The 233,820-nt window shown below is 39.3% G+C and overlaps 2 protein-coding genes, 1 long non-coding RNA gene and 1 pseudogene across 40 annotated transcripts; 3 read left to right on the forward strand and 1 right to left on the reverse strand.

The window, feature by feature from the left end:
- Positions 1–26,932: 26,932 nt before the first annotated feature.
- Positions 26,933–30,669, reverse strand: LOC122425170. The gene is made up of 3 exons (XR_006264729.1): positions 30,533–30,669; positions 29,724–29,785; positions 26,933–27,143 (listed from the first exon to the last, which is right to left on the reverse strand). It is a non-coding gene; the product is annotated as an uncharacterized LOC122425170 (long non-coding RNA).
- A 13,831-nt stretch (positions 30,670–44,500) lies between these two features.
- LOC122425174 (sarcolemma associated protein) lies at positions 44,501–192,113 on the forward strand. Of its 37 annotated transcripts, none has more exons than XM_043443581.1 (24): positions 44,501–44,898; positions 105,779–105,932; positions 127,151–127,223; positions 134,046–134,082; positions 135,697–135,759; positions 139,983–140,078; positions 140,345–140,416; positions 141,671–141,811; positions 142,811–142,948; positions 143,949–144,117; positions 144,207–144,257; positions 144,748–144,798; positions 149,239–149,301; positions 163,714–163,773; positions 168,545–168,625; positions 168,929–168,988; positions 174,627–174,749; positions 175,765–175,839; positions 178,063–178,383; positions 178,788–178,905; positions 182,426–182,597; positions 186,520–186,654; positions 188,746–188,835; positions 190,198–192,113. In XM_043443581.1, exons 1-23 carry the CDS (start codon positions 44,701–44,703, stop codon positions 188,827–188,829), a joined length of 2,535 nt encoding a protein of 844 aa, XP_043299516.1. In that variant the 5' UTR covers positions 44,501–44,700; the 3' UTR covers positions 188,830–188,835; positions 190,198–192,113. The 37 variants fall into 37 exon arrangements, with proteins under 37 accessions (XP_043299516.1, XP_043299517.1, XP_043299514.1 ...); XM_043443582.1 differs by having other exon boundaries at positions 105,779–105,926; XM_043443579.1 differs by lacking the exon at positions 188,746–188,835.
- Positions 192,114–195,526: 3,413 nt separating this feature from the next.
- LOC122425179 lies at positions 195,527–233,474 on the forward strand. 2 transcript variants are annotated; one of them, XM_043443618.1, is made up of 6 exons: positions 195,527–200,809; positions 206,769–206,908; positions 225,438–225,496; positions 229,345–229,547; positions 230,440–230,667; positions 230,842–233,474. In XM_043443618.1, the coding sequence occupies exons 1-6, from the start codon at positions 200,723–200,725 to the stop codon at positions 231,016–231,018; spliced, it is 894 nt and encodes a 297-aa protein (XP_043299553.1). In that variant the 5' UTR covers positions 195,527–200,722; the 3' UTR covers positions 231,019–233,474. The 2 variants fall into 2 exon arrangements, with proteins under 2 accessions (XP_043299553.1, XP_043299552.1); XM_043443617.1 differs by lacking the exons at positions 195,527–200,809; positions 225,438–225,496 and having other exon boundaries at positions 206,239–206,908.
- On the forward strand, positions 198,134–198,227 carry LOC122425203 (annotated as a pseudogene).
- Positions 233,475–233,820: the final 346 nt, after the last annotated feature.

A 233,820-nucleotide genomic window follows, 5' to 3' on the forward strand; every position in this document is an offset into this window, starting at 1 on the left:
GAAGGGCCAAGAAAGTAGTTACAAATATTACTTCATTGAATCTAGTGGGTAGACATATACTAGGTATGTATACATAGATACGTATGTGTACATATACATATGTATGTGTACGTATACATAGATATATACACATAGATATGTTACATCTTTTTAGATAAACTGAGGTTCTGAGAGGTTACCTGACTAGTCAAGCAAGTATTAAAACTCTGATGCAGGTTTGCAATGCACACAGGCAATTTGCTGTGCGTTCATTCAGCAGTGTCCTCTCCACAAAGTCCCCTCCCATCTTTCTCGGCCTGGTTTCCTGTGACTCACTCAACACTCACACATCTCCGCACCTTTCTGGAGCACCTCTACGACAACCTCTGGACTACTGTCTCCCAGCAAGAGTCTAGTCTCCTGAAGCTTAGTATTCTTGGAGATCAGCTTTGGACTGGGTACGCAGGAGGCACTTGGTCTGTTGACTGATTATGGATCCACCCTGGTACTACTGACTGGGATTCATTCAGCACCTACTATGCTGAGCGTAAACTGAAGAATGGAAGTAAATAAGAAACACGCAGTAATGCTCCAGTAGGAAAATGAGTAAAAGACAATGGATAATAACTCACAATAAACGTGTTTTTTCAAAAACAGCACAGTATTCATGCTTTTACACACTTTATCTTTAAAAAAAAAATATTTATGTGGCTGTATTGATCTTAGTTGTGGCTCTCGGGCTCTTGCTGTGGTGCAGGGCCTCCAGAGCACTTGGACTCAGTTGCCCTGGGCATGAAGCATGTGAGATCTTAATTCCAGTGTCCCCTGCTTTACAAGGCGGATTCTTCTTCTTCCTTATTTGTGACCATTTCTGCATTTTTCCATTGTGTTTAATTTTTAAAACAATAGTTATTTTTTTGGCTGCGTTGGGTCTTCTTTGAGGTGCGCGGGCGTTCTCATTACGGTGGCTTCTCTTGCGGCGCGTGGACGGTAGGCTCCGGCTTCAGTAGCTGCAGCGTGGGGGCTCTAGAGCTTAGTCGTCCAGAGGCATGTGGGATCTTCCTGGACCAGGAATTGAGCCCGTGTCCCCTGCATCGGCAGGTGGACTCCCAACCCCTGGGCCACCAGGGAAGTCTCTACACAGATTATTTTATCTGATTCTCCTAACAGCCAAAAAGATGCATGTGTGCTAAGTCGCTTCCGTCATGGCCAACTCTTCGCGAACCTATGGACTGCAGACCGCCAGGCTACTCTGTCTGTGGGATTCTCCAGGCAAGGATACTGCAGTGGGTTTCCGTTTCCATTCCCTCCTCCAGGGGATCTTCCCGACCCAGAGATCAAACCCACATCTCCTGCATGGGCAGGCAGGTTGTTTACCATTAGAACCATCTGGGAAGCCAAAAAGATACGTCCTATTATTATTCCATTTTACAGATAAGGACTCTGATGCTCCTCAAGATGTCAATAATGTCACAGCCAGTAGGTGGCAGAACAAAGACTTAAAACCCAGATTTCTCTCTTTGACCCTTAGTTCCTAAGCACTTTGCTGCACCACCCACTCAAATTTACCCTGTTTTACAAGAACTGTTTTGTCCATACCCATAGGATTTTTAGTTGAAATAAGTGTTAGCATCTCTCTTTTCAAGGAGAAGTTCTAATATCCTCAGACATCAATAGTGCTGTTTGCTGGAGACTTTCTTTAGGACAGAAAATGAACTAGAAACATTAAACTTAAAGACCAACTCTGGCCAAAGCTATCTGCCTTCCTACTCAGAACCACTGTAGTTAAGAGAAAAAATATATTCTGCATTTAAGTAAGTCTCTAGACCTACTGTTAGGAAAGGACAGTAACAGTTTTTAGTATTAAAAACAGTATTAGAACACTAGAAGTCAAAAGTTTGGGATTTTAGCACCTGCTCCATCCACGATCATGGTAGGCAGACTGCTCCAACACTCTGTTTGTGTAGTGGTAAAGTAGGAATGATCATTCTAGCCTACTTACATAACCAATTGTGGGGAAGAGTCAAACTATCGCAATGCACACACCTTACTGGACACTGCCTCATTATTAATGATTAATGAGCTCTAAACACCTATTGTTCCACAAGTCTGTTTCTTTGCCATTTGCTGAAATGCTACTTTATAATTTTGGATTAAGAGCAATCTTTTCAAAATGTAGTATTCTGAAAACTATTAAGAGGACCGTAAGTTTGATGAGAAAGAAAGAAAACCAGGCCTTTAAAGAATCTTAAAAGAGAAAAAAAATCTCCTTGGGAAAAAACAAATAAACACTACTACTCAAATCTTTGTACAAAAAACCCACAACCACCAGGGAAAATAGAAAGTTCCTATGACTTTTTTCCTTCCACCCTCATAACTTCGATATTTGGCCTTCAGTTCAGTTCAGTGCCTCAGTCATGTCCCACTTTTTGTGACCCCACGGACTGCAGCACACCATGCTTCCCTGTCCATCACCAACTCCTGGAGCTTACTCAGACTCATGTCCATTAAGTCGGTGATGCCATCCAACCATCTCATCCTCTGTCGTCCGCTTCTCCCCTTGCCTTCAATCTTTCCCAACATCAGGGTATTTCAAGGAGTCAGTTCTTTGCATCAGGTGGCCAAAGTATTGGAGTTTCAGCTTCAACATCAGTCCTTCCAATGAACACTCAGGACTGATCTCCCTTAGGATGGACTGGTTGGATTTCCTTGCAGTCCAAGGGACTCTCAAGAGTCTTTTCCAACACCACACTTTAAAAGCATCAATTTTTAAGCGCTTAGCTTTCTTAGTAGTCCAACTCTCACATCCATACATGACTACTGGAAAACCATAGCTTTGACTAGACGGAACTTTGTTGGCAAAGTAATGCCTTTGCTTTTTAATATGCTATCTAGGTTGGTCATAACTTTTCTTCCAAGGAGTAAGCGTCTTTTAATTTCATGGCTACAGTCACCATCCGCAGTGATTTTGGAGCCCCCCCAAAATTAATTCTGCCACTGTTTCCATTGTTTCCCCATCTATTTGCCATGAAGCTATGGGCCCAGATGCCATGATCTTAGTTTTCTGAATGTTGAGCTTTAAGCCAACTTTTTCACTTTCCTCTTTCACTTTCATCAAGAAGCTCTTTAGTTCTTCTAAACTTGCTGCCATAAGTGTGGTATCATCTGCATATCTGAGGTTATTGATATTTCTCCCAGCAAACTTGATTCCAGCTTGTGCTTCATCCAGTCCAGCATTTCTCATGATGTACTCTGCGTATAAGTTAAATAAGCAGGGTGACAATATACAGCCTTGACATACTCCTTTCCTGATTTGGAACCAGTCTATTGTTCCATGTCCAGTTCTAACTTTTGCTTCTTGACCTGCATACAGATTTCTCAGGAGGCAAGTCAGGTGGTCTGGTATTACCTTCTCTTTAAGAATTTTCCACAGTTTGTTGTTTAGAGTCAAATTAACATAGCTTCTATGTTTAATACTTGCATGGAATCTAAGGGGAAAAGGTTACGAGTGCTTTCTTCCTTATTGAGGTTCTGACATTAGAACCTTTGAATCTGTAAGGCTCTTAGATCAGGTTGTCTCTCCAAACCCTTCATCCTATTCATGAATTTTGGGTTTTTTTGGTCAGCCAGTTGCCATTCTAATACCCCTTATTAAGGTAAAATTCTCCAAGCCAGGCTTCAGCAATACGTCAACCGTGAACTTGCAGATGTTCAAGCTGGTTTTAGAAAAGGCAGAGGAACCAGAGATCAAATTCCAACATCCGCTGAATCATCGAAAAAGCAAGAGGATTCCAGGAAAACATCTATTTCTGCTTTATTGACTATGCCAAAGCCTTTGAATGTGTGGATCACAATAAACTGTGGAAAATTCTGAAAGAGATGGGAATACCAGACCACCTGACCTGCCTCTTGAGAAATCTATATGCAGGCCAGGAAGCAACATTTAGAACTGGACATGGAACAACAGGCTGGTTCCAAATAGGAAAAGGAATACATCAAGGCTGTATATTGTCACCCTGCTTATTTAACTTATATGCAGAGTACATCATGAGAAACGCTGGGCTGGAAGAAGCACAAGCTGGAATCAAGATTGTGGGGAGAAATATCAATAACCTCAGATATGCAGATGACACCACCCTTATGGCAGAACGTGAAGAAGAACTAAAGAGCCTCTTGATGAAAGTGAAAGAGGAGAGTGAAAAAGTTGGCTTAAAGCTCAACATTCAAAAAACTTAAGATCATGGCATCTGGTCCCATCACTTCATGGCAAATAGATGGGGAAACAGTGGCTGACTTTATTTTGTTGGGCTCCAAAATCACTGCAGATGGTGACTGTAGCCATGAAATTAAAAGACGCTTACTCCTTAGAAGGAAAGTTATGACCAACCAAGATAGCATATTAAAAAGCAGAGATATTACTTTGCCAACAAAGGTCCGTCTAGTCAAGGCTATGGTTTTTCCAGTAGTCATGTATGGATGTGAGAGTTAGACTACAAAGAAAGCTGAGTGCCGAAGAATTGATACTTTCAAAGTGTGGTGTTGGAGAAGACTCTTGACTGTCCCTTGGACTGCAAGGAAATCCAACCAGTCTATCCTAAGGGAGATGAGTTCATTGGAAGGACTGATGTTGAAGCTGAAACTCCAATACTTTGGCCACCTGATGCAAAGAACTGACTCCTTGGAAAATACCCTGATGCTGGGAAAGATTGAAGGCAAGGAGAGAAATGGACGACAGAGGATGAGATGGTTGGATGGCATCACTGACTCAATGGAGGTAACTTTGAGTGGACTCTGGGAGTTGGTGATGGACAGGAAGACCTGGCGAGCTGTGGTCCATGGGGTCACAAAGAATCGGACATGACTGAGCGACTGAACTGAACTGAACTGAACTGAAGGTAGTCACTGCCTTGCAAAGTTGCTATTTTCTGCGTGTTCATGAGGGCTAGAAAGTGCTTCCTTTTATGGAGACAAGATCAACCGCTTTGTAATGTACACTCATTGGTCTAAGTTGTGCTTGCTGAGATTATATAGAGGAGATCAACTCTTCTACATGATAGCCCTGTAGATATTTGAAGGTGGTTATCCCACATCCTTAGGCCTCTAGTTTCCTGAGTAAACTACCCCAGTTCCTTTAACTATTCCTCAAAGGATGTAGTTTCTAGGCCATTCATCATCCTGTTGCCCAACTTGGACATACTCCAGCTTGTCAACATCACTCTTAAAATGCAGTGCCCAGGATGAAACACTATCCTTCAGGTGTGATCCGACCACTGCAGGGTGTACTCTGGGACCGTTACCTTACTTGTCCGAGCCACCAGCCTTCTATTAATGCTGGTTCAGGCCACATTTGCTAGTTTTGGCAGCCAGGTCACATCACTGGCTCAGGTTGCATTTACTGTCAACTAAAGCCTTGGGTCTTTTTACATGTGAGGAGCGCTTAAGTCAGGGTAGTCTGCTGTAGCCAAGAGCATGACTGGATTCATGGCTCTGCTGCTCTTCTAATATTACCAACAATACTGAGAGCAGGATTAAAAACATTCCAGACTTCCCTATTCACCCGTAACCAAACTCTTGGCATTTCAGCAATTTTCATAGTTGAAGAAGAAGAAAGAAAAAAAAAGAAAGGGTGAACTTTAGATAATGGTGTGAATTGCAGCGCCAAGGTCTTTAGATTTAGTTTTACCAAAAGGACCCGTAGGGGATCCAGATGCCCTAGATATCCACTTATTTGGGCAGCCAGAGGACTTCCCTCCTGATCCTGAGCTAAATGCTGTTGTAGCTACTAGGGTGTAGCTACGCTTGTAGTGGAAAGAAAATAAACAGAAATACAGAAACTCAGGTGCCAATGTGTTATCAACAGAGAGTTGAGTTTACTGCCACTTGTCTCAGAGACAGAATGGTCAAATTCACATTTTGAAGGGAGGATCCAGGCAAAGAAGACAAAATATATTGTTAGGTGCTTCCTAAATAGTGCTTGTGAAAACTTTAAAAAAGAAGATGAAGAGCTTTGGTTTTTCATCTTGATGTTCTTAATATCTATACATGTGACAGGTACTCAGTAAATATTTATTTTTAAAAAATTTTGTTGTAGTTGATTTATACAAACTTATAACTTTTTAAAAAGCCATTCTTCTTTTTTTCTTTTTTTGGCTGTGTTGTATCTTCATTGTGACACAGACTCAGTAGTTGTGGCCCACAGGCTTAGTTTTCCCAAGGCATGTGGGATCTTAGTTCCTCAACCAGAAATCAAACCTGGATCCTCTGCATTGAAAGGCAGATTCTTAACCACTGGACCACAAGAGAAGTCCCTAAATATTTACTGAATGAATGAAAACACTAAAAAAAAAAAAAAAAAAAAACTCTAAGTATTCTTATTTTACAAAATTTTCCTTTCATGATCAGTTCTATGAACACATGAGAAGTTAATATAAAAATATTTCTTAAATGTAGTTGATTCTTAGCTTATGAAAAGTAAACATAGTAACACCTCACTGTATTTGAAGGTTATTTTACACCTGTTTGACCCAGTTAGTGCCAGGAGGCAGGTTTAAAAGGCCCATTACAAAATGCCAAACAGAAAGAGCAACCAGTGAAGTTCATGCTCTTTAGTCAGAGAGATGTGAGCCCATCACTCATAAAATATTTTGACAAAGTCTAAATAATTCTAATAGATGGGCTAGTCTGATTTTTTAGGGCGTACTAAGTTGCTTCAGTCATGTCTGGCTCTTTAGCACCCTGTGGACTGTAGCCCACCAGACTCCTCTGTCTGTGGGATTCTCCAGGAAAGATTGCTGGAATGGGTTGCCATGCCCTTCTCCCAGGGATCTTCCTGACCCAGGGATCGAACCCACATCTCTTCCATCTCCTGCATTGGCAGGTGAGGCGACTTAACACACACACACACACACAGCATCACCTGGGAAGCCCTGGTTTTCCAGACTAAGCAACAAATAAGGGTGAAGAGGCTGCTCAAGGCTGAGCACGAGAAGAGCAGAAAACAGAAGTCTACAGGTTAACAGAATGGAAGAAAAAGGGAAAAAGAAGTCAGAAAACAAAAAATATCAGAAAGACACACAATGAACTATTTAATCATTGGTTGCCCCATTGGGAATAGAAATGCTGGGAAAAAGAAGTGCTGGTGAATAGAAATAAGGAGCTTTGCTTTTATCTTGCACAATTGTGTGTTGTTATTTACAGAAGGCATGTACTTTCATTAAGTAAACATTAAGAGGTAACAAGAGTGTAATAGAGTTGCTTATGATAATGAAGAATTGGAAACTACCTAAATGTCCAACAAGAGGAGACTGACTGAAAAATGTCATATACCCATTCAATAGACTATTATGCAGTCATTTAAAATGTCATAGAAGAATATTTTGTAGCAGAGAAATGTTCAAATTATATATTTTTAAGTAGAAAAAGGTAGGTCACAAAATACAATGAATGATCCTGTTCGTATAGACTATATGCAAAAAAAAAAAAAAGACATTGGAGTTGGAGAAATTTTTTGCTTGGAATTAAACATTTGTTTTATTTTAACTGTGTAATATCTAACTAAAACCTTTCTTTATGTATATATAATAAGAAAACAACTGAAACAGAAAGAAAAAGAAGTGAATTACAATGTTTTCACTAATGTCTTTCTGGCAGAAATTGCTATGCCACTGTGGTGATTAATTTTATGTGTCAACCTGACTGGGTCATGGAGTGCCCAGATATTTGGTTAAATATTATTCTGGGTGTGTTTATGAAGGTGATTGTAAATGAGATTAACATTTGAATTGGTAGACTTGGGTAAGGCAGATTGTCCTGCCCAGTGGAGGTGGGCCTCATCCAATCCACTGGAGGGCTGAAGAGAACAAGGAAGGCTGAATAAAGGAGAATTCATTCTCTGCCTGTCTTTGAACTAAGATAACAGTCTTCTCTTACTTTAGGTAGGACTCACACTCAAACTGGAACTTAAACCTTCAGCTCTCCTCATACTCAGACCTTTGGACTCACACAGGAACTATACCTGTGTTCCATACCTACTATACCTACCTAACATTGCCTCACCTGGGTCTCCAGCTTGCTGCTGCAGATCATGGGATTTCTCAGCCTGAACAACCACATGAGCCAATTCCATATAATAAGTCTCTCCCTCTCCCTCTCTCTGTAGTCATGTCTGACTCTGTGACCCCACAGACTGTAACACACCTAGCTTCTCTGTCCTCCACTGTTTCCAAGAATTTGCTCAAAATCATGTTCATTGAGTTGGTGACGCTATCCAACAGTCTCATCCTCTGTACATATATTCCCATCCTATTGAATCTTTTTCTCTGGAGACTAATGAATACAGATTTCAGAGTTGAGAGTGGAGTGCTACTGTAATAAATACCAAAAAACATTGAAGTTGCTTTGAATTGTGCAAGGGGTTGAGGCTGGAGAAGTTGTGACATGCATGCTAGAAATATGACCATTAAGGGCAATGATTCTGGTCAGGATTCACAAAGAAAAGGGGAGAGCTGGAGGGAAAGCTTCCCTCTTTTTATAGAATATGTAAATCATCCATAGAACGTTAGTAAATACATGGGTGGCAAAGGCTATTCTGCTGAGATCTCGGATGGAAATGAGGAACACGTTACTGAACAGTGGAGAAAAGGTGATCCTTGTTATAAAGAACTTGGCTGAAGTATCTTCTAATGTTTTATGGAAGGTAAATCTTGCAAGTTGTGAAACTGGATAGTTAACTGAGGAGATTACTAAGCGAAGTGATGAAAGAGCAGTTTGGTTCCTTCTGACTGCTTAGCATTAAAGGCAAAAGAGAGAAATGAGTCAAAGCAATGAATTGTTAAGCAAAAATTAACTAGAACTTTAAAAGTTGGAAAATTCTCACCCTGTTTATACTAAGGGTGTGGCCCAGCAGTTTGATTAGGAGACTAGTATGGGTGTGAACCACACACTGATCAGCCACCCCAGCACAGAAGGAAGGAAGGCTGTCAGACTTTTTAGACCCTACAGAACTGGGCTGTGGAGCTAGGTAGCTGCACATGTGTGCTGTTCTTCAAGGCAAAGGAAGGATGCCCACAAAGGTGATTCAGAGATCACTGGAGCTTCCTCCTCAGGTTCAAGGGTGGGAGGTTTGTTGCTTCTGATTCAGTAGGCTAAACAGCGGCCATCTGGAGCTTGGAGGGTGGGACCCCTCACAACTTTGGGACTGTGACCCCCACCCCCACCTGTCATGGCGGCAGAGGTGGGACCACCCCATTGGGTCTGGAAAGCAAAGGATCAAACCAAAGAGGATTATTCTCAAGCCTCAAGACCTAATATTATTTACCTTATGAGATTTTGGAATTACTTGGGATCTGATACCCTCTTCTTCCTTCCAATTTCTCCCTTTGGAGAAGTCTACCCTGTACATGTCTCACCACTATATTCTGGAAGCACTTAACTTATCTGATGTCACAGGTTCAAAGCTAGAGAGGAATTTTGCCTCAGGGTGAATCATACCTCCTGTCTCACTCATACCTGATTTAGATGAGATTTTGAACTTTTAGACTTTAAAGTTGAAGCTAGAATGAATTAAGACTTTGGGGGCCATTAGCATTGAATGAATGTATCTTGCATGGAAGAGGGATGTAAACTTAGGGAGGAGTCAGGAGTGGCATGTTATGAACTGAATATTCCTGGGCTGATGCTCTAACTCCCTATGTGATGGTATTTGGAGCTGGAAGATGATTACATTTATATGAGGTCATGAGGGTGAGGGCCCTTGATATGATTAATGTCCTTGTAAGAAGAAACCAGAACTTTCTCTCTGCCATGTGAGGACACAGCATGAGACGGGGACATCTACAAGCCAGAGTGCCCTTACCAGGAAAGTGAGTTAGCCAGCACTAGAACTGTGAGAAGGAAATATCTGTTGTTTAAGTCACCCAGCTTTGTTGTAGCCACCCCAGCTGACCGAGACAGTCCCCTGATATTCATTATCCCCCTTTTCCTTAGTTATGCAGCCTGCTTTAATTTGGGGTGGCACTGAGCCCATCTAACAGATTATTTCTTAACCTCCACAGAAGATACATGTGACCATAAGATGAATAAGATGTATGCAAGAGTATTGATTAGAACATCTGGTTATACTCTTTTAAAAGTACACAGGAAAGAAAGGGGGTATATATAGATAGATATAGATAGATAGCAAGCAGGTCTTGCTCTTTTGTACTCTGCTTCCTTCTATTGCCAACCTGGACATGAAGCCCCAAACTGCAGCAGCCATTTGAGGACCAAAAAGAAAATATTAAGAGACTCACATCCATAAGGCACCAAACTAATGCCTGCAACAACCTGCCTCTGAACTTCATAAAAAATTAACCCTTATCTGTTCAAGTCACTGTAGTTAGATCAAATTGTAAGTCATAAATGACATGAGTCAGCTTTTGCATTAAAACTTTAACAGTGTACAAAGCTACATCAGAAAGCTTTAGGAGTTAGATGCTAGAAACAAGTTTGTCTTTAGAGTTGACTTCTCAGTTCATTACTTTTATATAAAAACAGAATTATACTTTTATATGAAAACAGAATTATTAAACTAAAAATTTAGTTTATTTTGAAGAGCTAGGATTTGTTGTTTGTTGTGAATTCCCACTGCTCCTACTTGCCTGTTACCCAGTTTTCTTCTGTTTAAGAGTCCCCAGTTTTCCGGGAATTTCCTGGGGATCCAGAGGTTAGGACTCCACAATTTCACTGCCTGCTGAGGGTTCAGTCCCTGATCCAGGAACTAAAATCCCACAAGCTGCATGGATAGCCAAAAAAAGAAAAGTTTCTTGTTTCCCATCAAGAAGCCGCCCATGATCATATTCTCACCCCATGAGGTTCAGCAGGAGGTAACTGCTACCCCTGAACTCCTGTGTGGGCATACAACCCAATCCTAGCCAATCAGTGTATTCCATAAACCTAGAACAATGATGAATGCATGACTCAAACAATGCAATCAACTCTGAGAGTCATTACAACCGTTCTGAAAGAGGCACTGTCCTAACACCAGCATTACTGGGAGACTAACTTGGAGCTGTTAGCAGCCTTACCACCATAAATGAAGAAATGACCCCAGAATGAAGACAACAGAAAAAAAAAAACAACCAAGCAAGAACTGGAAAGAGCAGGACTGAGTCTTATTCAAACGATTTGACCCTGGTTTTAGACAAGCCTGAACTTTTCAGGTACATGTCAAATAAATTTTCCTTTTTGATTGGACTAGTCTGAGCTAGATCTTCTGACACTTGCAACTATAGGAACCTTGACTAATATAGTTACACATGGTAAATAATCCTGATTCATTCCATTAGCCTTTTATCACATCAAGTTGCTCGTAGGAAATCTTCCCTGTGAATTTGTTTAATAAAAAAAGCAGTATGGTAGAATACTAGTTCACACAGTGCATTGGTTCTGGTTTTTTGTATTATAAAATAATCCACAAATTATTTTTAATTGGAAAAAAAAGGGGAGAAATACCATTACTATCATATAATCATATAATCACCACCACCAGCTACCTAAAAGATAGGTATACAGAGAGAGAGAGACAGAGAGAGAGACAAAGTTAGGAAGCAATTATCATTGAAAAATAATCTTCAGAAAAAGGATAATTCAATTCATTCTCCTTTCCTTTCTTCAAATATTTAACTTATAAAAGTTATAGTCTTAAATTGTGAGGGATAGCAAGCTGAATATGATGTTTTCTAGGACTGTACAATTTAGCAGAGCAGACCAAGCATGAATGCTATTAACAGTTATACATCATTTTCTAAGAATTAGACAATATAGGAAAAATATCTGGGGGAGGTAAAAAAAATTCTATCATATTATTATAGCTATTAGAGTTCTTAGAGATCCAACAGTTCTTTCAGCACATGGTTGAGGAAATTGTGGCTCAGAGAGCCAGTGACTTATTTCCCATAGCAAGTCCGTGGCAAAATCCTGCTGGGAGCCAGACCTCCTTAGACACAGTCCAACATTCTTTCTTACTACCCCGCCCTACCTCTGCTAGGAGAAAAGCAAAATACCAAGAAGTTTTTCAAACTATGATTTTTCCTCTGCACAATCTGAAATGGAGAGGAAAATCTCAAAGATCACAATAAAATAATCTTGATTCTCTTTTTATCATGTACAGAAGCAATCCAGAAAGGCTGTGCTTCAGCTTTGAGACTTTGTCTTTGACTTCCTGTCATGATTTTTCTCTCATTGACTTTTTTTTTTAAGTCTAATCTTGACTGTACAGCAACCCTGCCTCATAAAAATCCAACCAGCTTGTTTTGAACATGTTTGTTCTCTTCTGCATTATGGGCAAACTAATGAAGTCTGACAGAAAAACTAAAATTACCTAAGTTAAAGTTAATGGAGAAAGTCTTCTCTGATATCCCAACTGGGCAGTGCCAGCTTGTGCAAAAGACTAAGTACACTGCAAGCTCTAATTCTTGTGTGAGTAAGACTTTCATCTAAGGAAAGTAAGAGAAATAAAGAGACTCCAAACTAGAACTACTGTTCCTAGATACCTTCTAGTGAAGAACTTACAAAGAAACCAGTTCTTCTTAAAAAGAATTGCTGTGAAGTGTGTATTTTTGCAGAGTTGCTGACATGGCAACCCCTACAAATAATTTTTTGTATGGAAAATAATTTTCAAGAGCCAGGATTGCTGCTTTATGGGTTTGTTTGTTTGTTGTCAAATAATAATATGTACTTTGGAGTCTCATCCTCTCAGTTTTAAATATGTGCTTTGAAGTTTCATTCATAAATATTCAGTGACAACTTGCTGAGCTTACAAAATGAGCAAAACAGATGTAGTTGCAGCATGGCAGAGCTTTTAGTTTATTGGGGGAAAGAGGTAAAAAAGAAAAAAAGTAAACAAGCAAACAACTAAAACGATGATGAATTACATATGAAGAAATAAATATTGTGATAAGATACAGATTAATGGGGGTGGGCAAGACCTACTTTAGAAGAGCTTGATTAGTCTGCTAGGGCTGAGTGATATGATAAAAATAAATACTTGATTTTTGTTCCAGTTTGCTGGCATACAACCCCTGAAACCCTTGGAATCTCTGGAGAGATAAGAGAGACTTTTGTATGTTAATGAGATGACTGGTGACTGGGAGCCCCAAAATGACTGGTGACTGGGGCTGGTTGCCAGAAAGATCAAGGCATAATCAGAGGGTTGCAACTTTCACTTCCACTGAAGGGGAGGGGAGAGGTGCTGGAGATTGCCCTAATCACCGATTGCTGATGATTTAATCAGTTGTGCCTTCATGATGAAACTTCCATTAAAAACTCCTGAATGATGGGGTTCAGAGAGCTTTTTGGGTTGGTGAATACATGGGAGGTGCTAGGGAAGACCATGGACACTCTGCTCTTCTTCCCCCCTTACTTTGCCTTGTGCGTCTCTTCCATTTGGCTATTCCTGAGTTGTATCTTTTATAATGAACTAGTACTAGTAAATTGGAGAAGGAAATGGTAACCCACTCCAGCATTCTTGCCTGGGAAATCCCACGGACAGAGGAGCTCGGCGGGCTACAGTCCATGGGGTCACAAAAGAGTCAGACACGACTTAGTGACTAAAACAGCAAAACAAGAAACAGCAATAGTAAGTAAATATTTCCCTGAGTTCTGTGTGCTGTCCTGGCAAATCACACACACCTGAGGAGAGAATCGTGGAAACTCCTAATTTCCAACCAGTTTGTCAGAAGTACGTGGAACTGGGACTGGTGTCTGAAGTGGAGGCAGTTTTGTGGAACTGAATCCTTGACCTTGTGGGATCTGAAGCAAACTCCAGGTACATGGTGTTAGAATTGAATTGCTGAACACCCATGTGGTGTCTGAAGAGTTGGCAAATTGGTTTAGTGTGAGGAAATATTCATACCTTCAGTATTGGAAGTGTCATGAGTAAAAAGCTGTTCAGAGACTGCTGTAACAAAATACCACAGACTGGGTGGTGGCGCTAGTGGTAAAGAACCTGCCTGCCAGTGCAGGAGACACGAGAGAGTGGGTCCCATCCTGGTTCGGGAAGATCCCCTGGAGGAGGGCATGACAACCCACTCCAGTATTCTTACCAGGAGAATCCCATGGATAGAGGAGTGTGGCAGGCTATAGTCTATAGGGTGGCTAAGAGTCGGACACGACTGAAATGACTTAGCACACGTGGGTGGCTTGAAACCTGAAATTTATTTTCTCACAGTTCTGGAGACCAAAAGTGCAAGATCACAGCACCATAGGGTTTGTTTCTGGTGAGGCCTCTCTTCCTGACATGTCTTTTTGCTGTGTCTTCACTTGGCCTTTGCTTAGTGTGTACAAGGAGAGAGAGAGAGAGAGAGATCTGGTGCCTCTTTCTCTTTCATAAGAACACAAATCCTATCAGATTAGGGCTCCATCCTTAGAACCTCATTTAACCTCCCTAAAAGCCCCAATTCAGTCATATTTGGGTTAGGGCTTTAGCTATGAATTTGGTAGTGGACACAATTCGTTCTATAATAGAGGATGACCAGAGAGGGCCTTTCAGAGGAGGTGACATTTCCACTGAGACTTAAAGGCTATAGGAGCTTGTTATGGGATGAGCCAGAAGAGGGTCACAGAGGAGAAACAGGTGCAGAGGTAAAATGTGCATTCATTATACTGTTTTGAGAATATTGAGTTATGATAGAGAAGAAAAGCAAAGCAAATGGGATAAATGAAACTCAAAAGATGTGCTACATATAGATAAGTCGTTAGTGGGTAGAGCATGTGTGTTAAGTGTAAATAGAAAGCAATTAAAAGATCAAGAGTAATATCCAAAAGGCTCTAAGTATACATAAGGCATGTAAGCACTAAATAAATATTCATGACATATTAAATATATATGAGATATTTAATGTCCAGGATACACTAAATATACATGAGCACTTAATATTTATGAGGTCTTAATCCAGCCACCCATGGGTAATAACTATTCTGGTCCATGTGTCCTCTGCCCAAAATACAAAAATTCATAGCTGTTCAGCAGGGTAATTGGCAAAGTCTAGCTCTTGGTCAGGTGTGCTTGTCCCTATGTCTTTCTTGTAAAGCAAGTGAATACCATTGCCCAGGGCATCTTCTGTCTGTTGGCCCTCTTGTTGGGCCCTCTTGCTCGAACTTCAACTCTGGCTCATGAACAGAGAAGGCTGACACAGCAGAGAGTTGAAAGATGCAAAAACATTCCATAACCCATAACATTTTTATAGGTATTGTTATGATTTTAATGGGGCTTCCCTGGTGGCTAAGATGGTAAAGAATCCGCCTGCAATCTGGGAGACCTGGGTTTGATCCTTAGGCTGGGAAGATCCCCTGGAGGAGGGCATGGCAACTCACTGCAGTATTCTTGCCTGGAGAATCCCCGAGGACAGAGGAGCCTGGTGGGCTACAGTCCATAGGGTTGCAAAGAGTCGAACACGACTGAGTGGCTAAGCACATTATTTTAATATTTATGTATTTGCACAGGGTCTTAGCTACATGCAGAATCTTCATTGCAGCAAGCAGGATCTTTAGGTACGGCATGTGAACTCTTAGTTGCAGCATCTGGGATCTAGTTCCCTGACCAGGGATTGAGCCTGGGCCCCCTGCATTGGGAGAGTGGATTTTTAGCCACAAGATGACCAGGGAAGTCCCTACATAGCCCAGGATTTAAGCAGTGTGATCCTTCTGCCTTTCTCGCATCCTTTCCTAATAGTGTGTTAACTTCCCATTTCTCTTTTCCTCTACCTTGTGCTATGTGTTTTAAATTGATTTTATAAACTATGTGATTTGAGCATTTAGTTTTATCTGTTAATTGAAATTAATTAGAATTAATTAAAATTAAAATTCATGTCATCAGTTACACTGGTCATATTTCAGGTGCTCAGAAGTTATGTGTGCTTGGTGGACAGTGCAGAAGAACATTTCTGTTATTGTGGAAAGTTCTATTGAGCAGTGATATTTTCAAAACTCAGAGGAAGCCATTGTGGCTGGAGGGTGATGCCGAGGAGAGTGATAAGAAATAAGTTTGAGGGGAAAGAGTTGTTGACATCACACAGGGACTTGTGGACCATGGTAAAGAATTTGCATTTTAGTCCAAAATACAATACATATAATTAGCTTTATATTTTAAGAAGATCCCTTGTGGTATTGCCTGGAGAATGGGTTAGAAGATGTGCAGAAATGAGTTAACATAGAAGGTCTGACTACTACCGTTTGAAAGCGTGACTTTAAAGATTGCCCTTGGCAGGTGTCTGGAAACTTGGATTTTGGGAGAATCCCCACAACCCAATTGTTAAGAGTGGTTCACTTTGCTTAAACTGTTTGTATAAAAAAAATGTACTGTCTGTTGAAGACCTGCTTTCCTTTGAGGAATATGGAATTTTGGTACCTTTGAAACAGAACATGGGAGAAAGAAGTGAGAACACATTTCAGGATTCTTGCCTGGGAAATCCCATAAACAGAGAAGGCTAGCAGGCTACAGTCCATGGAGTCACAATGAGTCGGACATGACCGAGTGACTAAACAGCAGGCAGAACATGTCTATGTGATTTGCCCCCCGTCTCTGGATACCAAGGTGTTTTTTTTTTAATTATGTATTTATTTGCCTGCATCTAGTTTTAGTTTCACCACCTGGGATCTTTGCATTGCATCATGTGGGATCATTCATAGTGGTGTGTGGGCTCAGTGGTTGTGACTCACATGCTTAGTTGCCCCATGCTATGTGGGATTGAACCCACATCTCTTGCATTGCAAGGCGGATTCATAACCACCGGACCTCCAGGGAAGTCCCTAGATGCTGAGTTTTAAACAAGCGTCCCTGGTTGGCAACATTTTATTGTCACAACTTTCGCCAGGGTAATTAAGTACATACTGTGTAATTCTAGTGGGATAAGACTCCCAGGAGTTGGCTGATTTTGCTTAGTACCCCTTTTCTGTAACATGAGTATGATTATATGTATTCTGAGTCCTGTTAAGTCTTCCTAGCAAATTATTAAATGTGGGAGGTGGTCATGGGGACCCCTGACACAGAAGATAAAGAGATTAACAGTGAAGTGGAAAAACCATTTAAGAAACAATTTCAATCATCTGTGCAGGTGAGAGATAATAATGATTTGACTAGAATGGCATCAATTTGGCTGATGTTAATGATCAATCTTCAGGTGTTCCTCACCCCTTGATGCTTACATAAATCCCAACAATTATGGAATCCAGAAAAATTGAACCAAGAGCTGTGACTCTAACTCATGGTAGGTTGGAGATATTCACTACACTCATTTTCTCCTTGAATCTGTGAAGCTCTTACTGAGGGCATCTACCCTCTCTAAACCACTGGGATTTTTATTGTAGATCCTAAGGCTAAATTTGCTTAGTGTTGAGAGCCCAGGCTTCCATACTCAACTTCTTCATCTCCCATGACAGAACTATATACAGGATCAAGGCTCATGTCTCTGTTAGTCATATACTAATATATTCTCTTACAGTAAGTGCTACAGTTTTACATGGGTAAGATTTTTCTTCCAAGCTAAACTGTTTGCTTTATAATTTATACTTTTATAGGCCTCACTTTGCTGAGCATAAAGAATGCAATAAATATTGTAGATAGGTATAAAAAAGAGATTACACAGTTTCTGCCTAAGGAAATTATTTACAACTTTCCAAGGAAATATAACCAAGAAAGAGAGACCCAGATATGACCACAAATCAACGAAGGGTAATAAAACTGGAAATGAGAAAAGGAAGTGCTATAGGTGCTCTAAAAGAATAAGATTAAATCTTGCTGAGGGTTCCAAATAAGATACATAGGGACTTCTCTGATGGCCCAGTGGTTAAGAATTTGGGCTTCTACTGCAGGGGACTTGGGTTCAATTCCCAGTTGGGGAACTAAGATCCTGCATGCCATGTAATACAGCCAAAAAAAAAAAAAAAGGATGCATAGAGATAGACTCATTAAAGAATGCCCTTGAAGTCTTGAAACCCTTTGAGAGAGAAAAGAGATTTTTAGTTTCTAGTTTTTTGAGGGAAGGCTTTTAAGATCTAAAACAGCACTGTTGGGGGTGGATGCAGAAGTCCCACCTAGATCCCTGATCAGGGGTCAAACTTATGCCCCCTGCAGTGGCAGGATGGAGTCCTAACCACTGGGCCACCAGGAAGTCCCTTATTCTCTCTTGATCCCTCTTCATTATGATTCAGGCTTTGTTTAAATGTTATTCACAAGAGGTGTCATTTTATTACTGTAACATTTAATATCTGTTAATGTGGATTCAAACTGTGTGATTTCATTTCATAATTGTTGTGCAACTAGCACTGCCATTCTTTCACTTGATCTTCTCACCTTTCACGTCCGTGGTAGAAACCCTTGAGGTGGTCTGTAGCAATGAAGAGGTAGACCAGCAAGCTGCAGGCACCAAGTGCCTGTTTCAGTGTATATCCCTGTCCTTTACCTCTTGGATCCTAGAGAATGTTATAGTAAAGTCATGTTTAGCTATATAATATCAAAACCTGGTAAACAACATATCTGCCATTCCCCCCTTCCTCCTCCCAGGTACTTTTCCAATAGGACTGACTGAAACTAGCTGTCCTAGATCTGAAAGAGACACGTGCACCCCAATGTTCATCGCAGCACTGTTTATAATAGCCAGGACATGGAAGCAACCTAGATGCCCATCAGCAGATGAGTGGATAAGGAAGCTGTGGTACATATACACCATGGAATATTACTCAGCCGTTAAAAAGAATTCATTTGAACCAGTTCTAATGAGATGGATGAAACTGGAGCCCATTATACAGAGTGAAGTAAGCCAGAAAGATACAGAACATTACAGCATACTAACACATATATATGGAATTTAGAAAGATGGTAACGATAACCCTATATGCAAAACAGAAAAAGAGACACAGAAGTACAGAACAGACTTTTGAACTCTGTGGGAGAAGGTGAGGGTGGGATGTTTTGAAAGAACAGCATGTATACTATCTATGGTGAAACAGATCACCAGCCCAGGTGGGATGCATGAGACAAGTGCTCGGGCCTGGTGCACTGGGAAGACCCAGAGGAATTGGGTGGAGAGGGAGGTGGGAGGGGGGATCGGGATGGGGAATACGTGTAAATCTATTGCTGATTCATGTCAATGTATGACAAAACCCACTGAAAAAATAAATAAATTAATTAAAAAAAAAAAAAAGAAACTAGCTGTCCTGATATAAGACATGGGTGAAGAGGAAAACAGTGACTTTAAAGAAGCATCAGACATAAGAAAAATAATTTTTTCTATTGCATAAGAAAATACTCTGAAGCAGAGAAATAAACATTATTTGATAGAAACATTTAACTTTCATTTGCATGTTAAGACCAGTAACTAGTAAAACAAGAAATTCTGGAATGCTATTTACATAGTTTTGAAAAAGAGGTAGCAGAACAGTATTTGTATGGGCTCTCTTGCAAAAAGAGCACTAACAATAGGATCAGAACTAAATTACTGTATTTCAAATAAAACAGTGCATGGCTGGATAAGGGAGTGGAGTCAAAGTTGGAAAAGGGACTCAATACCAAGAAGAGGGAGCTATTCAAGCTGCATTTGTTTCTGCAGCCAGGGGTTCTCTGATGGTTCTTTGATTGTTGGTGTAAGTGTGAAAGTCAGTCGTGTTTGACTCTTTGTGACCCCACGGACTAGTCCATGGAATTCTCCAGGCCAGAATACTGGAGTGGGTAGCTGTTCCCTTCTGCAGGGGATCTTTCCAACCCAGGAATTGAACCCAGATCTCCCGCATTGCAGGTGGATTCTTTACCAGCTGAGCCACTAGAGAATGTTGATATGCATCAGATATTAGTTGAAAAAGCGGGGCTTCCGCGGTGGTCCAGTGGTTAGAAATCTACCTTTCAATGCAGGGGACACCCGTTCGATCCCTGGTCTGGGAAGATCCCACATGCCATGGAGCAGCTGAACCTGTGTGCCACAACTTCTGAGCCTGCACTCTAGAGCCCATGAGCCGCAACTAATGAGCCCACGTGCTACAACTACTGAAGCCACGCAGCTAGAGTCCATGCTCCGCCAGGAAGACACTGGCCACTGCAATGAGAAGCCCACTCGATGAGAAGCCCACACACGTACCTAGAGAAGAGCAGCCTCCACTTGCCACAACTAGAGAAAGCCCATGTGCAGCAACAAAGACTCACAACAGCCAAAAAATAAAAATTAAGAAATCTTCAAAAAAAAAAAACCCTATGATGTTAATACCCCGAGAGGGCATCCGCTGTGAAAGAGAACTAGACAACCAGAAAAAAAAAAGAAAAAGTGGTTTGCAGTGCTTTTCCCTTAAAGAGTCAGATTTGGTAGATGTAGGTAGGATGTGGGGGGCAGGGGGCTCAGTGGTAAAGAATCCACCTGCCAATGCAGGAGACGCAAAAGATGCTGGTTCCATCCCTGGATTGAGAAGATTCTTCTGGAGGAGGAAATCATAACTCACTCCATTATTCTTGCCTGCAGAATCCCATCGACAGAGGAGCCTGGCGGGCTACAGTCCATGATGCTGCAGAGAATCGGGCACAAACTGAGCAACTGAGCGTGCACACACACAGGCAGGATGGGGAACCTACATTTTTTAACAAACTCTAGGTTATTCAGATGCAGGTGATCTGAGGATTGTACCTTGAGAAATGCTAAACATTTAGAGCATCGCTGCTTCAGATTTTCTACACAGAAGGTAGAGTGTGGAAAGCTCTCCAGTTGGAAATGGTGGCTAAGGGGACTTTTCCAGAAGTCTGTTTATAAAACAAATATTCTGTATGTTTATTTGAGGTAATGAGGGCCCCGTGGGGGCCACGGGTGCAGCCATTGGTTAAGGGATGCTTAAGTGGAGTGCTTCTTAAACATGAATGTGCATATTTATCACCAAGAATCTTGCTAAAATGCAGATTCTATTTCAGAGGGGCTGGGTGGGTCCTGGAAATTCTGTATTTCTAAAAAACTCTGAGGTGATGCCAATGCTGCTGGTTCTAGGACTGCTCTTTGGATGGCAGAATTTTAAGTGAGAGTGGGGTTATATAATGTAAAGAGATATAGTCAGAAATTGCACATCAAGTGGAAAACCAAGACATGAAATACAGGCACAGTCAGAAGACTTAATCCAAAGGTTGAGCAAATTAGAATCATGAAAGGGGAAATAACTAAGAGTGAATCACCAAGGCTCTGGCTCTTAGCCTTTTTCTTCACATGGGGCATCTTTGGTGTCTGCATAAAAAGAGTGAGTGGGTGTGGATGATCATAGATAAGGTTACAGGCCAGGTTCCAACAGACAGAAAGGTCCAACAAAGTTTCCTAAAGAAACACAGTTTTCTCCAATTACCAAACACACCTCCCACAAACTAGAAAAATGCAGCTTTGCAACACAGGATAACTGATTATCACCACAGAAGTTTCAGAAACCAAGATCTTATCATATCTTCCTCTGCTGAAAATCCTGGATGGTTCCCCACTGTTAGGGACAAATCTAGACTTCTGACCTTTGAATTCAATTCATTCCACATTTATCCCTACATTTCCAATACTATATCTCACCTACATCTAGGTTTCTCACACTTTTTTTGGTGCAGGTCGCACCTAACTACAGGTGTAGTAAGCCTCTGCTCCAGTCAATTCTTTGCTGAAATATCCTTTTTCTAATATAGTCTTCAAAGTCTCGTATAAATATAATAATGATGATATAACCACTATCTGTATTTACAAAGTCCTTACTGTTCCATAAGAACTACATTATCAGAATGAATAATTCTGAAAAAAGAATGTTTATTATGATTGTCCATTCATATGTTCAGCAAATAATTATTGAGCCCCTGATGTTGGGTTCGTTGGTGGCTCAGCAGTAAAGGATCCGCCTGCCGGTGCAGGAGACGTGGGTTGCATCCCTGGATAAGGAGGATCTCCAGGAGAAGGCAACGGCAGTCACTCTGGTATTCTTGCCTGGGAAATCCCATGAACAGGGGAGCCTGGTTGGGCTACAGTCCATGGGGTCGCAAAGAGTTGGATATGACTGAGCGACTAAACAACAGCAACATGTGCTTGATACTGTCTAGGCACGAAAATCTAAATAGACAAGTCCCTTCCTTCAATAGGCTCTTATTCCAGCTGTGAAAGTGAAAGTTGCTCAGTTGTGACCAACTTTTTGCGACCCCATGGACTGTACAGTCCATGTCATTCTCCAGGCCAGGATACCACAGTGGGTAGCCATTCCCTTCTCCAAAGGATCTTCCCAACCCAGGGATTGAACCCAGGTCTCCCGTGTTGCAGGTGGATTCTTTACCAGCTGTGCCACTAGGGAAGCCTATATTCCAGGTTTATCCAGAGATAAAGAAGTAAACATACTATATGTCAGTGATAAGTGCTGTGGAGAAAAATGAGGCAGACTCAGGATAGTGATAAAGGTAATTGAGCAAATACTTGCCTGGAGAGAACAGTCATCCTGAGGATAGAGACAGAGGAAATATCTAATGCAAAAGGCATGCTTGTCATGCTATGGCAAGGGGAGTGTGACTGAAGAAGAGGATGGTTGGAACTGAGAAGTGGTCAGAGAAGTGGGGGAGGTGGTGTTAAATCATATAAGAGGGCTTTCTAGGTTAGTATTTTGCCTTTTCTTCAAAGTTAGATGGAAAGCCACCATCTTTTTCAAACGACTCATGGGCTATTGCCTTAAAAATTGATGACAGGGGGACAGGGGCAGAATCAAGGAGACCTATTAGGCAACTACTGGAAAGATCCAGGTGACACATGATGGAGGCTTGGCTCAAGGTGAAAGCTCGGGAGCTGCAGAGAAGTGGTCAGGTTCTGAATCTATTTTGAAAGAGGCAGAATATGAGTGGGAGTTAATGAATTAGAGGAGCTAAAGACAAAGTTTCTGGTTTCTTTTAACTGGCAGGACAGAGTTGCTGTTTGTTATCTTAGAGATAAAGAATTTGGGGTTTTGAGAGATTACCTAACTCCTCCAAAATCAACTGTCTAGTTGTCTGTTAATAGCTTTATGTGGAGAAATTGAGTGGTATTTCTTCCTTTTACCCATGTCTTCAAGAAAATAGTTTTCATTAGTATAAAGATAACACTAAGGCTGAGGAGGAGTTGTGGAATTTTAGGATTTCCGAGTATCTCCATTCTCAGAGACCCAGGAAAGAACAGACCCAGGTTGGGATGGCTGCAGGATGTCTCAGTGACATGTTGTCAAGCACTGAGACCCTGAAAGCAGCTTTAAAAGTGCTAGGGGTCATCTTGCCTACCTGCCTGAAATGGAAAAGACCTCTGAAGGGGCTTTCTCTGGCCAGACAAAGGAGGATGAACAGCTTAATCCCGGTCCAGTTTCCTAGGACCACTCACACCCTAGAGGTCTTTGTTGTTGTGTTGTTCAGTCGCTAATTCTTTGCAACTTTATAGACTGCAACACACCAGGCTTCCCTGTCCTTCACTATCTCCTGGAGTTTGCTCAAACTCATGTCCATTGAGTCAATGATCCTTTCCAGCCATATCACCATGGTGTGGTATGAGGACCACTCATACCCTAGAAGTCTTACATGGTTCATTGTAGTGGGAAAAAGAATCCCAGAAATAATTCTTGTCCACCTTGATAAGTGGGGATTCTGAGCCATGTTTTATTTGAATGAATGAATTGATAAACATGTAAACAAACAAACAAAAGAGATAAGACAGAGATGTTTACCATAGCATTGCTAATTAAAGGAAAGCCTTGGGACAACCCAAATGTTCAACAGTGTGGGAATGGTTAATTAAACTTTGGTATTTAGAGAGAGTGTGATACTGTGACTCTGTTTAGAAAGCTGGACCAGATCTATATTTATGGGTATGGAAAGGTATCCACAACCTGTTTCAAAATGAGAGGATCTACTGATCCTTTGCAGGGTATGAGTCTGTATAAATCACACTCTGGGCATACATATGCGTACACAAATACGTGTATGAAGAGATGATTGGAAACTGGTTCACAAAATTGTAATAATACTTTTCTGTAGCTGGTGAGGTTTCTGTAATTTAGTTTATTGCCTGCTTTTCTGGATCAACTGAATTTTTTAAAATAAGCATGTCTCAATTATGCAATCAAAAAGAACTTTTTCATCTTAGGAAAAAAAAAATCTATTACCCAGGATTTTGCAGTTTTACCTTTAACTGTGCTGTAAAACTCTTTTATCTAAAGCTAAATTTAAAATATTCATTAGACATTTTGCACCTTAGAAAATTTTTATTAAGCCTCCATTTCCATCAATTAAATGATGAAAAGTTAAGTACATTAAGTGGTGCCTCTTGATGCTAACCACTAAGCACTCAGCTCCATTTACTTATTTTTAACATTACTTTTCTTGGGCTTTCTTGCTAACAAAAATTAGGTGGTAATTTTTAAAAACCGCAGTTATTTCCACAAATAAGATGACATGAATTCCACTGATGATAATTTTTTAAATGTATTTATTTATGTTTGGTTGTGCTAGATCTTCACTGCTGCATGGGCTTTTCTCTAGATGCAGCGAGTGGGGGTTACTCTCTAGTTGTGGTGCTCAGGCTTCTCATTTCTGTGGCTTCTCTTGTTGTGAAACATGGGCTCCTGGGCACGAAGGCTTCAGTAGTTGCAGCTCGTGGGTTTGGTAGTTGTGGTTTCTGGGCTCTAGAGCACAGAATCAGTAGCTGTGGTGCATAGGCTTAGTTGCTCCGCAGCATGTGGAATCTTCCTGGACCAGAGATTGAACCTGTGTCTCCTGCATTGGCAGGCAGACTCTTTACCACTCACTGAACCACCAGGGAGGCCCTGATAGTAATGTTTACTGAAATAATTTTGAAACAGCCAAAAGAAAAGGTACTGTTTGAAGTCTGGGATTTTAGCACATTTATCACAATGATCCTTCTTCTCAAGATGATTACAAAACTATATGACCTGCAAGTTACTTTTTCTTTAATCCTTGAAATTCTAGTGCTGTGGACACTGCATTTATCTGTGTGATATTTCTGAATACATAGCTCTTGGATAAGTAGATCAGGTCAAATCAGGTGAACTGGTTGAATTCCAGCTCTTGGAGTATTAGGTACTAGGCCAAACTTAGGTCTTAGAGATGAAAATCTCTATTAGTTGAAAAAAAATTTTTCAAAGACAGATGGCTATTGACAGTGAAATCAAGAACAGCACCATGGCTATAAAATGTTCAAATAAAAAACTCAAGGACTCTGCTACACCTGGTATTTGGTCACTAAAGGGAGAGGTTTTATTTTCTTTTGTTCACAGAGAGCAGGAAGAGGAGAAAGGGGAAAAACTGAGGAAGTGAAAGATCATGAAACTGACACAGATGTACTGGAAAATAGATGAAAACAGAATCAAATGTTAATTCATAAGAATTTAAAGTCAGTGATGTAGAAATGGAGCATAGATTATATGATGTTTTACATGATGAAAAAAGTAAATGTAAAAAGGAAACTTTTGGGGTGCGACAGAATATGTTTTTAGACTCTTCTCTCTCCTTTAGTTTCTTTATTAGTCATCAGATTCTGCTGATGGTTGAATTCCCAGCAAAACTGTAAGATATTACAAAATATTCTTCAAGTTATCCTCACTACCTGTACCTGGTTCTAACTTCATTCCTCTAATCCTATCCTAGGTTATTACTGTAAATCTTATTTCTATCTTTGAAAACTTTTTTATTTATTTTTGGCTGCATCAGGTCTTTGTTGCTGCCCATGAGCTTTCTCTAGTTGCAGCAAGCAGGGGCTACTCTCTATTTGCGGTGTGTGGGCTTCTCATTGCGGTGGCTTCTCTTGTTGCAGAGCACTGGCTCTAGGATGCTCCGGGGTGTGTGGGCTTCAGGAATTGCAGCACTCGGGTTCAGTAGTTGTGGCACATGGACTTAGTTGCCGGCATGTGGAATCTTCCTGGACCAGGGATCAAACTCGTGTCTCTTGCATTGGGACATGGATTCTTACCACCAGACCACCAGAGGAGTCCTATAAATCTTATTTTTAAATGGATTTGTCTCAATGAAAGACAAATCTAAAACTCCAAATTGTATTTTGATTATATTTCACCCATGGAGTTACTTACATTTTAGTAAGGAATAATTGTATGAAAAGGCCTTCAAAATTTAAGCGTCCATCTTCAGCCTGAGTTTGTTCCCTCTTGGGTTCCATGCCAGACCAGTATTTCTAGTTGTCCACAATACATGTTTACCTGGACGTCCTACCCACCACTCAGACTTCTGAATCCCACATCTCCCCTTTTCCTCATCCCTCACATTCTGAAAATTCTACCTCCCCAAAGCCCTCTGAATCCATTCCCCCTCCTGTGTTCACAAGCTAAGACCTCAATACAGGCAGTAACCATTTCTCATCTGGACCTGCAGTTGCTTCTAAATGGTCTTTCTGCCTCCAACCCATCTTCCATTCGGCCATCATTCTAAATGTACAATTGACCATGTCCACGGCCTGCTTAAAAATTCTTCAGTGGCTCCTCATTGCATTCAGGATAAAAAGCAAATACATGAACATGGCAGCTGGTGTCCTTTGTGAGCTTGTTCCTGTCTACTCCTCTAATCTCCCTCTACCTCTTTCTTTAAATATACTGCACCCCAGTCATGCTGAACTGATTGTTGTTTTTTCAAACAAGCCATGCCTCTTACTTCTGGCATTATAGTCAGGCTGCTCCTTCAGCCTGAAATGTTTCCCCTTTCTCTACTTTACCTCCACCTGCAAGCTCCTTCTTATCTTTGAAGACTCACCTCAGCCTCTTTTCTTTCTGAAGACATTGCTGACCTATTTAGGCAGAGTTTCATGTAGACATTTATTCTGTAGAATCTACAGTATAGTTTTTTTTAAAATTGATTCATAACAAATTGTCTCAAGACTTAGTGGCTTAGAACAATAATAAACATTTATTATCTCTTATAGTTTCTATGGGTTGGGAATATGGAAACCACTTGCCTGGGAAGCTCTGAATAGGCTGTTCTCATGAAACTTAGTCAAATGACAGCTGGGCTGCAGTCATCTGATGGCTTGAACGGGGCTGGAAGATCCACCTTCAATGGCTTACTCATCTGGCTGGCAAGTTGGTCCTGGATGTTGGGCAAGGCCTCAGTTCCTACTCTTGCGGGCCTCTCCACAGAGTGGCTTTCAAGTCTTCATGATATGGCTGCTGGCCTACCCCAAAGCAAGCAATTCAAGAGACCAAAGCAGAAGTTGCAAATCTTTTACAAACTACCCATAAAAATCATCCACTGTAACCTCTGCTATAGGCTGTTGTTCACATGGACTGGCCCTGGTTCATTGTAGAAGAAGACTACATAAAGACATAAATGTATTAAAAAAATAATGATCTTTAGGAACCTTCTTGGAGACTGGCTATGGCATACAGAGTAACAAATACAGTTCATGATACCTTACTAGCCAGTGACTACCAAATAAGATCATATTTACCTTTATTGTTCAAATTATGATGGCTTAAGCACTCATGGTCTATTTTTTGGAAGAAGGAACCTCCTTCTCTTCTATATTTCTTTTCTTTTTAAAATTTATTTATTTTGGCTGCACCAGGTCTTTGTTGTGGCATGTGGGAACTTTAGTTGCAACATGCGCTCTCTTAATTGTTGCATGTGGGATCAAGTTCCCTGAGAAGGGATCAAACCCAGGCCCCCTGCACTGGGAATGTGGACCACTGGGGAAGTCCCTCTTTATATTTCTGGTGTAGCTCTTCTTTTCCCAGGAACAGTCCTTCCTGTACTTCTGCCCCAACTTTCTGGACCTGCTGCAGCTGAACAGTGGGCACTGCTGTCTTAGACAATTGACTGTGCTCATGGCTTCTACCATTGACCTTGAGAAGTGCTTGATATTCTTCCAGGAAAGTAGAACAAGATCAAGAACACAACTGAGGCCAGGTTGTAACAGTTAGCAAGTCTTTTCAGAAGGCTTGTGAATATCAGAAAAGAAGTGAAATAGACCGAGTGACTTATACTGCTATTAGTAGCAGCTACTCTGAGAGGTCCACAGTCTAAACTTATCCTCAGAATGGTACAAACCTAGGTCCTCTGGAAACTACCATCAGCAGATGCCCTATGTCCTACAAAAAACAAAGTGCCACACAATGTCATTAGTCTAATTTCTCAGGTCTGGGATTTTCGGTCTGTAAATACCACTACAGGTAGAACGCCACGATCCACGCCATGGCATGCTGGGCCAGGCACTCGATGTTTCCTGTTCACAGCCTGCTCTCCACCACTGGGGGAAGAGAATAAGCCCATGCACTCTTCCAGCATTCCCTTTCCTCCCACTTCTATGACCCTCCCAAACAAAGAATAATCCAAAGAATAGTCCTCTGTATTCTACAAGGGTATGTGTAATGTTTACGCATAGGGTAGTCTAAATCCACAGTTAGGGGAAAACATTTCCTTATAGAAATCATAATTCATCAAAGCATAAAACTACTGAGAGAGAAAGTAGCATTGACATATATATACTATCCTGTGTAAAACAGACAGCTGGTGAGAAGTTACAATATAACACAGGGAGCCAGAGCCTGGAGCTCTGCGATGACCTAGTGGGGTGGGATGGGAGGAGGGGAGGGAGGCTTAAGAGAGAGGTGGTGTATATATAATTATGGCTGATTCACGTTGTTGTATGGCAGAAGCCAACACAACATTGTAAAGCAATTTTCCTCCAATTAAAAAAACAGAAACAAAAACTACTAAGAGACATCTTGTTAACAGCCTGAAACATCTACATTTGCTTTACTTTTAATTATTTCAGGCTTTCTACAAGAGCTAGACTTGGGTGGATTGCTTTATATTTACATATAGAGATTCCATCAGGATGTTTCCCAGCACTTAGGGAGAGTTAGTACCCAGGGGAAATCGGATCCTATGCTTTTAGAAGGTAGTTTTCCCAGCTGCTTTACTCATCAAGGTTAAAAAATAAAATCCTGGCTTCTGCCAGCCTGGTTATATCACCTGCCGTAATTACTTCTTGGAAAGCATGTCTCCTCTTCATTAGAGAGCCCAGAGGTCAGGGAGCAAAAATAGGAGCTGAAGGGAATAAATAATGCCTGGAAATAGAAAATAATGTCCGGCAGATTGTCATGCAGAAACAGTGGGCTGTCATGAAATGACAAGAGATTTTGATGTAAGTCTACTTTATGGCGGATGCTTCCCTTATGGTGGGGTAACTCAGTGAACTTCTCCGAGCCTTGCAAATGATGTAAAATGATGGTAATAATCTCTACCTAACAGAGTCGAGTATTAAATGAAGAAAATACATGATCAAGTCCTGGCAGGCAGGTCATGCTCCAGCTCCAGCACTGGATGGTAGGAATAGAATGGCGAACAAATAAAAATGAGTCACTGTCTTCACTGAGATTCCAGTCCAGAAGGGAAGACTGGCATTAAACAAAGAACTATCTAATTATGATTTGTAACAACTTGACCTATTTTAGGCTGGCATGGAATGTGGTCTTGAGGTAGTGATGCCAAAGGTGGGGAGTCAGGGTTAGGGAGAATGTCTCAGGCTTCATTCAGAGCATTCTAGGCTGCTGGAAGGTGCTCAGTAAATGGGAGCTGCTATAATAATTACTATTATTATCATTATTAATTTTGTAAATATTTGTTGAGTATCTACCATGTGTACTATGCTGCTGTGCATACTGAGGATATGCTAAACGTGTGAATTTAAGCAAATATCTTCTTTGAGCCTCATTAGGTTCTGTAAATCGGGGACATTAAGAGTACCTACCTCTTTAGTCTTTCTCTGAGGATCCAAATGAAAGAGTGTATATAAAGTGTTTAACAAATTGCCTGGCAAAAAGAGATGATAATGTATGTTAGTAATATTATTATTCCTCAGTAGTCAGGGCCAGCTATAGAATTTGCAGGGCTCAGTGTAAAATGAAAGTACAGGGCTCTTTGTTTAAAAAGTAATAAGAATTTCAGGACAGCAACAGCAAAACATTAAACCAAGTGAGGGGCCCTGTATGACTGCATAGTAAACACAGTCATTAAGACAGCCCTGTCACTAGTTATGTCATATATACGTATTTAGATGCTTAACTATCTGAGAAGCTTGAATTTTTTGTGGGGGATGGGGGCAGACACAACTTCTACAACTGTCAGTTGAATTTAGTTTATAAGAATAAAATATAGGCATGTTCATTCAACATATCAATATATCAATAGATAATTGGTGATATTTTCCTCAAACTTTTATTATGAAAAATGTTAAAGTGCAAAATTATAAGAATTTCATAATGAACACATGTATATATACATCAACTAGATTGTACAATTAGCATTTTATTATATTTGCTTTATTATGTATTCATCAATCTATTCCTCAAAACTTCTGTTAATCTATATTTTTTTTGGTGGATTTCAAAGTAAATTCCAGATATCAATATCACTGACTAAAATCCATTTTTTTTCCTTTTGATGTAAAATTGACATTTAGAGGAGCATGCTAAATGTGCTGAATTTTGACAAATACATATACCTCTGTGACCCATACCTTTAGAACATTACCCACCACCCTAAAACCTTCCTTCGTACCTTTTCCAAGTTAATCTCCATCTCCAACTTCCATAAGAGACAACTGCTGTTCTGATTTTTTTTTCTGGAGCTTATAATTTTCAAAAGTACTTCATAAGTACTTAGCTTCAGTGCTGTCTCAAATGGGTGCACAGAAAATTCTGCAGACTCAAACAGGAAAGACAATTCTAGAATACTGTGTTGCAATCAACAAATATTTGTTGAGTCAAAGAGTAAAACTATTGAAATCACTTGAATGCTTTTTCTTTTTCTTTATTTATTTTTCTTTTTGGCCACACTGGCGGCTTATTGGATCTTAGTAGTTCCCCAACCAGGGATCAAACCCAAGCCCTTGGCAGTGAAAGCACAGTCCTAATAACTGGACTGCCAGGAAATTCCCACCTTTTTCTTTTTAATAGTTTAATTTTCTGGTAAGAATTATAATAATGTATACTTCAGAAAAGTGTAAATAATATGGAAAAATAAAGAGAGGATATTAAAAACCACCCATCGTGGAGGAATAAGCATTTAAAAATATTCTATGAAATTTCTCCCAGATATCTGTGCATATATACATATAGTGATCTGGGGATGAAATTTAATAAAAATGGTTTCATACACATGTATGATCCATTTCTATCACTGAACTGTACTGGGTTACAACATGAGCACATTTTACAGGCTGATTTATGATTCCAAAATGCCATCCAAAGAGGAGGCACGGATTTACATCCACTGATTGGCTATGTTTTAAATTCTTAAGGATGGAAAATAAATGTTTGTTTTATATTTTTCCTTGAGGGTAGAAGAGAGAAACAGGTGAAGGGCTAATAAGTGCCCCTGAAAGCACATTAGTCCAGTTGAACTCAGTTTAATAAATAATTACTAAGCAAAGATAAGAGGGCTTCCCAGGTTGGTGCTAGTTGTAAAAAATCTGCCTGCAAATGCAGGAGATGTAAGAGACACAGGTTCAATCCCTCAGTCAGGAAGATCCCCTGGAGGAGGGCATGGCAACCCAGTCCAGTATTCTTGCCTGGAGAATTCCATGACAGAGGAGCCAGGTGGGCTAGAGTCCATAGTGTCACAGCCAGACACAACTGAAGTGACTTAACATGCACGCACGCCAAGTTAAGACTAGCTGCTGGGAACAGAAAAGATAAGGCATGAACCCAATATGTAGAATTCTCGTACCCTAACAGGACAATTTCTTTGACTACAGGAATTTATCCTTACTTGAGCCTACATAATGAGGGAGGATCATAAGGATCTACTCCCAAAGGAGCACTGAGTCCTACATTAATTGGTACAAAACTCAAAAGATATAAGTGAAAAGCAAGTCTCCCTCCTGTCCTTCTTCCCTATATCTCTCACCCAGTGTTTGATTCTTTAGGGTTTACCACTGTTAATGATTTCCTGTGTCTCTTCCCAGAAAATGCTTTGCATATATATAAAGGCATATGCTGAGCAGGCAAAAATATTAATTGTCCACTCATCGCTTACTCATTCAAGCAATTTTAAAATACAATTGTATGATACCTACACATAATTTTGCATGTTGCTCTTAAAATTATACCTTGGAGATTGCTCCATATTTATTCATACAGAGATGCTTTATTTATTTTTAGCTTGGAAATCATTACATAGCCACTCTTAGAGAGTGTCTTCTTTTTTTTTTTTTTTTTTTTTTTTTAACTATCTACACAATATACCACTGTGTGAATGTAATTTAACTGGTACATTATTGATGGACCCCAAGTTTAGTCCCGATATTTTGCTAATATGATCCTGCAGTGATTGTGTGAATCATCTGACTTTGAATCAAGTTAGTAAGTACTTGGTAGAGACATTTGTTGGGTTATAGATGAATATTTAAAAGTACAAAGCATTAAATATACATGTCGTGTCTGAAGTATATTCCCCTAAAACCACTGTTAAAACAAAACAAAAGCCTAAGAGCCAACAGGAAATCTCCACCCACTTAGTCAGACTCCTCAGGAGCAGTAAATAGACAGGCCTATCCAGTGTCTTCCAGGTTCACAGAGGAGCTTTGTCACACTACTAGTAGCTCATTGTTGAGTCCATGCTTTGGCACTAAGAACTTCCCCTAGAGAGTTTGGATCTAGCAATATAACATACAAATATTCACTTGTCACACAAATAATTCATCAAAAGACCTTGGGACACACAAACGCAGAAACAGATTTCCTCTTGCCCTTCCCATTGATTTTTTTTTTAACTTCATTTTGAAATAATTATACTTAGAGAAGAGTTTCAAGAATAGCTCAAAGAACTCCCACACACTTTTTATTCAAATTCACCACTTTTTAACATCTGGCCACTTTTTAACATTTGGAGAACTTTTCCTTACACATACACATACACATATACATACATGTGTATTTATGTATGTATTTACATGAGATTTTAAAAAAATGGATTAGTTAAGAGTAGGTTGTATATATATGCTCTTTTATCCCTTGATATATTCCCTAAAAATGGGGATAATCTGTTGATTTTGAGGAGAAAGACTGACCTGGCTACCTTTTGTTCTTTTTTGAGAATCATTGACGTTAAGAGCTAGAAGTAACCTGAAAGTGTCCAGTTTACCTCCTTTACACAGAGGGAAACCCAGATTTAGCAAGTTAGTCAGTCAAAGTCACACTGCTAATATCTGCAAGGAGATCCTCTCTTCTGGCTCCTTCCTCTCTACAAGCCACTTGGTATCACCTGCTCCAAACCATTCAATAGGTTTTATAAATGAGGAAACTATGGCCCAGAAAGGGTATATGATTTGTCTAAGATCACACAAGAAGTTACTTTCAATGATTTGTCTAAGATAACACAAGAAGTTACTTTCCTGGATTCCATAGGTAGGTATACCTTCCTGTATGGGGCTCAAGAAGAACACTAATTTTCCTATATTTACACTCAGTGCATAAGCTGATGAATGGACATCTCATGCTTTTGCCTGCCCAGCAATCCTTCCCCCTCCTTCTGTCAACAGCTTTGGGAAACTATCCTTCTCCCATTGGATACAGAGTTAGTTGGACTGTACTTAAAAGTACTGCACTTTTCTGGCTATGAAATGGGCATGTAACCCAGCCTCAGTCAGTCAGCTTCTCTAGGGCATTTGAATTTTTTTTTTTTTAATAAAGAACAGACTCTTTCCACTTGTTTATTTATTTTTGGTTGTGCTGGGTCTTCGTTCCTGCTCATGGGCTTTCTCTAGTTGCAGTGACCGGGGGCTACTCTTCGTTGCCATGCACAAGCTTCTCATTGTGGTGGCTTCTCTCGTTGCAGAGCACCAGCTCTAGGGTGCTTGGGTGTCAGTAGTTGCGGCACACAGGCCCTAGATCACGTGGGCTGCCATAGTTGTGGTTTGCAGGCTTTAGTTGCCCTCAGCATATGGAATCTTCCCAGGGCAGGTATTGAACCCTTGTCCCCTGCATTGGCAAATGGATTCTTTTTTTTTTTTGGCAAATGAATTCTTATCCACTGCATGGACTGTGCCCACCAGGCTCTTCTGTCCATCGGAGCCTCCAGGCAAGAACACTGGAGTGGGTTGCCATTTCCTTCTCCAGGGATTCTTCCTGATCCAGGAATTGAACCCTGGTCTCCTGCATTGCAGGCAGATTCTTTACCATCTGAGATACCAGGAAAGCCCTGTATCCACTGCACCTCAAGGGAAATCTGGGCATTTGAATATTGAGGAGAGAGCCTCAAGGACTGAAAAAGACTGAGTTGATAAGGAGGCTTAGTTCAGTCGCTCAGTTGTGTCTGACTCTTTGAGACCCCATGGACTGCAGCACGCCAGGCCTCCCTGTCCATCACCAGCTCCTGGAGTTTACTCAGACTTATGTCCATTGAGTTGGTGATGCCATCCAACATCTCATCCTCTGTTGTCCCCTTCTCCTCCCACCTTCAATCTTTCCCAGCATCAGGGTCTTTTCAAATCAGTCTATTCCTCACATCAGATGGCCAAGGATTGGAGTTTCAACTTCAGCATCAGTCCTTCCAATGAATATTCAGCTCTGATTTCCTTTAGGATGGACTGGTTGGATCTCTTTGCTGTCCAAGGGACTCTCAAGAGTCTTCTCCAACACCACACTTTAAAAGCATCAATTTTTAAGTGCTTAGCTTTCTTTGTAGTCCAACTCTCACATCCATACATGACTACTGGAAAACCATAGCTTTGACTAGACGGAACTTTGTTGGCAAAGTAATGTCTTTGCTTTTTAATATGCTGTCTAGGTTGGTCATAACTTTTCTTCCAAGGAGCAAGCGTCTTTTAATTTCATGGCTGCAGTCACCATCGGGAGTGATTTTGGAGCCCCCCAAAATTAATTCTGCCACTGTTTCCATTGTTTCCCCATCTATTTGCCATGAAGCTATGGGCCCAGATGCCATGATCTTAGTTTTCTGAATGTTGAGCTTTAAGCCAACTTTTTCACTCTCCTCTTTCACTTTCATCAAGAAGCTCTTTAGTTCTTCTTCAATTGCTGCCATAAGGGTGGTATCATCTGCATATATGAGGTTATTGATATTTCTCCAGGCAATCTTGATTCCAGCTTGTGCTTCATCCCGTCCAGTATTTCTCATGATGTACTCTGCATATAAGTTAAATAAGCATGGGGACAATAGACAGCCTTGACGTACTCCTTTTCCGATTTGGAACCAGCCTGTTGTTCCATGTCCGGTTCTAACTGTTGTTTCTTGACCTGCACACAGATTTCTCAGGAGGCAAGTCAGGTGGTCTGGTATTCCCATCTCTTGAAGAATTTTCCACAGTTTGTTGTGATCCACACAGTCGAAGGCTTTGGCGTAGTCAATAAAGCTGAAGTATATGTTTTTCTGGAATTCTCTTGCTTTTTCAGTGATCCAACGGATGTTGGCAATTTGATCTCTGGTTTCTCTGCCTTTTCTAAATCTAGCTTGAACATCTGGAAGTTCATGGTTCACATACTGTTGAAGCCTGGCTTGGAGAATTTTGAGCATAACTTTGCTAGCGTGTGAGATGAGTGCAATTGTGCGGTAGTTTGAAGATAAGGAGGCTACTTACTGGTTTTTGTTGATCATCAGCTCTGCTTCCCATCCTTCCTGAGACTTGCTTCTTCAATGTTTATTTCTTCTCTTAGCTACCCATGTCTTTCCAGTACTTTCCATAGGCTTATGTTGGCCAGGGGTAGTTTCAGTTGTTTGCAAACAAAGGACTCTAACCACTAACAGCTGATTTGAAAAAAGTTTTGCTTTCTGCAACACTTGCTGAAACAGAACTGCGACATAGGTTGCATAGGAAAAAGTTGGGCCTGGGTATACCCTTCCTCAAAGCTTAGCATGAAAGGGCTTTTCAGGCTCAACACTCTGCCATTCAGTCTAACTGATGACATTCCACTTTCCCATTCCCTGAAGTATGTGAACGTGTTCCTTCACAGAGCAACCTTTCTGTTAGTTGTCATTCTTAGAAATATCTCCAGCAAGGAGGCACCACTTAGTGGTTATTTTAACTCATTGCCCCCAAAGTGTCCATCTGGGTAGAGTGGTGAAATACAATCTGATTTGAGCACAGTAGTCCAGGGTGGGCTCCCTGCCTGATCGATTCTAGAATTTGCCACCAGTAGGAAGTGAAGACACCACTCATTGTCTTTCCTGATCACCTGAAAGGACTTTTGGAAGGAAGGAACTCATATACAAGGACACATTGGTATCTCCAGAATAACATTCAGACAGTGTAGTCTGAGTCTTCATCCAGGAAGAAAAAAAAAAATCTCCAAGAAAGCATGATCATCTTCAAAGAAATTCACAAGTTTTGTTGAAAACAGCTTTTTCTTCCTTAAAATTTTTTTAATTTTTATATTCTTAGAATAATATATATATTATATATAGTTAACATTATATATAGTTTATTATTGTTAATATTATTACACAGAGAAATTTAGCTTCTCATTAGCCACTCAAGAACCAGGCTTTTGCATGACTAAAGATCTAGTCATTTAACAAATACTTTCAGGTCAACTCTGTGCTAGACACATAGCAAAAGCAAACAGCTTCCTTACTCTTAGAGAGTTTACAGTCCAGAGGGACAACAGACCTTAATCAAGATGTTATACTTGTACCCCATTACAAAGTGTTATAGGTGCTATGAAATGGTAAGTACAAAGATCCGGGAGAGATGGAAAGTAAACAGTTTTCCTCAAAACAGATTCTGTCATTCCAAATGAATTTCTTAAAAAGGCTAGAGGACAATCCCTCCCCCTGCTCTCTGAATCTATAAGTGGTCTGTGAGTGTACCAGCCCAGCCCTGGTCAAAACAACCGTAAAAGATCTAGTCCCCCTTTCGGAGCCAAACTCGGGGGTTCTGCCTTTATGTTCTCATTGTGTTAATCACTATTGTTTTCAAAACCAAATAGAAGAAGAAATCATTCAGCCAAAATGTCCATTTTAAAGGCAAATACAAATGGGAAGATATTTTCATTTTCTATTGCTGCTACAACAAACTGGAGTGGCCTAACACAATTTCTTAAAATTCTATAGACTGGAAGTCCAACTGGGTCTCACTAGGATAAAAGCAAGGCATTGGCCTTTCTGAAGTCTCTAGGAGAGTATCGGTTTCTTTGCCTTTTTCCAGCTTCTAGAGGCTTCCTTCATTTCTTGGTTCGTGGCCTCCCTTCCTCCATGTTCAAAGTCAGCAACAGGTTGAGTCCTCATGTTACATCTCTCTGATTTATTTGCTGCCTCCCTCTTCCACTTTTAAGGACTCATGTGATTAAAAGTAGATCCACCCAGGTAAACCATGATAATCTTCTCAGCTCAAACTCTGCACCCTTAATTGTACCTGCAAAGTCTCCTTTGCCTTATATAACCTAATGTACTCTTACTTGTAGGTTCTTTGAATTAGAATATAGACATCTTTGAGAGGCCATTGTTCTGCCTACCACAGGAGGCATGGAAAAATGTTGGTAAGAGTTAAAAAAGGATGAGATGCTTCATTCTTTGTGGACAAAGAAGTACAAGGTGATGGCATTTTTCTACATATGGTGGTTATCTTTGGGCAGTGGAATTATAGGTAATTTTTTTTTATACTTCTCTGCTTTCCAAGCTTTCTACATTATAAATAAAATACTTTGAAAAAAAACACACTATATTTTAGTTATTTAGAAGAATGTCTATTGTAGGGAAGTGGACATTGAGACATTTCAGAATAGTGTCATGATTGCAACTCACTGTGAAAAGTTTGGTTTGTGTGTGTGTGTCTCACACATACACACACACACACACAGATACACGGAAAAGGCAAAATGGCCAAATGATAAGTCAAAGAGGAGTATATACGTGCATTCATTGTAATTGTAGTTTTCCTGTACATTCGAAATGTTATATAGTAAAAAACAAAACTCAAATGGACAGAGAATGTATGTTGATTTCATATTCTAATTATTATTTTCAAGAATAACAAGAGTCTAAGAGTGAGAAGATAAGTTACAAAATCAAGGCATGGTTTCTCTGGCACCATCTTTGCTGCTGATACCAAGTTATATAATTCGATTCCAGGAGTTAGAGACATGGACCTGACTGGTTTCACTTGAAAAGTTCTCATTTCTATAGGAATGCTTGTTCACTGTTAACAGCCTACTAATTCGTCCTAGCATTTCATGTGTTCTCCTTGTTAGCATGCTGGACTTGTATAGAGCAGATTGGGTTCTCAAAACAATATGCCCAGTGTGGGACCAGCTCTGTAATTTGACGGGCACAGTACAAAGTAAAAATGAGTGACCTTTTGTTTAAAAATGTATTAAGAATTTCAAGACAGCAGAGTCCTTCTCAACGCATAAGTTCACATACTTATGAAATCAGCCCTACACAAAGCCTAGCAGACTCCACCAATGGTCTCCTCCCATCAAGCCTTATATGCTGGGCAAGCTTGGTGGGAATAGGCGTGGAGGAAGAGCAGGAACTGTAGACTCATTTTACTACATAGTTTCTTTACTCCTTTTCAACCTAATGTCTTAGGAATGTTTGCAATCAAAGATTCCATCTATGAAGTCTGTGAATTATTACCATTCAGTGAGATGCTTTTGACCATTATCAATGACACTGTTGTATAGTTATAGAAACAATGCATTTATCTGAAATAAAAGCTCTAATGTAGCTTATTAAAAGGAAATAAAAATAATTATATTACTATTAAAAAGCAATGATTTAAAATGTTAGTCTTCTCAAAATAAAGAATATATTTTAAATATTTTTTTTAAAAATCACTAGATGAAGAAAATCACCATGTATAAACAGTCTCTGATATTTTAATTGGTAACTAAGTTATTTAAAAACAAACCCAACCCAGAGGAATCGGGTGGAGAGGGAGGTGGGAGGGGGGATCGGAATGGGGAATACATGTAAATCCATGGCTGATTCATGTCAATGTATGACAAAAACCACTACAATATTGTAAAGTAATTAGCCTCTAACTAATAAAAATAAATGAAAAAAATTAAGAAAAAATAAAAACAAACCCAAATATACCAGTAAAAACTGAGAAAGAAAATGCCTCATGTGGCTTTTTGACCCATCCCTTTTATTCTTAAGCATTTGCTGCATTCCAGCTAACATTCTTAAATTGATTATAAAAAGCAAGAGAACACTCCCAGTAATCAAAAGGGGACTTACACAAGAGTGACCGAAAAAGTACGGTTTCTTATCTTCTTCTTTCTCCCCCAATCCAAGCTTTTTGCTATTGATATAAAATATTTATCAGATTTAGCAACTGAACAACAGCAACAACGATATTTATCACATTTAGGATTAAGGCTCCTAATGTTGATTTTCCTATTTCTGATAATATGGTGTTTTTAAAAGGGCATGCCTCAAATGGGCTTAGAAAAACATCTGGAAGGATATAGCTAATAAACTGTTAACAGTAGCTAGGCCTGGGCTGGGGATTTGTGATGAGGATAGAGAGAATTTTTACTTTCCTTACTTTTGCATATATGAATATATGCAATGAATATGTGTTCACTTTATCAATAAAAAAATCAATAAAGAAATTTTTCAAAAAGAACAACAAATACAGCCTATACTTTAGGTCTAGCATGGCGATTTAGAATCAGTCGCTTAATCTCTTTAGTCTCAGTTTCCCTACCTATAAAATGGGGTTAGTACCACGCAGAGATGTTATGAGGAAAATGTATGGTAAATACACTTTCAATAAATGTTCCTTCTCTGAGCCTCAGGTTCCTTGTCTGCAGAATGAGGGAACTTGATTAGTTGTCCATGATCTTTCTGAGAGTTAATCTTCAGATCCCCTCTTTATATATTCACAGAAAAAGACTGCTAGGTGAAAAATAAATCTCTTTACTTGTCTGCAGGTAATTGTTTTTCCTTTTATTTCCTGAAGAACCAGGAAGCCAAAACACCAACGAGCAGTACCTCTGGAATGTTTGGGTAACTCCACCCTGGGCACCTGGGAAATGACAGAGTATTTCCACTCATTAGAATCTCCCTGATCAGAAGGGGGTGGGGTGGTGAGGGGTGAGCTTTTCTTATTGTGAAGAAGATTAAACTTCAGTTTCAAGAAGCCAGTGTGTGCCATTAAAAATAGTATGTCCTCTCAATTTTAATCTTTGACTACTCCAGTTCTCCTCTTTAGTTAGCTTACTTATAACGTGTTTGCAACTCAGATACTCTCCTTAAGCAGTTTTGCAAGTTATTCACTATATCATGTGTCACTGGTTAAAACTCAGTTCAATGATTATCGAATGCATATTAAATGAGTTTACAGAGTAAACTCTGTAAGTTGAGTTGTCTCTTACACATCTGAAATGCTAATAATTGCCTATGTTTCATGGTACTAGAGAAATAGTTTTGCAGTTCTTCCTTTCTTTTTCCTAGATTGAAAAGTAGCATGGATCATAGCAGTGGTAGTAATGATCAGTTTATTAAAAAAGTAAAAACAAAAGAGGAAGAGAAAGCTACCTCATTGGGAAATACGATCATTCCACATTTCTCAAAACATAACATGCTTTTTATTTAATTAAAATATTGTATGGATACAGAATCATAGAGAGCAACACCCACATGGCTGAGAATTCAAAATATCTCATGTTTGAGATGTCTTAATTTAAGCCTTTTTTGTGCCTACCAAATACCAGGGGGTGAAGAACGCCTTCAATGCCATTTTAGCATTTCCAGCACCCTCCATGGCTTCATAAGATTCTCTACCCTTCCAGGTTATAGCAGTCCCAGTGTTTCTTTGGGAAAAAATGTGAAAAAGCGTATTCTCTTTGTTTAACATTCATTTAAAGAGACTGTAGTAGAATTGAACATAAAGAAATATGTTTTGTTTCCACATTTCTGAATACATTTCTCTATATGCAAATTAGAGATAATACAACTTGCCTCTTACTGTATGTGGAAGGCTGGAAGAATTCTTAATATTAGTAATAATAATAGAAACTGACCTTCTTTGAGCATCTACTATTTTCTAGGCATCATTATCTTATTTCATCCTAACATTATCTTTTTTAATCCTAAGACTCTGTGGGGTACTATCTACATTTTTTTAAATGAGGAAATTGAAACTTAGAGAAGCTAAATAATTTATAATTTCCAGTGCTTTTAAATGGTGAGCAATGTCTGATTTTGAAACCTTGATTTTCATGATTCTACTTTGGTCTTCCAGGAGAAAGGTGGGAATATTCTGAAGACCACTGCATTCATTGCCTGCAAGTCCTTCAGCAACTGAAACTACTTTTCTATGTCCTTCTTTCTTGACCACCTCTCCTTATGCTTACATGAACTCTTAGTTGTGGCATGTGGAATCTAGTTCCCTGACCAGGGATTGAACCCAGGTCCCCCTGCGTTGGGACCACAGAATTTTTAACCACTGGCCCACTAGGGAAATCCTGATTCCTACTAATTTTTCACATTAGTTTAATTAGTCTACATGCTCCCATTATCCTTGATAAATTCATTGCAGCAAGAATCTTATTGTAATGTGTCATCACCTAAATTGTGAACAACTGAAGGGAATCTTTTTTTTTTTTTCTTTCCATTGCTCTATTTCCAGGGCCTATGGCAGTAGCTGTTGCCCACCTTCAAATTAAATATTTATTTAGTGAATGAATGAAAAGACTTATAAGTTAAGTGACTTATAAGTTCATGCACAGAACTCATTAGGGTTATGTGGAGAGTCCTATATTACTTTATTCCACAAAAGCCTAAAAGTTACTACAAATGAAAAAAATTTCATCCTCTTATATTAAAACTTCTCAACACATCCTTATTTTTCTCCAAAATACAGTACCAGGAACACAGTAGTAATTCAGTAGATATTTGGTGAAATAGTGAAGAATGTTAGAAAAGCATACAAGGTCCTTATAATCTTCTATAATCTAACACATATTCTAATACTTTATCCTGTAATAATTAGTAACAGTATGTACATTTCAATCATGTATCAAATATTTATTTAGTCACTAACATGTGCCAGGCATATTGGCCTATTGTTTTAAAGAGCCTTATTCTTTTTCCCCCTGGAAACTTATGAAGCCATTCATCAAATACTACATTTATTGTGGTTTTCCTACCATCCTTTCAGTGCAGTTACCGCCCATGGAAGACCATCTCTGACTCCGTTAGCACTTAGTGCTTGCTTAGCCCTGATTACCTCAAAGTGAAGTTACCTCTGTTTGTCACCCTTCTCTCCCCATCCCTATCTCATAGTACTCAGGTGTAATCTCAGAAGAAAAATTTGAGGTTTTATGCACCTATGTGTTTCCAGGGTTCAGGACCGAGCTTGGGACCAGGCCTCAATTCTGTATATACGAATTGAAATGCACTCTTTTATGAGCAAATGGATTACTACCTTGAATTCTCACAACAGGTGAGTTAAGTATTATCTCCATGTAATTGATGACAAAACGAGGCTTGAAGTGGTTTAGAAATGTGCCCAAGGTCACACAGTGGTGAAGCCTGTTGTCAAAGGAATCTGAAGAATGAAGTCATCACTGATTCTAAATGAGTATGGTTCATTTCTTCTATCTTTTTCTTGAAATTTTCGTTTAGATTTCGCAAAATCTTTCCCTTTTGAGACTAATGACTCCTTATCTACCTTACTATTTTGAGTGCAGGAAATACCCCATTCTTCATATTCGAAATTGTTCGACCTCTTTCTGGAAGCAACATGATGTTAACTTTTCTGATCGAACACTCATTCCGGGGTAGAATCGGAGTTAGGAGCCCTGGGGGACAAGATAGGCCCAGTTTACAGTAAGGTCATTTGAAATGGAATGCAGGGACTAAGAAAGTTTTCCTCAGGGCAGGATACCTAGCAAGGGGAGAATGGACCTTAGATGCACAAAGCCTAAGGCTTGTGGGAATTTAATTGCTCACACCTAGGGCAGCTGTTGGGGGGACTGTGTTGCCCACAGCTAAGATGGATGCTAATAACATCTCCTTCGGATGAGTTTGTCCTCCTTGCTCATTGGTATTTTCAACGAGGACTATAGTGAATAAAATTTAGGAAAAGCAGGCGCCTTCTTACCAAGATGGTAAAGTAGGAAGTTGGCAAGTTACGTTTAGAAAACCTTCAACAAGTCAAAAAAATTTTTATTGCCCTTAACCAAAATGGTAGTAAAGGTTGCCCCACGGTTTTGAAGCGTCTAACCCTTAACTAAGATGGCGTTTGGAGGCTTGTTAAAAATTGGCTTGCCCTCTTTTCTGCCCTTGACCAATATGGCTTCCGCGGCTTCGGTCACGTGACACCCCGACTACGGCGCGGGAGAGGGGGTAGGAGGGCCCTTGAAGGGTGCGCGTTCCCGTGGCGGTGCACCGGGTAGGTTTCAGTCAGAGTCACTATGGCGGCTGGCGCTGGCAAGGTAAGCTGAGGCGGCGGCGGCAAGGGAAGGTGGACCCGTCGTGGCGTCCGGGCTCCCAATCCCCCGAGCCTGTCCGCAGAGAGGTCGGCCGAGGTCGTGGCCAGTCGCGGGGTTTGGTTGGGGTGGGTTGAGAGGGGCGAGGGCTGAGGCGGGCGGGCACCGGCGCCTGACGGCCGTTTGTTTTGATGTTTTCCCCCCTCAGGTCGGAAAGTTTCCTGCCTCGTCGGTCACGGCCTGAGCGTGTCCCACCGGCCGCGAGTGGTGGAGGCTGCGGCGGACCCAACCCGGGGCCTCCAGGCCTCTCCCCCAGTCTCCGGGCCAGCCTCCCTCCCCCACCTCCTCGTCCGCCTGGAGCTTCGGCTGCTGCCCCTGAGATGCGACCCTCGCGGGGGCGACCCTGAGAAGAGGCGACCGGTGTGCTGAGCACCAGCCGGGAGCCCAGGCGTCCAGGGACCAACTTCCTGCGGCCCAAGACCCCGGAGCCTCCCTCCGGGTCGCGCCTTGCTCGGTTCGCACCCGCCTGCGGAGCCGGATCCCCGCCCTGGTCGCGGGGACGCCCGCCAGGTGCCCGGGAGTCCCGCCTCGGCCGCTGCCCGCGCCCCCGCCGACCCCAGCTCCTCGTGCCAAGGACCCCAGCCACCGCCGCCTGAGCCCGGGCGGTCCGGGCACCCGGTGCCACCTCCCGGGCGGCCTCCGCGCAGCAGGGGCAATGCAGACTGTCCCGCTGGCCGTCTAGAGCCCTCCGCCGCCTCCTCCATCGCCTTGTCCCACCGCTCCCGAGGCCCTCGAGGACGGGCGGTGGCCGCCCAGGGGTGCTCAGCTACACCTTTCTTCCGCCCGCAAGGACCTTTCTGGCCGCACCGACCCTTCCTTCATGCTGCAGTGCTGCAACATTTCCGCCACCGAGGGGGAAAAGCGGCCACGATCCCAAACAAAACGCAAGAATTGGCGTGTGACTCATCTGCTTGGATACCTCCAGCCCCCAAACTGTCTTCCAGGAGTTTTCTGGGCCGAAGCTGTCCGATGTTTGAGCCTTTACTTCCCAGGGAAGAAGATGGACTGAAAGCCGCCAGTTGGGGACTTTTGGGTGATCAAGGCGCTGCTGGGTTTTCAAGGAGGTGATGGGGCTTGCGCTGGCTTGTCTTCCCACCCAAGTGAAGAGTTGTTGATGTTCACTGGTTATGCTTAGACAATGTACAGTTTGCTTTAATTTAAAATTTTGGGGGGGGATAAGGGGGTCTAGGCCTGTGAAGGGCAACTCGGATCCGGTGGAACTCCTCTTTGTCCCTGGTAGGAGAGACACCCCCAAGTCTGTCCTCGATGCCGTCAGCCTTGGCCATCTTCACTTGCCGCCCGAACTCACACCCGTTTCAGGAGCGTCATGTCTACCTGGACGAGCCCATTAAAATTGGCCGCTCCGTGGCCCGCTGTCGACCAGCGCAGAATAATGCTACCTTTGATTGCAAAGTGCTGTCCAGGAACCATGCTCTCGTCTGGTTTGATCACAAGACGGGCAAGGTAATGTCACTGAGTTGTCTTAACAATCGTTGCTTTTCGTTTCCCTTTGCCCTTTCTGCGTAAATGTATGCAGGATCCCAGGGTTTGCACCCAGAGGAGACTTTTCAGCAAGACGGGGAAACCCAACTTTTTGTGTGTCTGGTTCTAGTGGTTGAATGGAAAACAGAGAAGGAATTGTAATTAAATGCCTCGAGAGGGCGATGGCATCTTGATAACGTGGTCATTCCCAGTGAAATCCTAAACCCTAATTCGTTTCAGAAAACTAGATAGTGAAACTTGGCTTCTAGCTTTCATTCTTTTCCGAAAGGTGAATTTGCAGTTCAGTGCTTGATGGAGAAAACAGCACTTCCCAGAGCAATGCAGGGAATCTGTGGCCAGTACTACCCTGGGGCTCAAGTGTCTCAGTGATGAGATGTAGTTAACACCATAGCTTTTAACTGAGGACCTTTCTAGCAAAGGACAGTGTTTGTGTAAATTTACATTTTTAAAAGATTTGATACATATTTACCTATGAAGGAGTAATTTGCAGTTATCAAAGCTAACTTAATTAAGCATGAACAACTGTAACTTTATAATTTCAGAGTTTTGTTTGCAAGTGGGTGAGCATATAACAATTGCTCTTGAAAATCACTGTTGATGTTCCCTTCAGCACTTATTAAAAACAACTAATGCCTACTTACAAAGGTGATAGTTAGAAATCATTGTTAAAATTATTTTCCGAAATTATACGCAACTCTGTCGATTATTGCATTACCTAGATGTTATAGGATGAATTTAGTTCTCATTATGTGTGAGTATTTTAGCATTTTTATGTTGGCACCCTAATTAACTGTACATGTAGGTGCTTATGTCTTAAGAATACAAGAAAAAAAAATTGAGTAAAAAGACCCTTTCAATTTTAAAACTATCTTTGTATGTGGAGAATACACTACAGAGCTCATCTTTGTGCTTAAATCTTAAGTTTTAGTTAAGCTACTGAATCAGTTCCAACCTAGAATAAGTTATGTAAGACTAATAATATCTCCGGTTTTACCTCCTGACTTTTTGGACCCTCTTTCTGAGTTTAATGATTAAGTCTTTTTTAAAAGAAGAATTTAAATCTTTTAGAAGAGTTGTGTTTTGAAATGAAGGAAACCTGAGCCTGAAAAGGAAGAGAGAAAGCAATACTCCTGAATCAAGGAATTATTATATAAATCGTTGTTCACAGAAAGGAGGAAAAGATTGCCCAAGTGCTCTGTGCTTGCATAATATCTATATCCTACTCTGTATGTAGGATGAGAACTAAAAAGTATGTTATTTTTCTGTGTAACACCAGGTGCTCCTTACCTGTGGAACAGATCCTTTTTTCTCCCTGGGAACTAAAGTTTGGGTGCCTGAAAGACCTCCTAGATTACCCGTAGTTATTTGAAGAACTCATCTTTCCAGCAGACAAATTCAGACAGCAGTTACCAGCTAGTTGCCTTAACCAGCTTTTACATTTTTGTCTTATGTCCCTGGGTAACAATTAAGGTGCAACTTAATCAGATAATAAGTTTGCCTAAAGTACATTGCACATGCACCTTCTTTATTCTGATTCAGTACTTAAAGGAGGCTCAGATTTTTTCTTTTACTTAGTTGAAAAACAGTGATTACATGAGCAGTGCTTTTCACGGTTGTACTAAAACCTGCATAATCAGTTGTTTTGAGATGACCAAGAATAGATCAATAGTTAAGTGTTTTTTGTACAAAGTGATAGGTTAAACTTTTGAATGGAATTTATTAGAAAACCTTATTTTAAAGGATCACAGCTTATTTCTACCATTTGAATTTTCTTTCTATTTCTTGCTTTTATTAGCTAAAACATACTCAGGATCTGAGGCCTTTACTTTAGGGTTAGATATAACTATTGATTATGGTACCACCTAATCTAGTTAAAACAAATAACCTGTCAGATCTTGCCATGTGATCAAATTGTTCTAGGAATTAACTACTTAAAATTTAGGTTTGAACAGACAGTAGGTTTTTATTGAGCAGCTGTTGTGTGCCATATATTGTGAGGTACATAGTTACAAAGAAAACCCACAGTTTGACCAAGTATCACGTACTGTTTTCTCTGTGTGAAATTTCTTGTATAAGGATTTGTAATAATTGTATCATAACAAAAGTCCCCAGGGCCTAATATATATTCCCAACAAATTTCTTTGTGTAATACTAGAATCCCCTCCTTCTGTAAGAATTGCCTCAGGTAAGTTTGTTTGTTTTTCCTCAACCTGCTTTAAACTTCAGGTTTCTCTTCTGGGGATAATAATAGTAGTTATGGTTGTTTTCACGATTCACATAATCATGTAAATCACTTAGCACCCTGTTGCTTGCCTTTAATAAGGGCTCAGTCCTTAGAGAAGAGGGTGTTTGGAGTGGAGAGAAGAGGGAACCATCTAGGCAGGTCTTTGCAATTTGCTGTGGTGCTGTGGAATCCTAGGAAGGTAGTGCGGTATTTTTTTCTTTCATGTGATGGCATGTGTGGAAGTAATTTTTTAAATTGAAACACACGAAGTTGACAATTTTGTCCAAATTGGCAACTTACCTGGGATGTGGAGAATTGGGATAATATGCCCTTTAGTTGACTTTCAATGTATGAGTGTTGCATTCTGCATTTGCCATTAAGGGAAGACCTTTAAAAGCTGAAAGAAATAATAATCACTTAAAACTTTCTGATTAGTCAAGCAATACATGTTTATTGTAGGAAATCTGCAAAGTGTAGGCAGATGGAGAGCTCGGTGACACTTTTTAATGCTAAGTTCATGCAATGTTTTAATGGTATTTAAAACCTGGTGACAGGTTTGGCACAAAGTGGAATTTAATGAGCTTCCCCAAATCATCTACTCGGTGATGTAGCAGGTGGATGTTGCCCAGCTTGGATTCCGGCCCTGTGTATCATCTTTCACTCCTTTTTGGAGGTCAGACTCTTCAAATTAGATGGCAGATAATAGCATGTTATAATTTTTCTGTTGACAAGCAAATCTGTCCGTGTGGTGGTTACATAGAAGAGCTAGTAGATCAGGACAGCCTCCTGATTTGGATGGCCCTGTTTGATTTGAACCTTTGTGAACCAGTGATAGTCTGGAGGTTGACACAGTGTCTGTTTCATCTCACTGTAGTTTACCAAGTAGTAAGCACTAGTAGTAGCTATCTACTTCCAGTTTCACTTTTTAAGTTTAAATTTGGCACATTCTTGAGCACCTCTTCTATCATGATATGTTTGAGTGGAAGGCATAGTGGTGGGTGAGGGAAGGGCGAGAAAAATCATAAGAATTGGTGAGAAATTGTTACCCCTTTTTAGGAGTTTATATTTCAGATCGAGAGGGTGACTAAACACCTTGAGAACAGTTGATTTGAAATAAGATAGTATTATTTAAGTTTAAATGGCAAGAGAATGATGGTATTTGAGACGTTAAAATAGGAGTGAATAGGTACAGGTGAAGAGAAGATGCTTTTCTGGATTGTGTTTGTGTATGAGAGGATGAAGGTGGAATAAAACAGACAAGGAAACGGATTTTGTTGGACTGAAGGGTCCTTTTGGAGAGTTGCTGTGATAGCTGTGAGAGAACGTTCGTTGTGCTAAGTTTTCATGTTTGTGCCTTGTTTTTGTGATCAGTTGTCAGACCCTGGAGAAGAGGGTCTCTGCCTTATGTGTCTGTCTTCTTTTATTTCTTATGAAGTAGATGTTGAGTGACTGAAGCTGAGTAGAGAGTGGAGACAAGTTGTGGAGTGCCTTTATTTATTTTTCAAGGACGTGGACCCATGGGCTATGGAAAGACAGGGAGAGTTCTGTGCAGAGCACTGACATACCAAACCATAATGTACGAGTGATAAAACAATATGTAGAGTGACCTGGAACAAGGAAAATGGGTAACCATTAGCTTACGTTATTTTGTACTAAGCTATTCTGTACTCTGTTACCATGTTGTTCTAAATACTTTACATGTTAGCTTATTTAATACTTAAGTATCTATTTAAGATAGGTGGGAGTTCCTTGGTTGGGCCAGTGGCTAAGACTTTTTGGCCTCTGTCTCACAGGATCTTAGTTCTCTGATCAGGGATGGAACCTGCCCCCGCTGCAGTGGAAGCTCAGAGTCCTAACCACCCGGCCACAAGGGAAGTCCTGAATCCAAGCACTTAACCACTCTGCTATTCCAGGGCTTTGTGAAAGCTTAGATACGATGCCATTTTGTAGGGGTACAGGCCAGGTTCACAGTAGGAATGAAAATGACTAAATGCCAGAAAGTGAAAAAAAGACAAGTGTGTTGTCTGTTCGGACTTCAGCAGAGAAGTGCCATATGGACTGGAGGTTGTAGGGAAGGTTTCATGGATGAGATGCAATTTGAGCTAAGACCTTAGGACTTTCTGAATAGGGCAGGATGTAGACAGCCAGAATCAGTCAGAAAGGAGTTTTGGGTGGGAAGAAATCTAATGCCTCAAGTAAAGGCATAGAAGCAGGAATGATGTGGTATGTTTCAAGGACACTGCAAGAAAGTCATTGCAAGGGAGAAATCTCCAGAATTTGACAACCAGGATTGTTTTCTTTTGTCTTCTTCCTGTATGACTGTGGAGATCATGGCCTCAGTTTTGGGGAGAGTGGCAGATCCTATATTCATTGATTTTGTTTATTTGTGTGTTGTTTCAACGATGCCTGATTTTTTTGTTGCGGTCGTTGACAGAAGTTATAAAGGTCAGAAAGAGCTGAATTTTGTGAGAAAGACATGTATTTGACATGTTTAATACGGATTAATGTAAACATGTTTGGAAGGCTTGGTTGTATATCCACAGGACATAATCATTTCCTTCTGTCTTTTCACAGTAGTGGAAAGTTAATGAAATATTTTATCCATTTTATCCATCGTTGTTTAAAATATGGACTGTGTATACACTTTAAACATTTTTGTTCTTCTTATTTGACTTTACTCCATGGGTTGAATTTACTCTTTACCTTCTCAGGCTCCTGTTTGGTTTTCTCAAATGGTGTTTATGTTAAAGCTTAGTATCTATTCTTTTTTATAAATAGGGAGGAGGGTGTCTGTCATTCAGAGTTTTAAGTGAAAAGATTGTGAGATTGGTTCTTGATATATGTCAGCTGCTTGGATTGAGAAAAATGGTGGCATTTGTTAGCTGCAGAAGTGTTCTAAAGACTCTTTCCTGCCCATGCTTCTCTCACTGCCACTTCCAGTAGATGAACAGTTTGTATACCCCTATTCAAAATCTAGGTTGCTATACCATTAATTTTTTCCCCCATTGATTTTTAGCGTGATATGCAAAGCCTTCAAAATACATCTCTCATTTCCGTTTTTTTTTTCCAGCTCTTGTTTTCTGTTACTCTTTTTTTCCCCCTTTGTCCCAGACTCTGTGCAGTAGCTATGTGACAGTCCTCACTGATCCTTGAAAAAGTGCCTGCCTTTCTTTTTTTTTTTTTTTTTGCTATTTTGTCTTCCAGAATGACTTTTCCTCTTTGTCCCTTGAGGCCCGGTTCCAGTGTGGAACCTTTCCCTACTCCCACTAACTGAAGAATTAATTGCTTCTTCCTCTGTGTTCCCGTAGAACTTTGTATATAATTTCATTATGAGACACAAACAAGAAAATAACTGTGATGCAAATGTACTGTTGCTCAGCCAGATGTGCACTCTTGAGAACAAGGGACTAGACAGTACATAAATGTTTGAATGAGTGAAACGAACAATGAAGCAGTCTCTGTTTCTGTAAGTTCTGGGGAGGTTCAAAGAGCAGGTCATTTGAGTTAGTTCTCATTTTGAGATCACAGACTCAATTTCCAATAGGTAGTGTTTGTATAAATTATTACTTATTGAGAATTTGCAATGTGCAAATGTGCAAGGCACTTTGCCAGGTGTTTTGGTATCTTAGATAATCTTGTGGTTGGTGATATAATCTTGAGCCATTACATTTATATCCATTCTCATGCAAAATAATACTTTTAAGGATTTAATAATATTCAGCATGCTATCCTATTTCACTTGATCTGTATAACACGTAGGAGGTAGGCAGAGCAACTGAAGACTGGCTCCATTTTATGAAAAAAGAGTTTGCTCTTTAGAGGTTATTTGCCCAAGGTCATCTCTTAGTAGCTATGGAGAGGTGGAACCAGAATTTAGATTGTTTCCCTCTGAAATAAAAGCTAACTGCTAGACATTTATTCTAAACTATCTTATTATGGAACAAACAATTATAATGAAAATCTGTCTTTTGCTCTCTTTAAGGGTAATCTAATCTGTTATTTTCTGGGAGTATGACTGAAAAACTTGTTGTATGACAAACTTCCAAAGACTGCGAGAATCTGAGTTAATTATTTTTCTGAGTCAGCTAGCATTTTTTAAACATACCCCTGCTACTCCTAGCAATAAATGTATTTTTTCCTAAGTTTGCATTCAGGCAACTGATTTGGATTTGAGTGTTTATACAAATAAATGAAATGGCCTTGGAAAAACTTGTTTGCCATGTAAATTTTTAATCCTTTATAAAGAGAACAACTGACAGGTGTAGAAGAAAAAGGAAGGTTTGTGTAGGCCTTTAAAAGCATGGAAGACTTTGGTGATTCTACTGAATCCTTTGTAAAATGTATAATCTGGGTTAGATTTTAATTTAAAAACATAGGGAAGTTTGTTTTCTTGTTTATTTGCTTTAAGGTTTTATCTGTACTTTCAGGCTTGTGGTTTTATCTACATTTATAACTTCTGACTTATTCTGCCTGAGCCAAGTAGAAATGAATTTCCAATATGGACTTTCAAGCTATTATTTATTTTCTTATTTTTTACTTGCACAAGTAACAGGAATACAGTCTTATAAAAATTGAAGCAATAGGGAAGTATGTGGAGTATATGTATATCATCTTTCACATAGGTATCTCTTACCTTCTTCCCTTTTAGAAGTAACCATTGTTATTAGTTTGGTATGTAATTTTTCAGGACTTCTACTGTGCATTTGTCTACTTGGTATATAGATAAATAGTTTTTTATTGTTGTTTTTTTTCATAAGCAATTGGATCATAATTCTAAATGTACCTGTTAGCTGATGATATCAAGTGAATTGTGATCAATTTATCTAAAATGTGTTAATATGCCCTAAGTTATGACCAGCATCCAGACTGCTATAAAATTAATATCACTTCATTGAGTGCTTACCAGGTAGTATACTGAGTTTAATGTACATTATCTCATTTAATCCTCACAACAGACTTTTGCAGTAGGTACTATTATTATCCTCACGGTGAGAAAACTAAGTTTCAGGGAGGCGAAGGAATGTTTTGTTCAGGGTAACTCAGGTAGTGGTGAAGCCAGGGTTCGAACCCCGGTCCTCTGATTGCAGAATGCATGCTCTTGATCACTCTGTTGGTTGCTCCCTCAGCACTTCTTCACGATTAGTCATCGTTAATCTCATCACCAACCAGTTAGTGAGCAATAGACTGAAAGAAAAAAATTGAAATAAAAACCTTATTGTCTGTTAACTCATAGATATTTTTTGTAGTAAATCTGTGTAGAGTTTTAATTGAAGGTCAGTTCCTCAAACAGTATGTATTCATCACTTAAATTTTTACAATTTGAAAAAGAAAACAACTCTACATGTAAAGATATTGTAGTAGTTCAGATAGTATAATATACTAATATATTATATATTATATAATTTTATATAATATATATAGTATATTATACTTTATATAGTATATTTTACAATATGCTTAAAAAGTACTCTCTTTCATTAGATAATTTATAAACATACTTTATTTTTATTGAGGTATAGTTGATTTGCAAAATATGTTTCAGGTATATAACAGTAGTTCATGATTTTTAAAGATTATTCTCCATTTAAAGTTGTTATAACAAATGGACTATATTCCTTGTGCTGTACAATTTATCCTTATAGCTTATTTATTTCATAGATAGTGGTTTGTACCTTTTAATCTCCGACTCCAGTCTTTTCCTTCTCCCCACTGGTAACCACTGTTTTCTTCTCTGTATCTGTGTGTCTATTTGTTATATTCAGTGGTTTGTTTTATTTCTTAGATTCTACATGTAACATGCAGTATTGGTCTTTCTCTTTCTGACTGATTTCACTAAGCATAGTACTGTCCTGGTCCATACATGTTGTTGCATATGGAAAAATGTCATTCTTTTTTGTGGCTTAGTAGTATTTCATTGTATATATGTACCAAATTTTTACCCATTCATCCGTTGATGGACACTTAAGTTGCTTCCATATCTTGGTTATTGTAAATAATGTTGCTGTGAACATTGGGGTGCATGTATCTTTTTGAATTAGTCTTTTTTGTTTTTTTGGCTATATGCCAGGGAGTGGAATTGCTGGATCATATGGTAGTCCTATTCTTAGTTTTTTGAATAGTATTCATACTGTTTTCCACAGTGGCTACACCAATTTACAGTCCCCCCAAAAGTGTATAAGAGTTCCCTCCGCTCCACATCCTTCACTGGATAATTTCTAAGTATATTATGTTTGGGGTTGTATTTTAAATTATATATATGAACCTCCCCCATAAGTAAATCTAATTTAGAAAGCAATGCATTAAAAACAATTGTTTTTTAACTATTTAAATGTAGAAATATTAACTATATTATTAGATCCCAATTATAAGTTTCCTTTCCCTTCAAAAGTTCAGGGATAGATGGTAAGATCATGTTGTGTGTTACTAGTATAGCTGTGGAGCTGGTTGTAGAATAAACGGAATCTGTAGCTTTGAGTTTTTTGGAAAAGTTTGCTTAGTAAAAGGGCATGTTATAGAGTTATCATATAAACTGGCAATTTTACTTCTATGTATATACCCAGAAGAAATGAAAACATATGTCCATACAAAAACTTGTACAGATATTCATAGTAGAAAAAAAACAACTACTCATTATCCATCAACTGATGAGTGGATAAATAAAGTGTGGTATACTATATAAAGAAATATTATTTGGCAATTAAAAGGAATGAAATATTGATACATGGAATAACATGGATGAACCTTGAAAACAGTATGTTAAGTGCAAGAAGTCAGACACAAAAGGCCACATATGGTTTAATTTTATTTACATGCAGTTAGTAAAGAATCTGCCTGTAATCCAGGAGACCCATGTTTGATCCCTGGGTTGGGAAGATCCCCTGGAGAAGGAAATGGCAACCTATTTCAGTATTGTTACCTGGAGAATTCCATGGACGGGGGAGTCCATGGAGTGCTACAGTCCATAGGGTCGCCAAGAGTTGGACACGACTGAGCAACTAACACACATGGAATGTGCAGGATAGGCAGGTCATTGGAAAAGACCCTGATGCTGGAAAGATTGAAGGTAGGAGAAGGGGGCAACAGAGGATGAGATGGTTGGATGGCATCACCCACTCAATGGACATGAGTTTGAGCAAGTTCGGGAGAGCGGGAAGGACAGGGAAACCTGGTATACTGCAGTCCATAGGTTGCACAGAGTTGGACACAACTTTGCTACTAAACAACAGCAACAGGATAGGCAGTTCCATAGAAGGAAGGTAGATTAGTGGTTATGAGGAACAGGAAGTAACGGGAAGTGTGATGGCTAATTTTATGTGTAAACTTGGAGAGATCAGGGTGTCCAGTTTTGGTTAAATATCAGTCTAGATGTTGCTGTGAAGGTATTTTTAAAATGTGATTAACATTTAAATCAGTAGGCTTTAAGTAAAGCTGATTATGCTCAAGAATGTGAGTGAGCCTTATCCAATTAGTTGAAAGCCTAAAGAAAAAAGACTTGAGGTTCCCCCCAGGAAGGAATTCTGCCTTCAGAGGGCCATCGTATTCCAGGCTGCAATAGCAGCTCTTCCTTCTCTAGCTTGCTGGCCTGCCCTGGAGATTTCAGACTTGACGGCCCCCGGCATGTTATGGGAGCTAATCCCTTAAAATAAACCTTTATCTCTGTATGTATGTATGTATGTATGTATGTGTGCACACGCACACACCTACATCCTCTTGGCTCTGTTTCTCTAGAGAACCCTGGCTGATAAATATATGGAGTGACTGCTGAATTGGTACAGGTTTCTTTTTGGGATAATCAAAATATTATAAAATTGTGATTGATGGTTGCACAGCTCTGAACTGTACACTTTAAATTGGTGAATTGTATGGTATGTGAATTAAATCTCAAAAAAGCTCCTATGGAAAAAGAGATATTAGATGCTGTAATAGACTTGTGAAACTAAGTAGTATGTAAGGAAGTGGAAGAGTGTAGAGTTCAAAGTGGGTAGGACCAGCAGAGCAGCTTTTGAAGTACGGTTTGGCTTAATTTTTGTCACTAGTTTCTTAGTGTCAATGCCTTATACTCTTGGTTAGACTTTTGTTTATTAAATTTAGTAGACAGAGAGTGTGTTTTGAAACTTTACATTTGTTGAAACAAAAGTCTAACCAAGAGTAAGATATTGATACTAAGGAAGTAGTGACAAAATTTTGGTATTATTGAGAAGTTGTAGTGCCAAAGTCTTCATGTGGGAGTTAAGAAATGGTTGGAAAGATGCATTGTATAAGTCTCGATCTGAACCTGGAGGTCTTAAGATAATAATTTTACTCACCAGTGAATCTCTTGTATATGCGGGCTCATAGAGCATGGTAAAATATTGTTAGAATGAATGACGTTGTCTTGACTAAGGAAGTGTTCATAGTTGTACTTAAACTGGGACCGTTCCTGGTCTTTAACAAGTATCTAAGTGTCTATGTGCAGTACAGAGCAGTGTAGTGACCAGTTGTTGTTGTTAGTTGCTAAGACGTGTCTGATTCATGAACTGTGGCCTGCCAGTCTCCTCTGTCCATGGGATTTCCCAGGCATGAATACTGGAGCAGGTTGTCATTTCCTTCTCCAGGGCATCTTCTCGACCCAGGGATCAAACCTGAGTCTCCTGCATTGGCAGGCAGGTTCTTCACCACCAAGCCACCAGATAGTGCCCAGTAGGTAGTACTGAAAAATACAGTTACAATGCAAATAAGTCCAACAATAGAAGTATTTATGAATCACTGTTTCCAAGGAGCTAAGGGAGTGATGTGTTCCTTATCCTAGGACTGGGGGTGGAAAATATGGAAGGAGTGAAGAGAACTTCCCAGAGAAAGTTGTTTTTAAGCTACTGTTTGAAGAGTTTTTTACTCTCTGTATAGAAAAGAGCAGGACTTTCCAGCCCCAGGGAATCATGTGTATTTAAGGCAGAAAAGCCTAAAGAGAATGATGTAATCTGGGAAATGCAAACCCAGAAGTTAGCAGAATTGAGGAGGGGAGAATAAAGCTGCTGTTAAATCTTTGGGCTAGTTGAACACTGCTGGTAGAAGTTCTAGGGCTGGGCTACCTTGGTTGGGATCCTGGCTCCACCGCTTGCCAGACGTGTGACCTTGGGGAGTCTCTGTGTCTCCTTTCCGCTCATCTGTGAAAGGAGACTAATAGTGGGATTTGCCCTGTAGGATCGTTGTAGAGATCATGAGAATTCACAGAAAGCAGTTAGCAGAATGCTTGGCTTGGAATAAGCGCAAACAATCTCTGCCTTGGAGTAGTTCGATTTAGGTTTTTTTTACTTCATAATGGTATGAAAGTGATGATAGATTCAGTAGAACAGTACTTCAGATTTTGGATTTTGATCTTTTCCTGCAGTATGGGGTATGGTACTCCCTTGGGATACAGGGGTAGTGACAGCAAGCCCCGGCTCCTCTTCAACTGTGCGATCACAAGGGTAAACGGCCTATACACTTACAGCCGTCTGTGCCCACACAGCCCTTCTCTTTTTCATTTTTAGTATAGTATTCAATAAATTACATGAGGTATTCAGCACTTCATTATAAAATAGGCTTTGTGTTAGATGTTTTTTTCCCTACTGTAGGCTAACTTAAGTGTTGTGAACATGTTTAAGGTAGGCTAGACTGAGCTATGATGTTCAGTAGGTTAGATGTATGAAATGCGTTTTCAACTTAAAATAGGTTTATTGGGACATAACATCATTGTAAGTCTAGGGAGATCTGTACTCAATAACTTGTATCTATTTTAACTTTTCTTTGTATTTTTAGTTGGTGTGTTTCCATAGTAAGACCTATAAGCTTATTTTTCACAAGTATGTTTTTTCATGATTAAAAAGGTTTTCTCTCCTTTGAATATCTGTCTTTAGAGTCTCCTCAACCAGGTAAATTATTTGATACCTTGGAACTTTTTTGAATGTGTTAAAGAAGTAGTGTGACACAGTAAAAAAATATTTGGTCTTTGTCTGAGGTTCCTGGCACACAACTAAAACTCTTGGAATCTCCCGAATGGTAAGAGTGTCTTTTGTATGTTAATAAGATGACTGGTGGCTGGGAGACCCTGGAGAGCTGGGGCTGGTCAGGATGGTGCTGGTCACCAGGAAGACTGAGTGATTAGAGGGCTGGAACTGTGAGACCTGCTTACCATCTCTGGGAAGAGGAGGGGTAGCAGGCTGAATGAAGTCTGAATTCTGTAAAGACTCTTGAACAGTGAGGCTCTGGGAGCTTGTGGTTCAGTGATCACATCAAGGTCCTGGAAGGGTGGCTCAGCTGAGAAGACAGGGAACCTTCTTGCCCTTTCCCCTTATCTTATTCTTTGTAACTCTTTAATTTAACCGTTCCTAAATTATATCCTTGTTGGAGGTGTCAGTGACAACCTGGGACTTTGACTGGCATTAGAAGTGGGGGCAGTCTTGTGGGAATGAGCCCTTAACTTTTTGAATGTGGAATTCACTCCAGGTAGATAATGTTGGAATTGAATTGTAGGACACTCAGCTTGTATTGGGGCTCCCCTGGTAGCTCAGCTGCTAAAGAATCCACCTGCAATGCAGAAGACCCCTGTTTGATTCCTCGGTTGGGAAGATACCCTGGAGAAGGAAATGGCAACCCACTCCAGTGTTCTCACCTGAATAATCCCAAAGACAGAGGAGCTTGGTGGGCTACAGTCCATGGGGTTGCAAAGAGTCAGATGTGACTCAGCAACTAAGCACAAACACGAATGAACAGCTTGTGTTAGAAAGTTGGAAAAGTAGTGTTGGAAAAGACAACCACACATTTAGTAACACAAGTATTGTGAGTATAAACAGTTCAGATAGTCTTATTAATATCCATTATCCAGTACTACCAAGTTTGTATGGTTTCCCTTTAAAAGGAACAAAAAATCAGTATACTTGGTCTACCTTGCTTGATATGGAATTAAAGGAGTTGAGTAAGTTATGTGATGAAAATCTAGTTAATCAGGAAATATAAAAGAGTGTATATGCTATACTAGACAACATGGGGCATAATGAAAGTATTAGAATGTTACTTTGATCTTCGAGAAGCTTATTGTAGTTTAATTGGGAAGCCAAAGCTAACTCCATAAACAAAAAGGGAAGAATTAAGTTCTAAATGGAATTAAGAGCTCTATGTGGTTAAGGTGGAGAAAGCTTGAATTGGACCCTGAAGATTTAGGGTAGAAAATAACAGGTGTCCTTGGTGTGTAAAAGTCTGTGTGAAAGGGCATGAAGCCAGAGGGATAGTCTAGAGGCAGTTGTGTGTTAAGGAGCTCTAATACTGGATTGGCCAGGTAGTTGGGGTTAAATGACAGGGGTGAACTTGTCAGGTTGCATTTCAGGAAGACTGTGTGAAGGTACAAGCGTTGATGGGGCAATAGGGCAGAAATCGTTAAGGAACCAAGGCCCAAGCCCTGGGATTAAGAATCTTGGTTTGTAATTTAGGAGAAAGTCATGCCTCCCCTTAATCCAACCAAATAACCCTAGTAACTAAGCTGATATGTTCTACAGTGGGTTATGAAATACCCATCTGCTTTATTAAAGTGGACTTAATAATAAAGTGATAGGAAAATGGTGAGATTTGATTCATAGTGAGTAGACAAAACTTGAAGTTTCCCAAGTATGATTTCTTATTTTCAGGATTCTTTTTCTCTTGGCATATTAAAAGATTCCACTCGTGTGCCTCATTTCAAGGTATTTTTTGGTCAGTTACTCTAAATTCTGGAATAAACTTAAATGCCATTTCTGACATTGTCAGAAGTATAGATTTACTATTTTGAATGAAAAATGAAAGAAGTTATAAGGATAATGAGGAGAATATTGTATATGAATGTCCAAGTCAGAGACAAATATTAAGTGACAGCACCTACTTCAGTAGATGTAGATTTTAAAGCATAAAATTTATGTAATAGTACTGCTCTTGACATTTTAAATTGCTGCTGTAAGCTGAGGTTTTTGTTCATAATTGTCAGTTGTATGGAGGCAGAGTTTTCAGATAAGCATCAGTGAAGTTTATTGGCATTATTGTGGTTTTTCTTTTTCATTTTTTTTAGCTTTATTATTCCTGTTGTTTTTGGTTTAAATAGTTCATTTATTCCTGCCCCCCCCTTACCTGATTTGAGAATTGTATCAGAATTTTATCCTTTGTTTTAGCTGCATCTGTTTTGAAAGCTGATATAACAATAGGTAAACTTTTTGAACAATGTGTGAGAAACTGATTAAAAAGCATTTTCCATTATTAGGTGGTTCCATTATAAAAGTTAGTCATTATTGCTTCCTAGTTTTACTGTTTACTATCTATATTACTACTGCTTTGTCATAGCAACATGGACGTATAGGTAAGTAAATTACAGATTTCATTGTAGCTCTACTGATTACCATGTTTCATGTGTGTGTGTGCGTGTATAAAAAATATATATGTATTTTAATTCTGATATTTGACTCTTGCTGCCAAAATATTATTCCCCAGAACAAAATATTTGGAGTGTAGGTATCTGAATGTTGGGACTAGAGAAAAAAAAAAATTTTTTTAAGAGTCACTTTAAAAAAGACTTATTAAAAGGGAATACTCTTTTTCTTGTCTGATTTTCTGTTATCAGTGTCATAGCTCCAGGTTTACAACTATGTAATAACCCTGATCGTAGCAGTTAATATTGTTACTCAGTTCACCTAATGTGTCAGCTTTCTTTTGCTTTTGAATTTTCTGATTATCTGCAGAGTTGGGCTAGGTAAGTCTGAGTTTTATATATAGCTTTAAGCAGTGCAGGTTCACAAAATAAAAAATGATATAATTTTTATGTATGTTTTACATTGTTACTTTTATTATATTTTCCATTTTCTATTGCTGTCACTTGCAAATTTTTCATTAATTCATACTTTGTGGTTTTTAATCTCTTGACTATCTTAAGTATAGATATATTTTGGATAAATTCTGGATTTTGTTATTCTAAATCAGAATTTATTAGATGAAAGCTTAATGCTGCTGTGACAACATTTTGCTGATTGCCACAATTCTCACTAGTTTACCCCTTGTCTTCATAAAATGAACTTGGATCATGTTTATCACAAAGCTTACCCCTTGCTTATATATTATTCTGGAAATTATATTATTCCTGATTATATATTATCAACTCCTCAATTATTATGGCCCTAAGAAATTTGCAGTCTCTAGAAAAGACAGTAGCCTGTGCTGCCTTGTGTCCCTACAGCATAGGTCCAGTGCCTTGTGCTTGGTATGTAGTTGAAAAAGTTATTGCCAGTACAGTACCTTTCCAAAGAGATTGTAGAAATACTAACTTAAGAAATTTGTCTTTTTTTTTTTTAAGACTTTGTAAGGGAATAGAGACTATCTTTTTTTCTTGGAGTAGGGAAGAATACCATAAATAATTCACAGAAACAACACATTGCAGTAAAATATTGATAAATAGAAATATGTTAAAATTAATTGTTTTCATTCAAATAGAATAAAAAAAATGAAGACAAAAAAATGGGAGATAATTATAGTACACATCACTTGTAAAGGATTGATATCCAAAATGTAAAAAGAACTTTGTCCAAATTAGTACCAAATACAACCCAATGGAAACAGTAGTCAAAAGAGACTCCCGGAAGAAGTAAGAATGGCTAATAAGATATTCAGTGTAACTAGGGAACTGTAAATGGAAACGTTGAGACACCATACACACTCATCTCAAAGTTCAGTTCAGTTCAGTCGCTCAGTCGTGTCCGACTCTTTGCGACCCCATGAATTGCAGCACGCCAGGCCTCCCTGTCCATCATCAGCTCCCGGAGTTTACTCAAACTCATGCCCATTGAGTCTGTGATGCCATCCAGCCACCTCATCCTCTGTCATCCCCGTCTCCTCCTGCCCCCAATCCCTCCCAGCATCAGGGTCTTTTCCGGTGAGTCAGCTCTTCGCATGAGGTGGCCAAGGTACTGGAAGTTAGATAGTATCAAGTGTGGGTGACACTGTAGAGCGATAGGACCTCTGATGCTGTGTTGTTGATATGATGAGTTACACTGATTGAGTTTTGAATATTAAACTAACTTCATATTCCTGGATAAAATCCCCTTGATTGTATGTATTATCCTTTTTTACATTGCTAGATTTGATTTACTTATATTTTGTTCAGGCTTTTTGCTTCTCTGTTCATGAAAGATTAGTCTTAAATGCTTGTTAGAGTTTACCAGTGAAGTCATCCGAATCTGTCATTTTTGTTGTTGTTGGAATGTTTTAAACTGTAAGTTTAATTTCTTTGTTAACTATATAGCTTTTCAGGTCTTTTTCTTCTCATGTTAACCTCATTATATTGTGTCTTTCGAGTAATTTGTCTGTTTCATTTAATTTGTTGCATTTATTGGCATAACATTATAACATTACCTTATTATCCTTTTAATATCTGTAGAATCAGTAGTGATGTTACTTATCTCATTCTTAGTACTGATAATTTGTATCTTTTCTCTGTTTTCATTATTTTGGCTAGACATATATCAGCTTTATTGATTTCTTAAAGAATCAAATATTTAAAATACGTTTTTTTCTTTATTATTTTTTCTACTTTGTGTCCTATGGCTTTCTGCCCTTATCTTTATTGTATCCATTTTTCTACCTTCCTCAGGTTTAACTTCCTCTTCTGTTTGCTAGTTTCTTAAATTGGAAGCTTAGATCACTGATTTAAAACCTCTTCTAATAAAAGCATGTGATGCTATAATATAACGATTTTAATGAACAAGTTGACATTGTTACAGTGTTAAACTTGTATATATCTAGTGACCCAGTAGTTTTTCACCTAGATGTATGTGCTAGAAAATTTTTCTTTTTACAATTCTGTATCAGAAGACATGCTCAAGCATGTTGGTAGTAGTATTTTTCACAATAGCAAAAACTGGAAATAGTTTAGATGCCCATTGACAGAAATACATATACATTTCTTCTAATTTACACTATGGAATACTGTACAGAAGTGAACAGGAATGTACAACAGCTGTGTATGTCAATGTAGTGAATCTGAGAAATTTTGAATGAAAAAAGCAAGTTGAATACTTAGACTATGATGCCCGTTAGTATAAAGTTTAAAAATCACAATACTCATTCATACATCCATTTTACTGCATATATAGTAATAGAATGGTAAACACATTCCCTCATGAGGGTGGCAGAGAGGATATAAACATAGCTAAATTTTATGTAATATATGCTGGAAAGTGTTAACTACTTTACATATATATATATACTTATTTAATTCTCATAATTAAAGAGTACTTGCTGTAAAGCAGGCACTATTATTATTCTCATTTATAAAGTAAAAGGGCTTATAAATAAGAGTGAAGAAAACTTTAACTTCCCCAGATCCTACTGCTAGTAAGTGGTAAACTTATATTCAAACTCAGGTACAGTTTGGCTGTAGAGTCTCTACTCTTAACCCTTAAACATACTGCTTGAGCCATGGGAAGGGTAGGGAAGGGGTTCTCAAGATGGGTGTTAAGGACATGGATATTTCTTATTTTTTTAGTTGTTATTCATGTTTATTTTTATATGTATCAATTATTTAATTAAACATTTAAAAGAAAAATAACAAAAATCAAGCTATGTGAAATGGAATGTAAGAAACATATGTCCCCAAACTGTATCCCCAATGAAACTTTAGGAAGTCAACACTTAATTTTCTCTGACATATTTCCTAGATACTAGTAGATCATGAGATGTTAACAGTCATATAGATGATGTGTTATTAATGTGTTATGTCCTGATCTTGGTGATAATTACATGAGTATATTGGCTTAGTAGTGATTCATCAGGCTGTACAGTTTTTATTTGTTCACTTTGTAGGTATTCCATACTTTAATACATTGTTTATAATAAAAAAAGTCACAATGTAAGGTTTTTTAAATTCCAAAGATTTCTTATTGCAGCTACATTATGTATGTTTTTGTTGAGATGATCACAAGAGCATTATAGGATGAGATATGAAGTAAAGGGGCTGACTTTTTGAGATTCTGCTTCATCATAAAGTCTATAAAAAGAATGTGGAAGATGTGTTTGTACTGAAAGAGAGAATTTCCCAAGATGTGTATTGTCAGGTAACAAAACAACGTGACAAATGAGGCACAGAACAGTGTAGATGATAATCTACCTTTTGTGCAAAGGAGGGAAAATCTATATTTATTGTTTATGTATTTATGCATAAAGATATCTGGAAGGATACAAAGGAATCAGTAACTGGTTACTTGAGAGTAGGATGGGGGGTGAAGACTGAGTTGACCTGAGATAAGGTGGCAGGAAGACTTTTCACTGCATGTCCCTTTCTAGTTCTTTTGAAACTGTGTGGCTGTACCACCTATTCTAAATAAATCAACAAAAACAGTTTATAAATTTGAAAAGAAAATATGGTTAGCATAGCTCTTTTAGGTAGATTCTTATTTGTGTCCTTTTATTTATTTATTTATTTATTGGCTAAGGGATGTTTCCATTTCCAGATTTGGTTTTATAATCTCTTGAAATAGAGAAATTTGGGGACTACTATACCATTAATTAATAAAGATTTATGTTCAAAGAGGACTATTTCAATTAGATTTTCAGTCTTTCCAGAATCTCCCCTCTTCTAGTGTTACTTCAGTTCTTCTTTGATTACCTTCAGCAGCCTCTTTTGGGTATTGTGCATTTATAGGGGAGAACTTACCTTTTAATGAGGAGGGTTTTTAAAATAATACAACTTTATGTTTAAACAGTTTTATAAACTGGTACTGTGACTTTGACATTTCTGACATCATTTAACTTTAAAAGTAGGAAAAGTTAGTGTTTAGATGGCCAAAATGTTTCCTTTTTTTCTTTTAAAACGTGTCTTTTAAAGACACATTTTATAAGCATGATAAAAATTTCTCTTTAAATCAAAATCTCCAGAAGTTGAAATGGAGATGAATAATATAAATCTATATACTGTTTTAAGGATATATTTAAAGCCAATCCCTTAAAAACTGATCCAGAATTAAGGTGAAAGAAAAAGTTATTTTTTTGTAGGGACATGGAAAGAAATATAATATGCATCCTAGGCTGCATATTAGAATCATCCAGAGCTTTTAAAATACACCAGTGCCTAGGCCCAGTCCTCTAGAGATTATGGTTTAATACTTATAAATTATTCATATTTTAAAAATCTGCACATTGTTAATATCTATGCAGATCATGTTGGCAGTATGAATATACTATTTTGATGGAATACTGAGAAGTGAAAATATATTAACCTAACCATACATTTCTGTAGTAAGTGAAATAAAGTATCATTTTTTTTCCTAGGCATTCATTTTCCTGTTGATATCAGCTAAGAGATAAAAAATAAAACCTTATAAATAAAAAAGAGAAAGAAAAAAGAAACACACTGAAAAATATCCTGTGTGATGTTTTTGGTTAGTGATTTTTATAAACTGCCCATATGCCCATACAGGTGTTATAATGAAGTTTACTTATGAGTGTGAAACTCAGTTGAAGTGTTGTTATAGTTTTAGATGCTTTGAATAAAAATAGTACCAATGTGTAGGAAAATGAGAAAGATTAAGTATTAACTTACTGTGAAAATTTCCATTTCAGCACCTTATGTAATTTTTAGTGCATGTACTCCAGTATGGAATAAAATGCTAGCAAGATTTAGCAAACATAAACATTTACTTACTTTTTGAGATTTTGAAGTACATTTCTTAGTCTGTATAGATTAGGAATTGTATCAGTCATAATTAAACCATAATTTCCTGACACCCTGAGAGAATGAGTCATTTTAGAAGACTGGATTTTCTGATGAGTTGAAAATTTATACCTTTTGCTTCCAAATAATTTTTGGGTGATGGAAATTTTTGTAAAGTGATTGGACATTTCTCTATTGCTTTGAATCATATAAAGGATATAACCTTTTCTTTCTTTAATTTATTTTAAAAATAATTCTAAAAATTAAAATACAGTTGATTTACAATGCTGTGCTTACTTCAGCTGTACAGCAAAATGATTCAGTTGTGTTAATACATATATAATATATATATACACACACACACATTCTTTTCTATATTCTTTTCCATTATGGTTTATCACAGGATATTGAATATAGTTCCCTGTGTGCTATACAGTAGGATCTTGTTTATCCATTCTGTATATAATAGTTTGCATCTACTAACCCCAAACTCTCAATCTGCCACCCCACCTCCACACCACAAGTCTTTTCTGTACGTGTATGAGACTGTTTCTGTTTCATAAACAGCTTCATTTGTGTCATATTTTAGATTCCACATAAGGAATACCATATGATATTAGACATAAACTTTTCATAATGACTTAGTTGTGTTTACTGATACTTAGAGGCATTAGAGGTTATACGTTTTTTTTTTACCCTGGTGCTGAGTGACTTTTCATAATGACTTAGTTACTTTTCATAATGACTTAGTTGTATTTACTAATACTTAGAGGCATTAGAGGTTATACATTTTTTTTTAACCCCAGTGCTGAGTGACTTTAGATTAGCAGTTTTAAAATGACTGAATTACGCATTTTTATGTGTTGGTTCTTATGGGTTGTTATTTGTCAGTTTTCTGGGTCAGCCATTCCTATAGAAACTGTTTAGAAACAAAATAATTAAACATATGTAAATATGAACCTGTGAGGAAGCGTGTGACCTTTACAGTGCATCAGCTTTGACATCTGCTCCCGCAGTTCTCTCCTTTCTAGGTATCAAGTGAATGTGTTGAGAGTAAAATGATATTGTTGGAATCTTTGATACGTATGTTGTTGAAAACTTTTAGAAAAATGTTGATACTTTACCTAAGATCAGATAACAGATGGTCATTAGATCTCTTCAACTTTTCTTTACAGAATAAGCAATTTTGATTTCCTCGGCTTTTTTTTCCCCAATAACATGAAACACTTTTGTATTACATTTTCAGAATTTTCAGTTGCTTTATTTATTGGAAAATAAAATGTAGATGGGTACTTTTAGTTCTTTCAGCTAACTATCAGTCAGACTTAACAGTCTTCTACTATCAGGTGTTAGAGATTAAAAACAACAACAACAAATGTTTGCCTTCTTAAAAGTCTTTTTGAATAAGGTAACAAGAAATTTTCAGTAGAGTTTTTTTTAAATTTGTGTTTTTAATTTGTAATTGGAGGATAACTGCTTTACGATGTTGTGTTGGTTTCTGCCATACAACGTGAGTCAGCCCCAAGTATACATGTGCCCCCTCCCTCTTGACCCTCCCTCACCCTCACCCTACCCCACCCCTCTGGGTTGTTACCGAGCGCTGGGTTGAGCTCCCCGTGTTAGCAGCAACTTCCCACCAGCTCTCTATTTTACGTATGGTAATATATATGTTTCAGTGTCCTTCTCTCCTTCCCCTGCTGTGTCCTCAAGTCTGTTCTCAGTAGTGTAGTATCTTCATAGTGGCATATCCCTGAGTATTATGATATTATAAAGGAAAAACAGTAACTCAGTGTGTTGGCTAGCTTACGCTAGTTATGCTGTGGTAATAAACAGCCCCAAGATCTCAGTGACTTATATCAAAAAAGCTTTATTGTTTGTTCATGTTAAATGTTTAGGAAGATGGCAGCTCCACCCACTTTTGTTCTTTCTGGAATGCAGCCTGAAGGGACAACACCTATCTCATACACGGTTTGATAGTAAGTAGTTGAAGCAGAACAGCTATGCAGAGCCATGGAATTACAATTAAAGTTTCTGCCCAGAAGTGGAGCATGTCACTTGCACTCACATTTCATTGGCTAGAGCAAATCACATGGCTAAACGTGACAAGCTAGGCAGGGAAGTGTAGTTAGTGTTCATTTAGGTAAAATCAGTGGAATAATTGAGTCCAATCATATGTTTTACTATACTCAGCTTATTTCCCAACTCAGAGTGAAAATTATGTAGCCTTGAGAGCTCAGAAGAATATGTTTTAGCAAAAATGAACTTTCCTACTCCCTTAAGAGTATTCCAGTATGCATAAGTTAAATGGCTTGTGTCTCTCTCAGAGATGAGAAAATTAAGGCATAAAGAAATTATAATTTAAAGTAATGTTCTTCTATTTATGAGAGAATATCATTGATACACTACCTAATATCTTTTGTGAATAACTCTTAATATTGAGTTATGGGGTTTAGTCATAAGTGATTTTTTTTCCAAACATGTATTCATCAGCTTTATTTTGCCTATTCATCTGCCTTGTCATGAACTAAATCTGTATTGATCATATTTTAAAATAAAGCAGTGGGATATATTGGTTCATAGAGTTGAACATTATAGTGTTTATTATTGAGATATTGTTGATTTACAGGATTAGTTTCAGGTATATGATGTATTGATTCAGATTTTTTGTAGATTATACTCCACTCAAAGTTACTATAAAGTATTGGCTCTGTTGCCTCTGCAGGTAATATATCCTTTAAGCTTATTTATTAATAAATAAATTACTTAATTAATATTTATACATAGTTTAGTTTGTATCTCTTAAGCCCCTACCTCAGTTTTGCCCTTCTCTCCTCACCTTTCGCCTTTGGTAACTGTTAGTCCTCTATATCTGTGAATCTGTTTCTGTTTGTTATATTCATTGGTTTATTTTTTTAGATTCCATATATCATTGATAACATGTAATATTTGTCTTTCTCTTTCTGACATTTCAGTAAACATAATAACCTCTAGATCTATTCATGTTGTTGCAAATGGGAAATTTTCCCATCCCTTTTTCTGACTGAGTACTATGCCTGTGTGTGTGTGTGTGTGTGTATGTGTTTGTGTGTGTGTGTGTGTGTGTGTATCTGTATACACTATATCTTTACCCATTCATCTGTTGATGGAGACTTAGTTTGCTTCCATATCTTGGCTATTGTAAATAATGCTATTATGAACATTGGAGTGCATGTATCATCTTAGCTATTGTAAATAATACTATTGTGAACATTGCAGAGCATGTATCTTTTTGATTTAGTGTTTTCATTTTCTTTGTCTGTGTACCCAGGAGTGGAATTGCTGGATCATATGGTAGTTCTCTTTTTAGTTTTTTGAGGAACCTCCATACTGTTTTATACAGTGACTACATCAATTTACATTTCTGCCAATGATGTACAAGTATTTCCTTTTCTTTACATCCTTGGCACATTTATTATTTGTGATCTGTTTGATGATAACCATACTGACAGGTGTGAAATGATATCTCATTCTGGTTTTGATTTGCATGTCTCTGATGATTGGTGATGTTGAGCATCTTTTCAGGGGCCTGTTGGCCATCTGTGAACATTAGAGTATTTAAAATAGAGAGTGACAGAAACTACATAGCATTTGTTTATTGGGCATCTCTGTTGGCCAGGTCCATCTAGTCAAAGCTATGGTTTTTCCAGTAGTCATGTATGGATGTGAGAGTTGGACTATAAAGCAAGCTGAGCGCCAAAGAGTAGATGCTTTTGAACTGTGGTGTTGGAGAAGACTCTTGAGTCCCTTGGACTGCAAGAAGATAAAAGCAGTCCATCCTAAAGGAAATCAGTCCTGAATATTCATTGGAAGGACTGATGCTGAACCTGAAATACCAATACTTTGGCCACCTGATGCAAAGAACTGACTCATTGGAAAAGACCCTGATGCTGGGCAAGATCAAAGGCAGGAGGAGAAGGGGATGACAGAGGATGAGATGGTTGGATGGCATCACTTAATTGATGGACGTGAGTTTGAGCTAGCTCCAGGAGTTGGTGATGGACAAGGAAGCCTGGTGTGTTGTAGTCTATGGGGTCGCAAAGAGTCGGACACAACTGAGTGATTGAACTGAACTGATGTGACATACTTGCTAGCTAACAGGGACACAGGGGTGAAAAGATACAACCCCTATTTTCAGGAATTCTGTGTAAGTGAACATGTCTACCAAAACTTACAATTCAGAGAAATAATTGCTTGGAGAGGTACTATTCAGATGAACTGCTGAAGGAATGCTGGAATTGAATGGAATGACCAGTTGACAAGGCCGTGAAGGCAGAATAGAATGGCTCCTCTTGAGGTGATTGATATCTGAAACACATCTTAAAAGAAGAATGTGTTTTAGCTTGCAAATGTGTGGGAAGTACATTTTAGGCAGCCTGAGTGATAGATTTATTAGTACTTTTAGGAGTAAAAATAGGTGGCTTGTTTGAGAAGCTGACTTTGTGTGATATTATTTAGGGAAGGAACAGAAGATGAGGCAGAAAAGGTAGTTCAGAACCAAGCTATGAAGGATTTTAACGTCATGCTCCTTTTTCATTTAGAACAAGTGGTGAGGTGTTCCAAAAGATTTTAATAGAATTATACGGTTAAATCTTTAAGAGTTGCATTCTTGGTGATGATGTGAAAGACGTTGAAATTGTGCTTAAAGGCAAGGAGACCCGGTAGAGTGTTAGAGTAAAAAGGACAGTTCGAGAGAAATTGCTGGAGTGCAACCAAACCATCTGGATGGAGTAAAACAAATTTGGGAGTCATTGGCTGATACAGTGAAGGCTGTAGGAAGTATTCCCAAGAGAGTGTATACATCTCTAGTAAGCTAGAAGCTAGGAAGGAACCCTGGGGTGATCTATATTTGAACCAATGTGAGGGAAAAAGAAAACAGACTTGGAAGGACAACCAGAGGAGCTGAAGAACCAGGAAAAATTGGATTAGTGCCGTACAAGGCAGGGAAGAGTTTCTGCTAGAACCCTCAACTGTCAGCTTGTAAAAGCTGAAAATATTCCTTGGATTTGGCAGGTAGTAGTCTCATCAGTCGGAGAAGGCAATGGCACCCCACTCCAGTACTCTTGCCTGGAAAATCCCATGGATGGAGGAGCCTGGTAGGCTGCAGTCCATGGGGTGGCGAAGAGTCGGACACGACTGAGCGACTTCCCTTTCACTTTTCACTTTCATGCATTGGAGAAGGAAATGGCAACCCACTCCAGTGTTCTTGCCTGGAGAATCCCAGGGACGGGGGAGCCTGGTGGGTTGCCGTCTGTGGGGTCGCACAGAGTCGGGCACGACTGAAGTGACTTAGCAGCAGCAGCAATCTCATCAGTGACTTGAGGGCTATTCAGTGGAGTGGTGGATTAAGAAGACTGTGAGTTAGTCAGTGTGACAGCTCTCAAAGTGCTTGACTGACTGGATGCAGAAGGTAGTTAAGGGTTTTTCCATATGAAAGATAAGTGTGTGTATATTTCAATGATGGTTCCCCCCCACCTCCAGGTTTAATTTTCGCTACTTCCAAGAAGACTGTGGTGGTTTCCTACATACTTGAGGAGAAAATGTGGAATAAGAAAAGCCATACAGGCACCCCCTGTCCACATTAATTTCTAAACAGACTTAAATGTAAACTGAAATCTTATTGAGTTAAATATAACTTGTACAAATGGGACATGAATCACGGAGGTCAAAGTATATGTTAAAAATTTGTAATTCCAGGGCTTCCCTGGTGGTCCTGTGGTTAAGAATCTGCCTGCCAATGCAGGGGACGTGGGTTCCATCCCTGGTTCAGGGAAGCGCCCACATGCCACAAGTCGGCTCAGCCCACGTGCTACCGCCGCTGAGCCCGCCGCGCGAGGAGCCCGCGCGCCACGAGGGAGAGCAGCTGCCGCTCGCCGCCGTAGAGCAGGCCTGCCCGCAGCCGTGAGGGCCCAGCACAGCCGAAAACACCCCACAGACCTTGTAATTCCACACAGACTAGAAGTTAAGTAGTCATAAATGATAATCCCTACTACTTTTTTGATATTAAGTTTTTTAAGCTAGGAATTTATACATTTCTGTTGGTAGAAAAAAAGTACTTCTATATAGAGTTTGTGTGTGTGTGTACATGGTGGGGGGATGTTTGTGTGTAGCTGGATACATATCCAGCTTTTACTCAGTCTGAAATACGTGAATGTGTCTGTCGACAGTTTTATGTGGGGATGATTGAGACTTACTTTACAGTTGGCCAGAATTAACCTTTTAGCATACATTTCATAATCTTCAACAAAAGGTTAAATATTTTAGTATTCACCCTGACAAACACACACCTATAAAAGAACAACAACAGACTGTGGAAAATTCTTAAAGAGATGGGAATACCAGACTACCTCACCTGCCTCCTGAGAAATCTGTGTGCAGGTCAAGAAGCAACAGTTAGAACTGGCCATGGAACAACAGACTGGTTCCAAATTGGGAAAGGAGTACATCAACGCTGTATTTTGTCACTCTGCTTATTAAACTTACATGCAGAGTACATCATGCAAAATGCTAGGCTGGATGAAGCACAAGCTGGAATCAAGATTGCCGGGAGAAATATCAATAAACTCAGATATGCAGATGACACCACCCTTATGGCAGAAAGCAAAGAAGAACTAAAGAGCCTCTTGATAAAAATGAAAGAAGAGAGTGAAAAAGTTGGCTTAAAATCAACATTCAGAAAACTAAGATCATGGCATCTGGTCCCATCACTTCATGGCAAATAGATGGGGAAACAATGGAAACAGTGACAGACTTTATTTTGGGGGGCTCCAAAATCCCTGTAGATGGTGACTGCAGCCATGTAATTAAAAGACACTTGCTCCTTGGAAGAAAAGCTATGACCAACCTAGACAACATATTAAAAAGCAGAGACATTACTTTGCCAACAAAGGTCTGTCTAGTCAAAGATATGGTTTTTCTAGTAGTCAGATATGGATGTGAGAGTTGGACTATAAAGTTGAGCACCAAAGAATGATGCTTTTGAAGTGTGGTGTTGGAGAAGACTCTTGAGAGTCCCTTGGACAGCAAAGAGATCCAGCCAGTCTATCCTAAAGGAAATCAGTCCTGAATATTCATTGGAAGGACTGATGCTGAAGCTGGAACTTAAATACTTTGGCTACCTGATGTGAAGAACTGACTCATTGGAAAAGACCCTGATGCTGGGAAAGATTGAAGGCAGGAGGAGAAGGAGACGACAAAGGATGAGATGGTTGGATGGCATCACTGACTCAATGGACATGAGTATGAGTAGGCTCCGGGAGTTGGTGATGGACAGGGAAGCCTGGTGTGTTGCAGTCCATGGGGTCACAAAGAGTTGGACGGGACTGACGACTGAACTGACTGACTGAACTGTTAGGAATTTATACGTCAAGGTTTTAAAAAAGGTGAAATACTATGGTAAAATTTGAATATTTTTGTTTTAGAGATATGTTTTGTGAGTAATCAAATTCTATTTCTTCATTTTTACAGTACTTTGGTCCTTATTTTCATTTTTTAAATTTTTTTGGCTTTTTTTTTCACCTATTTTTATTAGTTGGAGGCTAATTACTTTACAGTATTGTAGTGGTTTTTGCCATACATTGACATGAATCAGCCATGGATTTACATGTGTTCCCCATCCTGATCCCCCCTCCCACCTCCCTCCCCATCCCATCCCTCTGGGTCATCCCAGTGCACCAGCCCCGAGCACTTGCCTCATGCATTCAACCTAGACTGGCGATCTGTTTCACACTTGATAATATACATGTTTCGATGCTGTTCTCTCAGATCATCCCACCCTCGCCTTATTTTCTATTTATATAATTTTATGATAGTTTTCCTGTTTTTAGTTCTTCTTGTTCTGGTAGGTCATTGCTGAATATGTAACTGTTTATTAAAATGTACTTCAGCATTAAGTAGACATGAAGATATCAAGCAGTTATTAAACATGTATGACTAATAATTTTCTGAATTTATACTGTGTAAACTGAAGTCATGTATGTAGAACTCTTTTATAAACAGGGTAGTTAGAAATTAAGGTAGTTAATTAACACCACAGTTTTTAAAGGGTTGCTCTGGTGGCTCAGTCAGTAAAGAATCTGCCTGCAATGCAGGAGACCCGGGTTTGATTCTTGGGTTGGGAAGATCCCCTGGAGAAGGGAATGGCAACCTACTCCAGTGTTCTTGCCTGGAGAATTCCATGGACAGAGGAGCCTGGCAGGCTGCAGTCCGTGGGGTTGCAAAGAGTCAGACACGACTGAACTTTCACTTTCACTATATTTAAAATAGATAACCAGCAAGGACCTACTGTATAGCACAGCAAACTCTGCTCAGTATTCTGTTATAACCTAAATGGAAAAAAGATTTTGAAAAAGAGAAGATTTAAAAATAAAGAGTTAAGTAGTTAATTTTACATGTAAGATTGTTGTTGTGTGTGTGCGCTCAGTCATATCTGACTCTTTGTGACCCTATGAACTGTAGCCTGCCCAGGCTCCTTTGTCCATGGGATTTTCCAGGCAATAATACTGAAGTGTGTTGCCATTTCCTTCTCCAAGGGATCTTCTGTACAAAGGATCAAACCCACATCTCCTGCATTTCTTGCATGGCAGGTGGATTCTTTACTTCTTGAGCCAAGAGATATGTTTAAAATTCACTCTAAATTTAATGGAAAGCATTAATTAAGTTACTTTGGAGCAAAGAAGTCAAACAAAATATTTTCAGTTTCAGAGAGTTATATCTATTAATGTAAAGATAATAAAGATATACTGAAGTATGTATTTTGAATACATTTTATGAGTTCTAGGATGAAAAAAATTATTTTGAGCAAGGGATAAGGGAAGGAGATTTTAGAGGAATGGCTTTTTAGGAATTTGAGCCCAGCATAAGTATATAGCAACAGTCTTACTTAAAAAAAAATTAAAAATGTAGTTTTATTTAGCAGGTGTTGCAGTTGTCAACCTTAGTACTTTTTTGACTTGCACAATGTTTTCTATTGTAAAGCATGTATGTCAAAACCCAAAATCTGCACTGTCACTTCCTTAGTGTAAATCCGGCTTTGCTGCTAAGATAATGTGCCTGAAACAGAGTGTAAATCTCTCAGGGTCTTGAAAAACAACTTGAGAACAAGACACAAAGTTTAAGGTATGACTAATTTTATAATTTATGATTATTTAGATGTTCATTCAGTATTTTCAGCATAGTTTTCAAAAAACCTATCAAGCGAACTCCTGTATTAACAGAAAGTGCCCAAAATTGCTTAAGTTTTTTCACATAGCTTCAAGTTTGCTCAGATTAAATATTCAACAATTGTTTATAATAGAAATCTCTCATACTTGAACCAATTTATTTTCTTTACTAAACTTTAGAGTTGAAACTGATCCATGTAAAGACATAAGTTTTCTAATAGAAAGCAAAGCACCATTTCATCTCAAAATTTACTTGATATTTTAGATTCTAATAAAGTTCTTAGAGTAAATCTGAAACAGTACTCAAATGTGAGAAATACAGCAAGATGTTCTGGTGGGCTGTTTTTTTAGTGTATTCAAAGGGAATTATTTGACCTTGAACTACAGCTTTAATTGCATGTATATTGCCTTCCAGCACCTTCTTTAAAAAGAAAGGTGAGGTGAACTAACAAGTAATATTTGTCATCATTTAAGAATAGAGTACTTTGATTTAAAGAATAAAAGTTTTGTAATAATTGTGTTGATTAACTATTTAAATGCAATCTTCTTAGTGATATTTTAATATAAAACAGTTTGTTTTGTTGGTGTTGATTTTACTGTTTTTGTGACAGGTATAGTAATAATGCCTGTCATGTCGTAATGCTTTAAAATAAGATGTGTCTTTTTAAAAATTGAGGTAATTTGGTTTATAACATTATTTATTTTGTGTCTACAACATCATATTTCTGCTTATGTAAAACCCTACACTGTGCTCACTACCAAAAATTTAGCTTGCATCTATCACTGTATGGTTGATCCCTCTTAATCCATTTTGCTCTCTCCTTTCCCTTCTGGTCACCACTGCTCTGGTTTCTGTATCCACATCTTTGTTTTTGATTGGTTTGTTCATTTATTTTGTTTGGTTTTTTATTCCATACATGACTGAAATCATATGGTATGTGTCCTTTTCCATCAGAAGATGTGTTTGTTTTTGATTCTCCATGTCAGTTTATAAATAATTTACTAAATCAAACATTGTTAGAAATTGTCTTTATCATTAAGATATTTATCACTGTCTAGTAGTTTTTTCTTGTCTATTATCCTGAGTCGAATTGCTTTAAATTGGAGGATTTTGTCTTACTTCTGTGTTCATTGTTTTAAGTGCAGTTAGTATTGAATAGGTTTTAACAGGTTTTCTCTTTTCTCCTTATATCTCTTAGGTATTGGTTTTATTTATTATATTTTACTTAAATTGTATCTTTGTCTTTAGGGGATTTTGTCGTCTTTGTTGTGTATTCCTGTATTTGACCATGATGAATTCTAAGCGTATATAGTTATTTTTACCATTTAAAGAGTTAACTCTTTAGATTTGTATGGACTTTTGTTTTTCATTATACTGGCAGTGTAAAAAAAAAAAGAAATTTATGATTATGTTTAAGCATTTAGCAATACAAGCAAGATATATAGGCTTCTTGTCTGTCTCCAGTCATTGTGGTATTTCAAGGGGAATTCTTTTCTTCCCTGAAACTCTGTAGTTTTGGAGCCAGTTTTCTCTGGCTCTTCACAGGATTTTTAGATGTGAAGAATTCCCTAATGTACATGTGAGTTTCTAAAATATACACACAGTATTCTGTGGATTTCAAAGTGTTGTTGATCATTTAGCCAGTGTGTTGAGCACTTCCTATGTTCTAAGCACTGTTCTAGTTAAAGAAATCAAGTCCCCGCCCCCATGGAGCCGACATTCTGGCATGCAGTGTGCCATCGTCCATCTTTCATCATCACCTCAATCTGTTTAGAACAAGAGGGAGTGGTTCTGATTTGTTGACAGGGAATTCAACATAACTCAGTTCATCCTGTCGTATAAATTAGCTGTGTGGAAGCAAAGCTATTAATATGTCTCAAAGGATTCAGTTTTGCCCTTGTTTCCTAGTGCTCTCCACTTGGTGAAATCTGACCATATTTCCTTCAATTCTATAAATGTAGATCGTTTATATATTTTCTTAACTTTGTTTTTTATTTACTAACATTATTTTTTTAAAGTCATCAGGGTCATGATTCATTGAATAATTTTGGTTGTTATTTTTGTTTTCTCTCTACTCTGAAACTTATTTTTCCATTTTACCCAGTATGAATTTAACTTTTTTTGTTAAATTTTTTTAAAAAAATTTTTTGTGTGACACTGTACTTTCCTAGTTTTTAATTTTCTTGGCAGTTTTGACATTTCCATCTTTGTTTCCATTATTTACCATTTCCATAAAGACTTTACCTTTATCCTTCAGATTCACCTCCCCTCCCCCATTCTCAAAATTCATATACTGCTTACAGTCTTAAAATAACACTTCTGAGCACTTTATTCCAAAATTAATGTCCTTATCATGGATTTTTTAACCATATTTTTTAGTTTACTTTTAGTTTTTTGATACACTTGAGTTGTTTTTAAGTATATTCACAGAATTATGCAGTCCTTACTACTATTTAGTTCCAGGATATTTTCACTGCACCTGAAAGAAACTCTGTACCCATGAGCAGTCACTCCCCATTTCCTCTTCTCCCAGCTCCTGGTGACCACTAATCTACTTTCTGTCTCTCTAGATTTGCTTATCTGGAAATTTCATAGAAATGGAATCATATAACATGTGATTTCTTGTGCCTGACTTCTTTCATTCAGCATAAGTTTTGAAGATTTGTCCCTGTTGTAGCGTTATTGGTACTTCATACCCTTTATTGACAAATAATATTCCTTTGTAGGGATATATACAGCATTTCATTTATCCATTTAACAGTTGATGGATATTTGGGTCATTTCTGCTTTTTGGCTGTTATGAAAAATGCCACTGTGAACCTATATGTCCAAGTTTTTCTGTAGACTTACGTTTTCCGTTCTGTTGGTTATATCTCTAAGAGTAAGAATGGCTGAGTCATAGTATTAATAACTCCACATGTAACATTTTGAGAAACTGCCCAACTGTTTTCCAGAGTGGCTGTACTAGTTTATACTAGTATAAACTAGTATACCAGTATGTGAAGCAGTATGTGAAGGTTCAGTGTCTCTGCTTCCTGTTCAAAACTTGTTATTATCTGTCTTTTTTATTGTAGCTATTTAGTGAATATGGAGTATTTTACTGTGTTTTTGATTTGTGTTTTCCCCAAAACTAACTAATAATATTGAGCATCTTTTTGTGTACTTACTGGCCATTTGTATAGTTTTTTGGAGAAATGCGTTTATATCCTTTCCCTGTTTAAAAAATTGAATTATTTGTCTTTTTAGTGTTGAGTTGTATATTCTGCCTCCATTTCTTGATCAGATGAATGATTTGCAAATATTTCCTCCCATTTGTAGATTGTTATAAGGGTGCCTTTGAATATTATTATTGTAAAATATACATAACATAAAATTTACCATTTTTATCATTTTAAGTGTACAAGTTAAATACGTTCACAATGTTGTATAGCCATCACCCTCATCTATTTTCAGAATTTTTCCATCATCCCAAACAGAAATTCTTTACTAATTAAACAATAACTCCCCTCTTCTCCCCCAGCTATTGATAACTGCTGTTTCTACTTTGTGATTCTATGAATTTGCCTATTCTAGGTGCCTCATGTAAGTGGAATTATATAATATTTGTTCTTATGATGTCTTTTATAGCACAGAAGTTTTAAATTCTGAAGTTCAATTTATCCTTTATTTTAAAAATAACTTTAATGACTTTAAAATTTTAAGTTTATATCATGCTTTGTGTTTTTCGTATCATATCTAAGAAGTCATTGCCTAATCCTAGGTCAGGAAGATTTTTTTTTTTTTAGGAAGACTTATTTTAACCATTTTTGAATGTCTGTTACTTGGCCCTCCCATTTGTATTTTAAACATGAACCAATATAGCTGTCAGTGGTTTTATGAGAAGGATTTATAAGATGTACTATTTAAAATTTTTTAGATTGAGATAGTGGGTTTCAAACCTTAGAATCTCCTGAGACGCTTACTGAAAAGATTCCTCAGATAAGTTTTGTACATTTGAAGTAAATGTAGTAAATGTCTAGGAGACTTGGCCTCAGGTGGCTGAAAAAGTGTGGAATGTCCAGCATAATGACAAAGAGCCTGGATCCTGGATTCTGACTAACTGGATTTGCCACTTTCTAGCTGTATGATCTTGGGCTAGTCAGTTGTTCCTTGTTAGATATTCATTTCCTCTCTCATAAAATTGTTGCAATGATTAAACCAGCTAATATCTGTGAAGCACGTAGAATAGCTTGGCAGTAGTACGCAACACATATGTGTTACCTTTCATTATACCCTTTCACTCAGTAATGTTATGTTTAGGGATTTAATCTAAGAATATTATCAGATATGTTGCATAAAGTTATATGTATAACAGTTTCATCACAGAGATTAATTGTAAGAAGTCTTCCATATGTAGTCAGTAGAATGAACTATGGTTAAATATATTAATGAAATTTATGAAGTGTTATATAGCCATTTAGTCATACTCAAAAAAACATTTAATGCCTTGGGAAAATAATGATTTAAATGAAAAAGTCAAATAATATATAGCTACTTATAAACCAGATCTATAACGTTCTCTAAGAATATGAGGCAGGGAAGTGGTATTATATGCAGTGCATATAAATAAATTTGTTAAAGTGCTGACACTGGTTATCCTTGGAATCTCAGAGGAAATATTTTAATTTTCTTTTGTATTTTATTGTACTTTCCTGACTTTGGTGATAAGTATTTTATACTCAAAAAAAGCACATTAATTTCTAAAAAAACAGAAAGCCCAATGTGAAAGAGGTTAATAGGATGATAGAAAAATAGGAAAAGCCTGGTGTGAAATAGGAAAGCATAATGTGAATAGGAAAGCTGCATCCTAGTACTAGTACTGTTATTAAATGGCTTTGAACCTTGAATGAATTTTCTCTCTTTCTTAGGGGACCATTTTCTCATCTATAAAATTGAGGAAATAAACTAACATCTAAACAGCAGTAGAGTAGAATGGTTAAGACCTGGGAGGTCAGAAGTTGGGAGTTAAGGACTACAACTGATATCATTACATGGGTTCCCATCCTATACCTTATTTACTTGGTGACTTCTGGCAAGTAATTTGCCAGAGACTCTGTCTCAATTTTCTTATTTTTCTTTCTTTTCTTTCTTTGTTTTTTTTGGCTGTGCTGGGTCTTCATGGCTGCATGGGCCTGCCTCCAGTTGTGGCGAGCGGGCTGGCTGCTCTCTAATTGTGGTGTGCGGGCTGCTTGTTGCAGTGGCCTCTGTTCTGGAGCACAGGCTTTGTGGCCATGCCTACCTATGGCGGGGCCTTCAGTAGTTGCAGCTCCCTGGCTCTAGAGCATGAGTTGTGGAGCATAGGCTTAGTTGTTCCGTAGCATGTGGGATCTTCCAAGATAAGGGATAGAACCCGTGTCTTTTGCATGGGCAGGGAGATTCTTTTACCACTGAGGCACTGGGGAGGCCCTGGTTCTCTTATTTTTAAAGTGGGGATCATAACAAGACCTCACAGGGGAGTTGTGAGAATTAAGTGAATTAAAAAATGCAAAGAAATTTATAGAGTCTGGCACATGGTAAGGATTCAATAAATGTCAACTATTTTTGCTAGTATGTAGATCCTTTCTAATGCAATTATTTATTCCCATTATTTTTAGTCGAATGATTCTTAAATTTGTCTGTCATTTGAAAGTTTAACCAATTTTCTGTTGAGATATTTTTGAGATTGTGGAGGCTGTTGATTTGTGTGAAAGTGAAAGTGTTAGTCGCTCCATCGTGGCCGACTCTCTGCAACCCCATGGACTGTAGCCCACCAGGCTTCTCTGTCCGTAGAATTCTCCAGGCAAGAATACTGGAGTGGGTTGGCACTTCCTTCTCCAGGGATCTTCTGGACCCAGGGTTGGAATCTTAGTCTCCTGCATTGCAGGCAGACTCTTTACTGTCCGAGGCACTGATTTGTGAAGCAGAGTGTTTTGGACTCCTTGGCCCCACCCTCAGTTCGCCTTATTTGTTTTGTGTTTTGTGCACGCAGCTTCTTTGAGGTCCTACGTTATCTCATCCAGGAGGGTATTTTATAGACCACTTCAGCAGTGGTCTAAAACCTTGTATTTGATGGTTTTTTCTGGCTCTTTTTTTGTTCTGAAGCTAATGTGTGCAGCTTTATTTATAATCAGGTTGTATTGTCTGCTATACTATACCTATTTTTCGTCAACTGATATTTCATTTTAAACTTAGGAAATGTCATAAAGCCCAAGGGAATGTTACAACTCAATTGACTTGCCCATTCTAGAAAAAGCTAACAATTTATTGTAAACTCAGAAGTTGGTAGATTATCACCTCTGGTGTAACTCCATTGATGCATGGATGTTATTTAATTTAACCCCAGAAAAATAATGTACCCAAATGCTTTAAGAGGTAAATTTGAGTATGTGAAAATCCCTTTCAGAATCAGCAACCATATTGAGATTCATTTTTGGAACTCTGAACAGAGGCTACAGAAATAGATGACTTTTATTATATCGTTTTCTTTCGCTGACTGTATGAGACACTTAATTAAACCTTCAGTGAATAGTGACTCAGCTATTCCGTTGCTTTGGAAAATTTTGTCACTCTGTGATACCTCAGTTTATAATGGTAGTCAAAATGAAGATGAAGTTTGTATTTTAATACATTTACTCTTAGATTTTGAGATGCTGTCTCTTTTTCTGCATGGAGTAACTGCAGTAGGCAGCCCACTATGGGAGGTCATTATTTCTCTGTTAGAGAATAAATTAGTAGAGTTAACATTGCCAGGAAACAAAAGGTAGTAATTTGACTACCACAGTTAAGTGATACAATTTGTTACTTATAACAAATATATTTTCCTCTAATTGTACTAGTTCACTAAGCATAACTAGCTATAACTCTCATAATAAGAGAGTGGTGTGTCTTTTGGCTTGATGGATAGAATCGGTTTGAGACAGCTTTGTGACTCACTGACAAAAGTGGGAGAGATCTCTGCCTGCCCTCAGAATTGGATTTTATTTTAGGATGAGTTTTTTTTATAAGTATAGATATGAGAAAATTACTATTCTGCATGTCAAATACCTTATTCTATCTTTCCATGGGTTTAACTCAACGTCTCCCAACTCCCCAAGCCTATGCTTTTTGTATCTTCTGCTACTTGGTTTATGTTAATTGCAAAATATTTCTCTTTTCCCTCCATATTTTTCTTTTGAATGTGAGTTTATGAGCTTTTCCTTTAAACATCTTGAATTGTCTTTTGTGTTCTTGATTTGTTTTGCTTTTTAAGATTTCAGTTTTTTTATTGAGACTAAACTGGTCACGTGTTTGCCTCTGTGGAGGGAAGTTAGGAAACTGTGGGAAAGAGGGAGATGTACTTTTCACTGTGCCACCGGACATTTGGATCCCATTACATTTCCCCTGATCTTTTTAAACTTAATTTTCTAGCGTAGCATAAACACATTTACAAACTGTTTGCTGGTTTGTTTCATGGGTTTTATTTCTTTTAAAGTTGAGAACACAAAGTTTCTTAAAGTTGACCATGAATGTTCTTTTGGAGGCATAATAGAAATTTACAGTCTTCCTTTAAATGATTCACTTGATCTGTAAACTTCAGAAGGTAGTGGAAGTGAGGAGAAGTGATGGCTTAGCTCTTCTGAAGGTTGTTTGGGGTCAGTTGTGGCAAACTTGACTGTGCTTTCAACTCCTTTCTTCATCTCAACATCAGTTTCCTGTCATTCATCAACACTGGCAGTATTGCTGTGTGCTCTTCTATTTTGGAGAAGCATATTAGAGTCATCGTCTTGTTGTATTTCTTCTTTTGTATGGTAACTGACTCTTCATGATGGTTAGTCTGCAGGTCTACATCAGTATAGTCCCCTGTACAGATCTCTAATAGGCAGCTGAAATCTTTGTTGCTTCCTGGACACACAGCACATCCTTTCCATCTGACTTAAAGCCCAGCAATAAAACTGCCTTTCTTGTAGTAATCAGTGCTGGCTGCTGCTCTCAACAGATGCTCACATTCCATAGTGGTTATTCTTCCAGATGAAAATAAATGGTCATTTCCACAAAGCTGCCATATTTTATGTTTCAAATATAAAATCAACAGATCTTATTTTTTCCATTATACAGTTGGCCCTCCCTATCCATGGGTTCTGCATGCATGGATTCAGCCAACCACAGATTGAAAATATTCAAGGGGGAAAAAATTCTGCAAAGTTCCAAAAGCAAAAATTGAATTTGCCATGCACCAGCAGCTATTTGCATATCATTTACATTGTATTAGGTATAACTCTAGAGATGATTTAATGGACTTCCCTGGTGGCTCAGCAGTAAAGAATCCGCCTGCCAGTGCAGGGGACACAGATTTGATCCCTGGGTCGGGAAGAACCCTTGGAGAAGGAAATGACAACCCTCTGCAGTATTCTTGCCTGGGAAATACCATGGACAGAGGAGCCTGGTGGGCTACAGTCCATGGGTTCACAAAAGAGGTGGACGTGACTGAGCAACTAACAACAAGATGATTTAAAGCGTATGGGAGGGTGTGTGTAAGGTTATATGCAAATACAAAACCATTTTATATAAGGAACCTGAGCCTCTGAGGATTTTGGTATCAGTGGGAGTTCTGCAATCAGTCTCCGTTGATACTGAGGGATGACTGTGCTTACAGGCCAGACCAGTACAAACTCCCAAGGGGACCTGAACTCTGACAATGCCCTGGTCCCCAGAGAGGTATTGGTGTACATGTGTATTAACCCCACTTTTCATTTAGCACAGCCTTCTCTCTGTGCTGTACACTCTGCAAGTTTCTACGACAGAGAATCCGGATGTAAAGCTGAAAGTCATGAGCCTGATTGACTGTGATGAGATGGTCTGTGATATTTATCCTGACCTCAGGTCCCCCACAAACTACTTGACATTATTATATAAGTGACAGAAACCACGAATAATTTTCAGTTTAATTCCATTGGTAAACAGGCTGTATCATCCTGTAGCATTTGCGTCTCTTCACTACAGGCACTATTGTGATAGGAGATCCCTCTTTCTAGCCACAAAGATCACATTTCTAAATTTCAATTGTACCATCATTTACCAACTTACAGGATGCCACTGGTGCGGTCTTAGCCATGACCCACTGGAAACAGTGAATCTCTTCCTCTAATAGGATCTTCCTTCTGAATGTAATCAGTCTATGGTGTCATGCTCTATGTTGGGCCACAGGCACACAGACATTTTTAAAAAGTACATGATACTCATGAATGGGCTGTAATTTTCTTACCTGTTTTTCCACTGCTAAGTGTTTTAGCAGGTTCTGTCATTTAAAACTATTATAAATTTTGCTTTGCTTAGTGTATTTATACCTAGATCTTTACTTATATTTTTTTATTACTTGTATAGGCTGAGTTCTCAGAAGTGAATCAAAGGGGACATTGGTTTAGAGCTCCCTTGGTATACTTTGCCAAGCTGCTTTCCAGACAGATTGTGCCAATTTACGCTCCTGTGATCAGCTTGTGAAAAAGTTTCTCTTACGTCACTTTTGGAAGCACTGATTATTACTTAAAATACTTTCTTTTCTTACACTGTTGGTGGGAATGCAAACTAGTACAGCCACTATGGAGAACAGTGTGGAGATTCCTTAAAAAACTGGAAATAGAACTGCCATATGACCCAGCAATCCCACTGCTGGGGATACACACCGTGGAAACCAGAATTGAAAGAGACACATGTGCCCCAATGTTCATCACAGCACTGTTTATAATAGCCAGGACATGGAAGCAACCTAGATGTCCATCAGCAGATGAATGGATAAGAAAGATGTGGTACATGTGCACAATGGAATATTACTCAGCCATTAAAAAGAATATATTTGAATCAGTTCTAATGAGGTGGATGAAACTGGAGCCTATTATACAGAGTGAAGTAAGTCAGAAAGAAAAACACCAATACAGTATACTGATGCATATATATGGAATTTAGAAAGATGGTAACTATAACCCTATATGCGAGACAGCAAAAGAGACACAGATGTATAGAACAGTCTGTTGGACTCTGTGGAAGAAGGTGAGGGTGGGATGATCTGAGAGAATAGCATTGAAACATGTATATTATCATACATGAAACAGATCGCCAGTCCAGGTTCGATGCATGAGGCAGGGTGCTCAGGGCTGGTGCACTGGGATGACCTTGAGGGATGGGATGGAGAGGGAGGTGGGAGGGGGGTTCAGGATAGGGAACACATGTAAAACCATGGCTGATTCATATCAATGTATGGCAAAAACCACTACAATATTGTAAAGTAACTAGCCTCCAACTAAAATAAATAAAAAATAATAAAATACTTTCTGATACTTTTATCAATAACAAGTTGAATTCCTTACTTTATTGTATTTCAAAGTTATTTAATATGTGCTTCTATATATTTATATATTCTTTTCACCCTTCCACTGTTCACTGGCTTTTTAAAAACAGTTTTATTGAAGTATAGTGTATATTCCATAAAATTTAGCCATTATAAAAGTAAGTTGAGTTTACTTGAAGTTAATTTATGTTATGTTAGTTGCTCAGTCGTCTCCAACTCTTTGCGACCCCATGGGTTGTAGCCCGCCAGGCTCCTCTGTCCATGGGGATTCTCCAGGCAAGACTACTGGAGTGGGTTGCCATTTCCTTCTCCAGGGGATCTTCCCAAACCAGGGATCAAACCCAGGTCTCCCACATTGCAGTCAGATTCTTTACTGTCTGAGCCACCAGGGAAGCCCGTTGAAGTTACTGGGTTTTGGTAAATCTGTAGTTTTGTAGCCATCACCATAATTAGCTGTAAAACAGTTCCATTACCCCAGAAAGTTCTCTTGTGCCTGTTCACAGTTAGTCCTCAGTCTCACATACAGGCTCAGGCAACCACTGATCTGCTTTCTGCCTCAATAGATTTGCATAGTCCAGAAATTTCAAATAAGGAAAATCATACTATATGCAATCACTTTGGCTTCTTTCACTAAACATTAGGTTTTTGAGGCTCTTCTTTTTTATAGAAGACATCAGTAGTTCATTTTATTGCTGATGTATCTTACTCGGTGGTTGGTGGACATTGGGATTACTTCCAACTTTCGATTATTATGAACAATGCTGCTAGGAAATTTGTGTACAGTTCTTTGTGTCTTTTATTTCTGTTGACTAGATACCTAGCTGTAGAATTGCTTGGAATCCATTACATTTTTATCATTACTTAGCCATAAAAAAATGTTTCCTTTAAAGAATGGATGATAGCACCATACTTGAGAAGAAACACAACTAACTAGAATAAAAGAGTTAAACCAGAATGATTGGGTCAGGTAGGTGAAAGGTTCTAAGACATGTAGTATGTCTGTACAGTACTGGAACTCCCTTCCAGATTCCTTTGTACCTGAGCAACTACTAGAACCTTAAACCAAGTGAAGTCAAAAAAAAAAAAAAAAAAAAAAGATCCTAATAAACATTGAAAACTTTAGTTCCATGAAAAATGATAGAAATGGAAATGGAGCATCATTTGCATTGATTATGACAGAAAAATTAATATATATGACACACAGAATGCCCTTTCCAATATAAAAGGTCAATATGATTTTTGTAGATAGACCAAAGAACTGCACAGTTAGTTCATTCAAGATGAAAATATGTAGTAAACAGACACTCATTGTTGTTAGTAACTACAGAAAAAAACATCTTACAAAATGATTGTTATGTTAAACTAGCAAAATCAAAATACGTAGTGCTAGAAAGGTGGTGATAGCGATGTTAGCTTTGGGGTTTTGTTCTATTGCATCTTCAAAGCAATGTAGCAAAGCTGTCCACATCCTCCCAGTAGTAAGATTCTGAGTTAACTTTATTTTAGCTTCTTTGAATGCAATTAACATATTTTAATAGTAAACTAATAAGAAGGAAGTAAACCAAAAGGTAACAGCTACAGATTTCTCCTGTGTGAATTCCAGTCTGGTTGTGCTTCTCTGCTGTGTCTCTGTGATTCACCCCGACTCTGGAGGCGCTAACCCAACTCAGCTCTTACTTTCCTCTCTAGCCTAGAGAGCTGCGTACGATCCGAATCCTGCTTTTCCAGCTTTGGCTAACTCCTGGATCTGATTGTTCTTTAATCCTATGACTCACATCTTGGGAGTTGCCCCTATCCCACTCCAAGAAAATGCTTTTAACTTTCTCATTGCAAGTAATAATTCTGTCACATCTTTTCTGTGCTTTAATGATTTTGTGTTAGATGCTCATCTGAACATATGCTTCTGTTTGATTTTCTTTTTTCTTTTTTTAAAATTCTTTTCAGAGGTCTTCTGTATGGGTGGGACTGAACACTTACGAGTCATTCCCAGTTAGTACAGTACAGCCAGGCAAGAGTAAGGGATGCTTTAGTATGACTGACTGTCTGCCCAAAAGTGATAAAGCACAGCTGAAATCAAGAAACGGAAATTGATCTTTGCTCTGTTTACTTCCCCCTGTATCTTATCTTTTTTCTTCCAATGTTAGAAATTCTTTCCATTCCTGATAAATTTTTAGTGTATTGCTAATATTTTCCCTTAAGTTTTGTAAGGCCATAAGATTTATTGTTAGTTGAGTTTATGTAAAGTTTTAGGTGAAGTATTATGTAATAATCAAGAAACAGGCATGATAAAAGGCCAACATTTTTTTCTGTTTTTCCTATTCATTTTATTATACTTGACAATGATTCTTTTGCTTTTGAGGAAATAGATTACCCTTTGCTCTTCACCTGAAACTATCACAATATTGGTAATACCCAAATACAAAATAAAAAGTTCAAAAAAAAAAAAAAAAAAGAAATACATTACTGATTTTCTTAGTATAAGGCAATCATAAATACTCTTCTACTAAAACTGTAAATAATCTTCTACAAGAGTTAATGGTACAACTCTGTTTAGTTCCTTTAGTCTTTTCCACTCAAATTGACTTGACTGCTTAGGACCCTCAGAAGAGATGGCCTGTGGATTGTACTAATACTTGAAAAATTAATAAAACAGAATTGGAAAGTCTGGACTGTTAATGTGATTGGATTTTATTTTATCTCCTCTGATTCCCACCAGCATATTCAGGTCACTATACTGTCTCTTTATAAATGGATAGAGGTATTAGTCCTTGGTAGTTCCCTGGCCTCTTGGTTACCTCTTTTCTTATTTTTTTCTATACCTTTTTGATTGCTCTGTCTGAAATTCCTTCAAGCATTTGCTCCACTAACTCTCCATAAAATGCTATTGTTCCTAAAAAGTCACTCACTGTTTGTCTCATAAATTTTTTTGGATCACATATATTATGATAATTTTAATTACTACTCAAGTGGTCATGCCTCTCAGATATCTTGAGCTCTAAGGTCTGAGTTTTCTAGCCACTGCCTGCTTACATTTATTCACTTAGATGTCCTATAGAGACTCTAAAAACAATATACCCCAAATTAAAATGAACCATTCACCACCTCCATCCCAGTAGTTCCAGCTAAGGTAATGGCATTATCATCTGCTCAGTAGCTCACACTAGAAACTACTGCTTTCATCACTGAGCACATAAGATCTGTCACTAAATCCCTTTAACTACTTCTAACACCATCCAGTTTAGGACCTTGTTATTTCTGTATTCAATAACTGTCACTGGTGTTAATAACTGGTCTCCCTGCTTTCAGTCTGGTACCCCTTCAGCTCTTCCCTCCCTGAGTGAAAGGTCAGTTTGATCTTCGTGTTTACCTACGTAAACCCTAGTTTAGGTAGTTGCAAGTCCCCTATGATTTATATGACAAAGGGTGTACTGCTTGATACATGCTTCACCTCTCCAGCCTGTCTTCCTGTCATTCTCAGTCTTCTGCTTCCCCTGCCTCATCCCACCCCCACTATGGTGTTTCTCACCTCTGTTTGCTCATGCTGTTTCAGCCCCCTCCCCTCCCATCCTGATTCACTCTTCATCAGCCTTCATGACTCAGCCTGGGACAGTTCCTTCAGGAATCCTTTTCCGAATCCTCAGAGTTGGGCTGAGTACCCTTCTTCTTTACTGGATTGTTCTTGTTAGTAAAAGACACAGTGTAGTTTTTCTCTTATTAATAAATTATTATCTTGACCTGACTTTTCTTTCATTCACAAAATTTCTTTATTCACCTAGTTATTGTTTTTGACTGCTCGGGCTCTTCATTGCTGTGTGTGGGCTTTCTCTAGTTGCAGTGAGCGGGAGCTACTCTTCGTTGTGGCGCACAGGCTCTAGGGCGTGTACTCAGTAGTTGTCCACTAAGCACCCAGGCTTAGTTGCTCCAAGGCATGTGAGGTCTTCCTGGACCAGGGATAGAACCCATGTCCCCTGCTTTGGTAGGCGGATTCTTAACCACTGGACCACCAGAGAAGTTCCTGCTTTTCTTTGTAACTACTGCTCATATTTTGCTTCCATTTAGAGCAGAACTCCTTAAAAAAGATTTGTCTATATGTGTTCTTTCTCATTCCCTTCCCTCCATTTTCTCTTGAATCACTCTGGCAAGGCTTTCATTCTCCACTACATCCACACAGTTCTTGTCAAGGGCGTCGGTGGCTCAGGTTGCTATTTCTGTTGGTCAGTTCTTGTGCCTAATCTTCCTTGATCTTTCAGTATCATTTGACATAGTTGATCTCTTCCATGTTTCTGGAAGCATCTTTCACAGTGGCTGTTAGGACATACCCCTTGCCCTTGATTTTCCTCTACTTCACTGACCATATATTAAGTTTCCTTTGCTTGATCTTCAACTCCCTGCCTGGAAACTTTGGACGGCTCCAAGATTCTGTCCTTGATCCTCCTGTTTGTTTGTACTTGCTTTCTTGATGATTTCATCCTATTTCTTGACTTTCAATTCTTAGTATATGCTGATGACAACCAAAATTTTATTTCAAGCCCAGACTTTTTCCCTGGATTCTAGGTTCACAACCAACTGCCTTTTGACATTTCCACCTGATTTCTAATACACATCTCAAATTTAATATGTCCAAAGCTGAACTCCTGATAACTTCCCCAGCCTCAATTAAAAAAACCCTTTCCACCTTCAGCCCTCCCAGTTCACATAGGGGCAGTTACAATTGACTCTTAAACAGCATTAGGTTGAACTGTGTAGGTCCACTTATATGCAGGTTTTTTTTCAGTGGTAAATACAACAGTGCGGTTTTTTTCAGTGGTAAATACAACAGTGCTACATGGTTGGTTGAATCCTTGGATATGGACCTGCGGAGATGAAGGAGACATTTATACAGAGGACTGACTATAAGTTAGAAGGTATACTCGGATTTTCAACTGCATGGAAGGTTGGTGCCCCTAACCCCAGAGTTGTTCAAGGGTCACCTGTACACCCTTCTAAGTCACTTGGGTCAAAAACTTTGGTATCCTTCTTGACTTCTTTTTTTCATATTTTACATCCACTGTCAGAAAATTTTGTGCTGTACCTATGTTATCATTTTATATGTGTTGTATAAGAGGTTGATGTTAATGCTTTTCCAGTTTTATAACATTGCTTTATTTTAAGGGCAGGGATCATGGCAAGTACGTATATGCCCAGTATACTTCCGAGTGTATAAGACTGCTGTTTCTCCATGTTTTTTGCCGGATCCAGGTATCACTGTTCTTAGTCTTTGCCACACTGATATTGACCACTTTGATGATTGTCCATCTTCCCTGAGCTTTTTGCTCTCTTGAAAGTTTTGGAATTAGATGCTTATTCGCCCTTTCCCGTACATGTCTCTTTCTCTCTCTTGTTTTTAACCAAAAATGAGGAGGGTGTAATGGGAAGCTCTCTGCCCCTGACATAGTAATTTATATGCTGCTCAGTGTCCTAAAGAGCATTTTGAGTTTTGAACTGAGTGAATTACAGTCTTCAGTGAGCATCATTCCATTGCTTGACTGGATTTCCAACTCTGTCACTCAGGGCCAGGAGTATTGTAGGTCTCTGGTTTAGAAATGAAACTATGACATCTGTTAAATATCACTTGCTTAATTTATTCAGAAGCTGGTTCACACTGTTAAATGACCTGTGGATTGCTAAACTATGCAATATATTCTAAGTGTATTTATATATACCTGAGAGTAGTAATTCCCTTTTGATACAACTTTGACTAGGGCATTCCTTGATCCATATTGTGATATGTGTTTCATATTTTTATAAATGGTTTTCAGTCTATGCTGTGAGACAGACTTAGCTGCTTCTTTGCACAGGTTGTGGTTATTTATGGTAATATTTATGTGTAATGGGGCAATGGCATGCTATTTTTAACATCTGTATGTGTTAGAGTTCAGCTGTTACTGATTTATTTTTATCTCTATCAGCTGTTTACTGTTTAAGTAATTAATTGGCAAATTATTTTTAAGAACCTTAGCTTAAGAAAGGTTATAAAGAAGAGGTATAAAGGAAAATCTTGCATCAGTTCTCTGACTGAAAAAAGTCTAGGTGATTAAATATTTAAGCATTTTCTATGAATTTAGTGATAATAGCTGCCATTTGTTTAGCAGTCAGTTTCTATATACAAGTAATGTGCTAAATACTTTACATGCTTAACATCATTTAACCTTTACAACAAACACTCTGAGGTACATATTGATACTATCCTCAGTTTATAAATAGGGATTTATAAATAACTCTATAGCTAAAGGATTCCTCAGAGAGGTTAAATAACATGCCCAAGGTCACACAGTGTGTTAGGCGATGGAGCTTGAACTCACACCTTTAATGTTTTCTCTGTTTAATGTATATGTAGCACCTTGTTATTTGGATGTAATACAGTTTGGCCTATCCTATGATAAATCAAAGCTCAACAGCTTCCATCCTAGAGCATGAGTTCTTTCATTTACTCATAATATATTTAAAAAAATCATTTGTTACTTATGTCTGTTGGAACTTTCTGACAGGGACTAAATGTTTTAGACTAGAAAAGATGGAGTCAATAGTGCTCTTCAGAGTATGATCTGAACAATATGGACATAGAGGTTTGGGAATTAGAAGCTTAACCTAGAATAAAGCCTTGATCTCTGATTTAGGGGTAGAATTGTTTAGTGCGAAATGTTATCAGAAAGAGAAATCTTGTTAAGATATTTAAATTTGGCTTCAGAAAGAAAAAGAGGCTTTTAACAAGTAAGGAGTATGGGTGGGTGGGTGTAAGCAAGGGCCTTTTGGGTTCAAGCACAGCATATTCAAGCATCAGACCTGGGACTCTTGCAAAAATTGCTAGTAGTTAAGCAGGGATAGATTGGATGGTACTTTTAGGAAGAGTGGAAAATTCAGTTTGATAGGGTGATTGAGGTCACTTTGAAAGATTTGAAAACTTATTAGAGCTCTTAGATTTAATTGTGCAGCAAAGGATCAACAGCCATTTTACAAAGGGAAACAAAATGATCAGGTTTATGTTTTAGGAAATAAATCTAGCATCAGTGTAGAGGGTGGAGGGTGTGGAATCATAGCCATCATCTTTGCAACTATTATGGACCTGGGTTAGGAGAACAGTAAAGGAGAGGGAGAGGCAATGTGAAATAGAGGTGTTTCTGAATCAGAATTTGTAGGAATTGGTGACACGTTGAATGCCCTGAGGGGTTACTGACATTATTGCTACCAATAGTATTTATTATATTTATTGTTTTATATTTGCTCTAAGTGACTTTGGAAAGTCACATGTTCATTCTATTATTAGAACATGGCTGATGGCTGAATTCCTGTTCAGAGGTGCTCAGGAAATGGTGGGTAAATGATGGAGTGAGTCCAGGTGGCTGTAAATATCACACTCATAAAATATTTATTTAAATTACTTGTTTGATATCTCTTCAGCAGGCATTTTGTTAAGGGCTGGGGATATCACTGAGATAATAGGGATATCACTTACGTTGATCTTCAAGTGATTTGCCATGGGCATGAGGTGTCTGATAGACCTTGTTTGCTGTTCTTACTTTCTGTGTATTCTTTGGGCATATAATTTAACTTCTTTTTTTAAATTTTCTATAATTTTTATTAGAGTATAGTTGATTTCCAGGTGGTGCAGTAGTAAAGAATCCGCCTGCCAATGCAGGAGACATAAGAGTTGCAAGTTCAAGCCCTGGATCAGGAAGATCCCCTGGAGAAGGAAATGGCATCCCACTCCAATATTCTTGCCTGGAAAGTTCCATGGAGAGAAGAGTCTGAAAGATTACAGTCCATGAGGTTGCAAAGAGTCGGACGTGACTGAGCACTGGTGCATCGCTGATTTACGGTGTTGTGTTAACTTCCGGTGTGCAGCAACGTGACTCTGTTTCACCTATCGCCGCTCTTTTTTTTTTTTTTTTGGTGAGGAAGGATTCTTTTCCCATGTAGGCGATTACAGAGTATTGAGTACATTTAGTAGGCTATTATATTAGTTACCTATTTTATATAGAATAGTGTGTATATGTCAGACCCAGTCTTAATTTAACTTCTTACCCTGTTCATGTGGGATACTGCTTATTTCATGGTATTCTGCAGTTCAGTTAAGGTCACGTGTGTAAAGTGTCTACCATAATCTCTGCCGTAAGCAAATGCTTGTTCCCTTTTAATCTGCCATAGACATGGAAGCTGGGAAACTCAGGTTTATTAGGATTTTGTGTCAAACAGGTGGTAGAAGGAGTTAGTGAATGCATTTCTGAAAGAAATTTTAAAAGGTTACCTTTCCTGATGGTTTGGCATCACAAGGTCTGATTGCTGTTTTATTATTTTATTGTGACTGTAGATAGATTACTTAGATAGGTTACTTGTGTTTCAGCCTCAACCTGTTGATCTATAAAATGAGCAAAATCAGTCCTATTTCACACGATGGTTGGTAGAAATATTATACTTAGTGGATATGAAAGAATCAGATAAACATAAGTAGCATAGCAGAATGGTTGAGATTAAAAAGTTTGAATGTATATTTCTTCCCTTTACTAGCTTGAAAGGTGGCCCTTTGGCAGGGTAGTTAACCTACTTAAGCCCTAATTTCTTTATATGTGCTATTGGGATAATAAAACATCTATGCCATTGTACTATTTTAAAGAGTAAGTGGAGAAAGGCATGGAAAGTAGTTTATACAATCAAATGGTAAGCACTCAAAAGCTCATACTTATTGTAAATTATGTGGTGTCCTTTTGATACTATTGAACAATTAACTCTTCTTTGTTAACTTTTCTTTGGTTTTGCTTTGTGACTAAAATTTCCATACACACAGGTGAATTCTGGATATAAGGGATGTTGCCTTTCATGATAGTGAAAGAAAGCAATGATCCTTTTAAAAGAAAACTTCCTAACAGCTTTAACTTTGGCTCTTTAAAACTATGGAAAAAAAAATTGTTTCAGGCCTTGCGTTTAACCATAGGTGGAGGTGGAATTTGAATGTGATACTTTCTATTATTAAATTTCAGTTCAAGATTTAAAAAAGAGTTAGTGACTGTTAGTTGGGGGCATTACCTACATATCCTGAGAAACAGGGGATGTCATGAGAGATACTGGGAATAGATTATGTTTGACTACCTGAATCATGTGTGGGCAGAAAAATGGGAGCCTCTGCACTATTTTCTTTGGTCCCAATAGTCATGTCCCATCTCAGCCAAAAAGACTTTCATAAATTGCATCACTGTATTTCTATATATTTACTTATAGCTCTCAGTTACTTTGTTACCTTTTCTCTTTCAAAGTAGAATTATAATTTTTAAAGAACTTACCTATGGATGTATGAATTGTCAAAGCCTTGAGGAGACAAATCTCTTGAAGAATTAACTGTCACTAAAGGTGGGAAGACACGAGTAAAGAACAAGGTGCCTTAAACATTAAAATTATATGCCAGCCTGAATGGTTGTGCTTAAAGAATGGAAAAGGCCATCATAGTTATTTCCATTACCTTTTAAGCATTTTAAAAAGTTGGGAATGTTCTTTTGGGGGGGGGGCAGATATACTATTTGCATCTTTTAACATTTCCATTGAATTTATTTGCCAAATAAACTGTTTTGTGTGTGGGCAGTTTTTTGCGTTTTTTCCTTTTCCTAAATAAGATCTAGATTCCTGTTTTGTCAATTTTGCCAGTCTTTAATGGAAAAAACTTCTTAGTTTCTCCCTCTCCCCTACCTCCTAATGACTATATAAATCATTATCAACTGTCCTAAGATTGCTCCCATAGTTTGCATTAGTAAACAATATGTGGGGCTACATCCTTTAAATGTAGTTACCTTGTTCTATATTTTACACATATGTGATCACAATGATTTCATTTTGTGGTAAATAAGACTGTTACTCTTTGGGTGAGGTTTTTTAACTATCAGAAATAGAGTGGAGGTGCAGTTATTTTATTATTTCAGCTGATTTCAAGATGGTTAAAGCTAACATTTTGTGAGGAAAATCCTGACCTATAAATTTTTGTCAGAGTATTGTGTATTTAAAGTATCACAATATCTCTTTGCTTTATCCTAAATATGCTAAAATATGTGATATTTTAATAAATACATTTTTATTTTAGGTACTTTTATGTTGTTTGAGGTATCTCTTGGGATCTAAAAGATTGAGTTTGGGATCAGTATCTGTTCTTTAATTACCTCAGTATGAGCTTCAAAGACAAAGTTGAATGCATCTTGCTGTGGTTAACACACCAAGAAGAGGAGAAAATAATCAGGATTTGTCTGTCAACCCCTCAGTTTGGGGATGTAGGAAATAGGTTAATCTCCAAATTAGAATTTGGTCCTAGCTTTCAGTATGGTCATCTCTCAGAACTGTGATGTTCTGATAATATGTTTATTTTGCATCTTACTGAGAAATCTAATGTACTTTGTCTTAAATTTTCAATGAAGGACAGTCACAATTTTGTTTGTTTTAGAAGTGTGTCATCATTCTAGCTGTGTTTTGTATGTTTTGTAATGTTTTACAAAAATTCCTCCTTCCTACCTTCAATATTTCTTCATAATCTTATCTCTGTTGCTATGTAGAAAAGAGAAATACTTTTGCTTTCTCTTTCTCCTGTGGTCTGGCTCCACAAGAAAGAATTACTTTACAATGTGTCTTGGATGTCACTGGAGATGGAAAAAAATCCTGGTGATTTCGTAACACTTGTAAGACCTTTGGGTATATGTGAACAAGTTCGTTTTAGTTGTACTTGGGAGATTTCATTTTGGTGAGAACATTTTTACCACCTTTGTGTTGCCCTGTAGCATGTGCATAAAACTTTATATTTCCCCCTTCAGTGGCACAACTTAAAAATTCCAGCCTCTGAAACATGTGGTACTTTGCTAGTCAGGAAGCCAGGAAAGTTATATAAACAAATCTATATTGAACATGCGTATAAACTAAGTTTGTGTACTCTAAGAAATAACTAAACGGTTGGTGGCAAAAAAGTACAAGTTATGGATCTCCCTATTTCTAGTGACTCCCGCTACAGTTCATCCTACACACAGCTGCTCGATTATCAGAGCTGTTGGAATAATCTCCCTAAAACAGTATTTTCATCAAATCCTTTAGCAGTGGCTTCTGTCTGAAGAAATCTGGACTCCTAAATACAATGCACAAGGCCCTCTCTTACAACTTCACTCTTACATTTCCCCACTTTTTCCTCTGATTTTGGTTACCCTCTGGGTCTGGGTCTTAAATATATATATGTGTGTGTGTATATATATGGACTGTAATATCTGTTTTTCCTCCTTCTGCTCGCCATTCATTCAGATCACTTCCCTCACTCTTAAGTGCCTCATTAGCGACTTACTGTGTCTAACTTTATTTTCTCACCAACCTCTTAGGATTTTGGTACTTAATTCATACTCTCTGAATTTATTCTCAGTGTAGAGTGGCTCCACATTTGATTTTATGGGTGTGAAGTCTCTCTAGACAGGTGCCAAGTGAACATCAGATAGATTAAGTGATTTGTATTAATGGTGTAATTAGAGGGGAAATTGACTCTTCCTATTCTGATTGGTTCAGGAAAACTTCATAAAGTGGGATTTCATGAATTTGGACTCAGAGACGAGAGAGTGTTTAGTCTAAGTAGGAAAGAAGGAAGGCAGTGTGGAGATTTTGAGAGAACTAACTGTCAAATCTGCAATATCTCTGTGATCATGGCAATCTACTTAATATACTCAAGTCTCAGTTTCTTAATCTATAAAATGGTGATGGTGATAGCAATTTGGTAGGATTGTTGTGAAGACCAGAAGTGCCTGCACATAGCAAGCGATGAACAAATGGTAGCTATTATTATAGATTAGGGACTCGTGGAGTGATGCCATAAAAAATGATGGAGGAGGAAGCTCCAAAAATTGGTTTCTTCCCCAAGATAACTGTTAGGGAGCGTGACTGAAGCAATTATTTTGGAATTCTGGAGTCCAGGCAAACACAGTATCCAGGGGAGCGCTTAATGAAGAAAGAGGCCGGCAGGTTTTTCAGAACTTGAGTGTTTTGCATAGTGGCTACCACTTTCCGTCTCCTAGCCCTGTGGCAGAAAACTGGGTACGGTGGCCCTGATTCCTGGTGTGGCTTTGTTTGTCTTTCAGAAATTGAGATTGTTTCTGTTGCTGCTTTTGATTGTCGAGGGCCTGGCCCAGAGGCTGGCCATTGTTTCAAACCCCAAAGGCTAAAATGACTTCCCTGGCTTCTGCCAAGGGGATTTAAAGACACTTACCCTTTCCCCCTTTTCTTACTGGATCCTGATGTATGAGGAAATCTCTGTCAGGCCACCGGATGACATGGAGATGACCAGACAGAGACTTCAGTGATAATACATGACAGGGAATATGCTATTTGCAAAAAATTAGTTTGGAAAAGTCAGTAAATAAACTTGACTATAGCCTTCACCACATAATAATAGCAATCTCTAGGGTTGGAGAGAATCTGATTTCTTTAGTTACCACATTACAATATTCAAAATGTCCAGTTCTCAAAAAAAATTGCAAAGCATTTGAAGAAATAGGAAATTATGACCCAATCACAGAGAAAAAAATGCAGATTGACAAAAGCCATCCCTGAGGAAGCCCAGACATTGGACTTATTAGACAAAGACTTTAACTATTTCTAATATGCTCAAAATGCTGAAGGAAACCATGGACTGCTCAAAGAAAAGCAAGAGAACAATGTGTGGAGAAATGCGGAAGATCAGTAGAGAGATGAAAATCATAAGAGACCAATAGCTGAAATAAAGAAATCAATAGAAGGTTCAATGACAGATTTGAGCAGGTGGAAGAAGGAATAAAAAAAAAACAACACAAAAAACCTTCAAGATAGGGCAAGACTAGAAAGAAAAAAGATGAAGAAAAATGAACAGTACCTAAGGGACCTATGAGACACCATTAAATGTATCAACATATGCATTATGTGGCTCAGCTGGTAAAGAATCTGCCTGCAATGTGGGAGACCTGGGTTTGATCCCTGGGTTGGGAAGATCCCCTGGAGAAGGAAAAGGCCACCCACTCCAGTGTTCTGGCCTAGAGAACCATGGACTATATAGTCCATGGGATCACAAAGAGTTGGACACGACTGAGAAACTTTCACTTCACTGTGCATTATGGAAATCTTAGGAGAGAGTAAGAAAGGGGCAGAAAAAAGTTATTTGAAGAAGTAATGGCAAACTTCCCTGGTGGCACAATGGATAAGAATCTGCCTGCCAGTGCACGGGATACGAGTTCGATCCCTGGTCCAGGAAGATCCCACATGCCAAGCAGCAGCTGAGCTCGTGTGTCACAACTCCTGAGCCCATGAGCAGCAAGTACTGAGCCTGTATGCCACAACTACTGAAGCCCATGGGCCTAGAGACTGTGCTCTGAAGCCACCGCAATGAGAGGCCCAAGCACCACGAAGAAGAACCCGTACTCGCTGCAACAAGAGAAAGCCCACAAAAAGCAACAAAGACCCAGCACAATCTAATAAATAAATAAAAATTTAAAAACAGTGTTAAAAAGTAATGGCTGAGAAGAACTTTATCATTTTAGCTCTTATATTTAGGTCTTTGATTCATTTTGAGCTAATTTTTGTATATGGTGGAAAGTAGGGGTCCAACTTTGGCAAGTAGTTATGCAGTTGTCCCTGCACCATTTGTTGAGGAGAAGGTTCTTTTCCTGTTGGATAGACCCTGTTCTTCTTTTTCAAGATTGTTTTGGGGTCCTTCGCAATTCCATAAGCATTTGAAGTTTGGCTTTTCCACTTCCCCATAAAAAGGCAGTTGAAATTCTGATCGGGATTACGTTGGATCTGTAGACCACTTTGGGTCCTGTTGACACCCTAACAATATTTAGTCTTACAGCCCATGAACACAGGATGTCCTTCTGTTTATAGGCATATCTCAGAGATGCTGTGGGTTCAGTTCCACACCATTGCAATGAAGGCAAGTATCACAATAAAGTGAGTCACACAAATTTTTTAGTTCCCCAGTGCATGTAAAAGTTACATTTACACTCTATTAAGTGTGCAGTAACATTATGTCTAAAAAAAAAAAATAATGTACGTACCTTAATTAAAAAACAGTTCTATGGGGAAAATGATGCTAGACTAGGTTGACCCAGGGTTGCCACAAACTTTCAGTTTGTAAGAAATGAAATATCTGTGAAGCACAGTAAAGCTAAATGCAGTAAAATAAGCTACACCTGTATTTGTCTTTAATTTCTTTCAGCAGTACAGTTTTTTATGTCTTTGATTAAATTTATTCCTAGGTATTTTATTTAGATGCTATTATAAATTGAATTTCTTAATTTCCTTTTTGGATCGTTCATTGCTGATGTATACACACATTTGATTTTTGTGTGTTTGTCTTGTAAACTGCAACTTTGCTGAATTTGTTTATTAGCCCTGTAGCTTTCTTGTGGGTTCTGTGGGATTTTCCATATATAGGATCTTGTCATCTGTGAATAGACACGGTTTACTTCTCCCTTTCCAATTTGGATGCCTTTTACTTCTTTCTTCTTGTGTCTGGCTAGAACTTAAGTACAGTATTGTGTAGCTGTGGTAAAAAGCAGGCTTCCTTGCCATGTTCCTGATCTTAGGAAGAAAGCTTTCAGTCTTTCACCACCAAGTATTATGTTAACTGTGAGTTTTTTTTTATAAATGTCCTCTATCATGTTGAGGAAGTTCCTTTCAGTCTTAACTTTCTTTGTGTGTGTGTGTGCATATTTTAAATATCATGAAAGGATGCTGGATTTTGTCAAAGATGCCTTTTCTACATCAATTGAGGTGATCTTGTGGTTTCATTTTTTTTTCCTTTTTTCTATTACTGTGGTGTGTCATATTGATTGACTTATATTGAACCACTTTGGATAAATCCCACTTTTTCAGCAAGCCAAGCCACTGTTTTTCCAGCATGGGTGAGTTCTTAGTTGGTCCTTCAAGTAGCACCCAGACATGTTAGAGTAGATAGACACAATAATTTGCTGTTTAAGTCTGCTCTGCTCTCTCTGAAACTAGGTAGCTGTGTCCCATAGTGGATGCAGGCTGATACCTTCAAGGCTTCTGCTTTATAGAGGGAGGGAAGGGGACAAGGGTAGGGAATGCTACAGCCATTTCCTACCATTTTTAAGTTGCCTTTTTCTTGATTCAGTGTTCACGTAGTCACTGTACAACTTTTGTTTTCCAGAGTTCTGACATAATTGGTTCCTACCTTTCAGCATGTATTTCAATGTTTGTGTGGAGATGAGAGCTTGGAGTTGCCTACTCTGCCATTTTGCTGATTTTACTTTCTTCTTTCCTTTTTGATTCAATTTTTCTCCTTTTATTCTTTCTTCTATTAAGGCATTATTTGCTTTACTTAGTTCAGTTTAGTTCAGTTGCTCAGTTGTGTCCAACTCTTTGCCACCCCATGGACTGCAACACGCCAGGCCTCCCTGTCCATCACCAACTCCTGGAGTTTACCCAAACTCCTGTCCATTGAGTCAATGATGTCATCTAACCATCTCATCCTCTGTCGTCCTGTTCTCCTTCTGCCTTCAGTCTTTCCCAGCATCAGGTCTTTTCAAATGACTCTTCACATCAGGTGGCCAAAGTATTGGAGTTTCAGCTTCAACATCAGCCCTTCCAGTGAACACTCAGGACTGATCTACTTTAGGGTATTCTGGTTGGATCTCCTTGCAGTCCATGGGACTCTCAAGAGTCTTCTCCAACACCACACTTCAAAAGCATCAGTTCTTTGGCACTCAGCTTTCTTTACAGTCCAACTCTCACATCCATACATGACTACTGGAAAAACCATAGCCTTGACTAGACGGACCTTGGTTGGCAAAGTAATGTCTCTGCTTTTTAATATGCTATCTAGGTTGGTCATAACTTTTCTTCCAAGGAGTGTCTTTTAATTTCATGGCTGCAGTCACCTTCTGCAGTGATTTTGGAGCCCCCCAAAATAAAGTCTGACACTGTTTCCACTATTTCTCCTGCTATTTGCCATGAAGTGCTGGGACCAGATGCTATGATCTTTGTTTTCTGAATGTTGACCTTTAAGCCAACTTTTTCACTCTCCTCTTTCACTTTCGTCAAGAGGCTCTTTAGTTCTTCTTCACTTTCTGCCATAAGGGTGGTGTCATCTGCGTATCTGAGGTTATGGGATATTTCTCCGAGCAATCTTGATTCCAGTTTGTGCTTCATCCAGACATTTCTCATGATGTACTCTGCATATAAGTTAAATAAGCACAGTGACAATATATGTATATAGCCTTGACATACTCCTTTTTCTATTTGGAACCAGTCTGTTGTTCCATGTCCAGTTCTAACTGTTGCTTCCTGACCTGCATACAGATTTCTCAAGAGGCAGGTCAGGTGGTCTGGTATTACTTAGTTACTTGTGTCCTGATTTTGTACTCATTCCTGAAATGATTCCCCTTTTTTCCTGTTTCTTTCCTACAGTTTTGTAATTGTAATTTATATTTCTTTTCCATGCCTTGAGTTATTTTCTTTATGTCTTTTAGCTTGTTCTGAAATAGTGTAATTTTGATCTGTTCCCAAGGTATGTCTCTCATTATGTGTAGGGAGTGTTGTTTGCTTTTTATTGTTTTTTCTTAAAATAGCTATGAGATGGGACACTGATATTTTTCTGTTATTCATTTTTATGTAAAATTTGTTTTCCTGAACTTAGAGAAGGGAGTCATGATTCAGGATAACTTTTGTAATGTCACAGAGCTCCCTCTTCTGTTGTTTTTGTAAACTGTTTAAAAATATAATGGCTTCCTTTCCCCTTTTCTACTTTTATTTGGATCTTTCTTTCCTGTCTCTGTTGTCTCTACCCTGCTCAATTTTGGTTCCAAACCCTACAGCTTTTGAGGAAAGCCCTATCCTGGAATTCAACTTTGGTTGGTAGGTTGGTTTTAAGAATTTATATGACTCGGACTGCTCCATCCTTTTACCTCACATTCACTCATTCGTGGATTGGGCTAAACCTTTCCCATTTTCAGATTCTCTTTTCAAATTGGCTATCATATTGTCCAGTGAATAGACAGTGACTATTCTGAGATACTCAAGTCCTTCAAATGCCCCTTGCTTCTGTATGCATCCTCCTGCACAGATGCTGATTTCATGCAGGTCTCATAACTTTTGATGCTTTTTCCCACTTTTATTTTGAGTTTCATGTAGATAATTTTCGCCTGTTGTTGTATGTATTCTGCATGGGATTTTGGTTTTGCTGTCTTAGTCATTCTTTTTGAGTTTAGGTGGTGATTCAAGTAAATTAAAAAATCTGTGATGTAGTATCTGCCAAGAGTTCAGGATCCACTCTGCATTCATATTTTAAAATTTCCCTGTATGGACTTGGAATTTCTGGCCTCTCACTGATGAGCTGTCTCCCGTGTTTGTGCTTCGTTCTGAAACTTCAAAAAATCTGTTGGTAGTTGGATACTGCAAACCTGTCACCTTAGAGAAGGCTAGAAAGAAGCAGTTTATCCTTATAGTGAAAATGAAAGCATTTACACATTGAGGTGAAGTTGCAAATGGTACAGAACATGTTTGCCTACAGAATGAACAGGAGAAACTTTCCGAAGGCCAAAGAGCAAATTATGCAACCTGTGAAGTGCTGTCCTTGTGTCTTTGAAAGTAATCGTAGTAAGCGAGAAACAGGAAAGAGTGACTGATAGGGTGAGGACAGCCTTTCAGTTCAAGGATTGCCATCAATGCCTGATTTGGGGGAGCTTAACTTTAATTCAGGGGAAGGCAGGGGGTTAATTGAGGATAAAGCCTGTTTGAAAACAGTGAGAGATGGACTTTGGCCACAAGCTGCAGAGAGTTTTATAAATTCAGGGCTCCTGAGACACCTGCTCAACATCAAAGTGAATGCCCAGTGGCTAATGCAAACACTAGAGACAGATTGGGCATTCCTTAGGCTACTAGGAAATAAAGATAGTTAAAACTTCAATAGGATTTTTTTTTTTTCCCAGCGTAGTAAAAAAAAATGGGAGGGAAAAAAAGCCTGATGGAAAAAGGTATCAGCGTAGAGGAGAAAGAAATTTCTAGTTGGAAAGTGACAAAGGGCCAAATGACATACAAGTACATCCAGGCAAGTCCATCCAGGGACTGTTACCATGGTCACTTCTCAGTCCCTTGCAAACATAGTCACTTCCGAGTCTCTTGACTTCTTTACACCTACCTAGTGAAAGTGTGAAACTCGCTCAGTCGTGTCCGACTCTTTGCAACCCTGTGAACTATACAGTCCATGGAATTCTCCAGGCCAGAAGACTGGAGTGGGTGGCCTTTCCCTTCCCCAGGGGATCTTCCCAACCCAGGGATCGAATCCAGGTCTCCCGCACTGCAGGCGGATTCTTTACCAGCTGAGCCACAAGGGAAGCCCTACACCTACCTAACCTGATAGTAAACAGAATAGCTTTTGTACAGTGTATACTGAATAGTGGCAGACTGTTTCATTGAAGGTGCAGAAACATTTTTAATATCAGTTTTTTACAACACCAAGGGGAGAAGGGTAAATCAATGTAAATATTTATGCAGGGAAGTAAACTATTGCTGTCTAGCTCTGCCCAAGTGCAGAAGCTCTGGGGCACAAATGGAGGTTAGTGGGGAAAATAGTGGGAGTTAATGAGTTCAGAGAGGGAACCACGAGCCAGGTCGTATGTGGTTTTATTGGCTGTAATGGTAAGAACTTTGAAGTTTATTACAAGATGTTTGGAAGCTGTTAGCAGATTGAGAGCAGAGGAACAGTGAGCAACTGATGTAAATGATGTTTTCACGCTAGCTGGAGGTCAGAAGTACTGTGGTGTGCTCTGGGCATAATAATAGACATGTTAGAATGTAAAGAACCTGGGCTAATATTGATTACATTCTCTTAATTTATGGTTTTAGAGTTAAGAGCTACAAACATGAGGTGTTGAGATATATATGTGCGTATGTGTATACAGAAAAACACACACATTTTTTTTTGTTTTTCAAGCAAAACTTGCTGAACAGTACTGAACCTCATTTCATATATTCTTACTTCTGTTCTCTTAAATTTTTTTTTTTAAACCACTAGTCACAGCCCAGTAAATTGACTTAGTAACACACTGTTGTTGTTCAATCCCTAAGTTAGGTCCGACTCTTTGCAACCCCATGGACTGCAGCACGCCAGGCTTCCCTGTCCTTCACTGTCTTCCGGAGTTGGCTCAAATTCATGTCCATTGAGGCAGTGATGGTATCCAGCCATCTTATCCATTAGTAACCCAATAATGGATCAGAGTTTGAAGTTTGAAAACCACTGTAAATCTATAATCCCCTTATATGGCTTGCCAAGGCACATATAACTGAAAATGACCAAACCAGAATTCAGATATTGCCACATTTCCTAAGAATATATCTATTTAAAAAACAGAAAAACAAGCTTGTTTATAAAATGTTTAAGAGTAGGTTCCAGTGTTGAAAAAGTCTTGAGGATCATTGTCCCTTCTTGAGCATCTTGCCCATGCTTATCTCCCTGGTGTGAAATGTTAAGGCCTTTAAATTTCAAATGGACTTATAAAATATCAACACAATTTTCTTTCCTAATGGCCTGTAATTAAATATATAAACTGCTAGCCAAAGTAACAGTTGGTCTCTCTTGAATTATAAACAGAATAAGTCATTTATAGCCAGCGTGGTGGCCTTTAAATTGTCGCCTAGGAATTAATGAAAAGAAATGTCATTTTCATATTTTCTGCAAATCGCTTATTCTTTTGTTGTGTTTCATTTTGGAAGAGGGTTTTATGGGAGGAGTGAAGGATAAATGAAACATGAAGGTCAGTATGAAGTAATGGGGGAAAGAATGTCCCTTTTAATTCTGTTATATAAATCCCTGCTTCTGTCTTCCATAGCTCTGTGACCTTTGGAAAGATACTTGCCTGTGCCCTACTTTTCTCATATAAAAATGGAAATAATATCTATATCATAGCTTTAACGTTAAGATTAAATGAGGGCCTGGTGGTGCAACATGTATTTTAATAAATATTAGTTTTCTTCTTTCCTTTCTTCTTTAGGAAGGAATTCAGTGAAAATGTGTTGCTAGAATAAGCAGGGCTGGAGAGTGTAGAAAAATGCAAAAAGAAAGGTACATCTTTTTTTATTGGTTGTTCTCTTCCTAGTAAGTCTGTTGTGTGTGATCCCAGCTGTTGATAATTTCTTTGGGGATAGGTAGGTGATAAATAAGTAGGCTTCCTGTGCCTCCTGCTGTCCTTTCCCTTTTTAAAGAGGGAGGATTACCCAAGTGATGAAAGGCAACTTTAGTGGGGACTAGAAAGTGACACCTTCACAGTTGATTCCAGTATTTTAGTTTCTCGTGTCTTCAATCTGTTTATCACAAAGAATTTACTGAAGACATGTCAGTCCTGATACCAAGTATGTTAGTTCACTAATAGCTGTTCATATAGGTGTTACCTACTATCAATTGTCCTTGCCTGTGGAGTAAATAACACTTCCTTTGATTTAACCCAGAAATTATAGCAGCAGAGTTACAAAGTCAAAGTGAGATAAGAAGATAAAATTAGAGTTTTGTATAATTGCCTTTAAAAAAATGTTTTATTGAGATATAATTTATATGCCATAAATTCAGTCTTTTAAAATGAACAATTCAGTGATTTTTAGTACGTTCAGAGAGTTGTACAACCATCACCACTATCTAAATTTAGAGCCTTTTAATCACCCCAAAATGAAACGTTATACCCATTAACAGTTATTCACCCCACCCCATCCCTCCTCTCCTCTGCTCTGACACCTCAACCCCTTGCATCCACTAATGTGCTTTTTATCTCTGTGGATTTGCTTATTCTGGATATTTCGTATAAATTGAATTACATATGTCTTTTGTGACTGATTTCTTTTACTTAGCTTAATGTTTAAAAGTTCATTCATGTTGTAACATAAATCAGTACTTCATTACTTTTTATTGCCAAATAATTAATTCATATGGATATACTACATTTTATTTTCCTGTTCATCAACTGATGGACATTTGGGTTTCCATTTTTTTGGCTCTAATGAATAATACTCTTGTGAACATTTGTGTACAAGTTTTTGTGAGGACATGTGTTTTCACTTCTCTTCAGTATATACTTCAGAGTGGAACTGCAGGGTCATATGCTAGCTTTACATTCTAACATTTTGAGGACCTTATAAACTGTTTTCTGAAGTGATATACCATTTTGTCCCACTGGATTTTAAATCTCCCACTTTTAAAGTTCTGATTTTATATATAATGGAAAATCTTAGCTGAAATAAGCAATTTGAATTGATGCGGGAAAAAATTCACCTGTAGTAGTTTGCAAAGTTGGAAGTACTTTTTTTTTTTGGAAGTACTTTTTTTAAAAGTAGGTTTGGAATTATTACTATTAATCTTTGGCTCTTTTTTTAAATTTTATTTTTGCAGTTTTATCTTCAAGACACTAAAAGTAGTAATGGTACCTTTATAAATAGCCAGAGATTGAGTCGAGGCTCTGAAGAAAGTCCACCATGTGAAATTCTTTCCGGTGACATTATCCAGTTTGGGGTAGATGTGACGGAGAACACACGGAAAGGTACGGGTATGGATCGATTTTTCCTATTATTTGTCTTGTTAAATTTTTTATTCTGTTGTTTAATGTTAACAAAACATTTCATGCTTGTAAAAGCAACTTAACTGTGACATTTCATGCAGTGAAATGTTGAGTGTCTCACTTTTCCTATTGCTTTTCTAAAATTTTAAATTCTGAAATATTAAATAGTTTATAATCTTTATCACAGTACCAAAACACAGGGCACTGCTGTGTCAGTTAAGAAGCAGTTGGCTGAAGTGACACTGTATTCAGCCAAAAGGAGCTTAAACCATAAGGATGAGTGTGAAAACGTTAGTCGCTCAGTCACGTCCGACTCTTTGCGACCCTATGGACTGTACCCTGCCTGGCTCCTCTGTCCACGGAGTTATCCAGGCAAGAATGTTGGAGCTGGTAGCCATTCCCTTCTCCAGGGGATCTTTCTGACCCAGGGATTGAACCTGGGTCTCCCGCATTCTGGGCAGATTCCTTACCTTCTGAGACACCAGGGAAGCCCCAAACCATCAAGATACCTATTATTAACTTATTAACAATAGGCCTGGAAGTAGGTTGGTCCAGACTTCGTTCAGTTGGCTCTGTAATGTTATCAGGAATCCAGGCTCTTACTGTCCTCCCAGGCTGTTATCCTTTATGTGTTAGTTTCTTAAGCTTTTACTTGCCACCTCATGGTTTGAGGGTGATGGCTTCAGCCCCAGGCATTATCTTCCCCACACCAGTGTCCTAGGCAAAAAAGATGAGATGGGGACAAAGAACCTTCTAGTGTGACTTTCTTTTTATGTTTGAAAGAACAATCTTTCATAGACTCCTTCCAGCAGATTCCTTCTTTTGCTCACTGGCTCTGTGGGTGGGTCATGTATATAGCTTCAGCTCTAGTTACAGAGAAGCCTGGGAAGGAAGTTACCTGACCAAGGGGAGCAGGAGATCCATGACTAGCATAGATCAATTATGATTTATCCCTTTGGCTGTGCGTTCATTGTTGCCCCAAACAAAATCAGAATTCTGTAGGCAGCTACTACAAATGTCAAATTTCATGTCTCAGTTTCTGAAATTAGAAGTTCTGTGGCTAAATAAATTTAGATTATAATTCTGAGACTTTTTGGCCTTACCTAGTTCACTGTATAGTTTATGACTGAAATTATAATGACTGAATCATAAAACTAAAAAAATAGAAACCAAAAGCATGCTGTCCCACTTCTTGTAGTTTTAGTATGCACAGTGGAATGATTGGCAAGTTTGTCCTTTTGTTTCTCTGAGCATCCTCTGATCTGAATACCCTAAGTTGTTAGCCTCTAGCATTTTGCACGATAGACGAGGGAATCCAGGTGTGATGGTGATGATGGTGTGTGAATATATGTGTTTTAGTTGCTCTGTCGTGTCCAACTCTTTGCGACCCCATGGATTGTAGCCTGCCAGGCTCACCTGTCCATGGGGATTCTCCAGGCAAGAATACTGGAGTGGATTGTCATTCCCTTCTCCAGGGGATCTTCCCAACCCAGGGATTGAACCCAGGCCTCCCACATTGCAGGCAGATTCTTTACCATCTGAGCCACCAGGGAAGCCCTATATGTATATATGCATATACATTTATGTACTGCAACTACAGTATTATTTTTGTTGGGTTTTGTTGGCCTTGCCAGGGTGTTAGGATTTGATGCATGGATGTGTGCAGGGCCAGCGTCTTAGGAATTTTCATTTGCAGTTGTAAAATAGAAAAGAAAATTTGTATTTTGATGCAAAATACTGAGTGGTTCTTACTTAGAGAACTCCACTTCTGTATAACCATACTGAGAACAGCTGCAGTGGACACTTTGATATCTCCTGTTGCTGCATCACATCTCCTCTGCTACCAAGTCATTCACAAAACGTTTACTGAACCCCAGCTGTGAATAACCCAGAGAAGGCAGAATTTAATTACGTTGTCTTTCTCTCCAAGGGATATATATTTTCTTGTCTTGCGTTTCTCAAAGAGAATTAAGAGATGTTAATTGGCAGAAGAATGAGGTAATCAGATACATTTAGGAAATGCTTAGTTAACCAAAGGTAGGCAAGACATCTCAGAGCTTTTAACATGCTAACATATGTTAAAATGTTAATATGCAGGTCTCTAAGAGGGTAATCAATTGAATGTAGGTAACTCCAGACTGTTTCCACTTTTCTTCCCCATCTTGCTGTGCAGGACACTTTAGAAAATACTGTAGAAAGCTAAGAGGAAAACTGAGGCTAAGTGTTAGTACAGTATTATTTCAGCAGCATCAATACTTGCAGACTTCTTTGAAAATTTACATATCTTTTATGCCAACTTTAAGGAAATTAAGAAAATTTTCTTCATCATTTAAAATCTTGTTTCTTTTTTTTTTTTAAATCTTGTTTCTTTTGGCACTTAATTGGCTTGAAAAAGTTGACTTATATTATGCATGGCCTCTTGGGATTCAGCTATGTCATGAATTGAGTATTACTATTTAAGCATATGCTTTGAAATAAAAAGATGGTGCTCTATGCTAAACATTATATCAGTTGGAAAATCCTGTTGAAATTGTGCAACATTATTGGATAACTGGTCTATCAAAGAAATCAAAAAAAGGAACTTCAAACTATGTGAAAAGAAAGAGACTTTCCTACCAAAATATATTCAATCCTTTACTCAGATAAAAATTTACAATCTAAAATTTTTCCATTATTAAAAAAGAAAGACAAACAATGAAGGAACTTGGCACTTAGAAGAAATTAGAAAAAGAACAAGAAAAAGAAGTTTGGAAGAAGAAAAATGAAAAGCAGAAATTAATGAAATGAACAAAAAAAATTTAGAAGGGGTAAACAAACCCAAATGCTGGTTCTTTAAAACAAAACAATAAAATAGGTAGTTCATAAGCCTTGATTGCTTTATTAGGTTAAAAAATACAAGGATTGAGAAAGGAGATATAAACAGATATGGGATATACCAAAAGAATTCTTAGAGATTGTTCCATGCCAAACTGTGGCCAAAAAAAAAAAAAAAAAAAATAGAGTAAATTAATGTTTTCCTGGCAAAATTACCCCAAGATGTAGAGAACTTTCAAGTTAATTTTCTTTGAAGAGCCTAAAAAAGTTATTAAAAATTGACTAGAACCATGCATTTGAAGTTGAATTTGGCCTTATTAAAAGAAAAGATAAATCCAGTGTTGTGTAAATAATCCAATATAGGTGAAGGTGAGAAGCTCTGAAAATCGTTTAAAGAAGCCAGCAGTCTTTCATTAGTGCCAAATTCTGATACAGATAAAGTACAAAGAAAAAAACCTGTAATTTCATTTGTAACAATAGATAAAAAATTCTGGTTCAGATAGTAATAAATTCAGAAGTGAAGCTAGAATAAACAGAAGTAGGATTTACTCTAAGAATGCAAAGATAATTCAATTTGGGGGAAATATGTCAACATTGTGCACAAAATAAAGCTGAGAAATATGTACTGCAGAACCAGTGGATGTTGAAAAGACAGCTGATCAAGTTCAGGAGCTATTCCTAGTAAAAATTGTAAATAGGATGAAAAGAAAAACAAAAATTATAATTAAAACAAAAGAAAAATAGCAAAAATGCTGCACACCTATAAAAATGCATGAACTAAGTTTGTGTATATCAATAAAGATAAATCTCAAATATTATCTCAAGAAAATTGCAAAAGAATGTATATGGTATAATATCCTTTACATGAAGCATGAATTCATGTACAACAATGCTCTGTTGTGCTTTCTTTTATTATATCAATTAAATTCTTTAAGATCTTTTAAAATTGAAGTATAATTAATTTACCATCTTGTGCTGGTTTCAGGTATATAGCAAAGTGATTCAGTTTTCTTTGTGTGTATGTGTTCATGTATGTATGTGCATTGTTTTTCAGATTCTTTTCCATTATAGGTTATTAAAAGATATTGAATATAGTTCTCTGTGCTATGCAGTAGGTCCTTGTTGTTTATCTATTTTATATATAGTACTGTGTATATGTTAATCCCAAGCTCCTAATTCATCCCCTAACTGCCCCTTGCTATCCTATTTGGTAACCATAAGTTTGTTTTCTATGTCTATGAATCTGTTTTTGTTTTGTAAATGAGTTCATTTATATTATTTTTTTTAAGATTCCATATATAAGTGGTATATGAAATTTGTCTTTCTCTTATCTGACTTACTTCACTTAGTATGATAATCTCTGGGTCCATTGATGTTGCTGCAAGTGGCATTATTTCATTCTTTTTTATGACTGAGTAGTCTTTCATTATGTATATATATACCACATCTTATGGTTTTCTCCCGATATATGCTCAGGAGTGGGATTGCAAGATCATATGATAACTCCATTTTTAGTTTTTAAAGAAATCTCCATGTTGTTTTGCACAGTGGCTGCACCAGTTTACATTCCCACCAACAGTGTAGGAAGGTTCCCTTTTCTCACACCCTCTCCAGCAATTATTATTTGTGGACTTTTAATGATGTCCATTCTGACCCATGGGAGTTGATATCTCATTGTTACTTTGATTTGCTCCTTTAATAACTGGCAACGTTGAGAATCTCTTCATGTGCCTACTGGCACCTGTATGTCTTCTTTGGAGAAATGTTTATTTAGGTCTTCGGCCCATTTTTTGACTGTGTAGTTTGTTTTTATTGAATTCTATGAGCTGCTTACATATTTTGGAAACTAATTCCTTGTCGGTAGCAAGATGCAAGACGTAGCAAATGTTTTCTCCCAGTCTTTTCATTTTGTTTATGGTTTCCTTTGCTGTGCAAAAGCTTGTAAATTTAATTTAATTAGGCCCCATTTGTTTATTTTTGTTTTTATTTCCATTTCTCTATGAGACTCTAATGGTCACTCTCTAATGCTTTTGAACACATTTGTAATAAGGATATCAAATGGACACTTGAAATGATAAAAAGTAATGTGTGTGGATCTATGAAAAGGAATTTTTTCATCAGGGTGCATAGGATAAAAAACAGTGGAAAGATAATTTTTAAATTGCCCTTCGTGCAGATATTAAAAAGAATACGTTAGGATTGTATGGCTTGCAGGAATTTCTGTTAAGATATATTATTAAGTGAGGGAAGGATTACTTTTCATAATTTCGTTATTTTTAAAAAGTCTCATAAGTCCTTATACATGTGCCTATATACATATGTGTCTGTATATGCTTATATGAACATGGAGGAAAACATAGAAGAATGCATATATATACCAATCATTAATGTGAATCTTTCGGGAGTATGATTGGAGAGAAGGAGTAAAGGAGCCGAGAGCCAATTAAAAAGGGCAAGGCTAGCAAAACTGCAGTAGAACCCCTCCAGAACATGACATACTGTGTATTTGTAGAAAACAATGTATGTGTAAAAGGAAATTTTTAAAAGGTACATACAATATATATAAATGTTTTTATATTTGTGTGTATGCATAAATCAGTATTTTGTTAAAAATGCTGTGAGTATGGTGTGACTGAATGTATTAGTTCATGTTAGTGTCTCTTGTATTCCAGTCTCTCCAAAACAAGCTGATTTTGCGTTTCACTTTCTGCATAGTGTGGCTTCAGGGAAAAGATCCATTGGTCAGCACTTTAGTAATAGTCTGCCCTATAGATATAAGATGTTATTGCCAACAAATAGGATGACTTTGTAATAGATTGGAGGAGGGGGGAGGGAAAGAGGGAGAGAAGGGAGAAAGAGAAAAAGCCAACCTATCAGATCCTCCTGGAATGGGAGCCTTAACAACTTGCCTGCTGGCCACTTATCTGTTCATAAGGCCACAAGCTGCCAGATGGCATGAGTTTTCTGGGTCGTACATTACAGTAACCCTCTATTGCAGGTCTTGGGACCATTTAGTTCTATAAAATTCACATATATTACTAACTCCAGTTAGCTCTTCAGTCCAGGTCCCATTTGACCCACTTCTGTTCCTGGGTTAAGCCCCTATGAGCAAAGGGTCTTTTATGGGTAAGGTCAGTGGTATCTTCCTTTTGTTTTCTGCTGCAGTTGCTCTGAATTCCTTTTACTCCCCACACTATATCTTGTCTTTTCTGGCCTTCAAACCCTTGCATGTGATTTTTTCCTTCCCCTGTAAACTTTTGTAGGCTGGACAAGGTGCCCTTCCATGTCCCTGTTGCACACTGTGCTCACCCACTCCAAGTCTTTGCCTCCTTCACTAGCGTGTAAGCTGTCCAAGAACAGGCAGCATGGCTGTCTCTGTTGCAGAATCTTGTCCGCTTAAGCTGGCACATATTGGTTGAGTAAGGTTTAAAAATGTGTCATAAATCTTTATCTGCCATTTTACAAGAGTTCTTTCTACCACCTTATCTCAGCTGAGATTTTATTAGCCTTCCTCCTAATCTGGAGGCTTATATGATGATGGGGTATTGGCAACCTTCTTGTTACTCGCTGCCCTTTTCATTCTTTTGTGAGTCAGTTACTTCTCCTTAACCTGTCTAAGCTTTAATTTCCTCATCTTATAAAGTGGGATTCATGATACTGTAACCATCTGAAGGCTTGTGGTATGATATTCAGTGTTCACATTGTGGCCAGCCATCACTGTGAACACTGAAAGAGTGAACGTGAAGTGCTTACCTCAGGGTCAGGTGCTTGAATTTAAAGGCACTGAAACCCTTGCCAGTTATTTGTTCCATCTTTTCTTTTTTTTTGCCATCTAGTGTGCTTCTCTTTCTCAGTAGCTTCTGCTCAGGCTTCTTTACCCATCTGCCTTTGCAGCCCACCAGTGGCATTTCAGAGGTATACTCACCAGCTTCTAGACTACTCCTTGATTTAGGGCTGTGCTGTCTTGCTTGTGTCTAGCTCTTGGAAACTTTCACCATAAGCTTTACACACTTCCACTTTACAGCTTCTAGGGAAAACACAAAGCTGATTCAACAAAGAATGTGCCAGATTGACTGAGAGACTCTTTCTGATGTCATGGCAGTCTTCTTTTGTTCATTTAAAAAATGTCTTCTCAACCCAGGGTATGCACCAGAATTACCTGCAGAGCTTGGTAAAGCTATAGACATGTGGATCCCACCCTTCAGCCCTAAGAAGGAGACTTGTTAGGTGTGGGGCCTCAACATACCTGTGCTAAAAAGCTTTGGGTTGTTCTTTTGGGCAGCTAGGTTTAAGAACTCTGCTCCATTAAGTTTCTGGCAACTATTTTATGTACTTTCCTTTATCCTTAAGTCCTAAGACTCCCTACTCATGTTGTCTGCTGTGACTCTATACTTCCTGGTTCTGTCCATGTATTTCCAGCTTCTTGCTTGGTTGGTTCCTCTTAAATGTCCTTCTTTTACCTTATAATTGCTCCGTACAAAGCTTAATTTCTGCCTTCAAACCAGATCATTATACTAACTTCCCAGTTTCACTTTTTGCTCTATCATTTTATAACAGAATATTGATATCTTTTCTGAGTCCTGTCTCTTCTTTACCTTCAGCACTTGTCATCTAGACATTTGCCTCCTTTCCCTTCTTCTACTTGTTTTTCCAGATGCCAGCCTAGAGTGTTACAGTAGCTGTCCACTTCTGGTCACCATATTCTGCCAACCCACTGCCTCTAGAATATTCTTCTGTTACAGCTTTATTGGTGTCATTATCCTGCTTTTAGAAGTCTTAAGTGGCTGTGTCATGCTGTAGAAGAAAGTCTGAAGTGCTTAACTGTACACTTGAGGCCCTCAAAAATGTGGTCTCAATTCAACCTTTTGATTTTTTCCATTACTTCCCTTAATATATGTTAAACAGTGTTACTTGGAGGTAAGAGGAAGAAAAAATTCTTTTGAATCCTAGCGCTGCCATTTGCCATAGATGAGATCTCAAGCAGGTTACCTTAGCTTTTTTAAGTTGCCTCAGCTGTAAAATGGAACATAAAAATAACTATTTATCTGGTTTATCATAAATAGTTAGCATGTATAGTGTGCTTAGCATGGGTCTGGCCCCTAAAGATTCTTGAAGTATATTTTTTACCTCCTTTCTTCTCCAGGTGCCCTCCTTAGTTGTTCAATTCTCACATCCTTCTTGTTTTCTTTTTCTTTGCTCATGCCATTCTTTCTGCCTTTCCTTTCATTTCAAGCTTTTGAAATTCTATTTTTTCTTTACCTTCTTCATAAATCCTTCTTCTGCCCTTGTCCATTTCAGATTCCATCAGTGCCTTGTAGCATTTGTGAATTTTTCCCCCTTTGTAGTTAGATATTTCTAGTTTTCTCTACAAACTATTATAAATTGAAATCTGCTCAAGGGCAAGGAAGTTGGTCATTGTCTTCTTGGTTTTTCCCGTCATTCCCAGCGTACTCATTTGTAGGCAGCAGGTTTTCAGTGAGTATTGAGTGAACAGATAAAGCCAAAGAACAAATCAAGTAAAAAAATAAACCAATAAGCAATATCACTCCCAAGTATGATAGAGACATAAAGTAGCAAATTAATCCACATGTCTATAAGAAGGATTCCTCCCATCAAGTAAATAGGTCGGACAGGATTCCTGGGAGAGATCGCTGACTCTGAGTCCAGGGCAGTGTGGGAAGTGAACAAGGTGGCGCCAGTCAGGCCCTCTCGCCCCATGCTCTCACTCCCTCTCGCCCCATGTTCTGTAAACATTGACTTTGCACGGCTGTGTAACAGCTGAGATCACTTACAGCACTGCACATGTGCATCATGAGGTACCCACTTGGTCACGGGCTACTTTGTGTGGTACGCCTGTGTGAGCTTCACCATGAAAGCGCTGGCTGCCCCTGCACTGGGGCTTCATTGGAATGATAGCACGGTTATGTTATATGAGGTTGCGTTATGGCTACATTATGCTTATGTTATGGCTGCTGCTGTGGCTACTGCATCAGCAGGAGAAAGGCTGTGTCACGGCCGCAGTGCCGGCCAGGAGAGAAGGAATGCGTCTGCAGTTCCTATGGCTCCTCACGCCTTCTTCCAGCCTCTTAGCTCCAGCACCAAGAGGCTGACCCCTGGGTTCAGCGAACAGTGTGAACAGCAAGACAGTTGGCATCAAGAACGGGATCAGCAATACAGGCAGGAAATGTATAAATTCGATTTATAAGATTTTTGTCACATCAGAAAGCAGTGGAACTATCTAAGATTACTGAGGTTCTGTTAGAAGGACTCAAGAATTAACATTGAATTCTGACTGATCAAAGATTAGTCAATTTGAGCATCAAACAATAAATAAAGCAGTAAATTGAAATAGATCCAATATGTTTAAATCCATAAACTTACAATATTAAAAAAGAAAAAGATTTGGTCACCTCTGGAACTCATTTCTCATTCTGAAAACAGATAAAGAGAAAGAAGAAAGCATTTGTGCTACCTTTACTATAGGAATTATAACTGAGATAAATAAATAGTTAAAGAGAATTTTTCTTTCTTTTTTTTTTTAATCACTGAACTCTAGCTGATAGATAAAGAGAGGGTGATAGAATATCAATTCCAAAAAAAGTTTATTTTAAGACAGTCTCTCCAGCAAAGGTTGTTTGGAAAGCTGGACAGCCACATGTAAATCAGTGAAGTTAGAACACACCCTCACACCATACACAAAAATAAACTCCACATGACTCGAAGGCTTAAATATAAAATGTTGCCATAAAACTCCTAGAAGAGAACATGGACAAAACATTCTCTGACATAAATTGTACCCGTGTTTTTTTAGGTCAGTCTCCCAAGGCAATAGCAAAAGCAAAAATAAAAGCAAAATAAACAGATGAAATCTAATCAAACCTGTAAGTTTTTGCACAGCAAAGAAAACCATAAATGAAAGGCAGCCTATTACTGGGAGAAAATATTTACAAATGATTCTACTGACAAGGGCTTAATTTCCAAAATATACAAACAGTTCATACAACTCAATTATAAAAAAGCAAACAACTCTTACAGTGGTCAGAATGGTCATCATTATAAAGTTTATAAATAACAAATGCTAGGGAGGGTATGGAGAAAAGAGAACTGTGCTACACTGTTGATGGGAATATAAATCTGTGCAGCTAGTATGGAAAACAGTATGAAAGTTCCTTAAAAAAATCAGTTGTCATATGGATGTAGCACTCCCACTCCACTTTATATCTGGATAAAAGTTATAATTTGAAAAGATATATGCATGCCAGTGTTCATAGCAACACTATTTACAATAGCCAAGGCTTGGAAGCAATATAAATGACCGTTTATAGATGACTAAAGAAGATGTGGCATATATACACAGTGGAATACTACTCAGTCATTAAAAGGAATTAAATCCTGCCATTTGTAGTAACATGGATGGACTAGAGATTATCATATGAGGTGTCACTAGAGAAAGACAAATATCACATGGTATCACTTGTATGTGGAATCTAAAATATGACACACCACTACAATATTGTAAAGTAACTAGCCTCCAATTACAATAAATAAATATATATTTAAAAAAATAAAATATGACACAAATGAATTTATTCATGAAACAGAAACAGACTCACAGGAAAAAGACTTTTGGTTACCAAAAGGGAAAAGGGATGTTGAAGGGATAAATTAGCAGTTTGGTATTAGCAGATACAAATTACTGTGTATGAAATAGACAACAACGTCATATTATATTGCAATACTATATTTGATAACCTATATAAACTATAATGGAAAAGAATATGAAAAAGAATATGTATATAATTATATAGCTGAATCACTTTGCTATACACCAGAAACTAAGACAACATTGTAACTCAACTATACTTCAATTTTTAAAATAAAAAAATTTTAGAAAAAATCTGATGAGTACTTGTCTAGCTCTCTTTTTTAATCTTTAAAAAAAAAAGTCTTGGAATCAGAAGCTTTATGTAGCAAAAACTACCAGAATGAACATTTGGTAACTTTCATATTCAGTTCAGTTCAGTTCAGTTCAGTCACTCAGTTGTGTCTGACTCTTCGCGACCCCATGAATCACAGCACGCCAAGCCTCTCTGTCCATCACCAACTCCCAGAGTTTACTCAAACTCATGCCCATCGAGTCGGTGATGCCATCCAGCCATCTCATCCTCTGTTGTCCCCTTCTTCTCCTGCCCCCAATCCCTCCCAACATCAGGGTCTTTTCCAATGAGTCAACTCTTCACATCAGGTGGCCAAAGTATTGGAGTTTCAGCTTCAGTGTCAGTCCTTCCAATGAACACCCAGGACTGATCTCCTTTAGGATGGACTGGTTGGATCTCCTTGCAGTCCAAGGGACTCTCAAGAGTCTTCTCCAAAACCACACTTCAAAAGCATCAATTTTTTGGTGCTCAGCTTTCTTCACAGTCCAACGCTCACATCCATACATGACCACTGGAGAAACCATAGCCTTGACCAGACGGACCTTTGTTGGCAAAGTAATGTCTCTGCTTTTTAATATGCTATCTAGGTTGGTCATAACTTTCCTTCCAAGGAGTAAGCTATCTTTTAATTTCATGGCTGCAGTCACCATCTGCAGTGATTTTGGAGCCCAAAAAAATAAAGTCTGACACTGTTTCCTTAGGTTGCAGTCAGATGCAATTAGATGAATAATTTCCCAACCTGGAAATGTTAACACGGCTCATTTGGGTGTTTTTTTTTTTTTTTTTTAATGGTTTTTGAGCTTTTACTTCCTATTACTGCTGATCGTTTCAAGAGATCCTTCAAACCACTCCAGTAGAGTATAGTATTGACCTTCCTACTCAATGCAGAAAAGGAAATAGAACCAGACTCCAGTATCCCCCAGCAGTTTCAGTCTCCCAATCAAGTATTATAAAGAGTCTTTAAACTCATCAAAGTCAGTGTTGGTCCTGTAAGTAGTGTATGTGTGAAGAGGTAATAGAAGGAGCTGACTGTATATCATAAAGTAAATATATTAACTCAAAAGCAAAATAAATAATCTATATAAGATAAAAGAGAAAGAACTCATGTAAATGGTAGGTTGTATAGTCTTAATTCTAATTTGTAATAAAATGTCATAATTACAGCAGGCAATTGTGGATTTTTCTCTTGCATGCACCTTGTTTTCCTCACCACATCTGTTTTTCAGGTTTTAGCATTTCTGATAATTTTCCATTTAGCTTACAATACATGTGTACATTTAGCATGGCAGTGTTCCTGCAGCCATTTTACCCTGCCCAAAAAACTTTACAGTTGTGTCTTATCATTAATTTTCCCTTTGATTCATGGCAATAGGACAGTAATAGTCCTGGATGAATTTTTGGATGAATTTTGAGAGGACAGTTTGTTTTAAAGTCCTTCATAGAAGGCTTTACAGCAGCATTTCCCAAAGTAGTTTCTTCATAATACTGTGTATACCATGTATGTTATATCACATTACCAGTTCCAGTGTTCCTAAAAAGGGAGTGGGGATGCTCAATGGTTAAAGAAGTTTGAAAAGTACATCTTACCTTAGAGGCTCAGTATGGACACAAAGCCTATTAAGCTCTGAGAAAGACTGTGGTTTAAAAAGATAAAAACTCTTTCAGTGTCTCTTAACCAAGTATTTTCCAAACTTTTCTGACCCCCATATCCTTTTTTGTATATCTGCTAGCACTCCATTTTAGGAAATGATGCTATCAGTTCAGTTCAGTTCAGTTCAGTTTACTTGCTCAGTCTTGTCTGACTCAGCAACCCATGGACTGCAGTACACCAGGCTTCCCTGTTCATCACCAACTCCCAGAGCTTACTCAGACTCCTGAACATTGAGTCGGTGATCCCATCCAACTGTCTCATCCTCTGTCATCCCCTCCTCCTCCTGCCATCAGTCCTACCCAGCATCAGGGTCTTTTCAAATGAGTCAGCTCTTTGCATCAGGTGGTCAAGTATTGGAGTTTCAGCTTCAGCATCATTCCTTCCAATGAATATTCAGGACTGATCTCCTTTAGGGTGGACTGGTTGGATCTCCTTGCAGTCCAAGGCACTCTCAAGAGTCTTCTCCAAAACCACACTTCAAAAGCATCAATTCTTCGGCGCTCAGCTTTCTTTATATTCCAACTCTCACATCCATATATGACTACTGGAAAAACCATAGCCTTGACTAGATGGACCTTTGTTGGCAAAGTAATGTCTCTGCTTTTTAATATGCTGTCTAGGTTGGTCATAACTTTTGTCTAGGTTGGTCATAAGCGTCTTTTAATTTCATGGCTGCAATCACCATCTGCAGTGATTTTGGAGCCCCCCAAAATAAAGTCAGCCACTCCTTCCACTGTTTCCCCATCTATTTGCCGTGAAGTGATGGGACCAGATGCCATGATCTTAGTTTTCTGAATGTTGAGTCTTAAGCCAACTTTTTCACTCTCATCTTTCTCTTTCATCAAGAGGCTCTTTAGTTCTTCTTCACTTTGTGCCATAAGGGTGGTGTCATCTGTATATCTGAGGTTATTGATATTTCTCCCCACAATCTTGATTCCAGCTTGTGCTTCTTCCAGCCCAGCGTTTCTCATAATGTACTCTGCATATAAGTTAAACAAGCAGGGTGACAATATACAGCCTTGACATACTCCTTTTCCTATTTGGAACCAGTCTGTTGTTTCATGTCCAGTTCTAACTGTTGCTTCCTGACCTGCATACAGATTTCTCAAGAGGCAGGTCAGGTGGTCTGGTATTCCTATCTATTGAAGAATTTTCCACAGTTTGTTGGGATTCACATAGTCAAAGACTTTGACATAGTCAATAAAGCAGAAATAGATGTTTTTCTGGAACTCTCTTGCTTTTTCGGACGCGATCGGGCACGTTCAGGGTGGTATGGCCAAAGACCTCTCTTGCTTTTTTGATGATCCAGCAGATGTTTGCAGCTGATCTCTGGTACCTCTGCCTTTTCTAAATCCAGCTTGAACATCTGGAAGTTCACAGTTCACGTATTGCTGAAGCCTGGCTTGGAGAATTTTGAGCATTACTTTGCTAGTGTGTGAGATGAGTGCAATTGTGCAGTAGTTTGAGCATTCTTTGGCATTGCCTTTCTTTGGGATTGGAATGAAAACTGACCTTTTCCAGTCTGGTGGCCACTGTTGAGTTTTCCAAATTTGCTGGCATATTGAGTGCAGCACTTTCACAGCATCATCTTTTAGGATTTGAAATAGCTCAACTGGAATTCCATCACTTCTGCTAGTTTTGTTCATAGTGATGGTTCCTAAGGCCTGCTTGACTTCACATTCCAGGTTGTCTGGCTTTGGGTGAGTAATCACACCATCGTGATTATCTGGGTCATGAAGATCTTTTTTGTATAATTCTTCTGTATATTCTTGCCACCTGTTCTTAATATTCTCTGCTTCTGTTAGGTCCATACCATTTCTGTACTTTATTGTGCCCATCTTTGCATGAAATGTTCCCTTGGTATCTCTGGTTTTCTGGAAGAGATCTCTAGTCTTTCCCAGTCTGTTGTTTCCCCCTGTTTCTTTGCGTTAATCACTGAGGAAGGCTTTCTTTATCTCTCCTTGCTATTCTTTGGAACGCTGCATTCAAATGGGTATATCTTTCCTTTTCTCCTTTGCCTTTCACTTCTCTTCTTTTCACAGCTATTTTAAGGCCTCCTCAGACAACCATATTGCCTTTTTGCATTTCTTTTTCTTGGGGATGGTCTTGATCACTAACTACTGTATAATGTCATGAATCTCTGTCCATAGTTCATCAGGCACGCTGTCTATCATATCTAGATCCTTAAATCTATTTCTCACTTCCACTGTGTAATCGTCAAGGATTTGATTTAGGTCATACCTGAATGCTCCAGTGGTTTTCCCTACTTTCTTCAATTTAAGTCTGAATTTGGCAATAGGAAATTCCTGGTCTGAGCCACAGTCAGCTCCTTGTCTTGTTTTTGCTGACTGTATAGAGTTTCTCCATCTTTGGCTTCAAAGAATATAATCAATCTGATTTCGGTGTCGACCATCTGGTGATGTCCATGTGAAGAGTCTTCTCTTGTGTTGTTGGAAGAGGGTGTTTGCTATGACCTTGGCATAAGAGCTCTTGGCAAATAGAGCTCTTGGCAGAACTCTAATAGCCTTTGCCCTGCTTCATTCTGTACTCCAAGGCCAACAATTTTCCTGTTACTCCGGGGGTTTCTTGACTTCCTACTTTTGTGTTCCAGTCCCCTATAATGAGAAGGACATCTTTTTTGAGTGTTAGTTCTAAAAGGTCTTGTAGGTCTTCATAGAACCATTCAACTTCAGCTTCTTCAGCGTTACTGGTCGGGGCATAGACTTGGATTACCGTGATATTGAATGGTTTGCCTTGGAAATGAACAGAGATCATTCTGTTGTTTTTGAGATTGCATCCAAGTACTGCATTTTGGACTCTTTTGTTGACTATGATGGCTACTCCATTTCTTCTAAGGGATTCTTGCCCACAGTAGTAGATATAATGCTCATCTGAGTTAAATTCACCCATTCCAGTCCATTTTAGTTCACTGATTCCTAGAATGTCAACGTTCACTCTTGCCATCTTCTGTTTGACCACTTCCAGTTTGTCTTGTTTCATGGACCTAACATTCCAGGTTCCTATGCCAATTGCTCTTTACAGCATTGGACTTTACTTCCATCACCAGTCACATTTACACCTGGGTGTTGTTTTTGCTTTGGCTCCATCTCTCCATTCTTTCGGGAGTTATTTCTCCACTGATCTCCAGTAGAATACTGGGCACCTACCAACCTGGAAAGTTCATCTTTCAGTGTCCTGTCTTTTTGCCTTTTCATACTGTTCATGGGGTTCTCAAGGCAAGAATACTGAAGTGTTTTACCATTCCTTTCTCCAGTGGACCATGTTTTGTCAGAACTCTCCACCATGATCCGTCCGTCTTGGGTGGCCCTGCCCAGCATGGCTCATAGTTTCATTTAGTTAACAAGGCTTTGGTCCATGTGATCAGATTGGTTAGTTTTCTGTGATTGTGATTTTCATTCTGTCTGCCCTCTGATGGAGAAGGATAAGAGGCTTATGGAAACTTCCTGATGGGAGAGACTGACTGAAGGGGAAATGCTGCTATATACACTCAGTAATTTAAGTGTTAGAACAAAACATTCTTGTCTGGTTGCTTTAAATACTTGCTTTTTTCAGATTGAAAAGATAACTAACATTTCTATACATTTGTTTATCTAGTTGACATAGAACCTTTCCAAAAACAGGATTGGCTAGACTAAACTGTCAGCTTTGTCAGACATGATCTTTAACTGCTTTCAATAGGGCACCAACCTTGTACTGCCCAGATAGTATTAGCCCTTAGTTCACCTTACAAAAGTTGTACATTGTTTCAGTTGCTGGGCTTCATTAAAATATGTTTGAGCAAAAGAAATCCTTAGGTAACTCTCTGCACCTTAAAAAACAAAAAACACATTTATTGTCAATTTAAATACATTGGTAAATTGCCAGTATTTCTGGGTCTTCTTGTTTTGTGCTCCTCTGTTGTGGGCTGTTTATAATAAGTCTCTGGGGGAGTCCACAAGCTGGGATAAATTGATTCCTTCCCTGTCTGCTGCCAAGAAAAGGAGGCAGTTACGTGCTTTCTGCAAGTGGAAATGAACACTGCTCATCTTCTCCCCTGAGTATTGAAAGAGAAGGTATCTCTTTCAGTACTTCTCCCCTGAGTATTGAAGTAATGATACCTTTACTCCTGAGTATTGAAAACTAAAATATTGAGTTGCCCAAAAAATTCATTTGGGTTAGATAGAGATCTCTTCAAGAAAATTAGAGATACCAAGGGAACATTTCATGCAAAGATGGGTTCGATAAAGGACAGAAATGGTATGGACCTAACAGAAGCAGAAGGTATTAAAAAGTGGCGAGAATACACAGAAGAACAGTACAAAAAAGATCTTCACGACCCAGATAATCACGATGGTGTGATCACTCACCTAGAGCCAGACATTCTGCAATGTGAAGTCAAGTCGGCCTTAGAAAGCATCACTACGAACAAAGCTAGTGGAGGTGATGGAATTCCAGTTGAGCTATTTCAAATCCTAAAAGATGATGCTGTGAAAGTGCTGCACCCAATATGTCAGCAAATTTGGAAAACTCAGGAGTGGCCACAGGACTGGAAAAGGTCAGTTTTCACTCCAATCCCAAAGAAAGGAAATGCCAAAGAATGCTCAAACTACCACATAATTGTACTCATCTCACACGCTAGTAAAGTAATGCTCAAAATTCTCCAAGCCAGGCTTTAGCAATACATGAACTGTTAACTTCCAGATGTTCAAGCTGGATTTAGAAAAGGCAGAGGAACCAGAAATCAAATTGCGAACATCTGCTGGATCATTGAAAAAGCAAGAGAGTTTCAGAAAAACATCTTTCTGCTTTATTAACTATGCCAAAGCCTTTGACTGTGTGGATCACAATAAACTGTGGAAAATTCTGAAAAAGATGGGAATACCGGACCACCTGACCTGCCTCTTGAGAAATCTGTATGCAGGTCAGGAAGCAACAGTTAGAACTGGACATGAAACAACAGACTGGTTCCAAATAGGAAAAGGAGTATGTCAAGGCTGTATATTGTCACCCTGCTTATTTAACTTATATGCAGAGTACATTATGAGAAACACTGGGCTGGAAGAAGCACAAGCTGGAATCAAGATTGTGGGGAGAAATATCAATAACCTCAGATATGCAGATGATACCACCCTTATGGCAGAAAGTGAAGAGGAACTAAAAAGCCTCTTGATGAAAGTGAAAGAGGAGAGTGAAAAAGTTGGCTTAAGACTCAACATTCAGAAAACTAAGATCATGGCATCTGGTCCCCTCACTTCATGGCAAATAGATGGGGAAACAGTGGAAAGAGTGGCTGACTTTATTTTGGGGGGCTCCAAAATCACTGCAGATGGTGATTGCAGCCGTGAAATTAAAAGACGCTTATGACCAACCTAGACAAAAGTTATGACCAACCTAGACAGCATATTAAAAAGCAGAGACATTACTTTGCCAACAAAGTTCCGTCTAGTCAAGGCTATGCTTTTTCCAGTGGTCAGGTGTGGATGTGAGCGTTGGACTGCGAAGAAAGCTGAGCACCGAAAAATTGATGCTTTTGAAGTGTGGTTTTGGAGAAGACTCTTGAGAGTGCCTTGGACTGCAAGGAGATCCAACCAGTCCATCCTAAAGGAGATCAGTCCTGGGTGTTCATTGTAAGGACTGACACTGAAGCTGAAACTCCAATACTTTGGCCACCTGATGTGAAGAGTTGACTCACTGGAAAAGACCCTGATGTTGGGAGGGATTGGGGGCAGGAGGAGAAGGGGACGACAGAGGATGAGATGGCTGGATGGCATCACTGACTCGATGGGCATGAGTTTGAGTAAACTCCGGGAGTTGGTGATGGACAGGGAGGTCTGGCCTGCTGCAAATCATGGAGTCGCAAAGAGTCGGACATGACTGAGCAACTAAAGTCAACTTAACTGATACGATGTTACGGAAAAACCAGGATGTACTTTTTGGCCAACCCAGTATGAATAAGTTTTTTGAAATATTCATTAAGCATTTATTAAATACTGTTTTTGTAGCAGATAATTCTGCTAATTACCAGATATAAAAAGCTAGAAACAATATTTATTGCTGCCCCCAAAGAGGGTTGTGTAGTGTAAATAGTACATATTCACAGTGCAGTGTGTTTAGTCTTATAAGCAGAAATAGGAGGCTCTGGGGAAAGCTAACTCAAATACTTTGTCCACTTGATGCAAAGAGTTGATTCATTTGAAAAGACCCTGATGCTGGGAAGATGGAGGGCAGGAGGAGGAGGGGTTGACAGAGGATGAGATGGTTGGATGTCATCACTGACTCAATGGATGTGGGTTTGGGTAGACTCCGGGAGTTGGTGATGGACAGGGAGGCCTGGCATGCTGCAGTTCATGGGGTCGCAAAGAGTCGGACATGAGTAAGTGACTGACCTGAACTGAACTGAGTGAAGGAAGTAAAAAGTCTGATCCTGGATGATAAATGTCCTTTGCTTATGCAGGCAAGGGGATAAAGGACATCATAGACAGAGGACAGCTTGTGTAGAAGTCATGGGGTTATGAAAAGTAAGAAATTTGGAGATGCAGGTAGCTTGGTTTTGTGTAGCTTAATTATGGTATCAATAGAAACTACTTCCCTATACCTCGGATGGTAAAGAATCTTCCTGTAATGCTGGAGACCTGGGTTCAATCGCTGGGTCAGGAAGATCTCCTGGAGAAGGAAAGAGCAATCCACTCAGGTATTCTTGCCTGGAGAATTCCATATACAGAGGAGGCTGGTGGGCTACAGTCCATGGAGTCACAAAGAGTCGGACACGACTAAGTGACTAACACATATACACATGGTACTAATAGCAAAATGAGCGGGTGGGCCTGAAATGAAGGTCAGTAGTTCACAGCAGTAATTGCTATATGTTAGGCAGAGAGTTTTGGAGAAGGCAATGGCACCCCACTCCAGTACTCTTGCCTGGAAATTCCCATGGATGGAGGAGCCTGGTAGGCTGCGGTCCATGGGGTCGCTAAGAAGTCGGAGACGACTGAGTGACTTCACTTTCACTTTTCACTTTCACGCATTGGAGAAGGAAATGGCAACCCACTCCAGTGTTCTTGCCTGGAGAATCCCAGGGATGGGGGAGCCTGGTAGGCTGCGGTCCATGGGGTCGCTAAGAGTCGGACACGACTGAACTGATTTAGCAGCAGCAGCAGCCGCCAGAGAGTTTAGAAGACTGCTCCATACCATAGATAATTCTTGAATCTGTGCTAGCTAGCACTTTACATATAATAAATTAGTTATTAAAATTAGTATTGAGTAAACCATGCTAAATTTCTGAAGCTTACTGTGCATTTCCAGATGATAGCATAGTCATATTATTTTGTGTTAATAATGCCATCTTCACAGTTCATGAACCTGATCAGTTAACAAGTTGCCCTCATAATGCATTAGCTCTATAAAGTTGGTTTTACTGAGATGTAACTTACTTACAATACCAATTTTACACGTATAGTTCACTGAGTTTGACAAATGTATACAATCACATGTCCACCACTCCTCTAATAAATTCAGTTCCTTTTAGTCACAGTCATGTCTGACTTTTTGTGACCCCATGGACTGCAGCACATCAGGCCTTCCTGTCCATCACCAGTTCCTGGAGCTTGCTCAAACTCATGTCCATCGAGTCGGTGATGCCATCCAACCATCTCATCCTCTGTCGTCCCCTTCTCCTGCCTTCAACCTTTCCCAGCATGAGGGTCTTTTCTAAGGAGTCATTTCTTTGCATCAGTTGGTCAAATATAATCATGATGTAGTATATCTTCATCACCCTCCCTTAGCTTTTGGGTTTTTTTTAAATATTTTTAAATATTTATTTGGCTGTGCAGGATGTTAGTTGCAACATGTGGGATCTAGTTCCCTGACCAGGGATCAAATCCAAGCCCCCCTACACTAAAAAAACAGAGTCTTAGCCACTGGACTACTAGGGAAGTCCCTCCATTAGCTTTTTTTTTAATCCTTCCATTAGTGTTTAATTAGAATTTATTAAACTAAATAAAAAATAAACTCTTTGAACTCTGAGGAACATAATATCTGAATAAAGAATTTTTTAAAATCAACTTTTAAACTATGGAAATAATTTTTTCTGTAAAATAAAGAGATATTCTGTTTAAGTACTGCTTTTAAGAGGTTTTATCTCTTGAAATCTTCAGAAGGAGGAAGGAAGAAGCAAAGCAACTGTCTACTGAGTGACTGGTGTAATGTTACATAAAAATGTTTGAAGGTGGAAGAAGAACAACCACCAAGAAAACAAAACCATAATTTTAAATACTGAGTTGGTTATTTCAGACTGGAGTTCTCACTAACAGCTCTGATACTAAATAGCAGAGTTGTAGAAGTCCAAGCTGTTATTATACAGAATTTTAGAGTTTTGTGAGGTATGGACAGGAGTTATAGGTTGGGCACAGGAGATTTAGGAGTAAAGACTGGCTCAGATTTAAACTAGGGGAATAGTTGTACTTAGGTTTGATACTGGCATATAGGGGAGAAAGTGCAACCCTCCCACCCTCATTTGTATAATATTTCCATATACTCAAATGACTTTTTTATTGATTATTGCTATAGCATTGGAGATTAGGACACTTTCAAGACAATTTTATGTGATTTTTCCTTTTTTGTTGTGATTCAATATGGATAGGAATAAGTTTCTCCAAGGGAATGAATATTGCTGTTAAACCAACAAAATTATTTTCTTTCCCAGAAGTTGTTATATTTAAGAATAAAATATGTGTTTAAATACGAGAGGTATAGAGGTTTGTGTTTAACCGATTATTTTATCCATGTTATTTGTTTGTTTTAACCAGTTACCCATGGGTGTATTGTTTCCACAATAAAACTTTTTCTACCCGATGGTATGGAAGCCCGGCTCCGCTCAGAGTGAGTATAATTTAATGGTATGAAGTTTCTGTATTAATTACATTGATGAATAATATTCCAGATGATATTGGACAGTTAATACTTCAGAATTATTCTAATAATGTTAGAAAATTGATGTAGTGCTTTTGATATTCCAAAATATACTTCAGTTTAATATAATTCAGTTTCACATTGGTTATAATTCTAGTAAATAATGTATAAGAGAGCACAGTTATTTTGTTTCCAAAATTAACTTTACAATGTATATTTTGATGAAAAATTAGTTTTTTAGACTATTTGGAGTATGCCAGTTATTAATGAATGATAATTGTATTCATTTAAATCTGCATGTCATATGACTTCTTAAACTATGGTTGCCTGTGAAGTTAATGCCAGTATCATAGTCTTACAGGACTTTGGGCATGTTGACACAGTAGTCTATGTTGGTGGGAGTTTTTGGAGGGATTTTCCAATTCTGTGTTGTTGTTTTTTTTTTCTTTTTTTAAATGAAGCAGTGGAAAGGTCACTTAGAGAAAGACAAACTTGAGAGGGAAATTTTGCTCATAAATACAGACGTTAAAAGATAAACATACATACATTTTCATCTTGTACTTTTCACAGATTATTGTTAAGTGTTAAAGGGACTTAAATAGTCTTTAGACTTAAGCATTTTTTAATTACCTTGAATATGCTACAGGCTTATTTCTATCCCCAACAAAGTATTTTCTGCCCTACAAAAGCAGAAGCGAGTATCTAAGGGTGGGAGGTTGAGAGCAATAGTGATGTCAAGGTACAGTAGAGTGCTGAGTAGGAGAGAGAGGAGGAGAAGGGAAGCAAAGAGAAGTCCTCCCGTTACTGTGATAGTGCTTTCATTAGGATTCTTGTATATTATGCTTCAGTTAGAGACGACCATTTTTTTGTTTTTAACCTTTTAGGTATCTGAAGAAAACAGATTTTAAAACATTTTAAATTTAAAACAGTAATCTGTTTCCTATTCTAAATTATAGTTTAATTATTAAAATATAATTAACTTTGGGAGCATTAATGTGACTAAGTTTTTAATATGACTTAGTCAAGAGTTAAGGTTTTAAAATAAGAGTGACTGTTAATTGACTAATAACTTCTTAAGAATGGCTTCTTAAAGACCTTGATGTTTGGATTTAATGAGATTTTTCTTTCATGGATTCAGAAGCTTTGAGCACCTTTTTAAAGGGTCATCTTTGTTCTCAGGTTCCATCCAGTAGGGCATGTGAATTTTTTCAAAGTCTGTACTAGTAAATTGTGTTCCTGATCCTCTTGTTTCCCCAGTGCTTTTCATCTTTGTTGCTGTTGCTTTCTCTTTGTTTGGTTTTTCTTATGTGGTTAAATGTTTGCATCGTTTAAAATTTTACTGCCAGTTTCATTGTACATAATCTAGCTGACTTTCTGAAGATGAACTTTTGAACAGACAATTCTCTAGAGTTGCAGGAAGGTCAGAATGGCCTGTGGAAGTAAACAGTCTGGTTCAAAGCCCGACTCCACCTATTCTGTGACTTGATCAGGCCTCCCTTTTCTCATTTGAAAAATGAAGTTAATAATGGCACCTATTGAACAGAAATTTTCTGAGGAGGAATAAGCAAGATTGTACACTTAAAGCATTTGGTGTAATACCTGATTCAGAATGAGCACACAATGAATAGTGTTTCTGTTATTGTAATCTAGTATTTTTTTAGCAATCAAGATGCTTTTAAGTATGCCGGATTGTTTGGAGTTTAAGATACATTATGTACATAGCATGTAATATTTTTTTCAGGTTTTTCAGTGGATATATTATTTTCAAAAAGCTGATTCTTTTTTCTTCTTTGATTTTTATTATATTTCACAAATAATTTTCCAATAATAAGAATCCGAGAAATTGCCTATAATCCCACCACCTTGACACTAAATAATAGTTTTTCTTTTCTACAATTCTTGTTGCATATCAACTTTTTCCATAATTCAAACGAAATACATCTGTCCACGATAGTTTTTGTCAAGTACAAAATATATCTTATGGAATGTTTTGCTAGATTTTTAGAATTCTGTTTATTAACGAGATTTTCATGAGAACAGAAAATATTGTTCTTGGGTCACTAAGTAAACTGTATTTTTTAAAAAAAACCCTCCATTAATACCATTTGCATCTGTTTAGACTTTATTAAGTTCATTTCCTTATATGTGTATATCTACAGAGAAAAGGATTCATACCCAATATAGCTATATCCAGGTCCTGGCATTGGGTTCAGTTCAGTTCAGTTCAGTCGCTCAGTCGTCTCCAACTCCTTGTGACCCCATGAACTGCAGCACACCAGGCTTCCCTGTCCATCACAAACTCCTGGAGCCTGCCCAGACTCATGTCCATTGAGTCGGTGATGCCATCCAGCCATCTCAATCTACTGTCGTCCCCTTCTCCTCCTGCCCTCAATCTTTCCCAGCATCAGGGTCTTTTCCAGTGAGTCAGCTCTTCGCATCAGGTGGCCAAAGTATTGGAGTTTCAGCTTCAACATCAATCCTTACAATAACACCCAGAACTGATCTCCTTTAGGATAGACTCGTTGGATCTCCTTGCAGTCCAAGGCACTCTCAAGAGTCTTCTCCAACACCACACTTCAAAAGCATCAGTTCTTCGGCGCTCAGCTTTCTTTATATTCCAACTCTCACATCCATATATGACTACTGGAAAAACCATAGCCTTGACTAGATGGACCTTTGTTGGCAAAGTAATGTCTCTGCTTTTTAATATGCTGTCTAGGTTGGTCATAACTTTTGTCTAGGTTGGTCATAAGCGTCTTTTAATTTCACGGCTGCAATCACCATCTGCAGTGATTTTGGAGCCCCCCAAAGTAAAGTCAGCCACTCCTTCCACTGTTTCCCCATCTATTTGCCATGAAGTGATGGGACCAGATGCCATGATCTTAGTTTTCTGAATGTTGAGTCTTAAGCCAACTTTTTCACTCTCATCTTTCTCTTTCATCAAGAGGCTCTTTAGTTCTTCTTCACTTTGTGCCATAAGGGTGGTGTCATCTGTATATCTGAGGTTATTGATATTTCTCCCCACAATCTTGATTCCAGCTTGTGCTTCTTCCAGCCCAGCGTTTCTCATAATGTACTCTGCATATAAGTTAAACAAGCAGGGTGACAATATACAGCCTTGACATACTCCTTTTCCTATTTGGAACCAGTCTGTTGTTTCATGTCCAGTTCTAACTGTTGCTTCCTGACCTGCATACAGATTTCTCAAGAGGCAGGTCAGGTGGTCCGGTATTCCCATCTTTTTCAGAATTTTCCACAGTTTATTGTGATCCACACAGTCAAAGGCTTTGGCATAGTTAATAAAGCAGAAAGATGTTTTTCTGAAACTCTCTTGCTTTTTCAATGATCCAGCAGATGTTCGCAATTTGATTTCTGGTTCCTCTGCCTTTTCTAAATCCAGCTTGAACATCTGGAAGTTAACAGTTCATGTATTGCTAAAGCCTGGCTTGGAGAATTTTGAGCATTACTTTACTAGCGTGTGAGATGAGTACAATTATGTGGTAGTTTGAGCATTCTTTGGCATTTCCTTTCTTTGGGATTGGAGTGAAAACTGACCTTTTCCAGTCCTGTGGCCACTCCTGAGTTTTCCAAATTTGCTGACATATTGGGTGCAGCACTTTCACAGCATCATCTTTTAGGATTTGAAATAGCTCAACTGGAATTCCATCACCTCCACTAGCTTTGTTCGTAGTGATGCTTTCTAAGGCCGACTTGACTTCACATTGCAGAATGTCTGGCTCTAGGTGAGTGATCACACCATCGTGATTATCTGGGTCGTGAAGATCTTTTTTGTACAGTTCTTCTGTGTATTCTCGCCACTTTTTAATACCTTCTGCTTCTGTTAGGTCCCTACCATTTCTGTACTTTATTGTGCCCATCTTTGCATGAAATGTTCCCCTGGTATCTAATTTTCTTGAAGAGATCTCTAGTCTTTCTCATTCTGTTTTTTTCCTTTATTTCTTTGCATTGATCCCTGAGGAAGGCTTTCTTATCTCTCCTTGCAATTCTTTGGAACTCTGCATTCAGATGGGTATATCTTTCCTTTTTCCTTGCTTTTTGCTTCTCTTCTTTTCACAGCTATTTGTAAGGCCTCCTCAGACAACCATATTGCCTTTTTGCATTTCTTTTTCTTGGGGATGGTCTTGATCCCTGTCTCCTGTACAGTGTCACGAACCTCTGTCCATAGTTCATCAGGCACGCTGTCTATCATATCTAGATCCTTAAATCTATTTCTCACTTCCACTGTGTAATCGTCAAGGATTTGATTTAGGTCATACCTGAATGCTCCAGTGGTTTTCCCTACTTTCTTCAATTTAAGTCTGAATTTGGCAATAGGAAATTCCTGGTCTGAGCCACAGTCAGCTCCTTGTCTTGTTTTTGCTGACTGTATAGAGTTTCTCCATCTTTGGCTTCAAAGAATATAATCAATCTGATTTCGGTGTCGACCATCTGGTGATGTCCATGTGAAGAGTCTTCTCTTGTGTTGTTGGAAGAGGGTGTTTGCTATGACCTTGGCATAAGAGCTCTTGGCAAATAGAGCTCTTGGCAGAACTCTAATAGCCTTTGCCCTGCTTCATTCTGTACTCCAAGGCCAACAATTTTCCTGTTACTCCGGGGGTTTCTTGACTTCCTACTTTTGTGTTCCAGTCCCCTATAATGAGAAGGACATCTTTTTTGAGTGTTAGTTCTAAAAGGTCTTGTAGGTCTTCATAGAACCATTCAACTTCAGCTTCTTCAGCGTTACTGGTCGGGGCATAGACTTGGATTACCGTGATATTGAATGGTTTGCCTTGGAAATGAACAGAGATCATTCTGTTGTTTTTGAGATTGCATCCAAGTACTGCATTTCGGACTCTTTTGTTGACTATGATGGCTACTCCATTTCTTCTAAGGGATTCTTGCCCACAGTAGTAGATATAATGCTCATCTGAGTTAAATTCACCCATTCCAGCCCATTTTAGTTCACTGATTCCTAGAATGTTGGCATTCACTCTTGCCATCTCCTGTTTGACCACTTCCAATCTGCCTTGAATCATGGACCTAATATTCCAGGTTTCTATGCCAATTGCTCTTTACAGCATTGGACCTTGCTTCTATCACCAGTCACATCCACAACTGGGTGTTGTTTTTGCTTTGGCATTGGGTAATTTTTATATTTCTTCATGCTTTACTTTACATGTTTTCTATAGTCAATATGTATTACTTGTATAAAATCAAGAAAAAGAAACTAACATTTAAAACATCTGTTCCATTTTTATGGGGCAGAGAGGAAAAACTAAAATTGTATATACCTTTTTAAACCTTCAGTAGGCACCACGTTTGTTAGGGCCTTGTATGGTTTCTAGAGGTGCAGAGGTGAATTGTTCAGAGTGCCTGAGAACACAGATGTAAAATTAGAGGAGCAGACCAGAGGATTAATATGTTCTTCGTGGGAGTCTGTACAGCATACTCTGGGGGCTCAGAAGGGAGGTGGGTAATAGTACCTAATATTACATTTTATTCAGCATCTTAGTGTCCTGTGACTAATTGAGTTGAAATTGTTCTTAGGGGTTTGTACAGTTACTACAGTGAAATCAGAATTGCCATTCCTGTTTTTAAGTCCTGCAAGATCAGTTCATCAGCAACTTACCTGATGAACCTAAAACCTTTACCTTATCAACCATTAGGCTGACTGTGACTCGATCGGCCTCTTGGATGTGGAGTGAGGAACAACTGCTAGGGGACCTGAGTGGCAGCCTTGATTTGTGCTCCATCTGCTCCCAGCCGCCCACCCCCACGACCCCCTTCCACACTCACACTCACATTACAGTATCTTACAGGGCATTTTAAGGAACCCTGGCTTCCATAGCTTGTCGGTTCTTATGGCAGTGGTAGTAGTGATCAAGTGCTACTATGTCTAATTGTAAGGTACTGTTAAATCAAGGTGCTGTTTTAAGCTTTTTATTTATATTAGCACATTAAAATACTCAAGAGTAATCCTATATGGTTAGTTTTATGGTAATCCCCGTTTTATGGATGAGGAAGCTGAGACCTATAGTGCTTAGATAACTTGCTCAAGATTATACACCTGGTTAAGTAGAGCCAAAATTTGAACCCAGTCAGTGTGGCTTTTGGCTCCATGCTTAACTTCTCTACTACACTGCCTCTTTTATACAAGGCCAACAAGGGTTATTAGTACCAAGTGATAGTGTGTTAATGTTTAATTTCAAAGTGATATACTGAGTTTAGCCTCATAACTACATATAAACTTGTAAGTGTGTGAGGTAGCTGGGTAGAGAAGAATAATACTTATGTTTTGATTGCTAAAGTTGTACTCCACTAGAACATATTTCCAAATTCGAACCTTCTTTACAGTAGAGCTTTGCTTTTTAAGACTTTCTATGTAGGACTACTTAATTTTAAAAGAACTTAATTTACATGTTACACAATTTTAAATGGATAGTTTAAAAAAAAATGGATAGTTTAAGGAGTGCTTCTTTTCTGTTTAGTTCTTATAACCAAAGAATTCATCATAGCCCTCATTAATAGTAGATCCAGCAAGGGCATTTAATGTGTTTTGGATTTTGAATTTGTGTTTAGAAATACATTGATGTGTAAAAGGTAGGTTTGTGTATTTATTACCTTATTTTCCAACAATTCTGTATGTTTATGAAGGATTACAAATAATTCACATTCTTTTTATTAAATGAAAGAAAGTGTAAAAACTTTGGGGTTTAAAATATGCTCATACTGTCATACTCTTTTCCTGTGTTGTCAGGAAGTTAGATAAAAATTCTAAATTTTACTTTTCAGTGTCATCCATGCTCCATTACCAAGTCCTGTTGACAAAGTAAGTTGCTAATGATTATTTTTTTCGAAACTAATTCACCTATATTGCTTTTGAAAATGTTTTTGTTTGTTTTAAATATGCTTTACCTGGAAACTTAATTCTCTTTTGTAACAAAATGTAAGAGTGCATTTGGCTGTGGTTATTCTAGTCTGATCTTCAGTAACTAGACAATGTACGATGGATGTTTCTTAGGGAAAAAGCCTTTGTTATCTCAATTAGTGGCTGACTCTAAACTAGAGTTAGCCATAGGGAAGAAGTGTTAGTTACTACTTTTTATTCTGAAATACATTTCTGCCTAGAAATATTTGTTAAAGCTTTGTGTTTAAATAATTTACTCAAAATGTACTTACACGTGGAAATAAAACAGAAGTACAGGCTTACATAAATTGCTCTTTTATTGTCCTTGAAGATTGATTTACTTGATTTGGACAGAAACTTTGCATTAATTAATTATTAGGAAAAGATTTTTTCTTTTGTTTAGAAATAACGGTGTATTAAACTGTAAATATTCTTGCTAAATAGCAAAAAAAAAAAAAAAGTCATTTGTATCTTTTGGCATTAAAGTGGAGCTATTGGGAAAAATATTTTCCTTTCCATTTGGATAAAGAATGAAAGCCTACCTGAAACTGAAGTTATCTGTTAGATTCCTTTTTTAGAAGTAAGCATGGTTAATCATCAACTTCGGCAATACCAAGAATCGTTTTAGAAGTAAATAGTGGCCCTGCTTCTTTAGGACTAACTTTAGAAAAATACTAATGTCACCTCTTGTCTTCTAGTTAGAATATTAGTTTAAAAAATAGACTTTCTGAGCTTAATAAGGAATGATGTTGTTAACATCACTAGTAAGTTAATATACAAGGCTTGGATAGCATTGAAAATGTTATAGCAACCTGTTAGTGCCTTTTTCTTTTTTTTAATAATGCTATGGTTCTGTATTCCACACCCAGACAAACCCTTTATAGAGGTTATTTCTCCCCATACTCTTGCATTCTAAGCATTTCTGCTGTGACTTATAATGTTTGAACACCATTATTTCCCATCTTTTTCTTCTTAAAACCTACCTATCATTAAAAGGAAAAAAAAAAGATAAACCATTTTTCATTGCCTCTGGCCGTTGGACAAAGTATTGTATTTCGTGTCCTGCTTCCTCCCCCATACCCCCCACATACAAATATCATTTTGAAGATGGCTGCTTCTAAATGAATTATGACTTGTTAACATATAGAAGAACTATTTAACAGTGTATTTTAAAGGAAAAAATGTAGATCTTTTGATTTTGCAGGTTATTATTTCTGGGTAAAGAAAAGGCTATATTGCCTTTGTGCTGTAAGTTTGTGATTTGGTTTATCAAAGAATGTTTTCATGGAAGCACTTTACAACCATCCTGGTTGTAAATCTCAAACTGATCACTATAATACAATACCATCTATAGGTTCTAGACACAGAGCAGACATATTTTGAAAACTAAAGGAAATCAATTTGAAAAATCAAATTTGAAAAATAATTACTTATTTGCATGTTTCAGTAAATAGACATTTTAAGGACTTGGTTTGGCTTTAGTATCCTCTGCAAATATTTTGTGTGACTGTTGATAGTATGTCCTTTTGTTTCTAGGTTGCTGCTAACACTCCAAGTATGTACTCTCAGGAACTATTCCAGCTTTCTCAGTATCTTCAGGTAAAGTAAATCTTGAGATTTCTTTGTCTTTAAAAGCAGAACTTATATTTGATTTTGCTAGTTCGCAAATATGGGCTAAAGAAATATTGGCTACATACAAATACAAAGGAAATATCTTTTCAAAGTAAAAAAAAAAAGAAATTAAAAATAGTTCTTATAAAATAAATAGGATTTAAAAAGTCAGAATTGTTAAATCTGGATAAGAAGGTTCTATACAAGAGAAGTTTTTTCCTTCAAATATGAAGAAGTTCCACAGTGTTTCTTTATCCAAAAGTGAGTTTTAAATAAAATTAAGCCTGAAGAGATTTTGGTTGCTATTAATAGCTATAATAGCAAATAATATGAACCGTTAAAATATTAACTGGGTTTCCCTAGTGACTCAGATGGTAAAGAATCCGCCTGCAATGCAGGAGACCTGGGTTTGATCGCTGGGGTGAAAAGGTCCCCTGGAGGAGGGCATGGCAACCCAATCTAGTACTCTTGTCTGGAGAATCCCCATGGACAGAGGAGCCTGGTGGGCTGCAGTCCATGGGGTTGCAAAGAGTCAGACATGACTGAGCGATTCAGTACACAAAATATTAACTATTAATAGCAAATATATAATGCTTACTATATGCCAGACTCTAGTCAAGCACTTCACCTATATTAATTCACCTAATCTTTACAAAAATCCTATAAAATACATATTTTATGCCCATTTTTATAGATGGACTTACTGAGGGACAGGAAGTTTAAGTAATTTGCACAATATCACATACCTAGTATGTGAATGAGCTAGAACTTGAACAAAGACAAGTCAGACCTCAGAGTCTCTGCCCATAAATACTGTTCTGTGCCACTCAGGTTGTAGAAAGATTTCTTGACAGGACAGATACTTATTGTAGAATGGGCTCCTGAAGAAGTTAATACTGTAGTTAAAGAGCAATAGTAATCTCGAGAAAAAATATAAGTGATTATTCTTTCTTTATTTTTTCCTTGCTGATTTTGGTAGATTTCGACTGGATTATGGTTCTATACCTATAGAACCATGTGTGTGTGTGTGTGTGTGTGTGTGTGTGTGTATAAAGCATATCTATATATGCTGTTAATATCTGCTCTTAATATCTGAAGAGCATATCATAGAGAGCATGATTAAGGAAAACTCCGGATCAGGAGTTTAGAGATTGAGGTTTGTATCTTGATGCAGACTAAATTAGTTCTGTGACCTTGGGTAATTCATTTTACTTATGTATGTCTTCACTTGCCTTTTGTTTAAAATGATAAGACCAAACCAGTGACCCTGGGTCCCTCCATTCTTTTATAGATCAATCACTAAGAGCAGTCCTACTGCAGTTAAAAATGTACACATGTGTGAAAATTATCAGTGTATTAATCAGATCTTGGCTTCCGCTGGGCATAATGTGGTGGTGAATTGAAAAGCGGTTTCACACACTTTCAGGTTAGAGAACATAGACTGTATCCAGAATTCCCTGGATCTGATCTGTGGCTTTAACTTTGGACCTGTTGGGAAAGTTGTTTAACTCTTGTGTGCCTCACTTTTCCTCATCTATGATATATGTATAGTAGCACTTACATCACAAAATTGTAAAGAATAAATGAATTAAAACAGGGAATTCCCTGGGAGTCCAGTGGTTAGAACTCAGTGCTTTCACTGCTGAGGGCCCGAGTTTGATCCCTAGTCGGGGAACTAAGATCCTCTAAGCCAAGTGGTGTGGCCAAAAGGAAAAAAAAAAAACAGAGATAAAAAGCACTTAGAACAACGTCTAGCATGTAGAACATACGCTATAAATGTTGGTAGTTGTTTACCATTCAGTAGGAAGTCACATTAATTGACCTAGCTCTCTCTTATTTTTAGAGGTAGAAGACTTTTTTTTTTTTTCACTTTCTCACCTCTTTTGTTATTTTATTTTTATTTGGAGGATAATTGCTTTACAGTATTGTGCTGGTTTCTGCTGTGCGACAACTTGAATCAGCCATATGTACACATACACCCTTCTCTCTTGAGCTTCCCTCCTGACACCAGCCACCCACCCACCCACTTAATCCCTGTCGTCTGGGTTGTCAGAGAGCACCAGACTGGGCCCTGGCAGCTTCCCACTCGCTGTCTGTTCTCACATGACAATGTATATATTTCAGTGCTGCTGTCTCAATTCATCCCACCCTCTCCTTCCCTCAGTGTCTACAAGTTCATTCTCTATGTCTCGAGGTAGGAGAAACTTTTAGAGTAGTCTGTTCTAACCTTCATTTTTCATATGAGAAATATGGGGCTTCTCTGGGTAAAATGATTTCCCAGGGCTATGTACTATAGTTACTAGTCATTGTCAACTGTGAATCTAATGCTCTCATTCTCATTTCTACCTTCTTGTCAGTTCTTTGAATATTCGTAGTGGCATAATCTTTCCCTGTTCTTTTTCTAATTCTTTGAGAGAAAATTATACTGGCTTGGCTTTTCTGTATACATCTCTTGGAATTGCTGAAGTTCTAATGTAAGTTGTAAACCTTTTGAATAAAAACTGAAATAGATACATTTCATGTCTCAGAACTAATCAACTATTCCTGGAAGTGTTAGAATCTGTTAGGATGTGGTTCATGGAGTTATGAAACTAAATGGAATTGAGTAAAATAGGTTAAATTACACCATCTAGTGGAAGTAGTGGTTGTTTGGTGGGGATTTGGTTTGTTTTTTTTTTAAGTTAAAACTTCTTGTATCATTAGTGCAATTTCCTGGATATTAGGAATGTTTTAGAAGCTTAAAATAAACTTGGCACCTAGTCACTTTTAAGTGTAAGCTGTATTTTAATGTGGATTCTGAGGTGGTATGACTTTTATTAGATTCCTTAATCTATACTTTCAGAGTTATATTAAAAAGCAGTTCCTCTAACTCTAATTAGACCAGATTTTCCCTAATCATTATTTATCAAGGATATGGACAGCAATAAATGTATGCTTTAAACCTCAAGTGCTATGTTTGAAGTATACACTTCTCAGTTAAAGTAGCTCAGAGGTATTAGGGTAGTAAATGTTCTTCTTTGGATAATGACAGGAATAGAAGAAAGTGAAATTTAAAGTTGTGCCAGAACCACAATTGAATGCTGTGTGAGCATTTTCACCTTGACTTGCAGTAAAGGAGACCTTCTTAACAGCTCTCAAATGTTAACAAGTGACCTAGAGATAAGGCTTTGCTTGCCAAAGTCTTTCTCTGGAACAGTATTCCTTTGGAGCTGCCAAATAATTAACTCATTGACTCCCAATTACATTGAATTAACACTTGGCCTCTTACTTATATTTGACATGTTCAACTGTGTCTAAGTGTTATATGGTCACAGAGAGATTTAGAACACCTGAAAGTGGAGTAGACTGTGAGGATAAAATTGTCTTTTTAAATGTATATAACTTATAAAAAATTGTAAAGGAAAAATGAAGAGATACTTCTTTTTTAGATGTCATACTCATGTGGCTAAGACATTATGAAGTATTTTTGCTGCTCTCTCTCTCTCTCTCTGTGTGTAGATACACAGACACACACATATACACACACATTTTTTAAAAAATGTATATATATATATAGAATGCAGACTTATATCATTTGTTGGATTTTTCTGTTCTAGGTTTTGTTCTTTTAAACTCATTCTTGTAAATTACAAATAAAGAAACAAAAACACGTGACCTGTTCCCTGTTACAGAGGAAGTTGCAGCGAGAGCACCCCTAACAGCACTGCTTACAGTACAGCTCAGCAGACAGGCTGAAATGGGGGTGTGTGTGTGTGTGTGTGTGTGTGTGTGTGCGTGTGTGTGTGTGTGTGTGTGTGCGCGCGTGTGTGTGTGTGTGTGTGTGTGTGTGTGCGCGCGCGCACTCAGTTGTGTCCTATTCTTTGCAACTCCATGGACTCTAGCCTGCCAGGCTCCTCTAACCATGGGATTTTCCAGGCAGGGATACTGGAGTGGGTTGCCATTTCCTTCTCCAGAGGATCTTCCTGACCCAGGGATTGAACCCGTGTCTCTTGCAGCTTCTGCCTTGGCAGGTGGATTCTTTACCACTGCATCATCTGGGTTAAAATAATGTGGGCTAAATATATTATATTAAGTAGATTTATCAGGTTTGAAAGCAAGATACACTGTAGGATGTGAAACAAGGTTGTTTTCAGAATGTGCTAATAATTGATTATTTGTCAAAGGAATTGTGCTGAGGTTATTAGAATTTCTTTTGTGATTTATAATATTAGGAGGCCTTACATCGGGAACAGATGTTGGAACAGAAGTTAGCCACGCTACAGAGGCTGCTAGCCATCACCCAAGAGGCTTCAGATACCAGTTGGCAGGTATTCCAGTTGCCTTTATACTCATAAAGCATTTAAGCATAGCTCAATATCCCTTCGATGGTTATTAAACTGAAACTAAAATTATGTAGCAGACAAAGGCAGAGTTATTTCTTAATGAACAAATATTGAACATTTAGCATTTTAAAGTGAATGTTAGTCAACTTTGTGATTTTTAGGTCTTTTTTTTTGGCAGTAGCAACCTTTTTGATATATGTTATTTTTTAACTACTCTGGGATTTTATTTATATTTCATTTTTCTTTAACAGGCTTTAATAGATGAAGATAGACTCTTATCACGGTTAGAGGTTATGGGAAACCAGTTGCAAGCATGCTCCAAAGTAAGTGTCCATCTCAAGTACCTAAAGAAAAATGCATTGGTTTTTATGTAGCTTCATTTCTTTGACTGTTATTTTGAATACATTAAAAAACATCTATACATTTTCACCATTTTTAAAATCCTTTACCATTACATGAAATTTCACACATACATGTAAGTAGAAAAAATTGTATACAGTGAATACCCATATACAATTCTCTTTTTTCCATCATAGTTGATATTTGTTGGAGAAACTGGGTCTTTCACCCTGTACAATTTCCCTCAATCTGGAATGATATTTAAACCTTCTTGCTCCTTCTCTACACCATAAATTTATACAGTCCATGGAATTCTCCAGGCCAGAATACTGGAGTGGTAGTGAGATATTAGTGATCTTTGATTATCCTTTCCAATATTCATTCTTTTATTTTGTAAAAATGGTAATACTGTAATTCTATCTTTCCTTCATTTACTAGATGCATTACTTCTATAAAGAGAAACTTCCCCTCATAAACCATTTTATTTTTCCTAAAGAACATTTTCTTTAGGAAGGGAAGGATGAGTGATTTTCTCCCTTTATTTACTGCATTTCAAAATAATGTTTTGGCTCCTTTTCATCTACCAAAGAATGACCAATGAAGGATTTTTTTCCTCCAAATGAGATTTACATATATATCATGGGTTAAACCTGTTTTGTTTTTCTTATTGATTCCCAGTTCTCCCATCTTTGGGAGACCTTCTTCAGGGACCTTCCTCAGGTTCTCACCTGAGTTCTTCTGGTAGCCCCCCAGCAGGCTTGGATAATAGCTTCCTGCTGTCATATCAGACAAGGTAGTCCAGACTCATCTTGTACATTTCTTCCCTTATACCTGAAATCAGCTTTTTCCTCAGGGTACTCTTATTCCTTTTGGTTTAGTTATTGTTTTAAAATGCTTGACACCCTTTAGAGGTTAAGAGATTATTTTTGCCCATAAGTGTAAATATTGTGGCTTTCAGAGAATATGGCAAGTATTAATAGAATAGTTCATTCATTTTGTATACTTGGGAGAAATTTTCAGTTTACTTTAACTTTTTTCTGTTGAAAGTATGAGTTAATATGCTTGTGAGAGCATAATTTACTAATGCAACTTATATATACAGCTTCAGTTAATACAGAGTTGACGTAATTTCCGTTTGGAGGTACCTTAATATAGAACTCAGAGAATATCACAATGTGTTATTTTTTTCAAATGGTAAATACTTAATAACTATAATTTTCAATATTTTTTAATCCTAGAATCAAACAGAAGATAGTTTACGGAAGGAACTTATAGCATTACAGGAGGATAAACACAACTATGAGACTACAGCCAAAGAGTCCCTGAGGCGGGTTCTTCAGGAGAAAATTGATGTGGTTAGAAAACTTTCAGAAGTTGAGGTATTTCAACTTAATAGATACTAACCAAGACTATAGTTTTACAATTTTAGCGTAAAAGTGCTAGCATTTCAAGACATTTCAAACTTGGGTATTAGTATATAGCTAGGAGGTTTTTCCTGTCTTATCTGGTGGGAAGGAGCAGTATGCTGTTTTCATTTTAGGAATGCTTAGCGTAGCCACGTGAGTTCTGGTGCTTATGGTCCCTAGTCAGTGATTAAGGGAATAAAAGCCTAACCAGGGAATTTTACTATTTCTGTTTTAGTTAGATTTCAACCTCCACACAGTGGACCATGATATGTGCCAGGGAATTGATCTCCTTTCATATAATTTTGTTTTTCTTCCGATTGAAGATAGTCGGTCTTAAGGCAGAGAGCTCCACCACTACTCTTAGCTTCCCCATCCTCCAGAGAGGAAAATTGTGCCTGAAAAAAAAAAAAGAAGAAGAAGAAAATTGTGCCTGGAGAGGGTTACTGTTTCCTTCTCCAGGGGCTCTTCCCAACCCCAAGATCAAACCTGGATCTCCCGCATCACAGGCAGATACTTTACTGTCTGAGCCACCAGGGAAGCCCAGTCTCTGTAATCCCCAATCCCAAAGTGACTGATTCACTGTCAGATCATTAATATGATGTGCAAAGAAAGAAGAATGATAATTGTCCTCTAATTTTGTTGATTGTGTACACATTATTAAATATGCTTTTAAGAAGTGATAGGCTTAAAATATTTTCAAGGCCAAAAGTCATACCCCATGAGCTTTAAGAAGTGTGATTATATGAAGGATCAGCCTCTCCTCCTTCCACGTTTCATTTTTCCAAGTTCTTTGTATTTTCTGTTTTAGCATGTACCTGAAGTAGATTGAAATTCTTCTGCTATTTAACTCAACCTTATATAAAGTCAAGTGTAGATTCTGATTTAGAACAGTCCATAGAATTATAGTTTGTATAAATTGAATTTAGAATGTGCATTTATTCTAAATCAGTTATCTGTAAACTTGAATTACAGCGAAGTCTTAGTAATACTGAAGATGAATGTACCCATCTGAAAGAAATGAATGAACGGACTCAGGAAGAGTTAAGAGAATTAGCCAATAAATATAATGGAGCAGTTAATGAGATTAAAGATTTATCTGATAAATTAAAGGTATGTATTTCTCAAACTGGAACTATATAAATTAATCCCTAACATGCTGAATAGCTTAAGAATTTAGATATTGCTGAATAGTTGTTGATGGAAAATTTGGTAATGGTTTGAATATATAGTATAAATCAGTTGACATTTAACCCAAATCCCATTACCAGTGATAATTAAAAGTTTGTAAAAGCTGACATATTTCCTTTGGATGAAAGTAAATAATCAGTAGTTCATAATAGGCATTTTAAAATATATAACAGTAAATAGATAAGAGTCAGCAAAACCCAAGATACTCAGACTTTTGGAAAACTAGAACCTGCTTTTCTTTAAGGTGTCTCAAATTCAGGGCCCAGCTAAGTTAGTGCTGGAGCAAACCCATAGAGAACCTTCACGTGATTCCTTCCAGGAGGCCAAAGCCTATGCGTGGACTGCAGCTCCCTGTGCTGTAGGATATTTAGGATGAGGACAGACCAGACCACATGTAATGCTATGTTGGTCCTGTAAAATGTTAGAACTGACTTTGTGAAGACCTGTTTTTATGTAATTCACACCATAGATTGAGTGGCCGGAAGATACCCATTTGTTAACAGAAGACCAGAGCATACCTCCTATTCATGTGAATGGTTAACCTACATAGCTTTAAATATTAGACTTGTTAAAAAGAGGTCATTTTAAAAAGTGCTTGATTCCTTTAGCTAAAAGTAATTTTGTTTAAAATTTCAGAATAAGCTACATTGTAGAACTTATAAACTAATTGAAACAATAGTAATTTCAAGGAAAACCATACTTCCCTCTTGAAAAAGGTGCTTTTCATTTTGACCCTTGTAGTCTATGTATGTATTATGTTTGCTTGCTTGCTACAAGTTTTTCTCTCGGAGTTGATACTGAGGGATGACTCAGTGCGTATCACTGACATCATTTATGTGAATACAGGGAGTCCTGCTTTAGACATCTTAAAACAAGGTCAGATTTTATTAAATAGCTGGATTTTCTTTTTCGTTTTCAACAGATAGCAGAGGGAAAACAAGAAGAAATCCAACAGAAGGGACAAGCTGAGAAAAAAGAATTACAACATAAGATAGACGAAATGGAAGAAAAAGAACAGGAACTTCAGGCAAAAATAGAAGCTTTGCAAGCTGATAATGACTTTACCAATGAAAGGCTAACAGCTTTACAAGGTAAGTTAGCTAATCCAGAAATTGATTTGATTTAATTTTTTCTTTCTTTTTATCTGTGAAATATCTTTTTCTTGGGCTTTTATTTACAGTACGGTTAGAACATCTTCAAGAGAAAACTCTTAAAGAATGCAGCAGCTTAGGTAGGTGTCACCAAATTTCTTACTTAAAGCTGAATTTTTATCATTAAATTTTTGTTTGCTATCTCACATTGTGTACTTGCTTTCTTTATGAGGGATGTTTTACATATTAGGTGTAAAGTATCTACCCTCTTTCAGAAAATTTCCTTTAAAAATATGCTTGATTGCCACCAGTGGGCACCATTGTGTAGTCTTTGAAATGAATGAAATTTATACATCTGAGATGGTCTGCTTTGAGGTATTTAAATAAGAAAAACACATGAACAGCAGAATCCTTTTTCTCTTGAGGTTCATCGAAAGGTTACTAAGCAGTTGTAGCTTTTTTTCTAAGATGATAGAAAATGGCAAGTTGAACCCTTCTTGTAAAAATAAAGTTAAACTGTTCAGTCAGTCTTAATGTCACTAGGAATACAAAATGCCATGGTTACACTTGAGACCAGTTTTAAAGTAACACTTTCTTTGATCAGGCAATGATACACTGTCTTAATCCTAGGGATACAAGTTGATGACTTCTTACCTAAAATAAATGGGAGCACAGAAAAAGGTAGTGTAAAAAACTTAAATATTTTTCTTTCATGATAGCCTTTTACCATTTAAGCAGGATAGAGAGGTCAGGGATTTTAGATTTTAAGTGTTTGGAGTGAAAAGCGTGCTGTTGATAGACTGTTAAATCCCATCTTTTAAAAATCAAGCTTCCTTTTATTTTGTAATTCTTAATTCTGTGAGCTGTGGTTAGATGTCCCTTGTTATATGGCAATTTCAGTTATTGAAGTAGTAAGATTTTAATAATGTTCAACTTTAGTGTTGGTTTATATAACATAGTATAGCTTCCCCTGCCCTCTACTATATTTTCAGAGACGATACCACCATTTTCTTCCATCAAGTACTGCTTTATGGGCATAATTGGCCCCTGTTTTTTAATATTTGTGCCCTGCCCCCTTCCTGGCCAAGAGTTTACTTAAAAGTCCAAAAAAGAAACAAAAATAGAAAAGAAAAAAAAAAAGTCCAGTGAGTCTTTGGATGTGTCATCGAAACTGCTCTCTTTATCTGTCTGTTTCATCAATCAGAGAAAAGGGAGTCAGTCATGTATGCCATCTGAAAAATTATTTTGTTCTTGATATCCGATCCTTCTTTCTGGTTAGCTAGGGTTATCTCTTGCCACAAATGTCTGACCACTTTTAGTTTTCCTACTGCAACATGGGTTTTCTACTCAATGGTTTCTATATTCCTTCAATCATGAAGATTTGTCCTCCCCTCCCCACTCATCCAACATTAACTGAGCACCAGCTATATGCCAGATCCTGCGTTAGATGCTTAGAGTACAAAATAAATAAAATTATTTTCTGTGTTTACAAATATATGTGTCTCTCAACTCAGTTTTTATGTATAGAAGATGCCAAGGTCAGTACCCAAAACTTCATACTAAATAGTTTTTCCATGTATCAGGGGATATCTTTACAGTTCTTGGGTGGCATCTAAACTCTGATAAAGTTAGGAGGTGCTTTTTTGGTTTGTTTTGGTTTGGTTGGTTTGTTTTTAATCAGGAAGTGGAATAATAGGCTCAGGTAACCATGTATATGTGAGGTGTAAGATCAAGAGCTAATATTCCATGTATAATAAATCTTGAAACTCTAAATTTAAAAAAAAAGTTTCATCAATTGTTGTTATTTGACTATTTTATGTATGCTTTGTAAAATAACATTGACATTAAAATTTCAGTTTCAGTTTCAATTTGAGACTTTTTAAAGGTGTAGTTTATATTCATTGCACCATTATTATTAAAGTATATTTAGTAAACATATGTAAAAAGACTTTATCTTCATCTTCTAAAAGCTTCTCATTCTTAAGTGAATTTATATTTTCTGTTGTTATTTTGCTCTTTTTTCTCTTTCTGGCATGTACTCTTCTCATTCAAATCCATCACCCTTTTGACTTGAGCATGTATTTTTTGATAAAGCTAGTGTTAATTCAAGCTGGGAGCAATATGTTTCTTTAGTTAACAATCTTTTTATGTACACTAAACCATCTTTATGCTATTTAGAGTTGTCAAATTACAGCTTACAGTTTTTTTCCAATTCTAGTTTATTTAAATGAGAAAAGCTGTAGACAACTCCTTGATTTAAAACTGAATAAGATATTAATGTTTTGGATACCTTAGGGTACTCCTGGCTATGATTATTTTTCCCTTGCAGGTGTTAGTGCTAAATTGAGTAGTGTGTGAGTGACTAATAGAATATCTTTAAAGAAACTGAGTAGTAAATATCTGGATAAGCACAGAAGCTTCATATTTAGTTACAGAGTAGATTACAGATAAGATGGGTCTATTCTGAATCATTTATGATATAGTTAGAGACTAATTATCAAGTATTCAAATATTGTCAAAGTCTGTAGTTATAATGTGCTATTAGATATAATTGTAACTAAAATTACTCTTTAAGTAGTAGAGGGAGAACCAAGTTTAGTTGTAAGAGAATATTTCAAAAATGTCTGGAGAAGTTAAGAGTAATAATACTTCTCCAGTAAACTCATTTTTAAGATTACTTAAATCTAAAGTAGCAGCTATAAGCACAACTTTGTACTATAATTTTTAAAATGTTACCTAGTAAGCATATTTTGAATATATCTTAGGTGGTATTTAGAAAAGTGCTGTCTAATAGAACTATCCTGAGTGCCACATACATAATTTAAAATTTTCTGTATTAAAAATACAATAAAGAATAGCTAAATTGTTAATAATATATTTAATAATACATTTACTTTAGCCCACTGTATCTAGAATATTATTTCAATATGTAGTCAATATTAAATGATTACAAATGAGTATTTCACGTTCTTTATTCCTTAGTAAGTTCTTGAGGCCTATAGATATTTAATTTATGCTGACAACACATCTCAATTCAAACTAGCAACTTTTTTTTAAGGACTCAGTAGTCACATGTGGCTAATGGCTACTGTATTGGACAACACAGGTCTAAAAAATTGAAAAACGTAGGTAACCCATGTATAAATAAAACACATTTTGTCTGGTGATTCCTATTATGTTTCTGTGTCTACTTTTTCTTTGCATTCCTACTACCCTCTTTAGTATCACAGGACACCATCACCATACCTCCTGCCCCCACACTTCAGTATCTGATTCCTGACTCCTGGTTTAGATGATCAGTGACATCTTTTATAGTCTTGGCAAAGTGAATTCCCTAGGGCTTGATTTCAAGTAATGAACTGCTAAAAGTGTCATGATCCAAATCATTTATATGCACTACCTGAAAGACTTTTCTCTCATGTGTGAAAGTCACATGTATATTTATCTTTTATATTAATCTTGTATTTAACCTAAACTAGTATAGTAGATATTTTAATGTAGAATCATATAGTAAGATCAGAGTAGGTAAAAAGTTTGATTTTTGGCTTGGTATGTGATGGTAGATTGTCCTGCGTTCATAAATTTCATCTGAAGTCTTGTGATGCTAGTTTGAAACTCGGTTTCAAATATGTTTTATACAGTCCTTTAGTTAGGCTAAAATTTAGTTTTACTGAGTTTTCATATTTAACAGTGATATTGTATAGTTTGAATTTTGAAAATGTTGTCATAGCTTACATAGGAAGTACTTTTTTTATTTAACTTTAGATTTTTTAAAAATTTTGAATTTCTATTGCAGTTAGGCTTTTTTTTCTTCTTGAGGCTATATTGTATCTCTCTATATTAATAATATAACTGTATGCAGCTATACAATTATATAAACTATATATAACTGTGTATGTATATATATAAATAAATATAAATAAATACATATGTGTATATATATAAATAAGTATATATATAAAAGAGCTGGCCTGACTTGGTGACTGAACAACAACAACAAATAGAAAAATATATATTTGCATACCATGTAGCTAGATAAAGGATAATGAGAGATTTGATGATGAGTGATGATAAATAAGAAAGCTGTCAGTATAGATGTCAGGAAAGGCTGTCCAGTGATCAGAGTAGGAGCTGCCTTTGCAGCAAAGTAGAGATGATGAGGTGAGGCCAGGTGAAGAGAAGAGAAGCTTTACCGTCAGTCTGACTCACTGTCCTTGCCAGGTTTTTGTGCTTCTACACCGTCAGGATGGTCATCATGTTGGAATGTATTTTTAACACTTGAACTTCCAATGTCTGTTTGGTAGTTTTGAAAGATATAAATATGTACTTGAAGGATGTTATCCAGATTTAGAAGTTGGCTCTTTGAATCAAAGTAATTAAAAGTTTACTGGAAAAAAAGGGCTGAAACTTTTATTAGACTATGTTTGGTTTTGATTCTCTTTACATATTTGGGAGAAAAATGTATTTAATCTGAGCAAAATCATTTACCAAGATTCTTATTTTAAAATGTACAGGCATTGTTTTTAATCATTTAGGCAGAGGTAAACAATGTAGTGATTTGATAGTATATGAAGTATAGATTAAGTGACTCAAGAGGAAAGACTACTTGTGAAATGAAAGTGTAAAAATTAAAATATTGTATCAGTTTCTTTACAACTTTAAGGCATTATTTTATGGTATTCTTAAAATATTTACTTTTTTGCCTCTTACCTTAGATGAATAACTTTGAATAGGGACTGTTAGGGAACAGTCATTTGAAAACCAATTCAGTAAGAAATATAAAATTTTTAAATTAATGGTATTTATTAAAATCACATGGAAAAATGCATTTTGAAAGCGGGAGAAGCTTTTTAAAGCAATATATGACAATGGTGTTCTTGAGCTATTTGGATAGAAACTGCACCTTTAAAAGCTAACCATTTGGGGTACAAATTAAGATTAAGTAATTACAGTTTTCACTCATGTAACTCCAAAATATGTCTGCTATTAGATATAGTAAACTTTGATTACTTACTCAATTACCCATGTTAGTGCAAACGTTTTGGTTTTCCTACCTTTGCTGTTGGTTTTCAAAAACAGCAACAAAGACTATATCCTTAAAGGTGTTTCTTTCTTTATTAGAGCACTTGCTTTCAAAGAGTGGCGGGGACTGCACTTTTATTCATCAGTTCATAGAATGCCAAAGTGAGTACAGAGTATTTTTCACATTGATTTTAATTAAGTCAGGGTCTAAATTGAAAAATGAGAGGAAAAATGAAGATCTTCATGTGTTTGTTATGGTAGCAGTGCACAAAGGCCATCTTCAGACAGCAGTGATTCTTTACATGCTGTTTCTGTTTCTCTCTTGTGAGAAAAGTGTTTCTCTTACATTTGCTTTCACAGATGGAGGTGAGCATTTCATGTTCCTCACAAAAAAAAAAAAAGATGAAGTTTCAAACTTTTTAATTAAAAATCATTATTGAATGGCGAATAAAATAGAATGTCAAGGAACTAAATGTCTGGCTGCTTAAGAGACAATAATAACGTTCACCTGTTTTACTAAAGTTCTACTCCTATCACAATTTTGGATTTTGAGTTCTTGGACAAATTTATTAAATGATTAGATGATGTCACAAAAATAATGATTTTGTTTGGGCATTAGGATAGCAAGAGCTTTCTAAGAGAAGAAGTAGTAATTGATTGTCCTTCAGTGTGACACGTGCTGCCTACCCTGAAGAAGTTGTACGAGGCTGATTTTAATAATATTTTAAAGATAGACTGGTTGGCTTTTGAGGTGATGTAGACCTCTGCTGAATTCTGAACAAAAAAATTTGTGAAATCCCCCTTACTTGAAAATCATGTGACTGCTTAAATCTGTAACAATGACAAAGTTGTCTTATTCTCTTAGTTTCTTAGTAACAATTAAAGGTCACTATGTGTAGTAAAAATTTATTCATGAAGTTTATACTTTTCCCTGTCAGACTCACACTTTGTCAGACTCTTTTTTTTCTTCCTGTTTGCTCTCTCTCTTTGAAAGGAGTTGGTTTTCCAAATATTTCTGAATTCAGTTGATGGGTGTGCACGCATGTATGGTTACTCTCCCACCCTCTGCTCCCACATCGCCAATCTGAAGAGCATTCATGGAATATAAAGTCACACCTGGTAATTATAGCAGGCACAAATTCAACAGATCAAATATTATACTCCTTAGAGTTGCTTTAAGGAAAGGTGAAATTTCATTGAATTGTTTTAGAAGAACTGTGTTTGTCCATTTTAGAGATTATAATATTGAATGTAAGCTTAATACAACTTTGAGCCAGATTCTTAATAAATATGGCGTGTTTCTTTGTTCTTTAACAGTTTTTTCATGAAGCAAAGATTAGTGCATCTTTTTCTTACCTTCTGTTTACTAAATCCCACTTTTATAGGCAGTTGACACTGGGATTTGGGCAAAATAATTGGTACCCACTAAAACCAACTAGCATATATGATCTAAAATATAAATCTTTAGGAGGATTTTATACTTAATTTTGTTACATGTGACCATTTTAAAATAAATTATTTTTATTTTCAACTTTTGGGATTCATATTTGAACGTAAAGAAATAAGAGCAGAGAATTATCAAAATAATGTTTATTAAGCTACAGTTGGCAAAAATAATTTAAAGTATTATTAAAAAAAGTATTATTATAAAATGTGTAAAATGTGTAGCTTTAGTTTTTTTTTTATTTTTTATTTTTTTTTGTAGCTTTAGTTTTAACACAGAGCAGTGTTTGTTTTAAATAAAGAAAAAGATGTTTGGATATGTTTTATTGAGTCATAGTTATGGAGATAAACATTCAGATTGAACAGAAGTTATATAAATTCTGGATTACAGCTATCTCTTCCATGGGGATATCAGCCAGTAAGATTATGTTTACACAGAGTATGTAATGGCATGGGAAAATGCTAAATGCGGTAGGTACATAGAGGGGGAAAATGAGAATATAAAACCCTGTTTTTGTGGACGAAGAATGAACCAAAGAACAGAAAAAATAAAATACGAGCATTCCTAGACATTTGAATCCACTGAGTTCTTAAGTATAAGAAGTTTGGGTTGTGAGTTCAGCTAGTTAGGGGTATACTTGTTATCTGAATCCATTTGATTTCTGAGTTTCCGTGGCAAGTAGCAAGAATTTGATTAATGAGAATGCCCATTGTACCTCAGATTTTCCAAATCTGTTTGGCTCCTTAAATTTGGATAGCTGGAGCTGGCATAGTAAGGGTCACCTCTGGTTTGATTTGTTCTCATTTCCATTATGTTTTGACATTTTTATTGTTTGATGACAAGATGCCATTGTAGAAATTATTCTGCCATAATAAGTATTATGGCAAGCAAAGCAAATTCAGCAAAAATCTTACTCAAGTGAACTTGTGAAACAATTTTGGATCATTTTTTTTACAAGCACACATAACCTTTTTTGCCATTATTTTCTTTAATAGGCATCCTGAACTGATTTATAGTCTTGAACAAGAAGCATTTATTCTGTGAGCAGTAATACTTTATATTCTTGTTTCCAGTCTTTTAAAAAGTGAATATTAAGAACCTGGCTTTCATTATTTACTGTGCTTGTATCCTGTAAATTCACTTGATGTTTTAAAAATTAGAAAGCAAAAAATAAATAAAAATTAGAAAGCAAATAGTTTAGTTTCGTAGGGGTTATCATGCCTATTTTAAACATATTGACAAGTTTTTTTCAGTTTATGTGTATGACTCAATAAGAGAACAATTTGGTTGTTGGCTCTCTCTGTTTATAAGGTGATTTTGAGGAAATTAAATGAGTCAAAACACACTTCAATTTGTTTTCCTTTTATGGTAAAACAGATTATGCTCCTTTTAATTCTCTTGTAGGAGAAAAGCTTTTAATCTCCAGCACAGAGATTGGATTTTGGACAGATTTAAATATAACCTTCTGCATAATTCCAGAACTGTGAAGTAAAATTTCAGTATAAAAATACATCATACAAAATCTAGGATAAGTAACATTAGTAAAACTTGCTATAAAGTTCTAGCAAAGTCTCTTCTTCAGAGATTGAGGCATGAAGTTTGGTTTAAGCAGAACTCCACATTCCATGTTCCCTGCAAATTGTAGTCACTCAGGGTTTACCATATAAACTTGTGTGAATACACTGAGAGCTCTGTGTGCTTGCCAGACATACTTTCTGGGTTAAAAATACACATCCTGTGAATTCATTTGCTTGATTAGCTCATGTGCTCAGTGAGAGGATGAAAGGTGAAAGGGAAGCTAGGGATGTAGAGACTCGCCATCAGCTGGTGGGCATGAAGTGAAAGAGAGCCTTCTTTGGACTGCTGCCCGCCTCTTTGATTTCTCTTGCTACTGTTTGTCACAGCAGCTGGATGCCAGAGAAGCTTTGCTGAGATCTGCTTTATGGAGACAAACTGCCCCTTCCCCACAAAGACATCTCCGTTTTGATGGTGGAGTTAGAAGTTCCATGAAATAAGCCTCATGTCTTTGTATTCTTAAAGAATGCTTTCTATATGACTTAGTAGTTTTTCTTTTTTCTTTCTTTTTTTAAATTTATTTTTTGGCCGTGCCTCTTGGCATGTGAGGTCTTAGTTCCCCAACCAGGGATCAAACCTGTGCCTCCTACATTGGAAGCATGGTCTTATCACTATACTGAAAGGGAAGTCCCAATAGTTTTTACTATTGTTAGGCAAAAGTCATTCTCTTATTTCATAGTTTATTTCTACTATTTCTACTTGTTTATTTCCTAATTTAAAAAGTTTTTTTCCCCTCCTTGCCTCCCATCCCATTTTGACATTGCAGTCACAATCTGTGTATGATTTTCTCATTCCATCCTCCTTTCTCTTAGGGCTTTGCTTTGACTCAGAAATTGCCTTATTTGGAGTAATGCTTTGAATCTCTGATGCTCATGTGATTGTTTACTTTTCATCACTCTATGATATCAGCCTCTCTGAACAATTTCAGGCTTATTCTGATTGCATATTGTACTTGAAACAGTTTTAAATTTTCATCTTTTAAACTGTTGTTTCTCTAAGCCAAAGCAGTTTATTTATGACAAAGAATAGAAAACGCTTGGTGTGGTTCCCTGTTCTTATTAGTTAATGTTCCCATTACAGGAAAGTCTTGAGTTTAAACTAGCTCATTTTTCATTTGTTCTCAGAGTAGTTGTTCAATTTAAGGTATAATGGAAGGTTTTTATTTGTTGTTTACTTGTACCAACCATTTCCCCAGTCAGCTAGCTTTCCAATATTTCTGCCAGATTTTCTCTCAATATAAGTGCACAGAAGATAGTCTTAAATTCATGCCAGTAATGTTTTGATACATAGACTGTTCCTTTAAAAAAAAAAACTATTTCTGTATTCTTGAAATTGGTTCATTTAATTTTAAATCTATTCTTGAATTTCAATCTTCTTTTCTCTTTTTTCTTTATTCTTAGGTTTTAAGACAAATAGCTTTTAGAACTGTTTTTATAGAAAGACTATCTTCTACAATGGGACTTGCTTTAAGTAGTTTTATTTTGCTGCAGAAAGTAATAACCTTGTGAAAGTCTGTATTATTAAAATTTGCAACCTCTCAGAAACAGTCTTTGCAGTAATAATAAAGCTTTCTTTCTACTATGTGAGCTGCTGTTCTCTGAAGGGAAATAAATTGTCAGCTTGATGTTGAATGCTACTTGTTAATTTTTACATTCTTTTTAAAAAAATACTTATTTATTTGGCTGTCTTGGGTCTTAGTTGTGGCAGGCAAGCTCAGTAGTTGTTCCACATAGGCTCTGCAGCATGTGGGTTTTAGTTGCTCTGTGTGGGATCTTAATTCCCTGACCAGGGATCAAACGCGAGTCCCATGTATTGCAAGGTGGATTCTTAACCATTGGACCACCAGAGAAGTCCCCTGGTTATATCTTGATGTTAATTCTAATCTCAGTTCCTTAGCTGTATTTCCCTTTAATGACCTTCTAGGTAACTTTAGCTCATTTTTATTTGTGATGTTTAGAGTTGGATCAAAGGAACATTTATGTGAATTCTGATTTGATCCCTCATTGGCAATATGATTGTGGGTGGTATGATCTTTTCAAACCTCAATTTCCTCTTTTATAAAATGGGATGGTAGTACCTATTTCATAGAATTATGAGAAATGAGACCGTTTTTACTAAGTGCTCTAAGTAATGCCTGATATGCAGAAATACATGTTACCTAGAAGGTAGAAAACTTTCTAGGGAGCATGAGGCAGGGTTTGGAAGATCATTGTCAGTGGGATCTTTCATGTTGAAAGCTTCTTTTTATTTCCAGTTTCAAGATAGTGAAAGCTAATTGATGTAGCTTTATTGTTCCTGTTAACGAAATAGGTTTCTGATAATCTAGCAATTGTCTAACTTTTAAATTACCAGTATACATGCCATTTAAAAGATTTGGTCCAAGCACTTATTTTGATGCCCTAGTCATACATACCATTATTTTTTTATAATGAAACCTAACTTTGAGGTTTAGAAATACTCTCCAAGTTAGCATTTATTCTTCTACTTTTCTGTTTAAGGTCCCTAGGGAACTGACACCCATATCTGATGGTCAGTGCTGTTTGAGTTTATCTGCTGTTTTCAGTTGGTTGTAGCTGTCATGTGAGGAAAGTGGCTCTTAAAGAACTAGGCACAGCTGTGCTTCTGTTAAGCTGCTTTTGTTTGCATGGTTTCTCATTTTCATTCTGTGCCACATAGTAATATAGCTACTATGTCATATATTTTTATCAGCCAAGAAATAAATTTGGTTCTGTTCTATTCAGTCTTTGACAATATTTGATGATTTTTTACAGTTCTATCATGTTTTCCGACTATACAAAGTGCTTTGGTGGTGGTTCTCAAATGTTGTCAAACTTACTAAAACCATCAGTTCTACTTCTTGGTAGGTTGTCTGCAGAAAGGCATATGTATATGGATCAGGTACAGATTCAAGAATGTTCACAGTAGTTCAGAACTGGGGAAAAAACCCAAAAGATTTTCAGTATTCAAATAGGTTAAAGAAAAAAAAACCACTGAGGAATATAGGATGAACAAAGTTCAAAAGCACTAAAATTATATTATTTAGTCACACATATTTGAGTAGTATGACTATAAAGAAATGTGAGAAATTAGGTACGTAAAAGTCAGGATGGTGCTTACCTTTATGGGATTGGAAAAGCAAATGTGGAAGGCTTTGGGGGTGGTGATTAGGTTCTGTTTCTTAATTTGGACTATACTCATACAGATGTTTTCTCTTTAAAAGAAAAAAAGACTATATTAGCCTATCCATTGTGTTTTATGCACCTTCCTGGATGCTATGTTTTATACTAAGTATGCTTTAAAATAGGGGAAAAATGAATAATTACCTCTGTAAAGTAACACTCAAAAAGAGGGAGTTTATTTTAAAAAAAGATCTTTTTTATCTTTCAGTTGTGCCACAGGAAGCAGTTCTTTCAGCCCCTCAGTTATCATTACGAGGGAGTTTGTGTTTTGCCTCTGAGAGGTCTCTTACTTCCAGTGATCCTAAATAGCTGAGATCTCCACCCCACGTCTGAGAACTAGTAGTCAGAAACCTTTTTGAAAACAATAATCTTTTCCTTAATATTTTAATTGCAGGGTACTAACGATTCACTGGATCTGATCATATAATCTTAAATACTTTCAGTAGTGATAATAGCAGCAGGTAATTATTATTTAGCACTTAATGTTGATACTGTTCAAAACTTTTTTAATGTATTTAATACTTAGTTTTTTAGAATGAGGAAAGTATTCAAATAATTTTTTAGAATGAGGAAAGTATTCAAATAATTTTTTAGAATGAGGAAAGTATTCAAATAATTTTTCCAAGTTTGATCTCTTTAAAAATAAACGCCTAATTTATTCATCCAGCAAGTATTATTAAGCATCTTACAATGTATTTACCTGGCATTATTTTAGCTTTGTGGTGTATAGAAATGAACAAGACACAAATAGCTTTGCCTTCATGGAATTTACATTCTCTTGAGAAAAAAATTAATAGGCTAATAATATGTCAAGTAGTGATAAGCCCATTGAAGGAAAAAATGGAAGATTATAAGGCAGTGAAAGTGAAAGTCACTCAGTTGTGTCCAACTCTTTGCAACCCCATGGACTATATAGTCCATGGAATTCTCCAGGCCAGAATACTGGAGTGGGTAGCCTTTCCCTTCTCCAGGGGATCTTCCCAACCCAGGAATCGAACCCAGGTCTTCCACATTGCAGGTGGATTCTTTACCAGCTGAGCTACAAGGGAATCCAAAGAATATTGGAGTGGGTAGCCTGTCCCTTCTCCAGGGGATCTTTCCAACCCAGGAATCTTAACCAGGGTCTCCTGCATTGCAGACGGATTCTTTACCAACTAAGCTATCAGGGCAGTTCAGTTCAGTTCAGTCACTCAGTTGTGTCCGACTCTTTGCGACCCCATGGACTGCAGTACGCCAGGCTTCCCTGTCCATCACTTAACTCCCAGAGCTTACTCAAACTTATGTCCATTGAGTCGGTGATGCCATCCAACCATCTCATCCTCTGTCGTCACCTTCTCCTCCTGCCTTCAATCTTTCCCAGCATCAGGGTCTTTTCAAATGAGTCTGTTCTTCGCTTCAGGTGGCCAAAGTGTTGGAGCTTCAGCATCAGTCCTTCCAATGAATATTCAGCTCTCATTTCCTTTAGGATGGACTGGTTGGATCTTCTTGTAGTCCAAGGAACTCTCAAGAGTCTTCTCCAACACCACAGTTCAAAAGCATCATTCTTCGGCGCTCAGCTTTCTTTATAGTCCAACTCTTACATCCATTCATGACTATTGGAAAAACCATAGTTTTGACTAGATGGACCTTTGTTGGCAAAGTAATGTCTCTGCTTTTTAATATGCTGTCTAGGTTGGTCATAGCTTTTCTTCTAAAGAGCAAGCATCTTTTAATTTCATGGCTGCAGTCACCACCTGCAGTAATTTTGGAGCCCCCAAGATAAAATCTGTTACTGTTTGCATTGTTTCCCCATCTATTTGCCATGAAGTGGTGGGACCGGATGCCATGATCTTAGTTTTCTGAATGTTGAGTTTTAAGTCAACTTTTTCACTCTCCTCTTCCACTTTCATCAAGAGGCTCTTTAGTTCTTCTTCACTTTCTGCCATAAGTGTGGTGTCATATGCATATCTGAGGTTATTGATATTTCTCCCCACAATCTTGACTCCAGTTTGTGCTTCATCCAGCCCAGCATTTTTCATGATGTACTCTACATATAAGTTAAATAAGCAGGGTGACAATATAAAGCCTTATAAATGTACTCCTTTCCCTATTTGGAACCAGTCTGTTGTTCCATGTCCAGTTCTAACTGTTGCTTCTTGACCTACATACTGATTTCTCAGGAGGCAGGTCAGGTGGTCTGATCTTCCCATCTCTTTTAAGAATTTTCCACAGTTTGTTGTGATCCACACAGTCAAAGACTTTGGCATAGTCAATACAGCAGAAGTAGATGTTTTTCTGGAACTCTTTTGTACCTATCAGGGCAGTAGGTACTAACAAAAGTGTTATGTGGGATTTGAACAGATTTGGTATTAAGGTGAGTGAGTTGTACATGTGTCTGAGGAAAGACTGTGTGAGATGGGGAAAAACCACATGAAAACCTAAGGCAAGTCTAAAGGAGTTTTAAAATAATAAAAATGCCTTTAAGAAATAAGTAAAAGGCCAGATAGTAAGTATTTTAGGCTTTGCATGTTAAAGGGTCTCTTTTATAAGTACCAACTCTGCCATTGTGGTGGAAACCAGCCATGGACAATATGTAAATGAATGAACCTGACCGTGTTCCTATAAAACTTGGTTTACCAATCAGGCAACAAGCTGAATTTGGCCCTGTGGGGCCATAGTTGGCTTGCAGACCTTGTAGATCATGGTAGGGACTTAAAATTTTGTTTTAAAGATGATAGAGTTTTGAGCAATAAATTTCTCCTAATGTGTGTTTATAATTTTTTGAAGAAGGTAGTACTTCAGTCTTCTAGAGAAAGATTAAAGTGGCTTTTAGAACCTGTGTTTATTTTGTTTCATTATTTGCTATATTCATATAACAAGCATTTGTAGAACCTGTATTATGTGACACAATTGTGTTGAGAAATTATTAATAAGATACCTCCTGCTTTCACTAGACCTAAAAGATTTATCTTGGTAATCCATGAAAAATACCTGGCACTATATCTGATGTATAGTATTTGAAGTAATGAGTATATTCTTCAAAGAGTTTATAGTATGGTGGTTAAGATGGACATAAATAAACCTATGCAGTATAGCTTAATAGAGACAGTAATGAAGAGTTAAGGAATGGGAGAGAAGAGATACCAAATTCATCCCAGAGAAAGGAAGAGAAGTTTTTGTGGGGTGAGATAAGCTCCTGTGAGATTTCTGGGTGAAGATGTTTGAGAAGTAGTTAGGCATCAGGGTTTTGGAATGTAAGAGAGAGAGAACGAGACGAGGCATCAATATGTAGAAGTTGTTTAAGTATAGCAGGTAGTTAATGCTATTAAAATTTTTTTGAGATCTCAGAGACTAATTTCTTTTTTCTTGCTTGATAGAACTATAAAAATCTGTACTCTGCTTTCCCCCAGTGCAGACAATGCTGCATTGGAAATCTTTGTACAAGCCTCTCTCTTTCCAGTGTGATGTGCAGAAGAGAGGTTGTGGCGTCAAAGGGCCTAAACTTTCAGCATTGGGATAGTTCCTGCCAAATTGCCTCTAAACAAAATAATCATACTGATTTACACTTCCCCTGAAAGGACAGAAAGCTACTCATTTACCCACCCCGTCTCAGTCAGTACTGAAACTCAGTAGATCGCCAGCCTGATGGGCAGATAATGTCGTGGTATTGTGTTAGTGGGTAGACCGTGGATTTCTCAGGTTTACTAGACATTTGCATTTCTTGGCCTGTGGATTCTGTGTTCCTGTTCTTTTCCCTTCTTTCCCCTGTGTTATTTGACTTTCTGTTATTAACTTTTGGAAGGTGTCATATCTTTGTTTGCCTTCTTCACAGGCCCTTTCCTCATTCCTTGCTTTGTTTTTTGCTATGACTGCCTTCTGACATACTGTTTATTTCTTTATTGCCTGCCTTCCCAGCACCATTAGAATAAGAGCCAGAAGGGCAGGGATTTTGTCATTTGTTCATTCTAATGTTTCCAACACCTGGGACAGTGTCTGGCACATAATAGTTAATGGTTAATGGTTCAATGAATGAATGAAGTGATTAATAACCTTTATCTGTTATTTGTTTTTCAAACATTTTCCCATGTTTGCACTTGCCCTTTAGCTTTGTTTATGGTGAGTTTGATCATGTAGAAAAATTTAACTTATATGAGATCATACCTATTAGTTTTTCCACACATGACTTTTGAAGTCTACAGTTTGCCTACCCCCTTTTTACCCCTTTATTCCCTTCATTCACTTCTCCCAGCTCCCACTCCCCACCTCTGCAAACCACCAGTCTGTTCTCTGTATCTATGAGCTTGTATGTTTGTTTGTTTTAAGTTCTACATATGAGAGAGATCATATGGCATTTGTCTTTCCCTGTGACTTCCTAGCACTGTGTTAGCACTTAGCACTGTTTTAGCACTTAGGTCCCCCCGTATTGTCACAAATGGCAAGACTTCATTCTCTTTTTATGGCTGAATGATACTCCATTATATATACATGTCCATTCATCTGTTGGTGCCTTATCTTGGCTGTTGTAAACAATGCTACAGTGAATAAGGCTGGTGCATTATTGTTCTTCCAGTTAGTGTTCTTATTTTCTTCAAGTAAATACCTAGAAGTAGAATTGCTAGATCATATAGTAGTTCTATTTTGAAGAATCTCCATACTGTTTTTCATAGTGGCTACATCAGTGTACATTTCCACCAATAATGTGCAAGGGTTCCCTTTTCTCCACATTCTTGTTATTTCTTGTCTTTTTGATGATAGCCATTTTAACAGATGTGAAAATGATATTATCGTATGGGTTTGGTTTGCATTTCCTTGATGATTAGTGATATTGAGCATCTTTCCATGTGCCTATTGCATTGCCTTTCGCTAAGTTGTGTCCGACTCTTGTGACCCCATGGACTGTAGCTTGCCAGGCTCCTCTGTCCATGGGATTCTCCAGGCAAGAGTATTGGAGTAGGTTGCCAATTCCTTCTCCAGGGGATATTCTCAACCCAGGAATTGAACCTGGGTCTCCTGCATTGCAGGCAGATTCTTTACCAACTGAGCTACGAGGGAAGACCTCATGTACCTATAGGCCATCTGTATATCTTCTTTGGAAAGATCTCTGTTCAAATATTCTGCCCACTTTTAAATGAAATTCTTTTTTGCTTTTTGACTTCTTTATACATATTTAGATCATAATCAGAAGAAAAGAAAGTCAGTGAAAGCCTGAGAAAAAAGGAATGAGCAAGCACATACAAGAAGTAGGAATGAGTAGTATCCTAGAAGCCAAATGAAAAGAGTTTTAAAAAGGAGGCAGTAAACTTTTGATTAAGTATGATGAATAGGTCCATTCATAGTAAAAGATAAAAGACATAAAACACAAGAACAGAGAGAATGAGAGTAGAAGCTTACTTTAGAACATAAAACAGACAGAGTTAGAGATTTTGAGGTTAGAGATTTTAGAGGATGGAAAGAAAATTCTTAATGAGTACGAAGTTTTCTTATGAGATGATAAAAGTATTTTGGAACTAGATGAAGCTGGTAGTTCCATATTATAGTGAATATACTAAATGCCACTTTATTGCTCACTTTAAAATTAATACACTATGTGAATTTAACCCCAGTTTTTTTTAGAAAAGACCATATACTGAGGTACATGAAATTTAAGACCACCAGAGATAAAGAAAAGATTCTGAAAACTGCCAGGGAGAAACAAAGGATCTCATCCTGTATTATTAATCATAATAAACTAAATAATAATATAGTGATAAATAAACCCTGAAATCATAACAGCTTAATTCAGCCATTTGCTTTTTTTTTTTTTTTTTTTTTAGCTGTGTCACAGGCTTGTGGGATCTTAGTTCCCCAACCAGGAATTGAACCCAGGGCACGGCAGTGACAGCCCAGAATCCTAACCTCTAGGCCACCAAAGTGAAAGTAAAAGTGTTAGTTGTTCAGTCATATCCGACTCTTCGTGACCCCAGGGACTATAGCCCACCAGGCTTCTCTGTCCATGAAATTCTCCAGGCAAGAATACTTCTCCAGGGGTCTTCCCCACTCAGGAATCAAACCCAGTCTTCTGCAGTGCAGGCAGATTTTTTTACCATTTGAGCCACCCAGGAAGCCCACTAGGCCACCAGGGACCTCACAAATATTTCCTTTTCATTTATGCTACATGTCCATGGTGAGGGAGAACATTCTGTTCCATATTGTTACTCAGGAATGGAGATTAATCTGAACACTTTGTTTCTAGAGTGGGAAAGGAACAAGTGTAGAAAAGTCCTGCTCTCTTTTAAATGCTTCTGCCTTGGCTAGAACCAATCACATGGACCTTCTTCAGTTAGGGACTTGCAGTGTGCAGTCTTCTCAGGTGCCCAGAAAGGTTAGGCAAACCAGGCGCTGCTGAGCACAAGAAATCTCTACCATGCATACTGAGGACCAAGGGTCTGACTGGCAGTAGACTTACCTTCCAATTTGAAGCTAAAAGGCAGTGAAATGTTTTGTTTTTTTTTTTAATTCTGAATGACAGTTTTTCCTGTGAAGTTATATATCTGTCAAACCATCAGTCAAATGTGAGCATAGAACAGTAGCATATTCAGAGGAGCAGAGTTACAAAGCATTTACCTTCTATCCATCTCTTATCCAGAAATTATCAGAGGATATGTTACACTAAAATAAGAGAATAAAATAGGAAGAGGAGGACTTTCCTGGTGGCGCGGTGGAAAAGAATATGTCTGCCAATGCAGGGGACACGGGTTCAATCCCTGGTCTGAGAAGATTCCGCATGCTGTGGAGCAACTCGGGCCATGTGCCACACTACTGAGCCCCAGTGCTGCAGCTACTGAAGCCTGTGTGCCTAGGGCCCATGTTCCACAAGAGAAGCCCCCGCACCGCCACTGGGGAGTAGCCCCACTCTCTGCAACTAGAGAAAGCCTGCACGCAGTAACAAAAGACCCAGTGCAACCAAAAATAAATAATTAAAAACAATATTTGGAGTCTGGGAGCAGGGAATTCTGCACAGGATATAGCTCAGACTGGAGCAGGAAGGTGAAAGGACTAGGGGAAGGGAGAGACAGGAATATATGATAGATTGCCTGGTATGTTTGATGATATTGAGAGTTTTAGGGTTCTGTAAGAACTTGGGCTGTGTTTGAGATATATTTTTTAAATTAGCAAAGCAAAAGAGGACATTATAAGTTCTGGAAACACTAAATGTATAAGAAGAAAAATATAATTATGGCATATAACTCAGATGCAGATAATAGTCATAATATAAATTCTGATTGCAGATGGACAAAATGTAACTCTTATTGAGAATATTAGAATATGAGAGCTTGCTCATCTGTAAGAGATCATCAGTAAATAATGCCTAAAATGGAAAAGTTAAGAAATAGCAATATATTACTTAGAAATGTGCATGTAAAGTTGTTGTCTGTGGGAAGTGATTTTTCAGGAATGGAAAGGAGTAAAACAGAGGCTGAGTAAAACATCTTATATATATTATATATCTTGTATGATTATTGCCTTTTGAAATTATCTAAATTTATGACTTTGTCTTTTCTTTTTATCAAGGAGGTAGGAGCAAACAGGGCCACAGGCCACACAGAGCCTGTATGAAATGAAAATTATGAGTGATCTCAGAGCTGTTTCAGTGGTTGGGTGGTGGTTATAGACCAACTTGCAGTGGGTTGAAGGGTAGAAGAATAGAGAAATTATTTCAAATATTTCAAAAGTGTAAATTGAAGGAGACCAAGTGACCTACATCATCAGATAATGGGATATACAGAATTAGATATATTATCCTCCTGACTGGAAAGGTAGAATATGAAAATCCAACTTTAAATAAATGATAAACTACACTATACATTTACAGAGAATGAATGCCCCATAGGAATTTTTTAAAATTTATTTAAATGATTATCTCTTCTAAAATGATTCATTTTACTGAAACATGTCATACAGATATCTCTGATAAATTTTATCAATAGGGAAAAGTTAGCTGTTGGTATGATTTGTATTCTTTATCTAAATGAAATACCTTCCTAGAATTCCTTTACTTCAAGTTAATATTGTTGATTTAAAGAGTGTTGCTTTGTTTTTTCTGAGTGTTTTAAAAAGTGCAAGGCTGTTACAATAAGGTGAAGAAAAGATTTTTAATAATAAAATAAAGCAAAAATTAATGAAAACTGAAGGCAGATTGTTTCCTTACTCTCAGGTTTCTGCATTAACCTGATTCCTCTAGTATAGTTCAAGTTCTCTTAGTTCCCCCTTCCAGGTTCAAGTTTTTGTTCAAGCCTAGTCATGGGAGTAATGCTATCATCTTTAAATTTGGTCATGGAATGTGTTACACTGTCCTGCTCAGGGAAATGCTTGCTGCTCAGTTTGGGCTTGGATAGTAACGTTTATTTTCTTTGGCAGAGAAGCTGATCGTCGAGGGGCACCTAACCAAAGTAGTAGAAGAGACAAAGCTTTCAAAAGGTTCGTTTTCTGTGGGGTTCTGTGGCATTTTTCTGTGGGTTTTTACAACTCTTGGATAATGAAGGTTAGTGTACATTTCCAAGGTCATAGCACTTTAACCATAAATTTATGTCTTAGAGCTCACAATCCAGTAACAGTACCAGATAATAATATAAAACAGTTGGAGTTCTGTCTTAAGAAAGATATGTTCATTGGAAGGTTTCTTTTTAAATGGGTATATATGTGTGGGGTTTTTTTAATGCTTGGAATAGGTTTCGTTAGCTACTAAAGATTTGTTGTGATCTCTGTCTCACTTCCAGCATTATTTTCAGCTTTGATCTAAAATTTTTAATCAAATAGAGTGTAAATCTTGTTTGAAACAGATGAAAAATGTTTTCAGTTCTCTTTTTCTAATTATTGTATGTTTAATATTTGTTATGATATTTAATATTATCTTAATCGCTGGCATCTCAATTTGATTTAAACAAAAGTGATTATGTAGAACCTTATATTTTGTGATGAATAGTCCTATAATTGCTTGAAGTAATTTATTTTGTTAATTATTTTCTATAAAAATTGTCAGACCTTAGTAAAGAAAATTAAGTTTTAAAGCATCATGTTGTCAAGTCACTTTTATGTGTAGGGAAATTGGGCAAATAAATTTAGTGGAATATGTTCATTATTCATTCTAGGACTTTTATCAGGAGAACATGTCAATATAAAATTTAAAACTAAATTCACAATCACTTGGGTCAGTTAAAACAATAAATAATTAAAGGTTGCTGTACTCAGTTTCATTAATTCTGTTTTATGACAGTAACTGGATCCATTTGGCTTTTAAAAATATTTAAAAGGATAGTGTTATCCCAACTATCTGGTGGCTTCTATTTGGAATTTTGTGCACGGCACATGCCATATTTGGGGAAAGAATGCATAAAATATGCATCACTAATATTGTTCTGGCAAACAGGCATTGAGTTTCAGAACAGTGAACTATTTTTAGTACGTATGGCAATTTATTTCATCTTATTAAAGTGAGATGAGAACAGATTTTAAAATAGCTTTTACTTCACCAACTAAATACCTATCCAGATTAGTTGGTTAAATAGCCAACGCTTTGATGTAATGTAGCCTTAAAAAAAATCAGTGCTGCTTTTAATTAAAGATATTAAATTAATTTTAATTAAAGATATTTAATTAAAGATTTAATTAAAGGTATCTTGCTACCTTTGTGCTTCTGTTTAATGCATTATGAATTAGAATTTATTTCCTTGAAATTACATGATGTCATTATTGAAAAAGAAAATGTTATGATTTCCTTTTGAAATCTGGCTATAAAATATATATTGAAAACTTTAAAGAGCATTCTTAACAATTTACTAGCAGTTTCACTTCTGAGTTTTTATCTTAAAAAGGAGCAAATTGGACAGATATACAAGGACGTTTGTATTGTTTTAAAAGCAAAAAGAAAACATAAGCCTCCAGTAATAAGGACATTTATTAAATAAATTATAGCAAGTGTGTCCATGCAAGTGAATAGAATACATCCTTTACGAATGGTAATACAGAAAGTTCCCTGGCAGCCCAGTAGTAAGGACTCAGCACTTTAACTGCCAGGACCGGGGTTCAGTCCTTGGTTGGGGAACTAAGATTCTGCAAAGCCTAGTGACACAACTGAAAAAAAAAAGGGGGGGGGGGAGAATGAATGCTAATACAGATATAAGTTTTATATACCCAGAGGTTTTTCTGTCAGCTGTCAGCATTTTACTGGCACTAACCACAGTTGGCATGCAGAGGTATATTAACCCCTGTAACAAACCAACATGGCTGAAATAAATTACCTTTTAAATGCTTTATATCTGGCTATAAAGTATTTTCTTTTGGATTTGGCTGGATTATTTTATTTTTCAAATACTTTCACTGGTGATGTTTTTAATAGAATTTTCTGCATTGAAAAATATCAGTTGCTAGAAATTGCCAGTTACTAGTTGTTACAAGTCTTGTTAGTATTAATGTTTCCTTCAGGTATTTCACCTAATGCCCATGCCTTCTGTTTAAGCCCTGACTCAACTTGCAGTAATTTTATGTTTATGGTAGATTTAAAGATAGCAGTAGAAAAAAAACAAGAATTTATCAGACTGGCTTTTAATTTCAGGTTCTACCAGCCACTGGCTTTGTTCCCTCAGGCAATTTACTTTAGTACTTTAAACCTCAGTTTCCTCATTTATAAAATGGGATAGACAGTATATAACTTACAGGGTCTTATGGAAATTTAATGAAGTACTGCGTAAGCAGGAAGCACCTTTCTGTTAGGAAATGTTAGTTCTTCTTCTCTCCCCCCTTGATTCTTGACCTTGCTTTCTTTGCAAATAATGGTTCCAGTGGTATAAGAATTGGCCTGTATTTGTTTTGCCCATCTGTTGTTATGTCTGCTTGAAAATAGAGTGAAAACAGTCACCTTATGGTAGACTTGCCAGTTTGGGAGCAATTTGGTATTGATATTGGTAGCTGTCCTTCTGTTTACTCCTCTTATATATACTATTTTGCTATGCATTTTAATAAGTAAGTACTGCAGAAAAAATCAACTGGTGCTATGGTTGATGGAGTCGCAAAGAGTCGGACACAACTGAGCAACTGAACTGAACTGAATGAATTTTAATACAGGGAAGTTGGGTGCTGCTTCATAGCTGAAGAGTAGAGGTTTTAAATAGTCGAAATTCTTGTCACTCGTTTGTTGTGTCCTGTGTTTCATCTTGAGTAGATTTGATTTGCCTCCATATAATAACTGTAGTGTCAGACACAACAATGATGGCTCATGACTTGACTTGCAATAAACTGTGTCTTTAATCATCTCTTTTTGGAGCACCTCCTACATACTGTGCATTGCTCTGTGGACTGAGGATATAGCAGTTAACAAAACAAAGATTCCTGCATTCATGGAGCTTATATTCTAAGATCTTAATGGAAACCTCTAAGGCAATTTTCCCTTCCTAGCTACTGTTCCAGATAGGAAATAAAAGTTGCTTGTAAGCCAGAAGAATATGTCTGAAAATACATTCCTCTTGGTTTACCTTGATATCTTGATCATAACATTGCCAAGAATATTGAAATTAGAAGAGTCTTTTTTTGTCTTTTCCTTTCTGTTCCCACAGAATGGTTTCTTTTCTTTCTATATATTGATAAGATGTATTCACCTCCCTTATTTGAGACTGTAACTTTGTGATCAAAACTAGTACATTCAGAAATGTCTAACTAGAACACACTGTGAATGCACACTAGAGGTCTCAGATTAGATTCCCATGGGCCTCAGCGATCAGTGACTTCATGTCTAATCCAAGCTCATTGTCTCTCAGCAGTTGGTCTTTGATTAGAAATGGCAGTGAGAAAAGATGCAAACAGCCTCTTATAATCTATCACTCACTACACAAATGAAGCAAAAAATTTAGGCTGTTCTTACATGGAATAGCCATAATAAGTTATATTTCAATATTGTATTATTTTGACAGTGATGGTTTTAGATATGTTTCTGACGACTACTCAGATGAAAAATATCTCTTGATTTAGTTGATTATGAAAACAATATATGTTCACTCTAATTTTTCACACAGTTTATGACAGTGTGAAGTTAGAAAGTAAATGTGCATCCCTACCTTCAGAAATGACCATTGGTATCTCTGTGGTAGATCCTTCTAGACCTGAATAAATATAAAACAAAAAATTCATAGCTAAATGTACAGCTCTGTTCAGTTTAAACAGAGTCACATTATACTTAACAGACTTTACTTTTACTTAATAGTAGTGAGTCTATCTTAAACATTTTCCATTCAGTAATGAACAATGCTGCAGTGAACATCCTTATGGATATATGCTATATGTTGCCTATTATTTCCTTAGGAAAAAGTACTATAAATGGATATGCACATTTATGTCTTTGATACAGATTACCAAAAACAGTATAGTCAAGTGCATAACATTGTAAAAAGTATATATCTACTGAATTTATCATCTCACTGAGGAAATAAGATATATGTATATACAGAGAATGCTATAAAATAGAACATGATTAATGATAAAAAACATATGTCCCAGAGAAGATACAGTAAAAAAAGGAGCAGCATGCTGGAGAAATGAAGAATTCCTTAGAAGTGATGGGCTTAAGCTATATCTTAATATAGATTGAATAGGCCAAGTAGTGAGAATGGTCCTTAAGTTTAAGGAAATATCAATTTAAGCAAAGAATTTAAGGCCTGTGGTTCAGGTACTGTTGCATTTTCTTTAGACATAAAAGGCTGTTAATGTTCTTTTTTCAGTGTTACTTTTAATTTTTTAAAAAAAGGTAATTTTTTAAAGAGTTTTTGTGATGAGTATAAATATTACTAAGGCAACCTAACTAGTGTTTTTATTTAATGGAATCATTTTCTTTCCTCATCTTCCAATGTCCACATTGTCCTGGAAATTTTTGCTGTATTTGTTGCAGTTCTCTGAATACTTTAGCAAAGCTTGCTTCATTTTTGTTTCCAGTTGGCCAGTGGACAGCCTTGAAAAAAAGCCCCAGCCCTCTGCACAGCAGTCATGATCCACATTATAATTTAATCTGAGCTCCGTGTAATAAGCAGCATTCCATTTGGGACTAGAGTGGTGAAGAAGTAAGAGCTTCAGTGACCTCAGTTAATTTTAAAAGTATTTTGCATACCAGTAGATTTAGAGCACACATAGCCTGAAGCAGTTTTACTGATAACAAGCTTTTTAATTCTAACATGATTCTACTTTTTTTTTTTTTCCTACTTGTTAGAAAACCAGGCAAGAGCAAAGGAATCCGACTTGTCAGACACTCTGAGTCCAAGCAAGGAGAAAAGTAGTGACGACACTACAGGTGAGTTTTAACCTAATGTCTATAACTCTGCAGATGTTATTGTTAGTTATTGTTGCCTACTGAGCAGTTCAGGTATGCAGGTTGGTGTGGGTGGAGATTTCAAAATTTGTATTTGGGGCGGGGGGGGGGGGGGAAGCAGTACTTCTATTTATCAAATGATTCCCTTGATAATTTGGATAAATTTTAAAACTATGTACAATGATCCAAATACAATAGCTGTGTAAGTTTCACTTACTTATTTTGAAGAGGATAGCTTGCTTTTAGAGTTTACTGTTTATAATTCTCTTTTTTTCCCCTCTGTAGATGCCCAAATGGATGATCAAGACCTAAATGAACCCCTTGCTAAAGTGTCCCTATTAAAAGGTACTTTAACATGTTTTTATGACATTTAAACCAGGGCATTGGATTCACCCTTGCCACTAATTCAGTTCCAAGTATTACATGATGTTTTAAGTTTTAGTTAGAAGAGTAAGATAGCTTGTCTACAGTAGCAGAAACTAAAAATTCAAATGTTGATGTTGGTGCTTAAATACTTCAAAGAAAAATGTTTACGTGTAGAATAATTTGTGTCAATCAAAGTTATTTGTAGGGCAAAGCAGTAAGTGGTAGAATGTGAAATATAGCTGGGTTTTTTGTGTTTACCTTGATGTCTCTGACGGGAACTCTGTCATTTTTAATGTAAATTAGAAAAAGTTAAAAATATTAACTTCTTGAAAGAACTATCTATTTAAGTGCCTTAGGGTGTCTTTTTGATAAATCTGTGATTGCCAGCATTTAGTTTCTTTTATAATTGCCTTATTGTACACAAGAAAAAATGACATATAAGTCCAGCTCAGTAGGTTAAGCATTTTAGTAGCAATGGACCAATACCAGGCAAGTCTCTGAAATCAGCAGCAAAAGCAGCCTGTGGAGTTTTCTTTGTATAGAAATGCCTTTGCATCTGGCTGGGCTCTTAAGGGATCGCCCAGTTCAGACCCTAAGTTTTGGATTATATAATGGGAGCCTTGGGCTTCCCAGGTAGCACAGTGGTAAAGAATACACCTGCCAAAAAAATAAAATAAGATTTAAAAAAATTAAAAACAACAACAAAAAATGCACCTGCCAGTGCAGAAGCTGCAAGGGATGTGAGTTCAATCCTTGGATAAGGAAGATCCCTCAGAGGAAGAAATGACAACCCACTCCAGTATTCTTGCCTGAAAAATTGTATGGACAGAGGAGCCTGGTGGGCTGCAGTCCATGGGGTCACAAAGAGTTGAACATGACTGAGTGGCTGGGTGGATGCATGCACATACACGCTTCCACACACACACACACGGAAGCCTTGATTTCACTCTGCATGATCATGCTGCTCTCCTAGCTACATAACAATTAGAATTGGAAGTGGTTAGCAAAGAGGGTACCCAGATTCTCTTAGAATTCCTTGGTCTGGGTGTCATGGCCTTCTCTTTTCTTCTCCCATGGATCCTGAAGCTGACATAGCTGTTTGAGCCACCTCTGATTGAATTCCCTTAACCAGGAGAAGTCCTGAAGATTACTGGTCCAGGGAACCAGCTGCCAACCTGCATTTAAGTATGATCATAGTTTCCAGTATTCTTACTGATCTACACTCTTCTCAGATGACCTCTGGTGTTTGAGACATGGCTTTTCTTTTCTTTTTTTAGGAAAAAAGCAAACAGAAGTTTAAAATTAGGAAAGTGACAGATCTAGCCAAACCTTGAGAGTTGTAGACAGTAGTCCCTTTATTTTATTCAGTGAAACCCTATACCTGGCTTCTTGAACCATTATCTTCAAATTTTATTATTTCCCTTTTTAAAAAACAGTCAATCTTTATTTAGAATTATAATACACCATCTGTCATGTTAGTCATCTAGGATTAGGAAAGGCATCTAAAGTAGATTAAGCAGTCACCATGAGCTGTAAATGAAATGATGAAACAGTAGTAATTTTCCTTGAAATATTATTTTCAGTCAACATATGTCACTTTAGAAAGAGAAATAAAGCTGTGGCTTGATCCACAGCTTTATGTACTTGAAGTCATTTCCTTAAAAAAAGATAAAAAGAAAAGAAAAAAGAAGTAAAAAGAAAACTGAAATTCAGACCAAGTAGTTTCTAATGCAGTTTTGCTTCCTTTAGGGAACCTTGCCAGAGACCTCAGTGGTTTCAAAGTCTGATAAGACTGTCCTTGGAATCTGAAGAGTTTCTAGTCAAACTGGCAACAGAAGAGGTATAGATGATAAGCTGTTTCTCGGTTGTTGTTGCCATTAGGAGTCAAAGAAAGGGGAAAGAATGTCCAGATTATATATTTGTTTCTTTTTGTTTATCTTAGAAGATGGGGAAGAAAGGCAGTTCATGGAAGAAGTAATCATTTGCAATGACTCTGAAAGTGTCATACCACAAAAAAGCTGAACTTGAATCTAGTCAGGATTCTAGATTCAACTGCCAACTTACAGGACATATAAAGAACAAGGGACATAGTTTAAATGATGTGGTAGACAATGAGATGTTTCTAGTTTGACACATGTTGAACAGTAACGTTTTTTATAGGTCCTGGTTTGCCTGGAACCATTTATACCCATTGTCCCAGCATAATTATTAAAAGCTCTTCCTTTCAAGTTCGCATGTGCCCCCAGTTTTATATTGTCACCCTTGGAACCAGAAACGAAGTGTAAGGCAGAAGCTAGGACCAGAAAGCCATTTTCACTTAATTCTGTGACATTTATTGAACTAGGAGATACAGTGAAAGCCACATGAGAAGGCTACAGTCTTAAGGGAGGAGACATTTTGATAGAGTCATAGTGTTTTAGTAGGTATGGTGGAAACTTTGGAGAGTGCAGCTAATTTCCTGGCTAGGGGCAGAGACAGGGTAGTCAGTCAGGATGGGCCTTCCAAGTGAGTTGGTTAAAGGTAAGTGAGAGTACCCGAGAGTGAAAAGGGAGGCACACATTTCTTTAAAATAGTGCTGACGTTTACAAATAGGACTGTTTAATGTAGCAGTAACATTTACCAGTAGGAAAGTGTGGTACAGCACAGGCTGTGTTGGGCAAATGTGGAGAAAGATAAGACTGGGCCAGAAAGAAATGTTTGGGAATTCTCTGCATAGGGATGGACTGTGATAGCAAGGGAAATTTATAGAGAAAGAAGAGCAATGGGAAGATCAAAGGAGCCAACAAAAGATCCAGTTGTCAAGAAGGAAGCCAGCTGGTCAGAAGGACTAGCAAACTAAGAGGCTGCTCTTTGGTCCCCTAATCTACAACAGAGGAGGCAAGGCTATACATTGGAGAAAAGACAGCTTCTTCAGTAACTAGAGCTGGGGAAACTGCACAGCTACCCAGAAAAGAATGAAATTAGAGCACTCCCTAATACCATATACGAAAATAAACTCAAAATGGATTAATGGCCTTAATGTACGGCCAGACACTATAAAACTCTTAGAGGAAAACATAGGCAGGACACTCTTTGACATAAATCAACAATATCTTTTTTGATCTACCTCCTAGAGTAATGAAAGTAAAAACAAAAGCAAATGAGACCTAATTAAACTTAAAAGTTTTTGCACTGTAAAGGAAACCATAAACATGACAAAAAGACAACCTAACAGTGGGAAAAAATAGTTTCCCACTGACAAGGGGTTAATCTCCAAAATATACAGCTTATACAGCTCAATATAAAAAATAAATAAATAAACAATTTAAAAAAATGAGCAGAAAACCTAAATAGAAATGTCTCCAAAGAAGACACCCAGGTGGCCAACAAACACCTGAAAAGATGCTTAACATGACTAACTATTAGAGAAATGTAAATCAAAACTACAGTGAGATATCACCTCCCACAGTCAGAATGGCCATTATTTAAAAATCTACAAACAGTAAATGCTGGAGAGGGTATGGAGAAAAGGGAACCCTCTTACATTTTTGGTGGGAATGTAAATTGATACAGCCACTATGGAGAACTCTGTGTGTGTGTGGGGGGGGCGGTTAGTCACTAAGTTATGTCTGATACAGCCACTATGGAGAACTCTGTGTGTGTGTGTGGGGGCAGGGGGGTTCAGTCACTAAGTTATGTCCGACTCTTTGTGACCCTATGGACTGTTGCCCATCAGGCTCCTCTGCCTGCCTATTTTGAATAGGGCTGCAATGAACAGTGAGGTGCATATATTTTTTTGAATTATGAATCTCCATTTTTAGTTTTTTAAGGAGAACAGTATAGTGTTCCTTAAAAAACTAAAACTAGAACTACCGTATGACCCAGCAGTCCCACTCCAGGTCATATCCCTGGAGAAAACCATTGTTCAAAAAGATACATGCACCCCAGTGTTCACTGCAGCACTGTTTACAATAGCCAGGACATGGAAGCAACCTAAATGTTCATCAACAGAAGAATGAATAAAGAAGATATGGTACGTATGTACAATAGAATATTACTCAGCCATAAAAAAGAGTGAAATAATGCCATTTGCAGCAACATGAATGGGCCTAAAGATTATTATTTTAAGCAAAGTAAGTCAGAAAGAGAAAGACGAATACCATATCACTTATATGTGGAATCTAAAATACAACACAAATGAAAATATCTATGAAACAGAAACAGACTCACATAGAGAAGAGACTTGTAGTTACCAAGGGGAAGGTGGAGTGGGGAAGGGGAGGATCAAGGGTTTGGGATTAATTGATGCAAGCTATTATATATAGGATGGATAAATAACAGTGTCCTCCTGGGTAGCACAGGGAACTATAATCAATATCCAGTGATAAACCATAATGGAAAAAATAGGAAAAAGAATATTTGTATAACCGAGTCACTTTGGTATACACAGAAATTAACACAACATTGTAAATGAACTTAAAAAAAAAAGATAAAGGCATCATGACACTTCCTACTTTAATACTCCTAAAAAATAAGGACGTTATCCTGTATAATGACAAATCCAGAGATGGGCAGCTAGAACCTTTGCAGACTCCCATGTGTGATGCTGAAAGAGAAATTTTGTAGTTGTTATGATAATGCACCTTGCTTTTCCTCCACCTTTACCATGACTTTTCGAAGGAAGAATTGATAGACTGGCGAAAGTACATGAACCTGGAGTTAGAATTTTTGACAGGGAGGAGTAAGATATGAGGATGAAAACACATGTTTATAATATCTGAGACCTGCTGTGTTTGCATCATGAAGTTTTATTTTTAGTTCTTTTCTGATGGATTGAAGTTGTTATGCCTGAGCTATTGTAAACCAAAGCAATAGTCGAATAGAATAATAGAATATACTAGAAGAGTATGGCCTACCTGATGATGCATTTATTTCAGGCAGTGTTCAGTAGTAAAAAGTTTTAACACAATGAAAGACGAGCAGAGTGACTAGAGAGAAAGGAGGGAAGGAGTTTATTTGAGATGTAATGCTGGTTCTAATGTATTTTGATATGATCACTACGTTACATTATTTAATAACTAAGTGAATATTTACTTGTTATATATGTTGACATTGAGGAAGCAGTGACGAGAGAGTAAGCACAGTGGAGCTTTCAGCTTAGTTTTTATTTTGTATTCCACAACTGGGGAAATCATGCTAAAATGTTTTTTCTTGAGGAAAAGTTTCTCTCTGTTTTTCCATTTCCAGTTAAGTTGCAAGTGAAAAATTTCTGACCTGTTATCAAGAAATTTCAAAATTGAATTAGAATAGTATTATGTTCATATTACTAAGTATCAAGCCTTACATAAGTTCTGCATAAGCCTTACATAAGTAAAACATAATTTATTATACATTAGTATATGTTTTATAGTACCATTGCCATTAATTACTAAATATATATTTAATTATATTTGTGTTCTTTCTCCAGGGTAAAATGACTAAAATGCTTAATATAATTTGCTTCTAAATTTTATTAAACTTAGTTGTGCTGTGTTGTTAACTATGCATGTCTAAACATGAGAAAGATTGCTAATCTTTGTTTGTAGAGATTATGATATCATACTAACTCTTGCTTTTAAAATAAACATATTTTTGTCAGATGACTTGCAGGGTGCACAGTCAGAAATTGAGGCAAAACAAGAAATTCAGCATCTTCGCAAGGAGTTGATTGAAGCCCAGGAACTAGCTAGAGCAAGTAAACAAAAATGCTTTGAACTTCAAGGTGAGATCAAGATTACTTTGACTCTTCAGGGGATGTGAAAGCAACAAGATATTACTGAATGGCCCCAAGTCCAGAGGCATAGTTATCCTCTTCCAAATCCATGACTTTATTAGATATGTGATCTTGGGATTTTACTTATCCTCTCTGAGCTTACGATTCAGATCAGTAAAGTGGAGACAGTTATAGTGGTATGACCTTCTGAAGATCAAGAAAGACGTGTTCCAATGAAAGATCTTGAGAGTTAATTACATATTAAGTACAACAGAAGGAGAAAAACATAGAAATATTAATTTCTAAGTTTTAATTATACCTAATATTAGCTACTCAACATAAGATAAGGGACATTTATATTCCCTGCAGGTTTACAGTGTATTCTAAAGTAAGTGAGAGGAGCCAGGCAAGGTTAAGGTAGAGAATCTTCAAATGTCCCAGCCACTTTTTATTCTAGTAGCTCACTTATCTATACAGTCATGTGCCAGTTGGAGTCAGTGCTGTCCCCTAGAGCTAACCTTTTTGTATCATTCACAGTAGTTATCTAGTTGCAGTCGATTAGTATCTTACAAAGTCTTAGAATCCTCATGTTCTCTAAAATGGCCTTCCTCACCAGGAGGAAGATTTGCATCCCACAGGGAACCGTGGACTTCCTGTCAGTAAGTACTTACTTTGTACTTGGCAGTGAACATGAAGATTCTAAGTCTGGTTTTCAAATTTAAGCTCACAATGTTAATTAACAGCTATCAAGAATGCTTCTCAAGTAAAAAACAGCATATATTATCTCAGCCATATAAGGTATAGAAAACTGCTATTCAGTTGATACATTTATTACTGACTTACTACTGTTTTGTGCTCCTAAAAATCTTTAAACTACCTGATTGCTAATACTGCTAATACTTACTGCCTAACTTTTGTTTCCTTTCACGAGCTTTAGGAGAGAGTTTCTTAGGATTTTCCAGTTGCTCAATTCTGAATATTTTCATTAAATCACAAAATTAGACATATTGTGCTTTACTTCTAGCTCTTTTGGAAGAAGAAAGAAAAGCCTATCGAAATCAAGTTGAGGAATCCAGTAAACAAATACAGGTTCTTCAAGGTATGGAACACTTCAGGGCTATTTGGGATTGTTACTGTTTGTTTGTTTGTTTGTAGTGATTCAAAAGAAATGGAAAATAAGAATGCAAAGGGTTCCCATTTTTCATGGCTTTGATTCTTCCCTAGAATCTGAGACTGTAACTGGCTCTTGGTGGCCTTTTCTTTTTTAGAGGGAACATTCCCTAGTACTACAATAGTACTTCCCACTTGGAGTGGGGAGAGCAAGAGTGAAGATATGAATTTGTAAGACTGTCATTTTCTGGGTTACATAGTGACTTACCATAGAGGAGGCCTTCAGACAGGATAGCAATTTGAGTTGGTCAGTGCATCAACACTTTCAGCTTGTTGGTGATATCATTTCTAATGCTCCTAGCACACTTGCATTGCAACAAAAATTGTTTACCTCATGGAACAGAACAGTGGTCCCTGCACTACCTTCATTGGTAAAGGCTGCTCTTCATACCCACCATTTTGCTGTCTCTTTGCCTGGGCTGTCACAGAGTCTTTACAGAAACGACCTGAAAGACACCTGTCTGTCCAGGGTTTTCTTTGAACCAGAGCTCCTGGTACTTTGAGGCTATAATTGTGAGATACTCCAGGAGATGTCTTTCCCATGCCATTGTAAAATCCCTAAAGTAAAATTAATTTGCCTTCATCGTCAGAGAAGGAACCAGTGTTATTTTAAAATATTTGTTTGAGTGGCAGGGTAAAAAGAAATTAAATAGATGGGTAACCCCTGTTGAGATGGAATGGGGAGTCAATGTGTGAGGCCTAGGGTATTTGCCCTAAAATATCCAGAGAAAAATCAGTCTTTTGGGTTTTCATTTCTTCTTTTTGAGTCGGACATTTCATTCAGAAATTTAATTGTAGTATGGTCAAACAAGAATTTCTGGGGTAGATGAATTTTTAAATTCATGAGATTTCTTCACAGTTTTATTACAGTTTAATGCTATTATCCATTAATTTACATAAATCTGCCTTATATCTATATTTCCATCCTGTACTGTGTATGGGCAGTTATCCGTGAAGGTTCTGTGATGTAGTGCTGCCGCTTGTGGTAAAGCTGCCTTACATGAGCGTCATTGAGTGCCCCCTAGCGCCAGCATATATGTTTCATGATTTTATCCACAAATCCATGGTCATGTAATCCCTTGCAGACGTTGAGGTTGTTAACCTCTTACTGCTTCCCACAAACTTAAATGGTCTAGTATTTATTGTTTATTTATGAGGCAACCTCTTCCTCCCCAAGGCTGAAATCCTCTTATTTTAATTGTTCTTTTCTACCTAAGGAATTTTTTTATACCTATAATTTTCTTGTGTTACAGTAACCAAGACCAGTATTCTAGTTCTGAACCCAGTATGATTTTATACAGATTGTTTCCAGTTCACATCAACAAGACCAGAGCTTTAAAAAATATACCTCTGACTAGGCAGTATTCAGTAACTTTATTAGTTCATTAATTCAACCGATAATCCTTGGTTCTTGACTCTTCTAGTCTTGGGGATAGTGTACATGAGATGTACAGTGTAGTGAAAAAGATGAACAAAAGCAAATAAGTATATAATGTGGTATCCAATAAGAGCAAAAGGACTAGAGAAGGACGGTGGACTGTTTTTAGATAAGCAATCAGAGAAGACTCCTTTAAGTAACTGACAATTCAAAAGAAAATTGAGTTAAAAATATCAAAGGTTTTATTAATGTTTACCATCTGACCAAGCAGTTCTGTGTCTATGAATTCACCCTTATGGAAGGAAAAAGTCAAGATTGCATTATAAGATGTATTGTCATGAGTAATTAAAAACTCAACAGCGTAATGTATCTGAAATAAATGATTAGTGAAGAAAGTTAATATAGCTGTTTTGTCGTTAAAAAATATTTATCACCAGCAGCATAGAGAGCACTGTATTTATTACAATCGCTCCCAATTCTTGTTTTTATATATGTATAAATGCTTAGAAAAAATCTGGGAAAATAAGTACTAAATGTTAAAAGTAATTTTCTCTGTGTGGGAGAAATAAAGATCACTTTGAGCTTTTTTCCTCTCTTTGTGTTTCTGTATTTTGATGTTTTATGCATTAAACATGGATTGCTCATACAGTTGAATCAAAAGCAACAAACGGCTCTGACAGGCTGGACTGTGCAGTAACTACGGTCCCATATGGACTGTTCTTTTATTCCTGATTACATGGACTAAGAAAATGACGAGTAACTATACTTTTGTAGCCCAACTACAGAGGTTACACATCAATATTGAGAATCTCCGGGAGGAGAAGGATAGTGAAATCGCAAGTACTCGAGATGAATTGCTTAGTGCCCGAGATGAAATTTTACTCCTTCATCAAGCAGCAGAAAAGGCTGCCTCTGAGCGAGACACTGACATTGCTTCTTTACAAGAAGAGCTTAAGAAAGTGCGAGCTGAGCTTGAGCGGTGGCGGAAAGCAGCATCTGAATATGAGAAAGAAATCATGAGTTTGCAAAATAGCTTTCAGCTTCGGTGTCAACAATGCGAGGACCAGCAGAGGGAAGAAGCAATCAGGCTGCAAGGTGAGAAATGTACTTTATGTAGAGCTCTTCATGCCTGACACTGATAACTTCATAACTTGTACTGAATAACCCAGTCAGGCTAATTTTCTCTTCCATAACGATTGATTGTATAAAAGCAATGTTTTTATTTTGGGGCTATAAACATTCTTCACATCTGTAAGCTCTACAATGAATTGAAAAAATTAGCAATTTTACCTTTATTTAAATACTTTTAAAAATTATTTGTCTTGTAAAAGTGAAGTGGGAAAAAAAATACTACTGAAGTTCAGGGTGATGAGAACTTCGCTGAGGCATAACTGCAAAGTAACAGAAGTCAAGGAAAAGCCATATAAAATCTTTGTTTTTTAAGGGGGACAAAATAGTTACGTTCCTATATTAATAAATGTGTTTTGGGACTATTTTAGGTGAACTAGAGAAGTTAAGAAAGGAATGGAATGTATTGGATACCGAATGCCGTTCTCTAAAAAAGGAAAATGTTTTGCTATCTTCAGAACTGCAGCGGCAAGAAAAAGAATTGCACAAGTATGCATGAACTCTTATTTAGGTTCAAAATATTTCTGTATCTTAGATTTTCATCTAAATTTAATTTCGTTTTGATACTTAAATACCTTTTGGAACAAAACTTTCAGCCAGACTCTTCTCTGGCTACGTGGTAGCTTAGCCCCGCTAAATGAGTACGTAAGCACTTTTTTTCTGGCACCACCTGTGTCCTTTCCTTTGGGTGTACTCATGGAATACAGATCCATTAAATGCCTCCTTCCCACCCCCATTCCCAAAGCTCTAAACAAACAAGCAGCAAATGATCTATGATTAAAATCACCTTTAAGCTAAATGATAATAAATTTCAAATACAAGTTTGTTTTTTTCTTTCATGCCAGTGATCCCTTCTGTTTATAAGGTTCATCAGAAGATGGCTGTGATAAAAGAATTTATATTATTCAAAGACACAGAATCAGCTTTTCCTTATCAAACAGGGTTATGTAAAAAGTAATAATCTATAAGATCAAAAATTCTCTAAAACCAATTAAATCTGTCATAATGTCCAGTACCCTACAGGCAAACCAATGAATGCAATAAATTTGTTCCAGCAAATTTAGTAGAGTCTTGTTTTCTTACCAGCACTTATTGCATAGTTTAACATTTATTTCTTCCTTTAAAATTTGACCCATTTTGATTCCGTATTTTTTATTTAAGCTGTGTTTATATTCTAATTCAGAATATGAAGGTGCAAGTGTCAGTCACTCAGTCGTGTCCAAATCTTTGCAACCCCATGGACTGTAACCTGCCAGGCTCCTCTGTTCATGGAATTCTCCAGGCAAGAATATTGGAGTGGGTAGCCATTCAGCCATTCCCTTCTCCAGGGGATCTTCCCAACCCAGGAATCAAACCCAGGTCTGCTGCACTGCAGTCAGATTCTTTACTGTCTGAGCCACTAGAGAAGCCCAAATATGAAGGTAGTACATGTTTATTATTGAAGCCATTCTTTAAACTGTCGCCCTCCCCGCAGTATACCAAAAACGTGAGTCATTCCTCTCTCGTTAGCCTTGTGCTTATACTCCTGAGGAGTATTAAGGTTAGCAAAAACTCAGTGATCAAGGTCAGTTCTCATAGAAAATACGCTTTAGGGAAAAGTGATAATTAGATGTATCAGAAAATAGCATTCCTCATTAACTCTTATGAAAACAAAGGCAATTGCAATATTGGTTATATATTAAAAAATCAAGAACTAATTGAAGGAGCAAGATGTACTGACTTATTCTGTAAAACTCCTTCCTATAATATTATGTGGTCAGTATCAGTATCTTTTTTTTTTTTAATATCAGTGTTTTTAAAGCACTTTTTTCTCTTCCAGTGTCTTACTATTCCATAATCTTTTCTATGCATATTCGTCTTGGAATGTTTAGAGTTAATTAACAATAGAGAATAAAACAAATGTTTGTTTTTAACATGAAAGTTTGTAAAAGCTATTTCAGAATATGAATAGGACAAAATAATGGCCCAAAATACAAATAAATGAGTGCACTCACAGACACACACACACACATGTGTTTATGTGTATTTAGTATCAGCTGGTCATCAGTTGACAGAATATGTGGGCAAATTATTTGGTATAAAATGTGTGTAAGATGATATAGATGGTCAGGTTCTTCATATTTGGAATACATTTGGATCTTGGTGAATCCACTTAGTTTGGTATTCTATCAAGCAAGAAATATTGATATTTGATTACCAGTATTGATTATCTTAAATTATTCTTGTTTTGGAATATTTGATATTTTAAAGATTCAGACTTGATCCCTTATTTTTGAGATATGATCAATTGAAATCTAGCAGATTGTTAAATGCTATTTTTAAAATTACTTCCAAGTTTTGTTTAAATGTTGAAAAGCAATCCTACAAATTCCTTATGAGTTAGAAGCATATGATTTAAAAATATTAGGCCCCAGATGGTTGGAATATCAGTGGTCAAGTTATCTGTCTATACTCATATAAACTATTTAAGACATTAATTTTGCTTTTTAGATTTTTTGGTTTAATAGTTCTCTTAATTTATTTGTTAAGCCACCCCAGCATTTGAGTAATATTTAGAAGCTAGTCTTTCTTTACAGGGTCTTACATGCTGTTTAGTTCCTAGCTATATTCCCCTAACAACATCACATTCACACCTAGGATCTGCTTAGCATCCAATCAGCATGAGATTTATACTCTATAGTACTTCAGGTACAGTATTGAGTCTGAGACTTATGATCCATCCTGAGAGGCATATAACTGTGATTCTCAACAACCTCATCCTCCTTTAGCTATTTCTGTTGTAGATGGGAGCCAAATTCTTTAACACAGCTACACTGTACAGGTCTTTTCTTCTTTGTTGTCCATAATGTAGAAGGAATTGAACAAAGAATTTCCTTTTTTTTTTAAATTTACTTTTAATTGGAGGATAATTGCTTTACAGTGTTGTGTAGGCTTCTGCCATACATCAACATAAATCAGCTACAAGTATACATGTGTTCCCTCTCTGTTGAACCTCCTTCCCATCTCCTACCCCATCCCCCCGCTCTAGGTCACCACGGAGCACTGAGCTGAGCTTCCTATACTTTATAGCAGCTTTCCACTAGCTATCTGTTTTACATATGGTAATGTATATATTTCAGTGCTCCTCTCTCCATTTGTCCCACCTTCTCCTTCCCCTGCTGTGTCCGTAAATCTGTTCTGTATGAACAAAGAATTTCTCCTGATGCTTGTCAAAAGGTTTTCCTAGTGAGTAAATGTGATTTTTTTTTTTTTTTTTACATCAAGTTGTAACAGTAATCACAGGATTTAAGCTGGAAAACAGCCTCAGCAATTATTGAGTTCAGTCTTCTTGTTTGACCAAGGAGGGCACTGAGACTCTCCTTGTGTTATTTGTGTCTGTGCAAACAGTGCCTGGCACAGATCTAAGAGGTCAGGAAAGCCTTACTCAGAGAATGAAATGGTACCAGTTAAGTGACTTGCTCAACATCCCAGAGCTAAATAGTGGCAGATCTGAGGTCTGCATCCCAACCATCCTGGTTCTTTGTTTTGTGTTTTCCTCTCATTTTGGTATCTTCTCATTTCAGTAGGTTTATCTTTACTTGAAGTTGGAACTGGCTCCTAGACTTTTAAGTTTCTGTTCTCCATCCTATCTGTCAAGTACTTGAAGAAACTAGTTGAAATATGTGCTTTCTTTTCTTGTAGAAGACCTACACTGAATATTTTTATGATACAGTGACTATAATGTGATATGACAAAATATACAGTCACCTTCTACTTCTTTTTTTATAATTTCAACCTTTGCATGTATTTGATTATCTGAAAATAGGAAACAGCTTTAAACTTTCATTGTTTTAGTGTTTTAATGCTTTTTTACTTCTTGAAAATATCATTCTTTTTTTTTCCACACTTTTCTTTCCTCCTCTGAAATCCATTCCACCCAGCCTAGTAACAGTTGTATAAATATAAAAGAAATTGAACTTCCTGCTGTGTCTGGTTTCTGCATGAATAACTGTCAATATTTCTGTTGCAGTTCGCAGAAGCAGAGTTTAGAGCTTACCAGTGATCTCAGCATCCTGCAGGTGACCAGGAAAGAGCTTGAAAATCAAGTGGGATCCTTAAAAGAACAGCATCTTCGGGATTCAGCTGATTTAAAAACTCTTCTCAGTAAGGCTGAAAACCAAGCAAAGGATGTACAGAAAGAGGTAAAGCGAAAAGACATTATGAGCCCAATTATGGTTGGACTTAAAGCCAAAAGCAAATCAGATATTCATGCTAGTTAGAAATAAAGGGAAGCATTACCTGCCACAGAGTTGATACTGGAAGTATCTCTGCCTGGTGATTTGTTAGCTATGTATCATGGTCCATATATAGAGAATTTATCAGTAAGGTTTGGTCTCAAAATATAAATATACAAAGTTACATTAAAAGGTTTTCTGTACCAGTTAGTTGACCTTTGTACCAGATTACTCAGTTCATTGTTTATCTTTCCAGATAGTATCACATTTAATTTAGGGGACTTTTGGAAAATAATCTGGGGCCACCCCATAATGCTGTCCAAACCCCTCAGGTGAAACTGGCCTGAAAAGTTGCTTATGAAAAAACTCAGCTCATACCCAGTCAGCCAAACTCATCATGTTTTGTGACCTTTTCCTTTCTTTCCACCATCTCTTTTTCTCCTTCTTCACAAATAGGCATGCTCATTTCTCATGTCATTTTGCTTAAAATCTCAACTTTGGTGGCTTAAAAAAAAAAAATCATACTTAAAATAGTGAGGGTTGGTGTTGGAGCCCCCTCCCCATACACACACAGGCATGGTCGAGGTTGACTGTGGGGCAGTAAGAGCTGCAATCAGTCCTCTTGGCCTAATACTACCACCTGCATTGACTTGTGGCCAGCTTAGCGGAGGGAGAAGGCTGATTCATTTCCATCTACCCGGCAGGACTCACCCCGGTTGTAGACCCTCTTAAATGAAGGATTGGTTTTAAACAGAAGGAACTTGAAGACAACTCTTTAGTCTTCAATAACAAGTTTTCCCCAGATTGTTTTAGAAGATCTGTTTAATCAATGTAGTTTTTCTTTGCATTTTTCTTCTCTCCTTATAGAATCCTGAATCTGGAAATGATTATTGTTCTTCTGTCTTCATGTTTGTTCCTAAAGGGGAAAAAAACAAAACAAAACTGTAACAATTTTTTTATTTACATGTGGCCATATTGATTTTGTAATATGTTCATTTTTATCTTCTTGCTAAGGATATGTGTTTTGGGAGAAATCTCATTTTATTTGGTTGGAACACAAATTCTGTGCCAAAGTAAATATCCTAGTATTTAATACTGTAAGCACTTTGTGTCCTTCCAGTTCACATGCCATAATTCTTTCAAAATCTGGGAAGAATGCTGTGGTTGGAAGATAAATCTATTGTATGTTATTCTGAATGCATTAGCCATTTTGTTGCATTGCTTGTTTGCCTGTTTTTGGTCACTGAGTGATCAGTGCAAAATGCTTTGACTGTTCCCACAAATGGCAGTGGCATGTTGTCACAGCATCTAAATTGTTGATAGCCTCTGGATTGCATTAAATGCAGCACATTTAAAAATATGTCTGATCTTGTCAATATGTTTCTCTTCTATTTTCTTGTTCAGTGTTTTCATTGTGAAATGATGTGTAGTCATCATGCTCCTTTGTAATGTAAAATTGCTTTTCTTTCCGTTTGTCCTGATATCAACTCTTGGATACTAGTCTGTAACTAAAACGTTCTTTAATGAGATTCTTCTATCTGTGTAATCCACTGCAAATCAATTACGACCTTTTATTAATGCACATATATTCCCTTTCAACATTTCCGCTTTTTCTCCTTTCTCTCATAGAATCATACTTAATGTGCACAGTATAATGATTCTGTATCTTCAGCACTGTCACAAGCTAAAATATCACAAACTGAGCAAGCCCAGATATGATTATTTTTAAGAAGAAGAACCAAAGGTGTTGGTAATATTGTGTGGTAGTTCCATCTTAATCAGACCTGAGCTCGTTTCTCACCTCTGAGTTAGAAAGCAAGATGGAGCAAAATGATATCCAAACGAGATGTGAAACTAAGGCTGTAGAAGGTGACCTTTGTTTTGACAATTAAATCTTAAATATGTGGCAGCTTTTTTTTGAACAAAAAAAAGTACATTTAACAAAAAGTACATGAGAAAAGTAAAATTTAATCCTCAATATTTAGAGAAAAATAATGATATACCATCTTAATATTTGAATTAAGAAAGCATCTGTATATTTTGATTTAGTAGGAATATTTATAATCTAAGAAACATTGAGCACCCAAGGCCACCCTACAAATACTGACTCAGGGAAGTTGTTTAGCTTCACCATCTAACCCTGGGGCCAGAGTCCTTCCCACCCCCCCTCACAAGCTGAAGGTAAACAGCAGGATCTTCCTGACTAAGCTGCCTTCCTGTCTTTCTTCACAACTTCTGTAATGGAGAAATGATGAAGTGCTTTGGTGTACAGTGCAGGCTGGATGTAGGAATGGTGGAAAAGGAAAGTAAGGGAAAATTTCGATCAGCAAAGCACTTTTCACTTAGTCACTTTAGGAATCAGATCATTGAGAACTGATTATGTTCTAAGAGACTTTGTGCAGAGACTAGTCTAGGTACACTGAATTTGTTTTGGCAGCCTGCCGGTAACCTTCTGCCTTCTGGAAGGAAGTACACAGACCCCACAAAGAAAAAAAAAAACAAACCTGTCATGAAGTCCATGAATCTTACTCCTTAAGTTTTTTCTCTGGCATACTACCCAAACTTTTTCTGGGAATGTGGTTAGGTAACAGGGAGTTCCTTTCATATTTTACCTCCCTCTCTACCCGTGTCTTTCTTCCTGCTGTGGTGAATTCGCTGCTGACCCTAAGCCCCTGCCCACACCACTTCTGACTAATGTTTTTCCACATTTGCATCTGTAATATTTATCTTTGGAGTGCATAATGATGAATGCCTGATACATCCCTCCAAGGTGTTTGCATTATTCAGAAGCACCATATAAAGGTGTACCTTCATTGAGAAATTCCTAGGATACAGCCAGAAAGGAACTGGATTTTCAGCCTCGTGGGCTGTGTTTAGGGAAGAGAAGAAATCTTTCTGGTATGCCAGACGTGTGGTATATTTATGTTATACTCAGCCCTTGTCTGCCTGTCTGCCTTCTAAAACTTTCAGAAATGACAGAGTTGGGCAGTGGAGGCCGAGACAAAGGCACAGCCAGCAGCAGAACAATGTTTGCTCTTTGCTAGAGAGCTCAGCTTGCACGGAAGATGCTGTATCTAGAAGTGAAGCCAGTCTCGAATTCCTGCCTCCTGGGGCATTTAATGTAGGGGCAAACCATCCTCCTTTTTACCTTGATGTCACCCATGTTCAAGGGCTAGATTGCCTGTCCAAAATTTATGTTATATACAGTGAACTGTTTTCCAGAGCAGGAGGTGGCGTGTTTCACTAAAGAAAAATATCAGCAGCAGATTTCTCAAGTTATTTTTCATAGATGCTTCTAAGTCTTAAGTCAGGAGAGAGAAATGTCCCGGTCATAGTGATTGTTACCTTAGATAATATTTCTCTGCTTCATTTGCCTAGACATTCCTTATCCAGAACACTTTAATACACAGTGATGCTGGGTAAAGGGAGGTCTAATGAGAATTAAAAGTTATTACTTCATGACTAAAATAACTTGGCTGACATTACTTACCAGGATATAAACTCAGACTTCCGAAACTTGCCATTTAATTAGGCTATGGAGGTTTCTCTTCACTTGCGTTCCTTTTGCTCAGTTTGGAATTTTACTTTTCTCCTCTAACTCACTTAGTGGAAAAAGTGACACCTTATATTAGAAACACATGATACAATGGTGACTTCTCTTAATTTTTTTTTTTTAAACGCCAAGGCCAGAAAACTCTTGCATAGAATCAAGTTAACATTAAAGGCTGCTTCTTATCACTGCAAATGATCCTTAACCTCCTCATAACAAAAACGCTTGACTGTGGTGGTACAGGTGACTAAACAGGGTCTGGTATTTAAGCCTGACTAAACACATAACTTCATACCCATTTTAAGTTGAGTCTGCACACTCTTTTTTCTTTGCCTTTAGTATGAAAAGACACAGACTGTACTCTCAGAACTGAAGTTGAAGTTTGAAATGACTGAGCAGGAAAAACAGTCAATCACAGATGAGCTCAAACAATGTAAAGACAACCTGAAGCTGCTCCGAGAGAAAGGAAATAATGTAAGTCTTTGCAAACGTGGCTTAGCTTTGATTGAGAGGCAGGCGAGAGCCCTGAAGTTGATTTTTCAGAAGACTTATAACTGATTTGAGAAACTAAGACCTGTAGTACACATGAACCAAGCTTTTCATTATGAAATTCCGTGATGGAATCACTGTGCTGTCAAATTTTTGAGTAAGAATTTGCCCCCTTAGCTTGTACCCCTAGAAAAGCCTAAGAACTACCTGAAGGAAGAGCCTTGTTTGCAAAAAAAAGAAACTTAGCTAAGAACTGCCGGCTTTTCCTAGGTAAATCTGAAGTTCTGCCACTAAGCCTCATCTAGCCCTTGTTTTCCCCGCCCTGGGAAACAAAGCACTGTACTACCAGGGACCCACTGAAGCAAGGGTAATACATGGTGACTCCTTAGCATTTGAGTGTGTCAAAAAATGGAGACTTGATGATGGTTTTCATTCTATACTAATCATGTTCTGAGGCACATTCCTAAAAAGCTTAGTGGCTTCTGGGCTTCCTATAAATATTTGGAAGTATTAGTGAGTTTCTGTAGGGCTTTGTGTGAGTGAGTATGTGTTTGTGTGTGTGTATGCAGTTAGAACATTGTGGTATAAATTGAGTTTAACAGTATTAATTTGTATTTCATTTGCCAGAAAGGCAGATGGTCTTTTGAACGATGTTATACTAAATAAATGTCGTGTTACACGTTTTAGTGATCATTGCCTTTGTGGGCCCTAACTGATGGATGTTCAGTGTGGTTGATTGTGCCCTGACTGATTTCAAACCCCTGTCATGGCTTGGACACTGCAGTGGGTGTGAGCCACACACTTCCCATGGAGGAAGGCACTCTGCTTTAACTTGCAGCACAAGTACCGAGGGGTACTGTTGCATGGCCACCCAGTTACACAGTCACACTCAGAATGCTTACGAGTTGTGCCCACTGTCCTTTGCTTAAAGAAAGTTTTAGTTTAAAATAAATAAATAAAGACTTGTTGCCCAGGTGGAAGCCTTTCAGAAATTGACGAATTGGTTATGGAGGCTTTAGATAAGCAAAAATGGATTGCATTTGTTGTAAAAATGTCAATTACAGAACTCATCTGAAATCAGATCATAATGGCTTGGTTACTTCTCTCTTTTATGTTAATTCATATCTCTTCTGATGTTGGAATTTCAGTCCACCTTCTACTAAATTAACCTGTGAAGACATCTAGCATAATCAGAATGGATCCCTCTGTATGATTTAGAACCTTTTTGAAAGTAGCCTTGCTATTAATATTTACAGTTCTACAAATAATTTACTTTAAGGGTGAATTTCCTATTTTTATATTAGAGCTATGGTAATTAAATATTACTCTATAATAACACTCATTGTAGTAATTCCCTTCCAGTTTAAAAAAAAAATTACTGGGAATTCCCTGGCTGTCCAGTGGTTAGGACTCCATGCTACCACTGCATGAGGGCACGAGTTCAGTCCTTGGGCAGGGAATTAAGATCCCACATGCCCCAAGGCACCGCCAAAATAATAACAATGGTAAAATAAAAGTTAAAAGTTACTTCTGTTCTGGTAACATAACCAAAAGCCCGAGGTTCAGCTGCCTGTCTTTATATACTAAACGTTTCTCATACATTGCGTCAGATCTCTTGCTTGATTTAGGAACTGTGTATCACAGGGCATTTATTTTTAAGCTTGAAAGCAATACTGTCTCAAGCAAAAGAGTTTAGGTTTTAAAAAAAAAAGTTTTGATAAAGGGATAAGATAAACCTTAGCAGTTTCCAAAGGAGTACGTTGTCAAATAACGAATTCCAAGTATGGAACAAAAATACCATACCGTCAAGCAGAGCGTCAGTTGACGAGGCATTTTCATCGCTCTGTCTTAAAGTGCTGTGTTTCATTATGCAGTTAGGGATACCCACATTGCCTCCAGCCAGTCTTTAAAACTGGTAGTTTACCAGCTTACGTACCCTGGCCCATCATTCTGGATGATATTAGATGTCTTTAAAATGTCTTTTCTACCCTCCCTCCCACCCACCCTGGGTTCTAAATCATCTTATCTGATTTTTTTGTAGCATAAAATGATTTTAATATCCCTTCCCTTCTTTAGCCTTCCATATTACAACCCGTCCCAGCCGTATTCATCGGCCTATTCCTGGCTTTCCTGTTTTGGTGTTTCGGTCCATTGTGGTAGAGAAAGGTACAAGCACTGCTGTTGAGTCCTGTCTGTTTGTCCCCGTCACCTGTTCGTGCCATATTTGTAACATAGTGCATGGCAAAACCACACAGGTATTTTGTTACCTGAAGCAAACCCTTCATTTAGTATGCTCCGTGTTGTGTCATACCGAATGAACTGAACTAATCACATAACATTTTGTCTTGTTTCCTTTGTAGTAACGCTAACCATGAATTAATTCCAATCTAACCAGATGTTAATATGCTGCCTTTAACTGAGTCTTTGTCTCTAGCAAACTGGAGTAAACTATGAGTTGCTGCAACTTAGTACCCCCTTCCCAATTATGTTTAATCAGATTTGAATGAAAAATGAAGAGTTTGCCTCTTTGAAGTTTTCAGCAAGCTTTCCTCCCCCTCCTCTCTTCCCTCTTTTTTTCTGTAGTGTAGAATTTCGTTGTTTGAACCCTTTGCCTATATACACTGTGGCTAAGAAGATGAAAAAGGATGAGAGAGTAACATAATGGACAGTGACTCACAATCCCACCTTCAATATGCACTTCCTTGTGAGAGTATCAGCCAATCCTATGTCTTTCTGAGCCCTGATCTGCAACATTATAATATTTCTTTAAAGGCCAGCTTTCCCAGTATGACTTAGAACACTAGTGAAAATAAGGCTTTCAAATAAAACAAACTGATTGTAAAGCCCTCTGATAGTTCACAGAGAACAGCCTATTCATGCTTGCCTCCAACAAACATACAGGTTAGTGCAGCATATAAGACGACCATGTGGCATTATTACCCTTGGACATGGTCTTTACCAACAGCATCAGACAGGCAAAGACCTTAATATCACTTTTCTATTTTGAACCCCTTCTGATTTTGTCTTCTATAGTTTCAGATTAGACGATCAAAACTTTTGACCATTTTCTATCACCTTACCCACCAGCCCCTTGTATAAAGCTACGCCAACATGTGAGTCTGGTTTTTATCAAGAAATAAACATTTTAGGCAGAAACATACTCCAGGAATCTATGTACATCAGTTAGCTGAATATGTGGATATCAGAGTAAATAAAACAGGCTCAACTCTGAGAGTTTCTTAGACAAGTTGCTGTTAGGCTTCAAACAAAATTGAAAACTGCCCAAGACTCTCCCAAAATGTATTAGGCTTACACACAGTGGTCCTCTAAAAGTTCTTGCTATTCTGGCTCTCCTCACATCCTCACTCCCTCACCTTTTCTTCTTTTCTTTTATAATATTCTTGTGCGGATATAAGGTTTTTCTAATATTCTGTTAAGTATTCAGGACTCTGTGGAACCAAGGGGTTAATAGGTATGAAAAAAGAGAGGGGAGAATGTGATTTTGACTCTTGGTTTCTTTCCACACAGAAACCCTGGCCCTGGATGCCCATGTTGGCTGCCCTGGTTGCGGTGACAGCCATCGTGCTGTACGTGCCAGGTCTGGCCAGAGCTTCTCCATGAGAGCGTTTCTTGAGTCCGTACACCGTCCTCCCTCTAGAAGCTGGCACCACACTCATGCTGGGGACAAACAGAACCATTTTCTTCCTTTTTACCTCTTAAAACAGCAGAAGTGCAAGAATACAGCTGTAGGGTCATTGCTTTAAAGTATATAAAATGTATCTGTCTATAAAGAGGATATAAAATTGTGACTCTTCTACTGTAAGCAATAATTTGCTTGCAATTTTTCATGTAATTTTTAAATGAGTATGTTTAAATTCTGAATATTACGGTGGCCTAAAGTAGGCTTCTTGGTACACCAAATTATTTATAACATTAAATTTATGGGTATTTTACTCTGAATTCTAATGGCCAGGTAATTCTTTCTTTTTTTTTTTTTCTTTCTGTTTTTGATTCGATAACTACCCAAACCAAACAACTGATACATACATGGGAAGAGAGGCCCTGTGTGCTCAGTGCCTATCAGTTTGAAATATATACACATATATATATATTTTTTACATATTTACGCCATTTTTACTTGTTATAAAACCACTGAGCTATTGGGAACAAGACTTAGATACAACTCTTTGTGTGGATTCTTTTTTTTTTTTTTTTTTTTAAGGAGAAATACACTTGGAAAATCACTCTGTTCTAGTGATGATTTGGGGAATATGTGCACGCTTGTTCAGCCTTAATGTGACTTGATGATGTGGAGGACATCAACTTTGAAAAACTTTCCATGAGAGTGCATATTTTCTTGAGCAAACTGAAATATTTCTGGGAGCAAAAACATAGTAATTATACAGTTTCAGTGCAGTAAACCAAACTGTTGAGTCAATTGGAATGTAATTTATTAAACCTCATGTATTTAAAGAGATATTTTTCTTTAAAAGCCAAGTTACTTTCTCATATACAGCATTTTAGGAAGCATGATTTATTTTTTTTCATATCATCTCTTCCTCCAAGCATGTTTAATTGAAGAAAGAATTAATATCTCTTTAGATAAGCTTTTACTGACTTAATTTGGTTATGATATTTCAAAGCTAATTTGTGTTCAAGGTGAGCTGTTTTACCTACCAACAGATTTCCTGGTTGGGTATATAAATGGTGATTTTCTTCTTATGGTTGTTAACTGGGACATTTGTTAATGAGAAGCACTATCCCCAAGATGAATAGTATTCCATGCACAGTGAAGCACCTAAGCACTGCTTGATGTTGCAAATTTAAAACACGGAAGTGAAGGTTTAGCTTTGGTTTTTGTACGGCACCACAGTTATGTCAATAAAGATTATTTAGGTCATAGAATATCCTGAAGTATCACATAGTTAAAATTTTCAGTCAATGAAAACTGGGAGGGAATGTCAGTGAACTGGCTTGAATGTTCTGTGGCAATCCACAGGCCTGGCCAAATATTGAAGTAGAGTTTAGGATATAATTTGCCTTGTGATGTTTGGCAGTCATTGTTTATACTTTAAAGGTTATATTTTAAGCTCTTTGGGATTTGCTGTTGGAAGGATCACTAGACTTATGGAGGAATTAGTCACAAATTGACTTGTAGAAAATACTGTCATGTAGTTCATTTCATCTTTTTCTGTTGCAGGAAGCCACTCCACCACAGAATGCTAATATGCCAGTGGTACCCAGTACCTCTTGTATATAGGTTATTGCAAATATTGTTCTGAAATGCTTAACTTCAGAATTACATTTTTTAAAGTAAATAATTGTTTAAATCTATTTTGTAAAGATATAAAGTACAATAGAATTTCTGGAGTACAGATTAAACTATTTGCACTAACACACGTGATGTGCATGATTTAATAAAATAACTTTACTCTCCCTATGCATTTTTGAGTTGGATATCATTGAAGTTCTTAGTACTGACTCTGCTATTGTGTTATTAATTGTTTTTTCTTGAAATGACTCTTTATGCAACATAATATATGTTTGGTGTTCTTCAGGGTTTAAAAGAAAATGCTGAGCTGTTTCCTCCAGGTTTTATTAGCCTTTTATTTAACTTACTGGTCTTTTTCCCCCCCCCCCCCTTTTACCATGGTTATTGTTAAAATGTGACTCACTTGCCAGACAAGTCTCTTTAAATGTAAAGTCTAGTATCAATATTTACTTTATTCAAATTGAATAAATGGGTTTTTGTAGTTACTGCCAGTTTTCCTTAAGAATATAAATGAGCCTATTCATAAGCAGTACCCCCAGTTTTGTTCAGTTTACATTCAGGTTATATAAAAAGTAGGATTATTCACTGGTAGTGATAGAGTCTTTAAGAAATTTTAATCCTAGCAGTCAAGAATTGAATGACCCTGTAACACATTTAAAAATTACAGTAAGGCGCTAGACAGTTGGGTCAGAAAATGAAAAGAAGGTTATGTTCAAAGCTAAACATATCCTTACTGGCCTCCTGGCTCTGCCTTTTATGAGCTGTGTTGCCTTAGGCAAATCATTCTGTCTTCTATGAGTTTCTATTTCATCATTTATAAAATGGAAAGAATAATACCTGTATTTTTAGTGATGATATGAAAATGAAAAAGATAATGTATGTGAAGTGTCCTTTGAGTGGTAAATAACACTGCAGATATTTAAGTTTTATGTGAACCAGTACAGATGTTTAAAATGAATTGAATGACTCATCTGTTGAGACTTTATGTGTGAATGGGATGGAACTGCAATGGAATGACTCCTGAGAAAGCATCAAGCTCTGTTCATCCCTTTTATAGTTGTGTCTCTAGGAAGTAACATACATAGTTTGACAATGAGCCAATTGCTTACAACAGTTTGGAATTCCTGTTGTGACTGCCTTCAAGAGCAGTTCTGAGTCACATATGAAAACCCGTCCCACTGCTGCATAATCAGAGGCTTTCAACCAAAAATAGTATTGCCTAGCTTGAGCGCTCACTTTAATCACCAGACTTGACCCCCAGTGACTTTCCGCTGTTTCCAGTGGTTACATCTACTGTCAGAAGGATGGAAATCTATTACCAAAGGGGAAAATCTGCATACAAATCAACAATGTTAAAGATGCACAGCCTTCCTCCCAGAAAGTTCATGTCTGGAAGTTTATTTTGAGGACATAATTGTGTGTTTAAAATTTACTACCAGGACATTTAGAGTAGCATTTGTCTGTAATAGTGATGGATAAACTACCTAAATATCCAGCAGTGGGTCATTAGTTAAATAAACTAGTATCGCCACCCAGCAGATTGCTGTGCTTGCAAAGTGTATGGGAATAGATTCATGCTATATTAAGTAACAGAAGGAGTGTAGAATAACCTTGGGGGGAAAAAGTGTAGACATACAGAATATGTTTATAGCAGGAGGACTCAGAGCGATCTTGTACCCAGGCTATGCACCAGTGCTTCTGAGTGTATGATTGAGGGTCAATTCTTTTCTCTTTTTATGATTTCTGATTTATTTTTAGTAGTAAGTATATGTTGTTTTTGTAAATGAAAAAGCTATTTGGTTTTGTTTTAAATTAGAAACAAAAAGAATTCTGCAGAATTTTAAATTGCTTTTCGTAATTGAATGAGTAACTTGTTATGGTACCTACGTTTAAAGGAGTTGCTGTTCATTTGCACTTACAGATTCTGGTGTGTTCATTTAAAAATTAGTCTTACAATTTTAAACATGCTTTGTACAGATGTGTGTAGAGCTAGAATACTGGAAGAGGTCTTAGCAATTTGTTCTTAGCTTTTTGCCTATCCAAGAGAAAACCCAGAGAATTTTTGACTCTCGGTAGGAGCTACAGATAAGTTTTAAATTAGGATGAAGATGATTCCTTTTCTGCTACTCCATATTGTGCCTGCGTGCTTTACTTGTTTTATACGCATTCATTTAGCAACTACTTTTTGAGTGTCTGATGTGAGACATTGTGCCATTGTGGCAAGTTTCTATTGCCAAAGAGCTTTTGGTGTGAAGGAGAAATACAGGCGGGGAGGCTGGCAGTCCCAGTCTAGGGTGCTAGAGGAAGACATAGGAGCCTATGGAACCATAAAGAAGGTGTGTTTCCTCTCACCTTCCACCGTCCAGCCCAGGGACATCTGGTCACAGAGTCAAAGTAAGTTTCCCTTTGAGGCAGTCTGGGGAACAGGACTGGTTTCTCTCGAGGTACCTGGATTTACAAACCACTGAGATCTGAGATTGATTTTCTTAGAATAGGAAAGCATGTTTAAGGTTTTATGTACTGTCCTGGAGTTTTGCCCTGTTAAATGGTCTGAACTGTACGTTGCAGCTATTGAAGGATTTAAATTTTTAGGTGTGCAGCATTCTCATTCAACATCTATGTACACTGGAAAGTGATGACCACCACAAGTCTAGTTACCGTCAATCACCGCCGTACAGTTAACCCCCTTTACCCATTTTGCCTAACCCACTTACCCTCTGGTGACAACTGACCTGTTCTCTGTATCTGTGACTTTGTTTTTGTTTTACTTTGTTCATTTGTTTTATTTTTTTTTAGATTCCACGTATGAGTAGTATACTTTCTCTGTCTGACATTTCACTTACATAATACCTTCAAGTTCCGTCCATGTTGTTGCAAATGTTACTGCATGTTGTAACATTCTTTGTTATATTTCACTGCACACATATACCATATCTTTATCCTTTCATCCATCAGTGGTGACACTTAGGTTGTTTTCATATCTTGGCTATTCTAAACAGTGCTGCAATGAACATAGGGGGGCATATATCTTTTTAAATTAGTGTTTTTGTGTTCTTCGAATAAATACCTGGAAGTGGAATAGCTGGGTCACATTGTAGTTCTAATTTAGATTTAATCTTTTGAAGACATTCCATACTGTTTTCATAGTGGCTACACCAGTTTTTTCAGTACTCCCAATAGTCGACTCTTTGCGACCTCATGGACTGCAGCACACCAGGCCTCCCTGTCCATCACCAACTTCCGGAGTTTACCCAAACTCATGTCCATTGAGTCGGTGATGCCGTCCAATCATCTCATCCTCTGTCCCCTTCTCCTGCCTTCAGTCTTTCCCAGCATCAGGGTCTGTTCCAGTGAGTCGGCTCTTCGCGTCAGGTGGCCAAAGTATTGGACTTTCAGCTTCATCAGTCCTTCCAATGAACACTCAGGACTGATCTGCTTTAGGATGGACTGGTTGGATCCCCTTGCAGTCCAAGGTACTCTCAAGAGTCTTCTCCAACACCACAGTTCAATTCTTCGGCGCTCAGCTTTCTTTATAGTCCAACTCTCACATCCATATATGACCACTGGAAAAACCATAGCCTTGACTAGATGGACCTTTGTTGACAAAGTAATGTCTCTGCTTTTTAATATGCTGTCTAGGTTGGTCATAACTTTCCTTCCAAGGAGTAAGCGTCTTCTAATTTCATGGCTGCAGTGTACAAGGGGTCCCTTTTACCTGTATCTTCTCCACGTTCATTATTTCTTTTCAGTAATAGCCATTCTGGCAGGTGTGAGGTAGTATCTCACTATGGTTTTTTTTTTTCTCACTGTGGTTTTGATTTGCATTTCCATTATAATTAGTAATGTTGAACATTTTTTCATGTTCCTATTGACCATCTGTGGATCTTTGGGAAAATGTCTGTTCAGATCCTCTGCCCACTTTTTAATTGGGTTGTTTGGAGTTGCTTTGTTGTAGTTGTTACAGAGGATATTTTTTCTTAAACAGGGGAAAGTGCCTTAGTCTGGGCCATGGATTGGATGGAACCAATAAATCCTTGCACATGAAGGCAGTCAGCGTATCTTGTCACATGTGTTTACAGTGCTGCTCATTTAGCAGATGGACCAGCTCCATTTTCCTTCCAAAAGATTTCAGCCCAGATCTTACATGATTTGTTACCCTGTTATGCAAGGACACTGAGATAAAGCCTATGAAAAAGACAAGAACGTTCAGAATAAAAGCAGAAGGGACTGGGGCCTGAAAGGAACTTTTTCTGGATGTGCTCCCAACTGTCCACACTTGCTGTTCACTTTATCTTTTCATTTTGACCTCTAGAGTTGGCTAGAGTACATCTAGGTAGCCAGATTTCATTTAGCAGAGATTCAGACTTCTGTGAAATTACATCCTAGTGGATTTGTTTTAATCCTAAATTTTTCTGTATTTCTCTGATTTTGTTCCACATAGAATTTGAAGCAGGCATGTGTGCTTGGACAGCATATTTTTCCCTCTTAAATGGCAGGGTTCTGTTCCTGCTGGGCTGAGAAGGCTTCCTCGTGGTGGGCTGTTAAAGCAGATGAAGGAACACCAAAGGCACTTAAGAAACCTCGACCGTTTCCACTTCTTGAATCACAGGTTTCCGCTGTAAATTACTTCACTGTTCATAAATCTTTGCGTACTTATACCATTCTGGTTTTGGTTGAAAACTTGCTCTGAGATAATTAGCCTATGCTTATTTAACCTCCCTCATTCCCGCCATTCCTTAGACTCCATAACTAAATTCAAAGAGTTCATGTGTTTTGGATATTTTTTACTGTCTGAGCCACCAGGGAAGCCCTTTGGGATATTTTTAACAAATTTTTCTTTTCCTCTGTGTACGTAGAGCTGATCACAGTTTCTTCTACAAACAAAATTCGGTGTAGTTTGAAAGTTGGGCATTTCTGATTTATTACTTTATGTAGCTAATAAAATCACAAAAATCCATGAGAAGAGTTGATTTAGTCATGTAATTTTAGTCAAAAAAAAAAAAAAAAAAAGCTTTGTATTTTAAATACTTTAGCCAAAAATTAGGTGGTGAATTATATATGTGCTGTGTCCACATAAAGCCCTTTCTTTGTGAAGTGAGAATGTATTGTGAAGAAGAGTACATACTGTGATAGTACCAAGAGTAAACAAAGCCCTTGGCCTGCTTAAATCATCTGTCTTTGAATATTTAAAATTTATTTGTTTTTCTGGTCTCGTTTTATAGCAGAGTCCTCAAAATTTGTTTTAGTTACCCATTTCTATACAATAGTTTACCCCCAAATTTATCAGCTTAAAATAGCAAACATTTATTATCTCACAGTTTCTGAGGATCCAGGAGCAGCTCAGCTGAGTGGATCTAGACCATGGTGTCTCTTGAAGTTGCAGTCAAGGTATTGGCTGGGGCTAGAGGATGCCTGGCTGTTCGCCTAAGGCTTCATTCAGTTCCTCATCAGGAAGGCCTCTCCATAGCGCTGCTTCAGCACAGCAGCTAGCTACCCCAGAGTGAGTGAGTGAAGAGAGCGAAGAGCACTCGGAGGATGGAAGTCTGAATCTGAAGGGATCTGCCATCGCTCTGCCAACGTTCTGTTGGTCACACAGGTATAATAGCAAAAACTTAGAAACAACCTAAACGTCCATCAGTTAGGATAGAGATGAACTGTGACCATGTGATGGAACACTACACAATAGTTAACATTAATGAAGTGAGTCTAACTGTATGTTATCAGTTCTGCTAGAGCTCAAATAACGTTGAATGTAAAACAAAAATCATTCTGTTGTCTTTGTAGGAAATGTTTAACTACTCACAGTAGATACTAACTTCATATAGTTATGTGAAGTTATGTGAAGTTCTTATGTTTCTGGGATGATGGTGGAAGAGAAATAAGATTTAGAGACATGAAGGAGAAACAGAAGGGACACCAGCTTTAGCTGATATAAATGCTTTCTTTTTGTTTAAAAGCACATATGGCAGAATTTAATACTTGTTCATTTGGGATGACAGGTATAAGAGTGTTGCCTATATTGTCTTATATGCTTGTGTTTGAAGAAAAGAATTCTGATTAAATAGACCATCTCTGTAGGAGTGGCATATTTTACCTATGCAGGCTCCACTGTGACCAAAGTGTTGGCTCCAGTTGGACAGGTTTCAGTTGAGTAACCTAAAATCACTGTCTTTATTTTGCTCTGTATTGTGCCTTTTTTTAAAAAGAGCTGTTTTTGATACAGAGAAGATTAGCATGGCCCCTGCGCAAGGATGACACGCAAATTCGTGAAGCGTTCCATATTAAAAAAAAAAAAAAAAGCTGTTTTAAATTCATTAATACCATTTTATGAAATGCTGTCATTCTTGTGGGCGAAGGGACCATATTACATACAGAATTTCAGCAGCTGGGCCTCAGGCAGGCTGACAGTATTCCTGATATTTGCTGCTTTGGCGGGAGTTGCTGTGAAAGTGAGAAGGAATTCTTAATCAAGCAAGCTCTTTTGTGTCATCAGCTAAGGAAGGAGCTCACTGAGGCAAACAAGTTGCTCTTGGCCTCCCGGTCTCCCAGAAGCCTCTGCCGCAGCCTCCCCTAGAGCTGCAGCCTCCTAGTTGCGTGGAGGTATTGGCTGGGGCAGTTCGTGTATGGAGGTGGTGACCAGAAGTCTTAATGTAGGAAAATCAAGTCTCTGCTAGTCTGTCTGTCCAGCAACAGTGAGCCAAGCTGGGTGTTCCAGAGGAAATTGACTAGAAAGCAGAGAAGGGTGACTGATTCTTGGCTCCAGATGATTACATGCCCGGCATGACTGTTGCCATTATCTTCTGAATTGTCAAGGGAAACTGGAAATTGGACTTTATGTTCACTTTCCAGATAAAAGGGGAGGGGAGAATGCAGTCTGTGAAGCAAATAAAACATGTCTGCAGGCTTTTTTTTCTTTCTTTTTTTTTTTTTGCCAGTGTGACTAACAAGCTGGCAACCTCTGTTCTAATCAGGCCTAGATTTGTAAAGTACCAGAAGTGACTTATGCCAGAGTTGGACTTAGAACAATAAAAATGTTCCAGAAATTTTGGAACTAGACCTAGGGTTGCCAACACTTTATTTTGTCCAGCAGTAACATTTTAAATTTTTATTAAAAACAAACCACAGCTACTATTTACTTTCACTCTGAAAAATAGGATGCATCTAATAGTGGTCTGCAGTTCCTTATGAAACCGTGGAAGAAGCCAGATTTGTTTTGGAATTGAAAGTTTGTACATTTTGAAAGGTAATGTGATGCATATACCTTCATAATAACATGTAAAATTTTTGCAGTGAACCATATGAATATTCAACTAAGTGGAATAAGTGAAAGCTATAAATAACCATGTGTCAGTTCAGGACAGGATTATCTGCCAGATGAGTTTTGATGCCAAACCAAAGACTTGGTTTTCAGAGCTTTTTGGATTCTGGGACCTGTATCAGAAAAAAAAGAACAAACCAAAAAGCAAACAGAACAGTCCTTTAAATGGATTAACTCTGTGAAGCCCTCAGCATGCTGCCCTTATTTTTTCAGGTCACCCTACACCCCCGTAGACTGCCCTTAGAGTTGGACATTTGGGAGCTTCTTTTGTGGGCCAAGACAAATCTTTATATGCTTCCCCACTTTCATTTGGCTCCCTCTCTCAACGGGAAGCACACAGCCAGCCTCATGTGGCAGCATCTCCTGTAACAGACAGTGTTCCTTGCCACCAAGTTCGAAGTCCTTGTGTCTCCTGACTGCACGGGTCCCACTTCCACCTGTTTGCCCCCAGAACTCACCTCCTCCTTCTGTGACTACTCTGCAGCCAGGGAATTGCACCCACCCAAGCCAGCCTGAGGTCCAATGAGCTGGCTCCCTCAAACTGTCCCTGCCATGTGACAAGCCCGCCTCCCAGTCTGAGGCTCCTCCTCCAGACACCAGTGCTTCGTCAGGATACTCAGAAATGGCTCTCGGAGGATCTGCACTGCAAAGAGTGTGGTAGGATTGGTCAGTTCGAAATAGCTTCCTCCATGCCTCCTAAGGAAGCATCAACTGAACCGCTAAGTCATACTGACGCCTCTCCTTTCAGAATCAAATGACTATTCCAGGGAGCGGCTGGAGAAATTGGTAGGGGGCAAGGCTCTGACAGGCCTTGAAGGAAAGATTTGAGCTTTTGGGAGGATGTTACAGGAAGGCACTGCAGTGGGGAAGGGAGAAAAATGCCAGGTGTGTGAGTGGTTTCGTGCACACTGGAGCAAGGCCTGGAGGAAGAGCCTGGTTTGGGAGGACACCTCACACTTATTTGAGGTGGAATAAATGGTTGAGATGGAGGGAGCAGGGTGTGCCAAGGCTGCCCCCCCACACTGTGCAGAACCAGCAGGCCAGCTTCAGCCAAAAGGGAATTTATCATGAGGCCACATTCTATGCAGGGCGTTTCTCGCTGTCTCTCCCAGTCTCCTCCAAAAATGCCCCAAGCAGCCTCCCTGCCCTCAGCCGGTGGATTACTTTTTCTGTGACCCTCCTCCTCCCCCCAGCACTTTCCATCCCAGGGGTCATCTGTGTGTAGCTTCAACCCCCTATTAAACTGAGCTCCTCCTGGCAGGACTGTGTCTACTCGCCGCCCTGCCGCGCCCCCCGCTGCCCTGTGAGTTTTCCGATTTTCTCCATGTTGACCGTGCTCTGGCCTCCCCGTGGGGAGGTACCAAGTTTCCCCTTCCAATCTCCTACAGTCCCTTCCAAAAATTCCGATCTCAGGCTCTGGGCATTTATTGCATTTTTATGATCAAAGCTGTTATCCAAGCAGGATGTTTTCCATACCAGGAAGCTTACGAGGATCCAGAGTGACTGACGGGAAGAGGAGTGAGACGATCACAGCTTTCTCCAATTCCTGGGTGAGTTTAGCACAAGACAAGGAATTGGACTCTTAGTTCAGCTTCTGTGAACACTAAACTAAGCACATTAGTTAATTCAGCACACATCTTCCTTTTCTTTGTAACTTTTTATTCTGACGTGATTTCAAACCCACAGTGACACTGTAAGAACAACACAGGGAGCTCCCGTTTACCATTCACCCAGATTCACTGACTGTTTACACTTTGCCCCATTTGCCTTTTTTTCCCTGAGTTGTTTGAGAATGTCAGCTCTTCCATCATGTTCCTTTTTTTTAGTGTGTCTTTCCTAAGAGCAGACACGCTCTTGGCTTTTTAACTTCTTTACCAGAAGTGCTAGTTTCTTGACCCTACTGTGGGCTTACTGACAATTGGAGGATTTAGGCCCAGAGTTGTCACAGGGTCCCTATCCTCCTGACTAGACCCTGCTGGGACAGAAACTCACACCAAGATGTAGAGGGCTGCATTGTCTTCTTGGAAAGGTTTTGGGTGAAAAATGAAAGCCCTGGGATTTCCCTGAAGGTGCAGGGTCTTGAACTCAATGCTCCCAATGCAGGGGGCCCAGGCTTGATCCCTGGTCAGGGAACTAGATCCCACATGCCACAACTGAGAGTTTGTATGCCACAGCTAAAGATCTCACATGCAACTAAGACCTGGTGCCGCCAAATAAATTTTTTTTTTTTTTTAATGCAAGCCATGTCACAGCTTCAAAGCCAAGCATAATTTGGGGAAGGTGGCATAGATTAAGCTGGGATCAGACCTCGAGGCATATGTTTTTTCTGGCTACGTGTTGCCAGAATCAAAAAAGTAAAAAAGTTGCATGGTTGCACATGCAGTGAACGGTTTCTCTCCCATCTTACCCCTTGCTGCTTCTGGTAATAGTTGCGGTCCTCACAAGTGGCCTGGAAGTTGTCTTTCTTCCACCACTGTCTGTGCAGGAGTCCCTAAATCCCTCCTGCCCTTAACCAGGTTCCCAGAGGTTCTGGAATTCAGAGGCTCCCAGAAGGGCAGTGGGCAATCTTCTTCAGGGTCCCTGCTTTTTGTTCAGGCCTCATCGACAGATGGACAGGCAGATCACCCTTCTTCTTTCTCTGATTATAAAATTAATACCTGCTTACTGGGGACTTCCCTGGCAGTCCAGTGGTTAGGGCATCGCCTTCCAATGTAGGGGGTGGGGGTTTGATCCCTGATCTGGGAGCTGAGATCCCACATGCTTCAAGGCCAAAAACATAAAACAGAAGCAACACTGTAACAAACTCAATAAAGATCTTAAAACTGGTCACATTTTTTTTTTTAAAAAAGTCTTTTTAAAAAAATACCTTCTTACCGGGAGAAAAAAGCATACATTTAGAAAAATATGATAAAGAGTTACGGATTATCTGTAAGCCTACTATAGTTCTGGTGTTTATCTTTTCAGGCTCTTGCTGCATCAGGCATGTCGTGTAGCTAGGAACCCACACTCTGGAGTCGTCAGATCTAGACATAGTTCTGTCTCTGCCATTACTACCAGAGTTCAGAAACTAGCCTCTGAGATAGTTTTCTCACCTGCATAATGGGGTAATGATAGTACTTGCTTAAATAAGCTAATGCGTGGCAAGGGCTTAGTCCAGTGCGTGGTGCGAAGTGACTGCCAACAAATGTCAGTTCTAGGCAACCAAAAGGGGGCTTCCCAGGTAATTCAGTGGTAAACAATCCACCTGCCAATGTGGGCAGGAGGCACAGATTCGATCCCTGGGTCGGAAAGATCCCCTAGAGGAGGAAATGGCAACCCACTCCAGTATTCTTGCTTGCAGAATCCCATGGACAGAGGAGCCTGGTGAGCTACAGTCCATGGGGTTGCAAAGAGTCAGACACGACTGAGCAACACAGCACAGGTGACTGAAAAGGACTCAGGCCAGACCAGCGTTCAGAAGGAAGCGCGCTGTTTTAACAGTGGCTTGTTCGTTTCAACAAGTATTTTTTGAGCCACTGCACGCTAGGCATCGTGCTAAGCACTAGCAAGTTAACTAAACAAATCCTTATCTTTATGAAACTTACATTCTCTTGGAGAGATAACAAACTTGTCTATGTGATAAAACATGTCATGATCAGAGGAAAGATCTGTAGGAAAATTCGGCATGATATAGCAGATAGGAACACCATCAGACAGTTGCCATTCAAAGCAGGAAATTCCCTGGCCAGCCAGTGGTTAGTGCCCCAAGATTTCAGGAACTAAGATCCCACAAGCCGATGGGGAGGGGCATGGCAAAGAAAAAATTCAACAAAACAAAAACCAACAAAGTGGTCAGAGAAGCCCTCTTTGAAAAGCTAATGTTTGAGCCAATGTCTGAAGGGAATGAGGGAGCTGAGAGGGAAGGCAGAGAGAGCAGCCTGTGCAAGAGCTTTGAGACGGGAGCATACTTGTCATGTTTGAGGGCGAGTTAGGAGGCCAGTGGGGCAGGGAGGTCGAGGAGGCATGGGGACCCAAGCTCTATGAGCCACTGAAAGGATTGTAACTATTTTTCTGAATGAGATGAGGACCCAGGAGAGGATTGAGGAAGAGGAGTGATGTAATCAGGCCCTCATTAGATCTCAGTACTTGTGTGTCACTTTTTTTTTTTCACTGTAGTGAAAAGCTACTCACCTTAGCCAACCAGACTGTCAACCAGCACTCCCAGCCCTGTGGACGCACACCCTGCGCCCGCCCCCCCCCCCAACCTGCAGCATCACTCAATCCACAGCCTCCTTCACACAATGCTCCCCCACAGGACCTCCTCCCCCAACCCCTGCCCACAAACCTGGGCAGGATTTACATTCCGGAAACATGCCCAGGTGCCTCGAGGCCAGGCCATACCCCCAGCCTTGCTATAAGCTCCTCACCAACCAAAACAGCCAGTGGCCAGCATCGACCCAGGTCTTGCCAAAAGCCAGTTCCCTTACCTAGGAGCTTGTTCACCACTCTCATCCGCCCTCACGCAGCTGGCATCATGACCCATTAACCCGCACAAGATCTTAAAGCCAGAGAGCGTAGAAGACAGGACCCCATCCCAACTTTCAAGGATGGGCAAAGCAGTGTGCCCTCCGTGCTACTCAGACAGCAGGCGAGAAGGAACTTTGTCCCTCCCCAAGCTCTCGCTCTGAGGAGAAAAGGGCCAAGAAAGCATTTTGCAAGTTTGTGTAGAGCATTATGCAAATAGAGCAGTTAGGAAAATGACTGGAGTGTAAAGTCCCAGGTTCTAGTTTGACACCCCATTTTTCTGATAGCTGCCTCCTCCCAGACATTGGCGATGTCAGTCCCAAACACCTAAACTCCCCCCAAACCCCAGCATATTCCCCAGCTTCTCCTTTGCTGTACTTGACACAAAGCAGGTCTTTTATAAAGCGAGGTGGGGGCAGGGATGGGAGGGTGGCCTTGCTTTAAGGCACACACTTTCACCTCCTTGCAGTTCATTGTTTTCATACAAAATTCCAGATGCACAGGGCAGGCAAACAGAAGTCTCATTCATAGCCAGTGGGCCCCCAGACTGCTATTCCCCCCACCCCCCCCCCGCCCCGCCTCCTCCCTCGTGCCTCCCGTTTCAGTCTTGTGTGGAAGTTGTGAAGGTGGTAGAGGTGGGGCAGAGCATGCAGAGGGCGTCCTCCCCCGGAGGCCACATGATGTGGTGGGAAGGCTCTCTCTGCTGGCCTCTGGACTTGACTGGATTCCAGGCAGGTTCCGCTGATCACTAGTAAAATGACCTTGAATGAGTCACCCTTCCCTTCTTTTTTGTAAAGTGTGGTTCTTAGACTCTTTCACAGTCTAGTGGCCCTGACCGCTCGCTATTCATCAGAGTTGACACGTACTTATTATGACACCTCGTGCCTCCTTCTTCCATTCAGTTAAGTTGGCACAGAGCTGAGCATGAAAGCTCCTGGCGGTCCTGGGGAATCTTATCATGGGTTAAAAAGCCTGTCCTTGCGTAGGACACGCATTTCTGATTGCCTACTGCTTTCTCTCTTTTCAGATGAGACCCCACACTTCCCTGTGTTTGTCACCTGAAACTAGTAAAACTACAAACTGCACTGCACATACTTTTTTTTTTTTTAAAGGCTTAAGGCATGGACTCCCTCAGCCCCACACCTTCAGGTCAGCACAAGGTACCGCACAAACAAGGGGCCTGGTCAGCAGGGGAGGCTCCAGGCCTGTGGAGTTGGGGTGGGGAAGGCATCTGGTCACAAAATCCAAATATGTACTGTGTTGCCCTATTTATTTATCAATTTATTTCTTTAGCAGCATGAGATCTTAGCTGCAGCACGTGGGCTCTTTGCTGCAATGTGCAGGCTCCAGAGCAGGGGTCCCCAACCTCCAGGCCGCAGACCGGTGCCTCCTGTCAGATCAGCGGAAGCGTCACATTAGAAATCAAGTGCACAATAAATGCAACGTGCTTGAATCATCTCCAAACCACCCCCTCTGCCCTAGGTCCGTGGAAAAATTGTCTTCCACAAAATTGGCCCCTGGTGCCAAAAAGTTTGGGGACCACGTTCTAGAGCACACAGGCTCAGGAGTGGTGGCGCAGACTTAGTTGCAATATGTGGTATCTTAATTCTCTGACCAGGGATCGAACCCACGTCCCCTGCATTGGAAGGGGGATTCTCTTTTTCTGGCTGCGCTGGGTGTTTGTTGCGGCGCTGGCTTTTCTGTAGCTGAGGCGAGCAGGGGCTACTCTCCGGTTTCCGTGTGAGGGCTTCCTACTCTGGTGGCTTCCCTTGTTGAGAGCACAGGCTCTAGGGTGTGCAGGCTTCAGGAGCTGCGGCGCGTGGGCTCAGTAGTTGCGGCACACGAGCTTCGCTGCTGCGTGTGTGGCATGTGGGATCCTCCCAGATCAGGGATCGAACTCGTGTCTCCTGCATTGGCAGGTGGATTCTGTACCACCGAGCCAGCAGGGAGGTCCCTGTGGGTTGACCTCTTTAGGTGAGCATTAACTTAGCTCTGATACACTGGAGGAGGTGTAGGTGACTGGTGTGTGGAGATTTTCTGGGCAGTTAAGAGGATGAAAACAGAAATGTGTGGTCCCACACAAAGTGGGCTGTCTTCAGGGAGTCGGTGTCTTCAGGGTCTTTGAAGAATGGAATTTGGACAACGTTTATCATGTATACTTCCATGTGTCTAAACTTTATACAGTGAGCATATATCAATTTTGGACCACATTTCATAAATCTAAGATGCCATTGCTTGAAAGATACCATTATTTTATACACTACCATGAAGAAAAACAGCTACCAAATTATCCATTTATGTCACCAATTAGTAAGATATGTCTGAGTTTTTCAGATGTTAAAATGTGGGGTGGGGGGCGGGAAACATGTTAGAATTTGTGAAATGCAGTAATTACTTTTTTTAATTACAAGATATTTCATTTTTGGAAAACAAAGTACTTAATCATCTTTTCCTCTCACCCTCCTTGCTCAGAATGATTTCCTCAAAAAAGCCAAGGGAGATGCATTTCAGGATGACTTCATTATTTTTTTTAGCATTTAGGTGTCAGTTTTACCCCAGGCCCTGGGTGAGGGGTTTTCCTCAGCCCTGGGAATTAGTGGGAACAGTGGTAATTTTCCAAATAAGGGAGCTCAGATAAGGGTCAGATTCTTGTTCCTGATCACATAGTGAGTAAACCACGAGCATGACCTTCAAACCCAGTCTGTTGCCCCGCTCGCATGTCACCACCTGCCCCAGCCCTGAAGGTGTCCTGAGAGGGAAGACGGGCCTTGGAAATAAGCCCTGGGATGAAGGCAGAGCGTCCCTCTCCCAAGCTCAACTGAGTGCACCCTGGCGGTTTCTGATTCAGGGGAGCCGACCTCCTCCATACACGCTCCTCGCTGCCAATCTCAGTGAGTCAGCCTCCACAAGACCTCACTGTCCTCAGTGGGCTGTCTGGCTGTCTGCTTCGTGTCATGCAGCCGTGGCCCAGGGTTACGAGTGTTTTTTCTCTGCCCCGCTCCTCAGATTAGAGCCAGGATTGGAAAGGTCCACCTCTCCCCCCAGCCCTCCCGCCGCTCGGCTTTCTGTGTCCAGGCTGCCCCTGCCCTCCAGCTACTACAAGAGACCAAGATTGAGAGGCTTGTTTCCCCGCTGCCACTATCTAGGTGAGTGGCCTCCATGGGGGGCTCAGCATGGGCTGTGCCTGGGACAGAGCGATGGGCTTTGGGGGGCATGTAGATTAGCAGACTGTGAACAAAATGCACTGCATAGCTCTGGGTCTGTGCCATGGCAAAGTGTAATTTTCAAAAAAGAGGTTTGCATACAACCAGGTAGTGATCACATGTCAAAGATTTATTTAACTCGTTAATGAGGGAACGGGCAAAATGCCAGGGCTGCTTGGAAAGTTTTGAGAAAGTGACTATTCCTTTGCTGGGGCCACCATAACAAATTACCAGGAGCTGGGTGGTTTAAATAGACATTTATTCTCTCACAGCTCATGAGGCCAAAAGTCCAAAATCAAGGTGTTGGCAGGGTTGGTTTTTTCTGGAGGCTTTGAGAGGGATCTGTTTCCTGCCTCCCTCCCAGTTGCTGGTACTTGCTGGCAGTACTTGGGGTTCCTTGGCTTGTAGACATGTCAGTCCAGTTGCTGGTACTTGGCTGGCAGTACTTGGGGTTCCTTGGCTTGTAGATATGTCAGTCCAATCTCTGCCTCTGTAATCACATGGCCTCCTCCTTGTACTGCATGTATCTGTAGTTTCCAGACTTCCCTCTCCTTATAAGGATGCAGGTCATTGGATTTAGAGCCATCCCTAATCCAGGATGACCTCACTGTAACTTGAGTCCATCTGCAGAGAACCTACTTCCAAATAAGGTGACATTCATAGGTACCGGTGTTTAGCATTTGACCATCTCCTTCTGGGGTACACAGTTCAGCTTTTAACAGCATTTACCTAACTCATTTCCCAGGACTCACCATCACAGACCCCTGGTTTCTTGGGACAGTTTGAAGTGCTGGAAAGAGCAGAAGCCTTGGTAGCTTTGGTGTCAGCTACCAAAGGTCTCAAGTAGACCTGAGACCTTGATTGGTCTCAGGCATTCTAGGATTCCATGTAGGCCTATTAACAAGCCTCCAAGGAGAGCAAGGCAGCTTCATGGCTGAAGTCGGTACTGCACCAGGTAAAAAAATGGGGCTATCTGCAGACTTCAGCTCCACTCCTCACTGTGTGTGGCTCTGAACAGTTTTCATCTCTCTGGGCCTCAGTTTTCTCATCTGTGAAATGGAGGTGATAATGGTACCTGCTCCATAAGGCAGGGCTTAAAATAGAACATATGATGTTAGGAACAAATAAATGTTCACTGTTATTAGTCTAGTAGCTCCCACTCACAGACTCACAACTTTGCTCCTTTTTAGAGTGAGAAAGGCTGTCCTACTAAACACATTGGAAAGTTCCCCTACCTTCCTAGGCCGGTCATTGAAGAAAAAAAAGAAATTTATAAGTCTGCCTCCAATCTCCAGCATACACAGCAAGTTCCTGAGTAGGATGAAGGAGGCACTTGATTTTCACCTGCCCAGGTGATGTGTAGACAGATGCCAGCCCAGCCCCCAGCCTTGCTTCCAGATTTGCCCTGCTTTTGTGACCAGGCTCTTCTCTGGCTGGTTGCTCTGGGTCTGATGTGGAAGCTGATTTCCCCCGGTCACTTATCAGCTGGTGCTGCTGGCAGTTTCCTGTTCAGACACTGGTGAACCCCGGTGAGTTAGAAAGAGGGTTTGGGGCCCAGTAGCAAAGGTTGGAAACTAGGACCTCTCCAGCCAGAACTAGAACTGTCTGGCTGAGCCTGAAAGAGCAAATTAGAAGCCTTGGCCTTTGCCATCCAAGTTGGGTGGGGCAAGACCTCTTCGCACATAGTAAGCACCTCACACACTGGTCCTTGGGAAGAGAGCCGCTCCTGCCCTCTGCATCCAGACCCATCCTCCCTCCTCCCGTGGCCAGCACCCATCGCTGCTGCGACTTTGATTATTGTCTGCGACATAAAAGCACCAGCTGGTATAGTGCAAAGTTCCCTCCCACCTGGGCCTCTCTGACCCTAAGTTCATCTGGGAGTTCTTTAAGAACATACCTTTGTGCCCTCAAAGTGTCCCCCTTTTCAGCCCTGGGATAGAGCAGGATTGTTCCTGGGCTTTCAAATTTTCTTTTAAGAGAGTGGGGATTTCTAGAAAAGGGAACATAGAGACAGAAAACAGATCAGTAATTGCCTGGGGCTGGGACTGGAATTGACTGCAGATGAGCAAACTGGGTAAAGGAAGTGTTTGAAGACTGGCTTGCACTGGTGAATGAACCACTGTGTAATTCACTCATCAAACAATGTTCTTCCTGTGGGCAAATTGTACAACATATAATGTAGTCTTAAGATAAAGGTGTTTAAATGTGTTTGTGTGTATGTGTGTGTGTGTATATATATATATGTGAATGTGTGAAAGTCACTGAGTCGTCACTCAATCCGACTCTTTGCCCATGGACTATACAGTCTATGGAATTCTCCAGGCCAGAATACTGGAGTGGGCAGCCTTTCCCTTCTCCAGTGCATCTTCCCAAACCAGGGATCGAATACAGGTCTACCACATTGTAGGCGGACTCTTTACCAGGTGAGCCACAAGGGAAGTCCATATATATAAGCTCATATATATAAAATGGATTCTTTTAACATTAAAAAAAAAATTTTTTTTGGCTGCATCAGTTATTTCTTCATTTAGTTATTTCTTCAGAGGAAATGGAGATCATAATTTTCTGAGTAAGTGGGTGGAGGTTTGAGGAAAGTCTTCCTGGAGGAAGTAGCATTTGAGCTGTCCTGATATTCTGACAAGAATGATGGAGGCAGAGAAAAAGGCAGGTGATTACCTCGTGGGCTTCTCTCTAGTTGCAGTGCTTAGTTGCCCAGCCAGGGATCGAACCCACAACCCCTGCACTTGAAGGCGGATTCTTAACCATTGGACCACCAGGGAAGTCCCTCTAATGAATTCTTTTAAAAGCAAAGTTGGTGAGGGATTGCCATCTTCTAGGAACTTATAGGATATCCGCAGTCAATAGATATGAATTTGATTAAAAAAAAAAAGAGTGGAGGAGAAGTAGAATTGGAAGTCTTGGTCTTAATGAAGTGACCAAGGGTAGGCCCACACTCTGTGACATCCTGAGATGATATTCTTAGGTGGTGAGGGGTGCTGGGGTGAGGGAGTCTCTGCTGGGATTCCCTTGCCCGGCTCTCAGTGGTACGAACTCTCCAATCATACCAGGCACCACTGTGAGCTTTGCCTTTGCCACAGAGCACCTCTGTCTTCCTGTCTTTGTGCAGAGAATTTCCTCCCTCCAGCCCCGAGGAGCAAACATGCAGCCGGGAACAATTGGAAAATCCGGATTGGTCTGGCCTCGTTTTCCCCTAAGCCTGGCCCTTCCCCTTGAATTGGACTAGAGAAGCAATCCAGAGAAAACCCCTGCGCAGATGGAATGGCTTAAGCACCAACTGGACATTTATATACCTTGTAGGCTTTTCTCTCTCCTGGCAGTCCTGATAAGTGGCCTCACAGGAGATCAGAGATAGACGCTTGTCTAAGGTCACACCGGTGTTAAGTGCAGAGCTTCCTCCTCTTTGCACTAGAAACCACCTCCTGGAAGGAGTCCAAGCTGCTTGTTCAGGTGGAAGGTGATTTGACTTGTTTGGTAATCACCTGCCTCCTTCTCTGCCTCCATTATTTTTGTCAGACTAACAGGACAGCTCAAATGCCACCTCCTCCAGGAAGTCTTCCCTCAAACCTCCACCCACTCACCCAGAAAATTATGATATCCACTCCCTCTGGGTGCCGGCAGCAAAGACCCAGAAACACAAGAAGTTTCTTTCCAGAAACCGAGTAGCTCCATCTGGAGCCTGATAGGAATGAGGCTTTGGAAGTCAGAAGGAAACGTGGTCTGTCCCCCAAGGGCACTGGGGAGCTACAGCAGGGTTCTCAGCTGGGGTGGTTCAAGCAGATGTGGTTTTAAAGAGGGTTGTTCTAATGCTGGGTGGAGAATAGATGGATCAGACTGGGGCCAGGGGGAGGTGAGGGGACCATTGAGGAGGCTGCAGCTGAGTCCTGCCCCGGGAGTGATTCAGCAGGAGGGCATGGCCCAGCCCTTCCCTTCACCTTTTTCCTCCTTCTTCACCCTGTACCTGTCCCATGTCCCACTCCCTGGGCTCCAGAGCTTATCTGATGAGCTCCAGGGAGCACTCCATGGCTGCCTGGCTGCTCCTACCAGACTTTTTTATCTGGCTCCTTCTGGAAAGAACGCAGAGGAATGAAGGGCAGACCCTCAGGGCAGCATGACTGTGGAGGAGAAGCGGAAGCACAGGGGCTCTGAACTCCCAGGTTGGGCTGGAAACGGGCCGCAGGCCAAGGGAGAGGCATGAAACAGCTACTCCTGGCTGACTCAGGCCCTCCTGGCCTTCTTATCAGGCCCGAGGAGCGATAAGGGTCCAGTTACTGGACTGCCGGTTCTAGGCCTTTGTTTGGAGCGGCCAGGAAGTGACTTGTGGGGTTTGCCGTGCCTTAAGGAGCAGGGCTGACTCACAGGGGTGGGGGTCTGGGTGTGTCTGGTCCACAGGGTGGGGAGTGGGGTGCAAACGCCAGGCCCTGCACCACCAACCACCAAAGGCCGGGGGAGAGAGGTCTTTGGCGGGAGAGAGTCCAGCCGCCACACCCACCTCCTGACAGCTGGCCACAGGCAGGAGGAGCCCTTGCCCTGCTGGCTTAGGATGGGAGGGGTGGCCCAGGGCGTCTCCTTTCCTTTTCAAACAGAAAATATTTCCAGAATATTATTCTGTTGACTGTCTGCTAAGTGCCAGACACTAGGGGCTCTGCTGGCAGCCATTTCCTTTCATCTTCACTCCAGTAACAACCCTGGGGGGTCAGTGTTACCATTCTCCGTGTTTTGCAGGTGAGGAAACTGAGGCTCAGAGAGAGGAAGTGAATCGCTCAGATTGATGCATCCAGGAAGCAGTAGATTCCAGATTCAAGCTCAGCCCCAAATTCACAGACAACTAACTCTTGAAAAACCAAAATAGGCAGGAGCAGGGGATGGGCATCAGTTTTGTGAACCCCTAGGAGCCATCCATAGCTTGCATCCAGTTCTCAGGGAGCCACAGAAGACCGCTGCCCCAGGGGAGCCCTCCTAGTGAGGTAGGCAGGGTTCTTTTCCAGCCCAGTCCCCTCGACTATATTGGTGACAGACTGGTTCAGGTGTTTTCCACAAGCTAAAAGGGAGGTGATCAACCCCCAGTCATAAATGAGCAGTTGGATGACTCTGCTGGGCGGGCTCCTCTTTCAGGCTCTTAGAAGGTTGGGGGGCGGGGGGAGCGGGCGCGGTGGGGTGCTTGGAGATGAGATAAAAGAACAGGAAATTCCCAACCCAGTGGGAGAGACAAGGCCCTATTAGTCAAGACAGAGAAGCAATTTCCAAAAAAGGGAAGGTTCTGGTCTATGTCACTGAACCATCTATTTGCCGACAGGCCTCTGCCCCCTCAGCATTTCTCAGTCAGGTCCGACATTGATCTCTGCTCGCCTACTGAATGCCCCAGGCTCCTGTTCTCCAGCTCGCTGGCCCTGGGGGAAGGAGAGTCTCTGGCCCAAAAGTCCCAGAGCAAATTCTAATTGGTTTATCTGGAGTCACATGCCTCAAGGGGTTTTATGATTGGTCAAGCCTGAGAAATCTGTATGTAGGTTAAGAAGCAACAGTTAGAACTGGACATGGAACAACAGACTAGTTCCATATCAGGAAAGGAGTAAGTCAAGGCTGTATATTGTCACCCTGCTTATTTAACTTATATGCAGAGAAATGAGAAATGCTGGGCTGGATGAAGCACAAGCTGGAATCAAGATTGCTGGGAGAAATATCAGTAACCTCAGATATGCAGATGACACCACCCTTCTGGCAGAAAGCAAAGAAAAACTAGAGTCTCTTGATGAAAGTGAAAGAGGAGAGTGAAAAAGTTGGCTTGAAACTCAACATTTAGAAAACTAAGATCATGGCATCTAGTCCCATCACTTCATGACAAATAGATGGGGAAACAATGGAAACAGTGACAGACTTTATATTTTGGGGCTCCAAAATCACTGCAGATGGTGACTGCAGCCAGGAAATTAAAAGATGCTTGTTCCTTGGAAGAAAAGCTATGACCAATCTAGACAGCATATTAAAAAGCAGAGACATTACTTTACCAGTTAAGGTCTGTCTGGTCAAAGTATGGTTTTTCTAGTAGTCATGTGTGGATGTGAGAGTTGGACTATAAAGAAAGCTGAGCGCCAAAGAATTGATGCTTTTGAACTGTGGTGTTGGAGAAGACTCTTGAGAGTCCCTTGGACTGCAAGGAGATCAAACCAGTCAATCCTAAAGGAAATCAATCCTGGATATTCTTTGGAAGGACTGATGCTGAAGCTGAAACTCCAACACTTTGGCCACCTGATGTGAAGAACTGACTCATTTGAAAAGACCCTGATGCTGGGAAAGATTGAAAGCAGGAGGAGAAGGGAATGACAGAAGATGAGATGGACATGAGTTTGAGTAGGTTCCAGGAGTTGGTGATGGATAGGGAAGCCTGGCATGCTGCAGTCCACGGGATCACAAAGAGTCGGACATGACTGAGCGACTGAACTGAACTGAAGCTTTGTCTCATATGCTCATCCTTACCTGGGATCTTGTGGTGCAGAAACAGCAGCAGAACCACACAGGATGAGTGGAAGGTGGAAGGGGAACAGATGGAGGCAGGCAAAAGCCACATGAACCCAGGAGCTCACTCCCTACCCATCCACCCTTTCCACACCAGGGTTCTGCTGGACCATGCCTCTGGATGCTAGAGAGTTATCACCAGGGAGGGGCCACTCTTCATCTTCATTTGTTATTATTGTTCAGTTACTAAGTCATGTCTGACTCTTTGCAACCCCATGGACTACAGCAAGCCAGGCTTCCCTGTCCTTCACTATCATCTGGAGTTTGCTGAAATTCATGTTCATTGAGTTAGTGATGCCATCCAGCCATCTCATCCTCCCCTTCTCCTTCTGCCCTCAATCTTTCCAGCATCAGGGTCTTTTCCAATTACTTGGCTCTTTGTATCAGGTGGCTAAAGTATTGGAGCTTCAGCATTAGTCCTTCCAGTGAATAGTCAGAGTTAATTTCCTTTAGGATGGATTGGTTTGATCTCCTTGCTGTCCAAGGGTCAAGAGTCTTCCCCAGGATCACAGTTTGAAAGCATCCATTCTTCGGCTCTCAACCTTCTTTATGGTCAACTCTCACATCTGTACATGACTCCTGGAAAATCCATAGCTTTGACTATATGGACTTCTGTTGGCAAAGTGATGTCTCTGCTTTTTAATATACTGTCTAGGTTTGCCATAGCTTTCATTCCAAGGAGCAAGTGTCTTCTAATTCCATGGCTGCAGTCACTGTCTGCAGTGATTTTGGAGCCTAAGAACTTAAAGTCTGTCACTGTTTCCATTGTTTCCCCATCTCTTTGCCATGAAGTGATGGGACCAGATGCCATGATCTTAATTTTTTGAATGTTGAGTTTTAAGCCCGCTGTTTTCACTCTCCTCTTTCACCCTCATCACCCTCATCTTTAGTTCCTCTTCACTTTCTGCCATTAAGAGTGTTTAGTCTGATTTTCAGTCTCAACACTATTGACATTTAAGGCCAGATAATTCTTTGTTGCTGGGGACTATTCTGGGCATGTAGGATGTTTAACAGCATGCTTCCCCTCTACCACCTGGACAGTGAAAACTGTCTCCTGACCATGGCAAGTGTCCCTAGGGACAAAATTGCCTCTCGCTGAGAACTATTGGTTTAAATGATCCCAGAAGGAGGTCTTGAGGCAAGGATCTAGGGAAGCAGAGAAGTGGATGGGGAGGAGAAGATATTGGGGCCGGGTGTGTGAAGGTTGATGAGCAGGTTGTCACTGTGGGGCTTGGTCCCTCTAAAACAGAGTTCTGCTGAGTTTATGATTAACCTCTCTATGCAGAACTTTATTCTCTTTTTTTTGTCCTGCCCCTTTTCCCCTGAGAATGGAAACATGTCAAAGAAAAGGAAGAACTGAAACCGTGTGAGGGAATATAGAAACAAAGGAAAAACAACTGAGAAAAGCAATGCTAGCTTGAATAATAGTTCAGTGATAAAACAGAATCCTAGTCTCTCCTCAAGGGATATACCTAGCAATCTGACCATATCTGAACTCTCTGCAGAAACTTAAGGCCCCCACCCACCCACACAGATGGGGGATGGTGATCACATGCTGAGTACAAGCACTAGACCCCAGATTGATTGGAACCAGAAGGTTGATGACTGAGAGTCCTGAAACATCACCCTGTTCCCTCACCACCAAACAATCAGAAGAAAGTCCATGAGCTGACCACACACCCTGCAGTCCTCACTGCTAGTGTTGCCTCTGAAAGTCCTTCCCTGAAAAGCATCAGGCAGTTTGGCTGTCTTGAGCATGAGCTGCCCATTCTCCTTGCTTGGCCGTGCAACAGACACTACTTCTCCTTTACCACAGCCTGTATCAGTAGACTGGCTTTGCTGCAGGCCTGAGTTTGGCTTGGTTACAGCCCCACAGGGGAACTGGGAAATGGTATGGAATAGGCAGAGTCGGGAACCAGGGAGCGGGAGTATTTGGGCGCCATCTCCCATCAGACCCCTTGAGGCCCCTGGGAGGGAGGTCCTGTTGGTTCCAGGGCACATGAGACCTGCTGTGTGGCACAGGGGGACCCCTAGCAATGCGGAGAAAGCAGGTGCTGGCAGCTGAGGGCTGGGCCGGTGGTGAGGGACCAGTGGATATGAGAACAACTCAGGAACCCCGAGCAGGGCTTCCTGTTGTTTCTTCCTTCCCCTGATACAACCACGCCAGGATCTGCTTCTCAGCAGGGTCTACGGGCTTCCTTAGTCCCAGGTTCCCATGTTTAGCATCGTCTTTCCTACCACTCCAGTCCCATCAGTCAATTAGAATCCTGATCCTGCTGTGTCCAAGCTGTGTGACCTCAGGCAGATTTCTTACCCTTTCTGGGCTTAAATTTCTCCTATATAAAATGGGGCTAATGAGCTAATGATAACCTGATACATGCTTTCAGGGTCATGAGGCTGAAAAGAAAGAGTGTGTAGACACACAACTAGCTTCACTGTCCGTCTGCCCATTAGGAATCTGGGGGCAAACTTTCCCACAAGGTACTGAAAGCAGGGCTGGCAAACCTGCCTCTGCTCAGGGCAGGGGAGCCATTCGGAGGAAGGCTGAGTCAGCAGACGTGCTAGACAGGGAGTCAGGAGCCCTGAGTGATTACAGCACCCGAGGCAGTCTGAGCATTTGTCATCCGCACCCACTGATTCCTCATCAAAGGCCCAGGGAAGCTGATGATGCAACCTTGGGGCCCTCTGTCAGGCCTTCCCACTGTGGAACTTGGGACAAGTCCTCTCTGTGTGTTTTCCTTTCTGAAAAATGGAGACAAGCTGGCCAAACCTGAACAATATTATCCCAAAATCTGACATTTAAGTACCTGCTATATGCATGTTTGGGCTTCCCCAGGTGGCACAGAGGCTTTAGTAGTTGTAGCTCCCAGACTCTGGAGCACAGGCTCCATAGTTGTGGGACATGGGCTTAGTTGCTCTGAGGCATGTAGGATCTTCCCCCAGGTCAGGGATCAAACCCAAGTATCCTGCATTGGCAGGCGGATTCTTTACCATCAAGCCTCCAGGGACACCCAATTTTTATGTTTTGATACTGGGAAGATATAAGTCAGCCTGGGTACCATTTCCATGTGACAGAGCAAAAATTTAAACCATTATACAATGGCTTTTGTTTCTTTTTCGCCAGCTCTTAAAGTTAACCATCGGTTAGGTGTTATCAGTAAGATCAGCTCTGCATCTGGAGACCAGTTTCTGGTCCTGGAAAAGGGCCAGAGCAAGTTGGATTTGTCAGGATTTCCGGTCCCAGGCAGATGGCAGGACCAGACACTGTATCCTAGTCCTGGGCCTGCCTCTGTCATCCCTGGATGGAGAGCCCCGACCTCTCAGCCTGCTTCCCCATCTGTAAAATGGGGGATCTGGCCTATTCCCGTGTTTCCCCAAATTCAGTTATTTGTAAAGGAACCACCTTTATTCTTTTTGCCATCTCCCATGTCTCTTATTCCATTTTCACTCGTCACCCCCTCCCTCGCAGCTGACTCACTTTTAAAACAAACATATTTGAAAAGGAGACTTCGTGTCACTGTCACAATGGAAAAACAGTGTCACCAGGTAAACGAAGGTAACCATAAATAAACCCCAAACAGTGTTATTAAATCCCAGCTGGTGCTGTTGCCTCTTCTCAGAGGGCAGCCTACTCTTCTGGTTAAAAGAAAAAGTATCCAGAGATGGAGAGGTGTTGAAAGTCACCTACAGCACGCTGAGCCTTTTTCCTTGACCTGCTCCAAAGAGTTGAGAAAGAATTGAAAGGAGAATAAAGTGTTCTCACCTGTAGCACAGAGTAGTGATGTATAGATACTTTGTTCAGTAAAGACTTGTGGAGCTTCAGCTGTGCTGGAAGGCAGGCGCATAGACAGGGTTGGGGTTTGGGAGAGTGGCTAAGAAAATGATTTTTGTTGTCGTCGTTGTTTTTGAAAATGATTTTTTTAAAAAATCTGAGTGTTTTGAATGAAAAATAAACCTCTTTCAGTCCAGAATAATTCCGGGCTTCTCAGGTAGCTCAGTGGTAATGAATCCACCTGCCATGTAGGAGACGCAAGAGGCGCAGGTTCGATCCCTGGGTTGGGAAGATCCCCTGGAAAAGGGAATGGCAACCCAGTCCAGTATTCTTGCCTGGAAAACCCCATGGACAGAGGAACCTGGTGGGCTACCATCCATGAGGTTGTAAACAGTTGGACACGGCTTAGCGACTGAGCACACACACATATGCACGTTTGTGTTACTGAATCATGAATGTGTTATCCCCATTCTACATAGGCTCAGAGGAAGTACACTGTCCGGCTCCTGAGAGTCCATTCTCTGGTCCTGGAAGCACTCCCACCCCGCCCAGCACCAGCACAGTACCTGGTTCCATCAACCAGCTCCCACTCCCAAGTGCTCACTAGCTGTCAGGTGCTATGCTGAGCACAAGGCCCCCAGGCCTTGTCTCCAAGTCCTCCCAGAAAGACTGCAGAGTCAGTACTACTAACACACCCATTCTCGAAAAGAGGAAACTGAGGCTTAGCATGGTGAGCAGACCTCATGCTTGTGAATGACAGATCTAGGGCTTGAACTCAGTGCTACCCGAGTAATCACGAACAGACCAGTCCTGGATCCAGGCCAGCCGAGGAGAAGACGGCAGCAACCTCAGCACGGAGGAGGCACCCTTGCTGGCAGGATCTGAGACTTGATGGCTGTTCCTGCCCAGACAGAACACAGCAGCTGGGCTGGGTGTCTGCTCTCTAGGAGGCTCCAGGCATCGTGTTCCCCTGACTTGTAGCCTGCCAGGCTCAGAGAGAGACCAGGGCCAAGATTAGGGCTGAATGCCTCTGTGGCAACCAGGAAGGGGCAAAGCAGACTGCGGGCAAGGGCACCTCCTCCCTGCACCGTCTGCCTCCTGCTGTCTCAGAGAGCAGCTGCACTGTTGGTTCCTGGTTGAAGCCCCGGAAGAGGGTACTGGGTTTAAGTTGCCACCTCAGTGAAGCCCTCCTGGATTGTTCCATGGGCCAAGCCCCTCCAACCTGCTCATGCATGCAAAGTTGCATCAGTCGTGCCCGACTACCACTTAAAGTCACGCCACCTGGGAAGCCCCCATCTGCTCCTACTGTTACTTAAAGGACCTAGTTGGCACTGACTTCATCTCTGACCATTATCTCAGGTGGTGCTAGTAGTAAAGAAGCCACCTGCCAGTGCAGGAGACGTGGGTTCGATCCCTGAGTCAGGAAGATCCCTGGAGAAGGAAATAGCAACCCACTCCAGTATTCTTGCCTGGATAACCCTATATACAGAGGTACCTGGTGGGCTACAAAGAGTAGCCCACCTAACTGGTGGGGTCGCAAAGAATCGGATGCAACTGATCACATGCACGCTCATACACATGGTGGAAGAAAGTTCTGTATACCTAGAAAGGCCTGGAGTTTTTTTCACCAGGATTCCACAGTCCCCAGCACAGGGCTCCCTCATCACACAGTAAGTGTACAGTAAGTGCTCAGTAAGTGTGGGTGTGCTGACACATCGCCCCACGAGGTGTTTAAGAGGACATGATGACCACAGTGTCACTCTTTGCTCCTGGAGTGGGAGGCAGAATAGGCCAGTGGTTGGAATCCAAGCTCTGGTGTGAAAATTGCTGGTCCGTTCTTGGCTCTGCTTCTCACTGGCTGTGTGACCTTGAGGAAGTTACTTGATCTTTCTGTGCCTTGGTCTCTGCATTCATGAAATGGGAATATAATATTTAGGGAGTGATTATCTAGGTTATTAGGTAGTGTGTGTAAAGCCTGGCAAGAGTGCTGGTTAGTTGTTCTCACACTTGGTCATCAGAGGCTCCTGACATACTACTATGTTTCACTGACTCCAAGATGTTACAGATTATAAGAATACATTAGTTCATGTGCCACTAAGAATAACTCTGCTGATTAAACTGATAGAAAGCTATTATCACTTAGGATGTTCTGGGTTTTTTAGCATTGGGAAGTTTCCTTGATCATACAGTGTATGATCTATGAGTACCTTAAAAGAAAAACGTGGTTGACATAAGTGGATCAAGATATTTTTTAGGCAATGGCAATTTTACCCTGACTGCCACTGTGTCAATAGCAATTTGTGAGATTTGTTGACTCGACTGTAGAGGTGGTAAAAATTTTGGGAAATGTGCTTCTTATAATCAATAAAATAAAAATTCAGCAATACAAGAGGAAAGGCAGGACAATGTTGAGAGAAAAGGCTGAATCTTTTCATTCTTTGGTTCATTCACTCATCTGTTTGACACATAATTACTGAGCACATACTCTGTACCAAGAATTGCCCCTGAGGAGACCTAGGGGTGGGTAGGGAGGGGTGAGGGGGGCCTGAAGGAGATAATCCTCATAAAGGGCATGGTAAATGCCTACTGCATGTTAGCCGTCACTATATTTCTGCTCTGAGGCTCAGGTCTGGATCTCCCACTGGGTCCAGCCGACAACCACTCTCCACCCCAGGCTCTCCTGCTTCTTTCCTGCTGATGGTCATTCACTGTCTTCTGGCTGATTTTAGGTGGCTCAGTGGTAAAGAACACGCCTGCCAATGTAGGAGACCCAAGAGACGTAGGTTTGATCCCTAGATCAGGAAGATCACCTGGAGTAGGAAATGGCAACACACTCCAGTATTCTTGCCTGGAAAATCCCATGGACAGAGGAGGCTGGCAAGGCGACAGTCTGTGGGGTTGCAGAGTCAGACACGACTGAGCACGCATGCAGGCTTCAAGGCCTGTTTAGGGAGTTGCATTAGTTCTCAGGGTGGCAAGGAGGACACTCTGCTCTCTCCTGTTAGGAGAGAGAAGGGTTTGCAGGTTCCCCCTAGGTGCCCCCCTAGGGTTTCAGGAAACCCTAGACAGAGTAGACATGATGAGCTCCTTGTGTGACATTCACCATGTGGGTATTGGTTAGACGTGACCTCTTGCTCAGACCGGTGGCTGGGGCTCATTAAAGTCTTGATCAGAGTGAGGGCTGTGACTTCTGGGTCAGTGGGTGGCTCAGGGTCACCCCGGGGGCTTGGTGCCCTCCAGTCTCCCAAGTGGCTCAGAAATTCCAGCACCTTTGTATCCAAAAGGAAGCATCGTGACTACCTTTTCCACCAAGAAATGACACCTAACAGACACCTGAGACCCTGCTTTGGATGCTCAGGTTGGGAACTGTGCTGACCATCAGGGGGAGTTCACCTTTGTTCCTAATGATAATGGGTGTGAGAGGTGGCTGCAACAGGTGTGGGGAACAGGTGCTTCGAGGGCCAGAAGGCCAAAGAACCAGGCACGGGAGCCCCATCCAGTCTACACCCCTTTCAGTATTCACTTCAACAGATGCCGTCACCCCGTGCAGCAAAAATAGTGTCTAAATGGGGTGATTTGGGGCAGAAGTGAGCAGAAAAGCCATGCAAAATTGGAAAACTCTCCCCAGCTGAGACGAGACTGGGTCCTGAACACGGCTGGGATGCCCCACATAGGCAAGGCTAAAGCCATCCCCCAGGCTTTGTCGGGTCTTACACCATAAAGGTTGGCCAGGCCTAGAGGGGACGATGCCCTGAAGTCCTCTGGTCCAGCCCCCTGACTCCAGGCAGGACAACACCCATTCAGGCCCAAGCTGACTCACCCTCAGTTCTTCACTGGGAAGTGATGTTGCTCCTCCTCATCCTGCCTTCCAGGAAAACCAGGCTTTCCAGAAACCCAGAGCTTGTCTCTTCTAGCCTGGGGGTGGTGGTGGTGGGGGGTGGTAGGGGGAACTGGCTTGGGGCCAGCCCACCCTGAGCTCATCACATTCTTGGAGGCAGGGAGGGGCTGGGCCATCCCTCTTCCAGCCTCCCAAAGTCTGCTGCTGTGGACTGTGGGCTGGCTTCCAGACAGAAGAGCCCAGTGGGGCCCAAGGAGCCACTGTCTGCTTCCATTTGGGAATGAGAGCAACACAAGCCTCAGTTCAAGTCCCCACTCTTCCTGGTCCTCCTTGGCAACCCCGAGCAAGTGATCTAAGCTCTTGGGCTCAGTTCCCATCTGTGAAATGGAGACGACAGTAATGCCTAACTCCTAGGGTTGCCTTGAGGAATAAAGAAGATCTCTTACTCTTTTGCATAGTTCCTGGGGCATTCTTTTTCCTTGGTAAATATTAGCTACCTGGAAAGCTAAAGTATTTAAAGACAAAGGGCATTTTCCTGGTGCCCCCACTTCCAGAGGAGTCAGGAGAGCTGGCAATGGCTCAGCCCAGACCCTGGGGACGGGGGCAGCATGGTGGTGGTGCCTGAGGGCTACCGGAGCTAGTGGGGAGAGCACAGGTTTTGCAGCCAGACAGCCTGGGTTCAAATCCCAGCTCCACCTGTCACTGTGATATTGGGCAAACCACTCAGCCAACCTTCTGTGCATCTCAGTTTCCCCCTCTGCAAAATGGGGGAAATAATAATAGCAGATTCTCAGATTATCATAAGGATATTACGACTCCTACTACAAAGCACTTAGAACATGTAACACACACACTAAGTCTGTCTGGCCATTATTGTCTGTATTTTTTGAGTCTGTCCAGAGTCCTCTTCATCCACCCCCAGTCATAGCAATAACAATAATAATAACACTGACAGCCACAGTTAATTGTCCTCCCCCTTATACATTCTCTCAACAAACCCACGACACCATCCGCACCTTCCAGGTGGGGAGACTGAGGCTCAGGAAGGCTGGGTATGGTGGCCAAGATCACACTGGTAGAGACAGGATTTGAACTCAGGTCTCTGACTGCAGAGCCCACACCCTTAGCCATTGGCTAAGCTGCGCTTTTATGGGGACTGCAGGGGAGGCGGAGACCCAACACATAAACCCTCGAAAACCAACAGACCTTGAGACAGTGGCCTGGCAAACACTGACTGTCCCGGCGTCCAGGTGCTCAGAGTGTTCAGAGAGGGGGTGGGTGTAGCCCAGGCCCTAAGGACTGGGTAGGATTTGAACTGGAGCACTGGATGGGGCTGTGGTTTCAGGTGGGGGCAAAGGTGTGGAGGTGGGGCTGGGCGGGGCGCAGGTGGGGCCACACCGAGAGGCTGGTCGGGGATAAAGTCAGGGGCAGGCGAGGGGGCTGGCCAGCCTCCAAGTGGACTTCTGGCACCACGTCAAAGGCTGAGGCCCAGAGCTGCCTCAAAAGCCCAGAACTAGAGACCCAAGGACAAAACGGATACCTGGCTTGCACTCAGCCTAGAAGCGGGATCAAGGAGAATGGCTGGAGCCCTTCCACCCTGCTTGCTTAGTCTGTGTTCCTCTCCAGGCCAACACAGCCAACACGACAGTGGGCATCCAGGGCACACCCAGCACACGCCGCCCACCCCGCCACCCATCCCCACCCCTGACACGGGACTCCCTACGAAAACAGATCCAATCCACCGTCAGCAGTGAAACTTTTATTGGTGGTTTCTTAGGAATGTAAAAGGCGAGCTTCCTAGAAGCACAAGAGTTCCCGAAAAATCCGACCTCTCATTTCCAGCTTCTTCTCTAGAAGCTGCTTTCCCAAGGCCACAGCTTCAAGTCTCCTCTCCACCCCAGCCGCTCCTCTCCTTGCTCGCAAAGCCCCATTCGGCCTGCAGCCGTCACACACATACACCGGGGGCCGTGAGCAGGACAGGCTACGTGGTTTGCAGGGCCTGGAGGAGAATGAAAACATAGGGGCCCTTGTTCAGAAAGTAAGGAGAATTTCAAGATGGTAACCGCAGAGCATTAAATCAATGTGGGCCCTTCCGAGCACAGACTAGCATCCCTGGGGAGCTGACCCTGGCCCGCCCGGTATGGACTAGAACGTCAAGTCCCAAGAATTTTTTCTTTTTTTTTTCACTTTTTAAAACAGATTTGGTAACTTTACTGCTGGACTTTGTTTTAAATTGGAGGATAATTGCTTTACGACGTTGTACTGGTTTATGCCATATAGCAACGTGAATGAGCCATATGTGTACATGTTCCCTCACTTGTGAACCTGCCTCCTGAAGTTTCATGAATTTTAAAACTCCCACCCCAAATTTCATGAATTTTAAAGCTGAAATCTGAGATTCCTCTCCTTCCACCCCTCACCCCCCAAATAAACGCATATTTTAAAGATAGCTGCCCGGGGCCATATCCAACCCCACCCTCAACTCTCAACAGCTCACATGCTGCCCTCAATCCCACAATAGAAATGTTTGAGGTCTCCTATTTGAACTGATCATACATTTTGCAAAGTGCCTTTCCGTGTTTTTTACAGGAGAGGAGTTTATCATCTCATTTTACAAATCAGGCAAACAGATTCAGAAATGCCCACCTGAGCTGGCACCTTGCTGGCCAGTAGATCGTGCCACTAAACCTCTGGCCTCCAGACCCCTCAGCCTGAAGCCACTTCCACCAAAGAAAACATCTGGATGCCATATAAGGTGAAAGAATAAGTGCAAACCTCAACACCGAGGGAATTCATTTAATTGTCTGGTAACAGCAATTTCTCATGTTGAAAGAGCCTCACCCAACCCAGACATACACCAGGCCTGAATCAGACCTGCATCAGCAGAAGTTCTGATGGAAATGTGGGAAGTGTCCCCATCCTTGCCTGACTCATCACACCCGATGCTCCTGCAACCACAGACCGAGAAGAAAAAAGGGGGCCCCAAGCTTTTATTCCAAAAGGGTATAGGAGGGTTAGTCACTTTGTTTTACTCCTCTTTAAAACCTGGGAAATCTTTTTCTTTTTTTTTAAGTGAACTGTTACTTTTGGAATCATTTTAGATTTACAGAAGAGGTGTAATGATAATATGGAGAGTTCCCTTAGCCAGTTTTACCCATTAATTTTTTCTTTTAACCTCTAAATTTTCCAGCATTTATTTCCTGAGAATGAAGCCATTCTCCTATTAATATATAACCATACACCATTATCACCCCATTATTAACATTTATATTTCCGAAGTGGATTTGTCATAGCCAAGAAACTGGCACAAGGCTATTAACTAAACTCCAGGCTTGATTTGGGCTTCACTTGGATTTTTCTGCTAAATGTCCTCTTTCTGTTCCAAGACTCAATCCAGGGAAGAGCATGACGTTTACCTGTCACGTCTCCCCTCTAGTCTGCAACAATTTCTCCCTGTTTTTCAAGACATAGATAGTCTTAGGAATTGCCTGGTGGTCCAGGGGTTAGTACTCGGTGTTTTTCACCGCTGAGGGTCTGTTCTTTAAAAAGAACACCACAGAGATGGGTGCCCTTCTCATCACATCCTATCAGGGCTCTGTGGCCCCCACATGACACCACTGGTGAGATTCTCCTTGACCCTGTGCGTAAGCTGGTATCTGTCAAGCTTTTCCACTGTGAAATGACTATTTTTCACTTTCCAAACTCGACTTTTGGAAATGAGTCCGTAAGTCTAAGTTACCCTCAAGTGGGACAGGGATTTTCTTTCCTTCTCTTTTTTTTTTGGCATGTAGGATCTTAGTTCCCCAACCAAGGACTGAACCTGAGTTTCCTGCAGTGGAAGCTTAGAGTCAACCACTGGACTGTGAAGGAAGTCCCGAAAGCTTGGTATTTTTAATGTTAATTAAAGTAACTTAAAAAAAAAATTCTGGTTTAAAGTGCAAAAGATACGAAAGGATACAAGGCAAAACTTTTCTCCCCATCTCAATCTCCACAAGTAACAATGTTAACCATTTTCTTATGAATCATTCCAGAGGTATTTTATGCACAGACATGTAAACATACATATTTTGTTCCACCTTTCTTATACAAAGGTAGCACATTGGCCACACTCTTATGCACCCAACCACAGTGAGACCCTATAAACCACACAAATTGTTTGACATGATGGATGATTAAACAAATCACAATATTGTAGAGCAAGGGCCTGGCCACCACCACCAGCGGTTACACAAATAAATAGTATCTGTTATCATGAAAAAGTAATATGTCAAATGAAAATAAAATCAAGTGCAGAGCACACATGATTTCTTTTGGTGAATGATATCTTTCAGGAGGATAAAGTTCAGAAGTCACAGGAGACTGTACATGCCCAAGATAAAACAGAAGACTAGTGAGTATAATGTTTTGCAATATGTAGAAGAAAAATAAAACGATGGGGTTGTGAGCTTTGGGGGAATGCAAACTCGAGGATCCCGAAGCCAGCCACTGGTAGATGGCAAGACCTTGTCAGTCTTTTCCTCATCAGGGAGCTTAGGGTGGTTTGACTTTCTAGAATCCGTCTCCTTGGAAGGAGGGTGTTTGCAGTTAACTGCATTGTGGAAATAGGAGTAGAGCAAACACCCCACCCAGGGCAGGGACAGGATGTAAATTCCTCAGTCCTGAACTGTCAGGCTCCAGGCCACACATTTGTGGATGCCCCATACCCCAGCATGCCCACAGCCTACAGGATGAGGCTTTCAGCCTGGCACCTCTTTATTCATTCATTTATTCACCCATTTATCCACCCAATCATCCATCTGCTCATTCGTCCATCCACCTATCCATTCATTCATTCGTTTATCTATCCATCCATTCACCTTTCCACTCATTTGTTTCCTTCTTTAACTCAGCATTTATTATGTGGCTGACCCTTTTCCAGACAGAGGGACACAGCTGTGGCTGAGATGAACCCAGGCCCCTCCTCATGGAAGGTACAGTCTGGTAGAGAACTGACCCAGTGTGGGGAGCGCCTCAGCACCTCAGGCATTTTAAGATCACAGAAGGAACCACACCACCTGAGGAGCAGGGCTGCTCCATGGTGGGGGTTACAGCTAGGCTCAGTGGGAGTTAGTCACTGAACTGAAGGGAGAGAAGGGAAATTCCAGATGAAGGGAACAAGAAAAGACCCACAGACCAGAACTAGCACCCAGTAACCAAGCCCTTGTCCCAGTTTGGACCCTGTGCCAGGCTCTTGGCAGTCAAAACCCCTCAGTTCACCCCAGAGTAGCCTTGTGAGGAAGACAGTATGATCTCCTTTTTGTCTAGCTTTGTTGAGACATTATTGACATACAATATGTTAGTTTAATATATTGCACTGATTTGATACATATATCTATATTATGAAAAGACTGTTACAGTAAAGTTAGTTAGTACCCCCATCCTCTCACATAATTACCATCTTCTTGTAGTTCTAACATTTAGGATCTACTCTCTTAACTTTCAAGTATCTAATACAGTACTGTTAATTACAGCCACCATGCTCCACATTAGATCTCCAGAATTTATTTATTTATTTTTTTTTTTTCAGAATTTATTCACTATAAGTCTGGAAACGTGCACCTCTACACCCACCACCTCCCCATTTCCCTCACTCCCTGGCCCCAGCAACCACCAATCTACTTTGTATTTCTATGAGTTCAACTCTTTTATGTTCTACAAGTGAGAACATACAGTATTTGTCTTTGTCTGCCTTATATTGGGGCTTCCCTAGTGGCTCAGTGGTAAAGAATCTGCCTACAATGTGGGGAGCCACAGGAGATGTGTGTTCGATCCCTGGGTCAGGAAGATGTCCTGGGGAAGGGCATGGCAACCCACTCCAGTATTCTTGCTTGGAGAATCCCATGGACAGAGGAACCTGGCAGGCTATAGTCCATAGGGTCGCAAAGAGTCGGGCATGACTAAAGCGACTTTGCATGCATGCATGCATGCCTTATTTCACTTAGTATAATGCCTTCAAGGTCTATATTGTTGCCAAAGACAGGATCCTTTTTTTTTTTTTGCTTAATAACATCTTTATCCAGTCATCCAGTGATGGCACCTAGGTTGTTTTCACATCATGACTATTGTGAATAATGCTGCAGTGAACATGTGAACTCATCTCTCTGAGGCAGTGATTTCATTTCTTTAGGATATATACCCAGAAGGGGCATTGCTGGGTCATATGATAGTTCTATTTTTAATTTTTTTGAAGAACCTCCATACTATTTTCCTGAGTGGCTGCGTCAGTTCACCTTCCCAGCAAAAGTGCACAAGGGTTCCCTCTTCTCCACATCTTTGCCAACACTTGTTATCTCTTATTTTTTTGATGACAGCCATTCTAAAAGGTGTGAGATGATATCTCATTGTGGTTTTGATATGCATTTCCCTGATGATTAGTGGTGTTAACTATCTTTTCATGTACCTGTTGGCCATTTGGATATCTTTTTTGGAAAAATGTATTATCTCCCTTTTAAAGATAAGGTTGCTGAAGGTCAGGCCTGAGGTTTACTTTCTTCTCTGTGTCCTTCCCTGGTGCCCAGCCCAAGCCCTGATATACAAAATATGCTCAGGAATTGCAGCATGGGCTGGAGTCTGTATATCAGATGCTCCCATTACCAGGGGAACATGAATATGTCCTTGAAACCCTCCACCAGCTTCCTAGTCTGTAAAGCAGGGACACTTTCAAAATCAACATTTGTAGAGCACTTGTGTGCTGTGCTGGGAAAAAGAGCAGACAATGCAGAGTTCCTGGCTCCAGGAACTTCTATGGAAGGATCTGAAAAGTTTGCTGGAAGTTATAATTCACCCCTAGTGTCTCATTCAGTAAAGAATCTGCCTGCAATTCAGGAGACCCAGGTTCGATTTCTGGATTGAGAGGATCCCCTGGAGAAGGAAATGGCAACCCACTCCAGTATTCTTGCCAGGAGAATCCCATGGACAGAGGAGCCTGGCAAGCTACAGTCCATGGGGTTACAAGAGTCGGACACAACTTAGTGACTAAACCAGCACCACCATAATCCACCCCAGTGAGGTTTGCATATGGTGCAGGTATGTGCATATATATATTGCATATATATTGCATATAGTGCAGTATAGTGCATATATGAGGGTGACATATAGTGCTCTGGATGGGCACAGCTTGACTTGCTAGCAGAATTAATGAGATAATACACGCTAACTAGAGAAGTCAGTGGTTTCCTATGTGCTTGGCACTGTGCTGAATGTTTTCTATGAACTAACTTGCTTAGTCATCGCAGTTCTACCAGGTTGTTATGATTATGATCAGCGGATGTATTGAGAGGAAGGTAGTGGAGGCTCAGAGGGGTTAGGTAACTTGCCCTAGGTCACACAGCTGGTGAATGGCAGAGCTGGAATCAGAACCCAGGCTGTCTCCTCCTCAACTGCAGGCTGTCCTAGGTCAGGGAGGCTAGCAGGCAACACTGAATTTTCCTCTTCTCCCTCTTAGAAGACAGAGAAGGATCATAGCTACAGATCATGGAGCCAGGGGGGGTCCCAGGGTTAGAGGAGTACCTCAAAAAAGGCCTATTTTTGGAAGCTCAAAAGAGGTCAAGGTCCGCCCTGAATCCCAGGTTCTCAGCAGTGGGCCACATTCTGTCAGCTGGACTTCTCCAGGGTTTATTTTTTTCATTATTTATTTATTTTTCTGAGGTTTGGTTGTTTTTTTTTTTTTTTTTTAACCATACCAAACAGCACATGGGATAGTTTCCCAACCAGGGGTGGAACCTAGGACCCCTTGCATTGGAAGCATGGAGTCTTAACCATAGGTCCACCAGGCAATTCCCTTCTCCAGGGTCTAGAGCAGAGAGATGACTGGGAAGATACTGGGGTGCAGTGTCCCATAGCTTTGGCCTGATGTCAGAAACCAACCTTGCTCCTTGGGCTTCAGCCCCTGCCCTGAAGTACCTGCCAGGCCCTGAAATTGGAAGCAGCCTTCGTCCCTCACTGCTAAGGGACAGACCTCTGAGGCCTCTCAAGTCACAGTGACTGCAGCCTAGCTGGCCTTTCCCCGCCTCTCAGGACTATTCCCCACTTTCTGCGTCCACCCCCGCAATCCGAGCATTATTCATGCCTGAAACATCTCAGAAAGCCACAACAGCCCTGCCCTCCACCCAGATCCACACAGCCTCATAGCTGGTGTTCTTTAAAAGGTCACCTTCCTCTCTGCCCTTACCGACAACCCCCCTCCCCACCTTCCCGCAGCCCTTCACACCTCCCTGTTTCCCTGCATGGAGCAGGGACATGCCTCCCGTTCCAGCTGCATGACCCCCATCAGGAATTCGCCCGAAGACACCACCTTCCTATCCGCCCCTGGGGCCCTTGGCTGCCGAGCTGGCCTGTCAAGCACCTGCAGTCAAGACCTGTGGAATCTGCTAACATTTTCATGCCAGCCTGTCCTGGAGAAAGTACGTGACATTGGGTAAGAGCCTGTCCCACCTGCTTCAAGGGACCCAGAAGGCTTGGGCCTCAGTCCTGGTCCTGTCCGTTTCCAAGACAGGGGGAGCCACTCCCTTTTATTAATTTACTTTGGCTATGCCTTGAGGCATGCAGGATCTTAGTTCCCCAAGCAGGATTGAACCCGTGCCTGCCCCCTGCATTGGAAGCACGGAGTCTTAACCCCTGGACTACCAGGGGAGTCCCTAAGCAGTGCTCTTCAGTCACGGCCACTGCCACTAGTCCCCAGGATCAAGGCTCCCGGGCGGGATGGTCCCTGTGAGGACAATACCACACACTCAGCACACACCCAGATCCCTTCAGCCTATGCCAGTTACATCCAGCTGCCAGTAGCCATGTCCTTCTGCCTGATGACCTTCTGGTCATTGCTTGCTCACCAGGAGAGTGCTTTCCGTCAACTAACTTATTTAGTCATCATGATAAGTCCCCACTCTGACTGCATAGGAGAGCCAGAAAGGCCTCAAATGAACACCCCCCACCACCCCAATCAGTAGCCCTCCCCCAATAACTGATGGTAAAGCCCCCAGCTCCTCCCCACCCCACATTCCAGGAGCAGCCCTCTCGTTAACTCACCCTTTATGGGCTCCCACCGTGCCTGTCTCACCTCCCTGTACCTGCCAGGACTTCCTGGGATCACTTTCCAGATAAAAGTCTTGCATTTGAATCCGAGGCTTGGGTCTGCTTGCGAGGAAATGAAACCCAAACTAAGACAACATCTAATGTGCAACATGTGTCGAGCGCGTTGTGCCGAGCACTGTGTTCAGCACTTCACACGGCTTGACTCATTCCATCCTGCGACAGGCAGGCTCTGAAGTAGGGACCGTTATTGTCTCCATTTCGCAGATGCAGAAACTGACTCAGAGGTGGGGCTCGAAGCCAACCAACTCCTCCCTGGCCCCATCCTCCAGCTGGCGTGAATTGCTTTCAGTTCCTCAAACTGCTCTGCACTCTCCTCCTTCCCTCTGCCTTCTGAGGCACAGTGAGGATAAATCACTTGGTCACAGCAAGTTAGAACCACTTGGACTCAAGAGGAGACCTCCAGGCTGGAAGCCCTTACACTTCACCCCTGTGGTAAGTGAACAATAGCCCCTCAAGGAGTCCACGCCTGGACCCTGTGACTCTAATTGTGCAGACATGATCAAGTGAAGGATCTTGAAATGGGGAGATGATCCTGGGTTATCAGAATGGGCTCAATGTAATCACAACAGTCATTTTAAGAGGGTGTCCTCCACCCATCTCCTTCAGACAGAAGATGATGTGATGACAAAGCAGAACAGAAAGAAACTGGAAGATGCTATGCTGCTCCCTTTGGAGATGGAAGACAGAGTCAAGAGCCAGGAGATGCAGGAAAAGGCGAGGAAACATTCTCCCCTGGAGCCTCTAAAAGGAACCAGCACCTTGACCCTAGCCCAGGGAAACTGACTTTGGACTTTCAGCCTCTAGAACCGAAAAGAGAATACATCGGTGTTGAGCTAACCACTGCGTTTATGGTGGTTTGTTAAGCAGCCACAGGAAACAAATGCAACTTCTGAACCAGTTCATCCCCAACCAACGGCTCAATAGCTGTGGTTCAGGACAGCTGACACCTGGTGGGCACATTGCAACCCATCCCTGGGGACACCTGGGGTGGGGAGCACAGAGAAGGGCCCGCCTGGTCTGAAGGGTCAGGGAAGACCTCCTGAGCTTGAGCGCACTTCAGCGTAGGCTGGGAGGAAAGGGCAAGGGATGGTGTCAGGCAAGGAGCAGCGAGTGCAGACGCCAGGAGGTGAGAGAAAGCTCAGTCATTTGAGGAACTGAAATGATTCGGTGTGGCCAGACTTTGAGGGAGAAACGGTAGAAGCGCTGTGGTGCAGTGGGTCGGAGGGCGGGGTGCTTGGGCGTGAGGCCGTGCCTTGCTGTCTCCCAAGTGTGTGATTTGGGCAAGTAACTTGACATCTCTGTGCCCTAGTTTCCTCTCCTGCCTGTTGCTATTTTATGTGTCTGTTTTCTTTCCCTTCATTTATTTAAAAATTTTTATAATTTTTATACACATTTTAAAGGCTATTTCCCATTTATAGTTACTACAAAATATTGCCTTTATTCCCTGCATTATACAGTATATATCCCTGAGCCGATTTTATTGTCGAGCATTTCTACAGTGTCCCCCACCCCCAACCTGATGACATTTTCCTCACAGGGTTCTGTGAGGTAGAAGTGTATCTATAGCCGTTGGAACAGTGTCTGGCAGAGGAAGGATCAGTAAGTCTGTCATTGACGCCTACCCCTATCAACAGCAAGGTGGCTCGTTTCTCTTTTATTGGGAAGCAGCACTGGATGGAGATGTTCTGGATACTGATGGTGATGATGACGAACATGATGACAGCTACCGCTTCCTGACCACCTGCTGTCCTCAACCCTCATTACCTACCTGACTCTGTAAGTGTGAGGTGGGTGTATCACTGTTATTCCTGCGTAGCTCAGATTGGAACCTGGGTCTGAGTCTAGAGGCTTCCCAGGTGGCTCAGTGGTAAAGAATCTGCCTGCCAATGCAGGAAACTGGGATTTGATCCAGGGGTGGGGAAGATCCCCTGGAGAAGGAAGTGGCAACCCACCCCAGTATTCTTGCCTGTAAAATCTCAAGGGCAGAGGAGCCTGGTGGGCTACAGTCCATGGGGTCGCAAAGAGCTGGAACACGCCTGAGTGACTGAGGACTGCGTCTAGGATCTCTGCCTTGCCCCAGCTGCCTGTTTTCCTGGGGGGCGGTATGGGGCTGTGGCCCAGAGCAGGGGCCCTGGAGTCAGCCCTATTAATAGCATGCTTGGTTAACATCTCAGTTAACCAAGTTCTACTTCATGGGACCTCAGTTCCTACTTCATGGGGTTGTGTGAGAATTAAATGTGTCAAAATGTGTTAGCACCCCGGTGAGCTGTTGCCATGATTATCATTGTTGTCACCAGAGAAGTTTTGTATTCTAGAAAGCCACATGGTCCAGTAGACTCCCTCTGGTCCTAACCAACCTAGGATTGAATGGCTGGTCAACCATCAAGGCCAAGAGAGGTGCAAATTTCTCACACTTGGAGAACGGGGGGCCCTCAGAGACCTCGTTTTGCTGGGCCAGCCATGTTCTGATTGTTCTCTTGTAACTTCTCAATGAGCTTCTGTAGCCAAGAGCTTTCCCTCTGCTTAGCAATACTAAGGCTAATGCTCTGGTTACTGCCAGCCCTTCCCCTCCCCTCACTACTGAAGATCTATATGGAGCTTTTGAACAGGGGATTGACCTCCAGCTATTTTGGAAGGGCCTGTCTTCTATCCGGACTGATTCTGGTCTGAGCTGAGAGTGTATTTACAAGCCAAAGTCTGCTCCAAAGTAAACACGCCATCACATTCCTCACAGCCTGTAACCTCCGTGGGGAGAAGCTGGGGGCCGTCATGGAGCGAGGAAACCTTATCTGACTTCATTTCAGCAGGATTCCACTTAGCTTCACTTGGTGGGGTGGGGGACATGCGGAAAAGAAGGGAACAGATAGTCTTAAAATGAGCTGAATTAAAGAGCACATTGGATGCATTCCCTGCAATAACAGGTAGAGACTAGGAGATTTACAAGTGAAGGAGCACACATTTTAATGTGGGTGTGCCTTTGCTTTTTTCTACCCATAAACATAAAATGGATTTGTTTTCTTTCCTTTCTTCCTTCCTTCCTGCATTCTTCCCTTCCCCTCTCCTTCCTTCCCTTCCTCCTCCCCTCTCATTTTCTTTTTCTCCCTTCTCTTTCTCATTATGATATACTTACAGTACCAGCCACACATACCTGTGCTGTTGTTGCTGTTTAGTCTCTGACTCTTTTGTGACCCCCATGGACTGTAACCTGCCAGGCTCTTCTGTCCATGGGGATTCTCCAGGCAAGAATACTGGAGTGGGTTGCCGTGCCCTCCTCCAGGGGATCTTCCCAACCCAGGGATCGAACCCAGGTCTCCCGCAATGCAGGTGGATCCTTTACCATCTGAGCCACCAGGAAAGCCCTATATACATATATATCTATATATACACAAATATATATATTCATGATACCATTACTACAATCAAAATGGAGACCATATCCATCGCTCCAAAAAGTTTCCTCATACTTTTTTGTAACCTCTCCCTTCCATCCCTCCCCACTTTCCCCCTGCATCCCCAGGCACACCCTGATCTGCTTTCTGTCACTATAAATAGCTTGCATTTCCTAGAGTCTTACATAAATGAAAT

Source organism: Cervus canadensis, chromosome 22 (genome assembly GCF_019320065.1).
Source record: "Cervus canadensis isolate Bull #8, Minnesota chromosome 22, ASM1932006v1, whole genome shotgun sequence".
Lineage (NCBI taxonomy): Eukaryota > Metazoa > Chordata > Mammalia > Artiodactyla > Cervidae > Cervus > Cervus canadensis.

What these genes read in the sequence shown, in the direction of transcription:
- LOC122425179 (XM_043443617.1), top strand. Translation starts at nt 206,446, where the DNA reads ATGACCTTCAAACCCAGTCTGTTGCCCCGCTCGCATGTCACCACCTGC. An exon ending in GCCAGCCTGTCCTGGAGAAA is followed by an intron (nt 229,548 to 230,439) that starts GTACGTGACATT and finishes TCCATTTCGCAG; the next exon opens with ATGCAGAAACTGACTCAGAG. An exon ending in CCTTACACTTCACCCCTGTG is followed by an intron (nt 230,668 to 230,841) that starts GTAAGTGAACAA and finishes CATCTCCTTCAG; the next exon opens with ACAGAAGATGATGTGATGAC.
- LOC122425174 (XM_043443579.1), top strand. Translation starts at nt 44,701, where the DNA reads ATGCCGTCAGCCTTGGCCATCTTCACTTGCCGCCCGAACTCACACCCG. An exon ending in CTTCAGATACCAGTTGGCAG is followed by an intron (nt 140,079 to 140,344) that starts GTATTCCAGTTG and finishes TTTCTTTAACAG; the next exon opens with GCTTTAATAGATGAAGATAG. An exon ending in AGAGACAAAGCTTTCAAAAG is followed by an intron (nt 163,774 to 168,544) that starts GTTCGTTTTCTG and finishes CCTACTTGTTAG; the next exon opens with AAAACCAGGCAAGAGCAAAG.